This window comes from Eleutherodactylus coqui, chromosome 6 (genome assembly GCF_035609145.1).
Source record: "Eleutherodactylus coqui strain aEleCoq1 chromosome 6, aEleCoq1.hap1, whole genome shotgun sequence".
In the NCBI taxonomy this organism is placed as follows: Eukaryota; Metazoa; Chordata; class Amphibia; order Anura; family Eleutherodactylidae; genus Eleutherodactylus; species Eleutherodactylus coqui.
Genome location: NC_089842.1, coordinates 116,914,004 through 117,202,361, shown reverse-complemented (window position 1 = coordinate 117,202,361; position 288,358 = coordinate 116,914,004). Strand labels below are relative to the sequence as shown.

The 288,358-nt window shown below is 44.4% G+C and overlaps 5 protein-coding genes across 12 annotated transcripts; 3 read left to right on the top strand and 2 right to left on the bottom strand.

The window, feature by feature from the left end:
• Positions 1–48,255: 48,255 nt before the first annotated feature.
• UBIAD1 (UbiA prenyltransferase domain containing 1) lies at positions 48,256–56,649 on the bottom strand. Its single transcript, XM_066607446.1, has 3 exons — positions 56,520–56,649; positions 53,092–53,684; positions 48,256–51,107 (listed from the first exon to the last, which is right to left on the bottom strand). The coding sequence occupies exons 2-3, from the start codon at positions 53,642–53,644 to the stop codon at positions 50,620–50,622; spliced, it is 1,041 nt and encodes a 346-aa protein (XP_066463543.1). The 5' UTR covers positions 53,645–53,684; positions 56,520–56,649; the 3' UTR covers positions 48,256–50,619.
• A 3,028-nt stretch (positions 56,650–59,677) lies between these two features.
• On the top strand, positions 59,678–215,122 carry MTOR (mechanistic target of rapamycin kinase). Of its 7 annotated transcripts, none has more exons than XM_066607449.1 (61): positions 59,678–59,769; positions 63,148–63,329; positions 73,935–74,043; positions 74,270–74,502; positions 74,580–74,780; positions 76,698–76,832; positions 77,432–77,707; positions 78,236–78,344; positions 78,637–78,820; positions 81,590–81,718; positions 81,968–82,212; positions 83,005–83,217; positions 83,309–83,514; positions 83,802–83,924; positions 84,131–84,214; positions 86,704–86,796; positions 86,883–87,017; positions 87,117–87,246; positions 87,975–88,225; positions 91,297–91,317; positions 92,441–92,464; positions 100,692–100,778; positions 102,426–102,593; positions 104,139–104,251; positions 106,493–106,655; positions 106,757–106,849; positions 108,319–108,465; positions 108,556–108,698; positions 108,777–108,939; positions 113,432–113,577; positions 132,440–132,515; positions 135,089–135,228; positions 150,767–150,867; positions 151,898–152,013; positions 152,097–152,174; positions 153,002–153,109; positions 153,839–153,964; positions 155,706–155,837; positions 161,861–161,975; positions 162,980–163,106; positions 165,769–165,886; positions 165,977–166,171; positions 166,594–166,694; positions 168,978–169,074; positions 171,642–171,740; positions 185,170–185,292; positions 187,179–187,361; positions 187,533–187,667; positions 187,763–187,937; positions 192,039–192,174; positions 192,268–192,415; positions 192,500–192,622; positions 194,441–194,523; positions 194,613–194,685; positions 195,927–196,001; positions 196,121–196,256; positions 199,575–199,640; positions 208,591–208,671; positions 210,075–210,155; positions 211,366–211,471; positions 212,502–215,122. In XM_066607449.1, exons 2-61 carry the CDS (start codon positions 63,210–63,212, stop codon positions 212,515–212,517), a joined length of 7,713 nt encoding a protein of 2,570 aa, XP_066463546.1. In that variant the 5' UTR covers positions 59,678–59,769; positions 63,148–63,209; the 3' UTR covers positions 212,518–215,122. The 7 variants fall into 7 exon arrangements, 6 of the variants coding, with proteins under 6 accessions (XP_066463546.1, XP_066463544.1, XP_066463548.1 ...); XM_066607447.1 differs by having other exon boundaries at positions 78,634–78,820; XR_010793177.1 differs by lacking the exons at positions 59,678–59,769; positions 63,148–63,329 and having other exon boundaries at positions 78,634–78,820; positions 212,502–214,831; positions 214,867–215,122.
• On the bottom strand, positions 116,642–120,693 carry ANGPTL7 (angiopoietin like 7). Its single transcript, XM_066607445.1, has 5 exons — positions 120,215–120,693; positions 119,561–119,661; positions 119,287–119,481; positions 117,502–117,700; positions 116,642–117,416 (listed from the first exon to the last, which is right to left on the bottom strand). The coding sequence occupies exons 1-5, from the start codon at positions 120,588–120,590 to the stop codon at positions 117,247–117,249; spliced, it is 1,041 nt and encodes a 346-aa protein (XP_066463542.1). The 5' UTR covers positions 120,591–120,693; the 3' UTR covers positions 116,642–117,246.
• A 5,727-nt stretch (positions 215,123–220,849) lies between the features above and the next one.
• On the top strand, positions 220,850–242,179 carry EXOSC10 (exosome component 10). Of its 2 annotated transcripts, none has more exons than XM_066607444.1 (25): positions 220,850–220,987; positions 224,223–224,359; positions 225,475–225,598; positions 225,702–225,806; positions 226,300–226,465; positions 227,125–227,233; positions 227,376–227,451; positions 229,779–229,889; positions 229,967–230,110; positions 231,579–231,769; positions 231,849–232,005; positions 232,140–232,288; positions 232,377–232,427; positions 232,554–232,665; positions 233,730–233,777; positions 233,857–233,932; positions 234,501–234,607; positions 236,159–236,254; positions 237,403–237,477; positions 237,557–237,650; positions 237,733–237,806; positions 239,077–239,242; positions 239,452–239,513; positions 241,229–241,302; positions 242,060–242,179. In XM_066607444.1, the coding sequence occupies exons 1-25, from the start codon at positions 220,868–220,870 to the stop codon at positions 242,088–242,090; spliced, it is 2,655 nt and encodes an 884-aa protein (XP_066463541.1). In that variant the 5' UTR covers positions 220,850–220,867; the 3' UTR covers positions 242,091–242,179. The 2 variants fall into 2 exon arrangements, with proteins under 2 accessions (XP_066463541.1, XP_066463539.1); XM_066607442.1 differs by having other exon boundaries at positions 241,226–241,302.
• A 17,698-nt stretch (positions 242,180–259,877) lies between these two features.
• SRM (spermidine synthase) lies at positions 259,878–270,946 on the top strand. Its single transcript, XM_066607441.1, has 8 exons — positions 259,878–260,066; positions 261,339–261,459; positions 263,648–263,740; positions 264,005–264,158; positions 266,003–266,086; positions 267,070–267,215; positions 267,451–267,573; positions 270,185–270,946. The coding sequence occupies exons 1-8, from the start codon at positions 259,933–259,935 to the stop codon at positions 270,200–270,202; spliced, it is 873 nt and encodes a 290-aa protein (XP_066463538.1). The 5' UTR covers positions 259,878–259,932; the 3' UTR covers positions 270,203–270,946.
• Positions 270,947–288,358: the final 17,412 nt, after the last annotated feature.

The following is a 288,358-nucleotide window of genomic DNA, read 5'->3' as shown; positions in this document are numbered from 1 at the left end:
AATTCCTGTCTATTTCCAGAGAATCATTCAGGTAACTCAAGTTTAGGCTCCTTACCTGGAGCCACCAAAGTCGTATGCCGCTATTTAACCTCAGTGTGACTTCACTTGCCAACACCCTTAGCTGGTTTGACAAAACCTCAAAAGGATCCATACCAGATATAAGCAAAGATATCCCACTGAGTAAAGCCTCATGCCCACGGCCGAGTAGGATCCGGCCAGAGGAATAGCGCAGCGAGATCTGACACGGCGCCCCCCAGAAAACTATACTTACCTCTCCAGATCCGCCGTGGAAGTCCCGCCCGGTGAGCGGATGCACATGCGCAGTAAAGCGCATGATGCGCCGGCGCTGGACAGTAACGTGTAATCCCGCGATATTTCCGCTGTGCTCGCAGCGGAAGTATCATGAGACGGACGGCTTTTATTGAGTGCAATGGAAGCTGGCCGCGTGTATTTCCACGGCAAATAGGACATGCCGCAATTTGTTTCACGCTGCGGAATTCCGTGGTGGAATTCCTCAGCGTGAGCATTGTACGGCAGAAAAGACATTAGGTTCAATAGAACCTAATAGCTGCAGAATAATGCCGCAGATTTCTGTCACGGGAGACGCGGCAAAAATCCATCCATGGGCATTAACCCTTAGTGTATGCTGTCTAATATGTCATGTCCAATCAGGGCACACTGGATCCAAAAACATGAAAGACTCACGGGCTGTGAATAAACAGATCGCAATAGCACACAAAACAGTGGTAAAAATAAACAAGTAGTTAGGTTTTGACTTTCTGTATAACATGTAAGTGGTGTGTCGAACTCCATTACTAATTGTTAGAGATGAGCGAATATACTCGTTTTGAGTAATTACTCGATCGAGCATCACGATTTTCGAGTACTTCCGTACTCGGGTGAAAAGATTCGGGGGGCGCCGGGGGGCAGGGGGAGGCGTGGCGGAGCGGGGGGTAGCAGCGGGGAACAGGGGGGAGCCCTCTCTCTCTCCCTCTCCCCCCCACTCCCCGCTGCAACCCCCCACTCACCCACGGCGCCCCCCGAATCTTTTCACCCGAGTACGGAAGTACTCGAAAATCGCGGCACTCGGGCGAAACAGGGGCGTGGCCGAGTAGGTTCGCTCATCTCTACTAATTGTCTTTCACGTTTCCAATGAGACCTTTTTTGTATGTTGGTGCCAACACCAGATACATATGGGAGAGACTTTATGTCCTCATTACCTTTAGGATCTGGCATTCGGCCTGCCTTAGCGTTGACTCGGAGGTCACTCTGCAACAGCTCTTGGTGAGTCTACAACGAGGTGTGGTATGAATGGGTAGGTCTGTGTGCAGAGGTCAGTTACTCCCCCTGGGAGAGCTCCTCTATAGCTGTTCTATTGTATTAGGGATTTCTTTTAGGGGTGCGGTGGGGGGAGTGGGGGGTTCTAAAACAAATATTCATCAGAGTATATCTAGTTTAGCATTCAGGTTTGAATATTTTAACATTGGCTGATGTGACTAAGAATTTTTTAAGCAAGTGTTAAAAGGGTATAACAATTCAGTGAGAGTTCCAGATGGAAGACAACCAGTTTTGTTTGCCTTGCTGGGGCAGTTGGTTGGTTGGATCAACATTTAAGGATAATAGGCTGAACTGGATGAGCATGTGTCTTTTTTAGTCTTACACACTATGTTAGTCTGATTGCCAGAGTAATGCTGGGACGCTATGAGAATGATTTCTTTAGGCCCGCATTTGTTTTAGCCTTCTTTGAGGCCTTTAGAATTGCGGAGTTCGGGGCATAAACAGGATAATTTGCCGTTGGGGGACGTTGAATGTTTGTCAGATAGAGTGTTGTGTTGTATTTGAAGGTCAAAAAACGATCAAGCTGAAAGGGGGGTCGCAGATAGTGTGGCACGGTGTGCATGGGTAATACTTCTGTCCGGTATGGAGTATATATGACTTTCTTAAGAGTAGTGAAGCGGTGGCTGTCCCTTTCCCTTGTTAGCCCATACAAATGGTAAATTTCTTTCATGGTAACAGTTTTTGGCTTTCTTTGAAAAGATGTTACAAGTGTTGAGACTACCTTTGCAGGACTATAAATCCCATTCCTTTAGGATAGGGGAAGCAATGGAGACTGCCAACTGGGGGTTGCCTGAAAGAGTCATGGTGAGAATTTTGAGATAGGAATCTATGCAGTATCACTCGTTGTGAAGCCTCATGTGTTGGGAGGGCAATGTGATTGGGAATGCACCCCATCCTACTTAATTTGTTATGCGCTGTTTGACATTTTTTTCCTTAGAAGTCAAGACATGTAACATAGGAATTATGGAAATTAATTTGTCTATTTGGGTGCCCTGAGAGCAGAAGTCATGCCAGACGGAAGACAGCTGGGTTTTCCTAGGCAGGTTTTCTTGCCAGAGCTGCACTTTTATTCCTGGTGGACCAGTTGTCAGACATACTGGTGATTCATGTAAGGGGCAATTACCTTGGTGTTCGGTTGTCTAGGGAGTTGGATTGTGACATTTTTTGTATGATGTCCTGCACCTTTAGTCATTGTTACCTGCCATTGTCATTGTGTGGTCAGAAATCATTGCCTGACTTTCAAGGGACTAGTCCTTCCCAGCATAAATATGCCCACACCATAACAGAATCTCCTCCAAACTTCACTGTTGGGACAATGCAGTAGCATAAAGACCACTGTGAAAGTAATCCAGAATAATGTTGTATTACATCATTCCTTCTCATCACAGTTCACATAGCAACATGTCAACACCTTATAATGAACTGTTCCTAGTTTATGTACTAGATGTACCCTTTCAAGGCTTCATCTTGTCATTTTCACAGCTGTGGCAGAGGATCATGATGTTCTCCCATTGCTTTCAATGGGACCAGCATTTCTGGAGTCCCATTGAAAGCAATGGGCTGCTGGCAAGCCCTGCAGAGATTTTCGGGAAAGGACTTTAAATATATATTGACGGAAAAATAAAAGTTATTGCGTGCACAAGATGACGGCAGAAAATAATTGAAAAAAATTAAATGTCTTTGAAAAAAAAAAGAGTAGTATAGTAAAAAAAAAACTATACAAGTTTGGTATCGTAGTAATAATACTGACCCGAAGAATAAAGTTATCATGTTGTTTTTGTTGAAGTTTGTGCGCCGTAGAAACAAGACGCACTGAAAGATGGCGGAACGTTGTTTTTTTTTTCATTTTACTTCACTTACAATTTTTTAAAAGTTTTTCAGTACACAAAAATGGCACCATTGAAAAATACAACTCGTCCCACAAAAAATAAGCCCTCATACAGCGACGTTCATGGATAAATAAAGGAGTTATGATTTTTTTAATGGTGGGAGGAAAAAACGAAAATGGAAAAAACAAAAAAAGGGCCGCGTCATGAAAGGGGTTAAAATTATCCTAATGAGTGAAGCAAGGTGCCCACCAAATGTATGCTTACCTGTTTTTGTAAGGTGCAACCAGTCTCTACCAAGCAGTCCATCATACCTGATTGATAAGGCTACAATACCTATTGAATATCACCTAAATTAAGTGATTACTCCAACACCACTCTCCAGGAAACCGCCACACCCAAGTGCAGCCATCTGATCAGATGATGGTGTACTGTAAAGAAAATGCTCAAAAAGCAGCAGCTAGAGAAAAGTAAAGCTTGATAAAGACCCTTAGACGGGTCGAAACGTTGCTGTTTTTTTATGAAGGAATAAAAGTACGCAAATCTTATTTCATCTGATGCTGCCTCGATTCACTATTTTCTATCAGGCGATGGTGTACTGTGATTCAGCTGTCTGCAATACTTGCTTCCACTCATTTATAGTCCAAGAATGACGCTCCAAGCACCATTGCAGATGCCTCTGTGCATTCACTGCTGTGATTTTGGGCTTATGTGCAGTTGCACGTCCATGGTAACCACTCGCATGCAGTTTCCTATGGATGGTTTTGGTTCTAATGGATGTTCCAATGGGCTGTGAGAGCAGTTGATTGAGTTTTTCAGCAGACAATGTGTGTGATGCCTTCACAAGTCGTTCAAGTCTTCGTTATCCACGTTCTGCCAGTTTACGAGGTCTCTCTGAACGTGGCTGCACTACACACACACCAGATGTTTTCCATTTCTGAATAAGATTTCCAACAGTGGACATTGGAAGGTGTAAAAGCGCTGCAATGTTCCGTACTAATTGGTTGCTTAGCTGACATCCCACTGCCATATTCCATGGGTGCACAATTTATTTAGACCAGCGTATGAACTACCCATCTAAGTATATATGCTCTGGCATGGCCAGCGCAGGGTGGGATATGACAAAGCTTATGAGAGCTCCTGCTGTATCTACCAGTTTAGGATCCTGTGGCACAGGCAAAAGCCACTAAACGAAACCTCAATAGACACGATGGAGCACAGAAAGGAAGGCAAGCCTTACATGTCGGCAGATGGAGCGCTACCTCAGCACCCCGTGCTCAGCGGCAAGAGGATCCAAGATGGCACCAGATCTCGCAGGACCACATGTATTGGAGGTACATGCTGACAGGCCAACAGCGAAGAAACCTTCAGCAGTGGCAGCAGGCATGGAGCAGGTGAGGAGCTCTCTCACATAGGGATCTGCAAGGCCCAGCAGCTCCAGGGACTCTGAGGACACTCAGCACGAGGTGACAGTGAGTAATGCTGGCAGGAGCATTCACCCCTCCCTCCCCATGATATGCAATACCAGACCCCTGAGTGGCATAGTATTCCTCCTTGGGTCATGGCACAATCACCTCCTACTGGCTCATTAGCATATAATTCAGTGAGAGGAAAAGAAGAAATGGCCTCAGTGATAAGAGGGAAGAAGCGTGGAAGGCACGCACTATGGCAAGGATGAGCTGAGCGCCCTGTTATGAAATTTGAGATTTCTAACAAACAGGCCCTTGACCTGTTCCACACTGAAGTCTCATAAGCAGGCCATACAGATGCAGGCTGAGTAGGTTGCGGGCCGCACCATGCACCTGGATAATTTAGAGAATAGACATAGAAGAAATAATTTGCGCATCAGAGGCCCACAGAGGAAATAGAGGGGAACCAGTTAGAACCCTGGGCACAAGCCCTCTTTCTGCACATGCTGGGCAGTTCACCTGACCATCCCATTGAGATTGATAGGATCCACAGGGTGTTGGTTCCTAAAACATCTGACACCGACCGTCCCAGAGACATAATATGCATAATACACAAAGACGCCATACTTCGCAAAGATAGAGATTCGCCAGAGTTTCTTACTAATGAAGGCAGATCAATCATCATCCTACAGGACTTCGCTCGTCATTTCAATTTCTAATTATGGAAAGCTCTGAGGTCTCTCCTGACGGCACTTAAGGAACAGGGGATACAGTACCAAAGGGGCTTCCCATTCTCCATGTAGGCTAAAGAAGACGGCAGATCAGCCAGCTTCTGCACATCTCCCCAAATTCCTGAGGGTGTATGAGTTAGTTTGATCGCGCTCCCTGAGTTGCTCACGTCTCTGACTTTACGTATGCATGCCTCTCACAATCCATAGAGTTAATGTGTTACGCTTTGTTCTATTGGACCTTTTTCTTAAATTATTTTTAGGTCTATTGCTTAGTTTCATTATAAGCTACATGAGCTGCCGGTGCCTGGAGGTCTTTACACAGAACCTCATGGAGCTCGTAACATCTTTATGTATGCTATAGGGTGGGAGATAGCGGGGACTGCACTGATTCTTGCGGTGCGCTCTCACTCTCCCTGAAGGGTGATTTGTCACACAAATGATTGTGACCTCTGGTGAGTCGCTAGTGTCTTGGGCTCACCATTAGAGCAACAGTGGCTGCTATATGCCTCGAATACTCTTTTTCCTAGTCTTTCCTTCTGCTTTTTCTGTCTCTCTATTCCGCTTTACTTGGTCCCCAATTGTCCGGCCACTGATGGGCTTTCTACTGCAATTACATGATGGCTAATTTTTCTTTTGGCACCTTTAATATGAGGGACTTAAATAAACCAGCTAAGAGAGGGCAGATAGTAGACCATCTACATAAAAATAAATTCATGATAGCACTTCTTCAGGAAACGCACTTCCAGGTGGGACACATCTCCAAATGCACATACCGCCACTTGACACCATAGTCCTCACCCTCTAAAAAAAATGGGAGGGACCTCCATAGCCATTCATAAGCAGCTCCCACATAAATTTATCGCCTCAGAAGTAGACTCGGAAGGGCGATATTTTATTCCTTTATTATGGAGAAACTGTGTGCTAAAGATCATCTAAGATACACTAAATTCTACTCAATGTGGGCTGTTTTGATCCAGTTCTGTTCCTCACCAGGACTAAATACGTGGCTTACTAATGGTGCTATTACGCCTTAACTTAGCCCAATTCGTCATCTATATGTGGATTCATCTATAGCAAAGGAATGTCATGCTCATAGCAGATCGCTGATCTAGCCGGACAAGTTATTCCTGTGTCTTTGTTCCCTTTTCCCCTTCTATGTCTTCTTTCCCCCATCTCCTCTTCTCCTTTTTTTGGTTGGAGGTGCTCTCCCCACTCCTATTTCTATACTCTCCAGTCCAAGGGATCTCCTTGGAGACTTATACAAGAGAGTCTGTTAAAAAAACACTGCATAAATTGATGAGTTTCACTAAGAATTAGACAGATTTGTTGTAAGGCTACCTTTTTATTGCAATTTTACTGTCACTCTGTAAACACTATCATAATGCAATTTGAATAAAATACTTTTGACCCATACGTAAATATGCCCCACTGTGCTTTATCAAGAATTGCTTTTGCCAAACCTTTGTTTGCATGCAATTAAAAGCGCTTTCAATGGCCCAAACGTCCAGCAGGAACTTTAATTTGCCCTATTATTGGGACGCATGAAGCTGCATCTGATCAGCCAATCAACAAGCAAGGGCTTCTTCATCAGCTGATGCCATCTTTTGTGCAGCCAAACAAATTATCGATGTCGGCAGCATATCTCCCCGTGTGAATGGAGGTTGTGCTGCAAACACTGATAAAACTGTATGGGGCATGAACAATCCCATATATTATCATCCGTCCGCCATACATTCTTGTGTGAAGGCCAGGTAAACAAGTGCCAATCGCGTTGCTAGGTGCTCGTTACACAGCTCAAATCAAGTCATGAAAAGGGCTCTTGAGGCATAAAAGAAAGTCCTCTGTGCTTCTTAATGAATAGATTTAATAAACTTAATAACATTTTCTCTAGTAGTCAGCATTGGCCGCAGCCAAGATGTGTGCTACAAACAAATATAATCTGCGTTTATTTAGCTGCTTATAGCTGCCAGCTTCTTGTTGGCACAATTCACTGCATCCTGTGGTGATATTATCCTACATTATTCAGCCTATTCTATGCGGGGCACGCATGTACCCAAGTCCATCTATGGGGCACATATGCTTGTGTATTAGGGAATTACTTGTACAGCAAATACCTAATATACTTCCATTATTCTAATTGCTCCAGACAATCAGCTAAGGTGGATTTTCCCATTTTGGTGCATTTTCTGCTTTGGTTTTCAGGCATGCACTGACTATTAGCGGCACAGATTTGACATGCATTTTTAATTGAAATCAATGAGGAAAACTGTGGCATTAAAAAACATGCAAGAACAAGCAGATTGCCATTTTTACAAGTGGTCCTGAAATACCGTTATCTACAGCAGCAGCTCTAGGTACAATTACTTTGTGCGTTATTACTGATGATGTCACCACTTTTTTCCCCCTCCAGTTGGCACAGTAAGCAGCATTAAAAACACTGTAAATGCTGTTAAACTGCGTTTTACAGAATTTTTACGCATCCCATTCATTTCAATGGGCGATGTAGGGCATCAACAACTACCTGCAACACTGCAAAATAGAGCATACAACGTTCGATTTAGCACATGCTAAAAATGCTGCGCTAAAACATCGTTTTGAGAGGCCCTATTGAAATGAATGGAGACTTAGTGCAGCATTTTTAGTATCTTAGCATTGAAGACGGCCGCAAAATGCTGTAAAAAACGCCTGTGTGAAAGAGGCCTTATAGATGTAAAAATGTTAATCTGTACATTTTAGTGTTGTATCTGTTCATCATTTTACTTCTTTGTTTCGTGGTTTTATTCTTACATGCAAAAAAAACCAAACAAACAGAAAGAACCTGTTTTTTCACTTAGCAATAATCCATAACGGCTTATTCACATGAGCTTATCGGACACTGTTTTCACGGCCGGCCGATATACGCTACCATCAGAGTTGTCTTCCCCCATCCCTTCCCCTCACCAGCTCTCTGCCTTTCTCCTCCCCTCTGGCTGCTTAGCTCCACCACTGTCCCGCCCCTCCCATTCCAAACAGTCAGAGGGGAGGAGAGAGGCAGAGAGCCAGTAAGGGAGAGGGAAGGGTGAAGACAGCTCAGATGAATCCTAGTGAATCCTGCACTGAGTAGAGGGTTGGACCCGATGACTCTGGAGGTCCCTTCCAAGTCTACCAGTTTATGAGTCTATGAGATGGTAGCGTATAACAGCCGGCCTATTGCGGTTGCGTATTGCGGACAGCTGATGTGCATAGCTGAGTAAACAGACATGTCCCTTATATCCATGTTCTGGTTAACTTGGAAAACCCCTTTAAGTAATATGTATATAAATTTGGTTAACTCGGAAAACCCCTTTAGGTAACATATATATTAATAGGCTTTTTTTAGCATATTCCCCTCTCCGTTGTGTCAGTTTGCAATATTTCCTTTGATGAAAAAAAAATGTATAGAAGAACATATCTCCTGATCTAGATGTGCACCTGGCTTTAGCTAAGTCAATCTCAGTGAACATTGAGGACATTTTATCAAGGCTGTGCATCAAGAGTTGCAAATTTTGTGCAAGTAAGGTTTTGCTAAAAATGTTTCAACTTAGGGCTCATGTCCACCACCATGTTTTCACCACATACAACTTTTACACCAACAAACAGGGAATCCCATCCAGAATTTCATGCATCAACCAAAAGCAGAACATGCATAACACTAAGCCCCAGGGTTCCGAAAGGAAATGAGGATATTGATAAATGGCGACCTTTTAGTAGGAAGGGCTGGTATTTATATGCAACAGACCGGTGGTGATTGGCTGGCTGGAGAACTCCACACCTAGCCAGCTCAATCATCCCAGACCTGTGGCAGTGTGCTCCCATAGAACAACATGTCCCAGGAGCACAACATGACACTGCAGATGTGAAAGCAGCCTTACTGGTGTTGTATGCTTCTCACTCCATTTTTCTAAAGTTCCTGGAAAAGGGGCATTTTTAGAAAGATTAAAGAATGTGACTTTTTAAAAAGTCAGAAAATGTGTTGCAATCTCATTTAAATAGTTGAATGGCATAAAAAATGACTCCACATCTTTAGACATATGGGGACATTAATAAGTTCCAGAAACTGCGTAAATTATAGCAGAAACATACCCCAATTCGGACCGGGGATACATTTCTGTGGAGGCTCACGGAGATGCCGAGATGTGCCTAATATATAAAGAGGCGTGCATGTACTAGACGCCTTATATTCCAAGAAAAAGTATGATTTAAAATGCCAGCCTTATAAAATTGTCCCAATATGTAACCCCTTTCCACCATAGGACGTAAGTTTACAGTCTGGCTTGGAAGGGGTTCCCACAAATGGATATAACCTTACGTCCTATGGATGGCACAGGCTCAGAAGCTGAGAACCCCAATCTCCACTGTTACTCCTTACATCAACATTGATTGCAGCATGTAAAAGGGTTCACAGAGGGATGGCGCTCCCTCTGGGATGTCATCGGTCCGCAGTGATGTAATTGGCAGAGAGCTGATAAGTTGCCATGGTAACCAGATGCCAGACAATGGCCTCCAGGTCTGGCATAGCTGATGATCGCTATTATTAGCAATTATACATTGCAAAGTACATTGTAATATATTATTGCTAAGCCTTTCATCGGTTTTTCCATCGACCTGACCATATGAGGGCTTGTTTTTGGGCAGCGAACTGTAGTTTTTATCAGTACATACACTCTTTGTCAAAGAAATCGAGCCCCTAGAAGATGTTGTTTTGCTGCAGAACTCGGAACGCAATTACATCTCATGCAGGTATGTAAATTATTAGAGTTGTGACATGATTAGATGAAGAATCTTGCCATCTGAAGGCCTAAAAGTGGTTCCATCCTTATCCTATAAAAATGCTCTCAGAGGTTTCCTGTGTGTAGTGACCTCTTCTTTCATTTGTAAGAGTGGTTGTCATAGTAATATTTCGCGAAGCATGGGCAGTGCATATCCTGTCTTGTATAACCCATCTTTGTAATATCTGAAGCCATCTAAAAAAAATGTAAAACTACATTAGCAATGAAATTCTCTTTGACCGTTGTTAATTTTCTGCTTTCATGAATTAAGGGCAGTTGTGGTCTTTACCATCTTTCTGCTTACTTTCATCTTCCCTTCCCCTTTTGGACCCATATAGGTGGGTTCAACAACACCAAACATCTCTTATTGGTGAGATTAGATGGGGTTAGGAGAGCACCCTTGTATTTAGTGAACCTGGCAGCAGTAAGGTACTTAGTTTGTATCTCATGAAGAATTTTCTGAACTCATTAAGGACCAGTAGAATTAAATCATGTTCCAGGATTATGTCTGTGACTTCATCTGTCAGAGATGCACTGCAGCTATGGCACTAATACAAAAAAGGAGCCAGCACCTAAATGTACAGCAATAAACCACCTATTTATGGCTTGGAACATTTCACCTTCAAAATAAACAAATATATCATAGTTAGAACATATTACGTTGGCAGTTGATTGTAAACATCATACTTTGAAAAGATGACATAGGACCTTATTTTTGGTAAGACATTCAATCCAAGCAAGCAGTGTTAGTTACTTACACCTAATGTGATGTGCAGTACATATAAAATAACTTTATTGATGTGCATCCAATATAAACTTCTTAAACACTCATGTTAGTTACACAAATTGAAAATGTAATACACTTTAAGTAAACCCTTGTTATTAATTTGATTTTGTTTGCAATGTACTTATCAGGCTTGTCAAGTACACAATTGTCTCAGTACTGCTTTAGCATCATAATTCAATACTATTCAAAAAAATAATTAAGCCAGTAGAAGTTGTTGTCGTTTTGCTGCAAAACTTGGCATGCAGTTACATCTCAGGCAGATATACAATGATTAGAGTTGTGGTGTGATTAGATGAATGGTCTTGTCACCTAAGGCCCTAAAAGTGGTTCCACCCTTGGTCTACAAAAAGGCTCTCAGAGGCTCCTTGTGTAAAGTGGATCTCTTTTTCCTCTTGTGTGGAGCTTGTTGACCACTAGATGCCTCTACGACACAAATAAGAGCTTTCACCCAGTTACCAGAATTTCACAGGGGGCGTACTGGAATGTGAGAAGCGGAATAGTTGCATCAATAAATTGCCCACCACCTGGACCATTCTGACCGGACTTTTTGGAGGTGTGTTAAGGCCAGTGGATGTGTGAGGGCACACAAGGCGACTGGTCTCAAGATACCCTCGAAATACCACCAATAGAGACAATCGTCTGATTGTACGAGAAGCACAAGCAGCTCCAACTGTTTCATTGTCCACCATCCAGAGCCAGGTGGGACCATTATTACAGGATCCTGTGTCTGTCTGAACCATTTCCAGGTGCTTGGCTGAAGTACATTTGATCTCATGGCGCCCATTACCTGTACTACCTTTTTACACTCACTCACTCTCACCTTTGTTTGCGGTGGTGTTGTGGATGACAAAACTGGACTACTACAGAGTGGAACAGAGTGGTCTTCAGCGATAAATCCAGGTTTTGTTTGGGCACGGACGACAGCCGTGTTCGTGTCTGGAGACCCGGGAGTGAGTGCTTCAATCCTGCCCTTGTTGTGGGGCGGCACACTGCCCCCACTGCTGGTGTAATGGTCTGGAAAGCCATCGCATATGGATGATCTAGAAGCTCAGTTACAGCAAATGTGGACAACACACATGCCACAGGATACCATACAGAACCTGTATGCCTCTATGCCTGCCTGTATCACATCTTGCATCCAAGCTAGAGGTGGTACAACAGGGAATTAGAGCCTACATGCCTGCCCATATCACATCTTGTATCCAAGATAGAGGTGGTACACCAGGGTACTAGAGCCTCCCTTCAAGTTTTCCGTTTTCCTTATATTAACCAAGCCCCACTCCTTGTGGTCTGGCTAACTGTCTCTCCCAGTCTATGCCCAGTTGTCCAGTGCTACACATAATTCATATAATTTATAAAGACAAACAAATATGGCCCCTTCCCACATGTGATTTTATTGCACAAGAGAGAATAGATTTTTTGTCAAATCTGATCTTGATATTTGATCATTAATAATATGGATTTGTTATTTTTAGGATTTTTTTGCATGTATGTGAGAAAGAGAGTGTAGTGGCCTATCATGGTGGACCACCTTTCTAGACTTAACAAATCATGGCAACATTTAATGAATAATTATGTGACTTATTGGCCACACCATCCTAGTAAAGGAACATGGACACAATGACCAAACATGATTTCGGGGAGAATGTCCAAATTCCACACTACCTTGAGGGGTCTGTGTTGCTTTAAAAGGTGTATTAATCCATGAATAACAAGTGTAACAAATCACCTCAATACTTTCACATGAAGATACCAAATTTATATAGTTTTGCTGTACTACTCTTAAAAACTAAAATACCTATGGGGAAAAAAAATTATTTCCTGTTACATCTTCTGAAAGCTCAAACTTTTAAAATTTTCTGGCAATATAGTTATGTGAGTGCACATTTTTGTGGGATTTTCTGTAGTTTTTATTGGTTCTTGAGACTTTTTGATCACCTTTTATTACATTTATTACTATAGACAGCATGACAAAAGATGCACAATTCTGGCATTGTTTTTTTTCTTTCGACAAAAATTCACTGTGCGGGATATAAAATCTGTTACTCTGATAGATCAGACTTTTATGGATGCAGCAATACCAAATATGCTTTTATTATTAAAGGGGTTGTCTCGTGAAATCAAGTGGGGTTCAGCACTTCTGTATGGCCATATTAATGCACTTTGTAATATACATCGTGCATTAAATATGAGCCATACAGAAGTTATTCACTTACCTGCTCCGTTGCTAGCGTCCCCGTCACCATGGATCCGTCTTAATTCGCTGTCTTCTGGCGTTTTTAGACGCGCTTGCGCAGTCCGGTCTTCTCCCTGGTGAATGGGGCCGCTCGTGCCGGAGAGCTGGTCCTCGTAGCTCCGCCCCGTCACGTGTGCCGATTCCAGCCAATCAGGAGGCTGGAATCGGCAATGGACTGCACAGAGCCCACGGTGCACCATGGGAGAAGACCCGCGGTGCATCGTGGGTGAAGATCCCGGCGGCCATCTTGGTAAAGGAAGAAAGAAGTCGCCACAGCGCGGGGATTCGGGTAAGTAATAAACTTTTTTTTTTTTAACCCATCCCTTGGGTTTGTATCGCGCCGTACGGGGGGCCTATTGAATAAAAAAAAAAATGTTTCGGCGTGAGACAACCCCTTTAATATGGGAAAAGGTGTGTTTGTTTTTTTACTTTTACTTTTTCAAATAATTAAAAAAACTTTTTTTTACAATTTTTAGGGACTTGAACATGCTATCATTTGATCTTTCATACAGTATAATTTAATGCTACAGCATTACATTATACTACATTTTGACATGCGGTTTATGTAGGCATGCCATAGGCACGTCATAGTAGGCATTTATTCATGGCAGTCCTGGGGGCTTTCAGAAGGCCCCCAGCTGCCATTGCCACCAAATGGCACCCCGTGATCAGGGCATTTAGAAGGTTAACAGCCACAACCAGCTTAAACGTTGATTGTGAACTGTTGCAGATGGGTGTCAGCTATCACAAACAGACGGCACTCACCTTGTATAGAGCCGATCCCACTCCATGTCTACCACGCACACTTAGGATGTAAATGTACACCCTGTGGTGTTAAAGGATTAATACAACGGCATATGTGCTGCTGTCAAATAGAACTGTTGCAAAAATTAACTAACTATCCTTTTACCTGACCCATTTTCTTTCATTTTCACCAGTTAAACCAGTGTTTCCTAATCTTTTTGAACTCACAGTACACCTCGTCAAGAAAATTATTTTCTTGCAGCACACCTATAAAATAAATATATATCCACAAGGCTGGACTGGGATTAAAAAGCAGTCCTGGCACATAAACCTCACCAGCTCACCTACAATATCGTCTCCTCCTTCCCTAATATTGCAGAAAAATAGTGGTGCTCAATGCATGCTGCGATGAATTTTGCCTTACAGAACTGAGCTTGGTGCATAAATACATCACTAGACCCCAGTTCAGAACATAAATGCCCAGCTCAGAACATAAATATGGAACTAAAACCAAGCTTCTGTGATCCTTAGACTGCATTGCTATTCTTATGATGTTTTTGATGTGAATGTCAATTCAGTGTCATTAATGTCAACTGGGCAGTCCAACCAGAGGGAGAAGACCAAGGCATTAAAATGCACTAATGACCAACCATTTTTTTTCCTCTGAAGAGGAAGATGAGGGTGGATCAGTGGGTGCTGTCAGCCCTCCACAGGCAGTATGTACTCAGGAGGATGTGGAGACAAAGGTGCCAGCTCCCGGTGCTCACTATGACATAGGTCCACTCAGGAGGAGAAGGACAATGAAGAGAAAGAGGAGGTGGAAGAGGATGAAGTACTTGATCTAACATGGAGAGACAGCGAGAGCATCATAGCAGCTTGCAGGAGAAAGAAGAGGCAGACATTGCGGGGCAGCACCCTACAAAGACAGTGAGTAGGGTGTTGCAGAAAAACAAAAGGGGAGTGTACCATTCTCATGTACTTCTAGTCACAGCAGCAACAACAGGCCCACAGCAGGACTTCTGCAGCCTGGGCATTCTTGAAAGCGCAGGTGATGACAGAAGAGTTATCATCTGTAAGAGCTGCAGTAAGCGTTGGAAAAGCAGTAAAAACGTGAACAACCTCAACACAACATGTATGAACAGTCACATGAACTCTCACCACCCCCTTCCTTGGAGAACCCACCTGGGCCAGAGGGCAAAGAGTCAGCCTAAGGGCTCAGTCACATGGGCGTTTTGAACGGGCGTTTTTCCGCACGTCAAAAAAGTCGCACTAGATAGAACCAATGCTTTTCAATAGCAACAGTCACGTGCAAATTTTACATGTGGGAAAACCGCCTGCGACGAAAACTATAGGACACCGGTTTGCAGAACGCATGTAACTGCGTTCTGCAGCAAACCAGTGTTCTGTGTATGTGAAACCCCTGGAAGCGTTCTGTGTATGTGAAACACCTTGCACTCAATGGGGCCAGTAGCAGCAGCACCAACCCCATTGAGAACATATAGTGATGATCGCGATCCTCTACCACAGCTGTCACAACGGTGGCAGAGGAGAGCGATGTTCTCCCTTTGAATTCAATGGAGCCGGTAATACAGCCGGCTCCATTCAAATCAATGGGCTGCCAGCAAGCGCTGCAGTGATTTTCGGGGCAGGACTTCATAAAAAAAAATCTATACTCACCTCTCTGCAGCTGCCGAGGCTCAGCCGCATCCAGCCAGCTCTTCTCCTGCACTGCTCTGAGTAGTATTCAGCAGGCGGGGATTTAAAATCCCCTCCTGCTGAATGGGCTGCCTCTGATTGGCTGAGCACTTTAACCAATCAGAGGTAGCTCTCAGCTATTGAATGACAGCTGAGAGCTGCCTCTGATTGGTCCCTATGCTCAGCCAATCAGAGGCAGCACTTACCCATTCATGAATTCATGAATACAATACATAGGCACGAGACAAATGCCTACACATATTATGGTGGGGCCCAGTTAACTCCGGGCCCTACATCCTCCTGCAGTAATAAATAACTATAAAGTCCCCTTTAAGGAATATACATAATGCTCCCCGTAGGTATATATAGTCATAATGTCCTCTTGTATGAATATATAGCCACAATGCTCCCCGTAGGAATATATAACCATTCTGTCCCTGTGGTAATAAATAGCCATAATGTCCCCCTGTAGGTATATATAGACATAATGGCCCCTGTAGGAATAAACAGCCATACTGCCCCCTTATAGGAATATATTACAGTACTGTCCACCAGCAGTAATAAATAACCATAATGTCCCCCTGTAGGAATAAATAGCCATATTGCCCTCTTGTGGCCATAATGTCCACCATATTAAATTAATAAACGTATTCACCTACCCCACAGTGCTTTTCATCCACCGCCTGTCCTCTTCCAGCCGACCTCCTACGGCACGACACAGTCAACGCAACTATACCATCACATCACCTGCGTCACTTAGAAGGTGTATGGTGGCGGAGTCAGGAGTCCAGCATAGCTTCTAGTACTGGTGCTGTGCGCCCACAGCACCCAGTGTGATGAAAGGATCATGTTGGGCAAAGGAAGATGTCAGAGTGGCAGGAGCCAGCAGGAGACCGCCTAGGACAGCGCCAGATCCGGGACAGTTGGGAGGTTTGGAGAGGTGATAACTTAAAATTCTGGTACAATCTCTTTAAGATGCGCCTATGGCAACTCTTAATAGACTGCCTGCAGAAATACAATATACTGGAATACACATACTTCTACCTATGTGTGCCAGTCATTTGTATTTATCTAATTAAAGTTAAAAGGGAACAAATAGGGAGCCAGGAAAAGTGGAGTATCTGCTGATTGTTATTTTACAGCCCGTGTGACTCATTAAAAATCACTTTATAAAGGGTTCTCTTAAAACGTATTAAGCACATGGGTTTTGCGTACATTATACTCGGTAACAGACTTGATATTACTTTCATAGTTGCAAAGAAAAGAATGCGGCAAGCACTTGCATTTTGGTACATATTATGTGCGCATACATGCCCAGACAGTGTATGTCGGCACACCGCAGTATCCAATATATTGCATACTGCTGTGTGCTCTCCGTGCTGAAAATACACACGTGGTAAGCTCTCATAAAGCTCGTGTGAGAGAACCTGTAGTGGCCCAGAAGGTCCTCCAGAATAGCCACATATTCATAGTCATGTCATACTTTGCTATGTGTTTCCAGGAGACATAGAAAGTGCTGTACGTCGGAGAAACCTTGTTTCCCCCTTCTTCCTAAGCTTATAAGCTTAGCAACAGCTGGCTGCTTATTGGCTGTATGTCATGCCGTCACTGATTGGTCAAGCTCAGAGCGGGAAACTATATAATGAGCCAGTATGCTGAGGGGGAGGAGGGAAAGAAAGTGTGGGAACAAGACAGGAAGTGAAGGAGGAGTTAGAGGATAGTCTGCTTGGAGAGTCGTCGTCGGAGGACATGTAGGAGAAGGTTAGCAGAGCGAGCAGCTACAACATGTAATTTCCAGCAGGGAAGCTAGGATTCCTAAGCTCCCTAACCTGCCAGCAGTGAAGAGGAGTGAAGCTGGAACCTATTCCACTAAACACAGTAAGTTACACAACACCCAGTGAAATCAAAGCCAGGGATAGTCAAGAGGTCCATCTAAATCTCTAATCAAACAACTGCTTTACCAACTTCCAGTAAGCGCATCAGATAACTAGGCCTGTAGGAACTTCTACTGTGTCACCTCTCGAGATGGAGAGAGAGCATTAAAGAGAAAACTGTGTTCATTCAGATTCAACTGTATTGCAATGTGTTGTTTTGCTGCATGATCTATTGCCCTGCTAAACTTCTGCAAGACTGCCATTGTTGTCCTTTTTTTACCAATATAAAAACTTTAGTAAACCGTGCACTTCCTGTTTACTATTCAAAAGCTACCAGAACTTAAGTTATTTCCCGCCATTGACTCTTACAGTCCCGGATGAAGTGCTGACGTCACGTGACAAACCACCATTCATTATAAGCAGAATATCTATCATTTGTGCCACTGTGCTGTAACCGAGTGGGACAACTTTTCTGCCATTGTTGGGAGAGATTGCAGAGCCACCCGTGACATCCATTTTGCAATCCCCATGGTCTCCCCCACTTTGGTGCATCTCGCTCAGGCGCTGCAAACCCTAACTCAGACAACCCCTTAAATTGGGCAGCACTGCCATAAAAACACGATAGGTACAACAATATACATGGTTAATGTGTAACCTAAGGCAACTTGACAGACCACATTACCAACCAGTAATGTGCAACCAATGGACATGTACAGCTACAGTGCTCAAAATTGGGGCAACAGGACTTGCCTTCTTTTACCATGAGTGGAAGTCCCTGCTTCTGTGCACCCATTAATTTGAACATGAATGATTAAAGTCATGACATATATGTAGAGATTACCACCATGAACCAGGAGGCTCAGGAAGAGCAAAACTAACTAAACTTAAAGTTTTCTGCAATGTTAATAAATCAGAACGAACATAGCTCTTTAAGAATATTCCTTTTTTGCTGTTTGGTATATTTAAAATGCACAGCCTACAGTGTTGGAGGGGTGAATATTACATGTTGGTGCCCACTCTCTGGAGAAGGCAGCCTCATTGGTTATGCTCTGTGAACCCTTGCAGGGTATTACTGTTATTCAGGAAAGGTCACAGGAAGTCGATCCATCTGTCAATCACAGAGCACAAAGCCCCGAAGACTTCTCCATCAGCGCCTCGTATTCTCAGCTATCAAGCTGTTCAGTAACGTAACCTCAATTCCCCTACAGAAATATGAACAAGCATCACTGATTACACACGAGAACCGAGAGACACGGCAATGCTGAGGAAAACAGCAACATCTTATATCACCGGCTCCATGATGTCTAAAGTCATTCATCGTCCATACAGCAATCATAGTGGAAAGGATTTATAAACTTGCAGAGCATCTTAAGGCCCCCCTCACACAGGCGCTGTTTACCTTGATTAGCGTAGCGCTTTCAGCATCGCGCTGATCGCGGTACAACACTTCCATTTCTTTGCAATGGGACCGCTCACACAGGTGCAGACATCCGCTCGATCGTGGTGCTTTTCATTTTTGACCGGTGCATGTTCTATTTTTGGGCATTTTTAAACACTGTGTGTGGCCCATTGAAATGAATGGGCAGAGTTTTCAGCGCTGCTGAAAATGCAGCACAACTTGGTACCGCGTTTTTGAAAGCACTAAACGTCCTAGCTACACTACGTGAAAAAAAAGCAAACAGAGCATCTCTTGCTGGTAACAAGGACGGAAGACCCCGCCTCCAGCAAGAGATTGCTCTGATTGGGTCTCATGCGCTGGCTCAGCCAATCAAAGCAAACGCTTGATGAACCAATCACAGCCATTCAATGAGATGGCAGCTCATGAATATACAGCTCAATGAATGGCTGGAAGAGTCACTCTTTAGGAGCTGTAATGGCAGTCATATTGTTAACTTTCCCCCAATCAGATACATCTAGCTCCCTGATATGAATGCATAACTATACTGATATTCCATTCAGGAGCCTCGGGAAAGCTGGATTAACCTCTATGGGAACTATAATGGCTGGAAGCTCTTTGATTCATTTGAAATTTTTGGAATATGTATGGAAGTTGTTAACATTTGTCACCAGAAACAAAATGTTAAAATTACCAGACATCACCTTCCTTAAAGAGACTCTGCCACCATCTTTTTGCACCTCTCTGATGTAATAACAGTCACACTGATTACAGTGATATGTCTGTTGTGTGGCTCTGTGCAGTAGTTTTGGAGAAACTTGCATTTTATCAGTAGTAGCACAAGCATAGAGGACTACTTAAAGTACTCCTGGATATTCATGAGCTTGCAGGCTAGTTTTGCCCTCCAGCTTTTGATTGATAGCTGTCTGCCTATTACTATGCACAGAGAGCTGTCAATCATTGGCTGTAGGGCAGGGTGGGTGTGGCTAGCTGCAGCTCAAGAATATGCAGAACTAGTTCTGTGTCTGGGTGCTGCTAATAAAAATGACAGTTTCTCTAAAACTACTGCACATATGCATACAGCAGACATATCACTGTAATCAGTGTGAAGGCCATTGCATTATGCTGCTCTCAATGCAGGCTGCAAAAACATAGGTTCAGATTCCATTTAAAGGCTATGGACAAATTTGTGGATCAGTTTTTTTACTTAAATGCATGTATTTTGGCAATCATTTTTGCAACAGGGTGTGATTTAAAATAGTGCATTGTTGGTCTTCTGCAGCTTTCACATATTACTCTATATAGACACTGCAATCTAAGTCTTAATAGGCGATCCATCAGTGTGCTAGACTGATGGCTGAGTTATCAGCCTTCATCTCTCCTCCCCTGCACTTTTTATCAGCTAAGATAAACTTTTGTTGTCCAAAATTTACTGATAGGAAGGTACAGGAGAGGAGAGAACAGAGGGAAACTAAGCCGTCAGTCCAGCCTCACTGACGGATCTCCTACTGAAACTTAGACTGCAGTGTCCATATAGAGTGATATATAGAAGCTGCAGAAGACAAACAGTACAAAATATTTAATCAAACCCTATTGTAAAAATGATTGTCAGCCCCAAATACATGCATTTAAGTGAAAAAAAATTCTCCCAAAGGTGTCCGTAGCCTTAAAAGTGCATCGAGGCTGAGCTGCCATCAATAAACAGAATTAGATGTTGCTAGCCTGACAGCAGGAGTTGGATGGATGCTCTGGCTGCTGTGTGAATGGAATGGTGAGAGTGGCACCAGGCGAACAACACATAAAGCACCCTTCTATTACTGCGCTGCCTGGAGGTGGACGCCGTCATTTTCCTCATCTAGTCCCTTCAGTCTGATTTATGCTGGTTGTAATGAACTCACAGGTCCAATGGACTCTACGCCAGGACATCTTTCATCGGCATCCAAGCTCTCAGCATCAGTTAATGTCACGCAGGCCATAACAACGGGTCCTTAGCGGGGCTGTTACACTGTCACGCCAAATGAACTGACTCTCAGCAACCCATCAATCTTTATTTCAAGCAATAACATTCAAAGTTGCACTTAGAGCCATCCGAGATTGCAGGGATAAAAACCCACCTTTCAACTCTGTGCTTTCTAATTGGCTAAGTAAGCCAGGGATGAGAGTGGCTTCAGGGATTTGAATGCAGAGCCTGCGGCGGTGTCTTCCCTTGGTTTCTTTTCTTGACCTCTTTGAGTGGAGTGAGTTCAGGGAAAGTTCTAAGACCGGCACTCCAGAGTGAATTCAATAGAGGCGCATGGCATTAGAGCATCGTATTGTGTATCACAAAGTAGAATTTACAATTTTATCATTATTTTACATTATTTATCCTTCACTGCTCTTAAGTTGTAGCTGGAGTTTATACAGTGTGAATTTGTATGCTGTATACATACTATTTCTATGAGAATGGTACTTTTATATTATCCGATCCTCCATTTGATCTCACCTATCTAATGGATTTGTCTTAAAAGATTAAATATCCTTTTTTATTTATACTTCATAGTATGAATAGTTTTGTCAGTACATGGGTTTGTGAAGTATTATTTAATGGACTACTTATTTATCAAAAAAACATTGATTTACTCTGTCTCATCTGAAGGCCATTTCAAAGTGGTGTTTTCACGGACAAGAGTCTTGGAGTCAGGTAGGAGCTTTCAAACGTTGATCCAGGGATTATTCTGACTGCCATTATGGAGTCAGGAAGGAATTTTTCCTCCAAATGGGGTAAATTGCCTTCTGTCTCATTGTATTTTTTTGCCTTCTTCTGGATCAACAAGGGGAAGTGGAAACAGACTGAACTAGGTGGACATTGTCTTCTTTCAGCCTAACATACTATGTTACGTATGTAACTTTGGCTGTTATACCAACTTGATGATGTCTTTCCCCATATGGGCATTTGTGCTTTTCCTTATTGTCTCATGTATATATGAACCAGAGGGCCACATGGTGGTATTTGCTGGGAGCCCCTCCATCAGGGAGGGTATAGGCCGTTGGCTCAGAATGAACAGGCACCATGATGGGGTTTGTAAAGTCTGTCTGTGTGAGAGCCTCTACCTTGGTGGGAGTCATGGTAGCTTTATAGACATATGTTGGGACCAGGATCATAAGGCTATCATGTTCAGTGCAGCTGATGATGTTCCATTTCGAATTTAATACTCTTTCACCCATTAGATGCTATGTGGTTACCTCTGGAATAAGGGATCTTGCTCAACTTTATAATGATGGAACAGTGCAACAAGAGGCCTTCACCAGGCCGCAAGGATGAGTGCAATTCAAACACACAATAGGGTGACCGTCCAGGCCTTACTTGGGCTGCAGGGAAACTTCAAAGTCCAACAGTCTCTATAACACCAGCTTAATGCTGGTTAGTCAGTATCCACTCAGGAAGCCTTAGCTAAAGTCACGCATATCAAGTCCCTTTGAATATTTATCTCCGCGTACACTAGGTTTACTCACACAGACCGTTCTCAGTCCAGTATCTGCCATCAGTGGAGACACAGTTGCAGGGTGGTGGAAGCCAACTCTCAGTGGCAGTGTAAGACAGAGATCCCCTGCTGCTTCACTTAGCCTGTCAGTAAGGCTTCCTGTTGGTGGTCATGCAAGGTCTGCTTGCGCACACTACAGCTCTGTCTGCTGCGCCACTCTCTTCCGATACACTGTGCTATAGCCGCCCACCAAGCAGAAGGTACCGTCCCTCTGTCCTCCACCACCACCTTCAAGAGACAGCTCCCTACAATACTCCGCATAATAAGTGAGGTGACCACCCATCCCGATTTAAGCATTACAAAAACATGAGTTTTAAATTCAAAATAATTTCTAGACAACATGTATGACATCGGTGTTAAATATCTCATTGTAAATAGGAAGGACCAATATACTTAGCAACAAGAGTGTGACCTCAGTATGACATTATTGGGTGATACAATAGCAGCACCATTTTGAGGTTCTAAAATCACTGTTCCACGTCATTTGAAGTGTCATTTTGATTTGTCTCAGAAAAATTAATATTGCGACATATGACTATTTAATGGTTTCAAAATGATCAAACATGCATTTGAGAGGATACAGCGGCTCATAAGAATTACAAAAAGTCTAAAATCAGTAACGCTGAACGTCAAAAGGCTTATTAGGAGCATCTCATAGTTTAGGCGACGGAGCGTCACGTTTCCATCTCTGATTTGGAAATGCTGCTGTTTGGGAATGATGGCTTACTCAGAAACTACAAAGATCAGTGAAAACATAATAGTCGATACACAAGTGCCCATCATACTAGTTGGAGATTTAAGTAATGATGCAAAACTGAATTTACACACTTTAATAGAGATGAGCGAGCATACTCGCTAAGGACAATTACTCGATCGAGCATTGTCCTTAGCGAGTATCTCCCCACTCGGAAAAAAAGGTTCGGCTGCCGGCACAGTTGAGAGGTGAGTTGCGGCGGGGAGCGGGGGGAAGAGAGGGAGAGAGAGATCACCCCTCTGTTCCTCCCCGCTCTCCCCCGCAGCTCCCCGCCCGCCGCCGGCAGCCGAATCTTTTCTTCCGAGCGGGCAGGTACTCGCTAAGGGCAATGCTCGATCGAGTAATTGCCCTTAGCGAGTATGCTCGCTCATCTCTACACTTTAAACTTCATGAAAATTCATTTTAATCTAGATTTCTGCCCATCGAATCTCCCACGACTCTGGGTGGTACAAGTATAGATTTAACTTTCACCTGTAATATTGACGTCGATCTCTTACCATATGTATATACTAATCATATCGCAGACCTGCTGTACACCCACTTTGGAATATGGTTACATTTGTTTCAAATTAAGAAATGGTATTTCAAAAATAAAAGTTCAATTCTCTACCTACTAGATATTTTATTTCGACAATACCTATCACACGGTTTGTATTCTATGCCCCTAACGAGTTGCAGTTGTGACCCCAACAGAGATTGGTTAAAAAATTTTGGGGGATGAAAAAAATTGTATCACCATAATTGTGCTGATCCACAGAATCCAGGTAACATTTTGTTCATGCCACACAGTGAAACTGGTAAAGGTGTTTTGTTCCATCTCCCATAATTAATAAAAATTAGTCAATTGATTATATGTAACCCCAAATAATGCTATTAAAAATACAAGTCATAGAGCCCCATATGGTGCAGAGTGCTAAGGCAGCAGAAATGCAGTTCTAAGCTCTTGCTCACAGCCTGAAGGTTGCGAGTTCAATCCCCACATGGTCAGGTAGTCTGCTCAGGGTGACTCATCCTTCTGATATCAGTAAAATGAGTACTCAGCTTGTTGGGGGGTAATAAGCACTGCAGAATAAATTGGCACTATACAAATAACAAGAGTTTATTTTTTAACCCCTTCGGGACCAGGCTGTTTTGTACCTTAACCTGTTTGGACCTGTTTAGGACCAGGCACTGTAAATTTATGGCTCCTGGTCCTGGGTTTAAAGCTTAGCCATAAGTAAAATTACGGAGGCGCTTTAAGCCTCCTGTCTCTGCAATCAATCAGAGGCAGGAACAGGTTATCAGCTGTTAGTGACAGCTGATAACCTGGAGGAGAAGGCAGGAGGGGTATTTAACCCTTTCTGCCTTTCTGCCTTCTGCACTGTGTACTAGAAAGTGAAAGTAAAGTGTAACTTTCACATCCGGGAGTCAGCCGGTCACATGACCGCCGGAGTTCCCTGCTACAGCATAGCTGGATGGTCATATTAGACCCTGGCCAGCTCTGCCAGTGACTATTGTCACTACAGGGGATGTTTTCCTCTGTAACTGGGGCTCCTATGGATGCCCCAGCTACAGTGGGAAAGTGTCAAATAAAAAAATTAAAAAACATGTGAATGTCCCCCAGAGGTCTTACATGACATCATGGGGGACATAGATAGTAAAAAACATAATTACATACATAAGTAAAACAAAATTCCAGAATAAAACAACAATATATACATACGAAAGAAAATAACCCAACACCGACGCCAACCTAAACCATCGCCATAAGTGCCCTGTAAACCAAAACCATACATATTATATATTAAAACATCCGAAACAAATAGAGGAACCCGTTCCCATACTTTATTTAAGTGTTAATATGCTAATTTAAAAAAATAACCAGGAATGTTAAAAAAATCATTTTTTTAGCTTTTTACCCCCAATAAAACTAAAACACAGAAACAAAAGTCAGTGAAAAAGGTATTTAAAAATTCGCCCTATATGTCACGGGAAAAAAACACAGAAAAAATAATTTTGATAGCTAAAGGAAAAAAAAATAGGGCAGTAAAACCACCACATGGGTAAAATCCCTAAAAAGTGTCTGGTCTTTGGGGTACAAAACAACCTGGTCCTTAAGGGGTTAAGGACCAGATACTTTTAGGGATTTTACCCATGTGGTGGTTTTACTGCCCTCTTTTTTTCCTTCAGCTACCAAAATTATTTTTGGTGCTTTTTTTTCCGTGGCATAAAGGGCTATTTTTTAACATCTTTTTCACTGACTTTTTTGTCAGTTTTTTAGTTTTATGGGGGTAAAAAGCTAAAAAATGATGGTTTTGGTTGGCGTCGGCTTTGGGTTATTTTCTTTCTTATGTATATATTTTTATTTTATTCTGTAGTTTTGTTTTACTTGCTTGTGTAATTATTTTTTTTTACCTTCTATGTCCTCCATGATGTCATGTAAGACCTCTGGAGGACATTCACATGGTCTTTTTTTTAAATTTGATACATTCCCACTGTAGCTGGGGCATCCATAGGAACCCCAGTAACAGGGAAAAACATTCCCTGTAGTGACATTAGTCACTGGCAGAGCTGATCAGGGTCTCCTGGGACCCTGTAGTTCTGCTGTGCCAGAGGTCACCCAGCGGTCATGTGATGGCCAGCTCGCGTAGTGAAAGTTTAGTGTCCCAGAAAAACATCCTGCTCCCCTCCATAATTGTCTGGTCCCTCCTGTTGCAGGATTTGGCATCCCATGAACAGGATCTGACCTGATATGCCTAACTAAATTAATAGACTCCTATACAAGTTCCAGTGGGGCCACCCAAGATGGCACCCATTATATCTTAATGCTCTCCTCTACGACTCACTCCCGCCAAGTAATTCCTGCCAAAGTTGCTTGGCACCAAACTGACAACGCCCTGGCTTGGCGCAAAGTAGGGGGAGGGACTACACTTGCTTCATGGACTTGCTGGTGCCCTAAGTGGGATATGCTAACTGCGGCTGCAGACTCCTGGGCAAAAAGCACGATTAGCCAGAGAGCAAGAGACATGTCTTCTACTACAAATGCAAGCAGCCATGTGATCCGAGGGGTGCTGGTGGGTTACCCACCACCTTAACTCCGCTACTATTGGAGCGATGATCCGGACCTCTTGGAACTTATGAAAGACGTCACACCGGGACTGCCACCTAATAGGAGATTCATTCCTCCAGGAGCTCTACAGCCATGTAGACCGCGGAGGAGGCCATATTGTTGCCGGCTATCCCACTACAGGATCTGCAGCGACCTAGTCAGGTATCGCACCTGTGGCCATAGAGGAGGAAGCTGAGGCCTCCACGCACCAACCCTCTGGTGATCCAAGAGTTCCGCCGACCACCTACGCCATCCAAGAAGGCACAGAAATGGCACCATTACCCGGACAGTCCGTCCTCTGTAGCCTCGATAGACATAAGTTCTTGGCAGAGCATGCTGTCACTGACCAGATGGTCCACAGGCTCGGACTATGAAGAGATTCCAGTGTCATCGTTGGTGAAGAGAGGAAAAACACAGTTGCTCTTTTGTGTTTAGAACTCTTTATGTAAGAGGCACTGATTCATTTTCATTCCTTTTGTTTTTCATGTTATTGCAAAAGACTCTAACATACCAGAGACTGCAAAGTTTGCTTCACTCTAAAAGAGATTTTTCTTCATGATGAAAAGTTTTATAAGGTTATATAACGTTTAATAATGTTTAAGTATATGTGCTGGAGGAGTAAAGTAAAGGAGTATACAGTTTGAAAGAGTCTATGTGCTTATGCTCTCTCTCTAACAGTCATTTTTCTTACTTAAAGTCATTTTACCTGCTTAAAGTCATAGCATATTCATGCTTAATTAATGATTAGTATGATATAGTCAATTTAATGCAAATTTTATGCAAATCCAAGTACAGTCACTGTGTGTAAGACTGCGTGTATGTAGTGATAGTTCAATGTGTATGACTAGAGGTTTCTCATGTACCCCTTAGTCCAGTCTTTTGTGTTTGCAGCCTGTCATCAGGCTGTCTCAGGGGGCGGGGCCTTCCTACCACTTTTTCAGTCACAGACAGCAGTATAGACTGACGCTACTGACTGTTCTTGAGGAAGGTCTATTGAGACCGAAACGTTGCTAAATTTTGTAATGGGGAAATAAATTTTGTATCTTTCTGCATTGCTGATTGCTGCCAGTTACTACCTTCTTTACCTGGACTGCATCTCTGGAGCCCTCCTGGTTTGGGCTTCCTTACTGGCGTTTGCATACCGTGTTGCCTGACTCTGTATGAGGATATTTGCAGTGCCGCTGGGAACCTTCCTTTCTGCTTATTGCTACTGACTGTTCTGATGATTTTTTTTCTCTTTTTTCAAGGTACTGCCTGTGTTCTTTGTCTGCCAGTCACCTCTTCTAATTTTTGCTGTAGGTAACACTGTGTGTTTCATTCTCTTAAAGAGACACTGATGTTCATTCCACTGTTCTCTTTTTTCACTATTCTTTGGAGCAAAGAGTTATGTATGACGCTCCATAGTAATACCTGTGGTTTTGGATTCTGTCCACCCTGGTAGCTAGTTTTTCACAAGTACTTGCAAGTCCCTTTCTTACACACTGTCATAAACCCAAAGTCTTACACGAAAATGACACTTCCTTTTGTCACTAGTACACTGGGGGTGGGTTAAGCCTTATACGTAGGTAACCAGAGGGTGGAATTCTGTTTACAGGTTTTGCCTTGCACACTCCATGACTGCGCAGAACCTTTTCCAGTGATAAGAGGTAATACACTTACAATGGTACATCCCCGGATTTGTACACTCTGGAGGTGTGGAGAGATGCCGGAGTCAGCTTATTTTTAAGTAGGGGGGAACTGTAGTGTCCCAGAACAACTTCCTGGTCCCCTCCCTAATTGTCATACATGTATTGTCTTATGTGGATGCACTGTGCAAGGCTGTCATGTTAATTTTCTGTATGTGTGTTGCGCTACAGCGTCTGAAGGGTTACCTCCCCTAAAATCATTGCCTGTCAGCTCTGCTGCTGAATGTATCTATTCTACTGTATCATGTGGTACAAGTGAGGTTATAAAAGTGAGTGTCTGAGAGCGAGAATGGGTATGTAATTCTGTCTTCTTCAATCTGTGTTAGAGTAGGGTTCCATCTTACCTGCTACTGAGGGCTAACACAGAGCCACATGGAAGCACCTGTAGCTTCCATGTTGGTGAAGATGGAGGAATAGGAACGACTACCTGTAGCGTCTGGAGAATAGATGTAATAGAAGTGAGTTCCTTCCAGAAAAAGAGAGCGCACAACCACCAACTTCCTAGAAAACAGGTACCAGTTCACACTACAGGCATCATTTTCCTGTGTGGCAAACCACCATGAGGATCACCACACAGAGGTACGTAATTGTGACACCCACGCGGATGTTGTGTAGGGTGCATATAGGCTAAGCCTTTCTTTAATAATTGTCTGCCAGAGTGTATGTGGAATGACCCCTATCTTTTACCTCCTCCGGAGTATACTCAATTTCCAGGGCCGGTGACATATAGATAACGTGGACTATAGGGACTGTGCTTCCTCCCAACCTCTGAGCTTCTGCCTGTAACTTTATGCAAGAGAATGATACCTGTAATTGCCTGTTATTTCAAGTTTATTCAAGTAAAGTTTTACTGGGCTTCAAGCATTCCTGAGGACCCGAGGTACGATACACAAGTCTCTGTGTTTATTACTCCGCCGTATAAAATAACAGTCTGTGGGAATGGTGGCGTCACGATGTGATACAGGATCTATACATTTCCCCGATTTTATTATTTTATTACCCATATTTCATATCACCTTGCACCCAGACGAGACAGCCCAATATACTCTTCCTGTTTCCCCCTCTCCCTGCCGTTGCAGAAGAAACACTTCCACTTTCACTCTTTAGTACATAGCGCTCATTGAGTGCTGTGTACTTGGGAAAGGAAGAGGCAGAAGGAGTTAAAAACCACTTCTCCTGGGTTGTCAGCTGTGACCTGATTCTGATCGATTGCAGCAGCAGAGACTTTAATCTGTATTTTTACTATCATCTGGTATTAATGTCCAGGACCAAGTGCCATAATTTACTATGAATGGTCCATAATGGGTTAAGTCATGCCGCAGAAAACAGGCCCTCATAAGACTATGTTGCCTAGAAATTAAAACATTTGTGTTTTTAGAATGTGAGAAGGAAAAACACTTTTTGTGACCGTAATGTATTAAAGAAGTTTTCCTTCCATGCTTCACACTGCAGCTCTGCTTACTCAGCTTGCCTGCTGTGTATAATCACAAGCTCAGCAGGAAGTCAATACATGAAGACCTGGCGTCTAATACAGCGGGGGCATTATGATTATAATTGACAAGCAACTAAATCAACAGTAAGAAAAAAAATGCCCCCCCAAAAATTAATCTTTTTTAAGTTGGAACCTGAATTTTATAAATGCCCTCAATCCATGGTCTTGACATTTATGAGCCGTGATGTGGTTATAATTTACAATTTTGGGAGTATCAGATCAGATGTTCTGTTGACACACAGATACAGCAGAAGACAAAGAAATGTATTTCTGGGTTTTCCATGCGGAGATCTTCTAAGCAATCTGCTGCATCAAACAGGGGAAAAACAATGACAGCTCCTGCCAGTGAATGCACAGTCTATTCATTGTGATGTGCTGTGCGTCCACACATGAGCAAGCAGGGGCGCGACGGTTTGCACATTCTCAGGTCACCAGGTGCCTCCGCTGACAGAGGGCCAGCACAACCAAGAAGCTCCAGGCATGCGGTTATGTCTGGAACGTGACCGACAGGCACAAGGAGAATTTAGCAAACTCCTGGCCTACCCCTTCACTATAAGATCAGCAGTCGTCTACCTGTGACTCTTCAGTTGCAACAACTAAAGAGACAAAAATTGTAAACCGCTGCTTCAATCCGAATGAGCACCTCTGAGACCCCATCCTCTCCTTTCCTGCAAACCTGCTGACAGTCTCCAACTCTATTTGTCTGCACTTTCCTTCTTTCTCCATTCCTATCGTTAACCTGTAGCTCGCTCATTTTGAGATCTCTGATTAGGTGTTAGTGTGTTCTTCTCAACCCTCCACTTTACCGGATTGATATGATGCTAATTGGTTGTCTTCCCAGAGTCATGAAACATGTTAGTCGTGAGCACTGGCCTTGGCCTTGGATTATGTTTTCATTCTCTACATCTTCCAATCTGTCAGAGAGTGAGAAATTTTAATCTTTTTTAGCACAGTTTTGAAGCAGAAAGCAAGGTCGGAGGAGGAAACATCCCAGGTGCTGACAAGACCGACTCATGACCATCCTTCTGTGTGAATATATGTACGCTGTTCAAAGAGGAGTCATCCCAAAAAGTAAAAGGAATAGCTAATTACTTGAGTCGTTCAATTAAATCAGTGGGGATCATTCAAGCAGCATACTTGGCTATAATTGGCTAAAGCCCCCATTCCTAAATAGTCACCTGGACGGGCCACAAAGGGCAATCTAAAAGTTTGACAAGAACATTTCACTGTATTCTTAGTTCCAGGACTTGGACAGATTGCTCAACTATACTGATGCTTTTCTTGACAATAGGCTAAAATAAACTCAAGAACTTGATGGATCATTTTGCGGTATATTATGTGACAGTTATATAGAAGTATTATGTGGGCTCTAGTAGTGAGTATTATCTAGATATGGCATATAATTTGGGCATTATATGGGCTAGTTATGGAAGTATTTTTATGGCGCTTTAATGGGATCCAAAGACACCAAACAGTTCTCTCAAGAAGTATAGAAATTTATTTGCACCTTTGCCGACTCAGAGGAGTAGTCTCTCAAATTTTGAGTCCCGAACACAGGGGGCATACACTTTTAAATACAACTTACACAATAAAGATTACTTTCTTATCTATATATATGCTGATTGGTCACATTTTGCCACATTGCTAGCAGGCACAGTAAACTTTTGTCCATACAAACTGCCGTCTCATTCCCTTACCTTATGGCATCCACCATTTCACTTACATTAACACTTTTTTGTCCAGATCCCAGCTACCACAGCGCCATATGGTTGTATTATGTGGCTTGTATATGCAGTATTGTGTGGGCTCTTATATCGAATATTATTTGCATGCTAACTATTGTTTGAGTATTATATGGAAGTTTTATTCGGGCTATATATACAGAATTAGGGCTTATTCTGACGTGCGTATATCGGCCGGGTATTCTGCAGGGGAAGGAGGCGGGCCAGGCCAGGAGCAGCGCACTGAGCTCCTGCCCCCTCTCCACCCCTCGCCACTATTTGCAATGGGAGGAGGTGGAACGTAGCTCCGCCCTCGGTCAGCCCCTCCCATTGCAAACAGTGGAGAAGGCAGAGAGGGGGCGGGAGCTCAGTGTACTACTCCCGGCCCGCCTCTTCCCCCTGCAAAGAGGGACAGCGTATATCGGCCGGGCGTGAAAACCTAGCCAATATACACACGTCGGAATAAGCCCTTTTGTGAACACCAATTTAAAAGGATTGAAAAAAAGACTTTGGCAGCATCCAGGGTGCTGCCAAAGTCTTTTTTTCATTGCTGCATGTGATTTGGTGAAAAGGATCCATTCACCTGTTTCTTTGGCTACTGCATGATCTATGCCCAGCCCTTGGAGGGATATACAATTTGTGCTGCTGGCGACCTGCTTTCTCTGGAATTTAAAAGGATTGTATTTAAGGGACCATGGAAAAAACCGGCATCGTGTTCATATGCTTATACAGTCTGTACATTGGGAGAGATATTTTGCAGAGTATGTATTTCTATTGCAGTCACAGTATATAGCAAACTACACCTTGGCGTGGGGAATATTGCCATTCTCTGTTTATGGCCTCAGACATTGTTCAAAGTCGTGAGTTTGGCCAATAAAAATTATTTGCAGGTCTAAGGCAGCTAGCAGTGGGGTAAGGAGAATTAAATAAGAAAAACAGGGATAATTCACAAAGATACAAGCTACACTTTGTGGCCTTCTGTTCCCATATATTGTGCCACCCGGGATTGTGGCCCAATTAGGCGTCGGTGGTATTTCGTGTATATAAACCAAAAAGAATATGAAACAGGGAAACTGGAAATACACACAGTGTGTGCCAGTGGCCTCAGGTGTTATTTAAAGTCACAACTCTTAACAATTTTGAATTATTGGCAGGCCTTAAGCAGCTATCTGTGTTTTTTTGCAAAAACAAAGTTAGCTGAAAAGTTACATAAAACCACACTAAAAAGTAAGCAAAAAAAACCTAAATGTAGGTTTTGGCAAAACATAGCGAGGTTGGATGTTTTTCTTGGTAAAGGCCATCCTACCCCACAACCCAGACATATGAAGAATACAGGAAATAGTTGTCACATGCACTACACAAGCAGTACTTGCCAGGAACACCTGCAGCTCCTTTAATGTTGCTGTCGACCTCTTCGCAACCTCCCAGATCAATTTTCTTCTGGTCTTTTCATCAATGTTTGAATGACGTCCAGTTCTTAGTAATGTCACTGTTGTACCAAATTTAATCCACTTCTTGATGGCCATCTTCACTGTATTCCATGATATATGTAATGTCTTGGACATGGTTTGGTCCTCTTATCCTGACTGATACCTTCCAACAATGATGTGTTGTAATCTCTTTACAGACCAACTAAGAAATAACAGCAAAATCCTCCTAGAAGAGCTGCACTTTATATGGGGTAAATTAGAATCCCTGTAAATAATGGCAACGGAGTACTGACTACTATTTATCATGAGTATAAATGTGATTGCCCAATCCTGAACACAACCACATCCCCAGATATAAGAGGGTGTTCACACTTATACAACCGCATTATTTTAGTTTTGTTATTTTTATTTTTCTACCCCAAAAGATTTCAGTTTGTTCTTCATTGGAATTGTACAGATAACGGGTCGCACTGAGGGTGGGAATACATCTGAAATCATTCATCTTTGTCAGGTTTTTTTAACATGACAAAAACCTGGCATTTTAACAGGGGTGTGTAGACTTTTTATATCCACTGTATGTGAGCCTTCTTTTATATTCAGTGACACCCCTGTGCTAAGAGTAACCTCCACACAACTATACACTATTTTACCAATTAAAAAAAAAGTCTTGTTATTTGTATAGCGCCAACTTATTTCGCAGTGCTTTCAGGTAATTTATTTACTGGGTACTCATTTTACTGACCTCAGAGTGATGATAGGCTGAGTCAACCTTGAAATGGCTACCTGGACCCCACTGGGATTGAACTCACAACCTTCAGGTCATGAGGGTACCTTCTGGAGTGCAATTTAGTGAACTCAATTATTACTCCTATTGACTTTATTGGGTGTCCCGATTGGTTAAATTGGCTTCATCCCAATATGAACCAATTATTCCACTCATCACTATGCCAAAGCACTGGTCCAACCCCTTCTAGCCTTAAATATCCTAGGACTGTAGTAAACCTGTAAGGTGTGAGGAAGTTTACCCCACATGTGTATTAATGTCCCAGTAGTCAATCATTTATTATATGTTTATGCATTACCACCTGTTACCAGTAGCCAGGGCAATTACTTAGATAATGTTCATCTTAGAGTAGTGACTCATGGCACCCCAAGAAATGTTTTTTTCTGTTTGGCTCCATGCCTTCTGTTGTCCAGGCCTCCACCGTACTTCTGGAATATCCCAAAAGAACTTGTGGCCTCCGGTCTGTGTAGGTTCCATGCTGACCTGCTTGGACCCCTGGCAATTGATACACCAGTGGAATTGACTGGTGGCTTATGCCTTGTCATGTCTGGTTTTATCATCTTATGCCATGTTTTCAAGTGATCATTTTGAAGATACTGCTCCTTTAACCATTTGGCGACATGTAATGTACATGTACATCATGTGTGCAGGAGCAGTATGGCGCAAGCTTGGGGCTGAGCTTGCTGCATACTCAGTGAGTATGATCGCCCACCTACAACAGCCAGGATCGGAGTTAGCTCCATAATTACCGCAATACTTTATGTTGCACCTTATTATTGGCCAGATGGTGACTCTCCTTTTACTGAAGTTGCCTTCAACTCTGTGTAGTAACATGATTGGCGGGCGCCATGTTTCTGGAGAAAGAAGTCCTCTTCGTAAAGAAGCATTACGTGTGGAGCAGATGGTGTACTGAGCGCATCTCTTGTTAGGACACTCGAGTATGGAGTTATCTTTTATACTACAAGGAATAAAGTCCTATTAATTAAAGAGGAGTCTTGTAGACTGTGCGAATTTCCATTCTGTCTGTTTTTATAAAACATATATGTGACCTCGAAGCAGTCGGGTTACGGCAAGCGATGAAGCACGTTTTTGATGTAGCGTTCCCATGAGGCGACTTCATAGAGCTGGCGGAGATCCTCTCTGTCTTTATTTGTCACGCTAGTAATGGATTGCTCTGGGATTCCAGAGAAGTATCGCATGACTAAACAGCGGCTTAAAGTGCATCCGTCAATGGGGGAAAAGAACTTTTTCTTTATGGGATTCAATTGTAATGAGTGAACTAAAGTAACAACAAAGCTGACTGATACATCCCGAAAAGCTTAAACAGATAAGCAGAAGCGCTGAGGAAAGAAGGTTAATGAAGACGTTGGAGGATTATAGGCGAACATCAGGCAGGCGTACAGATCTAAAGGTGAACGCAGCGTCCTGACAAGCCGGAGAGGCGCTTTATACATTAATCCCAGAATCTAGTGCTATAATTACAGGAGCAGACCCACATTCCTGTAGAAAAGGAAAATAAAATTGAAATAGTTTGACAAGGCCAAGAGGAGGATTGTTTGAAATGCAAAGCTGAGGATGAGCGCACTGCTCCATCATCTCCAAGCTGCGTCTGTAGGATTATACCGCCGTACAGCTCCCACCCTGCGCTCCCGCTGATGAGAGGCCGGCGAATATTTATACAGCAATAACATACTCTCCTGGTTTGCAATAAGCAGCTGATAGGTTCAAATTATACATATTGCAGCGCCGCTTGTGAACATCATTTGGCAGATTAAATCTACATATAATACATACAATATGAAGAAATGTCAATGATACATCCTGAAGATACAGCCAAAGCTGCATGCAGAATTCTGCTGGTTTTTAGCTTTCAGTCTGCAGTACTTTGCATCTCAGTGGAGCCCCCTGCTGGTTCTTTGGGGTATATAGAGTGTGTGCAGTTCACAAACCCATATAGACACACACAAAACCAATAAACTGAGGTCTGCATTCAAAATCCTCTTGATTTCCAGCTTTAGGGCTCGTTCACACGAGCGTGCTTTTCATGCTCTAATAGCATCACAAAAAAATTGCATAATGCTCGGGAGAAAATCGTGTGAACTGGCGATATCCGGCTATTAAGTGTCGAGTTTAAATAGCATTGAAATTGCCCGTTTACACGATCGGAGCTGCGTGGTGCATGTTATCCAGCTCCCATAGGAGTCTATGGAGACTTCTGCGCAGCACGCACCAGAGATAGGTCAGGTCCTATCTTTTCTTACGGCACAGACCTTAGATGTGAGCTTTGCAGTCGCATGTTCTATCTTTGTTAGGTGCAAGCTTTTTGCACATCGAAAAATTCCTTAGTGTGAACGTTTCCATAGTAAACCATAGGTTTTATTAAATGCAATCATTGCATGCGCCTATACTGCGGTAAAACCACACTTGTGTGAACGAGCCCTTAAAGCTACAGGACCTGAAATCTCACTGCTGCCCCCCGTACCAGATTAGGGTTATGCATTCAAATTCGTTGCCTCCGGCTAGTTGTGTATGGCTGAGTTCCAACTTTCAGGGCGGTAACAGATAAGTGTATGAACTAGGTTGGGAGATGGCAAGAAACTAGCTGATACGCACTGCCAGCATATAGTATTGTAAATTTTTTTTACACCATTCCCACGGAATAGAATGGCAATTAAAAGCCAAATAAGGGCAAGCTGTCTTTTTTTCCCCAGCGTTTCACACAAAGTAACTTCCTTCCCCTCCCATTTTTAAGCTGCCATAGACTTCTATGGCAGCTTTCTGCATAACACAGACAAAGATAGGGCAAATCCTATCTTTACTCGTACCCTGATTTTGCATGCCAGAAACACGCTCATCTGAACAAATCCATTCAAATAAATAGCTTTGTCTTTTCTTGCGTTATACGGGCAAGAGTGACATATTTTTTTTCTTAATTTCCCACTCTGTCTCTTAGTGGCATTGCATATAAATGCCACACATATGCAATGTAATTGCATTTGTACAGCATTTATTAAGGCCCATTTACATTAGCCGATGATCGCGCATCTAAACGCGCCCATCGTGCGCTTTTCGAGCACTGCTAGCTGATCGTTAAATTCAGTTCAACCTAAAAATCATTGTTCACTCTTATCAGAAGTTCTCCATGGGGAGTGCTAGTAGCATTGTTTCCCCGTGGAGAACAAAGGATCTGAGCCCTCAGGCTATTAACTGCGTTCAGCTAAGACTTCATTTGCACACTTAATTGCTCTTAAGTAGCTGAGAAGCTACCTTACTCAATAGTTTATGCAAAATGATCGCTTAAAGCTGTCACTCAAACTGTCGTTTGAGCGATCTTTGAGCGATCATCTGCTGGTGTAAATGGGCCTTTACACATCCATAGTGAACAATAAGGCTCTATTATGCACGGTAAATTAGAACATTCTGCATTCTTTTTTACGTATGTATTATATGCAAAAGGAACATGCTAGCGTAAGTGAGTAAATGAAAATCAACGTACTTTCCTTGACACCATTCACTGCGTATTACGTGCGCATGAGCCTGCCCTAAGGCGGGCTGTACACGAGCGTGACGGGCTCCGCCGCGGAATATTCCGCGGCGAAGCCCGTCACGGCGCCCCCCAGAGACCCCATACTTACCAGCGGATCTGCCGTTCTGGGTCCCGCATGACGTTTCCCCGCCCACCGCCGCCGCGTCACATAACACGCCCACCGCGTCACGTGACGCAGCGGTGGTAGGCGGGAAAGCGTTTTCACGCTATCTTCCGCTGTGTTACAGCGGGAGATAGCGTGAACGGACGGCTTCCATTGACTGCAATGGAAGCCGTCAGCGCGTACACCCGCGGCAAATAGAGCATGCCGCGGGTGAGGACGGGAGATTTCACGGTGCGGAATTCCGTGGTGGAATTCCGCACCGTGAGCACTGAGCTATTAGGTTCAATAGAACCTAATAGCTGCGGGCAACGCAGCGGATTTTCGCCGTGAATTACGCGGCGGAAATCCGTTCGTGGGAAGGAGGCCTAAGACTTCTAGGCTTTAGAGGTTGTGAGAGTCAGTACAGTGTGGGTGGTAGCAGCAAGTAGAATTGTGAATGTAGCTCTGGATGTGATTGAAGCACAACGCATGGTGAGCCCTGATTGACTGTAGCGGAATTGTCATGGCTTTACACAGCTGATGCCCATGGATCTATGTGGGTTCACAGACTGTGCGCAGCAGCTGCCACCAACACTCAATAACAGAACACTTAGACGTTTTCAGCTTGCAGAAATTGAGTCAGAGACAGAAATAGGACAAGGCTTTACCTTGGCTTGGAGGCTGAGAGGGTCATAATTACCAGGCTGTCAGCGGAGACAGAGAGGTGGCTTGTCTGCTTCATTGTACAGCGGAGCCATAACACTTGCCACTGTCCCATTACAAAGCAAAAAAAGCCACTAAATCTCTCTCGCACCGACCAGATCTGTAGCTAGAGGACATCATTCACTGACAACTTATTTCTAAGAGTTCCAGAGTGACAGTGAGAAGAAAATTTGTGGAGACATACAGAGCAAGACGAAGAAAGGAGCAGAGAGATGAGAGGAGAGACGGAGGGAAAAGAGAAGACGGAAAGCAACTGACATAGTGAGAGAGGAGTAGAGAGAACGAGGTGGAGAACTGGAGGCAGAGAGAGAAGAGTAGTGAGAGGTAGGGAGAGGAAGGGAAGACAAAGAGAGACAGACAGAGAGAGCATTGAGTTTGTATATTCTACCTGAGTTTGTGTGGGTTCATTCCTCATAATAAGAATAACCTTTATTTATAGAATGCATACATTTATTGAGAAGGAGAACTAAGAAGCAGAAGCAGGGTGGCTCAGTGGTTAAAACTGTTGATTTGCAAAACTGGAGTTCTAGGTTCAAATCTGACCAAGGAAAACATTTGCATGGAGTTTGTATGTTCTCCAAAAACATAGTAATAGGTAAATATAGATTGTGAGCTCCAAGGCAGATAGAAAATATCAACTGATATATAGTGCTGCAACCTATGTATTGGCTTTATAAATTAAGGTGAATATTATAAAACACAGGCAGAACATACAAACTCAAGGCAGATGTTGTTCTTGGTAAGATTTGAACCTCGGCAAGGCAACAGTGCTAACTGCTGAGCCACACCAGTTGGGGTTTGGTTAGAACGAACTGAGCTTTTAGCAAAGTTGAAGCAAAATAAGGTCCGAATGGTTCGGTTCACTGAATCACTAATAAAGACAACATAAGGGCTCTTTCCCACGAGCGCATATCGTCCAACCATTTTTACGGCTGGCCGATATGCACTGTGATCTGATGCATTGGATTCCAATGCAGATTATATGGGCGTATTTCTGAGACGTAAAAACGCCAGGCAAAGCCAATATAGCACCAGGCGTTTTTATGTCGGGCCCAAAAGATAGTCCTGGAACTATCTTTTGGGCCAGAATATGTCGGTCGCTGCATGGGCTCCTTGGGAGTTCTCCTCCCCCACCGTGCAGGCTCACCTCTCGTTCCTCCCAGCTCGTTCTGTGCAATGGAAGGAACAGGATGTGGGCAGAGCTAAGAGCCCGCCCTCTCCCGCCCCCTGTCCATAACCATTAATGGGAGAAGGTGGGGTGGATCTGCGCTTAGCTCCGCCCATGTTCCGTCCCTCCCATTACACAGAACAAGCAGGGAGGAACGAGAGGTGAGTCTGCGATGGGGAGGGAGGTGAAATGGGCGATGGCCGGGCTCACCAGGCATCTAAACGGGTGCACAAACATTTAATTTGTACGTCTGCTCACCAAATTTTTCCCTCCCGACATAGCATATATCAGCCGGCTGTGAAAACGACGGCCAATATGTTCTTGTGGGAATAAAGCCTAAAAGAGTGACAGAGGAAGAAAGAGGTTCGAGTGGAGCCACAAATAGGAGAGAAAGGAGAAGAGAGTGAGCAGAGACAAAGAGATAAATGGAGATGAATAGACAGAACAAGAGAGAGGGGGATGGTGCAAAAGAAGAAGACATAAGAGAGAAGTAAACAGTCAATGCTAAAGATAACCAAAAGATAGATCAGACAGTTATAGAATAAAAAGTGAGGGAGACAAAGAGAAGAGACAGAGAGGGAGGAAAACAGTAGAGTAATGGTCGTTTGAATTGGCTCGTTTATGCAAGCATAAAAATGGTTGCTTCTTGGCTACACATCTTCACAGGTAAACGGAGTGATATGCAGCCGATCAACGACAGCTGCATGGGGATGAATGATTGAGTTAACGATCAGTTGTCCCCATAGAGCAGATAATCTGCCCTTGTACACAGAGGTAACGAGTGCTTACCAACATGCTCATTGTCAGTCAGTGATCGTTAGCACGGGCAGATTATCTGCCGATGTAAAAGGACCATAAAGTAAGGGGATGGCAAGATGAAAAAGAGAGCATAAAAGAGACAGAGAGAAAAGAAGACAGAGACAAAGCGTGAAATGGCAGAAGAGGGTGAGAGAGAAGAAACTTCAAGGACAAACCAGAGGCTGAGGAAAAAAGGAAAAGAGAGAGGGGCAGAGAAAAGGATGGAAGGAAAAGAGAGGGATACAGAAAGAAAGAGATGGAAAAGAGAGAGGGGCAGAGAAAAGGATGGAAGGAAAAGAGGGGGATACAGAAAGAAAGAGATGGAAAGAAGATGCAGGACAAAGGAAGTAGAAACCCATGATTACTTTGTGGTAGTATAATAATGTCACAAACACCACCAACATTCCCCAAATGCCAACGATTCCTGGCATAGAGTCTTGTTCAATCCTCTGGGAGCAGAAGGATTCATTATAGTCCAGGGAAATATGGAGCCTTTAGGTGAAACACGAGACTATGACATGTCCTCCGATGTTGTTATACCACTTTTCTGTCTTTATAAGGCATCATGCTAGTGGGGTTGCTTACTGCAGATGCCAGTGTATATACCCTTGAGGCAGCCTATTTGGCTGCTATGGTGTCCATTGAGACAGGTGGCCCATTCCTGGTTGGTTTTATATGGTGTTAAAATGTAAAACAGAAAGGGTATCAGGACCTCCTATTGTATTGGATTGTGCTGGTGTTGGACAGCTCCTCAGAAGTGTCCTTATTTTTATCATTGCTCTGCTTAAAGTCGCAGCTAATTGGGCCCGATCATCCTTGAAGAATCGTGCCTCCTCCTACCTGAACCCTCCCGCCGTTGTCCCAGGATTAGCCCCCACAACTCACGTTCCATTAATCAAAAGCAAACAGATTGTAAATGATGCTGTCAGCAAAGTCTGACGATTACCATAAAAACATCTTTTTCCTTATTTCATTCCGACATGCCCAACACAATGCACATATATCACAGACTACAGTTGCTGATGCGAGTGTACAGAATTTATAGTCCTGCCCGCCATTATTGCAATAATCTTCAGAAACAATATTTCCCGACAGCTCATTATCATCCACTCTCCAGTCCTTCTAAATGACTCGAAGTTTTCCCTCTTCTCCCGCTGCTGCTTTCTTCTTCTTCCCCCCAAAATGAGACTCTATAATAAATAAGAGCAATAATCTTATACTGCAGATTCATTTCACAATAAATTACCGCTGAATGCCTTACGGCAGGCGAAAAATTAGCATTCTGACGCAAACCTCCTGGTGGGAAATTTTTTATTTTTTTTGCTTTTTCTAAAAACTGTTGCCATGTTTCATCTGTAGAGAATACAGGAAAATGTAATTAGTAGGTTTCAGGCATAAACGGCTGTCAAAAAATTATTAATGAGCTGCTTGCGTGCTTACCGCACTCCTGAACTGGCAAGTTGTACATAAATTAGCATCGCAGTAAATAGTCAAAATGCAGGCACCTCCACTCATTCATGGCGTTATGTCACCCCTGGGAGAGCCTAGAAACAGGGGATAGATTTCAGATGTCAGCAACACACTGAACGGAGAAAGGCGTAACTGGGTCTACAGTCTGTGCCAAAGGCTCTATAGGCCAGTTTAGGGATTCACATGATTTCAATGGAGCTCTGTCATGAAGCTTGTGCCAGCAGTGAAAGTTTCTGAAATCAGGGGCTCAGAGAGAACTTTGTGGTTTACTGCTCTGTGTAATCTTCTTGAAAGGCTTCTTCTTGCAGCTGAGAGTCATTACTGTCGCATCCAGTGTAGACAATGTTTTGAGACCTTTAAAACCTGCATTCTTTCCAGACTGGCACACTTTAAATGCACTGATACATTGTAGCAAACTGAAAGATTCGTACTGATAATGGCCTTGAGGTGACACCAATGCGCAAATCTGAGGTGTTATAATAATAAATGGATCCCCCATCGGCTGCTTTGTTGACACATTACAGGTTCCGCTAGCGACCAGATATCTCTCCAATAGTCATGGTCTGTCCATGGCAGGTGGGATCATCTGTTTACCAGACGACATTCTTTCAATAGGGCTGTAGTAAAATAACAATCTAATCTGTACTTGCCCCTCTGCCATTGGCATCCAGTACTGCAGCCCGCTGCGATCCCGGTGTTTGTTGTCACTGCTGACATCATCAGACGTAAGGTGACGCTGCGGCCAGTGATTCTATTGGCATGATGCGAGGAGTTTAGGAGTGCAGCGGTCATCTGACTTTCACTGACATCAGCTGTCACAATAAACGCCGGGGCCACAGTGGGGCTCCAGCGCTGGATCCCAGCGGCAGGTTAAGTACTGCTCAGTTTGTTATATTACTATAGGCAGCCCTATCGAAGGGGGTTTGTCCAGTAACCAGACAACCCCTTTAAGAGGAGCCAGAAATGTCCTATTGGTAATGTTTGACTACTAGGATCCCTGCAGAACCTGAAATGTGGGTGCCTTATCCATATTCCAAAACCAAGCATGTATAAATTTACTAGGCCACCGTCGCAAGTGGCGTAATCACTACGTACATTCTGCAACGGAAAATCCGCAGCCAGTATGCTGGAAAGCGGCAGTGAGCCAATTAACTCCTGGATGGTGTAGATTTCCGCGAAATTCCATAGCGTTAACAGCCCATGTGATGACGGCCCTAAGGTTAGTCTCTATTCACTAAGGATCGCTGCAGTACCCACAGGTTGGACCCCTGCCAATCATATCTAATTGTGGGAAGACCACCTTAGTTTCTGAGTACATTGAAGAGCTGATATGCTTTCTACAAATAAAAGTTAATAATTGCGTATTGAAATGCTTGACAGTTTTCCAATGTGCCTTCCGTATCAGTTCCTCTCAGATGTCAAGATCTGTGCTTGAAATAGGGCTCTTCATTGATTACTTGGACTAGATTCGAATCTTCCTTGGTCATGTTATGGACATACAGAGCTCTGTAAGGTGTGCTGTACATGTGCCCATCACAAGATAGATAACTATCCACTTCAAAACACTGCTTCCTGTCTCATGCAGCTCTGTTTTCATAGAGATCAGTATTATAGCAGTTGTATTCTTGTACATAGGGGGCAGTACTATAGTCGTTATATTCTTGTACATAGGGGGCAGTATTAGAGTAGTTATATTCTTGTACATAGGGGCAGTATTATAGTAGTTATATTCTTGTATATAGGGGACAGTATTATAGGAGTTATATTCTTGTACATAGGAGCAGTATTATAGTAGTTATATTCTTGTATATAGGGGACAGTATTATAGTAGTTATATTCTTATACATAGGAGGCAGTATTATAGTAGTTATATTCTTATACATAGGAGGCAGTATTATAGTAGTTATATTCTTGTACATAGGAGGCAGTATTACAGTAGTTATATTCTTGTACATAGAGGGCAGTATTAGAGTAGTTATATTCTTGTACATAGGGGACAGTATTATAGTAGTTATATTCTTATACATAGGAGGCAGTATTATAGTAGATATGTTCTTGTACATAGGGAGCAGTATTATAGTAGTTATATTCTTATACATAGGAGGCAGTATTACAGTAGTTATATTCTTGTACATAGAGGGCAGTATTAGAGTAGTTATATTCTTGTACATAGGGGACAGTATTATAGTAGTTATATTCTTGTACATAGGAGCAGTATTATAGTAGTTATATTCTTGTACATAGGAGCAGTATTATAGTAGTTATATTCTTGTACATAGGAGCAGTATTATAGTAGTTATATTCTTGTACATAGGGAGCAGTATTATAGTAGTTATATTCTTGTACATAGGAGCAGTATTATAGTAGTTATATTCTTGTACATGGGGGGCAGTGTTATAGTAGTTATATTCTTGTACATGGGGGGCAGTGTTATAGTAGTTATATTCTTGTACATGGGGGGCAGTGTTATAGTAGTTATATTCTTGTACATAGGTGGCAGTATTATAGTAGTTATATTCTTGTACATAGGTGGCAGTATTATAGTAGTTATATTCTTGTACATAGGAGCAGTATTATAGTAGTTATATTCTTGTACATGGGGGGCAGTGTTATAGTAGTTATATTCTTGTACATGGGGGGCAGTGTTATAGTAGTTTTATTCTTGTACATAGGTGGCAGTATTACAGTATATTCTAGAAGTTAGAGGCAGTATTATAGTAGTTATATTCTTGTACATAGGGGCAGTATTATAGTAGTTATATATTTGTACATAGGGGCAGTATTATAGTAGTTATATTATTGTACATAGGTAGCAGTATTATATTCTTGTACATTGGGGCAGTATTATAGTAGTTACATTCTTGTATATAGGGGGCAGTATTATAGTAGTTACATTCTTGTATATAGGGGTCAGTATTATAGTAGTTACATTCTTGTATATAGAGGGCAGTACTATAGGTTTACTCATCAGGGGTAACAATTATTCCCATCTTTTGCAGTGACATTGGAATTTTTCCTTTCACTAGCTTCTACTCATTTAGTGTTTGTGGGGTTAAGTTGTGGCCTAGTGTTTACTGTAGAAAATTTCTGCCCTATGCATAAAAATAAAACTTCTACAGAGAAAATGTGTACAGCAGATTTTCATGAGCAGAGAATGGTGGTATTGATCCGCACCCTTTTGTAATTATTTACCCTGTTTACAATACTTCACGGCTGTACAGAGCTGCAGAAAACATTGTAATTTAATGATAACAGCAAGTATTAACTAGGTTACAGCACTTGAAATGTTTTGTAAGGTTTCTGGATGGCAACACTGCCACCTACTGGTAAATAGGGCATATTTTTATTTTGAAAATGGTACATTATAACTGCTACATTTTCTGATGATACTTATGAATTACTGATATGTCATAGAACCACACAGAATACTGGCATATAGACACTTGTGTGTGTAAATATATATATTTCCTATCCCCAATCATTGTTCTAAAGACCTGTATAAAGGGTCTGACATTGATATGAAGGAATGCTGCCAACCAACAGGTCGCGGTGCAGAGGTAGTAATTCAATCTTCCTAATTTGCATAAATTACCCAGAGGAGCTGGCCTGGCCTTAGCTCTTTTGGGTGCTCTTCTTGCAGAGAGACTATGTAATCCCCCTACCCACTTACCCTTAGATGTCACACACTTTTTGGGTGCTCTCCTTAAGGAGATACGATTTCCCCCCCCCCCCCCCCCCCCCAATATAAACTAGCTAATAGACCCAGCTTCGCACAGCTTTATTTGATACAGGTGTTTATGCGTTGTTCGCACGGAAAATGTTATAAAGTCATGGTTACTTTAGGGGGAACTGAGGAATAAGAAATTTATACACAGAGGAGCATTAGATTCTCTTCAGAATGCATGTACTGATGTCCCTCCTCTCCCATTCTCCTCATTTAGGACCAAATTTCAGTTGTACGACATCGGTAAGATACATTACATAGAGATGCACTTTTGCAATTAGCATTGAATAGTAGAGTTGTGACCCCTTTACCTTTCCCATTTAGGACCTAAAGAATGGTCGTGCTAAATTTCATGTTTGTACGACAACGGTAAGTTACATTACATAGGGGTGCCAATACTTTTGCACTTAGCATTGAATAATCGAGTTGTGACGACAGTACTTTTCCTATTTAGGACCTAAAGAATGTTCGTTGCAGATTTCATGTTTGTACAACACTGGGTAGTTAGAGAACGAGTGGTGAGTCAGTGAGTGAGGGCTTTTCCCTTATTAATTATCTATCTATCTCTCTGGAGGTGATCATAGGGGCCAATAATGTTTGCGCTTTGTGTCAGTCACACTATTGAAGAACTCTACAGTCATAGCCTGATAAGACTAATAACAGGGAGCAATGGATATTGAAATAATTTAGCAGAAGTGGGGACCCATGCTAATCCCAATCCTCAATGGGAAGAATAGCTGAGCCGGTACAGACTCCTTTTCAGGATTGTTGGGGGTTTCAACTGATGTTTATCGCAAGTTCTATAAATGTATTTTGTGTGAGCCGTCGCTAATACCCGCATAGCAGACATCACATCATACACAATGTGCAGAATATACAAACAGTTTATTATGATAATCAGATTTAAACCGCTGAAAGCGACATATTGACTCATAGCAAACACTTGTGATTACCAAATGTTCCGGAAAAAATGCTAATTAAATGGGGTGTCACATGGTGTTCCCTGTACTTCCTTTAAAAGTGAGAATATTAAAGTGTATGAATATTGTGCCTTCACCCACTATAAGATAGATATGAGTGCAGGGTATCTATAGACCCCACTATAATCAGGTGATGGCATGGAACTATACATTGTGCAACTAGTTTGTAGCTTTAAATAACCCGTTGGTCATTATAGCATTCTTGCCACCTATAGAGGCTACTGCAAATGAAGATCTTCAAAATCGACATTTACATTGTAGAATTCTGTGCTTATGGTACTGATGAGATTAAGTCTAATTCACTAGTCACATCCCAAGCTGCATTTTCTACTGGGGTCCTGGTTGCAGGAAATCACATCTCACCGCCCCTGCTGCAGTGCATTTTGTGAGGTAGAGTTTATAATGAACCATGTATATAAGGGTGCATGCACTGGATTCCCTGTGGCAACCAACTCTCTGAATGGCTTTCAGTTGTGTACAAAGCATCATGTTACTGTGTGCAATGGAATGGCAATAATGTAATGTCAGCACAAGTAGAGCAAAGTAACTCCGCTTTGTACGGATACTGCAACTTGGGGGGGGTTCACACAGGGCGGCTTTGCCACGGCAAATCCGCCCGTGGCTGCTAATCTCGGGATTAGCCAGCCATGTGGACGAGATTTCTCAGAAACCTCGTCCACACGGGACGGCCAATCCGCTGCGGTAAGTCCAGCTGAAACCGCGGCTGCGGTTTCAGAATATGCAGCATGTCTATTTACCTTTCTTTTTTTGTTTATTTTCATAGCGGCCATGCTCTCCTCTATGGGAGAGCCGGCCGCAACGGAAAAGCGAGCGGCCGGGCCGCTTCAAAGCCACTGCGGCTTAAACCGCGGCGGTTCTCCCGGCGGAAATCTCGGTTTTTGCTGCGGACAAACCGCGAGATTTCTGACGGGAATCCGACCTGTGTGAACCCAGCCTAAATACAAACCAAGGGACTGCAGATGGAAAACTTTGAAAGTACCAAAAAGGGATATTAACCCTCTATAGAGCCCTCGGATTCTGGAAATCAGGGGTCTGAAATCAAAAAGTGATCTTCTCACATGTATTTATGTGAAATTCTATAGATAATAGTATTTGTTGTATAACTTAGCAGGAGAATATTCTGTGAATTTACCAGAAGTTGAACAGGTCTGTTATCTTGACAGACTGAAGGGCTCGTTGCCCCAGTGTACAGGGTCTATGAAGATGCTTTGCTGACCCTGCACAGACCCCCGAAACAAAAGCCTGCTGTGCACCTGCATACAACCCTATTGGTGCTGCGGAATGTAGCCTGCCCTGGCATGATTTCCCATTTCTGTACAGTTTAGAGTCAATCTAAATTAAAAAAAATAAGTCTAGTTGCTTTATATATGCACCACTTATCCTGTATTATACTCCAGAGCTGTATTCACTATTCTGTCAGTGTACAAACATTACTTATCTTCTACCAACCCTGCGTTACATCCTGTGTAAGGCCTCACGGCCATGGGAAAGATGGATTTCAACAGAAATCTGTGCAGGTCTCACACATGTGCGATCCGTACCCATAAGGAATCATTGGGTACCTGCATGTAAGTAAATAGATTGCACGCAGCACAATCCATTTTCTGTGTTTTTCCCACGCGCACACGCACACACGCAAAATGTAATTTTTGGCCTCAGGGCTGCATCCACAGCTAGAAACCGCTGCAGGATTCTTCCCCTGGAATACATGAGTGCCCATGGACATGAGGCTTTATACTTCAGTGCTGCACTCATTCTGCTGGAGTCACTATACATAACCTATCCTGCATTGACCGAGTTACAGCTTTTATTGTACTCCAGAGCTGCACTCACTATTCTGCTGGTGGAATCAGTGTGTACCTATATTCCTTATCCTGTATGGATCCTGAGTTGGTGTGCATTAAACTCCAGGAGCTGCACTCACCATTCTGTAGACTTTAGTTGAACGTTTCAGGCACCTTCTGCTTCTTCAGTGTACACAGTTCTTGCACTGCTGATTTGCACTCTGGGAAGTCACCACCAGGCACTGTGAAAACCCAAGTTCTTTCTTAGGCCAAGTGTCCATGGGCAATTTGTCAGAGTGATCCACGATGATATATCGCACACATGACACACTTTCCATAGTATAACTATGAAAAGCACAGCCCAATGCACATGAACGGAAAACTGCTCACGTCTAAAAATCGCAGCATGCCACGATTCTCCACAATGAGCCCATCATTAGATAGTTCAAAATGGAAAGTGACATTAGTGCTCCCCCCAGCGGTATATCACAACGGCCATGGAAAGGCAGCCTTACAAGGATGAGCAGAGTAGTGAATGCAGATCACTACAAGACAATGTCATGTGTAAGGAAAGTAACATTTGATACAGAATATATCTACAAGTAAAGGCTAAAATGTCCATTTAAACTCCCGCCAAGTGCAGAAAGGACCACCAAGACCTTGGATATGTGTGCAGACTTTATTGTTAAAAAATTGTTCACACCCATGAAAAAGACAACCTGGTACACATACAAAAGTTTTGAAAAGTGGGCTTACAAGCCCCTTACAATGTGCATCGTATGCCAAGGACCTGAAGCCCACAGAAGTTAGGCTTCTTATACACAGATTAATCGCTCACATGAGCAAACAATGGAGTGCGGCCCGTTTATACAGGCAGATAGTGTGTTCACAATTACTGCAGCTTCCGACCTGCGAAACTCCGCTAATTAGGCTGCAGTCAAACAAGCGTATTGTGATGAATGCCCTGGCCCGAACTTACAGCATTACAGACATCTAGGACACTGTAAGTTCACTCATCCATCACATGGGAACAATACACTTGTTTGAATGCAGCCTTATTGCCAAGTCACTTGCCTTTAGCCAAAAGCTGCTCTGTATATAGGGCTTATACTGCATACATCACACCAGGAATTACATTTTTTTTTAATGAGATTTTCATGTGCCTAAATTTTTATTTATTTAATAGAACCTATATCCATACCCAACTGATAGACCCTCTCTAAAAAGCTTGACCTACATAGCCTGGAGGAAGGAAGGGAGATCTGATCACTTTTATGAGATTTAGCCAAGAAGCTAAGCACTAAAGCACAGGGGTGCAGTCTAAGGTTAGTTGGGGGAATGTCAGAAGCGATGTCAGAAAAATATTGTTTTACTGAAAAAGAGTAGAAGATGCTTGCAACAAATTTCCAACAGAAGTGGGTAAATCCACCAGTAAGTGGATTTAAAGAAGTTTTCCCATAAACACTTAATCACCCATCGCAGGGAATGTGGCAAATGTATGACTGCTGAGGGTCCATGTGTGAACACTCCATTCACTTCTACATGTACAGCCATCTCCTTCAGTCCCATAGAAGTGAACGGAGCAGTGGTCACACATTAGTACCGCTCCATTCACAAAGTGAACTCGGGTCTGTCACTCTTGGGATCCATGGTAGCCCTAGCAGTGATGCTCTAGGAAAACCCCTTTATAGGGCCACTTCAGTGATTTTTCTTGTTCATTCATTCATTCTGTACCCATCGCCTTTTTTAGTCTTCTATTTGTATAAGGAACAGTCATAGTGCAAACAAATACAAATAGTGACATCCCTAAGCGATCAATGGAGACACGGGGTTGACACAAAACAATTAAATGCAAGAGACAAAAAAAGTCACTTAAAGTACCCTGCTTTCCTAGAGAACTTTATGGGAATTCACCCATCTGTGTAGCAGAAGACCAGAACGCATCGCTGTAGAACTTTGTACATACATTTATCCTGAGTTACATTCTGTATTATGCTCCGGAGCTGTACTCACTATTCAGCAGGCCTCAGTGCTGAACTCTCCCAACTCTCTTTTTTGACTTAGTGCATAGAAGATACTGCGGTTATTTGTTTAGACCAGGCACTGTAGTCATATGATCTAGGAAACAACTAACTGCCCCACCGCATTATAAGATCTCAGCTACAGCTCTGACAACTAGCTAATTTAGGAATGCAGCTCTGGAGTATAATACAGGATAGTGTATTATACACAGCGAGCACAGCCCTGGAGTAGAATACAGGATGTAACTCAGTATAATGCATCATACACAGCGAATACAGCTCTGGGGTGTAATACAGGATCATGATAGGATAAGTAATGTTCTGTATAAAGTGACTGCACCAGCAGAATAGCGAGTGCAGCTCTGGAATATAACAGGACGTAAGGGTCCTTTTAGAGGAGCAAATTCTTGTTTGAATGAGCGAGTGACATCGAGGCTGACTCATTCACAATCTTGCAGACTGTTTAGACAGACAACTGCAACATAGTTTCATTCAAACAAGAATTGTTCATTCCCTGTATAAGCTAACAGACTGAATGATTGCCATTTAAACCGAATGAGCCAACAATGATTTTTATGCCTGCATAAAATGAACAAACGAACAATGCTCCTCATTCGTTGTTGGCTTGCGTTTAGACCGAATAATTATCATTCACTTTTGCTTGTTTGAACAATAATCGTTCTGTAAAAAAAGCACCTAAATTCAGGATCAGTAGAAGATAAAGGGTTTACAAACTGTGAAGTTAAGTGCCATGTAGACGTCATAACATACGGGGACATAGAAATCACATGTGGATTACCAAAATGCAGCAGCTTTAACATGAGCCAGAATCAGGGTCACGGTGATGTCACTCATACAACCCCATGTGGTCCAAGGTATCCCCGAGGTCCCTGCTCCTCAGATAAGAAATGTATTGGTTTCCCACTGACGGGCACAGACAGTTCAGCATTATGCTTTGACTTTCTGCTTTAGTTTGAGTCAGTTCACACATGTTGGCTCTGTGTTAGAGTCTAGGGAGAGCGCCCTGGGGAGCTAGGACGATGCCAAATATATAGAAGAGTCCAAGAAATAGATTGAGTTTGGCCGTTCTTTGTGGGAGCCTCGTAAAGTTCTGGCTTCTGATTTGTCGTTCCAGAGAAAACGCGAAGGGCATGGTAAGGAGCGGCAAAGCCATGCTGATCGTGTACCGCGTGGCCAGACTGGTGAAGATGAAGTACGGAAGGAAGACGAGCAGGTTGTAGAGCATGTAGGACATCACAGGACCAATGAGAATTGCCAAGGTCACGATGCCAGCCTGGCGGTCCGAGTCCATGTCCCGGGTGTTGTTACTGTGTAGGATAGCTTCCGTGCTCAGAGCCAGCGGCACCGCGTACAGCAAGGGAGTCAAAGACAGGTAACCAACCTGTACTGCATGAGCAAACATGACTGCCAGGGGCCCAAAAGTGATGAGGATCACCAAGTCTCCCAGAGCCACATACTTAAATCCAATTCCTGCAAGCAACATAGGAGACGTCAGTAACATCAGACTTGGGATATCACAATACTCACTACAGGGGCATGAAGGAGAGTCACTCAACAGTTGGGTCTAAATGATATCTACATGGAGTTTGTATGCATTTCCTAATATACTAATTGGCTCCAGTAGGTTCAGAGAAATTAGATTGTGAGCCCCATTGTGGACTGGTAAGAGGGACTGAAGCCCCATTTACACTGGACATGGGTCAGGCAAGCGATGCCAGACACTCGACCCCGCATATACTCACTCCCAAGCTGTTGCACAGGAGCTAGAGTCGCTGGCTCACTCAGAGCGTCCAGCAGGAACTGGGATGACTGGAGGAGATGCCTCTCCTCGCTCTCCCCCTCTATTGACTAAACATAGTGACCGTTCAGTACTGAATGGCTGCTTTATACTGTAAAGGCCTATTAAGACAATGATAATCGCTGAAAGGTGTCGCTCAAGTAACTTTTGAGCGATCGGTGTCATTTACAGTGCAAGATGATCGATCACATTGCGCTGCCAGCCGAGGACGCAGAAGACAAGCTGTGTGTCCCCGCTTGTCTTCTGAACCCAGCTGTTTTCTGCATGGAGCGCCCAGCTGTTATACAGCTGAGCACTCCGTGCCAGGTATGGAGAACAGGGCTGGACCGCTCTGTTCTTCATACTCAGCCCGTTATCACAGAGCGGGATACAGCTGAAACAATAGTATAAGCTGTGTCCCGCTGTGAATCCCTCATAAGGCTCATGGTCCTCTTTCAGGGCACGGTGTGAAATCTCCTCCAGCCACCCCGGCCCCCGCTGAGCGAGCCAGCAATATTCACTCCTGTGTGACAGCACGGGAGCAAACACACACACAGGGAAAAGTGTCGGGCATCGTTTGTCCAACATTCATCCAGTGTGAATTGGCCTTGAGACTCTGGAGCAACAGGTCGGTGGGTAACAACTGAGGGAGTAGAGATAATGGAATAAACATCTCCAAAATGGGGCTTTATTTTCAATAAGCATAAAAACCACCACTAGGCAGAGCTAGGCTAAAATGGATTTATTATGGATTTTAACTTCTTAGGTCCAAAATAGGTTAAGGATAGGATTTTTTGGGTAGAATTTTAATTCCACTTTTCAAAAGCCATAACTTAAATTTTTCCTTCGACCCGGCCATCTGAGTAAAATGGCGAGCTGTAGTTTTTATTTTGGGTACATATAAAGGTATAGTATAACTTCAAGTTTACTTTATGGAGGGCAGGGTGAAAAAAGAAAAAAAAAAGGCTGCAGTTTTTTCACGACATTTCTTACGCAGTATAAATGGCAACTTTTTTTGTGTGTCAATACGATAACAAAACCAATTTTGTACATTTTTAGATTTTTTTTAGAATATACACATTTTTTGAATCTTTGCATTCAAAGACACATAACTTTAATTTTTCCATCACAGCTCTGTAAAAGCTTGTTTTTTGCATAAAAAGCTATAGTTTTTATTGGTACTATTTTGGGGTACATATGGCTTTTTGATCACTGTTAGTGTATTTTGGGAGGCAAGAGGAATGACCAAGTACTTTTTTTTTCTTTGTTATTGCTCTTGTCATATGTAATAAGGGATAAAAAGCAAAATGAATTTATTATACGTGTCAGTGTGGATGCAACCATACCAAAAGTAGCATTCTAAATTTGGGGAACAAGTTCAAAAAGGTTTCTTTTTATGCCCCTGTAGGGAATTTGAACCGGTGATGTCAAGATGGCTCAGATAATATTTCTGCCTATGGCAAACCATGGCATATCCAGAATGTACATATACACCCCGGGGCAGGAAAGTGTTAACGAAGGCTGTAAAAACAACTGTCTAAGGTAATTCCCCTAGGGGTGGCTACAAGCAAGTACAGCTTTATCACGTAACTATGGCTGGGTAATGTAATGGTTTGTGTGCTCTTCATATTACATATGGACCAACAACATAGAAGGGGCTCTATATACAGAACCTACCTCCAGTATAGAGGAATGAACTGGACAACCCTCCAAAATATATGAGAGCCAGGTGCTCCAGCCTGAGCTTAGACAGGAAGTACAAGCAGAAGGCACATACACATCCCAGAGTGTAAAGGAGAGCCCCAAACCAGACCACATCCTCCGGCTCCAAGATCCGGTCCACCAGAGTCCTATCGTCACTTTTCTTGTGGTCGATACCTTTAGAGAAGTCATAGTAGGTGTTGACTAGGTTTCCAGCCCCGTGGACAGCCAGGACCGCCACTGCACACAGCAGGAACACAACGAGGTCCAGACTGCCGTGTGAACGGTAGGCGAGGGCACTGCCCAACGCCACGGGAGTGAAAGAAGCGCTGAAGCTCCAGGGACGCAGGGCCAGGACGTAGCTGGCACATTTCCGCTTCCAGCTAACAGCTTTTGGCACAGCTTGGTCAGTCTGCAGCTGGCTGGGGCCTGTCAAAGAAGAAGGAACCTCTTGTGGATTACTGAAGCCGCCGTCATTGAAGACCTCAGTGCTGCCGTTATCGTTGTCGGCTCCATCGTCAGACTTCATGGCTCCAGTGAAGTTAGGTGACAAAGTACCAAACTACAGGCTGCAAACAAAAAAATAAAATCACTTTTGCATCACTTTCAAGATCTGTGCTTGCGTGTTCATGAAGAAGCTTCTAGCTTTGTCACTGTATGATAAACCATTCTGAGACCTTCTAGTACACTCTGGGCTGGATTTAGTCTTTACATGCCACAATTATCGCTCATGTAATGCAGGCGGTCGGTCACCATTCGTTCAATTGTTGTTTAGCGTGGGTTTTCAGCCGGCATAAAAATCGTTGTCAGGCAGGTCAAAGTTTGTTCCATTTGAATGGAAGTCAAGTGACTTGATGGAAGTAAACAATGTAGTCATTGTACAAAGAGACTAAAGGTCAGCACTAACCAATGGAAGTGTATAGGTGCACGTTAAACCATGGCTGCAACATACAGCAGAAGCCAAAAAATGGCAACAGCACGCAAAGTAAGTTTATCAGAGGTATACATATCAATAATCAACACTAACGACATTTCTATTGGGATATCTTTCCATTGGGTAGCGCCGACCTTCATTCTTTTTCCTACAAATATTGTGAAGTTTTGGCTGCCTTCACTTGGTCGTGCTCGCCTGCCGCCCATTTACCTTCTATCCCTCCTACTAAGATTTACCACCTGGTATTAGCGTTAGGACCCATCTGAGCTTGGTCACCTGGACGTTGGTAGATGGGCCAGTGTAATTCGATTGAATTATATACCAAGAACCTTGCATTATTTTATGTGGTTAGATTATAGGTATGTATACCTCTGATAGTAAATTTATTTTGCGTGCTGTTGCCATTTTTGGTTTCTTCTTCCAATGTAGTCATTGTGTTTGCCTTGTATACACAATGAGTACAATGTTTAGTCTGCCCAGGAGAAGACAATGGAATCTTGCCTGCCAGATAATCCCTCACATAAACACCCATCCTGAGCAAACAACTAATTCTACTTCTACTAAATACATGGCAGGCAGGCAATTATTTATATGTTTAAGTTTATGCAAAAATGTTGTGAATGCGTTCAGCTGTTTAAGTGATCATCTTTGCGTGTAAATGGCCCTTTAGGGTCCTGATATACGGAGCCATAGATTGAAAGCAAACGACTCATTCTACCAAACAGCCTACGCTTACACGCACAGATAATAGCTTAGATTTTTTGGTTATATCGTTCAGTCCACCATTGCTGGGGAATAGTTTGTGAACAATCGCCTTTTTCACAAAACTAACAGCAAATAGATTTTATGCCGGCATAAATGACCGCTGGGCGTGGTCAGAGACGGATTCCACTGCAGGCTCTCGCATGCGGCCGACCCGTCCGTGTGCGACCGGCCTTAGACTGAGCAAGCTTACATCTGTCTTCCATGCCACGATTATAGTACAGGTAGTCAGATCCAGCGGTTTGCTCACTAATTAGGTGTAAATGTGCGCCACAAGCGATCGCTGATAAATCGTTAGATTAGCGCTGATCTTTCACGCAGACCTAATAGTCATTGTTCGCTGCAGATCGTCTCATGTAAACGGGCGCTGGAACCATTTGTTGAAGATAAAGCAGCGGCCGCTCTCACGGATGCGTTCAGAGAACGACGCTCAAAATCACATCGTTTTTACCATGATTTGGAGTGGCATTTTTGAAACATGTCACAGCGTTTGACAGCGCTTTTTAATGCGCCTCATCACGGTAATGGGGTGTGTTAAAAAGCACTAAAATGCACAAAAAACAGACTGCTACATTGGAGTGCATGTCTGCGAGACCGCATTGAAATCAACAGCGGCATTGTACCGCACTCTGCGGCCAGTGTGGAAGCGGCCTTAATAGAGAGCAGCCTATGATTCAAGGGATGATCAATAGTATCCAGTTATCTTTTAGCGTATCTACGATGGCTGCCCGCTCCGTCCAGCTCACCTTGCCGTGTAAAAGAACACTTAATACAGCAGGGGTATCACACAGGGGCAACTGCGATAGCAGGCTGTGGAACTTGGTCCAATATGGCGCTTGCCAACATGTGATGCCCCGCCAGTGCGAGGAGTTTGTGTTAAAACCACCTTGCTTTACTTCAGGGTAGTCGCGATGCTCCGGCCCGGCTTCTTGCTGCTGCAGAGGATTTCCCATTGCTCCAAGCCAGTAAACCTCGGATCACGCGCCGCACGGAGCTGCGTCAATCCCGTTGAAGACAATGGGTGAGGCCTTTTGAGGGAACGCCCAGCGATAGAACGATAGAACATTCCATAACATGAGAACTCCCTCGAGGGAGGGGGGTGTTCATATTTGTGTGAGATTTGCGCACCTCAAAACACAAATCTCGTGCGATTGTCTTGGCTGCGTGAAAACTTCCTGACTGGTTCTCTTTAGACAGTCTAGTCTGACTTTAGATCACCCATTAGCTTAAACTAAAAACTGCACCAAGCTATCGGCAGTTTCTGCCACGCCTTTTATCTATGAAGCCGCACAACTTGTCAGGAGAGTCGTAAAAAAAAAAAAAAAAAAAAATTTTTGAAAGTTTCTAAAAATACATTTGTTATGTGCTGAAAACCCTGAAATCCACACATAACTGATGAGAAGCCAATGACCGCTGCCGGGAACTACAAGTCACAGCATGCTCTGAACACACATTGCTGATCACTAGTACAGGGGGACTACATGTCACAGCATGCTGTCAGCCAGAGGGGACCTAAACACACTGGACTCCCTGGCTCTAGATGGTGGGCAGAAGACTCCCAGACAAGAAACAGCCAGGACTTACCGGGACTTTTAGTCCTACGACAGCTGTCCTCTGCATGGGACATAAGTCCCTGTAAGCCGGCTGAGACTTGTAGTGCGTACCGTGACAGACCCTCCAAAACCAACATACAGCTAGTAGACAATACCTCAGAAGTGAAGCATGCCAACTCCACTGCTCCGTCTACAGCGCGTCCCTCCAAGTTGGAAACCTCGGACAAGCACGAATGCACGCTGCCATCTTGATGTGTAACACTTAAATAAGCCCGTGCAGCTGCACCACCACAGGTGGTATCCTTCCGCGGCGAGCAGGGCGTCTACTGCGTTATACCCGCGCGGAGGTGCACACTGCTCACTATGTCCAGCAGTCAGATTTGTAGGTTAGGACTCCGACTGTGTGGTAAACTACAGCTCGCCGTGTCGCATGGCATGCTGGGAGTTGTAGTTCCACAAATGCTGGGGAGCTGCAGCTTAGTTATCACGGATTCCTTTGTCTTCTCACCCAGCTTTATTGGTCCAGTGCGCTTATTTTCATGGCAGTATTTCTATTAGCCTAAAAACTGTGAGAAAATGTTCACTAATCTTACGTTTTTCAAATAAAGTAGACTGTGGCAGATATTTTATGACTATTTACTGACGAGGGTGTGTGTGAGCCCTGCTGGAGTGCGGAGGCACCTGTAAACATCTCGTCATCATGTCAGCAAACAACTATGTGCAGAAAGTCCGCAGCGTATGGCCGGGCTCACGCGAACATACCTTTACCGTGTATTGCGCACCGTATATGCATGTGTGATACGCAGTATCTGTGGCCAATCAAATACACTGACTTACGGTGTCTCACATTGCGTAATATATGAGCGCAAAAAAGAACGCAACATGTTCTATTTTGCCGTGTATTACGTGTGAGAGAGCCCATGGCTGACTTCTTGGGTGACATCACATCGTGACATTTTCTTCGCAGACTGTTTTTGCGGGGTGGTCTGCCATTGCCATTCCCAGTCATCTTTACCCCCCAGGATACTCATTTTACCGACCTCAGAAGGATGGAAGGTTGAGTCATTGAGTTGGGGATTGAACCCGCAACCTTCAGGTCGTGAGCCCCACCAATCGGCAAACTCTCCTCTGCCCTGTTGATAGGGGGTGACCTATAATCTTGATACAACCCATATAACAGAACTGATCCACTCGCTGAGGAACAAATCTGTGCAGATTCCGTAGTATCAATCAATAAAGAGGATTTTCACGGTGACTTTCGCCCCTTTCAATGAGAAGTGTGAAATCGGCGGTTAAAACAATGCAAAATCCACGGTACGTCTTTGCGCAAAATGCATGTGGATTTGCTGCAGATTCTGCTGCACAATTGCGGTAAAATCCTATGGCCATACTGCTTGCGGAGGTCACACATTGTGGGTTTTGGCGCAGAATTCACATCTATGAATGGTAACATGACTGCGCCAAAGGGGAGGGGATGAATACAGATTTGTACTTGCAGAAGAATAAATGAATCCTTCGGCTAACGTCACACGGGCGAGCGTCATATGGGGCCATGATTCCTGCCCCCATATCACGCTCTCCACCATGTCAAATCCCCGGGATGCGAGGAGATATCATATCAAAACAGCCGCACATCCCATCATGGAAGAAGCGATCCTCCGCCATGGCTGTCAGCTGCAGCGGAGGAACGCAGGGTTTCTCCCAGTGTTTTTCAGTGGGAGACCTCGCATTGCATTGGGCAGACCAATAACGTCAGCGAGATCTACAATGCTAGATAGAACATGCTGCCATTTGTTTCCCTCATCGCGGTGCCATGCAGGTAAGCACCGCTCATGTGTATGACTCCATTTATATTTGTGCGTCTCGCAACGCACGAATCTCCCACAATTGCGTAGGCAGACGGAAGGTCAATTTCACACAATTTTGGTTATTTTTTTGCCTCAGTATTTGTACGCCGAAAACAGAAGTGAAAAATAGAGAAAAACTACAAAGGAAAGATTTGTACCTCCTCCATGTTCTGGGCTGCGCCTGGTTGTGGCTTACAAATTCTGGTGCCAAGCACTGATCAAAGCTGGCCTGAGGACCACCCTGGTTCTCTAATGACCACCCTGGTTCTCTAAGGACCACATTAGTTCTCTATGGACCACCTTGGTTCTTTAAGGGCCACCCTGGTTCTCTAAGGGCCGCCCTGGTTCTCGAAGGGCCGCCCTGGTTCTCGAAGGGCCGCACTGGTTCTCTAAGGGCCGCACTGGTTCTCTAAGGGCCACCCTGGTTCTCTAAGGGCCGCCCTGGTTCTCTAAGGGCCGCCCTGGTTCTCTAAGGGCCGCCCTGGTTCTCTAAGGGCCGCACTGGTTCTCTAAGGACCACCTTGGTTCTCTAAGGTCCACCTTGGTTCTCTAAGGGCCACCCTGGTTCTTTAAGGACCACCTCGGTGCTCTAAGGGCCCCCCTGGTTCTCTAAGGGTGCGTACGAAAACGCTGTAATTGTGTATGTGCTGCATTTTTACGCAATGCTGCTAAGAGATGATAGAAGCCATTGCATGCCAGCGTGAGATACGCCATTATGCACAGGCATACACGATCAGAAACGGGGTGATACGCAGCTCCACATGCCAGTAAAACGCTGTCATTTTCACACAGCGCTTCACTATATGGTTGTGTGAGCTCAGGCCACACCCAACATGAGGATCGCAGTGTTGCATTCTCTGGCTTGTCAATGTCACCGCAGCGATTGTTGCCAAGTCTGGATTTTGTTTGGAGGTCACATGTGCGCTTGCCACCGTAGGCTCCTTCACACGAACACATTGTTACAGCGTATTACACGCATAATACACTGCACTACTCCGCCATAGGCTCACGCATATCACATGCAATAAAGATCGTAGCAGATTCTATTTTGGTGCGTACTATGTGCGCATACACGCCAATATAGTGCATGACGATCGGCGGCACGCAAGTACGTAATGTCATTGCGTACTTGCCGAGTGCCGCACAACTGTTTGATGGTGGCGGAACGCAGCCAATTTCGCTCATGTGAAGCTGCCCATGGGCTCAAAGTCTCATGCAAACCTAAAGTAGTCCAGCGACCGCAGGTCACTAACGAATGTCACCATTTTTTTGTCACACAACCAAAGTTGTCTTGTAGCCCTAGTCTTAGAACCCTTCAGTCTCCATCTACCCTCTGCACTGCTTGTAGCCATGAAGGCATTAGCCAACGGATCAAATAACACACGGAACCCTAGGAACTAATATTTCCCGGAACGTTTCTTCTACTGTGAAAGTTCCTGGTCGGGTTATTATCCGTGACCGGAAGGACGCGCCAGAGGGTGACAGGCGGAGCTGTGGCCTGCAGCACGACGGGATGGCTGTTAGGTGACGGGAGGACCCGGCGGGTGCAGTAGTCGCGGTAGGTTGGGATTTGTGCCCTCGGTATTCGGCGCCACGTCTTTTATATTTCCTCTCAGCTTCCGGCTGGTCAGTCAGCTCTGTAATGGCGGCCGCGGGGGATGGGGGAGGAGGTTCTTCACGGACCCCTTGTGTATACACTGTCCCTGTGCTATATGCTGGCCCGTGTAATGATATGCTGGCCATATACTGCCCCCTGTGATAGTATAGCCCCATATATACAAGTCTGCCTGCGCCAGGTGTCACATTAGGGGTAACAACACTAGAGCAGCTTTATTGTGCGTCCCACCGTACACGGACAGCGAGGCGACGTGTCAGCCAGAATCCCGCCTCGTTCACCCTCGGGCAGGAATATGATGCCCGCCGTGGGTGTTCTGTGGCATAAGGCCGGACTTGTATTGCGGATTCTGCGATCGGTGCCCGCGCCAACTTAACGCTGCATAATGCAGACATTAAAAGAAATGTACTTGGGATTTTCCCTTCACGCTCACGGATATAAACGGCGTATTCCGCAAGCGGAAGATAAATCGCAGCATGCTTTATTTTGCCGTGGACAGCCTCCATTGGAGACGTCCGACCGGCAGCCCATACTCAGTAGACATTGCCTATGGGCTGCAGGCTCCCATGGCATCGCTAAGCAACGGCACGGGAAATACGAGCAAACCCCAAACTGTACTGTGCATGACCGCCTGCGAGCCTCTGTGGTCATCCGCAGTACAGGGTAGTGCAGTACGCAGAGTCGCTGCTGGCCTCTCGCTTGCAGAATCCGACCGGCTCGTGTGAGTCCAGCCGAAGGGAACTTACCCTAACCGTGGCCGGCGACCCTGCGTACCTGTCGGGCTTCTTATTTTTCTGTATTGTGGATGGTCCATTGACTTCAATGGAAGTTGTCCGCGCGGACACCGTACGAAAATGGAGCAGGCTGCGATTTTATTTTTTTTCTTTTCTCTGTGAGCGGAAATCAGAGTTGGTTTCCTCTGGCGTGCAGAAGAATCCCTTTTCCGTGGCATGCTATGGGCGGTATTTGCTGCAGAACCCGGCGGTGAATGGTGGCTTCAGATTCCACAGCGCAAATCCGCCTGTTTACAAATCAGCTTTAGGACGCCTGCAATGGTGTTTCTCGTATGGCGTCTGCTGCACGGCTGTGTTCGGGTTCTTGGTTGGATCACGGAGCCATGGAGTGGGCTTATGTACGGCTAGTTACACTGACGGTGGGGGGTCTTTTCTGCTGGTCACACTAGGGTATAAGCATCTGTCAACAGCATACGTTTATAGACAGTAAAAAGGTCTAAAGCGTCGCGCTTCATGTAACGCGGACTAGTAGGTTATAAATGCAGACTCTTCACTACGTCTGAACTCCCAGATGTTTGGTGTTTTGTGTTTTTTTGTATGATGGAAAATGTAGCCTACTACACTTTTCTGTCCCACAAAAAGAAAGTATGGAAATGTATACTTTAACATTATGGTCAATGGAAATGTGTGTCTGCACGTTTTAACATGTTTTTTTTTCCTATCAAATGTCTTAATGGGAAAAAGTGTTCAACTACAACTTTATTAGTTAAAAAAAAAAAAAGTTTGCTGTGAAAAACGTATTTTTTTTAAAATGTAAAAACGAACTCCCGTATAGGAATGTACGGCTCTCTGTTTGAAGGGTTTGTACACAGATTACAAGTTATTCCCTATCCACAGAATAACTAGCTGAGACCCTCGCAGATCTCAAGAACAGAAGTGTCCTACTCTGCCAGTCACTGGGGGGGCTGAGCATGTACAGTCGAGATCGCATTCATTTTAGTGACACTGATGGAAATACCCAAACGCTTGCTGCTTAGATACAGGATCTCCTCCTATTGAAAGCGAATGGACTGCACTGTGCTTGCACCATCAGCTCTCTATTTAAGGCAGCGATTATCGCTCACAATTTGTCTAAACGGCCGAAAATGAGCGTTAATCGTTCCATAAAACGAGGGCATCGTGCAGTTTACGTTTGAGCAATGGATTCTAGCCCAGCATAAAACCCATGGTTCAGCCGCTGAAAGACTGAGCCAATATATTCCATTTGAATGTATTTCGCTCATCTTTCAGAAGACTGCAGGATGTTCCCCCCCCTCCCCCCCGGCATGTTTACACTAGCCGCCAGGAGAACAATGGAATGTATTAGCAGCAGTTTGCACAGGTGTGTGTGTGTGTTTAAATACACACTAGGCTCTGCAAACAACACCTGCAGTTCCTTTTACATGCAAATGAAGATGATAAAACGTTAATGGCCATTAACTCTTTATGCAACTGCATCGCTAAATCTTTCAGTCATTTGAAAGATTATTTTTGCATGTAAAAGGGCCTTTAGTCTCCTCCTCACTGCAGGGTGATCAGTAACCACGCAGTGAGAAGGACATGGGACACGTGACCCCCCCATTTTTGAGATCGGCGTAGGTCTCAATGGTGAAACCCCCACTGATCAGCAAGTTATCCCCTATACTGTGGATAGGGGATAACTTATAATATTGGTACAACCCCTTTAATGCATACATTTTAAAAACATACAGGTATGCTTAACCCCTTAAGGACTAATTTGGCCATAAGGGAACAACAATTTTGGGGGAATTTTAATCTCCATGCTTCAAAAGCCATGACCCTTTTATTTTCACTTTGGCATAGCCTTCCATATGAGGGCTTGTTTTTTGCTTGGTAAACTATAGCTTTTATTTGTACTCTTTTTTTTTTTTTTTGGGGGGGGGGGGGGGGGGTTGTGCAATTCTGCCATTGTTTGTGTTCGCAGCATGCTGATGGACAGCTCTCTCCTGGCCCGCAGCATGCTGATGGACAGCTCTCTCCTGGCCCGCAGCATGCTGATGGACAGCTCTCTCCTGGCCCGCAGCATGCTGATGGACAGCTCTCTCCTGGCCCGCAGCATGCTGATGGACAGCTCTCTCCTGGCCCGCAGCATGCTGATGGACAGCTCTCTCTCTATAGACAGAGCTGTTCATCAGCATGCTGCTGTAGGGAGAGCCCGGCACGGCCCGCCTCTTTGACTTGGATCTCCATTCTGAGTCAAACTTCAAAGTGTATTCAGTTTGAAATGCTTCAGCGTTTCAGAATAGAACAAATACGGGGCACTGGGCTTACGGTTCCGGGTTACTGCTGCCTGTAAAGAAATCATTTTACATTCTTGGTGCCTGTTTCCACTTCTAGAATTTCCTCTGCTAGTACTGGTCATGTGGGGCTCTCCCTTTCCATATGTTTGTAATTCAGAAGCTCGAACAGTTGCCAAATGCTGCCTAATGTGTATATAGGTCTGGGAGACTGCAGGGTGTGTAGTCGCCGTCTCTGATTAGTTACTGCTTACCCCATACTGATATACATACATGTTTTTCACCTACAGATACCCATGTGGTTGCTTCTGGAAACTGCCGCCGGTCCTTTTAACCCATGGTCATATAGGCTATGTCCGGCATAATGACTATGCTACAGCAATTTGCCAATGGCCTGAGGAGCAGAAATGAAGACACTCGCACAAAGGCTGCCAAGGATCTGCAGCATTATGTCACCACAGAACTACGAGAAGTGAGTGATTGGAGGGGGCGTTATGCCCTAGGGCGCATCTGGTTTGGAAATCACACAAATATAGTACAGTAATGAGGAAAACATCCTGAGCCAACACCCCCTCATCCCATCTCACTATATTCAGTAGATGAAGCCAGGGTGCAAATATTGAATACTAGGACAGTCATTTCACTCTACAGACTAAAAACTTCCAAAAGTTCTGCTCGCCCAAGATGAATCTTAAAGAGACACTGTCACCTACTTTTAGCCCTTTAAGTTAAGCTTATGGGCTAAAAGTAGGTGACCCGCTGAGTGCTGCGATGTAAGTGTTATAGTTACCTCCCTGTTGTTCCTCCAGTGTCGGCGCCAGAAGCTGCAATGCTAATATCATACCCATTATAAAGTTAGAAGGATGGGTTACTTAGCAGGACCGCTCAATGCACTTAGCTTGTGGAGTTAAAAGTAGGTGACAGAGGCCCTTTAATGTAACAGTATAATTCCCTAAAGGCAATGCTTGGGCTCATATATTGTATCTTATACCAGTCTAAACAAAGGAGCTACGTGCAGTGATTTGTGCCCAATTTATTAACAGGACCATGCTTTTTCAGGGTTGCAATGCAGTCAACAGTTCACAAATCCCAACAAGACTTTTTAATCTTGCCACAATTTGTAATTAGCTCTGTCGCTGTGCTGTCACTTTAAGAAAAAAAGTGTCTCCTTGTATCCATCCATGCACACTAGGCATGTTTGCTAGAAGTCCCGTCCTTTGACCTGCACGGCCCGCCAGAGCAGAGCTGAGGAGAAATAAGTGGGAACAGAAGATGCCGGACTAGATTACTCCGGTCACATGGACATCTGTGTCGGAGGCTCCTTTTAGAGCCTCTGAAATACATCTGGCTTAAAATGCCAGACGAAATAGCACAGCAATCTGTGCTACTGCATCCAAGAATATACTTGTTGTTATATAGCCCTTGTTATGTAGTCAGTCGGAGCCATTCAACACTGTTTGATATGGTCATAGGTCCGTTCAGGCAGAGATGCCATTTTTCTGCTCTCATAACCAAGCAGGAGAACAGAATCCTCAATGGAAACTCATATGACCCTCTTACACGAGCCGATTCTCGTTTGAGCAAGTGACGTCACCGCTAGAGATGAGTGAGCATACTCGTTAAGGACAAATACTCGAGCGAGTATTGTCCTTTTCGAGTACCTGCCCGCTCGTAAGAAAAGATTCGGGTGCCGGCGGGGGTGAGCGCTGTGGAGGGAGTGGGGGAGAGAGAGAGATTCTCCCCCGCCGGCACCTGAATCTTTTTTCACGAGCGGGCAGGTACTCGAAAAGGACTATACTCAGTCGAGTATTTAACCTTAACGAGTATGCTCGCTCATCTCTAGTCACCGCTAATTAGTTGACGCTCGTGCAGAATGTTTAGCCAGCCAGATCGCTGAGAATTGTTCAATGCGCCCCATTCCTATATATAACTCTGAGCGCGGAGTGTTTAAATGTAACGAGAAATGAGTAAGCCAACGATGGTTTTATGCTGGTTGAAACTGAGCGACAAACAAAAAGCGAATGAAAAGTGCATTATGGCTCGCGTTTAGACTTAACGATAATTGCACACTTTGTTTTGAGTGCATTTTGAGCTGCAATCATTACATGTAAATGGACCTTTGAACAAATGTAAAAGTGGCCTCTGACTGCTGCTCTGTGGGGTGAACATTTGTATATACATACTATTCAGTCCTGACTAGATAACAGGCAGCTGCTGAAATTAACATGTAAATGCTGGCCAGTAAGATGGGGGTGGGGGTTTCTCCGTGCAAATCTGCTTAGTATTCAGTGCTGTTACAAAAGCTTGGCAGTCTATACACTGTGATGACAAAAGTATTGATACACATAGAATGTGATAAACTTTGATTTTATTCACATTTTTCAATACAGTGTTGGACCACCTTTTGGCGTCGATGATGCAGTAACCTTCCTAGGCATGCTTTATATGAAAGTCCGATAGATGTGTGGAGGGATTTGCCTCTATTCTTAGAGGAGAGCTGGGGGATGATGGGCATGCATGATGTTCTAGTTCGTCCCAAAGATGCTTAATTGGATTGAGATTCGGATTTTGGGTTGGCCAATAAAGTTTGCAGACGTTCTGCTCCTTAAACCAACACTTCAACACTGCTTTCTGTATGATATGATACTCAGTCATGTTTTTGTACAGACACAGAGCTGTACCAAAGTATTACAACAGGATAGATAATGCCGAATTGTCCAGAATGTCTTTATACACATTGGTGTTGAGGGTGGACTTCACTATAACCAATGGCCCTAGTCCTCCCAAAAACAGCACCTCCTCCAAACTTAACTGTTGGGATGATGCAGGCGCGTAGAAAACACATTCCAGGCAGCTGCAACACCTACGTGCAGCCTACCGATCAGAAAATAGTGTGGAATCATAAGAGTTGGAAGGGACTTCCAGGGTCATCTTGTCCAACATCCCCTCACCGCTCAATGCAGGATTCACTAAATCATCCAAGACAGATGTCTATCCAGCCTCTGTTTGAAGACTTCCATTGAAGGAGAACTCACCGCTTCCCGTGGCAAACTGTTTCACTCATTGATCACCCTCACTGTCAGAAAGTTTGTTGTTTTTTTTTTAAATATCTCGTCTGCGTCTCCTCCCTTTCAGTTTCATCCCATTGCTTCTAATCTTTCCTTGTACAAATGATAATACAGCTGATTCCTCTGCACTGTGACAGCCCTTCAGATATTTGTAACATAGTATGTAAGGCTGAAAGAAGACCATGTCCATCTAGTTCAGCCTGTTTCAATCCCTCTTGTTGATGCAGAGGAAGGCAAAAAACACCCAAAGAGGCAGAAGCAATTTTAGTGGAAAGAAAATTCCTCCTCTACTCCATAATGGCAGTCAGAATAATCCCTGGATCAATGTTAGGAGACTTAATAGCCGTCTACAATCAGCCTTCTTTTTTACATGCTAAACATTCCCAGATCCTTTAACCGTTCCTCATAGGACATGATCTGCAGACTGCACACAATCCTGATAACTCTTTTCTGAACTTTCTCCAGTTTATCGATTTGTCTTTTTAAAATTGGAACGCCCCTAACTGGACACAGTAGCTAGATGAGGTCTGACCGCGTGATCTAGACTCTATGCTTCTCTTAATACATCCCAGAATTGAGTTTGCCTTTTTTTGCTGCTGTATCACACTGTTGACTCATGTTCAGTTTGTGATCTATTAGTATGTCCAAGTCTTTTTCACATGTGCTGCTGCTTGGCTCAATTCCTCCCATTCTGTATGTGCTTTTTTTCATTTTTCTTGCCTAGATGTAGTAGTTTGCATTTCTCTTTGTTAAATACCATTCTGTTAGTTGCCGCCCACTGTTCAAACTTGTCAACATCTTTTTGAATCATCTCTCTCTTATCCAGTGTTAGCTGTCCCTCTTAGCTTATTTGATCAGTTTCTCCTCATTTTCCTCCTTTAGATCATTTATAGAAATGTTAAACAACACTGGGCCCAGGACCGAGCCTTGTGGTACCCCACTTGACACATTTTTCCAATTGGATGTGCAGCCACTTATGACCACTTTGAGTACGATCACTCAGCCAGTTTGAATCCACCTAACAGTTGCCTTGTCGACCCCGTAGTTCATCATTTTTTCAATAAGGATGGTATGAGACATTTTGTCAACTGCTTTGCTAAAAACAAGATATACTATATCTACTGAGTTTCCCTGTCAGTGATTCTGTGATAGAAGGAAATTATATTAGTCTGGCAAGACCTGTGTGCGTGACATGATGGCTCGGGTTAAGTATTCCGTTCTCATCCCAGTACTTGCATACATGCTGTTGAATAATTTGTTCAAAGATCTTTTCCGGTATAGAAGTCAGGCTCACAGGTCTGTAGTTTCCTGTGTCCACTTTCTTCCTTTTTTTTGAATTTTCTGGGACTTCTGTTCTCCAGGAATTTTAATAGATTACAGCGAGTGGTTCAGCAGTTATCTCTACTACTTCCTTTAGTATCCTAGGATGTAATTGATATGAACCTGGAGACCTGAATTCACTTGTTAGCTAAAGGTTCATTTACACGTAAAGACAATTTTTCAAGTGATTGAAAGATTCACAGTTTTTAGCGATCATTTTGCATAAAGTACTAATGGGCACTAATACTCATTAGCAGTTTATCAGCTTTATTTGCGTGCAAAATATAAATCATCACTGGACCGTGGGCTTCTCGCTGAGAATGTGAGGCACTGAGCCAGAAGCCCGCGATCCAGCGGTGATCTCTGCTTGTAAACGCTCTGCATGAACACTAGAAACCTTAGCGGTGGCATCAGCACTCATGCAGTCGTTTAGATAACTGTCGTCCTGTCTAAGTTGGACATAAGAATTAGGTCCAAGATAGCAGATCCTCTTGTTTGCTATTCTACCTTTTGGAAGATAAAGTTGTCAGCAAGAGTGCGTAAGAATTTGATGAATCCATTACTTTTGCCTGAGAGATTCCCAACAAATGTCTGGATAGTTTTCACCTCCCATAATCACTATGTCGTACTTTTTTGAGAAAAAGCCCTACCTGAATTACTGATATAAAAATAGTACTAATGAACCTGCAAAACTATGGAGTGGAAATGGCACCCTTAATGTAATAGCAAATAGAGCAAATGTCAACTCTGATGGCAGAATGACAAGAGAGGTGGAAAAATAACAAATGGTCTCGCTGTCAGCCCTGATGGTGGACTGAGCGAGTGACTGTAGCATCTATTTTTATATCAGTAATTCAGGTAGGGCATTTTGGTCCTTTGTAGCCCTATAACTCCATCGTACTAGGGCGCTTACTCTCATTTACAGCTACGATTGTTAGTCAGTTTAGCTATTGATCTGCTTTATACATTTTTGTACAGGCTGTGGCTTTCTACTATAGTGGTTATCGATTTGAATTGGATGATTTCCCTCTGTTTCTATTGGGTTCCTGATGACTCGGGGTCCTCCCGATGAAACGCGTTGAATCGAACCTTGAACCTGTCTTTTTTTTTTTTTTCTTTTTTCCGCATTTACTTTTCAAGCTCTGATTTTTATTTTTTTTTCTGTCAAGATTTGAACCAAATCAAATTGAGCCTAATCTATCTAATCATATTTATTAAATTCCGAATTTTCAGTCAATCTTTGTACCCAACATGAAGTTTTCATTAATAATCGTACTTCTGATTGAGCTCTAAATCCACAACTGAGCTCTATATCTATAAACCTACTTTTCCCTATGAATAGTGAGTTCTAGACATCTGACTCTGCACACTTCTTAGTGAGCTCACTGGACCTTCCTGTCCCTTTTTTCTTGTGCACCCAGTAATCATGGAGATGCGCACCCTTAATGTTGGGTTCCTATAGGATGCTTTCTCAGCGGAAATCTTGCGGTTTTGCCACAGCAAAAAAACGCAAGTTTTCCGCGGGATAAGTGCAGCTTCAAAACTCGCGGGTTTTGGAGTGGCTTTGTCGCATGCTTTTCCATTGCGGCTGGCTCTCCCATAGAGAGGAGTGCGGCCACAACGGGGGGGAAAAAAAAATATCATGCTGTGTCCTGGGAATCCGTGCTGCAGCACCGGCTAATGCGCCTTTGCCACGACAGATTGTGCACCCTGTGTGGATGAAATTTTTGACAAATCCCGGGATTAGTGGCCGCAGAGAAATTCCGCCCTGTGTGAAACCAGCCATAGGCGATATCGGTTTCCTGGGCGTGAATGCTGTTTTTTGGATCCACTGCGCTCCTCTAGACGTCACTCTAAGGCCTCCTTCCCACGAACTGATTTCCGCCGCGTTGCCCGCAGCTATTAGGTTCTATTGAACCTAATAGCTCCATGCTCACGGTGCGGGATTCCACCGCGGAATTCCGCACCGTGAATTCACCCGTCCTCACCCGCGGCATGCTCTATTTGCCGCGGGTGTACGCGCGGACGGCTTCCATTGCAGTGAATGGAAGCCGTCTGTTCACGCTGTCTTCCGCTGTAGCACAGTGGAAGATAGCGTGAAATTGCCTACCGCCGCCGCGTCATATGACACAGCCGGCCGCGTCATGCAGTACGGATCCGCAGGTAAGTAGGGGGTCTCTAGGGGGCGCCGTGACGGGCTCCTTTGCGATATTTTGTGGCGGAGCCCGTCACGGCCGTGTGCAGCCGGCCTAAGGCCTCATGTCCACTCAAAAAATACAATCCGCGCAGAATCTGCCGCGGATTTCCGTGGCGAATTCCGCGCGGATTTGCATTAAATGGCATTTTTTTTGCATGCAGATATCCGCACACATTGCTATCAATGTGATAGCAATGTTGCTGATCCGCACGTATTCCGCGGCAAATGGAGCATGCCGCGTTTTGTCTCCCGCGCATGAAAAACACAGTTCTTTTAAAATGCAATCCACGGGTGCAAAAATCAATTTGATGGACCCGCGGATGGCAATGATTCACTATGGGCAGAATCCGCAATTCCATTTACCCAGTGGACATGAGGCCTTAGTGTGTATGCCCTGGAAGGCTGGCTGATCTGACCTCACATCCCGTCCTGTATATCTGTATTTGGGTTGCTCCTCTAACATCCTGGTTCTGCCTGTTGCTGCTTTGGCCCTATCAGTGTTAAAGGGGTTGTCCCGCGAAAGCAAGTGGTGTTAAGCACTTCTGTATGGCCATATAAATGCACTTTGTAATATACATCGTGCATTAAATATTGGCCATACAGAAGTTATATACTTACCCCCTCCGGTGTTGGCGTCCCCCGTCTCCATGGCGCCGACCGAAGCCTTGTTCTGCCTGGATTAGATGCGCTTGCGCAGTCTGCTTCTTCTGTCCCGCTGAAGGGGCCGCTCTGCGAGCACGCCGGAGCGGGACAGAAGAGGGCAGACTGCGCAAGCGCGTCTAATCCAGGCAGAGAAAGGCTTCGGTCGGCGCCATGGAGACGGGGGACGCCAACACCGGAGGGGGTAAGTATATAACTTCTGTATGGCCAATATTTAATGCACGATGTATATTACAAAGTGCATTAATATGGCCATACAGAAGTGTATACCCCCACTTGCTTTCGCGGGACAACCCCTTTAAGATAGTCCAGGATGTGCAGCAAGTACAATCTGCTCCTCTGATGAGTAATAACTGTAATTAGCCCCTCTGCTGGTAAAGTATTTGCCCTGTCTTGAGCGAACCCTGTAGCCGGACATTGATGCTGTCTTCTACCAGTTATTGGATATTGCAGGTTGCACCCTTGTATGTTTGTGTTGTCAGTTTTGTAGCCCAAACTTTTATTTCTATATCAATACAAATAGTTTTTAGAAGTCTTACTTTCTATGAAGGGCTTCTTTCACTTTTAATAGCAGAGTTCTCAATGTATTAATTAGCTGTATATTTTTGCCTGGTCTTTTACTTCCCTTCCCATTGTGTTCTAGTTTAAAGCTCTCCTTTGTAGCAAGGCGACTGACAAATATATGCTTTCCTGTCTTTGTAAGGTGCAACTCGTGTCTAGCAAGGAGTTCATCATAAAGGTCTAGAAATCCAAATCCTTGCTGACGTCACCATCTGCTTAGCCAGCTGTTCACCTCTAGACCCCTATTCCATTTCCTTATTCCATGACCATCCACCGGGAGAATGGATGGTACTGTGATTCAGCTGCCTACACTTTTTTTTCCACTGTTACCCAAAGGAGCATGGATGGCCTTGTAAGTCTTCTTACTCACCTTCTGGGTGCTCTACCTAAGGAGAGATGTTACCCCTCCCAACCCACGTCACAGGCCAAGCCCGGGTCCTCCTGCACACTGATGAGCAGCAAAACCCCCTAAACAACTGTCTGTGTATGGGTTCTGGCTTAGTTTTCAATTCCCAATCATTCCTCTACAGAGCTGTGTTAACGGTCCAATCATTGATTTCCTGGATGCTGCCATCCAATAGGTGGCGCTGCAGAGGTATTGTTCCATCTTCCTTATTTACATAGTCCAAAAGTGACGCTCCAAGCGCCAAGGCGCCTCTGTGTATTCACTGCCATGATGTTGGGCTTGTGTACAGCTGCTCGTCCATGGTAACAGTTTGTATGCAGTTCCCTACGGATAGTTCTGGTAATAATGGATGTCCCAATGGCCTCTGAGATGTCCTGAACAAGTGTTTCGGCAGACGATATGCGTGATGCCTTCATAGCTTGTACAAGGCTTAATTGTCCATGTTTTGTCAGTTTTTACAAGGTCTCCCTGAATGTGGCTGCACTGCACACACACCGGATGTCTTCCATTTCCAAATAACACTGCTAACAGTGGACTGTGGAAGGTCCATAGTATACCCAATACCCGCCAGCAAACACTGCCGTTATGTCGTGTCTTGGGAAGGCTCTGTACTCTGTATGTGTGTGTGTATGTTACAACCGCAGCCAGACAGCTTCAAACCGGCAATCTGGAACCACTGCTATATAATCAATCACCGATCACATGACCTAAACATAGGACTTCCACATGATATATCCAATGGATAGCGCCGATTGCATGAAAGTTAAAAAAAAAAGTGAAAAAAAGATAAGTTTCAGCTCCCCTCATGGATTGCTGAAACTACTTGCCTCCTTCCGCAATGTCCCTTGACGATCTGGTCCGCAAAGGACCCTCAGCCCTCTTCTGCACATGCGCGCCAAAGGAAAGATGGCGACGCATGCGCGGAAGACCGGATCGTTGTGGGACATTTGAAAACTCCTACCTTTAGTAGCCGGGAGGCTGGCGGTGGGCCTGGGATTGGCACTATCCAATGGATACTGGTGATCATGGAAAAGTTCAAAAAAGTAAAATAAAGTTAGTTTCACCTCTCCTCATGTATTGGATGTCCCGCGGCGCTATGGTCCTTCCAGGACCTTACGTACTCTTCTCTGCATGCGCGCCCGACAAAAACATTGGACGCGTGCGCAGAAGGGCTCGTGCCTGGGAGATTTAAAATCCCTCTGCTCCTGGTAAGCATGTGTAGCCGGAAGCAGAGAGCTATCACCGGGAGCCGCTGTATGCGGTACCCGGTCACATGATCGCTGTTATCTAATGGATAACAGTGTTTATGTAAAGTAAAAAAAAAGTTAAAAAGGGAGGATGAAATTACGTACTTAAGGCACCTAGATTTATCTGCGGACCTTACCCTGGCTTCTGCGCATGCACCCATCGCCAAAGTGGCTGATGTATACGCAAAAGCTACGGATTGCCTGAGTAATTTTAAATCTCCCTGCTCCTAGTTACCAAACTTAGCCGAGAGCCTGGAGAGTTCACGGGGGCCCGCGGTACAAGGTACCTGGTCACATGGTCACCGCTATCCAATGGATAACGGCGATCACATAAAAGTTAAAATTCCACCTCCCATCATGGATCTGAATCATGAGGAGAGGTGAAATTACTTACCTAAGGCCTTCGGGGATGTCCCCAAGGGGATCCTTATCCGCTGACATTTACTCAACTTTGGCGCATGCGTCTATTGGCAACATGGCGGATGCAAGCGCAGAAGATGGGGTGGGCCCGGGAAATTAATCGCTGCTGTCTAATAGATAATGGCGATCACGTAAAAGTTAAAAACAATGGAAATTCAGTGCTCCTATCGGTTTGGGCTCTGTTGTGCATGCGGACATAATATTAGGGCCACAATGGCTAAGTTTCTGAACACAGGAAAAACGTGTATCTGTTTGGGAGGGGGGGGGAGGTCATCCCCATTTTCATGTGCACTATAAAAAAAATGTCTTTCAAAATGACATATTTGCAAAAATATGAAATTTTATTTTTTCTGCTGTAAGTTGCATTAACTTTTGGGAAAAAAAATTGTGGGGTCAAAATACTCATGCCACCCCTCAGTGAATACATTAAGGGGTGTAGTTTTTAAACTGGGGTCATTTGTGGTGGTATCTATCATTCTGACAGCTATGAGCCTTTGCAATCTTGGCTTGCTGTAAGAAAGCAGTGTTCCTCAAAATGTTAAAAGGAATGTTAAATTTGTACGTCTCCTAAATAGTTTAAAAAAAAAACTTGTAGTGTTTTGTTTTTTTTGTCTGCCCAGAATAAAATAAATAGATGGAAATTTAAATCCTAGCAAAAATGTGTACAGTATATTTGCACATATTTGAGATATTACAGTTGAAAATGTGAAAAGTAACATTTTTTTCCAAAATGTCCCCAGTTTTGGCACTTTCAATAAATATACACAGGTTCTATCAGTCTTTTTTTACCACCTAAATAAAGTACAATATGTGGCAAAAAAAACAATGTCAGAATCACTTGGATATGCAAAACCTTTCCGGAGTTATTCTATGTTATAGACACATGTCAGATTTCCAAAATTTGGCTCCGTCACTAAGGGTCAAACAGGCTTCGTCACTAAGGGGTTAAGATTTAGACAATCATAAAGAACATTCACTGTATATTAAAAATCAGTGAGAAACATTAAGTAACAGGATTCATACAACAGTATTAATGTCTATCCATGCGTATCTCCCACAGATGTACTCCAAGGCAATATAATCTACCTGGGATAGACCCAGTAACATCATGGGGGTGACACTCTGGATGTAATTTATAGTATAGTACAGCGAGTCTTGCTCCGTGTTCTTCATGAATTATTTTCCTATAATCTTCTAGGTGAGCCAGGAAGAGGCAACACAGTTCTACGATGAGTTGAATCATTTCATCTTTGAGTTTGTTTCCAGCTCGGATGCGAGTGAACGGAAAGGAGGAATTCTAGCTATAGGTATGGAATACGGCTACTTTTAGGATTCCTGCCCTCCTCTTCTGTTTCTCTCTATGCCCTCCTTACTAGAACAGGATAAAATGAAGTATTTCTGTAGCAGCCAGTAATCTGGCTAATTTTATTTTGTACTAGAAAATGATAACTTTAGTTGAATCTGCATTATTTTTCCATAACGCCAATGTGGTTATTCAGTGATTTGATTAGGATGTCTTCCTGTTCCTTACAGTGAGCCTGATAGGAGTAGAAGGCGGAAATGCCACCCGAATCAGCAGATTTGCCAATTACCTGCGTAACTTGCTGCCCTCCAGCGACCCTGCAGTCATGGAGATGGCTTCCAAAGCAATGGGTCGCCTTGCTATGGCGGGCGACACCTTCACTGCTGAGTATGTGGAGTTTGAGGTGAAACGTGCCTTGGAGTGGCTGGGTGCTGACCGCAATGAAGGTCGTAGGCATGCGGGGGTAAGTTCATTTTTAATTACTGGAGTCTGCTGCTTTGTTTAACCTAACGTACTGACCTCTTTTGTTACTCTGTGCAGGTTCTGGTGCTGCGGGAGCTGGCTGTCAGTGCCCCTACCTTCTTCTTTCAGCAGGTTCAGCCTTTCTTTGACAACATCTTCTATGGTGTGTGGGACCCAAAACAAGCCATCAGGGAAGGGGCTGTTGCAGCTCTGAGAGCCTGCCTGATTCTGACCACACAGCGGGAACCCAAGGAGCTACAGAAACCTCAGTGGTACAGGGTATGGATCGGAACTCTTCTATTTCCACGTTGTCCAGTTATCACAGCATATATGGAACAGAAAGTGAAAGATAAATTGGGGAGGTGGTCCTTTTTCAAAAGTAGGAAAAGGGTAGGAACTTCCTTCTCAATCCTAAACTAGAATCCAGACAATGACTCGGGACCAGTGGGGGGGTAGACCTGTTCGCTACAAAACTAAACACCAGGTGCCGGAAATTCTTTTCCCTGAATCTAAAGGATCATCCGTTAGGTCTGGATGTGCCCCCAAGAATGGAACATGGACCTGGCATATGCCTTACCCCCGCTCCCCCTCATTCCCCAGGTACTGCAGAAAATACAATAAAGCAGAACCAAGCTAATGCTGATTGCTCCTTTCTGAGCAAAAAGACCATGGTTCCCATTACTAAGGTCGCTTTCCCAAGCGGGACTTTCTAGTCAAGGGCCCAGTCCAGCACCAGGGACCAGAAAGGTTAAAGCTGATTAGCCTGGGTATTGAAAAGCAAAGGCTTTTAAATCAGGGTCTCTCTGACAAGATAATAAACACTTTTTTAAGTCGTAAAAGAGTCACTTTCTCAATATATTCTAGAGTGTGGAGAAAGTTCTGTATTTGGTGTAGCATAGATCAACCTGACCTGTATGGACTTAATACAACTACAATTTTAGACTTTCTGCAAACAGGGTTGGATGGGGGTCCAAGTCCTAGAACCGTTAACTTGCAGGTATCTGCCTATAGTGTTGTCTTTAATATCTGTGCGGCAAGACATAGATGGATTTGAAGATTTATCAAAGGAGCGAATAGGCTCCGTCCATTCATTAGAAAATGTACTAGTAATAAGTATTATTTATAGTAGCAGTGTTTCTGGTGGTGCAATGCACCACTTGTAATATAGTGAATACCAGAATCCTTCATTTTTATCCCTTTTGCTGCACTATTAGGATGCAGGAACTGTACATTTCCTATGAACTGTTGTAATAGTATGGCACTGTGGTGATGCGCGGGCACAGGAGCTGTGCCTGTACCTTGACCCGCGAATGCCGGCTGTATCGTACAGTCGACAACTGCTCCAATGGCCAGGATCAGACAAAAAAATCGACCTCGTGTTAAACACCTAAAATGTGGCAGTCAGTAGAGGCCACAGCATCTTAATGGCTAGATGTAGAGAGGGGTCTTACTCTGTCACCCATTAGTGCACCCATGGTGTGATCATAGTGTGTAGATGGGTTGCTATGGCAACCGGGTGCCTAAAAAATGTTAGCATATCTGCCATGTATGGATGCCCATTAGGTCCTTGCAGACCTGATGGCTGCAAGTCAATTTTATGCTTGACTGACAGTATTCACTGTAATACAGACTTAATGCAGTGTATTATGTAAGCAATCAAACATCACATGGTTAAGCCCCATGGTAGTTTAAGAAAAAAAATCCCAAAAGATTTTTAAAACATTAACGTTTATTTAAACTAAACGAAATAATGCTTTTTCTTTATGAAGTCCTGTGTTGTAGCTAAAAATAAAATACTATGCAAAATTGGTATCACAGCATCTGTAATGATTTGTACAATAAATTAAACGTGTAATTCATGCAACTTGATGAACGCCATAAAAAAAGTCTCTTAAATTATGATGGAATTGCTGCTGTTTATTAATCCCTTCTCCCCAAAAAAAGGATGTCGTCAAAAAGTCATATGTATCTCAAAAGAATTATGGCTTTCAAAATGCAAGAATTAAAAAAAACAAACAAAACAAAAACCACTAATAAAAAAAAAAAGTAATTGAAAAAATGTAACGACAATAAAAAGTAACACTTTAATTACTATATGTCATAAGTACATTTTGAATCCTTAAAGACGTCTTATTCAGGATAGGGTATTCTTGAAATATTGCGTTTAATTACATTTACTTTTCCTATTTTGTCCAGCAAACATATGAGGAAGCCGAGAGAGGATTTGATGAAACCTTATCCAAGGAGAAAGGCATGAACCGAGATGATCGACTCCATGGGGCTCTCTTGATTATTAATGAGTTAGTGAGAATCAGCAGCATGGAAGGAGAGGTAACGTGCAAAGCTAAGGCTCACTAGATAACTCCTTTTAAGGGCAATGTGCGCCATGTAATATTAATTGGTGGCTGTATGCAACTCTCCATGGTAATGACAGCTGATTACCTAGCCTGAGAAGCCAAACACTCAATGATCAGCTGATCATGGATATGTATAGTTTCAAAGAAACATGTGATATGTTTTAGTAGTGACATGTCAGAAGTATTGGTCAGTGAGAGCCGAGACTCCTACCAGCTCCTGAAATAAAGGAAAAGAAGCACTCGGCTAACCTCTGTACCCCTTGGGCTGTGTTTGACTTTGCTCCAGTCTCATCGGAGGTGTGAGCAGAGTGGTCTACGAACTTACAATACATACTTTCTATGAGTACACACACCATTGACCCCCTGTCCCACATAAGGAGAATTGAGCAAAGCAAAAACAGCAAAGGGGAACAGCAATCAACTGAACACTTCTGTATCTTCCTTTCAGCAGTTGTTGGTGTTGGGGGGTCCTAGCACTTTGCCCCACCAATAAAAATGTCTAATATGTCACTATGACGCAAAAAAGTTTTCTAAAAGACAAGTTTTCAGTATATATTTTCATTTCACTTGCAGCGGCTAAGAGAGGAGATGGAGGAGATTACACAGCAACAACTTGTCCACGACAAACACTGCAAGGACCTTATGACCTATGGCTTGAAGCCTCGCCATATCACCCAATTTGCCAGTTTCCAGTCAGTGCAACCCCAGCCTACAAATGCTTTGCTGAGCCTCTTAGGCTACACAGGGCAGCAAGGGATTTTAGGATACGGTGCTGCTCCAACACCAGAGAAATCTACCTTGGTTGAAAGTCCTGCATGTCGGGAACTAATAGAAGAAAAGTTTGACCAGGTAAAAGGGTCTTTAATTCTCTTCCCCTCCACATTTTCACATTAATGTAGTATGATGGTTATTCTGTATATTATATACTGGGTAATAATCCCATGCGTTGTACGGCGATTTTATGAATAGCAGTCCTGGAATATACAAAGCGGGCCACAAAAATGAGCCCCACACGCTCATGAAAGCTGTCCAAAAGAAAATCTGTGTTGCCCATAGTAACCAAACCACAGCTTTCATTGTAAATCAGCTATGTAAGAAATGAAAGCTGAGCTCTAGCAACCAATTGCAGTGCAGCTTTCATTTTAGTTCCACAGTATGAGAAATGAAAGCTGAGCTGTGATTGGTTGCTATTGGCAGCAAAAATTACAGAAGTCTGAGTTTTTTTTAAATTTTTATTCCGCCAGTATTCGTCGCCTGGGGCTGAAGAACGCTCATGCAAAATTTCACTCAAATTAGACCGGAACTGTGGATTTGTATACGACACGAGCAAACAGAATTTTTGCGTTTTATATATGACTATGCATTTTTTTCTCTTAGATTTGTCGTTGGGTCCTAAAGTGCAGAAGTAGCAAAAATCCCTTGATCCAGATGACCATTTTAAATGTTCTCCCACGTTTAGCAGCTTTCAGACCCTCCGCATTCACAGGTAATGCTTGCTTTTACAAAGGGGACTTTTAGTAGCTAATGATGGTGAATTGCTCAGATATGCCATAACTTACTGATCGGTTGGACACAACCTGCCTGGATGCCAACCAATCCTTTAAATGAAGGGACTTCAGCGTTGAGCCAGAGAGATGAAGATGCCCTCTGGTATGCAATTTCTCCGTAGAAGTGAGCTAGACTCTCGGAAACAGACGAATATGGACAATTGCCAGATTGTTTTATTTATACAACTTTCCATATAATATCAACAATATTTGTGTTACTTTTCATAGCAGATCAATACCTCACAGAAACCATGAGCCACTTACTGAGCTGTGTGCGCAAAGAGAAGGAGCGTACCGTGGCCTTCCAAGCTCTTGGACTCATCTCAGTAGCTGTAGGGTCAGATATACGTTCTTACCTGCCGAAAATCCTGGAACATGTCAAGGCTGCTCTGCCTCCTAAGGATTTTGCTCACAAGTGAGTTTATTAATCTGTACAACCAGAAATTTTGTGTCTAACCTGAATATTTAGGTCTTTTGTAATTACTTTTTCTTGCATGCTTTCAGAGAGCAAGCTCTCTCTGGTGTGATGTGTGGCCTGACATTGGCGTTCTTTCCTGTTCTGCTCCATTCTAACAGCATGCAGCGTCACAGAGAAGCTACATCCCCCTCCTCCTTATCTATGCATTACTTCATTAGGTGTCACGCGGATGAGCTGGTGATCTCACCAGCTCGTGCAGCCTATTAAAATTGCAGGATTCTTGTTGAGAATTGTGCAGTTGTTGTGCAATGTTCATTCAGTGTTTCACATTCCTACGTGAAACGCTGAACAATCAGTGTTTAAACTGCACGGGAAGTGCCTGAACCGGTTTAAAACTGATTTTTATGCCGGCTAAAACTGAATGACGAGCGAGAACCTCACGATTCTCCCACTTGTCATGCAGTCGTTTTCCCACGTTTAGACGGAATGATTATCGTTCCGTTTTGCTCGTTTGAACAATTTAAATTTTTTTCTCATTAAAAATTTTAAAAAAATTGTTGCATCAATACAGATAAGGCTGCCTGTCTATGGGCAGTTCTGCATTGCGTTACTCGCGGCGATAATCCGTCCGCGGGTAACGCAGTGCACGCTTTCCATTGAAAGCGCAGCCTCCTATCCATGAGCGGAGAATCATAGCGATTTTCTGCTCGCGGGACTCAAATCGATCTGTCAAATATGTTCACCGCATAGAACTGTCAGTTCCGCCTCGCCCGTGGACAGGGGGCCTTAAGAAAGTTTCTGTACAAACCTATTGCTATGAAATCTACCTCGATGCAGCACATTAAATTAGTATGTTGCAGATTAGGATATCCTTTAAAGCAGTGGTCCCCAACCTTTTTGGCACCAGGGACCGGCTTTAAGCAAGACCATTTTTACAAGGCCCCGCAGGGTTGGGCGGGACATGGGCGGGGCTTTGGTTATAGGGGGCGGGTTATGAAGGGGGCTGGAGTTTAGTGCATTCTTATTTAGTTATGACATTAGAATGTCCTGGCAGTACACACATAGGGCAGTGTATAATCTCCCCCCCCCCCCCCCCCTCAGCACACACATAGGGCAGCATATAATTTATCTCCCTCCCCAGTAATAGACAGCCCCCATCCCTCAGTAATAGACAGCCCCCACCTCTCAGTAGTTAGCAGCCCCTCCCCCAGTAATAAGCAGGTCCCCCCCCCCTCCCCCAGTAATAAGCAGGTCCCCCCCCCTCCCCCAGTAATAAGCAGGTCCCCCCCAGTAATAAGCAGGTCCCCCCCCCCCCCCAGTAATAGGCAGCGCCCCCCCTCCCCAGTAATAGGCAGCGCCCCCCTCCCCAGTAATAGGCGGCAGCCCCCCCCCCCCAGTAATAGGCAGCCTCCCCAGTAATAGGCAGCCCCTTCCCCTGTAATAAGTAGCTCCCACCCCCCCCCAGTAATAAGCAGCCCCCCCCCCAGTTAGCAATCCCCCCCAGTAATAAGCAGGTCCCCCCCCCCCAGTAATAACCAGGTCCCCCCCCAGTAATAACCAGCCCCCCCAGTAATAAGCAGCCCCTTCCCCTGTAATAAGTACCCCCCCCCCCCAGTAATAAGCAGCCCCCCAGTAAGCAACACCCCCAGTAATAAGCAGGTCCCCCCCAGTAATAAGCAGGTCCCCCCAGCCAGTAATAGGCAGCCCCCCCCCCCAGTAATAGGCAGCCCCTTCCCCTGTAATAAGTAGCCCCCCCCCCCAGTAATAAGCAACCCCTCCAGTAATAAGCAGGTCCCCCCCCCCCAGTAATAGGCAGCCCCCCGTAATAGGCAGCCCCTTCCCCTGTAATAAGTAGCCCCCCCAGTAATAAGCACCCCCCCCCAGTAAGCAACCCCCCAGTAATAAGCAGGTCCCTCAGTAGTAAGTAGCCCCCCCAGTAATAGGCAGCCCCTTCCCCTGTAATAAGTAGCCCCCACCCCCCCAGTAATAACCAGCCCCCCCAGTAATAAGCAGCCCCTTCCCCTGTAATAAGTAGCCCTCCCCCCCAGTAATATGCAGGTCCCTCAGTAGTAAGTAGCCCCCCCCAGTAATAGGCAGCTCCTTCCCCTGTAATAAGTAGCCCCCCCCCCCCGTAATAGGCAGCCCCCCAACCTATATACTTACCTCCTCCCTGCTGTCGCTCTCTCTCTGCTTGCCCTGACGTCAGCCCGGAACGCTTCCTCCCCGAGTCCTCTCCTGCGGAACTAATGAGCAGGGGACTCGGGGAAGAGTATCCTGGCTGCACAGACGTCAGTGTGCGCCGGCATCAGCGCGATTACCAGCGGGGAGCTGCGGCGCCCCCGCTGGTAATCGCTTCAGTGGTGAGCGGCGTCGGCACACCGCGGGCCACATAGCACAAGGCAGCAGGCCGGATTTGGCCTGCGGGCCTTGTGTTTAGAGCAAAAGTTCCCGGCGGTGCCGCGGACCGGCGCTAACCACCCAACGGCCCGGTCCGCGGCCCGGCGGTTGGGGACCCCTGCTTTAAAGCATGTACATTGAGAAAAATAACATGAACAGAACAATGAAAATAAAATGAAAGGGAAAGCAGAGTTTGAGTGCTATTGTATTATTCAGATGGAGAAGAAAAGAATCATGTGTAGCTTCATGGCATAGTCGATAATTATTCTGTCTACATGGGGCATAACTTTAGATGTGTTTTGAGTGACTGGGTGATTTGTAAATTGTAGTGCCACATGTCCAATACTTTTATATTTTTTTGGCACTTAGGAGGCAGAAAACTATGCAGGTGGATGCCACAGTGTTTACTTGTATAAGTATGCTGGCTCGAGCTCTGGGTCCCTGCATCCAGCAGGAGATAAAAGAGCTGCTGGAACCAATGCTGTCTGTTGGGCTGAGGTAAGATTTAATATATACATTCTATACATAATTATTGAATATAATACTATGTACAGAATATAGAATAGTCTACATATCCAACATGGTGAAATAATAGCAGCATTTTGGTACTAGCAAGTAGGCTGACACTTGTTAAATCTTGAATCAAAATCACATACAGCCTGGAAACAAAAAAAACTATGCAGAAATTCACAAAATAGTGAGATGTAATGCTTCATTTTTTATCTCTCTCTTTATTTTTGTTTCTAGCCCTGCCTTAACAGCCGTGCTTTATGACCTGAGTAGGCACATCCCGCAACTGAAGAAAGATATTCAGGATGGGCTCTTGAAAATGCTATCACTGGTTCTTATGCACAAGCCTCTCCGGCACCCAGGGATGCCCAAAGGCCTTGCACAACAGCTATCCTCACCTAGCCTCACAAATATCCCTGAAGCCAGTGATGTTGGCAGCATTACTTTGGCACTCCGCACTTTAGGCACCTTTGAATTTGAAGGTAATGGTTTGTTTTAGTGAGTTTCTTAAAATCTAATTAATATGTAATGTTTCTCTTATTAAACCTATGCAGATTGTAATTACATTTTTTTTACTACATAAAACCTGTCAGCAGAAAGTGAGTGTGCAGAAATAATCAACTTAGAGAGGTTATCTGATCAGGAAAACCCCTTCAGGGTATGTTTACACAGGGTGGAAATGCTGCGGAACAACCCTAGCGGATAATTTCATGGCAACTTACACAGAATTTCTGCATCTGAAATGGAGTCAAAATCTGCGGATGTTGACTTGAAATTAGCTGTGTGTAATCAGCAGATACAGCGGTCCCCTCGCCTCGCAATGCTTGCGCTTTCTGCCCGCCCCGCACTCGGTGGCCTCTAGTTAGCAATGAGCCACTGGTCAAGTGATGCGGAAATGGCAGTACCTTATCAGAGACTCTGCGCTTGCTGACAGCACACGCATTGCAAGGTGAGGGAAGTGCTGTATCTACTGAAATTGGCTGTGGACACGCAGCTGATTTTGAGCCCACCTCCGAATCAGTGGTATGGATTTTGACTGTTTTGGATGTGGACATTCTGTGGAATTTTCCACTGTGGAAATTCCGCAGCATTTCTACCCTTTGCGAACATACTCTTGCTGGAGGTACTGGGCTGTAATGTTGATCTTAGATCTTTCCAGTGACTTTGTGTGAAAGTGTTGTAAATTTACACACAGAATGCATGTCTTGATCCACACATATAATTCAGGTCCTTTTCTTATTTTTGTCTTACTGTGATTATATCCTATTATACAGGTCATTCATTGACCCAGTTTGTGCGACACTGTGCTGACCATTTTCTGAATAGTGAACATAAGGAAATTCGGATGGAGGCTGCACGCACCTGCTCCCGTCTTCTCACACCCTCAATCCAGCTTCTGAGTGGACATGGCCACGTGAGTCAGACTGCAGTCCAGGTGGTGGCTGATGTTCTGAGCAAGCTGTTAGTGGTTGGAATTACAGACCCAGGTATCAGTGAATGGATTTTATTTTTTTACTTTTGCAGCAGAATACTGTTAATTAGAACAAGAATAGTTTACTTTCCTGCTTTGTTGTTCAGATCCTGATATCCGCTACTGTGTCCTGGCATCCTTGGATGAACGCTTTGATACTCATTTGGCTCAGGCAGAGAATCTTCAGGCTCTTTTTGTGGCTTTAAATGATGAGGTTTTTGAGATTCGAGAACTGGCAATCTGCACTATCGGCCGTCTCAGCAGTATGAATCCTGCCTTTGTCATGCCTTTTCTTCGTAAGATGCTTATACAGGTAAGTGATATTGTCAATCTACAGTATAGATGCTGAAAAAGGATAACTCAGACAAGGTTTATTGTCTCAATATCTTGGCCTGATCCTTTCAGAGTGCTAGATCAGCCTATCTGTGCCCCAGTGCCCAGCCTAAGGGCTTGTTTTGTTTCCACAAGGAAGTTGCCCTAGTTGCCGATGCAGAAGGTTATGATCAGGGTTACATTTTGCACAAGAGCCTATTGGGTTTTATGTATAATAATATAACTTATGGACTACGTTGGTACTAGTGTTTTTGCCCTCACTTTCAGATTTTGACGGAGTTAGAGCACAGCGGTGTTGGAAGGAACAAGGAACAGAGTGCTCGGATGTTAGGACACCTTGTATCCAATGCTCCACGCCTGATTCGACCGTACATGGAGCCCATTCTTAAGGTAGGATTTTCTTGGAGATTAGTGAAACTCTCTACAATTAACTTGGTATGGATATTAAATGTATTTAATTTAATATAATTGCCAGTTATGAAAGAAAGGGAAACCTGCTATCCTTCATTGAATCTAGCCCTGCCATAATGTAGATTTCTTTCCCATTAAGTTAAATTGCTGAAAGTTCTCTTTTTTTTTATTTTTTTTATTTTTAGGCTTTGATCTTAAAGTTACGAGATCCAGATCCCAATCCAGGAGTTGTGACGAATGTCCTGGCAACCATTGGTGAGCTTGCCCAGGTAAGAATAAATATAAACTAAACTAAAGATTACCAACTTACAAATAATTGGTTGACTTCCCAAAGACCTAAATAACGCTATCTCACATTTATCAATATCTCAGTAAGAGTTGGGTTACATTATGGACATGTGTTATGACAAATTTTTGATCACATGGTCTATTTGATAAATTTGTCACACCATACATCGCTGCCTTTAACTTGCACATTGGCAAAAATGATGAAACTTTTTATGTGCCACGGTTTTTGTGAAGTAGAGGTGCATCCTTTCTTTACCATTTGAGACTTAAAATAAATAAATGTATCTAAATCCTGGCCGAGCAGTAAAGCATGTCCACTTTCCACTCCTCTTTTATAAACTGACGTGCATTGTGCACAAGGCATTAAATTCTGATGCAAATGGTTAATACGCTCCAGTGACCAAAAGAAAAAAATGCACCAAGAAAGTTGTTGGAATAGAATTAAAGTTTGTATGTCAAGTGTAATTATGATATATGTAAGTGATACCAATATTAGAGTGAAAGGATACTTTTATTGGGGAAAACTGTCCAATTGAAAGGAGGTTGTACTATCCTGTTGGATATATGATGACATAAGGTCAGGCATGGCGGTATAAAGGCTCTGTATGTTATCCTGTGGCATATTTGCCCGTAAATGTTGCAACTGAGACTCTGGGTACTGCGCACGCTCGTCGGCTGCTGAAGCTGGTATCCTAGCTGGTCCCATAAGTGCTTGATCAGCAATAAATCTGACGGCCAGGCAGACCAAGGAAGAAACCCTGCATTGCTGGGAAACTCTTGTGTGTGCGGCCGAGTATTATCCTACTGAAAAATACCTGTTGGAAGCCGCCATGAGAGGAACACATGTGGCTGCAGGGGGGGGCATATAGAGCTGAGCTGTTAGTGTCCCTCGTACCACTACTTGGGGTGACCGACTGTTGTATGTGATGCCCCCCCCCCCCCCCCCCCCTTAGACCATCACACCAGCAGGGGACAGTGTGCCACTCAACAGCAAACGCAGTTTTGAAATTGCTCACCAGAGATCTCCATACTGTCTTTGGCCCCTGAATAGAACCTGGAATAACCTTTAAAAACGATATGCTTCCAGTCCATAGCAGTCCAGGATTCTTGTTCACAGCAATACTGCAATTGTAGGCAACAGTGTTGGGGTGTTAATGGCAGTACACTTAAAGGGGTTGTCCTGCGCCGAAACGGCTTTTTTTTTTTTTTTTTCAATAGGCCTCCCGTTCGGCTTGAGACAAACACAAGGGATGGGTTAAAAAAAAAAAAAGTTTAGTACTTACCCGAATCCCCGCTCTGCGGCGACTTCTTACTTACCTTACCAAGATGGCCGCTGGGATCTTCACCCACGATGCACTATGGGTCTTCTCCCATGGTGCACCGTGGGCTCTGTGCGGTCCATTGCCGATTCCAGCCTCCTGATTGGCTGGAATCGGCACACGTGACGGGGCGGAGCTACGCGATGACGCGTAGAACGCCGCTCGTGCCGAGACCCAAGAGAAGGGAGAAGACCCTTCTGCGCAAGCGCGTCTAATCGGGAGATTAGAAGCTGAAATTTGACGGCACCATGGAGACGGGGACGCCAGCAACGGAGCAGGTAAGTGAATAACTTCTGTATGGCTCATATTTAATGCACGATGTATATTGCAAAGTGCATTAATATGGCCATACAGAAGTGCTTACCCCCACTTGCTTTCTCTGGACAACCCCTTTAATGTAAAACCCTGACGCCAAATTTCTTTCTGTTAAGCGCATGGAAATTGTAGGGACAGAAACGGGCTTCTGTAATGAAGGTACCACTTGTGTCTGAATGGTGGACAGCGAAACTGCTGGATCTGCTTGTTGTCAAACGATTCTTTCTACTGGTGCTCTCTCTGAGCCGTCTGGAGCCTATTCACCGTGTATATATACCCTCAAGTAACCACTGCTCCCAAAACTTCTAATTGCTCAGTCAGATCGACCTGGAGGCCAGGCAATTCGTCCAAGCACCCATCCTGCTTCTCTCATTCCAATGATGCACCCACTCCAAAGTCTGTTAACTGGGCTAAATGCCTCTGAATGCATCATAGAGGCATGTTTTGCAGTCAACGAGCTCTTAACGCGTAGTACACTACACTACACAAAGGTCGCCTCTAAGATCCGTTGTATAGGGAAATGGGCGAAGCACTTTTAGACACTCTGGTGGCAAGACCCAGTGTCTAATCACACCACAAATCATTTCTATACCTGCTCGTGGCATCACTGCGTACCGAATTTTGCAGCAAGCTGACAGTTCTATCTGGATGCATCCTCTTTTTGTCAATGAGTGTGACAGAGCAGGTTAGATACTTTTCTGAACTAAAATGCACCCAAAACGGCTACAAATACATTGACAAATATGGGCCTATTTTTTTTAAACCTCTACAGTACATGCTAGACATCGGTAACTGGATGTGTTCATGTGTGATAACTTTGTATTTCCTATAACTAGGTCAGTGGATTAGAAATGAGGAAGTGGATGGATGAACTCTTCCCTATCATTATGGACATGTTACAGGACTCCTCCTTGCCGGCTAAGAGACAAGTATATGATGCTTTATTAGTGATGACCTTGAAGTAATTAAATTGTCTTGGCCTGTAGTCTGACTTCTCCTTACCCTTCTACCAAAGGTTGCCTTATGGACGCTGGGACAGTTGGTGGCTAGTACAGGATATGTGGTGGAGCCATACAGAAAGTATCCCTCTCTACTAGAAGTGCTGCTTAATTTTCTGAAAACTGAGCAAAATCAAGGAATCCGCCGAGAGGTGAGTTTTACCACATTGTCAATCTAACTTGTAACTGTGTTAAAGGCAAAGCATTCCTGTTCACCTGGGAGCTTATTTGTCGTGGACTCTGTGTTCTAGGCAATCCGTGTGCTGGGTCTGCTGGGGGCTTTGGACCCTTACAAACACAAAGTTAATATTGGAATGATTGACCAGTCCAGAGATGCTTCAGCACTGAGCTTATCCGAATCTAAGGCCAATCAGGACTCTGGTAATTGCCATATAACTCTATTAATTACATAGATGAAATAAATAAGGTAATCTATTAAAATACCTTGTGGTCTAAAGGTGGGTTTTAACAACTGATAATTCAGAATCTTAAGAACCAGAACCAACTCAGTTGAGTTTACCAGTTAGATGGCGGTAGTATCTGCTTTACTAAGGCCGGTCTCGCATGGCCAGATTTCAATTGCAGAATCGAGATCATCACCCATGCGGGTGATCAGCGGAAGTTGTCTGCGGATAGACCGCGGGTATCCGCGTCTTTGCCTGGCAACGACGTGGGAAATGCAAATTTAAAAAAATAAATAAATAAAATATATATATATAAAAACTTTTTATTGGTTTGTTTTACTTCTACTGTGCATAACTAACGGTGAGCATCTGCGGTCATCCGCAGTAAAGAAATGACAGCTGTGCGGGGTCGCCAGCCACGGTCCGAGCCGGATTGCACGGCAGAATCCGCATCACCTGTGTGAGACCTAAGTAGTTTTGGATTGCCCACCAGTTTCCATTAGGCTTTGATGTCTTTCTGCAGATTCCTTTTACTTATTTGCTTCTTTCTTTAGGATAATTCACTATTTTATTAGAAGCCCTTGTCTTTTTTTTTTTTTGTCAATTTGGAATTTCTCACAATGCATTTGTCTTATGATCATCCACGTTTGTAAAGTTTTCCATGGGTTTTTATTCATGCTTGTTTCTATTCCTGCTTCTATTCAGCTGACTATAGCACCAGTGAAATGCTGGTTAACATGGGAAACCTGCCTTTGGACGAGTTCTATCCAGCAGTGTCGGTAGTCACTCTGATGCGCATCTTGAGAGACCAGTCTCTGTCTAACCATCATACTATGGTAGTACAAGCAATCACCTTCATCTTCAAGTCACTAGGACTTAAGTGCGTGCAGTTCTTGCCTCAGGTGATGCCGACTTTTCTGAGTGTTATCCGCTTGTGTGACTCCAACGTGAGAGAGGTATGGGTTCATTCTACTTCCACATGTTAAATTAATGGAATGTACAGTTGCCCCCTTGTGGTAATTACTTGCTACGGCTGCAGTAGTTCTGGTGCGAGTTTGAAGTTTGTCTTCCGACTATAGATTTATGGCCGCTGATTGATCGGATAGAATCCTATATTACATCTGGGAAAAGATATTTGGAATGTTTTCATGTAACCCCTTAATGGCCAGACAGTTTTGGGCCTTGAGGGTGAGCATTTCTTTTTCATTGATGCGTTTCAAGGGCTATAACTTATAATTTTTTTTAAATCCACCAAGCTATATGAATTCTTGCTTGTTTGTGAGGACTTAGTTTTTATTGGCTCCATTTTGGGAGTGCGTGTAATTTTATTGATTAACTTTTGTTAATGTTTTGGGGAAAGAAAATGCAGTTTAGCCATTGTCTTGCATTTTTTTAATGCTAAGAACTATGTGGTATAAATAAAGTTGACTTTATTATGTGTGTTGGTCCAATTACGGTGATATCACGTTTTCTAGCTTTGTATGTTTCTACATTTGCTGAAGAAAAAAGTGTTTATGCAAAAAACAACATTTTTTCAATCTTTAAATCCTAAAACCCATGGTTTTTCTTCTATTGTTTAGTTGACATAATCCTATAGGGCTTGATGTTTTTTTCGGGAACGGCTGTGTTTATATGCATTTTTTTTTCACCATCTTAGGTTACATGTAATGTGTTTGCATTTTATTTGTCATATTTATGGGGTAATGGGGAAAACCAGCAATCCTGCCATTGTTTTTTGCATTTTTTTCATGCTGTACATTATGCTGTCTAAATTATTTTTTTTCCTACAGTTTGCTACTGTTGCGGCGATACCATATACATTTTCTTTTTCAATATTTCTTAATGGATGGGGGAGGGGGGGGAGGTAGCTTACCAAAAGGGTTGTCTCATCAAAAACATTTTTTAGAGTCCAGCCTATAATTTTAAACTTTCTGTTGTGTTTACACTTAAAAAATGTTTCTATCCCTAGTTCAGGAATAATGTTAGAATAGTGCCACCTGCTCATTCTATTCTGTGTCCACCTCAGTAATTGTTTCAAGCTGATTAGATATGCTCAGTCTGGCTCTTCTCTCAGCCCCTTTGGATATGTGGAGGGATCCTCGGTGTGGTGAGTTGCTGCTTCTGAAGCATCATCTTTGCTTGTCAGAAGAGATGCTGAGCTATTGTAATTGCAGTAACGCTGTCTCCCTCTTTTCTTACTTGCTCAGTATCTCTTCTAACATTAGAAAAAAGCAGTGTGGCTTCAAAATAAGTGTAAATGCCAAAAATGTTTAGAATTAATGGCTGGATTTAAGCATAAAGAATCTTTTTTTTGCAGGATAACCCCCATAAAATGTATTAATCTCAAATTTAAAAAACTACCGTATATACCGGCGTATAAGGCGACGGGGCGTATAAGACGACCCCCCAACTGTCACCTTATACGCCGGTATTCAGTGGAGAAAAAAAAAAAATTTTATTACTCACCTCCCCCGGCGTCCTGTCGCGCTCCGGCAGGATGTCGCTCGCTCCGGCAGGCTGTCGTCGCTCCTCGTCCCCGCCGCAGCATAGCTTTCTGAATGTGGGGCTTGAAATCCCCGCTTCCAGAAAGCTAATACACACGCAGGCAGCCATGACATCATTGAATGGCTGTGATTGGCTAAAGCACACGTGGCTTCAGCCAATCACACTATTCAATGACATCATTGAATGGGTGTGATTGCTAACACGTGCGCCTTCAGCCAATCACAGCCATTCAATGATGTCATTGAATAGTGTGATTGGCTGAAGCCACGTGTGCTTTAGCCAATCACAGCCATTCAATGCTGTCATGGCTGCCGGCGTGTGTATTAGCTTTCTGGAAGCGGGGATTTCAAGCCCCACATTCAGAAAGCTATGCTGCGGCGGGGACGAGGAGCGACGACAGCCTGCCGGAGCGAGCGACATCCTGCCGGAGCGCGACAGGACGCCGTGGGAGGTGAGTAATAAAATTTTTTTTTTTTACACTTTTTTTTTTTTGTATTACCGGCGCATAAGACGACCCCCGACTGCAGAGCAGATTTTTCGGGGTTCAAAAGTCGTCTTATACGCCGGTATATACGGTAACTACGCTTTTAAGAAACTTTTGACATGTCAGACCGACGTGTCAAAATTTTGAATCTGGGGGGGTCTGAGACACCCACCTGATTGATGAAATGACGGGGCACCTTGTCAGACTTTCTTGCCAACTGAAGAATGACGCATACAAGTCTATAGACGTCTATGCGTCTATTTCAACAAGAAACCATCATGGCCAGGAGGGCACAGCACTCAGGTGAGTGCTTCTGCCCCTTCATCTCAGTGTATAGTGAAGGAGTAAGCACCCGAACCCCTACCAATCAAAACTTGCTATATTGCTCTATGTTTTAAATGTTTCTTAAAATTGCAGTTACTCTTTAATCTATGTCCCAATTAGAGGACTAGAAGCGGCGTTCTTGATTGCTTGCAGTAGTGCTTTGTAATCTGTAGTACTTCATTGCCTTATTGCCTGTCAGTATATAACAACTTGCCTATTAGGATTAGCCTCTGTCAGGTCTGCTCCCAGCTGCTGTTGGCACCCCACAATTGTATTGTGGGATGCTTTTAACTAACGGAGAGAGCCCGACTCTGTCGAATGTCTTAGATGCTGCCATCGCCAGTGACTGTGGCATCAAATGGATTAAAATGACTGTAATTGGTTACTCTATTTCCAGCTATATCAGCACGATGTTAGCTATATATTAGCATCCACTAGACATAGTAAGTCCATTTTCAGTAAAAACACTGCAATTTGGATGTGATGGTACGTCCATCAGTAGGAAGTGGCTAAATTAGGACTTTGCGCCGAGGTTAGTGGACATTTGTCTTTGAGTTGAGCAATGATTTGGTGCTAGCTTGTTGTGCTTCATTATGTCTTTTGTAATGTTGTAACAGTGCAGTTTCTTGTTAAAATAAGGCTACAACTAGGTGAGCATTATCTAAAATAGTTTTGTTTTTGTTCTTTTTTATTTTTTTGTTCTTCCTTTTACAGTCTCACCAACCTTCTCCTCAAGTAAGTTATGAAGAAACTTCAGTGTTCCACAGAACAAAATACATATGCAGCTTATAAGCACTGAGGGAGGAGGGTGGACAAAAAGGGATCTGGGTAGGAAAGGAGCGGTATATAAGGTTGTATGTGGAAGATCTTGCCGGATGAGAAAATCATTAGATGAGGACAACTCTTTTCTTTTATAACTTGTCAGCCAGACTGGTTATCAAAAAGGATAGGAGGGGGGAGTCCGTCCTCCAGCATCCCCTCCGTTTCTGAGAATGAAGGGCCTCAAATCAGCTCACTTAGGCCCAATGTCCACGAATGGGTTTGATTTGCGGATTCCGCAAATCAAGCCGCCCATAAGGAAGCATGTGCATCCGCAAATTAATTGAAGCATGTGGATTTGTTTTGCAGACCTTTTGGTCCAGAAAACAGATTGCAGCATGCTCCGTTTTTGTGTGGATTTAGCACTGACTGCTTCCATTCAAGTCAATGGAAGCCGTCTGATCTGTGGCACACCCGTAGATGACACGGCATACGCGCCGCGGTTCCTCTGGGAAAGCAGGGGATTTAAAAAACAAAAACTGTACTGCGCATGTCTCATGGCGAGCGTAAGGACCATACACAGTACAGTGAACCTGGAAGTGGAGAGGTCCGCCCGGACACCACTGCCGGGAAAATACAGGTAAGCGGGGCTCACCGGCCGCGGGCAGGGCTGGATTCCTGCACGGAATCCGACCCGCCCATGGACATGAGGCCTTAGCTGTTTCTTATGCGCCCATCCACAGAAAGGGACAATGTGCTTATCTCGCTCTCTGGTTAAGAAAGAGGATTTGGGGCCACTTGTTTGACAATGCTTGAGGTCCCACGGGATCAACTCCATCATAAGTTTTTTATAATATTTTTTTTGTGGTGTAATCTCTTTAAATATATCCACCATCAAAGCTCATCTGACCTTACAGACCCAAAAATTCATTTTATTTTTTTATGATTGATCAATATGTCCAATTTAAAGATCAGGCAAAATTTTCATTAGAAAATGTCCATACAGCATATGTCCTCATAGGAAATGTTCACTTACCTCAGTCTAATGAGATTTCCTTTCCTCTTTTCCTTGCTTTATCATTGGATTTTGGCCTAAAAGAGGACAGGACTAATGTCGCCTCAGGTAAGTCGCACTGCTGATCTTCCTTGAAGGGAGAAGATGGCACTTATGTCCATTCCTGAACACCACTTTGTTTTTGTAATCTAAATGGGTTTAAAATTGTAATTCTGCTAGGGCTTATTTTTAGGAAACCGGTATATCTTCATTATGGTTAGAGCTTAGTTTCTGATACACAACTCGAAATCCTCTGCGTAGTCATATTGCATGTTTGCAGCCACCACCAGAGGTGGCTTAGACGCTTACTGTACAGTAACATAGTATATTAGGCTGAAAAAAGACACTTTGATCTTGTTCAGCCTATTACCCCCCAAGTGCCGTCTCCCCCCCCCCCCCCCCCAAAAAAAAATGTTGATCCAGAGGAAGGCAAAAAACTCCAATGAGGTGGAATGCTGTACTGACATTATGCAGACCTGAAAGTGTTAAAAGGTGATACAGAATTCCAAATCAGCTACATACTGCGAGCGAAGTTATAGGGAACCTGATATCTCGGAACAGAATCATAAACTAAGTTACGGTGCTGTTCGCAGAGTTGACGGGGAGCTAGAGGCTCCATCGTTTCCGTGCTGTCGGTGAAGACTGCACACAACCTGAAAATCTGACTTTTCAGACAGCACATGGCAGACAGGGTGGGAATGGAGGTGGTGGGGGGATAAAAAATACATCCTTCGGCTACCTGTCACCTCCCCGAACAGCACCATAACTTAGTTTATGGTGCTGTTCCAAGGGGATGGTTTCCCTTTAACCAATTAAGGACCAGGGTGTTTCGGTCCTAAAGGACCAGACCCTTTTTTGGGATTTTACCCGTGTGGTGATTTACTGCCCTTTTTTCCCCGTGACATATGGGGCTATTTTTTATATCTTTTTTTTTTTTTTCCCACCGACTTTTTCCATTTTTCACTTTTTATTTGGAGTAAAAAGCGAAGTAAGTTGTCTGTTTATTTTTTTTGTTTTGTTTGCTTGTTTTTTTAAATTTTATAGCTTTATTTTTAAAATTATATTTATGCTAAAATAAAGTATGGGAATGGGCTCCTCATTTTGTTTCAGATGTTTTGATATATAATTTGTATAGTTTTGGATTACGGGGTGCATATGGCGATGGTTTTGGTGTCGGCGGTGTATCATTTTCTGTTTTATGTATATATTTATATTTTAATGTGTAATTTTTTTTTTTACTTTTGTAACCATTTTTTTTTTTTTTACCATCTATGTTTCCCCATGATGTCATATAACACCCCTGGGGGGTCATTCACGACGTCTTTTTTTTTTTTTTTTTTTTTTTTTTTTTTTTTTGTAATTTCATACTTTTCTATTGTAGCTGGAGCATCCATAGGAGCCCCAGTTACAGGGTAAAACATCCCCTGTAGTATCATCCGACACTAACAGCTGATCAGGGTCACATAGTGGAAGTAATACTTCCCCTTTCACTGTAGTACATAACGCTCATTGAGTGCCATGTAGCCTGAGAATGAGAAGGCAGAAGTGGTTAAAAATGCTTCTACCTTCTCCTCCGGGTCCTCGGATGTGTCTGTAAGCAGGAGCAGAGGGTTTGACTTACTATTTTTGCAATTTGCTGGGAATAAATCCTAGGACCAAGCGTTGTATATTTTGTTACATTTATACTAATCTGGCTGCACTCAGACACCACTAGAAAGAACAGTGGGGTACACAGCACTATGGGTATAAGCGTAAATCTGCCACTAGGAGATTAGCAGTAGGTATTAAAAAATGGATTTGTCTCTACCTATGCTGGCCATGTCCTTCTCACAGATACTAGGCTGGCCTACTGTGCATAGGAGGCAGATGCAACTTGCTTAGCAGGTCTGCTGCTTTTTTTAAATTTTTCGTTTTCTTTCTATTTCTTCCTATCTCACAGGCGGTGATGGAGTCTCCTCTCCTCACCTTTATTTCCTGGCTTTTTTTCTTCTGACTGGGAGCCCCTTGCTGCGCTGTACTTTCTGCTTCCCTCTCCTCTCTTTAACATAATGTGGGCCTTTTTCCCCTCTTCTATTAGGCCTTAGACCTTGGATGTACTTTGGGGCTCCCTAGAGCACCTCTTTCCCTGCACATTCCTTTCCCCTTGCAGCACATTACCATGATTGAGACTGCTGCTTGGTGGCTGGGTCTTGCCTACTTGGCAGCCTTGACTGTAACTTTACACAATAGAAACAGCAAGTGGCGCTACTGTAACATTATTCCGGAAATATCTGGGGATAGAACTATTTTATTATAAGTGTAAAAGCAAAAGGTGTTTATAACTATTGATTGGATTCGTGTATAAATAATATTTTTCATGGGACAACTTGCTTTAAGTAGTTTCTCTAAGAATATCTGTGTTCTGATAGCAGATGCAGCGCCTTAGTACCGTATATACTGGCGTATAAGACAACTTTTGAACCCCGAAAAATCTGCTCTGAAGTCGGGGGTCGTCTTATACGCCGGTAATACAAAAAAAAGAAAGTGTCGAAAAAAAAAAAATCATTACTCACCTCCCCTGGCGTTCTGCCGCGCTGCTGCAGGCTGTCGCTCCCTCCTGGTCCCCGGCAGAGCATTGCTTTCTGGACACAGGGCTTGAAATCCCCGCCTCCAGAAAGCTAATACTGTGATTAGCTAACACACGCCGTCAGCCAATCACAGCCATTCAATGACATCATTGAATGGCTGTGATTGGCTGAAGGCACGTGTTTTCTCTGGAGGCGGGGATTTCAAGCCCTGCGTCCAGAAAGCAATGCTCTGCCGGGGACCTGGAGGGAGCGACATCCTGCAGCAGCGCCGCAGAACGCCGGGGGAGGTGAGTAATGATTTTTTTTTTTTTTTTTTGCTCCGCTGTATTCCCGGCGTATAAGGTGACAGTTGGGGGGTCGTCTTATACGCCCCGTCGCCTTATACGCCGGTATATACGGTAAGTCTTTTTCATAAAAAATTGGATTGACATCTCAAGTCAGCAGGTTCTACATTCGGCATGGCCTTTCCTGCTTCTTGGATTGCACTATCTGGGCCAGCGAGCTGCAGCAGGGCACCACAGGAAGACTTAGGGCTCATCTCCACGGGGAAAATATGATTTAGGATCCGCAGCGGATTACCTGCACGCGGATCCGCACCCCATAGGGATGCATTGACCACCCGCGGGTACATAAATACCCGCGGATCGTCAATAAAAGGGATTTAAAAAAAAAATGGAGCATGAAAAAATCTGGACCATGCTCCATTTTCGTGCGGGTCTCCCGCGGGGACGGCTCCCGCGGGCTTCTATTGAAGCCTATGGAAGCCGTCCGGATCCGCGGGAGACCTAAAATAGGAATTAAAAGCATTTACTCACCCGCAGCGGGCCGGGAAGCTCTTCTCTTCCTCACGGCCGCATCTCCCTTGCTTCGGCTCGGCGGATGTGCCCGGCGCATGCGCGCGGCACGTCGATGACGTGCCGGCGACGTGCCGCCGGCGTCAGGAATTCATCCGCCGGCCGAAAAAGAAGATCCGGCCGTGAGGAAGAGCAGAGCTTCGCCGCCTGCTACGGATAGGTAAATTCTTATTTATTCATATTTTCAGCGCTCATGTCCGCGGGGCAGGAGGGACCCGCTGCAGATTCTACATGTAGAATCTGCAGCGGATCTGATTTTCCCCGTGGACATGAGGCCTTACAGGAGCTGAAAAGTTAGATTTATCATACTTCCAAATTCTTATGCAAGCATTTAGATGAATTAATTTCTGAAGCCACTGGTGGTAAAAGTTACCTCCTTCCTCAGGACAGCTCTAGATGTTGGCAATCGAGATTAGCGAGCGTACTCGCTAAGGCAAACTGCTCGAGCGAGTAGTGCCTTATGCGAGTACCTGCCCGCTCGTCTCAAAAGATTCGGGTGCTGGCAGGGGAGAGCGGTGAGTTGCGTGAGTGAGCGGGGGGAAATCTTAAATTTGTACTGCGGATGGTCCGCACGGCTCACCGTCGGACATGCGCAGTATAGATCTTTTTTCTTTTAAACTCCTGCTTATCCTGCGGAATCCGCAGCCCGTCCACAGTGGCAGTTGCGGACGGGCCGCAGATTCAACAGCTTCCATTGACTTCAAAATAAGCTGTCCATGCAGGAACTATGGGTGGTTATTGCTGCGGAACCTGGAGGCGGACGCCCCGCTCGGAATTCCACAGCTAAAACTCACCGTATGCATGAGGCCTAAATCCCCATCTTGCATGTTCACTCTTTTTCTCCAAGTTATGAAAACTCCACTCTTGTAAGTGGTCTTCTTACCCGGTTCCACATTTGGAATATTTTCAGCGGTTCTATTGTAAACTATTCAGTTTTGAACAAGAACAGTTTAGTCACATTCTGGACCTAAAAAAGTCAGACGTTCATAAGCACTCACAGATTCTGGATGGAATTTCTGTCTTTGGTTGTCACATTGCTGGAACAGGACAAGTTCCTTGTCCTTTATCTACATATGTGACACATTACCATCACTGACTCCTATCAGTTCTTCCTTCAGTTCTCTGTAAGTACCAATTTGTCGCGCTTCCTTTTGGGCTCACCAATGCCCCCAGGGTCTTCACCAGCATCATGATCACACTCGATACCTTATAGAGATTAGGTTGGATTGTCAACGTGGTCAAATTATCCCTCTCCTCGTGTCAGCAGTTCCTGGGGATGATTTTGAATAGCTTTCTCAGCAGTCCATGTGCTGGGAGTGGATAATTAGGATACAGGAAAAACTAGACATGGGAAAGTGGTTGCTTCTTCCAAATCTGTCAGAGATTTAGCACTCCAGACATGGATCTCTTTGTGCCTCTTCTAAATCACAAGGCTCCAATTTGTGGCCAGATCTGAAGACCAATTTGTGCTCCTAGTACGAGTGTATATCAGCCGGTGTTTTCAGAGCCGGCCGCTATACGCTTCCATCTGAGCACGCTGTAGCGTATTACGATTGACTGATGCAGTGGCTGCTGTGATGCATACTGGAAAATCATACATGGTGGGATCATATGGGTGGGTTGGTAGATTCTACCTTCAGCTCTCCCAGAGAAAAAAATCACAAGGCAGAAGGTCTGGGGAGCATAGAGGCCAAGGAAGAAGTTGAACCATCCTCATGACCTGCACCACCAATCCATCTGCTTGGTAGTCGCCTATTGAGCTTACTTCTGATTTCAATGTGAAAATGGGGGGGGGGAGGGGGGATTCCCTGTCCTGTTGGAAGATAAAATGTGGGATTTCCTGTTCCAGCAGCGGTCATATCTGTAGCGTCAAGGGGTGAAATTCCTGTGATTGTTTCCTCATGGAAAAAGATGGGGCCATACACTTGCCTACCGGTTATAGCGCACAATATATCCGCATTGCGGGAGTCAAGCACGTGGTCCATGTACACATTTGGTTTTCCTTGCCCCGAGTCTGACATTATATTTATTAAAATGACTCTCCGGCCCTGGAAAAGCAAAGGTGGCTGAACCACTTCTCTGCCTACCTAATGCACGCGGTGCATAGCATGCATAAGTAGTCTAAGGCACTGCATGCTGTTCTGACTGGTCAGTACTGCTCATGTGCCCAGCACTGGTTAATCAAAGAAGGTGTGGTGTCTTATACTAATGATGTTAATTAGGCAGTCAGAGAAGCTGGTGCAGCCATCTTTGTTTCTCCAGGCCCAGAGGGTTGCTTTAACTGTGCCAGAAAGCTGGAAGGCGGCTTCATCACGGCACACTGCAGATTCCATGAAGCCATCGGTTTCTATTGGACTTTGCATACTGTCGCAGAAAGAACGTCGCCTCGCTTTGTTGCCTGGTTTCAGGGTCTGTAACAATTCTGCAGATGGCAGGGATAACATAGCAAACGTTTGCGCAGAATCTGAGCCGCGGCTCGGCCAATTCATAAATCCTGCTCGGTAAATCAGTGGAGCGCTTGATGAACCAATGCAATAGTCGTGATTAGTTCTTCGAGCGCTGCACTTATTGGCTGAGCAGCATTCAAAAAATCAATTGCAGCCATTGCCTCATGTAGCCGTGATTTAAGAATAACCGGGAAGGAATCTTGTGTGGGCGGCCGAGTACTGCATTAACCGCGCCAGTGTATTGGAGAAAAGCGGAAGCGACCTGGACCGAGCCTGCTGGGTAATGTATTCCTTTCATTCATTTATTTATTTTTTTTAATGTAGTGTAGCTAGGGCTTATTTTCGGAGTAGGGCTTATATTCCAAGCCTCCACGAAAAATCAGGCTATGTCTTATTTTCACATGGATATATATTCATGCATTTTTTGGCTGCGGCCTGCATAGGCGGAGCCCACATTTTCTGCATACCTAGTGTCAGCCCCCTAGTGGTAGTGCCGATATGTACAATACCTATGCTGCTGTGTACTCTAATAAATCCAACTGGAAAAGGATTTCATGGTGAGCGGCAGTTATCACTGAGTTCAGCGTATAACAGTATGCAGTACTACTAAGCTACCTGTAGTGCTTGTAGCAGATAGCCGCAATGTTATCTACTAAGATCTATGTCTATGCAGGGGATTTGGAGCTACGTATCGGAACAAAGCTCCTATTGGGAAGATTTTCTAGTGGGTACCTCTAATGGAAGGCTCTCCCACTGACTGCAATTACTTGCTGTGCTTCCATATGCAATAGGAAAAAAACATATACAGATCCTATGGATGTGCTTAATATGTACAGCGGGAGCTTTTCCTGGTGTGTACGTCAATCATACAGCTCGGATGCAGTGTGCACAGAGCCTCACGCAGACCACTAAGCGCCGACAGAATCATAATGTAATGTAAAGACTGAATTTCAACATTAACCCTTCAGTGACCAAGCACTGTAAATATACGATGCTTGGCCTTGTTCCTAGGCTTTGAACGCACGCTATAGTAAATTTACCGTGCAAGTTTAAAGCTCCTGCAATCTAGCTGGAGCAGGTCAGGTGTTTGGCTTTCTAGCAACAGTTGGGCTTCCACTGTAACAGGCGGGAGTGAAGAAATCACCGTTCCCGGCTGTTTAACCCCTTCCATGCCACAATCAATAGCAATTGCTATAAGGAAGCTGGTGACAGGGAAAGGCAGCTCTCCTGTTGCCCATCGGCACTCTGCGATGCAATCACAAGCTGCTGACGGGTTATCATGGCGGCAGGAGGCTTTACAATGGCCTTTGTGGCTGACAGGGATCTCAGCCTCCTGCGGAGCCTGATAGACTGACGGCATATGCAATCAAACATTCATCTTTTCAAGTCCTATTGAGGAACTGAAAAATACTGCCATAAGAAAGTTCATAAGTTTTATTTAAAAAAAAAAACAAAGCAAAAAAACCCCACAAAAATTAAAAGAAAAAAATACCCACCATAACAAATTTTTAGATAAAAAATAATTTTATAAACATGTAATAGGTATTGCAGTCCTCAAAATGACCTGAATGATTAAAATCATTAGTTATCTATAACACACGGTGAACAACGAAAAAAGAATTTATAAAAATGCTAGAATTGCTATTTTTCATCTGTTCACCTTGCAAAAAAAAACAATTTTAAGAAGTCGCATATACCTCACGATGGTATCCATTGAAAGTAGAACTCTTCGGTCAAAAAACAAGATCTGACATGGCTCCCTATGTGGGAAAATAAAAAACAATGATGGCTCTTGGAAAGCGGCGAGGCAAATTCAGTGTTTATTTTAAAAAGTGCTTTAACTGTGTAAAAGTAGCAAATACAAAAAAAGCTCTATATATTTGGTATCGCTGTGATCGTATTGACCCGCAAAAATGAAAAAGGTCGTCATTTATGTTGGACAATGAGCGCTGTAAAAAATCTTCTAGAATTGCTGTTTTTTTTCCTACTGCTACCTCCCAAAATAGCTAAATAAAAAGTGAGCAAAACGTCATCTGTAGCCTGAAATGGTACCGATAAGAACTATAGGTTGTCCCGCAAAAATAATAAGTCTTTATACAGCTCTTTTGTGGAAAAAATAAAAATGTTTTTGGTCGTGCAATGCGTCAAAAGTGTTTTCAGTATGAAAGAGTACTATCGCATTAAAAAAAACTGAGTAAATTTGGTATTGTCATTACTGTGCTGATCCAGAAAATAATGTTATGTCTTGTGTGTTTTTTTTTTGTTACCGCACAGTGAACATCAGTAGAAAAAAAAACAAAAAACAATGGTGGAATTTCTTGGTTTTTTTTTACACCCCCCCCTCTAAGAAAACTAAGTAAATAGCTTGGTCATTAAGGTGCAAAATAGTCTGTCACGAAGGGGTTAATTTCACTTTTGTTCTCTGCAGTTCATGTTCCAGCAGTTGGGAATGTTGGTTTCCTTTGTGCGGAGCCACATCCGTCCCTACATGGATGAAATCTTTGCCTTGATAAGAGTAAGTATTCGCCTTCTTGGTTCTGCTGCACTGCGGTGATTACAGCAGAGCACAATTGTCTTCTGCTACGACTTGGATGAAGTTCTTTATTGAGGATACACACTGTATGGCACAAAGCTACCACTTGGTCCATGCGTATACCTTTAAATACATAGACTCCTTTTTTATGACCTTTTCCACGGTGTTAGCTGAAATTTTCCTAATAGAACTTGTTTGTTAGCTTGTAAGTCATTGGGGTTTAAATCCCAGCAAAGTGTTATAACCAACATGTAGGGACCTAGTGGATGGCAGGATTAGAGAAATCGCTTGTCTGGTTGGACGAGAAACAGCACTAATGGGCTGTGCATGATATTAGTTTAGACCTATTTAATTCCAATTCATAGGGAACATTTCAGATAACCGAAAGGCATATTCTCATGATGACATCGCTAGGACCTGCCATCACTTTATGGTTGTGGCAGTCTGACGTCTGGGTCCCCACTAATCCTGCAAATTGATGGGACCACCATACTGATTTATTGCTGTTTTGCCATCTGTTTTCCCTGCATGCTGACTCTCCTGGTCACCCAGCTGTATAGGGGACTTGTAATAAAATGTCATCACCTTATAAAATTGCAGTACCTCTTTAAAGTGAAGTTGTCACCAGCTCGGTGCTGATGAGACCCGTAGGGTACAATAAGTTGGGTAGTATGGCAATGGTTATTTTATTAAAGGCCATGATACCTTGAAAAATTGACTTTTAATCCTTTCCATATTCTAATGTAATTAATTCTGAACCGTCCAATAGGTAGGCCCAGACTGTGTCTGCTGCCCATAGCTCTGTCCAATCCCTGGTCATTCTCCCTGTGTTTGACGGGTGATGGGGGGGTTGTGACATCTACCCCTTCTACAGTCACGTCCAAATCTTGCATATGTGCTACAAAACCACATGCCTAAGCATATGCAGAACCAGGGTTATGGAGTCAGTACACCAAACCTCTTGACTCCTCAGTTTTCCCAGACATCAACTCCCTCATATATGACTCCATGTTTTTTAACTGGTACATTTTCTGCATTAAAATGGTATGGTTTGGCAATGATTTTTGATAAATAGGGGCTTAGATGAATAGAACATGTATTTATAGGACACCTCAAAATGTCCTAAATTCCTATGAAAGGAAATCTGCCAAAAACTTTGCATTGACTTAATTATACTATATTTAGTATATATATATTTTATAAACTGGAGTTGGTACCTTTCTACCAGCTCCACCAAAATGGAACTCTGACTCCGACTCCACAGCCCTGCACAAAACAAGTCAGTTGAGTTTGCCTGAAGAAGAGTTAAACGATCTGCATGTGTGCTGGTCTGTGCTTGCAGAAGTGTTGGACAGGTCTGTGGATGAGGTAATGGAACAGAAGAACTAAATTAAAACTGCAACTAGATTCTGTCAAAGCAACAGAATCCGGTGGCGCCTAACGGAACCCATTGACCACAGTGGGTTCCATCCAAGGGTTCTGTAAAGTTAACTGGAAGAAATAGCGCAACATGCTGAGCTGTTCTCTCTGACATTTATAACGGAACCCCTTGATGAAACGAACAGATGGAAGTTTTGTGTATGGCTGGGTAGCAGATAACGGTAGTATCTCTCATTTTGTTTCTTCCAGGATTACTGGACCATGAATAATCCCATTCAGAGCACCATTATTTTGCTCATCGAACAGATAGTGCTAGCACTAGGAGGGGAGTTCAAGCTCTATCTGCCTCAGCTCATCCCTCATATGCTGCGAGTTTTTATGCATGACAGCAGTGCTGGACGGTCTGTGACTATTAAGGTAAGGGATGTATTAATCGGTCCGTTCAAAGTAGAGGCTTTCCAGAGCAGTCAAAAGGACATGTAATAAAAACCTCTCTCAAGGACAGATTGGTTATGGTGCTAAGCATCTGGAGTAAAGAGGTTGCATGTTCTTTTCTGATGTCTCTCCATTAAAATTAATGGAAGCCACAAAAAAGTGGTTATCCAGGACTTCAGAATTGATGGCCTCTCCAATAGTACATGGATTGTGGTCAAACCCCTCCAATCGGCTGCTTTAGAGCCACGATGCTGTGGTGGTGGCTGTGCCTAGAATGGCAGCTCATACTCCTTCACTGGAGCGGGACAAGGCTGTAGTAAACTAGACACAGCCTTTAGATCTTTAGTGGGTAATGCGCTTGTTTTTTTTCCCCCTTAAGTGTATGCGTTTTGGCCTGGCAAATATTTTTATGTTTTTTTTTTCTTCTGCGACTTCTACATATCATTGTATATAGACACTGCAGTTTACGTCTCAGGCTGTATTCATACGGGCAAGTGCGATGTGCGTCAGTGGAAAACTAACTGTTTTTTATTAGATTTTCCTGCATGTGCAGTGGGTGTTTTTAAAAAAAAATTGCATTCTTCAGCAGTTTTACACGTGTGTGTAAAAAAAAACAAAAAAACCCGTTTGCGGTTTCAATAGTAAAATGCTTTAATAATCTTTATTCGTATAGCGCCAACTTATTCCACAGCGCTTTAAAATGTTTTAAAGACTGATTGCACTCGCATACAACTTGCATGACATGAGAGTGCAATGCAGTTTTTTCTCACACTCTCAAAGAAGATGAAGGGCAATGCTTGAAAAAAAAATTGCCCAAAGATAGGACATGCAGCGATTTTTCTAGCTCGGATTATCAATCTAACGCCTCATGTCCACTCGAAAAATGCAATCCGCGCAGAATCTGCCGTGGATTTCCGTGGCAGATTCCGCGCGGATTTGCTTTAAATGGTATTTTTTTTGCACGCAGATATCCGCACACATTGCTAGCAATGTGATAGCAATGTTGCCGATCTGCGCGGAATCCGTGGCAAAATGGAGCATGCTGTGTTTTTCTCCCACGCATGAAAAAACACAATTCTTTTAAAGTGCCATCCGCAGGTGCAAAAATCAATTTAATGGACTACGGTGGCCAGTGATTCACTATGGGCAAAATCCACAGCGGATTCCGCTTCGGAAATCCGCTGCTGAATCCGCAGTCCATTAAGCTAGTGGACATGAGGCCTAAGAGAAAAATTTGTCAATGTGAATTAACCCATTGGAATGAGTTCTTTTCTTGTGCAAGTCCATCTCAGAATTAGACAGAACCCACACAGGAAAATCCCCCCATGTGAATAAAGTCTCAATAGGAGAGCCATCAGTGACGCTAGACTGACAGCTTGGTGTCCAGCTTTTTTCTCTTCTGCACCTACTTATTGGCTAATTTATGACCACAATAAGGATAAACTTTTCCAAGCTGGACAGCACTCATGCTGTAAATGAAATTCACTTGGTATTTTTATTAATGATTGTTTCTTTACCTGTTTTCAGCTTCTGAACGCGATACAAATGTTTGGGGCTAATTTAGATGACTACCTTCATCTCCTTTTACCACCTATCGTAAAGCTGTTTGATGCCCCGGATTCTCCTTTGCCAGCCCGAAAGTAAGCATCCTGTTATACTTTCAGATACATTTTGATTCTTTCTTAGCTGAAAGATGGGTGTTAAATTAGTTATATAAATATTTAGATTTGTTGCTGTACTTTCTATGAGTGTAGTATGTATACAAGGGAGACAACACTGGTTATTTCAACCACTGCGGGCTACTTACACATAGAATTATGGTCCCTTAAACGGGTTGTGCCAAGAAGGCAACCCTTGCTCATATGCCCTATTATAGTATATGACCCTCATAGAATGGGGTCCCCTGCTCTGAACCCATCTCTGAGCCAGAATAGAGAGCCCAGACTGTACTGTCCTTCGACATTCAGATGATGGCCATCCTGTAATATATCTTGTATTGCTACAGTTTCATACAATTCTATAGCCCCTGCTAGAGGGAAAAATAATTGATCATTGATACTGTTTAAAGGGGTTGTCTCGCGGCAGCAAGTGGGTCTATACACTTCTGTATGGCCATATTAATGCACTTTGTAATGTACATCGTGCATTAAATATGAGCCATACAGAAGTTATTCACTTACCTGCTCCGTTGCTAGCGTCCCCGTTGCCATGGTTCCGTCTAACTTCGGTGTCTTCTTGCTTTTTTAGACGCGCTTGCGCAGATGCATCTTCTCCCTTCGGCTGGTCTTGGAATCACCGGCATTTTGGCTCCGCCCCCTTGTACGCGTCATCGCGTAGCTCCGCCCCCGTCACATGCCGATTCCAGCCAATCAGGAGGCTGGAACCGGCACACGTCATGGGCGGAGCTACGCGATGATGCGTACAAGGGGGCGGAGCCAAAACGCCGATGCTTCCAAGACCAGCCGAAGGGAGAAGATGCATCTGCGCAAGCGCGTCTAAAAAAGCAAGAAGACACCGAAGTTAGACGGAACCATGGCAACGGGGACGCTAGCAACGGAGCAGGTAAGTGAATAACTTCTGTATGGCTCATATTTAATGCACGATGTACATTACAAAGTGCATTAATATGGCCATACAGAAGTGTATAGACCCACTTGCTTTCGCGAGACAACCCCTTTAAGGAGGTAATCCACTGCCAAACAGCTCTGGCGTTGGCTTATCTTCCGGGGAACAAAAGGATCTGGTATAAGAATTCAACGTCCCTGACTTCCCCCCCACCCACCCAGACGTTATCTGTTCCGTGAGAAAAAGTGAGTGACCCCTATAAACATCAGCGAGTCGCCCAAACATGCCGTTATTGCGCCTTCAGTTGACAAGCCTTTAGCGTGGGCATAACCAGTGCAGTTCTCCTTTCCGACCCCCAGAGGGAGCCTTGCTCATATCGTAGACTTGAAGCTGTAACATAGAAGTTGGTAAAATGCACATCTGAAATCACCTACATCTATCTGCTTATAGCTTGATGTGAGGGAAGTATGCAATACATTATGAGAAGTAGCTCCAAACCAAAACCTCAGTTTACAAAGCAGCAAGTAGGAAAGAGAAGAGACTGACGTGCACTTGGTTCTGATCTTGCATTTGGGTAGATAAAGGTGGCCGGCAAAAAAAAGACATTATTTTGTCCTCCATCGGGTGAATGGGGGCCTGTGGATATATTTGACATATACGCCAGTGCATATACCAAAAGTACACTCCAGACACTATGCACCCTTACTGTGCCAGAAATCACATCACCGAGATTCAATTTGGGACCACGCAAGTGGAAGTTAACCAACAGACACAGCATCTGATTTACTGTTGCCCCCCTATAGAAGGATACATCAAGCCAGAAATTTGCTCTCTGCATGAAGAGGGCAGCTATGCAGAAGTAATACTTTCTATGTGTTCATATAGAATTCCTGCCGAGCTTCTTGTTTTTTGTTAGCCTATCTGGGTAGACATAGATGCTTTAGCTTTCAGTCAGGAAACATGTGTGAGATGCCTATTTCCACAGACACTAATATGTAATGGGTTAATCTTCACTATGATCATGGATTGTTGTACAAATGCTTTATAAACTTGGCCATGGGAGTGGTTGGAATACTGAAAGCCTATTGAATGCAGATCAATGGATACTGCTGTTCGTGCAGTTTGGGGATCGCGCACCATTCGGGCGCAGATGCTGTTGGCGTGGGTTGTAGGGTGGCATTTACCTTGCAGCAAGATGCAGTATCTACTTATTACTTCATACTTTGTAACCAGTGCATTAGCACCATCCTGCCATATTTAATTAGGATTTTATGCTGAGTCTACTGTATATAAAAGATTTATTTTTTTCCTTCCAGGGTAGCTTTAGAAACAGTGGATCGATTGACCGAATCACTGGATTTCACTGATTATGCCTCTCGCATCATCCACCCTATAGTTCGTACATTAGATGTTAGCCCTGATCTGAGACCGACTGCCATGGATACACTTTCCTCCTTAGTCTTTCAGCTGGGAAAGAAGGTACAGTGATCTCCTGCATATAGGCACTGAAGAAGTGTCTTGAGAGTCTTTGTTTGCTGGTTGTAAATGAAATAACCATATACTTGTGAATTTCCTCTCAGTACCAGATTTTTATACCCATGGTGAACAAGGTTCTGCTCAAGCACAGGATTTTACATCAGCGATATGAGGTCCTGACCTGCAGAATCTTAAAGGTAATAACATGAGAACAGTCAAATTATAGTTAGTCTGCTAATGTGTTATCTTCAAGCAAATGCTTAATTGCCTCATTTTCACTGTTCAGTATAGTGTGTTCCCCCCACAGGCAGTTTGACACTGTCTAGTCAGGGCTGATGGCAGACTATGCAGCTATTTGCTCCCTATTAGCAAGGGGGATGATTATGCCTAGTTGTCAACTTTTTCATGCATTTCCAGAAAGAATAATAGAGGAACTCCACAATGCAGAGCTCTAAAAAAAAAAAATCCTTTAGCATTTCCGTCCGTGGGCAGCATGATATAGAACAAGGGGATTCATGAGAAACTATTCAGTGTAACTTGCTGGTTTTTAATCTTTGCTCAGTCTGGTCCAGAGGGCTGACTCACCCAGTGATTGACAGCAGAGATTAAAGGGACCCTCCGGGCATGGACAAACAAAGATGGCCATACTACTTCTCTGACTGTTTGATGCACTCTGTGTATTGGGGCTCATTCACACAGGTCTATGAGGGTTTTGGTCACATAATACACAGCATATTTATGCGACCAGCACTACTGCGTGTTTTTATATGCGTAAGTATATGGCGTATTAATGCGCACAAAAAAAAACACACGCAAAAGGACCTATTGTTTAGATACGCGAATACATGGGTTGCCTGCATATTCATTACATATTTATGGAGGGCCATTAACTTCAGTGGCCTAGTGAGGTATATAATACAAACCAAAGTAAGACATGCTGCATATTTTTTCATGCGACCAAAAGTCGCTTGAAACATACATATGTGAATGCACCCATTGAAATCAATGAGTTGCATTCGCTGCATATTATGTGACAAAAAAACGCATGAAGACAGCCATGTGAATGAGCCTATTTGGTGTGCCTTGGTACCATGTTTCCCTGAAAATAAGACACTGTCTTATATTAATTTTGGCCCCAAGAGAGGCACAGTATCTTATTTTCGGGGGTGACCTATACTCACATGACCCGTGGCGCCTCGGTCCCTCTTGCTGGTCTCTGGCGCTGTGGTAGGCTGCAGTGCAATCCTCAGCGTTGACACAGCACTCTCTTTCTGGTGACGGGGCTTTGAATACCCCGCCTTCAACAAACGAGTGCTGTGATTGGCTGAGTAACGGCGCTCGTGATCTAATCAGAGCCATCTGCTTGAACTTTGGACCGCCCACTAATTCTGAGAAAGCGCTGTGTGCCCTTTACGGTTTCTCATAGCACAGTAGCCCCCAGGATGTTCAGGAAACTGTAGCATAACTCCATTCAAGTTCAAGAATGGGTCCGTCCGACTCAGCTCTGCAGCCCCCTAATTCTCATGATCGGACTCCCGCTAATCCTAAAGTAATGGCATATTCCAGCGATATGCCATCACCGTGTCATGAGAATACCCCTTTATTACAGGAAAGATTGTCTATCATTCTTTGCCCAGGATCTCCTAATTTTATTTTTAACCTCTAGGGCTATACCCTTGCGGATGAAGAGGAAGATCCACTGATTTATCAGCATCGGCAACTGAGAGGAAACTCGGGAGAAACCTTTGCCAGTGGCCCAATGGATACTGGGCCTATGAAGAAGCTGCATGTCAGCACCACCAATTTACAGAAGGTAATGTAGGAAACCATCTTGTCTGGAAAATTTAAATCCAGTTCTAGAAAAATATGTTCTTAAAGTCTATTGGTTTTCTCAACTTGCCAGGCCTGGGGAGCAGCTCGTAGAGTGTCCAAAGATGACTGGTTGGAGTGGCTGAGACGACTTAGTGTGGAGTTACTTAAAGATTCCTCTTCTCCAGCTCTTCGTTCATGTTGGTCTTTAGCACAAGCGTATAACCCTCTGGCCAGGTGAGACCTCTACTGCTTGATTCATTTAATAGAATTAAAGGTGGTTTGTGGCTGAATGTCTCTTCCCTTTCGATGCAGAGATCTCTTTAATGCTGCCTTCCTGTCCTGTTGGTCGGAGCTAAATGAAGATCAGCAGGATGAGCTGATCCGCAGTATTGAAATGGCCTTGACGTCGCAGGACATTGCTGAGGTTACACAGACCCTCCTGAATCTGGCAGAGTTTATGGAGCACAGTGATAAGGTATGCAATAACTGCAATGTGCCCCGTTGATGTCCGTATAGCAATCATGCCTTAAGTGCTTCATAATATCTTTAAAGAGAAATATACTTTTCTGTTGTAATTATTCATCAAGGAGTTATTAAACTTGGAAAGCTTGAGCATATTGCAAGGATATGCCATGACTTCATGAGCAATGTGGGTCGAAAAAACTGTGATGGGGACGAAGCACTGAATCATTGCTGCAGCTCCCCTAATTTCAGGGTCCTAGAATTCCGACCCATGCCAATCATAAAGTAATGATATATTCATGCTATGCCATGACTTTACAAGATGCTAATAACGCTTTAACATAACTTTGCAAGTGTTCTGTTTGCTATGCAGAACCCGGATGAGATCACCAATAACCTGGTGCCGCAGTTAGAGAGCAACATAGCAGAATCACCCACTTCTATGGAGTTTTGAATGTTATTCAATATAAAGCAGGAGGACTAGGACTAGATATATGTGACTATATACACATATATCTGTACACTCCTTCAGAAGTTTAGAGGGGAACGTGGCTGCTACTCATTATTGGTAATGCAGGTCTCAAATATTGAGAACCATTACTACATTTATGTCCTGCTTTGCACCTTCTTCCTTCTATGGACCTACTAAGTAGGTTGCACACCCAGAGGTTGGTAGACACTAGTTTATCATTCACTTCTTATTGTTACCATTCTTCTGACTCCTGGGCTTGTTACTTAATGGAAAAAACACTACAGGACATATATATGGTAGGTGTCTGGAGAGGGGCAGAACATTGATATAATTGATATAATACTGCTTTGACATATACGAAGCATGACATAATGGAAGCATGCATTTCTTGTTTGGTGCATTGGGGACACAACTGAAGACCGTGAGGTGTAGTTACTGCCACTAGGAGATGGACACTAAGCAAAAAAAAAAGTGTTAGTTCTTCCTACCACTTATACCCTTCCTGCAGGCACCAAGTAAATCAGTTTTAGTATAGTGTGCATAGGTAGGCCTTTTCAATCAACCGGTCTTCAGCTGTTAGCCTTCCGAATCTGGGAATATAGGGCTGGCACTAGAGTCTTCCTGTTACCCCCACCAACGAGGCCAAACAGATTATAGTTAACCAGTCTGTTGCCAGCCCGACCATCAGCAGGCAAGGAAGCATGGTCAACATCATTTTGACCCTGACCTGCCAGCTATTACTGGTCCTCTTAAAGGTAGACGAGCACTGGGGCACATACTGCTGGAGTCTCGGAGCCCCACTATCTGCGGCGGATAGGTGAGTATTCTCTTCACCAGTATAAGTATCTTTTCTTCTTATTCCCACTGCCACAAACACCACCGGCATTACAACTCCCTTCCTCCACCCCACACCCAGCACCTTTCTGCCTGACCCAATCGCCTTGGTGGGGTTTCCTCGGTGCGATACCTCTAGGTGGCAGGGGGCCTTCCCTTTGGGCGACAGTCCCATTTTCAACTCCCTGCAGGCCTCCTTGCACCTCGGAGGGCCGCTGTGGTGTTTCCTCTTTGTGGGTGGCGGTGTCTCATGTGGCTCCAGCCCTTGGGGCTGCTGGGGGTCTCCTCCTCGATCCTCTACCCAAGTGGCCTCATCGCACCATTAGCAGCACTACTGACTAGGGATGGAGGTTTCGGCTAGGTGGGATCTGTATCCACCCAGCATCTCGGGGCCGCGTACCTGATGTGGGGCTTGCGGCACCTGCAAGAGGCTGTGCACAACTTCACTGCAACGAATCACCCACAGCTTTCCCAGCCTTCTACACTAATTCAGACCCTAGCTTTGGCCTAATTGTTGTACCTTAGGTGGCGCGGACCGCGCTGCTGCTGGTCCAATCACAGCCTGCATTTGGAGGCCCTTCTGCCTTTTCTTTTATCTTCAGCACACCCAGTATTGGCGTTTCTATTGGCCCCTGCCTCTTCTCCTTACACAGCCCACCTTTTCCTGACCTTCCTTCTTCCTGTACTGGTTCTCACATCCCTCTGCAGCCTGCTGTGGGTCCAGTGGTGCTTCTGAGGTGCTCACATACAACAGTTTTTAGGAGCAGCTCTGGACTGGGTAAGCTTTGCCTGGCGGCCAGCTCCCCTTCTACTGCTCTTTCTGCAGTGCCCCTAGCTGTAGGCCGTATACAAGCAGCTCTGACAACTATCCGCAGGCCCTCTGCATCATGTCTGACTCCAGAGCTAAAGGCTCCAGACAAGGCCCAGTCAGAGCTACATATTATGCATCCTCTTGCTGTAGTACCAAATTCCCATGTGGGCAGTCTGAGCCTTTGTGCCACAACTGTCTTGGCAAGACAGGTTGCTGACGAACTGCACCTGCCCAGCTCCCTTCGACTGCCGAACCAGAATGGGTGTGTTCCCTCTCTTGGACAGTAGCGGACCTTATTAAGCATCCACCGCCATCATAGACCACCTGGCCCGCTTTGCCACGCATGACCTGTCTTCGTGGTAAACCCCAGAAAGGGGCTAGAATCCCTCGCTCGAGACGATTTTCTAGCTCTCGGGCATTTGCATCTTCCCCAGTTCCTGCAGCAGTGTGCTCAGAGCATTACTCCAGAGACATAAGTCACTCTGAAGGCAGACTTTCAGAATCTCTCTCAAGATTCTGACCTGAATGAGGAACCAGCATCTAAGCTGTCTTCTCTGGTTGATAGCCTGATAGTGATTGTACGAAAGGGGAATCTTTTTCACCGAGTTTGAGGATTTGTTAGCGAATGAAAGGAACCTTCCTGATAAACGCTTGGCCAAACTAAAGCATTTGAAGAGGTTGTTTTTACCAGTAATGGACCTCCCCCCCAGGGTCCTGTTTATCTATAAACACCACTCTATCTGTGGCGGACGCCTCGTCTTCTTGGGGCTAACATGACAAAAAAGTGCTGCGGAAAAAGTTGGCACTATACAAATAAAGATTATTATTAGAATCCCTATCAAAAACTTCCTTTGAGGCAGTGGGTTCGGCACTTTGCCCCATTTTTGCTTCGACTTGGGCAGTAGGGCCACTACTAAATGAGCTAAGCAACTATGTCGCGGCATTCCTTCTTGCTCTTGGAGTAGCAGGCATTGCGCCGCAGATGGGCCAAGTGAGAAAATTGCTCTGTGAAGTCTCCCTAGATATAACCAGACTATTGGCTTACGCATTGGCCACTTTGCTTCACAGAGTCCGTGAGAGGAGACCAAATTCTGGGCTGCAGATGCCGCCTCTAAGCGGTCTTTAACAGGTCTTCCTTTTGTTAGCTCACGCCTTCAGTGCCAGACTAGATGCGATTATTTCAGAGGCCACTGAGGGTAAGAGTTCTCATCTACAATAAAACAAGGGCAGCCATGGAGATCTGCACAGAAGAGGAGGCCTCCGTTTTGTCCCTTTATCCGCTTCAGCCCCCGAACCTCAGATAACAAAATATCATCGCAGGATCAAAACAGAAAACCCTCCTACAAACTGCGTCCATCCTAGAATCCTTGATTACAGCCCTCCTCCAAGTCTGCCTCTACTAAATCCTCTGCATGAAGAGCGGCCCTCACCCAAACCATTTAGGGGTGGAGGAGGCTACGTTCCCTATTCAGGGAGGCCTGGCTCACTTATGTCTCAGATGCCTTGGTTTGGGAGATTTTCTCCTCAGGCTACACCATAGAGTTTTCGCCTGCCCCTGGATCACTTCTTCAGTTCCAGAATTCTGGCGTCTCCTTCAAAGCTCAATACTTTTTGCTCATGCGATACTATCTTTTCTCTCAGGATGTACTTGTTTGTTCCCAACTTAGAACAGTCCAAGGGCTGCTATTCCATTCTCTTTGTTGTGCCCAAGAAGGATGGCACAGTTCAACTCATTTTGGATCTGAATAGGGTAAATCAATCAATGATTCCACCTCCTTGCGATCCGGTCACAGCATTGCCAAGGTTCTTCTATTTAGGTTAGCAACTCTTCCCCACTTCCTGAGCCTTCAAAAAATTCTGGCATCAGTGATGGTTGTTCTACACTCCAATGCGAGTCCCCTATCTCAATGGCATTTTGGTGAAGGCTCCAACTCGGTCGGGTAACCTGAAGAGTCACCACATGACACTAGACACCCTATTTGCATTTGTGTGGATCATCAACCACCCCAAGTCTTCCCTCTCACCATTACAAGCATCTGGACTTTCTGGGTCTCTCTCTCGACACGGCATGTCCCTGTGTCCCACTCCTAACACTTTTCTAGCTTAGCATCCACCTTCTAATAGCAGTAGTTATACCCCACGGTCTTCAACTGTGTCCCCCAATGAATGCGAGAAACAAATTTTACGGTAAGTACAAAAATCTTGTTTTCTTCTACAGAAGCTTTCATAGAGAGGATGTTTTATAATGTCCAATTATGCCATAGCTGCACTTCGCATCACCTGATTTTCCTACAGTAATGATTTCTACTTTTATTGCAGCCGGTTTGATTTAGGCCTGTATTACATATTATATAATTAATGGAACCTGTTCCTGTCATGTTTCGCTAGGGCCCCTTGCCGTTGCGAGACGACAATGGAGTCGTCCTTCTCGGAGAAAGGGCATCCAAATGCCGAGCTTATGCCAAAGCTCTGCATTACAAAGAGCTGGAATTACAAAAAGGACCAACTCCAGCAATACTGGAATCTCTCATCAGGTAGGGAAAGCCATAAGGACGTATAGCTCCATGCGTGTGGTCTTCTCTTTGATACTTGACCTCTTAGCGTTGTCACATATATTTTTCTGCAGCATAATAACGTCTTCCCAAATTCCACATTTTGTTACAACCAGATGACATCTGTCACATTCTGCAGTCTACCAGAATTATTTGTGCTTACAGCGATGTGTGTCACACTTGTGGTTTGATGCAGAAAAACTTAAAGGAGTATTCCAGGACCTCAGTATTGATGGCCTGTTCCTGGATAGGCCAGCAATATCAGATTGGTAGAGATTTGACCACCATTGATCATCCGATTGAAGGGGCTTTAACACTGTTGTGAGTTCTGTTGACTCTTGTTTGTTTATCAGGCTATATGTTTTGTTGCATCTGGTTCTGCACCTCTCTGTAACTCATTCCCATTCAAGTGAATGAGACTGAGCTGCAGTGTGCGGCACAGCCACTGCCAAATGTGCACAACTGTGCCTGGTAAACAATGTGGAGGCCACAGGGCTTAGTGGAGCTGGCAGAAGTTGGACCCCCAGTGATCTGATACTGATTGCCTGTCCTTAGGATAGACTATAAACCGTTAACACTCGAAAAACCCTGTTAAGCATGATTTATTGTCCGTTTCCAGATATATTTTACAATACATATCACATGTATATTATATATTGCAAATATTGGTTAAAATATAGCAGCCTGGATGCATTTACAATTTACTCTGGGATCCCTATCTGATCTAATAATTTTGTCACCTTTTTTATTTAAGAATGGTTAGCGCAATTGTGCTTTTCGATATACTTTGTCTGTCTGATTAGGTGTGGTTGGTACAAGCTTGGAGAAAATACTCTACAGAGCACAATGGGATGTGTTACCAAAAGATTCTCTGATTTATTGTATAGTCACACAGCTTTTTATAGACCAAATAGGTAGGTCTCAAGTAGAAACAGAAAGGGGTGATACAAAGCCAAACACAAGGAATTTACTCTGCAGAACATTCTGCTTGCAGACATAGACGAAATTAGACTGAAATACAAAACTAAATCATACAAGATATCATTTCCCTCACAGAACTGACTTGGTTACTGTTCAAGCACATAGACTCTCACCTCAGTGCTTTAAGACCCTTTTTGCATGATTCTAAAAATTCTAAAAATTGCTCAAAGAGCGATAGTGAACAGTAGTCATTCAGTCTAAGCGCACACTAACAACTAACTTATTTTTTGCGTGACAAGCTGTAGTTTTTATTGGTATCATTTTGGGGAACCCATGGCTTTTTTGATTACTTTTATTGCGTTTTTTGGGAAGCAAAATGAACAAAATAAGCATTTTGGCTCCATTTTTCTTTATACAGCTTTTGCCATCTAGGATAAATAGTGTGTTCAATTTGTTATACAGGTCGTTAAGGATGCGTTTTTTGTGGTTTTTTTGAAGGGGGGAAAGTAGGCACTTTTTTATGTGGCTTAAACCCATGTGTCTAGCAATCATATGCCATGGCAGACCCGGACACTAGGCAATGGCATCCAGTTGCTATGGTAACCCATCGACCCTTCGCGATGACATCAGGGCAGACTGATGACATCACAGAGGGAGCGTTCGCTCCCTGCGAACCTTTTATATGCCGCAATCAACATTGATTGTAGCATGTAAGGGGTTAACAGGAATCGGTGTACTCCCCAATCTCCGTTCTTGTAGCAGGTGGTCGTCTGTCACTCATAGCCAATTCCTGTTGCAAATGGTACGGGCTCATTTCTTGAGCCCTTAGCAGCCACCCAAGACCTAAACGTTTATCATATAGCATTAACAGGTTAAAATATCCCCATGTATGCATTCTTAAAATCGGAGGGTAATGGGCCAGACTGCTCTTGTCCGTGACTCTGGACATTTAACTATACGTCTGTCTTTGCATAGACACGTTTTTAGCGGTCTCCATTATGGATATGATGCTATTGCAAGTGATCTTCATTGCCTCTTTTTGCACATTGGAGTATTATTGCAGCAATACATTTATTTATACTGCATTCCCATACATTGTGGGTGAATGTGGGTCTATTGTGCATTGCTGGGGCAAGTTCAGTTGATTGGTTATAGAGCTATGTGGTATCAACCAGTCCAGTCTATTGCACCTAATTATGTGGTTGTCTTCTTGTTTTGGATCATATACACTACGTTTCTATGCGTATATGGTATAAGTAGATATGCATACTTATTATATTAGACATAATATGAATTTCCCTTCATTCTATGACTGGAGTGTAGCGGGGGTGACCATAGGAAGTTCCTCATAAGGGCGGATATCCCAAATTGGTAGGCAAGGTCTGATAACAGTCTGACCACTAATTTTGGGAAATACATACATGGGAATATTTCATTATAACAAATAAAGGTTAGGTTTTAATGTTAGTCCTAAATCACTGTTTTTTGACTTTGATGAAACGTCTGGTCCCTCTGATTTATATGATGGAAAGATGTGAGGTCACACAGGACATGGCGGCTCGCTGGGTACGGTGATATGTAGCTGCAGATGCCCACTGCAGAAAATGTTTTGATGAAAATGGCAAAGTTCAAGGTGATGACTTGGCCTCCACATTCCCCTGATGGTAAACTAATGAAGCATTTGAGGGACGTGCTGCTCCATGGAAGCACCGTTTGCAACGTACAGGACTTCAAGGATGTGCTTGACAGGTCAGACTTATTTTAGAGGCATCAGGGGGGGTCTACACAATATTAGGTAGTATGAATGTTATGGCTGGTAGGTGTATGTCGCCTTTGTCTTTGCTGTGAGCGTCAGCTTCTTCTCAGCTCTAGCCAGGACAGCTGCAGTGCTTTGGACAAGAGCTTTACCCCTTTATGGGGATTTCATGTAATCTGCAGGCGTCATCGAGTCGGCTATTTTCAATGAATCAATCGCACTAAATGTGTTTTATTATTTATTGTGCAATTATTTCCTATTATCCCAAATATGTTTTGCATTACTGTTTTTTTTTTTTTATATACAAACGTTCATCTCTCATCCACTATAATCCACACAGTGCATAATGACAGACCAGAGACAGCAAAGTGTTTTTTGTTTTTTTTTACTTTTTTACAAAAAAAGTCTTTATTTTTGGCTTTACAGCCAATAGTATAATTATTATAATTATTTTTCCAGTTTTATGTAGCAAATAAAAATAGACATTACAGTAATTTAAAACAATCACATCATGGGGAATGAGCTATGTACAAGCCGTTTTCATGATTTGATTTGTATGGTCTGTGGTTCTGGGGATTGAGTTGTCTTGCCCCCTAGTGGTTGTTCTGCAGTTTGATTCCATATATAAATACATCTCTAAGCTGTATACTTGGGTCTTTCTGCAATTCGCCTCTCATGTCATGGTGTCACGGGATGGTCATCGATGCACCACCCCAGGGACCCTGCTTCTGAGTGTGGTAGTAATACATTATTATCATTTACATTATCAGGTTAGTGAGCCGCCAGTTGTAGGCTCCCTGGCTGCTGCTCCCATTATTCAGCATGTCACTGCCTCCTCATAAGGAACTAGTTGCTTTTATACACAGAGCAGACGGACTCTACAAGAAAAGGTATGAAGTAATTGCGCCAGATCAGGGCGCCACCTGTGGCGTTGTCTAAGGTTGCTCAGCAAGTTGTGTTGCCCCACCCCCCTTTCATGGCTGGAAGTCCTGAGCACGTATCTTCATTTCCACCCGCTTGAGGGAGTAGGTGGACCCATGCCAGCCGTACCAGCTGATGCCATCTGAGTGCTTGTTGTGGTCACCATTGCGGTAGAAATTCCCGTTGAGATTTGAGTCTGTGCAGCAGTTGTACCAGTAGCCACCTGTACGACACATAGCACAATGTTATATGTTGTATATGGTAACATGGTCCCTAACATAAAAACGTGTTATGAGGTTCACATTTACCTTTACGCAGCCCGGCGCAGTCGTCGAGGCACTTATCGTTATCCTTGTCCTTGGTGCTGAAGGCTGTGTTGTTGTGGTAGCGCAGAGAGTCTCTGCCGGAGCTTCCGCTGTAGTTGCCCAGGAAGAGGCGGTAACTGTTCTGCTCATTATCAATGGAGAACTGGGCGTACTCTGCGTATCGGACTTGTCCCTCCCAATCCTGAAGTTAATGATAGAGAGTGTTAGAACAAGAAGAGTTACTGGAGGGAAGTAATGAAACCGATCACAGATGTACTAATGTCACACAATACAACATATTCTCATCCAGGACTTGAGCAAGGGTTGGGACCTTTAAACATTTGTCCATCTGTGAACACCATTTTGATGTATTAATAGTCTACATAAAAAGAGGAGTAACTTTGTAATATCATTACATTACTTATTTTGATTTTGAGTTGCATCCTGTGTTATACTCGAGAGCTGCACTCGCCATCTGCTGGTGGAGTTGCTGTGTGCCTACATTACTATCCTGAGTTACGTCATATACCATACTTCAGAGCTGCACTCACAAGTATGCTGGAAATGGATGACAGGTAGCCAAGAAACTTATTGACACACTGCCTAAATAGATTAGCTGAGGGTTTTCCTACTTTAGATTACTGATATGCTGGGGATTGCATACATAGTAATTACCTTATATACTAGTGTATAGAATTGCACTTGAGTGTTCTGATAATGGACTCTCAGAGAACCTAAATTGGGTAATGTCAGAATAGAGCGTATTAGAGGAAATGTACTAAGCCCAGCATTTCTAACTCTGGTCTTAGTCTAATTTCCCCCAGCGCACAATGCACCGAGTACATGAGGATACGTGGGCCTCTTCATGTATTAGGTGTATCTTGGCACGTACATGCGCCTACACTGGAAATGTACATTTCTGGCATAAATTACACATAAATCTGTCTAAAGTGGCCACACCCCAACAAGCCACACCCACTTTTAAAACAAATTGGCAAGGCTGGCGCAAAAAGCTGAAATGTCACAAATCTTTGCACAAATCCCCACTTGTGTAAAAAACTGCTACTTTTTCTTTTACACCAGATAATGCTATCTGTGGCTTTATAAATGACCCCCATAATCTTTTTTGGTCTGGTCTTAAAACCATTATGGACCTATTCCTTCTCACAACTGAGACTTTGCTACAATTGTGTCCAGTTGTAAACAATTCTTTGTGAGCCGAACATATCAGCTGTTCAAATTGATTTCCTGGTAGTTTGCTGCAATGTATCACACAGGTGCTGCGTCCGGGTTCGAGCACAAGTTGCCTCGGACACAGATATACGGACGGTCAGGACATCCTATGCATTTGCATGTTTTAATTCTCAGCCATGATCCGAATCCCAATAGGACATGCAATGAGCTATTTCACGCAGTCCGTGTCTGCGTACAAAAGCTCTGTAGTGTGTGCCACCCCATTGTGATCTGCATGCTATCCGTATGTCAGATGGTTTATCACGTCCAACACACAAATAATACAACGCTGTGCTGGAGGCCAAGTAAATTGTATCGGCCTGTAGTCCATACTTTTCACCTCGCAGAAGATTGTCCAGAGTGGATACAATTGTAACAAACCCTCTGCAGTGAAAAGTGTTTGATCTGTACAGACAAGGGATGTAAACCCTGAATATTTCTATACATTTACAAGAATCAGAGATTTAGCAAATTAGAGGAATCGAAGTACAAAATATATTAAAAAGTTGCAGAAGTTTTATTTCAGTCTTAATATGTTTAGACGAGAACCCTCACCTCCAGCTCCACTCTGAGGACGGTTGGTCTGCGAGTTAGTCGGTAGATATTCTCATTTCCTAACCAGAAGTCTCCCCGAATTTTACCAAAACCTTCCCGATACTGCTTCCAGTCTCTGTTAAATGAGGTCAGACCCACTTTACGTCTCTGGATCAGCGTCCACCCTCCTCCGTGGGTCTCCATATCGCAGTACACCTAACGGAAAAACAATCAGCATCAGTAAAGAAGGCTTGTACATAACTGGTCAGGGCAAGAATAGTAGGATATTTCTTACTTCCATCTCCGGACTTCCCAAGAAACTATTGGCAGGCATCTTGTAGACCCCCGATATCTTGTAGTTCTTCTCGTAAAGAGTAGAGCAGTCATAAATGGCATCTGTGAAATGGGAAACACACAGAAGTCTTGATTTGTAAGAAGTTTAACATTTTTTGTTGTACCCCTTTCCCTTTCCAGAATATAGTGTTGTAAATCTCCCCTCTTCCCAGGGACTTTCTTAGAAGACCTGTGTGTGGGGACCGCCTGTAGCCCACCTCCAACTATCCAGTCTATCCATACACATTCCTGTGAAATTTCTCATTCTAAATGTAGTTGTCAGCCACCTCCTCCTCGGGCTTCTACAGAAATTGAGCATTCAATCCCACCCATCACTCTGCAACTGTCAATTGTCATTGAATAGAAATCAAAGCTGCTTTGACTCCCCCCCCCCCCCCCCCCCCCAAAGAGGATGAGTCTGAGGTTTATTTAGGATTTCTGACACTAATCTGAGCTCTGATTGTGGGTGGAGGGTTCTTCGGCTCTTTTGGCCATGCAGTGTAACTGACAAGACCTGAGAAGAGTCTTAAAGCAAGTCTTTGCTTGTGTTTTGTGTGCTAAGCAGCAGTCTGTAAGGGCGCATTAGATGTAAGCGTGAATACCTGGCACCTCTTACCTGCTGTGGTCTGGGTCTGCGTTTGGGCCGCCTGCTCTCGAGATTGCAGGACGTCTACCCGGTTGTTCATCTCCGAGTACTTCTCTTCGGCATCGGTAATACGGTTTTCCACCTGCTTGTGGTTGCTCTCCAGCTTCATCACCTGCATGACCACATTCACCCAGTCCGTCTCCTGCTTTTTGGTCAGCTCTTCCAGCAAGCTGCTCAGGTTGGCGATTTGGACCTTTAAGTCTTTTACCTCTTCACAGCAGCCTGGCACCTTCAGGAGCCCATTAGCACCAGGGGGCTTTTTCTTGGGTGCTTTCTGAGACAGGGAAGGAAAGACTGCTAGAGAAAGCATAAAGAAGCCGATATAGGCAAAGTATGGGATGTTCATGATGAGAGGTGAGCGCAGGTATCAGTGCAGAATCAAGACGTCGTCTCTCTAGAGGGACTTCTGAGCTTGAGTCTTGTAGAAGGGGACTTCTTTGCTTTCTCCCTTTCACTCATCTGCTGAAGGGACCTTTTGCAGCGTCTTAAATAATCCTATGTTATTGAGCCTTCCCTACTTGCCCTCCCACCCCAGCTCATCTCCTCCTCCGCACCAGGTGCCAGTCTGAATACTCCATTCCTGCAGTCTTCCCAAAAAGTTATAGGGAGGTGCTTGGCTGAGCCATGTGTCTATTTTCCCAGCAATGTAATTTCCCCCCAGAAATAGTCAACTTTTAACCCATTGTGCGCAGAGAGACAAAAAAAGAAAAAAGTATCAGCCCATAATTTCATGTGCCTCCCTGTCCCCATGGCTTGCAATCTTAAGTTCTTTGCATCACATCGATGTTGAAGCTTTTAATGTTTGCGTTTGAACAGACCTTGGAGTCTCCCTAAAATCTGTTTTCTTTAGTACCGCAGTGTAAATATTTCTACCATTCCAGGGCACGTGCCTAGCTAGCGTTCCTCAGCACTTCCCTACATCCGCAGCATACCAGTTTTACATAACAAAGGCTTTACACAATGACATTTCTATGGAAGATGATGACTATAAATTTCATACCATGTGGCGGCATCCTTCCCTCCATCGCAAGTAGAAGTGAACACCCCGCCCAGCAGAACACAAGTCCCCAGGGCACACTGCCTCTCAATGCCAACTGAGCAACAGTCCCCTTATCTCCTAAGAATGCAAGCATGTGGAGGTGCATGGAGACAGGGAGCAAAAAGGAATACATTGAAGTCCTGGTCAGTGGCCCTGGAAGTCGGGGTGGCAGACTCTTCCCTTTGTCCACCAAATGCTAATATAGGGGCAGTAGTGACACATGTCCTGAGAGAGCGTGAGTATTAGGGGCTGCATTTCCAAATAAATTATTGAATAGTAAAACATTTTCCAACATACATTGGGCTTCAATGCTCACCATATTCAAGATTTCTGCTTGCTGTCAGTGAATGGGAACACTGTGGTTTACATCCCGTACTGAGTTAGGCTGGGTTTGCACCATCTCCCATGAACTACAATGAAAAAAAAGGATTATTTTTTGTTTTCTTCTTTTGGTCTGGAAACAAAAGTGCGAACTTTTTGTTCCTGTGTAAAAAACAAAAATCAAAACACTGAATGAAGACGGAAAATTGAGAAACTGATTGGAAGTGAAGGTCTTCAGTTTCAATGCATTTCTATTGGCAAGAAACCCTAAAATGTTTTCTTTTCGCTTTGCTTCCCATCTAGCTGTCTGAACAGCTAGAGGGGAAGCAAAAAGGCAAGTGTGAAATGGCCATTAATGGCTTCTCACCATTGTATCCAGGCTAGACAATACTCTGTCAGTTAAACACCTCAAGCACAAATATTTCTGCTGTCTTGTTTTGCTACAGTGTAGCAGTATGTATAAAATGTATCATTCTGAGGATTAAAGTATGTAAAAGGATTTTATGTAAATTAAACAATTACTGTATAAATAAGAGGTTATTCAGCATTCTAAGTACACAGTGGTTACACAACATACAATATTTGGTTCTGGAAGACCCCTGTATGCTGAAACTACTGGAACTTGAAACCACAACTCTATGGAAAACTACCAATTGGATAACTTTTTGGGGGCTTCGGAAGCAAAGGTAATACTAGATATAATCAAGCTGATAACTAATATAGGTAAAGCAGGTCTGTACACCGGTATTAGTGTATCTTGATGCCATCAGGAATTCCTGGTGGCGTCAAGATTGACAGGGGGGTGACGCCCCCTGATGCTGATTGGCAAGGGAGCTATGTTGGCTGCAGGTCCTGCTACCCCACAAAAGTAATGTGGTGGCAGCAATCCAGGGCAGGCTGCAGCACAGTTGCTTCGCGGTCCCCGCTGCAGATAAAGCCCCTTCGCCGACCCTGAACGCGCCACCCCGCTCTGTGTAGAAGCGCAGAGCGGGGTGGCCATGAGGGAGCGCACAGTCCTGTTACGCGGCTTTGCCGCTGGCCCCATCCAGCAGCTGTGTATGACATAGCGGTCGGCTGCAGGGAGGGCAGAGCAACGGTGTTCAGTGGGAGACAGCGACGGCGGCACAACAGCGGCGCGCTTGATGTTCCGACTTCGTTCCCCAGCGCACAGCGTAAGAACCACTGACAGAGGCAGGGTCCGCACACAGCAGAATGATGGCGATAGCTGGGAGACCGGGGGAGAGCCGGTGATCTGCGGTAAGAGCGCTGCAGTACAGCGGCATGGCGGGAGTATGACAGATCTACACACCAGCCCCACACACCAGAAGGAGGAGGACAGCTGGGAGGGCGGCAGACAGGCGCTGAGCTGCAGTAACAGCGGGGGAGCGGAGCGAATAACCTAGACGGAAGCCTGCTCTGTTAATACGTACTACGCCGCTTGCTCCTTCCAGGACCTTTTTTTGCCTTGACCCTATTGGGAGCTGGGGGTGTGACAGGGGCATTCCTCCTGTCAAACCCCTAGCTTCCGGTGGCGTCAAGATACACGAATACCCTGTACACCTACAGGTCAAAGCTGCTGGAAGCTGTCAATCCCTTTCTGTGTAAAGGGACAAGAGCCTCTTCAGGGTCTGTACAGAAAACCCTGCACCCACACAACAACATGGAGCCGCCCTCGCCTGGCACATGTAGATACAGCGGTACCGCAGTGTATGCTCTTCAGTAATACAGGGGTTTTGCCAATGAAATGGATTTTTCAGCAAAGTGTATGTGCTGCTGTTCCGGGCTGCCTAACACATATGTTGTATCTGATTTCTAGTAATGCTTGCCCTGTAAAGGCCATTGTATGTTGAAAATATTGTATCCTAAGAGATAACCGTATTTTGTTTCAACGTCTCCCCCCTCATATTCTGCTTGCTGTCAGTCAATGGGAACACTTGTTTGCCATCAGAGCAAACTCAGAGCAGGACTGGCTATGTAGAAGTGGCTGCAAGTGTATCCAGTCTAGCTCTGTGGGCTAATACTTTTTATCTGCACTGCTACATTGTAACAAACTATCACACAGCAGAGAGGGGTTTTGTTTTTTTTTGCTGCTGATGCATTTATGTCATCCAGAACTGTCTAGACTGGATCCAATTGTAACAAATCCCCAGCTGAAAGCAGGGCTGACTGTAGAGATTTGCTGCCTTTAAGTATGTGTTTTCATTCACTGATGACAAACTAATATGTAGAAAATAGTAAGAGATAAAGTATAATAGAATGTTAATGGAATTCTCATTTCTACAGCGATTAAGCTAAACTTATGCAAAACTGAAATCTTCTTTCATTCACAGAGGATTGTCCAGAATTCAATTGTAGCAAAATCTCAGCTGTGAAAAGTATAACCTTTGTACAGGTTTTGCTTGACAGCAACCAGAGGTCTTGAAAATAATGACTAAAGTAAGACTATTGAAAACTTGTTGAAGGTTTCGTGTTGCGTTCGTTAAGCCTTGGGGAACCTTGTTTAGTGTCATGAGTCACCATGTCAATTAAAAAAATGACTGGCCTTCTGTATTAAAGAAAAAGTCAGTTCTGGAAATTAGAGGGGAAGTAATTAGGAGTAAATGCTTCCATTATACAACTACCTGCGATTGGGGACAGCGTCTGGAGCGCTCTGAATATTTCTTCCACATTAACCTTTTACAGACCAAATTTGTCTTACAAAAGTGGTAAAATTTAGGCCACTAAAAAAAGGTGAAAAGTAAGGATCCCATTTGGGAACCTCCGCATGGAAAAGGGTTTTAATGGCTGGTCTGGGCAGCAGCATTTGCTTTCTACCTTTTCTTTACCTCCGCAGCCAGTGTAGTAGCAGCCAGATTCCGTTAATCACGCACGTCTAAAGGTAATGTTTTTATTATTATTAAAGGGGTTGTCCCGCGCCGAAACGGGTTTTATTTTTTTTTTTCAAACCCCCCCCCCCCCCCCCCGTTCGGCGCGAGACAACCCCGATGCAGGGGTTAAAAAAGAACACTGGACAGCGCTTACCTGAATCCCCGCGCTCCGGTGACTTCTTACTTACCGGCTGAAGATGGCCGCCGGCATCTTCTCCCTCGGTGGACCGCAGGGCTTCTGTGCGGTCCATTGCCGATTCCAGCCTCCTGATTGGCTGGAATCGGCACGTGACGGGGCGGAGCTACACGGAGCCCCATTGAGAAAAGCAGAAGACCCGGACTGCGCAAGCGCGTCTAATTTGGCCATTAGACGGCGAAAATTAGACGCCAACCATGGAGACGAGGACGCTAGCAACGGAACAGGTAAGTGAAAAGCGAGCGAGTATTGCCTTTTGCGAGTACCTGCCCACTCATCTCAAAAGATTCGTGTGTCGGCGGGGGTGAGCGGTGAATTGCGGGAGTGAGCAGGGGGGAGAGAGAGAGATATCTCCCCCCCCCCCCCCCTCTCCCGCCTCTCCCCGCCCTCCGCCGGCACCCGAATCTTTTGAGACGAGCGGCCAGGTACTCGCAAAAGGCAATACTCGCTCGAGTATTTGCCCTTAGCGAGTACGCTTGCTCATCTCTAGTAGGTACCCATCTTTCCCAGGTTGGGATTATACCACCTGGTATTAGCGTTAGGACCCATCTGTAAGCTTGGTCACCTGAACGCTTGTAGATGGGCCAACATGATTTGATCATATGATATACCAAGAACCTTGCCTTATTTAATATGGTTAGTGTATTATAGGGATGCATATTCCTGATAGCAAATGTATTTTGAGTGCTGTTGCCACTTTTTAGTTTCTGATGCACTGTTTATGTCGCTGCACATAAGCCATCCATCACGAAGCACAATGTATCAGCCCATCTATAGTGGTACAAGGAGTGACGCCATTGGACGGCTGAGCAATGGAAGAAAATTCTATGCATTGACGATTTGCGTTACTTTATCCTCAAATCAGATGGCCTTCCTAGGTGTGGAGGAGCCTGGGGGGGGGACGCATTCTGCCTGAGTGTGTTGCGGCAACAGTTAAGTACAGCGGAGATACCATTATGGTCTGGGGATGTTTTATGTGACGTGGTCTGGTCCGTTGGTTGTAGTGGCAAGATCCACGATCACGGAGGTATACTCTGACATTCCAGACAAGAATGTGCTGCCGACAATGTGTGGCCAGCAATACTTCCAACAAGACGATGCGCCGTATCCCAAATCCAACGCTCATTTGAGACATGAATGTTCCACGATAGGACTGCTTGCATAGAGTCCCAACCGGAACACTACTGAACATCTTTGGGTTATTTAACCAGTTCACCACTGCCCATAGACTATAAATGTCCAAGTAGTCAATTTCTGGTAATGAAGGGAGGTCAGGAAGTGGTTAAACACCTCCCTCTTATCCTCTGAAGGCAGCTCCTTACCGGAAGGTTGTAGTAACTGTTCTTATTGCTCCATACTGATTCATAAAAGTGAGCCGGATGTTTCTACATCTTCGCTGGAGTATTATTTGTACTGCTCCGTTTTATGGCTCAGATTTTGGACTTTGGGATTTAGTGTCTTGGGATTTCCAGCCCTGCGCCCCTCCTGCTGCCATTTCCGAATGAGAAGGGATCATTACTTTATAAAATGCAGCAACAAAGGCTTGAAATGCTTCGTTGTTTTGGAAGAGGTAGAAATTCTTGGCGTTTTGCTTTCAGGCTTTGGAATCTTCTGGTTTATAAATAGGCAGCGGAAGCTCAAAAACGAAGGAAAATAATTAGCCGCTCTGATAAACTGAGCCTGTTTGGGAGCACAAGGACTCCCTGTGGTTCCATATTATGGTGGCAGAGGTACTCCATGTGCCACGTATGGCTCTTCAGTGAGGCATCAGCTTCCACCTGGGAAGCATTGTTACTAGAGGATTAACCCCTTAGTGACAAAGCCTGTTTGCGCCTTAGTGACGGAGCCAAATTTTGGAAATATGACATGTGTCACTTAACATATCATAACTCCGTGAAGGCTTTACATATCCAAGTGATTCTGACATTGTTTTTTTGCCACATGTTGTACTTCATTTAGGTGGTAAAAATAGACCCATAGAATTTGTGTATATTTATTAAAAACCCCAAAAATGGGAAAATTTTGAAAAAATTGTCATTTTTTCACGTATTCAACTGTAATATCTCAAATATGTGCAAACATACTGTACAAATTTTTGCTCAGATATATATTTCCATCTGTTCACTTTATTCTAAATGCACGTTTGAAAAACTTTCGCTTTTTTTTAACCATTTAGGAGACGTACAAATTTAACATTACTTATCAACATTTTGAGGAACGCTTTATTTTCCGGCACCAAGCCAAGATTGTAAAGGCTCATAGGTGTCGGAATTATAGATAACCCCACAAATGACCCCATTTTAAAAACTACACCCCTTAGTGTATTCACTGAGGGGGGTCAGGAGTATTTTGACCCCACAGTTTCTTTTCAGGAATTAATGCAATTTAGAGTAAAAAAAATAAAATTTCATATTTTTGCAAATGTGTAATTTTTAACACAGAATTTTTTTCTATAGTGCACATGAAAACGAGGATTTACACCTCAAAATGCATACCCCCGTTTGTCCCGTGTTCTGAAACATACCCATTGTGGCCCTAATCTTCTGTCCGTATGTACAACGGGGCCAAAACCGAAAGGAGCAGCCAGTGGCTTTCAGATCAGACATTTTGCTTGAAGGCGTTTTAGGCCCCATTGCTCACTTGTAGAGCCCTCGAGCGGCCAAAACGATAGAGAACCCCCACAAATGACCTCATTTTGGAAACTAGACCTCTTAGCGCATTAACCTAGGGGTGTACTGCATATTTTGACCCAACAGTTTTTGAATGAAGCAAAGCAAAGCAGAAGGAAAAAAAATTACGATTTTAGGGTTTTTTTTATCAATTATGTGATTTTTAAAAACATTTTTTTTTGGACAGCAGACATATAAATGGAGGCTTTCACCCAAAAATGGATACCCCCGTTTGTCCCGTGTTCAGAAACATACCCTTTGTGGCCCTAATCTTCTGTCCGTATGCACAACGGGGCCAAAACTGGAAGGAGCAGCGGGTGGTTTTCAGAACAGACATTGTGGTTGAAGGTGTTTCAGGCCCCATTGCCCACTTATAGAACCCGTGAGCGACCAAAACGACAGAGGACCCCTACAAATGACCCCATTTTAAAAACTAGACCCCTTAACTCATTCATCTAGCGGTGTACTGCGTATTTTGACCCCACAGTTTTTAAATGAATCGAAGCAAAGCAGAAGGAAAAAATTAAGATTTTTGTTTTTTTGGCAATTATGTAATTTTAAATAGTTTTTTTTTGTACAGCATACATAGGAATGAAGACGTTCACCTCAAAATGTATACCCCCATTTGTCCCGTGTTCAGAAACATATGCATTGTTGCCCTAATCTTCTGTCTGGATGCACAACGGGGCCCAAAGTGAACGGAGCGTCAAACTTTAACTGTCTTTTGACTTTTACGTGACCGCCATTATCCATTGGATAATGGCGATCACATGACCGAAGACCGCTCACCGCGGCCCACCGTGACATCTCTAAGCTCTTGGCTACCTTTAGTAGCCAGGAGCAAGGAGATTTTAAATTTTCTCTTGCCCTCCCCAGCTTCTGCGCTTGCGTCCGCCATTTTGGCGACGGGCGCATGCGCCAAAACTGGGGGAAGGTCCGCGGATAAGGATCCCGTCAGGGAACCTCGCTGGTGGCCTTATTTAAGTAATTTCACCTCCCCTCACGGATCCGATCCGTGATGGGAGGTGAAAATTGAGCTTTTTTTTACTTTTACGTGATCGCCGTTATCCATTGGATAACGGTGATCACTTGACTGGGAAACGCGTACCGTGGCCGCCCATTGAATCTCCAGGCTCTTGGCTACATTTAGTAGCCAGGTGCGGGGAGATTTTAAATTACCGTGCCAATCTGCGGCTTTTGCGCCTGCGTCCGCCATTTTGGCGACGAACGCGTGCGCAAAAGCCGGGAAACGCCCGCGGATAAATCTGGGGGCTTAAGGTACCTAATTTCATCTCCCCTCATGGATATGATCCATGAGGGGAGATGAAACAAACTTTTTATCTTTTTTTTTTACACTTTTTAAACTTTTTTTTTTACTTTTACATGATCGCTGCTATCCATTGGATAGCAGCGATCATGTGACCGGGAACCGCATAGAGCGGCTCCCGGTGACAGCTTCCTGCTCTCGGCTACTCATTCTAGCCGGGAGCAGGGAGTTTTTAAATTTCCCGGGCCTCCCGGCTCTCTGCGCATGCGCGTGACGTAACTCGTCTGGCGCGCATGCGCAGACGCCGGCGGCAGTGTCGGGGAGAAGACAGAAGGATCCGGATGCTGCGGAGGACCGGGAGTGAGTACTCACAGCTCCCCTTACGGATCCGATCCGTAAGGGGAGCTGAAACTTTAATTGTTTTTAACTCTGCATTGACTTTAACGCGATCGCGTTACCGGGGGTGGGGTCCCGCAGCCCGGGATGACAGCTCCATGCTGTCGGCTACCTCCATGTCCTGAGCCTGCAGGGCTGTCATTCCTAGAGGATGCATAAAACTACGTCCTCTAGGAATAAAGCCCAGCCGGCCAGGACGTAGAATCCCGATGGGGCCGTCGTTAAGGGGTTAATCCTATCGCCTTCTGATAATCTGGACTTTATCAAGTTCCATTGAGAATGCTGTGATACAAAAATTTTTTTTTTTTTTTCTGGACACAAGTTTGCATACTCTTACAGAGTTTTGGGTGCCGATTCCAAATTTCTGCTCAGATTTTGACTGTCAGGAACAGATTTACAGACAGTAAAGTAGAATAAAGAAGTTAGATTTAATTGCATTGAAATATGTTTTATAAATGTATTTAAAACCGTAAACCCTGAATAAGGTAACACACAATTCTAAGGAGTTCACCAGGTGGCAGATGTCCAATAACAAAGAACTTCCATAAGTGGCATGGAAATATGGCAAGTTAGATGCCATGTTGGCATAAGTCAAGCCGGTTTCACATCTGCGACGGAGCCTCCATCCGTAGTTTCCATTGCAGATCCGGCTGAAAATTCTGGAAGAAAAAGCGTTGCATGCAGTGATTCTTCCGTCCAGAATCCAGGCAGTTTGGCAGAAAGCGGGCGAACCCCATTATATTAAATGGAGTCCGTCCAACACTGGTTACATCCAGAGATGGAGCTATTCAGCCATGGTGATTCCCCTTTCATGCTCCCTGAATGGAGCAAGTTAAGGGGCTTCCCCAACACAGATGTGGAACTACCCTCACTTATTTTTTTTGTGTCCGCCAGAAAATATACCCTTGTAACACATTTATCTATGATTAAATTGCACCTCCAGTTTCAGAAAACTGTTGAAATGTCATAAGTTTTGATCAGTAGGTACGGCTACTTAGACAACCCCCCGATCGCTGAAACAATGGGCCAGAAGCAGCCAGATGAAGGTTTTTCCCCATCTGAGAAGCTTTCCTCTCCTGGGACACAATTGTGTGGGATTTTTCATTGCAGCATATTTACTTTCTGAGCCATGAAAAACCATGTTAAAAACCACAATGTGTGAACAGAGCCGGAACCCCCGGTACAGCTCAGGGATATTATTGTATCTTGACGCCACCGGAAGCTAGGGGCTGAGCTTGGTTTGCAGGAGTTAATGCCGCCAGACAAGCCCCTAGCTTCAGATTGGCAGTGAATTGCAAGCTGCGGAGACTCTAACATTGTGGGGTCCCTGCTGCTGTGTGTGCTCTGCCTTCTGCACTTTCATCCTCAGCCCCAAAGTCTGTGTCTCCCGGCATTGACTAGTGCTGCCATGGTATGTGAGCTACCGCGGAGAAAACAGTCACAGTGGCGGCCGGCTTTTGCAGCAAAGCTGGCCTGATGAATGACAGCGTTGGCTGAGTGCCGCAGCGCCAGCGGCCACAGTCAGATGAGCGGAGCAGCACCAGCGGCCACAGGATGAACGCAGCAGCGGTAGCGGTCAAAGTCCGACGAGAAGAGCAGCAGCGGTGAACAGAATGCCATGAGCAGAGCAGTGGCGGGAGCCAGAGTCGCTTCAGCGGAGGGACTCACTAAATCGCGGCCCACAGTCTTTGCAGCGGCGGCGGGCAGAGGTTCAGCGCTGCAGCTGCCGCCGTCACAGTCCGATGAGTGGAGCAGCCAGGCGGGACAGGGCCGGTGGCCAGAGTAGCACAAGCAGAGTACCGGCGGCAGCCGGAGTTGCTTCAGTGGAGGGACACACGACACCGCGGCCCGCAGTATTTACAGCTGCGACAGGGAGGTGAGTAAGACAGCTTAGGGGGACGGGACTGCACACTGACAACGAGCCATTCTGGAGCTAGGGGTGTGACAAGGCCATCCCTCTATCTAAGCCCTGTCACACCCCTAGCTTTTGGTGGCCTCAAGATACAATAATACTCAGCTCAGGTCCTTGTGGACATTTCCACACACAGCCTTTCTGCGCTGTATAAATCCCCTCTCTATTCTGCTCAGCCCACCATGATCGCAGCTTGCTGTCCAGTTCTCACAGGCAGGCATTGAAGTAAAACTTATAAAACTGTCATAGACGCTTGCTGGGCCCCTTAGTTAACGGTTCCATCAGGACCAGATCAATAGATGCCGCCACTGCTCGCTTCCTTACTTTCATGTTGCGGTCTTGGCTCACTTACTCTTAAGCCCACAGCTGTTATCACACAAGACTCCTATTGTAGTCCCAGAATATGGCAGCGCTGCCCACCGCACACCACGCAGGGCACATGTCTGGCTGGCAGATGTGAGACAAGCTGTCAGGACGTCTCTCCGCTTACACTCTAAATAAATGGAACTCCAGACTCCACTCAGTAATAAGAGCTGGAGATCCAGTAGGAGCCCTTACAGATCGTTGTGGGCTGAGTGTCATGTGGACGGAGGTGCTTTCCAGGAGTGTTTCCTCCAAATGTTAGCAGAAATTTTTTTTACCACTAAGTTGTATTCAAGCTATTTAAAAATCCTGTTGGTCTTCACAAATCTAGCTGACATTACAGCCTTCACTTGTGTTGTCACCCAGCACCTCTGTCTAGGTATGCGAGTATGAGAAAAGAACATGGCTGTGGTGGGTTTTCAGCCTCTTGATGTAAGTTTTTTATATTCAATGAGGGGAGACGGAGAACTTAAAAAATGTGCATTAATACACACAGTCCTTTTTAGATCTTGTTATGCCATCTGTTCAGGATCTGGGGGTCCTACCGCTCAGAAGCCCCCTCAGAATGAAAGAGCAGCCACACTAGTTAAAAGGGTTCTCTGCTTTGAATAGTCCATACTTGTTAGAAGGGACAACAAAGAAGATCACAAAATGTTCCTCTTCTGTGACCCCCAGCAATCTGCAGGGTAACCTGGCTGTTCACTTTTGCTGCAGCGCCACCACAGGACAACCCCTTTAAGAGCTGTAGCTCCTCCACAGTTTTTTTCGTTGCAGTTTGCATAGGGGGTGGGTGCGGGTTGGACGTTCTCCTGATTGGTGGGGGTCCCAGACAGTGACACTAGCAATTTCTTTTTAAATGGGATATTACAATACTTAAGCAGCAACGTACATAACCAATATTTGCAATTACCAACCAATTTTTGTTTTGTTGCCACTTGAACAGACGACTTTGAGGCACTTTTTCTCTCCCTAACTCCTGTTTTTGTGCCTTCATGAAATAATAATCTGTGACATTGTTGGGATTGTTCTCCGTTATTACTGATTACATAACGGCCTGGCCGTCTTCCACATCATGTACCACAGGGCAATGTGTCCCCGATACTGTATTATGTTGTCTGCTGCATCCAGGTCAGGATCTCATATTCTGCTTCTCTGTCTCCCTCAGCATTAACAATAAGCTCCAGCAGCCGGAGGCAGCATCTGGGGTCTTGGAGTTTGCCATGAAGCATTATGGGGAATTGGTAAGTGCATCCTGAGTTCAAGCTAGTTGTATAATTGGACGTGAATAACATCAATCCAACGTGTGAGGGTCCTTTTTGTAAAGAGCTAGTCCACAAGGGCCTGTGCAGATTCATCAGCACTATTTAAAGCTACAGTTTTCTATAGTCAGAGGCTGCTACACAGAAATACATTTCTCTTTTGAGTGCAATGTCTGAGTTTCCAGATTCCTGAGTTCAATACCCGCACTACCATGGAGGTTAGTACCTATTTTGGCAGAAGAGTAAGAGAAGAGGAAACGGGTAAAAGTGCAAATAAGGAAGATGGAACTAGACCTCTGCAGCGCCAACTATTGGATGGCAGCATTCCTTCAAATCAATGCTTGACCTTTTATACAGGTCTGTAGAAGAATGATTGAGAATTGAAAACCAAGCCAGAATCCATACACAGACAGCTGTTTCGGGGTGTTTGCCCCTCATCTGTCTGCAGTAGGATCCTGGCTTGGCTAGTGAGAGGCCTGTCACGTGGGTCGGGCACTGCGATTGCTTCTTACAATGGTTGTTGCCATATGTCAGTTCCACTCACAATTCCAGGCACTAAAGCACTCCATGGGGCTTTTAGTCTTTGTTTATAAACAAAATACTAGAATTACCATCAAGACTGAAACAAATGTAAACTCTGCTTAGCACTGCAGGTTTATGTGCCAATTATGGCTAGTCACCTTATTCTGGTTTCTCTCACCTTTCTATGCGCTTGATCACTCCCCTGTCTACAGTTTTGTCCAACCAGAGCCTCCTGGTTCATGATTGATAGGAATGCTAGTGAAGACTGGCACACAGAAGATTTGGGGAGAACATAACTCTGCAGAACAATCTGTGCAGCTATATTGTATGAATTCCCCTATGGGAGCATTACTAGCCTCCATTAGTATTTGGCATCTTTCTAAATGCAGCATGTTAGACCAGAAGGAAGTGAACAGAATATTGCCAGATGAAGGGACCCTATATATGCTCTCTATGGTGTTGTGTTTGTGTGGTCAGCACATTTCCCAGCTATACCAGTTTTATAAGAGATGTGACTATTCTGGAGCCCTGTCTATGGCCCCTACACAAAGGCCGACTGTTCTGCGAGTAGCAGTAATGACTTCCTTTGGTTACTGTGAGTTAGATCGCTCCCGATTACATCACTCTCTCGAGGAGAATAACGTCATTGTGTGGGGCACCTTGTGCAGCGCTGCCCTGCATCCCACAAATCACTCTCAAAGCCAGAATTTAAGGAACGTCTGGCTTTCTCTGTTGATCCCTGGAGGTGCAATTTCATTCTTCCATATGCTGGGTTAGGCAGCAAAGTACTGAAAGAAAAGGATCAGATGAAAGCCGCAGTGGCACACCTTGTGGTCTAACCACAGCTTTCTAGGAAGGCCCTGAAGTCGAGCCCTAAACCACAAGGAGTGAGAAATGTTAGTTTTTATTGCAGACCTCTTCCCTACATGGTCAGTTCCATGTTTTCCGGTGTCTATGGAATGTGCAATGAGTCTTTGTTACACTGATTAGTCCTGCGGTGATTTACCTCGTTGTAACTATCGGAAAATGCCCCTCCTCCTTTACGCTATAGGAATATTAGGCGTTCTGCGCCCAGTATACCTCCAAACTGCTGCAGAGCCTCTTTAATATATGCATAGTGTGTTACGGCCCTTTTACATGAGGTGATGATTGGGCACAAATGTTCACCAAATCATTAGCTTGTCTTAATATCCCGGCAATCAGCTGGTGAATGGGCAAAAGCTTGTTTGTCAGCTGATTGAATGTTTCATCCCGGCATAAAATGCTCGCTGGTCAGCAGCACATCTCATACCCTCCCCGAAGAACAATCATATTACTGATTGATGGTCTTTATAGCCGCTATCCTCTGCTGGTGTGAACAGCAGTGCCGAGCAGCATGCTATTTGTCTATCAGCACTCTTTATAACTGAACGCTTCTTAGCATATATAAAAGGACCTTTAGGCCTCATTCACACACAGAATTTTTCAGAGTTTTTGAACACTTTTAAAAAAACAAACGCAACGAGTTTCAACAGTTTCTGACAAGTGTTTTTGGAGTTGTCTTTTTTTTTTTTTTTTCTTCCTGTATTGTAACTTTTGTCTCATACACCTTTTACTTCACGTTTTGTCCCATTGAAAGGCCATACCCCCACTTTTTTATTATATAATATACACACACCCACACATTCCCATACATAAAGAAAGAACATAAAAATACACGCAAATATAAAAACATTAGATCTAAAAAAAAATCCCCACATGATGATATGAGTCCCCTGAGATAAATCAGAATAGATATGTCACTAGTTATGTCCAGGGCAATGGCCATCAGTGCATCTCTAGTATAACCCCCATCCAGGAGGAAAAGGCAAAGTGCATGTTACAAATAGTGCAGAGTGTTTTAAATACCTAGTATAAGGCTCCCCAGGGTTCCACCATAGTGTGGGGACTAGACCCCTGACCTCTGAAGAAGGTTGCCGGCAACCGTGTGTCATGTGTCTAGACTTGTCGCACAAGCATTTGCTACGTCTGCTCTTCCATCTTGTCCAATGTAGGAGATTCAGGCTACCTGGTACGAGAAGCTACATGAATGGGAGGATGCCCTGGCTGCCTATGAGAAAAAGATTGAGGTTAACAAGGACGATCCGGAGCTGCTTTTGGGGCGCATGCGATGTCTAGAAGCTCTTGGAGAATGGTAAGTTGATACGCCTGTTGCGTCAAATTCTTTTGTTTATATTTTCAACTGCAGTAAGTCTATATACGCTTTACTGTTGGGGTTTAACCACTGTTTGACCACTAGGTGGCACCTGGAAGCATTCTTGGTAAGCAAGGTGAATACCACAGGGCTTGTATTGTATCTTATGTAGCGGGTATGCAATGTATATGCTCTGATCTGTTATGTTACTGACGGGACTGTGAAACAAAAAGAACAAATTGCCGCATAACACCTTTGTAAGGGGCAATATATTCAACGTATTTAAGATCTAGAATATATAGTGACTGCGTGCGCCTTCTGAAATCATCTGGGATTCAATTAAATTGAATAAAATTAAGAGTCAAGACTAGAGATGAGCGAACGTGCTCGGCCCCGCCCCTTTTTCGCCCGAATACCGTGATTTTCGAGTACTTCCGTACTCGGGCGAAAAAATTCGGGGGGCGCCGTGGCGGCGCGGGGGGTTGCAGCGGGGAGTGGGGGGGAGAGGGAGGGGGAGAGAGAGGGCTCCCCCCTGTTCCCCGCTGCTACCCCCCGCACCGCCGCGCCTCTCCCCGCCCCCAGCGCCCCCCGAATCTTTACGCACGAGTACTGAAGTACTCGAAAATGGCGGTACTCGGGTGCGTAAGTACTCATTACGAGTACGTTCGCTCATCTCTAGTCAAGACCAAACTACGCTGTTATATCATATATAGAATTCAAACAATCAAGGAGCTTATGTATACCGTTCAAGATGGGGACTGCAAAGACATCCTGTATAGCACGCTGATACTTGGGGTCCCTGAAGCAAGGGCCGCTTATACCTGTTTACCGTCAGGAAGGGCCTATTGACACTTGGAAACCCTGAAGAAGGGTTAGTTGATACTTAAGGATCCTGAGGATATCCTGCTAATACTTGGGGACAACTGTTAATGTCCAAATTAAATCCACCACGACAGAACAATAGACAAGGGGGTGTAAATACTTTTTATCTGCCTACTTCAAGGCTCACTATGTGCAGAATATATCTAGATGGAAACTATAACATAATTGTTGCTCCTTGCATTACTGCCTATCTGTTCCTATGAAAGACAGTGTGACCAGTAGCAGGAATCGTGGTCCAGCCTCCGTTATTAAGTTGAAATGAAGTTCCTTTTTAGGGTCTGACAGCAGTGTGAATATGAGTGTGATTTAGGTAAGACAGGTGCGGTGTCAGTGGCCTCATAAACACTGTAAACATATGAGACGGTCTCCATTCTCTCGCCTCCTGTAGAATTCGTCTATTCCCAGAGGTCCTTATGTGACCGTAATAATATGAACACAAAGAGCAAACCTCTTGCTAACCGATCACTGAGCCCATTCTGCTGGGTTATCGGTCAGCCCCTTTATAAGCCGCATACAGCATCTCCATCCTGGCTCATTGCTCTCACCTCCGCCGATGGCTTGTAACAAAATTTGCAGCAGTTGTAGCATTTCCATGCGAGCAGAAATGTTTCCATTCTCTAACAACAAGCAAGGATCTTGAAAATAGTGGGGGAAAAAATTAAACAAAATAGCAAATGTTTATGTTTATGCAATGATTCTACTTTGAATTTTGTTTCACAAGCTTTTTCCAGTGCTTTTCTTTCTTGTAGAGAACTTTGTTGAAAAATCTTGCTAAACCTAGACTATTGCGTTTGAATGGACCCAACAAATCCACCAAAATTGAGGAAATTTGCCACATTACTCTCTTTAACCCACAGCCAACATGGGGTCGCAGTTGGTTTTGCTGAAAAACAGACTGCTAAAAACGCCAGGAAAAAAAGTGAAAATATAATGTCTTCTATGACTTGTAGTTCTCAATGGTGTCATTTTGACTCCTCCCCCCCCCCCCCCCCCTCCTTTGCACTGACCACCATGCGGGCTAATGTGTTTTGCTGTATTTTATTGTGCTAGTCAACTTGGAGACCGCGATGCCAAATAGATTTTTTTTCTTTTCTATCTTTTTAATACAAAAAAGGACTGTGAGCAAAGATATATATGAAGTGTATTCTCTCTTGTTCATGCCTTCGACTGCTGTGGCACAATTAGTGTGGTAACCATTTAGATGCCGTAGTCAACACTGACCATGCCATCTGAGAGATTTACTCCTGAGCCTGCGCCATCATTGCGCTGTAATACTACGCTAACTCGTGATAAGTATACGTGAGCTGCAAATTACTACTACTACTACACAGGGAGGAAAAGGGTTAAAGGCGGGTCACCTTATTTATTTAAGGAAAAACAATTAGGGTGAAAGCTGGATTGTATAAACTTTGCAAGAACCACAAAAAGTACATAAATAGCCGCTTTAGTTGTGTGATTCCCTGGTGGTCGTATTACCTGAGTGTTTTATTGCAAATGTGAATGAAGCCTGACTATTTCTCCGAGTTTGTGGACGAGTCTTAAATTTTACTGTTTAAGTAAGAATATAATCGGTTACTTTCCTGGAATCTGTTTTGATGGTCAGTACCGCCTTGGCAGAGTTAGAGAAGAGTGTGTTTCCTGTGTGCCAGGACTCTTGTGTTGGACTGCCAACTGGTGGGCCCAAGAGAAGCGTCCAAGCCTGGACTGGAAGAGTGTAGAGCCAAGGCTGTGAAGTAGGAAAATCTCACCAATATATTTGTGGAATTTTCAAATATGCCTACAATAAAACGAAGGAGCTGCCTGCTCTGCGGTGTATTTGGGAAGTGTATTTTTAGCAGGTCCGTCGCGCCTTTTTCGAGACTCTGCCACGCTTTTGCGTCCGCTAGAATTTATGCAGCCGGCGTTATGGGTTCTTTATGTTTAAAAAGATTAAAAAAGTAGACTGGTGAGAACATTATACATGTAATTTTCACCTCACCAGACCCCATGATTGATGGGTTAGGTATGGCGTAGACTTTTCAGATTTCAGAATGGTTCTGTATTCTGAATTTGACTGTACAAACTGTAGCTGGCACCAATGTCAATTCCAAGTTAGTATAACCAGGGTGCTTAAAAGTTACTCTCACTGACATGACTAAATAAAGACTTCAAAATCAAATGTGTGAGAAAACACACAGCACCCCTCAATGAGGTATCAAAAATTTCAAAACGTTTATTATAACATGTTCGAAAGACAAACAATGGGAATATCTATAGCGTGGTAATATATATGATAAGCTGGAGATCCTCTATTGAGTGATCACCTTGTGCTCCGAGCGGAGGATGCAGAAGACAAGCGGGGCCGCTTGTCTTCTGCATCCAGCTGTTCCCAGCACGGAGCACCTGGCTGTTATACGGCCGAGCGCTCCGAGCAGAGGCTGCAGAAGACAAGCGGGGTGTCCCTGCTTGTCTTCTGCATCCAGCTGTCCTCTGCTCGGAGAGCCCCGCTGTTATACAGCTGGAGCGCTGTGTTCTTCATACCTCACCTGTGTTCAGGGAGCGGGATACAGCTGAAACAATAGTATCAGCTGTATCCTGCTGTGAATTCCTGATCGCTGATCTTTCAGCATGCTGAAAAACAAAGATGAACAACGGGTTAACGAAAACTGCACGATGTCAGTACAGTTTGACACAACGATTATCGCTCAAAAGACGGCTTTTGAGCGAATCGTTGTGTTTTAAATGGGCTTTAAGGGTTACCGTATATACCGGCGTATAAGACGACTTTTGAACCCCGAAAAATCTGCTCTGAAGTCGGGGGACGTCTTATGCGCCGGTAATACAAAAAAAAAAGTGTAAAAAAAAAAAATCATTACTCACCTCCCCCGGCGTTCTGTCGCGCTCCAGCAGGATGTCGCTCGCTCCTCGTCCCCGGCGCAGCATTGCTTTCTGAATGCGGGGCTTGAAATCCCCCCCTTCCAGAAAGCTAATACACACGCCGTCAGCCAGTTACATCCATTCAATGACAGCATTGAATGGCTGTGATTGGCTGAAGCCACGTGTGTTTTAGCCAATCACAGCCATTCAATGATGTCATTGAATGGATGTAACTGGCTGACGGCGTGTGTATTAGCTTTCTGGAGGCGGGGATTTCAAGCCCCGCATTCAGAGAGCAATGCTGCGCCGGGGACGAGGAGCGAGCGACATCCTGCCGGAGCGCGACAGAACACCGGGGGAGGTGAGTACTGATTTTTTTTTCTCCACTGTAATACCGGCGTATAAGGTGAAAGTTGGGGGGTCGTCTTATACGCCCCGTCGCCTTATACGCCGGTATATACGGTATATCTTATCCCATTGTTTTGGACTTTCAAATGTCTTAAGTACATGTTAGAATAAACTTTTTGAAATTTTTGATACACCTTGTATTCTGGATTTGGTGACAACCAATATGGTCACTAATACAGCTTCCATTGGGCATGTAACCCAGTTTTCTTACACTATTTGATGACATGACTGCGTAGACAAATAAAATCAAAAACGCTCTTGCCCTAAGCATTAGGCCTAATTCCCCCGGCCGGATTTCCGCCGCGTATCACACAGCGGAAATCTGCGGCGTTGCCCCGCAGCTATTAGATTGAACCTAATAGCGCAATGCTCACGATGCGGAATTCCACCGTGCAATTTCGCCCAGTGAAAGCACCCGTAATCACCCGGGGCATGTTCTATTTGCCGCGGGCGTACGCGCGGACGGCTTCCATTGCAGTGAATGGAAGGCATCCGTCGCGCTATCTTCCACTGTAGCACAGTGGAAAATAGTGTGAAAACGCTTCACCGCCGGCCGCGTCGGGTGCAATGCCTGCAATGCCCCCAGCGCGAAGACTGACAGCAGACTGGAGCACAACTTCAAGTGGCTGCCCCGCCGGCCTTCCTGCAATGCCCCGCAGCAGGGAGACTGACAGCGGGTGCGGCAGCCGAGAGCAAAGAGCGCCGGAGGACAGTGAAGGAGCATCGGCCCCGTGGAGAGGAGAGTGACAGCGGCTGGTGAGGACACTGGAAGCACAGAGGGGAGAACAGCGCCGGGGTGAGAGTAACTGCGTGCGTGCGTGCGTGCGTGCGTGCGTGTGTGTGTGTGTGTGTGTGTGTGTGTGTGTGTGTGTGTGTGTGTGTGTGTACTACAGTGACAGCCGCGCCAGGAGCAGAGGATAGGGGGCGTCGCGGATGAGCAGTCACACTCACAGCGGCCCAGGGTCCACAGGCAGCTGCCTTTCGCTATGGAAGCCTGCAACTCCACCCATTCTTCCGGTGGAGACAAGATACAACGGTACCGGGGGGTCCTAGGTTCCAATCTGATCAGGAGCAACATCTGCAGACCTCCAGAACATACTGATAAATTAGCCTGCTTGGGAATTTACATTCACAGGAACTATTGTAAATGGTGACAATTGCTGCATAATATGTTGGCACTATATCAGCTCAGGACAAAAATGTATCATCCAGTGGGTCCAGGATCTGATGCCGTAATGGCCCCCAAAGGTCTGGCAGAAGATTATTGTTTGGATGAGTCTTTGTTTCTTATAGTATAATTCACAAATAACCTTTTAGACTTTTTTGATGATACGTCCTGTGTAGATAGTGATGGATCGCCAGAGTAGTCTCCCCTTGTGGGACCCAGTCCATCTCTGCTTACAGATAAGAGATAGATAGAAAAGCTGGGTGAAAACATGGGAACTCTTAAGAACTTGACAAAAATACAATGTCCTTATAATTTATATTTACCTGGGAATTTTTGAAGATTCAAAAAGTTGAATTTCTGTGAGATCATTACTTCCAGTCTTCTTGTCCCAGCCTAATACTGAGCAGGAAATGTTTACCATATGTTCGGCACAAAGTCATCTGAGGACCACAGGAGAGGCGAGAGACAAGTGCATAATTACTGCAACGTGGAGCATAAAGTTGAGACGGTTTACATAACTCCGGCTGTCGTCTTCTATAAGCTCCTCTATCCGAGTCCCAGACACTGGCGCCCTGTGAATTCTCTGATCAGGAAACCACTCGTGTATAAATATGAAACTCGGATGACAATTTTTTTTGTCCTGTATTTCCCATCAATGTCAGGCTGCCTCCCTATCCCCTCGCTGGAGTCCACGTTCTCTGCATTGAAAATTTCCACAAATAAGCAGCATATGAAACACTAGTGTAACGCTCCATCCCAAATAGTGTTTGCAAAGAAGAGCAGCCACTTCGGGTGAAGTTTGTGAGCTTTTGCAGACTGAAGCCCTTCTGAGGATTGTAAAAGTGGAGAATAAGGGGAACCTGACACCACAGTGTACTCCCTTTAAATTGGAACCATCTTTACAGTGTTCTGTATAAGCTAAACTGGGGGCACTATAGAGTTTACTAAATGGCCTTTCAAAGCGGCCAGAAAGAATGACACCTGAACCATGGGGTTTTTAGAATCGGAGATTCCACTGAAGCATCATATGACCCTCTTCTAGGTTTGCTGAAAGGCTCAGTGTCTGTATTATGGCTGCAAATCTCAATCTGACAGCGAGTCATAAATCTCTGATGCTGTAAAGTCGGCTCAATGTATTCGTGGTCAGACTACTATTTGGAGCCTTGAAATGGACCCTAAAATGCGACCATGTTACAGCCACTTGAAAGATGCCTAAGGCCGCTCTCACACCGTCTGTAAAGCGCTGCATTTCAAACACTGCTTCGAATGCACACTGCAACGTTCAACAGCGTTTTTTTCATTGTGATGAGGTGCGTTAAAAAGCACTAAAACGCACAAAAATAGAAACTAATAGACTAACATTGCCTAGATAAAGCCCACACAGTAGCAGAATTTAAAAACAAGATCTAGCGGTTACTGCCCTGAGAAAGGGGGGTATATATGAAGCGTAACACGGAGCACCAATACGCCAAGAGCTGGATGAAGTGGATGCTAACGTTTGAACTGACACCTCTGAACCAATGTCTGTTATGAAAACAATGTAGACATGCAGACTTAAGAGAAAACAGAGTAGATACAGAGAAGGACATACCTTGTTACAGAAGCTGATAGTTTGCACTAATGACAGTAGTGGACACAGCTGAGTTGAGGATGATTATATTCTTGGTTATTATATAAGATATTTGGCAACTTTCTTACATATCAAGAGTGTAACAATCAAAGGGGAGTACTGTGCAAGGGAGGAAGAGAAGCAACGTACTCACTATCAGGAAAGGACATGTAATGGATCTTCGTGGATAGCTGCCCACAATCTCTGCACTTACTAGCAATCGATACATCATATACATTGTGGTGGGACATCCTGAGAGGTGAAAAAAGGGAAGTTAGAGGGTCGGCAGGAGGGGTGGGGGATAGAGTTGGTCAAGTAAAAAAAAAAAAAAAAATGTTAATAAAGAGCATTTAACCCCTTAGTGACGAAGCTTTTTTCCATTTTCGTTTTTTCCTCCTCCCTTTTAAAAAAAAAATTGTAGCTCCTTTATTTATCCATCGACATCGCTGTATGAGAGCTTGTTTTTTTTGGGACGAGTTGTATTTTTCAATGGTTCTATTTATTGTACCATATAATGTACTGAAAAATTTTTTAAAAATTCTAAGTGGAGAGAAATTGAACAAAAAAAAACAGCATTCCGCCATCTTTCAGGGTTTCCTGTTTCTACGGCGCACAAACAGCAACAAAAATGACCCGATAACTTTATTCTATGGGTCAGTACGATTACTACAATACCAAACCTATAAAGTTTTTTTTTGGTTTTTGTTTTGCGGTACTACTTGTATTTTTTTTTAAAGATATTTAATTTTTAAAAATTCTGTGTCCATTTTCTGTGCACAATAACTTTTTTTTTATTTTTCTGTCGACATAGTTATGTGAGGGCTCATTTTGTGCGGTACATCCTGTCATTTCTGTTGGTACCATATTCGTATACAATTGACTTTTTGATCGCTTTTTATGTTATTTTTTCTTGGAGATAGGGTGACCAAAAAAGTGCATTTCAGGCGTTCTTTATTTTTATTTTTTCGGACCACGTTCACCGTGCAGGGTAAATAATACATTACTTTGATAGAAAGGACTTTTACGGACGCATCGATACTAAACATGTATTTTTGGTTTATTATTTTGATTTTTTTTTCATTGCACATATGGCAAAAGGGGGATTTTTTGAACTTTTATAACTTTTTTTTAATAATAATTACTGAAACTTTATTGATCTTATTTTTACAGTTTTTTTAGTCCTCCTAGAGGACTACAACCAGCGATGCTTTGATCGCTCCTGCAGTATGACGTAATGCTATAGCATTATGTCATACTGTTATTTGACAGGCAGTCTATCAAGCCACCCCACAGGGATGGCTTAATAGGCAGTCTCTCAAGGCAGCCCTGGGGCCTTTCAGAAGGCCTCTGGCTGCCATGACACCTGCACGGCTCCCCAATCTTATCGTGGGATTTAAATGCCCCACTGTCAGAATTGACAGTGGTATTTAAAGGGTTAATAGCCGCAATCGGCCGAACGTCCGATTGCGGCTATTGCCCGCGGGTGTCAGCTGTAATAAACAACTGACGCTCGCGCTGTATGGAGGGAGATGGCGGTGCTATCTACCTTCATACATGTCCTGCCGCAGCAGGACGTAAAAACACTATAGGGCCATCACTAAGGGGTTAATTTAAAAAAAAAAAAAACACACCAAAATAGAGCAGACAGTTCTTGAAATTCGTAGCTTTTGAAGCCCTTCATTCAAATGCTTGTGTGCGAAGCGCTATTGAAATCAATGGGAGCGCTTTACGGCATTTAGAGCCGGCGTTTGAAATGCTGCGCCGAACGCTGTAAAAAGCAGTGAGTGTGAGAGTGGCCTTATGGCTGCTAGCTTATTTTCCAAGGCTTTCACCGTTACAATAGTTAAGTTTATGCACAGACTTGATGATGAGCATGGAGAAGGGTGACACAGATTAGAGTATATCTCATAATCATAGTTGTGCTGATGGAGCAGCCATGACAATGGGGCACGTACTATTAAGGCAACTGTTGTTTGCCTAAATAAGGCCATCAGCACATTACCATATCATGCTATGCTTCTACAAATTAGTGGGAAGAAATCCCTCTTAAACACCGGCGTTTGTATGTGAAATTGGAGACACACAGATTTCTATAGGTGATCTATTAAGCATCAATAACATGTCCCGGGACATAAAACCGGTACGTTGGTTGGGTACAAGAGTTAGTGACTCTGGGATTCCTGCTCTGTTGTGTAGAAAGACCCTGGTTACATGTCGGGGTTCTATCGCTGCTTTTTCTACAGTTATGCATCCCATCCGCAATTTGTGAGCATCTAAAATGTTGTGTCCTCTACTAATTGGTCAAAGGGAATCATCCTATTCATTCACAAAGGACAATTCGAGGACTATCTTCAATTTATATTTCTTTGTTAATTCTAGGGAAAATGTTTCAATTTTTGTGACAACATTTAAAGGAATTTCTTTAAAGGGCCACTCTGGTGATTTTATTTATTTTTTATTTATTCACTCATTATGTATCTATCCCCTTGTATATATAAGTAAGCTAGTGTTACCTTGGTTAGTTAGTCCGTTCTGTCTGAAGCCTCCAGCCTCTTTTTCCTCAGATAGTCATGTGATCTCCGTTCTGACCAGCTCAGATCTGCTTGACTGTTATGGATTCATTTTCTAGCCTTATTCACAGTTTGTTGATCCGGTTACATAGATCTCCCCCAAAAAATGTTTAGAGCTATCCCATAACTCCTTCCACACAGTTATAATAGAGGAGATCACAGCTCATCCTCCTGCCTGTGTAGTTGTGGGCTGTAGGTTATTTAGATGAATATTAAAAGCTAAGGATAATGAAAGTGTTCCTCTCAGCAGGCATAATGGTATAGCCTCAGCTAATGCAGTGCTAATGCATCACCATTAAAGTATCACCATTAAAACGGTGGCTGATAAGCATCAGACAAGGGGGCACACTGCAGGGAAGTGACTGAAATACACATAGGAGACCTTCAGAGTTTGGCCGGGCCCACACGGCCATAAGCATAAAACGCTGTGGGGGTCCCACAGCGTTTTACAGCTGTAGAGCCGTTTGTAACCCTGCTTACTGCCGCATATGGTGATGACACTCGCTGTCATGCGCAATATAACTGTGTATGACACCTGTTATTGCGTGTGGGCACACATATATCCGCACCCATGGATAACAATGGGCTCTATATAGTGTATACACACGTCAAAATAGAACATGCTGTGTTGGTTTTTGCGCTCGTGTATTACGCAGTTTCAGCACGCTAATGTATTCGGAACTGCGTAAGGCAATGTAATTGGTTTACCTGCTTGTTACGGCATATCAGAGCCCACGTAATACACGGTAAACATGCGGTCGTGTGAGCCCGGCCTATGACTGACAATCAAGTGAGGGGGGCAGAGTTGAAAAAATGTGTTTCTGCTGAAGTAGCTGCTTAAATGACTATAAGCAGAATGTGGCTTGTATAGAGCTCCCTCCTGCCATAGAAGTAATCTTATATAATGTTGGTATAGCAGGATCCAGCCTGCCTCCATAGAGACGGAGCACTTTACATCTCCTCTAGCCTAAACAAGTGCGCGGCATTCTCACCGTAAGGAGATGACGAGAGGAGGAAATGTAAGTATGATGGGCTATAGGAAAATATTTGTCAGATAGAGTCCGCTGGAATGTTGACACAGGTTTTAACACAAATTCATTGTTAATATGATTGCTATGGCGACGCAGAGGGTAGTCAATTAAACAGGAGAGTACATCTAAGCACAGCCAAGAAAAACATCACAGCCCGGGGGGAATGAAGAATGCTTGGAGAGACGCTTTCTACATTTATTTCTTTATTCCTCTTGCTGGATCTGGAGGATTAATACTGCAGCTCTTATGTATAAAGGACCATTTGACAGGAAAATTACTTTAGGAGCGCTGATGTTGTTCCTACCGTAAATCCCTGTGATGGGGCTCAGTAGGATGCCGGTGAAAATGCAATACTAAAGGATTGCAGTATATTGTATAAGCAATCAGAAGTTGAAGTCCCCTATGGAGAACTTGAACCAAAGGAATCGGTCCGATAAAAGATTTTTTAAAATTATTATTAAAATATTAAGTTTAAAAAAACTTTTTTGTTTTTTCACATAAAATCAGAACTACAAAAAATCATATTTGATATCGCCACAACCACAAAAGTCCCATCTATTAAAATGATTATTTATCCCACATAAGAAAAAAAACGCCAGAATTACGCTGCTTTGGTCACTACCTCTCCAAGGCATCTGTTTATTAAAAATCATCAAAAAGTCATATGTACCACAAAAGGGTACCACTAGAAACTACAGGTCATCCCTCCAAAAGCAAAGCCTTCGCAAAACCCGATCCATGGGAAAATAAAGTTATGGTGGTCAAAGGATGGCAAAGCTCTTATTTGTCTCTCGTGGAACACTCTTACTCATTACTCTGTATGCCTTTCTTATGTCCAACTTCAGTGTATGTATGTGAGGTCCATTACTGGCCTGCATTGTTTCCTTGCAACAGTCCCCACCCCCCCATTATCCTAACCATGGTTACTTGGTTCATTATTTTTGTACCCCGGTTTCACTTATCTGCAAACTTGTGAACTATTTCTACCAATGTTGTCGTCTAGTGCATTTCTCTATTAAACTTCGCTCTGGAATCTATAACTCTTTTTGCATCCCATGCTTCCTTCAATAAAAAGAATATTGGCAAAAAAATAGACGGTGGCTCTTGTAATTATGGCCACAGCTGGCTGAACTATTCCAACAGCACGGATCAGGTCTTTGGCAGACAATGACAGACTTGCCATCATCCATCACAAACAATCATTCGTGATGGTTGCCCGCAATGACCAAAATCTGCTATTCTGGGTGACTATAATGTCACGGCCACTTTTCCATGTGCCTAATTTGGTGATGAAGCACCAATAACTTTCATGATAATCTTAAATAGAAGTCCAGGTCTGCACTGCCTCAAGCATTTTATTCCTCAGCGGTCTTGAGTGAGGAGATCTGTCTTGATGAGCAGATGCATGTCCTCCTCTGTGCCAGCTCTGTATATGTAAGTGATAGATTTGAGCCTGGATCCCCGGATCTCTGTCTTTTCCAGTGGCTGTCTCAAGGTATATGCACATTATACATAGGTCTACATAAACTCTCTTGCCCCTAAGCCTATGCTGCTTGCAGTTTTTCTTACATTGAGTTGTACAATATGCTCTTGTGATGCAGTTGACTGCAAATTTGAAGAGGAGCTGATATTTTAGCATTTGCTTCTATCAAAGCGTGTTTCAAATGGAAGCAAAATGTACATAGGGCAAGGGTTCCATCATTTACTCAGGGCGTCCCTGAGATTGATGTTTTTGTGTAGCTGTGACCTAATTCTTTATTTAAAAAAAGATAACAAAAGAAAATTTTAAAATCTTCTTTAGCGAACATTTAATAATGTAAAAGTCTGTTTTTAATCTTTTGCACGTTTGGTATGTTTTGTACATCAGGTGTTACAGTTCAGGGTGGCGCTGAGTGTTAAGGCAGCTGTATATAGTCCTAAGATCTCACGACCTGAAGGTTGCAGGTTCAACCCCCGCATGCATATATCTATATTACTCCCCAATTCCACACCATTCGCAACCTGATTGGTTGTTTGGATTTACTCATTCACGGGGATTGGTTATTTGGGTTGGCTGCTTCATGGTGTAGAAGTGGGGAGTAAAAGGCTAATATGCTCCCCGCATGGTTAAGGTAGCCGGCTCAAGGTTGACTCAGCCTTCAATCCTTCTGAGGTCGGTAAAATGAGTATAATAAATTACCTGAAAGCGGAATAAGTTGGCGCTATACAAGTCCTCCCCCTCCCCTTTAGCAAGTAAAAGGCATATTCTCTGTAAGTAGAGTATAAATTCTCTATAATGAGAAATGGCAGCGGTCGAGCAGGGCTAGCCGATGTGGGGGAGAACACAAGATAATGTCCAAGATGGCAACAGAGTATCTGGCTCAGCCATGCACAATGGCGAAAAGGATTTACAGTCATTAATTACTAACCGCGTTTGTCACCTCTTCTCAGGAACTCCAAAGGGTTAATAGCAAAATAATTGACAGGATCCCAGGTAGCTTTGATTAGTAAACTGGAGGTACGCAGCTCACTCAGCTTTAGTAATAGTTCACAGTCTGACAGTAATGGCAGAAATATCACTTTGCATAACAAACATAACGTTACTCCACAGTTCAGTTTCAGTTGATTATTCACCACTCTCTCTCTCTTGCTATTTGTATTAAGAAGGTTATCTGTTGGGGCTAATCTCCGGAAGGGTTTTTTTTGTAGTAGAAGAAGCCAATTTCCAAAAATGGGCCCTGTCCACTTGTCCTGTCTATATTTCTAGCGGGGGTTGTGTAACTCCCTATTAAGTAGATGAGGCCCCAATTTATCTCCGGCGCACTGCTTGTGATCAGGAAGCTTGTAGATGCTTGCTTCCCGCAAAGAGCAACGTTAAATCCTGACCAGACTGCAGAGCGTCTCCTCACACCTCCGACTGCGACACGCCAGCAACTCCACTCCTAACCGTTTCCTCACACGCACTAACTCCTCCTACATCCTGTCTTGCTCTGCTTGCTTTTTCCCGCACTTGCCTCCCTTCTACCAATCAGGAATCTGAAGTGCCAACGACCAATCGGAACACAAACGTTGCTGGGCGGATTAGTCTGTCATCTGTGAGGAAAGGGGAAAGGCTTTTTTCTGATGTACACCACCACCTGTGTCTCCTAGGAGCACATAGCAAGGTGTTAGAATACAGATGAATGGGTGGCTACCCTGGAGGTCCTCTGGGCCACTACAAAAACTTGAAACATTACTAACTGGAAAACCTCACAGACCTGGCTTGTGTATTTGACCACCCCCACTTGTCTACTGATTATGACTTTACTTTTCCTGCTTCTACTCGTACTTTGACTATGATTTCTGCTTTTAGTATACTGTGCATTGGTGTCTTTTTGCCCATCCGCATGTCAGTCATTTCTAACAAAGACTACTCCAGGGGGTAGTGACCTTCTGATTCCCTGTGACAAATATACCCCTTTGCGGGGTTACAGGGATTGGCTTGGCAATAGAAGTTATTCGCTATCCACAGGATGGGGGATGACTAGCTGATTGGTGGGGGTCTGATTACTTGGTCCCCCACCGGTCAGAAGAAAGGGTTCAGTAGACGACATGATTTTTTCAGTATCTCTTAACCCTTTCCAATCCACTGTCTGACCTCTGAAGACATTATGATTTAAGGCTGTACAGCTTCGATGTTGGAAGACGTCCGTCGGGGTTCTCTTATTGTATATTGCCAGCCACTCTGCTGTCGGAGCCTATCCAACGTGTTACTTCGTGCAGTACTGGCTTTAGCCAACATATAGCGCCATTGTATAACAACAGAAAAAGAGTAAGCCCCCAAGGAAAACCAGGATACAAATTGGATTGGAAAGGGTTAAACTAGCTGAGCCTCAGGTTTTGGACCCATAAATTCAACTTATCATATATCAACATAGGAGTAGGATATTAAAGAATGGTTTTCACGTTTTTAATCTGCTTTAAATGGTGTCTTTAATTTTGACAGGTCTCCTTAAAAATTGTATATTTTTACTTTAAAACTTAAAGACACTGTCACCATTTTTTTGCAAGCTTCACTGAGCACCATAAGATAGTACCTGTCACATTGATTAAAGTAATATGTCTGCTGTGTGGATCTATGCAGGAGTTCTGGAGAAACCTGTATTTTATTACTAGCAGTCAGACACAGAACTAGTCCTGCACATTTATTAGCTGCTGGTAGCCACACCCACCCCACCCTCCAGCCAATGATTGGCTGATCTCTCTCACCTCCCTCTCTCTCTCTCCTCCCTCTCTCTCTCTCCTCCCTCTCTCTCTCGCCTCCCTCTCTCTCTCGCCTCCCTCTCTCTCTCGCCTCCCTCTCTCTCTCTCGCCTCCCTCTCTCTCTCTCTCCTCCCTCTCTCTCTCTCTCCTCCCTCTCTCTCTCTCTCCTCCCTCTCTCTCTCTCTCCTCCCTCTCTCTCCTCTCTCTCCTCCCTCTCTCTCCTCTCTCTCCTCCCTCTCTCTCCTCTCTCTCCTCCCTCTCTCTCCTCCCTCTCTCTCCTCCCTCTCCCTCTCTCTCCCCCTCTCCCACTCCACAGTAATAAGCAGACAGCAGTCAATCATTGACTGGAGGGCGGGGTGGGTGTAGCTTGCCTGCAGCTCATGAATATCCAGGACTACTTTTAAGTAGTCCTCTGTGCATGTACCATTACTGATAAAAGGTAAGTTTCTCCATAACTACTGCACAGATCCACACACAAGACCTATCACTGTAATCAGTGTGACCGGCACTACCTTGTGCTGCCCTCAGAGAGGTGTGCAAAGAGATCGCGACAGTCTCTTCAAGGTTTCTTCTGCTATTTTGAGCGATGGCTAGCGTTTTCCTACAATGGAAGTCATTGTTGGTGGTCATGGATCTGTCTCCACTAAACGTCACACAATTTACTAACCGTATTTTGGCATTGTTTGTTCATAATGAGTCACCCGCTGTGCAGAAATGATGCAACAGGCTTTGGTAACGTTTGATGCAAATAGACCCGTATTCTGCTTTTTCAACCCCGTTACTTTTTTCCCAGGGGACAACTTCATCAGCAGTGTTGTGACAACTGGGATATGGTTGAAGAGGAATCGCACACCAAGATTGCCAGAATGGCGGCAGCAGCAGCATGGGGATTAGGTAAGACGTCTGGTAAATCTAATGCAGTCATATCTGCGTTCATCACATGTGAAGAGCTGAGTTATAGATTCACCATCAAAAAATAGACATTTAAGCTCAGTGCAAGCATCAGCCGCTAACTTCCAAGCACCTCTTGGTCTCTACATCCGTGCCTATTACCTCCACTAAATATCTTGGTAACTTTATTAATTCTACATCCACAGGATCAAATGGCTTCCACTAAATACTGACTGGGGAATGTTACATTTATCACCGTATCTGCCCCTAATCCACCAATCATCTGTTGTACACCACACCCTTTCCAAACCTCATGTGCCATGTTCTTTGATTTGGTGACATTGTAATTATACGCCAAATTGGAAACAGATGGAAATGTTTATCGTTTCTAAAAAGACACATCAGTTAGGGAAGGGTTATAATGTTACACATAATGAGCTCAGAATTACTAAATGTTTCCTAAGTACCTTTATACTTCGGTCATTAGGCCCTTGGGGGATGTTGCAGGGATAAGATTTGCTCTCCTAAGGTAGAATCATAGAATGGTAGAGTTGGAAGGGACCTCCAGTGTCATCGGGTCCAACCCCCTGCTTAGTCCAGGATCATTAAATCATCCCAGACACCCCAGCTGCTGCAGATTAGTAGCATGAGAGATCTGTACACATAGTTCTGGTAATATACAGATTTGGCGTTGGTGAGATATACAGCTACGGCTGATACCTGGTTGCCAGATCCTGTACAAAGTTGTGACTCGTTTATCAAAGAGTAATGCCTATTTATAAGCACCCCGCTGATTTTAAGAATGGCTGTTCTAGTTCCTTGTAGGGGAAGTATATCACATACATTGTAATTGAGTGACCCATATATTGAGTACCACTTCTCCCTGGACCTGGCACCTTCATTCTTAGGACTAGTTTCAGTGGGAAAAAAAACACTTTAGAGTCTCTATTTCGTTGAGCTTGTGGATAATAGAAGATGGCTGCAGATGAGCTATAAAGGATGGAGTCATTTCACCTCTGTATTCTCCTTTCAGAGCAATGGGACAGTATGAAGTGGTATACCTTCCTAATCCCTGGAGATACCCATGATGGAGAATTTTATAGGGCCGTGCTGGCTCTCCACCAGGATCTCTTTTCTCTTGCCCAGCAGGTAGGGTTTCACATATCCATGGTGACCAACAATGATTTTGTGCTTTTCAGGAATATTATTGAGCATTTTTTTATATTTTACAGTGTATTGATAAAGCCAGAGACATGCTTGATGCAGAGCTAACTGCAATGGCTGGAGAAAGCTATAGCCGTGCTTATGGGGTATGTATGCTGTGTTTCCTTGACTTTTATGTCCTGTGAAAAGTTGCCATCAACTGTATATTTTGGCAGCTGCTATATTGTAGATGTATGGAATCATTCCTTTATTATTCAGCTCAATGTATTCTTATTCAATGTGGCTGCTCTTTCCATATGCTGAAAAGATGATGCAGTAATTTTCCTGATTTTGCAGTATAGCTATATACACCTTTGCAATCTTTTTTTTTTTTTCTAATTAATCAGTGTGTATGTTGGAGAACCTACAAACAAAGTATGAGGCTTTCTAAATGCACGAGAAGGAAAATGTAATGCAAAAAACACAGATAATGTGAATCATTATTTTTTCTCCAGGGACTAAGCAGGATGTGTGTATTGCTTTTTCATGCACAAAAGTTTTCATAGCCTTTGAATGGATTGTCTCATCTTGACAACAGTTTTTCTATCTAAGAATCCGCTGCTGGTTAGCTAACCGGGGATAGTCAAATACCTAAAATCCCTAGCAATCTGCTGTCACCATTGGGTTGTGGCTTCACGTTTTTTCCTGCATCAACTTCTGATGAAGAAATGTGGTATTACATTCAAATAAATGAGCCACCATCTGATACAGGGTCACCCGGAGTCCTCCAAAGCAAGTACCACAGTTTGCCCCAGATTAATAGAGCTGGGGTCCATATAAACTATTGGGACATATAGATAGGGTTTGTCCTCATGGATCAATGCCTTTTAACTCCTATGTTCAATTTTGCCTTCTCCTCTCTACAACTATTAGACAGTAGATGACTTTTTTGAGTTGTAACTTTTGCTTGAGTGGCATCATTTGCTCCTTGCAGGCCATGGTCACCTGTCAGATGCTGTCTGAGCTGGAAGAGGTCATCCAATATAAACTGGTACCTGAGCGGCGGGAGATTATTCGTCAGACTTGGTGGGATCGATTGCAGGTGAGTCTTCAGGGTCACGGTGGCGAGACTGCAGTTATTATTTAAGACAATTCTTTTTCCCCTTTGCTTTTTGTACTTCACACTTGAAGGTACAGGGTGTGAAAAGGAAAAGAGACTTCTATTAATACTTCTGTTTACAAGCCGTTCACCCTCAAGAACATTCTTGGGACATTCTTCCCATTCACATTTCTAATATACCCCGTAGTGTCGGGACAGAGCTTTATTAGGTGTGGAGGGGGGAGCAGGTATTTCTCACCTTCTGCAGCCAGATAGAGGCACACACTGGCACGCAGTCACACCCATGATACATGCAGACATACTTGGTGTACAGACGACTTGTGCTGGGGGCGGGGATCCCAGGCCAAAGACTATGTCCCTAGCCAAGTGTCCTGCAAATGTTGACATCTGGTAAATGCAGAGCAGTGTACAGCCAGAGAAATAACCTTTGCCAACAAGTCCAGGCTTCTGGAAGGTGCATTATTCCAGTAATCAATTGCAAATAACCTGGCAGGCTTGTCCTCTGAGTTGTACAGTACTAACGTCATTCCCACCTTTATATAATAGGATATTGTCATTTATTCTGACTTGGCTGCACACCTTGGGGACGCAACAGAGTCTCCGTTACATTGTATGACTGTATTATGTCACATTGATTATAAAGTATGTGAAGTGTCAGCGACGTCACCGCCAGCCTGATCATGTGACGGTAATGTATGACTTCTCTCACAGGGCTGTCAGCGCATCATTGAGGACTGGCAGAAGATTTTGATGGTTCAGTCCCTTGTGGTCAGTCCTCATGAAGACATGAGAACTTGGCTGAAATATGCAAGTCTCTGCAGCAAGAGTGGCCGTATGGTGAGAGCATGTCCCCGGGCCATTGCCTTCTGTTTGTCTGTTTTACATCTGTCATTCAGCGCAGCAAGGAACCGTGTCCACGTGACATTAGTAGTCTGCAAAATAATCACGCGTCATTCTCGCGGTTCCCTTAAGAGCATCAGACTGAACTTGTGTCCTGTCATGTCAGCAGCTACTGAGAAATAACATACAGAGTTATTAGACACTCTCAAAATTCAAATTTCTTGTAGTTTCCTGGATATTATTTTCACGTTTGTATGTTTTACTAATTCAGTCCCATTAGTTTCAATGGGAAACCATTTTGTCCCTGTCCTCCAAAATACTGCACAGAAGCATCAGTAAGCGGTTTCCATTAATGATGACCAAGATATTATGCCTGATGGAGAAGCTTTTATGCATAGTTTCACAGTTCCCAATAGTTTCAATGCAGTACTGAAAGGAATGATCTGGGACCATTAATAAGGATAACATTGTGTTATCCCTTTGTTATTCCTTCGGGAAGCATTGACACCTGGCTGATGCTACTGTTCTTGCCACTAGGGTGTGCCCCTACCTACCCTGGAACTGCCCAGTCTGTGCTCACATTGGCAGACTGTCTGGAGATGCATCACAACAATGGGAATAGTTCTCAACATATTCATAGATTTCCTGGAGGAATTACAGAGGAATGGCACAATGCAGAGTTCTAAGTAGTGATGCTCCAGAATCGATATTACATGGGGAATACAAGAATTTGCTAAATCAGATATTTCAGGAGGAGTCAAGTTTTTGTTAAAGGGGTTGTCCAAGTTGTTTTTTGTTGTTTTTTTTTTAAATTAATGCTCCCTGCACTCAATCATAATAATGATTTTAAAAATATATATATATCGTATACTCGCCTCTTCAGAGTCTGTAATTTCCAGCACAGTACCTCCATACTCTGCACCAAAATGGTTTACAGGCTGCAGAGGCAATCTGAGAATCAGACGTCGCAGACTTCTGCAGCCATTCACAGGTCTCGGCATTCAAGCACTGGGGTCTTGGATTGGCTGCAGCAGCCTGTGACATCCCATTGGCTGCAGCATCCAAGGGGAGACCGAAGCTGCAGCTGCGTGGGAACCAGGAGAAGCCAGTATAGGATCTCTTTATTATGCTTGGGCATGGGGACAACCTTTCTAAAGGTAACCAGTCACATCAGACCACTTAAAATAAAGTAATGAGTGAATGCAGTAAAGGACAAGGTTTAAATCCATACTTTCGCATCCATTTCCCTGCTGTGCACCTACAAGCTGGCCGATCGCTGCATAGACAGGACGTGCATGTAATGCAAAGAGCTAGTCTTGTGCTTCATTATGCAGCGAACAACCAATTTGCAGGGGCACAGCGGGGTGATGGGAGTGTTTATAAGGATACCAATTTCAGATTTCAATGGTGTCCTTTCCACTATTCACTCATTACTTTAGTTTATGGTGATGTCCAAGGTGATGGTGATGAATTCTCTTTCTTAAAAGTATGAATGAATCCTAATCTATCTACATGTGAACTGAAGTTGAATCGAAGCATCATATCAGAATATAAAGGTAGTTTTATCCTTAGAAGGGTGGTCTACTTCAGGTAAAAGGTGGGGGTCTCTGGTTGAGGACCTGCCACCTACTGTTAATCCTAGGTAGCCCGTGCCTTATGGGGTGATAAAAGCAAACTGTTTCAGCCATTCAGTCACAAGGGCACAGTCTATAACAGCATCCTGTCTTTTATTCTGCAGGCTCTCTCTCACAAGACGTTAGTGATGTTACTTGGAGCAGACCCAGCATTGGATCAAGAACAGCCCTTACCTACAGCTCACCCACAAGTCACCTACGCTTACATGAAGTACATGTGGAAGAGTACGCGAAAGGTACTGACCGTGCATCCATGTTTTGTAATGTGGTGCAGCGCTCAGATCACACAGGCTGAAAGTGACTCAAGAGTTCCCGAAAAAAAGACTGTTTTCTTTAGCTGTCTGGGAGCCATGCCATCATGCAGCCGGGACATTGCGTGCAATGAGAAAAGCAGATAGGGGGTAGATGGAAGCAGAGAGATATCTGCGCCTTCTGTGCACATCCAAGTTTTTTATAGATGTGATGAGGTCTTTTATGGTGTAAAGTCTAGGAGTCTTGCAAATGGACTTTGTGAGGTCCTGACTTAGTGAATCAAGACGTGGGTATGCGACATCAACATTTCTTCAGATTCAGCTCTTGGGTCCCCAATTTCCTATCTGTAGCCCAAACATTATGTGCAGTTTGATATATTGCTTCCTTTGTTTGGACTCCTTCAGGCACCAGGGCCTGGGAGTGACGGTAACCTCTGCATACAGTACTTTATTGGTGGTCTTCCTAAGTGTATTTCTCTGGATGTATCATATCTGCTCTCAGTATATCCCTCTATGTTGTCCCTAACTGTCCTCACCCTCTATAACCAGCTTCCAAACCCCGTTATCTAATTAACTCATTAATCCTGGGCAGTGAGGCAAAATGTCTCCTTCCTCAGTTGTACACTCCCCAGCTTAAACCTTTCGTGACCAGCCTATTTTGTGCCTTAAGGACCAAGCAATTTTCATCGGCACATTGCAAGACCCATAACTTTTTGACATAGCCGTATAAGTGCTTTGGTTTTTTGGACCAGTTGTATATTTTTATGGCACCACACTTGGGTACACATATAATGCATTACATAACGTTTATTACATTTTGGGGGGAGCAGATGAGAAAAACATCCAGAAATTCTGCCATTTTGGGGGGATTTTGTTTTTACAGTGCTCACATTTGGTAAAGACAACATGATCATTTTTCAATCTGGATTAGCACGATTACTGCGATACCAAGTTTTTATATAGATTTTTTTTTTTAATACTGATTTTGCACAATAAAAATGCGTTTAAAAAAATAAATAAATTTGCCTTGCCGCATTCCCAGACCCATAATATTTTTGATTTTCTGGCAACCGAGCTTATGTGAGGTCTTGTTTTTTGTTGAAAGAGTTGTATTTTTATTGGTACTATTTTGAAGTACATGTGAGTTTTGCTTTGCTTTTTATTACATTTTTTGGGAGCCAAACAGAAGAAAAATGGCAATTCTGGTATTACTTTTTAAAAATTATTTTTACGGTATTCACCATGTGTGCAAAATATCAAAATTCTTTCAGTGTCTGGGTCAATACGAATGCAGTAAAGCCTATTATGTATTGCTTTAACATTTTTTTTTTATTATTTTGTCCATTTAAAAAGGGTTTTTGTGGGGAAAAGGCATAGGTTTTTCTTGTGCGTATCAGTGGGAGACACAGCTGCAGACTGTAGGTATAGCTACTGTCACTAGGAAAAATGGAAGCCAAGAGCTTGGTTGTAAGGATAGGATAAAAAAGATTTTTAGCTCTCATGAATTAGACACCTTTAACATCCATGGAAGTATCTATCTTCAATGCCCAAAACGTTTTTTATAGAGTTCGTGGACCAGAGACGCACGTCTGCAATTTGGCCTCTTTTCACTTTCACCTGAGTCAGTAGTTGGTAGGGCCACGACTGAATGGGCTAAGCAATTACGCTGATGAGCTCTTCCTATTTCTTCTCTGGAGGAATTAACAGACATTGCGCAAGACCCTTGGCTTGCTCCTCGGCAACTTCAGTAGACACACACACTGAACTCTGGCTCAAATCCTGGGCTGCAGATGCTGCATCTATGAGGTCATTACGGTAATAGATCATCCATTTGTAGGATTGCGCCTCTTCAGCGCCAAACTGAAAGAGATGATCTCTGAAGCTATTGATTGTAAAACCTCTCATCTACCACAGAATACATTCAGCTGTGTGAGACCTACAAAAGACTAAAGTTTTTTTCTGTTTTTTTTTAACTTTCATCGCTTCAGCCCCTAACACAAAAACTGAGGCCTTTAATTAAACCACTTTCCTACTGTTGTCCCTGGCCACAGCGCTTGAAGTCCTACTCATGAAAGGCCCCCGCTCAAACCATCCAGGCTAGGGGTGGACGATCTTCCCAATTCTGGTAGACCTGGCTATCTCACGTTTCTAACATCTGAGTTCAGGAGGCCTTTTCCTTGGACTACGCTAGAGCATTCTCATCACTCCCTTCAGATTGTTTCTTCAGCTCCAGAATTTCAGGGGCTCCTTTAAAAGCCAACACTTAAGCTCAGTCGATACACATCCTATCCACTCACAGGGTAATCATTTCCGTCTTTCTCCTCAGAACACTTTATAGGATCCTCTTCCAATCTCTTTGTGGTCCCCAGAAAGAATGGCATTATCAGACCTGTTCTGGATTTGAAAACATTATTCTAATAGATCAAGATTTGACATTTCTACATGGAATTGCAAAAATCTGTTATTGCGTACATTGATCTGGGGAACTTTTTTTCATCACAATCTCTTGGGCCTATCATTATTTTTGTCTGCTTCACCGTCAGGTTGTCACACTGCCAGTCCCCACAGCCTTTCCTTTCAGGTTGGCCACGGCCTCACCCGAGTATTCGCAAAGATTCTGGTATCAGTGATGGCTCTTCCCAACTCCAAAAGGATAGTACCATCCCCTATCTGAACGATGTCTTGGTGAAGGCTCCGACCAGGTCAGACACTCGTAAGAAGTCTCCACAATACGCTGCCTAGGTTCAGGTGGATCTTTAATCTCCCCAAGTTACAAGTCTTGAATTTTTTCTGGGCCTCTCCTTCCACACGACACTGGCCCGTGTACTTCTTCCCTTGCAGAAACTGCATTCTCTCACAAGTGCAGCACCCTTTGGCCATTCAGCACTACATGCGAAGACTGGGGCTGATGGTCTCCTCCTTCAAGGCAATTTTATTCTGACATTTTTATGTTGGGCCTCTCCTACGGGCCATTCTGTCTCTCTGGCACAAATCCTTGCACTCTCTCCACCAAAAAATTTGCGCCTCATGGCAGCTTCAACGTGCCCTTCTCTAGTGGATGGACTCTCCTCGGATCCATCTGCGACGCTTTTTTCTTACTTTACACTGGCAAGTAGTCTCCAGTGTACCACCACCCCCCTAGGCTCTCGGGGGGTGGTGGTACACTGCAGGGCACTTACACTTTAAGGGAGTCTGCCCTTCCAATAAATATGTTGGAACTTCGGGCCATTCTCGCATTGCTAAAACACTTCGCATCCCAGCTAAGGGGCTTTCCAATTTCCAGTTCAGACGCATAACGTGAAGGCCACCCATAGCACAGCAGTCATGGTAGAAGCAGTGAACATCTTCATAGGGCCAAATATAACCTTCTAGCTATCTAGGTGGTCTACATACCGGGGATCGACAACTAGATAGCCAACTTTCCCAGCAAGAATGTTGACCCCGGAACAACAATTCCGATTACTTTGAAGCTCTTTGTCTGTCTAAGATGGAGTTATCTGGATGTCGATCTGATGTCATCCAAAATCAACCGCAAGCTTCCAATTTTTGTGTCCAGCTTTCAGGACCCCCTGGCTAGAACAGTGAGTATCCTCATGTAACCGTACACCTCCCCTCTTTTCCCACTCATCCTGCGAAGTTCTCAATGGAAGGCCCTTCTGGTAATACTCATTGCTCCAAAAGTGGTACACGGATCTCATCGATCTGCTTGTTGACACTCCGTAGCACCGCCTTTTTCAGGAAGATCTGCTCTTTCATGGACCCCTTTTCCACCTGAGTTGTCCACGCTTCGCTTAACTGCATGGCATTTGAAGCCGTGGTCCTGAGAATCTGTGGATTTGCAGATCTTGTCATTAAAACCATGATGAAGGCTAACAAACTCTCTTCCTCTTGGATCTAGCATCGTGTCTGGAAAGCCTTTTTCCTCTAGGGTTAACATCACAGCTTTATTCCTATGTGTTGTTTGCTATTCTGACTCCTGTCCTTTTTCCAGAAGGGTATGGATATGGGTTTGACCCTCAGTTCCCTCAAGAGTCAGATGTCGGCATTGTCTATACTTTTCCAATGCCACCTGACTTCCAAGTCTACCATCTGTACCTTTCTGCAGGGGGTCGCTACCCCCCCTCCACTCCCCTTACCATTCTCCTATCGCTGTTTTAGGAAATTGATCTGGTACTGGATGCACTTAAATTTCACCCTTTCGAGCCGGCCCTTGTACGACATCCCAGCTCGTCTTCTGTCCTGAAAGGGGCCTTTGTAGTGGCGATCACCTCCATCCATCGTCGTCTTCTGAACCAATGGGCTTGTCGGCCAAACGTTCGTTCAATGTTTTCCAGCAGGACAAGATTGTTTTGCGTCTTGTGTCCTCCTTCCTGCTTAAGGTGATGTAGGTCTTCCATATTGAAGACATAATCTTCTTTCCTTTTCTTCCTTTGCTTCGCATCTCTGCATAAGTTGCATCTTGTTCAAGCGCTAAGGACCTATCTCTCTGATGGCTGCTTTCAGATGCTCTGAATCTCTTTTTGTGATCTTAGATGCACTGCAACGTGGCCTAGTGATTTCCAAGGCTGTCAGATCGTGGTGCATCAGGTCAGTGGTGGCGGAGACTTACTATGCCAAGGACAGGGACCCTCTACTGTGCATTCTACTTGGGCAACGGGTACCTCTTAGCAATATGCAACAGTGCTTCTACTCTTTAAATGTATAAGGCCGCCAAGTGGGGCTTCTTGCACACCTTTTCGATGATCTACCGGGTGTACACGTTTGAGTCTCTCGGTCGAAGAGTTCTTGGCCGGGCACTGCTCTGGAACATCTCATGGTGGCCCCCAATCATACGGACAAGAAAAAAAGATTTTTATACTTACTGTAAAATTTCTTTCTCGTCTCGTTCATTGGGGTACAGCACCAATCCAATTTGATTCTAAGGCCTTTACGGTATTCTTTCCTTGCTGGCGCTTTCACTCCTCATTTGATGTGGCTTTCCATTCACTGAGCTTTTGACGGTTTTACATCTTTTTATGTTTTTTAGTTTGCTGGGTTTTTTTTTGTTTTTTTTCTCTGACCTACTTCGTTGCTCATACTGCTTGCATAGAAATGGATTAGCTTGGTGCCTGCAGGGGGTATAGCTGGTAGGAGGAGCTAACACTTTATTGCTTAGTGTCTGCCTCTGAGTGGCAGTAGCTATTCCCATGGTCTTCAACTGTGTTCCCCAATGAACAACATGAGAAAAAGCTTTTATGGTGAGTAGAAAAATCTTAAGTTGATTTTTTTTTTTCTTTCAATCAAACTTTATTGAACTTTTACACAGTTTTTAAGTCTCTGAAGGGGACTGGAAGATGCATAATTCAATTGCTTGAATCTTACACTACATTACTTTTGTAGTACGTTCTACTTAGCCTATTACATTCACATATTAGACTCAGTGGTTGGCTGGCTTAGGCTGAGTTACATGACAAACATGGAGATCTTTGTCGGGCTTCTAACTACCATGGGAACCAATTGGTACTTTACAATCACACTGTGCGGTGCTGAGGGTGATATAAAGTCCTTCTCTTGTCATTTTCATACATACTGTAGTTGCTATTGATTGTGGAATGCAAGAGGTTAAACTGACAGGATCTGAGGTTTCTCAGATTCTGGTGGTTAGAGCAGGAGCCTGGCTGTCGGTAGTCAGTCTAACCACCCTCTTAAAAAGATGAACTTTTAGGTTTAAATCCATTATTGAGGTCAGTAAAAAAGCAAATTGCAGTCACAAAGGGGTTAAAGAGATTTTATGTAAGTACAGCCTATATTCGTGGTGGCGAACCTATGGCACGTGTGCCGGAAAGAGTGTGTAGAGACTCTGTTGGCACGCGTGCTGAAGGCTGCTCAGCACGATAGTGATTACCAGTCGGGGTGCCGCAGCTTCCTGGCCGGTAATTACTCAGCAGCGTTGCTATTGGTGCACATACAGTCAGCAGTGTGTGGACCCGGGATCTTCCTTCCCTGACCTATGCTCTTTGGTTCTGCAGGAGGAGAGGAAAAGGGAGGAGGAGTCTGGGCGTGCACACTTTCCTCCGCAGCAGCAGCGCCAAGAAGAGAAGCAGCAGCAGCAGCAACAGCAGGGCTCCGACTACAAGGAGAAGGTAAGTGCATGTGTTTCAGGGGGACACTATTACTGCTGGGGCTACTGTGAAGAGGAAGGGGGGGGCTATTACTACTGGGGCTACTGTGGAGGGGAGACACTGCTGGGGCTACTGTGGAGGAGAGGGTATCACTATTACTACTGGGGCCACTGTGGGGGTCAATATTAGTATTGGGGCCTCTGTGGGTGGGGTCACTATTACTACTGGGGTCTCTGTGGGGTCGGGTCACTATTACTACTGGGACCTCTGTGGGGTGGGGACACTATTATTACTACTGAGGCCACTCTGCATGTGGCAGCATAACTCAAGCTGACTTAGGATATGTTTACACGTAGCGGAAAAACTCAAAAAAACTCAAAAACCATACTATTGATGTGGATTTTGACTCAAAATCAGCTGCATATCTGCAGCTAATTTCATACTATGTGGCGCTCCCCTTCACGCCCTCCGAAGGCTTACCACTGTCAGCTCTTCCTAACTTCTGGTTTCCAGTGGCCTGGTCAGGTGAGGCCACTACAAGCCACTGGGAACCAGAAGCTGGGAGCTCTGACAGTGGGAAGCCTACAGAGGAGGAGGTGGTGGTAGTGGTGGTGGGGGTGCCGCATAGTATGACTTCAGCTTCAGATATGCGGCTGATTTCTAATCAAAATCCGCACCAGTGATACTCCAGTGCTCCGGCTATGAAAAAAAACAGGGCCTTCCTTCCTTTCAACTTTAAAACTGCCCTGTCCTTTTTATGATGATGGAGGTAAAACTCATACATCGCGATAAGCCCCGAGCCCTAACATGTTGGCCCTTTGCAATAAAAAAGTAGGCTTTAGGTTGCAGTTTGAGCACTCGTTCCCTAAAACGTTCGCCATCACTGGCCTATATACTGAAGGATTCCTGTGCTAATACAGTTCCAACTGAGTTCCATACTTTTCCATTCTTTGGGGTTTTTTTTCTCTCTGCTCTTTACTTCTTCGTCCATTTGAATTTCTCTTCCTCTTTTTTTCTGCCAATATGCCCCTCGTGCAAAGCAAATTGAGGCTCTACACCATATGCAGAACTTTGTAGCAAATGTGCAAATCCAGGCCCAGCACGTTGCAGATGATCCACAGCAGAAGCAGGAACTGCAAAAGCTTATGGCCAGGTGAGCTCCATAAAGCCCCTTGATTTTCTGCTGCTTTGTAGGTGTCTAGTGATTAATTGATATATGTTAGGCTGTATCCGCACGGGCGACTTTGTAGTGCGATTTTGTAGCGATGCGACAAAGCTACAAATCGCATGTATATAGAGCCCATGCTTTCCTATGGCTTCATCCACATGAGCGATGTTTTGAAAGCTGCTATATTGTGAGACTTCAAAATTGCGGCATGCTCTAAACAGCTGTGATTTGCAGTGTTTTGTAGCCCATGTTTCCCTTTGGAGCCTCTTGTTTATCGCATAGCATGAACCCAATCAGAGTACGAGCCATTTATTACCACCCTCTGCTTTCTATCTCTGGGCCAGTTCTTTGCCCAGATACACACGTTTTCGCCCAGACCGAGCTGCCTCATTTTATATATCAGCCTATTATGCGGCACGGTGTCAAATGCTTTAGAGAAATCCAGATATACAAGATCAATAGACTCTCCCAGGTCCAGCCTAGAACTTCATCGTAGAAACTGATTAAATTGGTCTGAAATGATCGCCCCCTTATGAACCCATGCTGGTGAGGAGTTATTCCATTGTTCTCCTTGAGGCATTCTAGGATGGTATCTTTCAGAAACCCTAAGGCCTCATGTCCACGGGGAAAATCAGGCCCGCTCCGGATTCTCCATGCAGAATCCCGCAGCGGGTCCCTCCTTTCGAGCGGACATGTGGCCTAAAAAGAAGCATTACTCACCTGTCCGGGCGCTGCGGATCTGCCCTCCATCACGGACGGATCTTCTTTCTTCGGCCCGGCGGATGTGCTCGGCACGCCGGTAGCCTGCCATGCGCATGCGCCATGCGCTCTATTTTTTTTAACTCCTGCTTTCCTGCGCCGGAGAGCAGAAATTAAGCTGCGGGTGTACCGTGGATCTGGACAGCTTCCATAGGCTTCAGTAGAAGCCTGCGGGAGCCATCCCCGTGGGAGACCCGCACTAAAATGGAGCATGCTGCTGGTGTTTTCCCGCACACGCAATCCACGCCTCAGGGGAAAATGACATCTGCAGGTATTTAACTACCTGCGGGTGTCCAATGCATCCATATGGGGAGCGGATCACACGTGCGTGAGACACGCTGCGGATTTTAAATATTATTTTGCCGTGGACATGAGGCCTAAGTGAACGACTGCCTGTTTACACTGAACAATGCAGAAAACAAACGACAAAAGAAAAATGAACGATTATTCTTCAGATTCTCGCTGGTTCACGGGTTTCCGAACGATAATTGTTTTGTGTAAAAGCACCTTAAGAGAATTTAGTGATATGCTTTATGGCAGCCTCATAGACTATTCACAGAATGGACAGGAGGGGACCCATTGAATTGTGTGGGAGTCTGGTCTAGACATGCTCTGTGACCTGTGTAAGGGTCATTTTACAGGGAGGTAGAGCAGATAGTCAGATCTTATACTTCTTGTGAATGGTGGATCCTGTGTTATCTACATGTAGATGTTTATTGTTCAGTGTTAAGGCACATTTAGACAACGATTATCGCTCAAAATGAGCGGCCTTTGTGCACTGTTTGTTCATCGCTCGTTTCTAGCCAGCTAGAATTTCAGTGGGTGGTGCTGATGGCATTCTTTCAGCTGGTATCCCGCTGGCAGTTCTCAGTGCGTCACCAGCTGAAAGCACCGAGAACAATGCAGCTGTTTGCAAATTCAAAACAGCTGCATTGTTCTCCGAGCTATCGCGGCGGTATCCCACTCCGCCTGCATAACTCTTAAGGCCCATTTACACCAGCCGATGATCGCTGTATCCCGCTTCCTGATAACAGGCTGTCCAGCTTTGTTCTCCATACCTGGGACGGAGCGCTTGGCTGTATAACAGCTGGGCTCTCCGTGCAGTAAACATCTGGATACAGAAGACAACACCCCGCTTGTCTTCTGCATCCTCCGCTCCGAGCGTCCGGCTGTATAACAGCCAGGCGCTAGAGCAGGAAAACAGCTGTATGCAGAAGACAAGCGGGGACACCCCACTTGTCTTCTGCATCCTCCGCTCCCAGCGCTCTGCTGTATAACAGCTGGGCGCTGGAGCGGGGGGGTGGGGGGGGGGCAGCTGGATGCAGAAGACAAGAGGGGACACCCCGCTTGTCTTCTGCATCCTCCGCTGACAGTACAAGGTGATCGCTCATCTTGCGCTGTAAATGACACAACGATTATCGCTCAATACTCGCTTGAGCGACATCTTTTGAGCGTTTATTGTTGTCTAAAAGGGCCTTAAGTGAGATGACTGCTGCAAAGCTTTCTTTACAGATCAGGAAGTGACAGACTAGTATTAGGCTCTGTGTGAAAAATGCAGGATTTTAGGATTTTAAATAAATATATACGGATTGTAACTAAAGGCTAAAAAGAAAATGACTAAAAATATAAATCACATTTTTGTGTTTAACATATATTTTTAGTAGGTCTTTTTCTGATGACACATTCACTTTAAAATCTGCACTGCAGGTAAATTTCTGCTCCAGAACTTCTTCGCAGTGTCTCCTGAAATCTTATCCACACTGCTGCTACTGTAAGAGTTTTTGGCAGTCAGTTCCGCTGTGTAAACTCTGCAGTATTTCCGCCTTGTGTGAATATACTCTTAGACTCTCCAAAGCTGAGCATTTTCTTACTTTCCACAATTTTGCAGGTGTTTTCTGAAGCTTGGGGAATGGCAGCTGAGTTTGCAGGGCATTAATGAAAACACAATTGTCACGGTCCTTGAGTATTACAGTGCCGCCACCGAGCATGACCACAACTGGTACAAGGTGAGAGGGTCGCATTTTGCAGGTGAATGTTATAACACCAGTAATAGTGATACATACAGAAATACGTTAATGCTGGTGTTTTTTTCACAGGCCTGGCATGCCTGGGCTGTAATGAATTTTGAGGCTGTTCTACATTTCAAGCACAAAAATACACCAAAGGAGGAAAAAAAGGTCCGTCACCCGAGCAATGCCAGTGCCAACATGGAGGCCAGTGGAAGTGACAGTGCAGGGAGTGGTGAGAGCAGCCCTGTGCCCTCTCCTGTGCAAAAGAAGCCACCGCCAGAGGTATTAGATGCATTATGTATATATAGTGACAGTTGTGTGCAACCAAGAGGGGGGGGGGGCATTTGTTTAACATTGCTACTTGCTGAAAATAAAATTGCAGTCCTGGAGTTCAGGGTGCAACAAGCTGCACTATGTATGTTGCGGTCCCTCCTCACCACTTAATTTACTTGGAGTGCTTGCTTGGTTGCCCCTATGAACGGGAGGTCTAGATGTAAACTACAGAAATCTATTAGTAAGTTACAATATAATTTTGTATATAAATGTACTGTATATACCTGATAAGGGAGGCAGTTTAGTGTGTTGAGAGCCTAAGATGCTCTGAACTTAAGTGGTATCCCCCTTTAACTATATAACATTGTCTTAGAGTAACCCGGGGGTGATTTATTGTTTGGTGTACTATGATTTCTTTCTTCTGCACGCAGGACATCTCTCACATCCTACTACAGTACACTGTGCCGGCCGTCCAGGGATTTTTCCGCTCCATATCTCTGTCTCGTGGAAACAACTTGCAGGACACCTTGAGGTAAGACTCAGCAGCTTTACCAGTTAAGCTTTGGCTCCAGTCTTGTCTTCTTTCCCTGCACAATTTCCTCTTGCTTTCCCTGTGAGATCAGAGAGTGAATGATAAGGACACAAGTATTTCCTGGATTAAACATAGGATATGAGAGACACTCGAGGCCAACTGAACAATTCTATTGTATAGAAGCTGGTGCCTTGGCCAAAATTCAGATACTGTGCGGGAGAAGTTAATAAAATCTGACTTGTGCAATGTTTTCAAAGAATTGAGGAATCAAAAAACATGTTTATATATCTCATCTCAAACATCTAAGGCCCCCTGTCCACGGCCGAGGCAGAATATCAGTAGCGATATTCCGCCAGGGGGGAGACCTGTCAGTTCTCTGCGGCGAGCCTATCTGACAGATAGGCTCACCGTGGAGAATCGCGGCATGCGACTTGAATCCCGCGAGCAGAGAAGCGCTATGATTCTCCACTTGTGGACAGGGGGCTGCGCTTTCCATAGCAATGCTATGGAAAGCTCTCACTGCATTACCTGCGGCCAGATTATTGCCATGGATAACACCGTGAACAATCGCCATGGACAGGCAGCGTAAGGCCTCCTGTATATGGGCAGAAATGCCTCTGGACTCCGCAGCAAATAACGCTTCATAGCATGCTATGGCAAATCGCAATTTCATCTCCATGAGAAGAAATCGATTGTGATTTTCCACTTGCGGAGAAGAAATTGCAGCATGCTGCGATTCTGTGCCAGCTGCGCACAGACTGCTTCCATTGAAGTCAGTGGAAGCTATCCGTCCCGCGGCACTTCTGCAGTGAGCACTGTAGAAGTTTCGCGGGATCCGTGTCATCGCCGAGCGCCGGCGCCTACTGCGCTTGCGTGACAGAGTGCCAGCTGGCACATCCGCAGCTACGAAAGTAGACACCAATCGGGTACGCAGGGGTCACCAGCCAGGCATCGGGTCTAACTCCGCTGCGGGAATCCCGCATGCGGGGGCTGACCCACATGTGTACAGGAGGCATATTTGGGATTTCAGCCGCACTTAAGCAGCGCTGCTGATTAGAGCCACCTGATTGGCTCTTTGGCACCACGTGACTACACTGCGTGCACGCGGATTGCCTTAAGCAGCCGTGCACTACACACTACAGTTAAGCAACCGTGCACTACACACTACACTTAAGCAGCTGTGCACAGACCCCCCCCCCCCCCCCCCTTTAGGGTTAGTGCTAACCCTTACCCTAACCCTAAAGGGAGTCTGTGCACAGCTGCTTAAGTGTAGTGTGTAGTGCACGGCTGCTGAAGGCAAGGCGCGTGCACGCTGTGTAGTCACGTGGTGCCGAAGAGCCAATCCGGTGGCTCTAATCAGCAGCGCTGCTTAAGTGCGGCTGAAATCCCAAATATGCGTGCAGGAGGCCTAAAAATTCAAGCTACTTGTTTATGTTAGTTTAGAAAGTATTAAAAGACCGCTGTGGAAAGACTTAACCTACACAATAGTACCCAATGGGCACTAATGCCAGTGCTATGGATAAAGAACTGATTGACTACAATGCTATGGTTCCTGATTCTGAGGAGCTGGAAAAGGTTTATGGGCAAATATGTCCCAACTCCAGATATTTTCTATTCAAACTGGTATGCATACAGATGTGTTCGAACAGATCAGCATCACTATAATAGTGCTAGTAGCCGTCTTGCTGTGGTACAAGTCATATCAGTGTCCTTATAGTAGTATCGGTCTTGGTACCCATGCACACCATCCACAGCATTTTTTAACAGTACTATTCATACCATTATTGATGAAGTTGAGCTGGAGTCTATAAGTCCTCCTGATTGCAGCAAATGTCAGCATGGAATATCTCTCTTCTTTGGGCAAATCTACCAGTAATGTGGATGATCCCACTGCTGTACACCTTTAAATCAATGAATTGGCCATCATTTTATGATTGGTAGGGGTCTGGCCTTAGGGACGTGAGAAAGAGGGGGCAACGACACTGGCGTAACACCCCTTCTAAATTTTCCTGGAACTGTGACACCCTGAATACCTGGTGGTGCATGGAACTGCAATCTTCTCCAGTCAGCAGACGGCAGGTCTGCTGCAGTCTTGTGCATACTGCGTAACAGGTGGCCAGAAGCAGCACTGTGCTAGCCCTACACTAGTGTTGGGGCCCCTTCTTTCTGCAGATCGGCAGGGGTTATGGAAGCCAGACAATCCCTCCTCCCAGACGGCATATCCTAGCAATACACCATCACTTTATAAAATGAAGCTAACTAATAATTGTGTTTAACCTGCAGGGTCCTCACTCTCTGGTTTGATTATGGTCACTGGCCTGATGTGAACGAAGCTCTCGTCGAGGGTATAAAAACCATTCAGATAGACACATGGCTGCAGGTAAGAACAGGGACTGACTGTAAATAGCGGTGATTGCCCTTAAAGGTCAGCACTGATGTTCTGTGCCAATCATTGTTCCAGCTAAAGTGTTTTTCCCTTAAAGCAGTTGTACAAGATTTCAAGTTATCCCCTATCCACAGAGACCCCAAGTGATCTGTAGAACGGGACTCCCATGTCCCCTTCTGCCTGTCGCTGCAGGGGTCACTTCTTCCCACACAGTGACGTCCACATGAAGGGGGTGCTGGCCGAGCGCACACAGTCAGCGCTCCATATCAATGGGGCTGACACAAGTGCCCGCGCAGGTGACGCTCTGGTATCTCCACAGCTCCTTTGAAAGTGAATGGAGCAATAGTGTGCTTGCACAACCAGCACTCCATTCAGTCTCCCCCTCACTGCGGGGTGTGCAGTAACCAGACAATGAAATAGACGGGTGACAGGACCCTCGTTCTTGAGTCGTGAGACCCACACTGATCAGCATGTTATCTCCTATGCATAAGGGATAACTTGCAATCTTGGTACAGCCCCTTTAAGAAGCTCAGCCGCGGGAGCCGCCGCCCAGGAGCCGGCAGACTGTTTTCCGCAGGTCAGCCTGTCTGACAGGCTGACTGCGGAGAATCAGGGTAATTCGCAGCATGCTGCAAATTGCAGGCTGCGTGCAGAGAATCGCAATGATTCTCCGCTCGTGGACACGGGGCCGGCGCTTTCCATAGCAACGCTATGGAAAGCTTCAGCCGGCGTGATTTGCTGGCGGTTTACCACTGACGAAATCACTGCCGTGGACGGGGCTTTACTTGCCTTCATTTGCTTCTTGTTTCTTAGTGTTTCTGCCTTCAGTTTTTATCATCATGAAGTGAAAGGCTCAAGCAGATTGAGGTCGGGTAAATAACTTGATCATTTGAAGAATATTGTATTTCTGTTAACTAGAGAAACCCTTTGGTTTCCAGGCAAGCTTCTGATTCAGGCCCTGTTTTTAGCAATCCCAGATGCCCGCAGCAATTTTTTAACTACTTAATGCAAACTGCACTGATTGGCCAGTGTTGATAACTTGACCTGCTGTAGCCAATCTGAGAGCAGTTATAGTGGGGATTACGTAGTCTGTGTCGGCCATCCTTGACATTTAAAAATGGGACCTGGAACCTGCAGATGAGAGGGGTGGCAGAGAAGAGCAACTGCAGGTAATATATTCCCCTCCCCCTCTGATCCTGTATAGAAACTGGAGGAACACTTTAAGAAGCTCTTGTGCTATATTTTGGGTAATTATTCATCTAAGCTGTGAAGCCCCATCCTGTCACTTGTGCGGCATGTGAGTGAACATGAGTAGAAAGTCTTGTTCTGTACATTTCGGAATTCATCCTGTTAAATCTATCCACAATTACCTCATCCATAAACATCAGTCACCCAGTTACATGGCCATGCTATCATGTGTGACATGGTGTGGTATGCTTCGGATCAACAGCTCTTCCTTTCCTTCTTTACTGTTTTCTTCCCATCACTCTGTTACATGTTGATCTTAGTCTCATCTGTTCAAATAATCTTGTTCAAGAACTGGGCAGTTTTTAGATGTTTTCCAGCATTGTTTTATCTGATCCTTTTTGTTCTGGAGTGTCACCAGTGATTTCCATCTTGAGATAAACTTTCTGTATTCACATTCATGAAGGGTCTCTTGAGTGTAGACTGATGGCAACCTCCTTGAGAGTTCTTCTCAGTGCTTACCTCCATTTTAAGAATGGACCAGATTGTAGGTTGGACCACCCACCCATATTAGTTCCTGCTCTCTGATAGAGTTGCTATTTTCAGCCTCCATCATTTGCATTGACACCTCTTTGGATCACATATTGAGAGTTCCCATGAGCTGCTACCTAATGCAAATTCATCACTTAGGGAGGATTAACTAAGTCCTGCACTTGCAACGCTGGGCCTAGCAAGATTTTCCCCAATGCACGGATAACTCTGCATAGATACAGCAGCACTCACTCATCAGGCTCCCGTTAGAACACGGATACAGGCCAAGGTGGTGACGCCTCCACGCAGGTTGGATCCAGACCCGCTCCAAAGTCCACAGAGAGGCAGCATCCACGGCATTCCATAATTAAAACGAACTTTATTCCATTCAGGTTCCACGTACAGCAATAAACAGATGCAGTAATGCAAGCGACGTTTCCATCCTAATGGATCTTTGTCAAGTCTGGTGCACCCCAATGCACAGTGCACTGAATACATGAAGAGACGCGCAATTCTTCATGTATTCAGTGCATCCCTGGCAGCTCCATGCACGTTCTTAGAAATGTAGTTTGGGGGGGGGGGGATGGATGAAACAGTCTAAAGGAAAAACTGGTTTTGCTGCCCAAAGCAACTAATCATGGCACAACTTTAATTTTACCTCTGCTGAATACAGAATGTAAGCTGCACTGTGATTGGCAGCTAGGGGCAACTAAGACCGGACCCGACTCCTCTGCTTCCACCAATGTCACCCATAGACCGTAACAAAGCTGACTGCAACTACAGCCAATATTCACTATATGTAAATATGAGTACTCCTAAGTACTTGTTCTGTTTGTTGCTCGCAGGTTATTCCACAGCTCATTGCCAGAATAGATACCCCGAGACCTCTGGTAGGACGGCTCATTCACCAGCTGCTCACCGATATTGGACGCTATCATCCACAGGTAATCAGATCTCCTCAATAAGATTAATTAGTGAATGCAGTTGCTGAAGATACAGACTTTTCTGCTTTTATGTAAATAAAGACTAGTGATATCCGTTGTTTATCATTTCCTGATGGTTTTCAGGATCTCTGCTTGTTGTAGGTTCTGCTTATATAGCTGCACAAAGATGATGTTTCCTCACACACTGCTGTGGCGATCGGTCACCTGCTAACTGTGCTAACTTACCTTTCATTGGCCACTATGAGGCTAGCGACTAGGGCCGCTGTGGCTCATTGAGAGATGTCCTGGACAAGGATCGCTCCTATAGGACATCTATATGCTCAAGGATGGTGCATGGGCAGAGGTTGTCTTAATGGGACTACCTCCTTAAGTGTAGCAGAACTAGATTAAGGTTAGGCGTTCATTGTCTCTATTCATTGCTACCAAGCAAAGATGCTGAAAATGGTGAAGAATTCCTAAAGTAGCTCAGCTATGAACAGAGCCTTAAAGCTGTACATTCCCATTAATGGAGGATGTTTTCTGCATGTGACTGACTATACTCCAGGGTGACCTGGCAGATTAATGCATTTTACCAGACAGCAGATTACTTTGCCCGGGACGGATGACAACAAATCAGTCTTGGAATACACAATGAAATAAGATATTTTTCCCCCAGCAGCAGCACGCTGCTCTGGAATGAAATGTTTGTAGTTATAACAATCGTCATAACACTCAGGAACAATGAGAAAGATGGGGAACTGCTGTGTTATTTCATGAAGCTTCTCTGGAATTCGTATCACTGCCTCTCATTACTGAGATGAAAAACAATGAACAATGGAGCTGTGATTTCCCTGGAAGCCTCTCGAGATTGTGGCTGATAAAATGGACAAAGAGTCCATCTGAGGATTTCATCATTTAGTAATATTCGCATATTATGGAGGGTTTTATAATATTTCTGGCCATGTGAATGCTAATCTGGACAAGTTACCAGGACCGGTGCTGTAGACCTTATCAGGCATGACGAAGCTCTAGAATAAGACTATTGTATCGAACATTTTGCTGCATTTTGTATTTAGAAGCCTTCATAATTTCTGTGTACGTACATACATTACATTACTTATCATGTACTGATCCTGAGTTACATCCTGTATTATATACTCCAGAGCTGTACTCTTGATATATAAAAATAGGATACCGCGCTCCTAGGGATATACACACCCCAAACAGCTGTATATTTACTTCACCTTGTTTATTAATCCGTACTACGCGTTTCGTCCTATGGACTTCCTCAGGTACATAATCTAACATGTAAAAAACACTCCTATATATACACATGTAATGGTTATTACCTTAGTTGATCAGCTGGGCTCGGGAGTCCCGTTCCTCTCCGGCGTCCGGCGGCGTCCCGCCCTGCATCCTGCATCACTGGTGACGCAGGCACACATGACCTAGACGTCGCTCCTTGGGCGCCGCCCCTAATGCGGGGAGGAGTAAGCTCGGGCCGTGCCACAGCTTCTGTGAATGAACATTGCTATGGTTACCATTGTACACAGTTCAGATCGTGCCGCAGCCTCTGTAGATAAGCATGGCCATGGTTGCTATTTGTGTACTATGTACCACCGTGTCTCTAGCCTACACGGTGTGCTTTATATTGTATTATTCATATATCTACCATAAAAACCCATACATCCTACTCTTTAAATTCTACACATATATATGCGAAACATCCTTATAAAATTTGCTCATATAAAATTATGTTCATATGCAATATAAAATATATAAAATAAAAATATTTTTAAAATTCTTATATACCAAAAAATAAAATATATATATATATACACACTTATATACAGTCAAGCACATATATTTCCCCAAATATGCATATAAATTATAGACCATAACGTATGGATGGATTTTAACTTTGTAATCCACACCAACCTCTGTATGTGTATATATTCCTCTACATATATTTTTATCTTATATTTTTCCAGGATTTTTAATATTTCCTCTACCTTTTTCTCTAAGTTTTTTTATTTGTTTTTTTATATATGTTTTTTCATTATTTTTTTATATTATTGTTATTTTGTTATAATTTTTCTAAAATCTCATTGAGTCCTTTGGGGACCAATGTCCCTATCCTGTATATCCAGAACATCTCTTTCTCTCTAAGTTTGTGAGTAGAGATGTTCTGGATAGACTCAATGGGTGTAACTCGCAATCCTGTTGAGTCTTTAGCATGAATTATGGAGAAATGTCTGGAAATACTATGTTTTGTGTAACCCTTGTGAATATTACTGCGATGTTGGTTCAAACGCTCTCTCAGTGTATTAATTGTTCTACCAACATATCTAAGCTTACACGGACATTCTAGCATATAAACGACTCCCTTAACGTTGCATGACATTCTTTGTTTTATCCTAATCTTTTCGCCATTCGTCAATTCAATGACTTTAGCCCCATGATTTATATTAAGGCAACACTTGCATCGTTTTTCCCTACATTTATATATCCCTCCTTTCTCACCTTGATCTCTAATAGAATCAATTGTTTTGTATATTTTATTTTCCTTTTTTGGGCACGATGGTGCTATGAGATTTTTTAGAGTTTTATTTCGCCTGAATATACAAGGAGGTCTATCAGGAAGGTTACTCTCCAAGAAAGGGTCTTCTTTCAAGATAGCCCAATTTCTCTTAAGGATATTACTGATTCTACTCGCCTGTGTACTATACTTAGTCACAAAAGATGTGCGAAATTTATCCATTTTTATCTTCACCTCAATTTCTTTTTCCTTTTCTTGACTCATATTAGATCGACTTATATTGGACGTCTTTTTTTGACTCAAAGCTTGTTCATAGGCTGCCTCTATTAACTTCTTGGGATAACCCTTTTCTAGAAACCGTTTTTTAAGGATTTTCGACTGTGTTTTATAATCAATAATTCTCGTGCAGTTCCTTTTTACTCTCTGATATTGACCAAATGGTATATTATTTTTCCAATTTTTTTGATGGCAACTAAAGTAGTTTAAGTAACTGTTAGAATCTACTGTTTTAAAGTGTGTCTTTGATATAATTTTATTGATGTTACTATCGCCCTCCAGTTCGAGATCTAAATAGATAGCCTTTTTTGCATCAATATTATATGTAAATTTAAAGTGGAATTCATTCGGGGTGAGGTCTTCGATATAATTTCTCAGATCCTCTTCCTTACCGTTCCATATGATGATCAAATCATCAATAAATCGTTTGTACATAACCACTCTATCATCTTTGAATCTCTCCTTTTCGAATATCCCCATGACTAAATTGGCGAAACTTGGCGCACACTTAGTTCCCATCGCCGTACCGATCTTTTGGCGATAAAAATCGCCATTGTACGAAAAAATGTTCTTTTGTAGTATGAACATCAAACTCTCTTGTAGGAAACCTCTTTGATGGGCAGGCATCAATGGGTCCTCACTCAATGTTAATCCCACTGCTTCAACACCCTTTACATGGTCAATATTCGAGTAAAGAGCTTCGATGTCTATTGTGCACCAAATGTAGGATGATTCCCATTTTATATTTTCAATCAATTCTAATAGGTGTCCCGAATCTCGTAGGTATGAAGGTAAACTGACCACATATTTCTGGAACTGATGATCAATCAGTTCAGACAGCCTATGTGTGATAGCCTGCATGCCTGCTATTATAGGTCTCCCTGGGGGATTGAACAGGCTCTTGTGTACCTTAGGCACATGGTAGAAGTATGGGACACCAATCGGTGTTTCTAGACAAAGCATTGATAGACAAAGCATATGAAAAGAATAGTATGGGAAAAATGGAGTATAAATATCTAAAAGAAACACCGATTGGTGTCCCATACTTCTACCATGTGCCTAAGGTACACAAGAGCCTGTTCAATCCCCCAGGGAGACCTATAATAGCAGGCATGCAGGCTATCACACATAGGCTGTCTGAACTGATTGATCATCAGTTCCAGAAATATGTGGTCAGTTTACCTTCATACCTACGAGATTCGGGACACCTATTAGAATTGATTGAAAATATAAAATGGGAATCATCCTACATTTGGTGCACAATAGACATCGAAGCTCTTTACTCGAATATTGACCATGTAAAGGGTGTTGAAGCAGTGGGATTAACATTGAGTGAGGACCCATTGATGCCTGCCCATCAAAGAGGTTTCCTACAAGAGAGTTTGATGTTCATACTACAAAAGAACATTTTTTCGTACAATGGCGATTTTTATCGCCAAAAGATCGGTACGGCGATGGGAACTAAGTGTGCGCCAAGTTTCGCCAATTTAGTCATGGGGATATTCGAAAAGGAGAGATTCAAAGATGATAGAGTGGTTATGTACAAACGATTTATTGATGATTTGATCATCATATGGAACGGTAAGGAAGAGGATCTGAGAAATTATATCGAAGACCTCACCCCGAATGAATTCCACTTTAAATTTACATATAATATTGATGCAAAAAAGGCTATCTATTTAGATCTCGAACTGGAGGGCGATAGTAACATCAATAAAATTATATCAAAGACACACTTTAAAACAGTAGATTCTAACAGTTACTTAAACTACTTTAGTTGCCATCAAAAAAATTGGAAAAATAATATACCATTTGGTCAATATCAGAGAGTAAAAAGGAACTGCACGAGAATTATTGATTATAAAACACAGTCGAAAATCCTTAAAAAACGGTTTCTAGAAAAGGGTTATCCCAAGAAGTTAATAGAGGCAGCCTATGAACAAGCTTTGAGTCAAAAAAAGACGTCCAATATAAGTCGATCTAATATGAGTCAAGAAAAGGAAAAAGAAATTGAGGTGAAGATAAAAATGGATAAATTTCGCACATCTTTTGTGACTAAGTATAGTACACAGGCGAGTAGAATCAGTAATATCCTTAAGAGAAATTGGGCTATCTTGAAAGAAGACCCTTTCTTGGAGAGTAACCTTCCTGATAGACCTCCTTGTATATTCAGGCGAAATAAAACTCTAAAAAATCTCATAGCACCATCGTGCCCAAAAAAGGAAAATAAAATATACAAAACAATTGATTCTATTAGAGATCAAGGTGAGAAAGGAGGGATATATAAATGTAGGGAAAAACGATGCAAGTGTTGCCTTAATATAAATCATGGGGCTAAAGTCATTGAATTGACGAATGGCGAAAAGATTAGGATAAAACAAAGAATGTCATGCAACGTTAAGGGAGTCGTTTATATGCTAGAATGTCCGTGTAAGCTTAGATATGTTGGTAGAACAATTAATACACTGAGAGAGCGTTTGAACCAACATCGCAGTAATATTCACAAGGGTTACACAAAACATAGTATTTCCAGACATTTCTCCATAATTCATGCTAAAGACTCAACAGGATTGCGAGTTACACCCATTGAGTCTATCCAGAACATCTCTACTCACAAACTTAGAGAGAAAGAGATGTTCTGGATATACAGGATAGGGACATTGGTCCCCAAAGGACTCAATGAGATTTTAGAAAAATTATAACAAAATAACAATAATATAAAAAAATAATGAAAAAACATATATAAAAAAACAAATAAAAAAACTTAGAGAAAAAGGTAGAGGAAATATTAAAAATCCTGGAAAAATATAAGATAAAAATATATGTAGAGGAATATATACACATACAGAGGTTGGTGTGGATTACAAAGTTAAAATCCATCCATACGTTATGGTCTATAATTTATATGCATATTTGGGGAAATATATGTGCTTGACTGTATATAAGTGTGTATATATATATATATTTTATTTTTTGGTATATAAGAATTTTAAAAATATTTTTATTTTATATATTTTATATTGCATATGAACATAATTTTATATGAGCAAATTTTATAAGGATGTTTCGCATATATATGTGTAGAATTTAAAGAGTAGGATGTATGGGTTTTTATGGTAGATATATGAATAATACAATATAAAGCACACCGTGTAGGCTAGAGACACGGTGGTACATAGTACACAAATAGCAACCATGGCCATGCTTATCTACAGAGGCTGCGGCACGATCTGAACTGTGTACAATGGTAACCATAGCAATGTTCATTCACAGAAGCTGTGGCACGGCCCGAGCTTACTCCTCCCCGCATTAGGGGCGGCGCCCAAGGAGCGACGTCTAGGTCATGTGTGCCTGCGTCACCAGTGATGCAGGATGCAGGGCGGGACGCCGCCGGACGCCGGAGAGGAACGGGACTCCCGAGCCCAGCTGATCAACTAAGGTAATAACCATTACATGTGTATATATAGGAGTGTTTTTTACATGTTAGATTATGTACCTGAGGAAGTCCATAGGACGAAACGCGTAGTACGGATTAATAAACAAGGTGAAGTAAATATACAGCTGTTTGGGGTGTGTATATCCCTAGGAGCGCGGTATCCTATTTTTATATATCAAGATTACACTTTAGCGGCTCCCTGGCCAGGGAGACGGAGGATCCGCAGAAGCTCTCCTGCAGTCTAGCCCTGAGGGATTTTGAGGGATTCACCAGCAGCAACCATTTACAGGCTTTCCTGGATATTGGGTGGTGGCAGAGATCCGTGGATAGGTCTCTGCCATACACCGGGTAAGTGTGTTTTTCACTTTTAACACACGGAAATACTAGCACCAGTGGTGTTTATCGTTCAGGAGCGCTAACCTATTTGTACCAGAGCTGTACTCACTATTCTGCTGGTGGAGTCACTGTGTACATACATTACATTACTTATCCTGTACTCATCCTGCGTTAGATCCTGTATTATACTGCAGAGCTGCACTCACTATTCTTCTGGTGGAGTCACTGTGTATATACATTACATTACTTATCTCGTACTGATCCTGAGTTACATCCTGTATTACACTTCAGAGCTGTACTCACTATTCTGCTGGTGGAGTCACTGTGTATATACATTACATTACTTATCATGTACTGATCCTGAGTTACATCCTGTATTATACTCCAGAGCTGTACTCACTATTCTGCTGGTGGAGTCACTGTGTACATACATTACATTACTTATCCTGTACTGAGACTAAGTTACATCCTGTATTACACCCCAGAGCTGTACTCACTATTCTGGTGGTGTAATCCCTGTGTACACACATTACATTACTTATTCTGTACTGATCCTGAGTTATATCCTGTATTATACTCCAGAGCTGTGCTCCCTATTCTGCTGGTGGAGTCACTGTGTACATACATTACATTACTTATCCTGATCTGATCCTGAGTTACATCCTGTTTTATATTGCAGAGCTGCACTCACTATTCTGCTGGGGGAGTCACTGTGTGCATACATTACATTACTTATCTTTTACTGAGACTAAGTTACATCCTGTATTACACTCCAGAGCTGTACTCATTATTCTGCTGGTGGACTCACTGTACATACATTACATTACTTATTTTGTACAGAGACTAAATTACATCCTGTCACTATTCTGCTGGTCGAGTCACTGTATATATACATTACATTACTTATCCTGTACTGATCCTGAGTTACATCCTGTATTATACTCCAGAGCTGCACTCACTATTCTGCTGGTGTAATCCCTGTGTACATACATTACATTACATATCCCGTAGTGATCCTGAGTTACATTCTGTATTATACTCCAGAGCTGTGCTCCCTATTCTGCTGGTGGAGTCACTGTGTACATACATTACATTACTTATCCTGATCTGATCCTGAGTTACATCCTGTTTTATATTGCAGAGCTGCACTCACTATTCTGCTGGGGGAGTCACTGTGTGCATACATTACATTACTTATCTTTTACTGAGACTAAGTTACATCCTGTATTACACTCCAGAGCTGTACTCATTATTCTGCTGGTGGACTCACTGTACATACATTACATTACTTATTTTGTACAGAGACTAAATTACATCCTGTCACTATTCTGCTGGTCGAGTCACTGTATATATACATTACATTACTTATCCTGTACTGATCCTGAGTTACATCCTGTATTATACTCCAGAGCTGCACTCACTATTCTGCTGGTGTAATCCCTGTGTACATACATTACATTACATATCCCGTAGTGATCCTGAGTTACATTCTGTATTATACTCCAGAGCTGCACTCACTATTCTGCTGGTGGAGTCACTGTGTACATACACTACATTACTTATCCTGTACTGATCCCGAGTTACATCCTGTATTATACTCCAGAGCTGCACTCACTATTCTGCTGGTGGAGTCACTGTGTATATACATTACATTACTAAATCTGTACTGATCTTGAGATAGGGCCCTTTTACATGGGACGACTGTTGGGCGCAGGAGCGATCATTGCTTAGTGAATGAAGGCGAGTGCACTTGGGATCGTTCCGTCCCGTGCGCCTCCATTCGTAGTAAACAGGTAGACCTTCGTAGATGCGTGACTGTCTCTTTATACGGGCCAATTATTGAATTCTCATTCATGTTTCAGTCGTTGCATGCACTCAATGATGATCATTCAGATTCCTGCAATCCAGCGTGGATCTGAATGGTTGTCATTCCCGTGTAAAAGGGCCAGTTCACTACAGGATATATAATGTACATATACACTGACTTGACTTATGAAGAGTTGGAAATCCTCTGGGACTAATTTCTGTACTAAAATAGCTAGAGAGAAAAGAGCTGTAGGGAACCGCTTTAATGTTTGATCTTTATGAGATAGGCAGTACATGGATGCCTAATGAGTGCAGAACAGTTCAAGTAGAGCTAGCACAGCACTACTCATCCATATACACTCAGTGTAAAAGAAGAAAAAAGTCCATTCCCTAGGAGAAGTTGTCGGAATCAAAAACTCTCTGTGCAACTGTAACGTTGCTATAAGTAAGTGACTGCAATATCAGAGCAAAAGGATAATTTATTGTGGATAGCTGAACACTTGAAGGGAGGCTCTAGTATCCTGTTGGACATTCCTGTGACCCCCTGTGTGTGCGGCCGAGCATTATCCTGATGGATGCCTCTTGGAAGCCGCCATGAGAGGAACACATGTGGCTGCAGGATGTCCTGAACATATCGCTGAGCTGTCATTGTCCCTCGTACCACTACTAGGGGTGACCGACTGTCGTATGCGATGACCCCCAGACCATCATACCAGCATTTACCAGCAAGATAGTGCTTGGCTGCACACACAAGGCTGTCACAGGAATACCTCCACAACATTCACACTTCTGTGGCTGCCCGGTTGCCAGATTTATCACCAATAAACATGTACGGGATCATCTGGGAAGCCAACTTTGATAGCTTACAAGTTTCCACGATCTAGAGGTTCAGTTACAGAAAATGTGGACAGATATGTTGTAGGATACCATACAGAAGCTGTATGCCTCCATGCCCGCCTGTATCACATCTTGTATCAAAGCTAGAGGCGGTACAACAGGGTACTAGAGCCTCCAAGCCCCCCGTATCACATCTTGTATCCAAGCTAGAGGCGATACAACAGGGTACTAGAGCCTCCATATCCCCTGTATCACATCTTGAATCCAAGCTAGAGGCGGTTCAACAGTGTACTAGAGCCTCCATGCTCACCCATATCACAGCTTGTATCCAAGCTAGAGGCGGTACAACAGGGTACTGGAGCCTCCATGTCCTCCCATATCACATCTTACATCCAAGCTAGAGGTGGCCCAACAGGGTACTAGAGCCTCCATGTCCTCCCATATCACATCTTGTATGCAAGCTAGAGGTGGCCCAACAGGGTACTAGAGCCTCCATGTCCTCCCATATCACATCTTGTATGCAAGCTAGAGGCGGTACAACAGGGTACTAGAGCCTCCATGTCCTCCCATATCACATCTTACATCCAAGCTAGAGGTGGCCCAACAGGGTACTAGAGCCTCCATGTCCTCCCATATCACATCTTGTATGCAAGCTAGAGGCGGTACAACAGGGTACTAGAGCCTCCATGTCCTCCCATATCACATCTTGTATGCAAGCTAGAGGTGGTACAACAGGGTACTAGAGCCTCCATGTCTGCCCATATCACATCTTGTATCCAAGCTAGAGGTGGTACAACAGGGTACTAGAGCCTCCATGTCCTCCCATATCACATCTTGTATGCAAGCTAGAGGTGGTACAACAGGGTACTAGAGCCTCCATGTCTGCCCATATCACATCTTGTATCCAAGCTAAAGGTGGTACAACAGGGTACTAGAGCCTCCATGCCCGTCCACATCACATCTTGTATCCAAGCTAAAGGTGGTACAACAGGGTACTAGAGCCTCCATACCTGCCCGTATCACATCTTGTATCCAAGCTAGAGGCGGTACAACAGGGTACTAGAGCCTCTATTCAAGGGGGTCAGTTTTCTGCAATAAATGATTCTTTTGCTCTGATATTGTTTTCACTTCGGATGTTTTTAGATGGAATGAACATTTAAAAAAACGTGAGCCGATGATAAACAATAGCTATCGTTTGTCCATTTTATGCAGGCGTAAAAATCATTGTTGGCTCATTCGCTTATCCTTCAGTTTAAACGGCGCTCGTTCAGCCCATCTCATTCACATAAACAAATGAACAATTTCTCGTTTGAAGCAGACAATGAAGTATCTGCCTGTGTAAACAGGCTGCATGAACAAACGAGCTAACTCTGAGGTCAGTCGGCTTGTCTAAAAGGGCCCTTACTTATATCAATGTTACAATTACACACACACAGTTTCATTCAATTCCAACAGCGTCTTATTAGTGGGCTGCATTTTGGGTATGCTTACCCTTTGTCAGGCAAGGGAAGAAAAATATGCATAAAGACAGTACACAAGTTTCACAAGAAAAAGGAACATGGGGGGCACACAAATTGCCAATTACATGCTATGTTAAAGAAATTGTAGCACCATTTCAAGTTATACTTGTTGATATCGAGAACAGTAATCCTGTGTCCACCTCCTACTGTTACTGCCCATTGAAAGTGAATGGAGCGTTAGTGCACTTGCATGACCAGCGGTCCATTAAGTCTACTCCTCACTGCGAGGGGTGCAGTAACCCCATAGTGAGGATGACGGGCGCATAGGATCCCTGTTCTTGAGATCAACAGGGGTGTCAGCAGTGAGACCTCCACATGTTGACAAGTTATTTCCTGTGGATATGGGATAGGAGCTACTGGCAATTGTGGTACAACCTCTTTAAGGCCTCATGTCCACGGATTGGCTTCTATTGACTTCAATGCAAGCCGTCCTTGTGGGTTCCTCAGTGAAATGAAGCCTGCTACGATTTTGTTTTCTGGACCAAAAAGTCTGCAAATTAAATCTGCATGCTTTACCCCTTTCCAATCCACTTTCTGACGTCTGAAGACATTATGATTGTACAGCTCTGAAGTTGGAAGACGTCCGTCGGGGTTCTCTTACCGTATATTGCTAGACGCTCTGCTGTTGGAGCCTTTCCAACGTGTCACCTCATGCAGTACTGACTTTAGCCAGCATATAGTGCCATTGTATAACGGCAGAAAAAGAGTAAGCCCCCTAGGAAAACCAAGATACAAATTGGATTGGAAAGGGTTAATGCATTTGTATCCCTATGGGCGGCTTGATTTGCAGATCTTCCACACGGGGGATCCGCCCGTGGACATGAGGCCTAAAGGGAGTCTGTCACCAGGTTCATGCTGCCCAAGCCACAAGCGGCATGAATGTGGGACACATATGCTCATCACCCTGTGTGTGGTTTATTCTCAGACACTGCGGACGTTTGACTGGGAGGTGAGCTCTGAGTCACGGAGTCGGGTTTCACTGACTCGCTGTGTAGCTTGACAAAGGGTAACCGTACCCGAAACATTGCCGGCTAATAAGGATTTGTACACCAGCGGTACTCATTTAGTTAAATATTCAATTACAATATTCAAGCCATTTCATTTTGCTCTGCTGTTCCACCTATCTGCTTGGTTTCTACTGATACATGTCCATCCACCTAGCTTCAGTATTTATACTATTTCACTAAAGATGGATCTTTTTATTACAGTGAAGGGGGAGAGGACCCTGCATTAGTTGGCATACGCTAACATGCAGCATCGTGTTACATGATGGAAGGTCCAGTACAGTGCCGTAAGCACCCTGTTACACAGGCAGAGGATTGGGTAAATGAACTTTCATATGAATGTCCATTCCCGATCATCGGCCTGTGTAAACGTGTCCCTGATCAGCTGATTGCATCATTTATGGGGATGAGAAAATATTCGCCTGTTGACAGCACACCTTCCAATGTAAACAGGGATGTAATACTGACAAATGCACACTATGTGGGGATGAACAATCACATCAATAATCATTCCTTCCCATACTAGTAGTAATCTGCCACAGCCATAATTGTCGATCAGCAGGAAATCGGCCTGTGTTAAGGCTCTAGTACGCTGCTGCTAGCACCCACAATTTACCTGGAATTGCTGGGCTGCACTTGCAAGTCCAGGTGCAACTCCACAATTGGGGCTAAATCGCAAGCGTTAGCAGAGCTTGTCGAATAGTGCCTTTAGTGTCCTACTAGTGCTGGATTTACAAACCGTTATTCACAGAAAAAGCCAAAAATACAATACCTGAAGGTCTGCAAAGCAGACACGGTCGCCATAAACACGATCGCCATAAGGCAGGCACAATCGCCGTAGGGCAGGTGCAATGGCCGTAAGCCCTGGAGATATGCAGTCAGCCAGACAATAAAGTGGAGGAGCAGCTTGTTCTTGGCAGGCTAATATGCAGTCACCCACTCAACCCAGCCCAGATTGGGGAGGAGTGACTGCATATACTAATAGCCTGCACATGTGAACGATACCAAAGATGCCAGCCATAGATGGGTGGTGACCCACCATACAGGATATCAACCCTGGCTGATATGACAACAGGTTGCCCTGTATCTCCTGGTGGGCCACACTGGCTGACATCTTGGGCTCCCCCACCAACTAGCAAACTACATACAAAAGTACTAATGCATACTAATAAAATGCGGGTGTTGGTACTGCATTTTGGCCAAAACGCATAGGGTGACAGGCTGCGCCGAGGCCACACCACTTCCGTCAGCACCTACGCTAACTCACTATAAATTACATAAAATCACAGAGGTGAGGGGGGAAAAAAAAGGTATTCTATTTTTGGCTTTTTCTGTGAATAATGTCTTTGTTTTTTCCCTCACCTCTGTGATTTTATGGATTTACAAACCGGTGCTAATTACATCCATGCATATTGCTCTTCACCAAGTCCCCATCATTACTTCTCATTACATGTGCCGTAGTGAAGCACTGTTGGTGTCCCCTCATTTGTACTGGCTGACAGTGATTGTCTTTATGATTGTACTTCTTAGAAGATGTCTTTGACTCCTTCCTGTGCCGCTGTACAGTTGCTCTCCCTGATGCTCATTAGAAGAGCAGAGTCATTGCTTCCTATGACTACTTTAATACTAGTACTGCATGTGAGAGTAGCTTGGTTTTGTTCTTGTGTCCTTACTGCTACTTCTTCATCCCCCACAGGCTCTCATTTACCCACTGACCGTCGCTTCAAAATCTACAACCACAGCACGTCACAATGCCGCCAACAAGATCCTGAAGAACATGTGTGAACATAGCAACACCCTAGTACAGCAAGCCATGATGGTATGTAATATCCTCCCCTTGAAGTGACTATTCTACAGAGGTGGTAAAAGGGGGAATATTTAAAGAGAAACTGTCCCTGAATGGATCTAGTATCATACCATAAAGAAACTTGCACAGTACATTTTTAAAAATCCAGTGTCCAATATTAACCTAAACCCCAAGGTTTTACTGAGTTAATGTACACCATTCAACGCATAGTACACGCACTTGTAACATGTTTTGGACTGCACAGAAAAATGATGACATTCTGTAGTGTCAAAGATGTCACAACCCTTAGGCATCTAAACACTGTATCATATGTTGATCTTAGAATGGTAGAATTGGAAGGGACCTCCAGGGTCATCGGGTCCAACCCCTTGCTCAGTGCAGGATTTACTAAATCATCCCAGACAGATGTCTGTCCAGCCTCTGTTTGAACACTTCCATTGAAGGAGAACTTGCCACCTCCCATGGCAACCTGTTCCACTCATTGATCACCCTCACTGTCAAATACACCCCATCGATCAGCTGTATCCAGAAGCTGCTGTGCACTGGAAATAGAGCATCTCCATACAATGTGGACTGGCCATGAACAGTGCTGCAAGCTCAGTGCTATTCCCTTGAGCTGTGCTATTTCCTGTGCACAACAGCCCCAGCAAACAGTTGATTCGCGAGGGAGCCACATGTCAGACCCCACCCATTCAGCATTCATGACCTATCCTCAGGATATGTGGCCAATTTACAAAAAAAAAAAAAGTCCTGCAATACCCTTTTAAACAAGTATTTCCCTCCATTATGTATATACAGCTCTTACGCAGGCCTATACAACTCCATGGTTATGGACTGCGAACAAAAATCATGTGCAGTCTGATAGCGGTTTACATCACTCCCTTGCTCTTCTAACTAATCTTCAAACTGTATCAGATAAAAGACAGTAAAACACAGGAGATCGACTACACGAGTGTTTTCTTTTTTGCCATCGGTTACTTCAGAAGCACACTGGTCTGCATACACAAAACAGTAGATTTGGTATTTAGACCATTTGCAAAGTTGCTTTGTTTTCCATTTAAAATCGTTATCCCATAAAGAGCATATATTACATATCCACAGGCTCTCAAGTCCCATTACAGACAAGTTTGAATAACGCAGTAGTTGCACGCGTTACCGTTGTATTATATCTATGGGACCAATGGAGATAAATGACTTCAGCGCTTGGCTACCTCCATCAGTCCTATAGATATTGAATAGAGTGGCAGTATGCATGCACGGCCACCGCTCAATTCAAACTGGAACAGGGGCATAGGACCTTGGTCTTAACCCTTTTACGATGCAGGGCGTACATTTATGTGTTGCAGCGTTTGGGTATGTATGAAGGGAGATCACACGGTGATCTCCCATCATACACTGCGGACGCCGGCTGTTTCTTACAGTGACACCTGGCAGCAACAGCAGCTCCGATTAGCTGCTGAGTGGAACTGTTAAACCTTTAAATGCCACTGTCAATTCTGACAGCGGCATTTAAATCCCCCAGACGATTTTCAGAGGTCCCGTACGGCCCCCTGCTTTAAGATTATAGGGAGCCGTGCAGGTGTCTTCTAAACAGGCCCCAGGTCTGTCCTGTGCGGATGTAATGCTATGGCATTACATCATACTGCAGGAGTGATCAAACTATCGCAAGTTGTTGTCCCCTCTGGGGACTACAAAAAAAGAGTAAAAATTAAATTAAGGGGGGGGAAGAAAAACCAAAAATGGGGGAAAAAAAGGGGCCATGTCCTTGAGGGGTTAATAATCAGTGGAGGCCTCAGTGGTATGATCCCCATTGATCATACCCATTTGTTTAATGCTTTTCGTGGGATACCTCATTTATGCTGCTAAAATGTTACTCTCTGGTTTGTTTCTGGCACCAGGTTAGTGAGGAGCTGATTAGAGTTGCTATTCTCTGGCATGAGATGTGGCACGAGGGGCTCGAGGAGGCATCACGGCTGTACTTTGGAGAGAGGAATGTGAAAGGCATGTTTGCTGTGTTGGATCCTCTACATGCCATGATGGAGAGGGGACCACAGACACTGAAGGAGACCTCTTTTAATCAGGTGTGTTCCTCCTTGTTGTCCTCATTACACTGGCACATTAAACGCCCCACCTCAAATTAATGTTGTGGTGGAAGACTGATAATAAGTGGAAAATCTTTCAGATGAATTGTGCCCTAATGTGTCTAATATCTTGTTTTATTTTTTTTCTGTTTGTTACTTTCTGTGCTGAAGGCTTATGGTAGAGATCTGATGGAGGCCCAGGACTGGTGTAGAAAGTACATGAAATCTGGAAACGTGAAGGATCTGACGCAGGCGTGGGACCTGTACTACCATGTCTTCAGACGCATTTCTAAGCAGCTGCCACAGGTAAATAGATGGAGAACTGCGCTTTTCTTCTCTTTACTAGTCACTTACTGTTGGAAGTGTTTGGTGTTCTATCGTCTTCTGGCCTTGTATTTCAGCTCACCTCCCTGGAGCTTCAGTATGTGTCTCCTAAACTTCTGATGTGCCGAGACTTGGAACTTGCTGTGCCAGGAACATACGATCCCAATCAGCCAATAATACGCATCCAGTCCATTGCACCATCTCTTCAAGTCATCACTTCCAAGCAGAGGCCTCGAAAGCTAACACTAATGGGTGCGTCATATATGCTTGTCTGGCTTTAACATGTAACTCCTGTTTATGAATGAAGTCTTAGTGATTTCGACCAATTTTCAAATCCTTAAAGGGGTTGTCTCGCGAAATCAAGTGGGGTTATACACTTCTGTATGGCCATATTAATGCACTTTGTAATGTACATCGTGCATTAAATATGAGCCATACAGAAGTTATACACTTACCTGCTCCGTTGCTAGCGTCCTCGTCTGCATGGTTCCGTCTAAATTCGCTGGCGGCTTGCTTTTTTAGACGCGCTTGCACAGTCCGGTCTTCTGCTCTGAGCACGAGCCGCTTCAGTGTGCTCGCCGCTACAGCTCTTCTGCGCATGCGCAGACGAGCTGTATCTTCTCGGGAGCGTGCTGGAGCGGCCATTCTGCTACCATCCTCTCTTAGAGGAAGGTGCAGAGCCGCCCAGCAGAGCCGCCCAGCCCAGCCGCCCAGGTAAGTGATGGGTGACGGACTGACGGGGGTGACGCGTGACGGACTGCCGCTGTGGCCCCGGAGCCTGCCGCTGTGGCCCCGGAGCCTGCCGCTGTGGCCCCGGGGCCTGCCGCTGTGGCCCCGGGGCCTGCCGCTGTGGCCCCGGGGCCTGCCGCTGTGGCCCCGGGGCCTGCCGCTGTGGCCCCGGGGCCTGCCGCTGGGGCGCCGGGGCGTAGCGCGGGGGAGCCGGGGCCTAGCGCCGGTTACCTGCTGCCTGGCGGTGGGTGACTGGTCGGCCGCGTTCAATCCCGGGGTCCGGTCGGCGGCTGCGGGGCGTCTGGTTGTCAGGGAGACACAGCTGGTAGCGTCTCGGGAGCGCGCACGTCGGGCTACAGCAAGCGACGGGTAAAGAGCCGGCGGCCATCTTGGGGAAACTTTTTATGAGTTGCTGGAACTGTAAGTAGAAACCAGCTAGAAAAGTCATTTACAGGGGGGCTTAGTAATGTATGCTTAATAAGGGGGACTGGGCAAAAAAAAAATTTCACTGCTTCCTCGAGACAACCCCTTTAATGGATTTATCCTTATCCCTGTCTCTGCCATAAGCACACGCATCAGCTCAGGTGACCAAGCATATAGTTTCTATTGAAGGCTGTCTGACAACTCTGGAGCCTCTTATTTTGCGGTAACAATATTATTGAACTTTGTAAGATCCAATTTCTCTTTACCTCCAATGGCAGATGTCCAGGGGACAATCTGACAGTCACTGACTAGATGAGATCACCAGAATCCAAGGACAAAAAACTGATGTACATGGCTAGTGCCTCCTCTAGGACGTCACATTTTCCTACTGCCCACCTCTGGTTATTGTCTGTACAAGTGCATGTTTTCCTGTGGTGGATTTCAAAAGAGACTGCATATGCAAAAATAAAGTCGCATTGCAACATCGCAGGCAATGATCGTGGTTATGTTACAGCTCGCAACTTGATGCGATTGTGACACGACCGTTGCAAATAATCCAAGGCTACTAGATTTTTTTACATTCTAAATGACACTTCCAACATGGATATAAATGTAGGGTGTGTGTGTGGGGGGGGGGGGGGAGCTTGAAATATAAGCCCTACATTGAAAACAAGCCCTAGCTAAACTACATGGCAAAAAAAAAAACAATACTTACATAGCACCCGCTGTCTGGATCTATCCCACTGGCCTTCGCAGTCTGGGCAGGCTTCTATGCAGTTCTCAGTGCAGACTGAACATCACTTGCTTGTAACGGGGCTTGTAAACCCCGCTTCCAGCAAGTAATTGCTCTGATTGGGTGAGCCACGGCGCTCGGTAACCAATCATAGCTGTGATTAGTTCATCGAGCTCCAGGTTTGATTGGCTGAGCCGCAGCTAAACCAATCACAGCCATTCAAGTAATGGCTGTGATTGGCTTATCAAGCGCCGGCTCTGATTGGGTGATCCTGCTCGGTAAGTATGACATTTTCCCAAAATAAGACCCTGTCTCTCTTTTGGGGCAGAAATTAATATAAGATAGGGTATTCTTTTTGGGGAAATACGGTATGTATTCTTGGACGAGAAATGGCGTACAAGTCATAATTTAAATTAAGAATATTATAAAGTTTGTTGATCTGAAGGGTATTTCGCATTCTAGTCCTTTATGACTTGTTGATATGAAACATGGTGGGGTTCCTGCCGCTGGGGCCATCAGTGATCCTGAAAACAGAACTGTCTTGGTCCCAGCCGCCATTAGAGAGCAGGCTCATGCATGGATGATTACAGACAGTAATGAATGCCATACTCTTGGCGACATGTCAGAAAACACTATAGAGCAAGTTTAAACCGTGAAATACTCTCTGATCTAGAACTTGGCTTTAACTCCTTAATGCCACATGACGTAAGGTTACATCATGACAGAGTGGTACTTAATGCAACATGACGTAATCGTACGTCTTGTGGATGCAGCGAGATCAGAAGAAATCCCGTGGCATCCGGAAGCGAGAGCCGGCTGTCACAGATAGCCGGCCTCCGCCTGCAACAACGGTAGTGCATCGGGTCAACAACCCCCGCTGTTAACCCCTTACACGCCATGTTCTATGTAGATCGCGGCATGTAAAAGGTTCACAGAGGAAGGGCGCTCCCTCTGCAACGTCATCGAACCTCGCAATGTAATCGCGGATTGACAACGGGTTGCCATGGCAACAGGACGCCAGATACGGTCTTCCTATTTTGCTATTGCCTATGATCGCTATAACAAGCGATAAGGTATTGCAAGACAGAAATCCTGCAATGCTTGGTCATGGTGATCATAGCTGTTATGCATCAAGTCCCCTATTGGGACGTAAGTGTGAAAAAATAAATAAGAATATAAAAAGTTAAAAAAACTTTTTCTTGTGCGTTTTTTACCCTATTTGTATAAAAAAAATTTAAATCCCACATATTTGGTATTTGTTGTATCTGTAACGACTCGTACAACAAGTTGAACACACTTTTTATCCTGCACGGCAAAAACATATTAAAAAAAACCCTTAAAAAAACTGAGGCAAAATGCAATAAAAGGGATCTAAAAAGCTATATGTACCCCAAAATGGTACCCATTAAAACTACAGATCATCACACAAAAAAACAAACCCTAGGAGAGCTCCGTCCATGGAAGAATAAAAAAAGTTATCGGACTTTGAATGCTGAGATGTAGAAAAAAAAATAATTTAAAAAAAAAAAGGTGTTTTATTATGGAAAAGTAGAAAAACCTATTTAAGAAAAATAACAATTTTGGTATCGTTGCAATCGTATCGACCAGCAGAAAAAAATTATTGTGTCATTTATGCTGCATGAGTAACGCTGTTAAAAAAAAAAAAAAAAAAGACAGATTTCATATGTTTTCCCATCTCTATCATAAAAAAAGTAATAAAAGTTTTACAATATACTCTATGTACCAAAATAAAACCTACAGTTCGCCGTGCAAAAAAAAAAAGCCCTTATACGGCCGCGTTGATGGAAAAATAAAAAAGTTATGTCTCCTAAAAAATGGGGATGGAAATTCCACAAAAATTGTTGCGCCCTCCGCGCCAAAATAGGCCATTTCCTTAAGGGGTTAAATTTGTCCAATGGGGAAAAAAATTCTGAAAATCATGAACTACATTGAAATAACAAATAATAACAAACAATAGTAAAGTCCGGGTTGCTCCATTCCCCTTTGGTCTCCATCTGCATCCAGGCAGCTGATCACATTACGTCAAAGCACACAACCTCTGTGGACTATCACTGGCCTCAGCCATGGTGCTCAGATGGCACGTGATAAACTGTCTGGATGATGACCGGGACTAGAACACAAGAGGAAAACAATTGGGTGAGTATAAGTTAACTTGTTATTTTAATGCAGCTCCACACTTTCAGAATGCTTTTTCCTACTGGACAACTTCTTTAACTTCCCATTAAACTCCTTCAGACTAATTGGTGCAATCACAGAGTTTGCTAGATGGCATTTGAATGAGTCTGACTCTCATTCAAATGCCTCTCTCCATCTCTCTTCAAATGAGTCTCTCCTCAGTAGAAGTGACCACGCTGGATCTCTGTGCCACTATCTGAGACTGGCATGGTCACTTACCACGGTGCAGAAATGACAGTGGTTTGGATTGAAATATGCATTTTCCTTGATAGGGAGCAATGGGCACGAGTTCATGTTCCTGCTGAAAGGACATGAGGATCTACGGCAGGATGAGAGGGTGATGCAGCTCTTTGGACTGGTCAACACACTTCTAGCCAACGACCCAGCATCTCTACGGAAAAACCTCAGGTATAGACTGTCACATCATCGTGTGTGTCTGTGTGTGTCTGTGTGTGTAAGAAGAAAGGGTAGTCACTATTCTTTTGTTTCCTGCATTGGCAGTATCCAGAGATATGCAGTTATCCCTCTGTCCACTAACTCGGGGCTGATTGGCTGGGTCCCTCACTGTGACACCCTACATGCCCTAATACGAGACTATCGTGAGAAGAAGAAGATCCTCCTGAACATCGAGCATCGCATCATGCTGAGGGTAACCAGGACAAAAGTTTACTAAGAATCCTAAAAGTTTTGTACGAACTGCAGAGCCTTTAACCCCATTCCTTGCTGTTTGTAGATGGCTCCAGATTACGATCATCTCACCCTCATGCAGAAAGTAGAGGTGTTTGAACATGCTGTAAATAACACTGCTGGAGATGACCTGGCCAAGCTACTTTGGCTGAAAAGTCCAAGCTCTGAGGTAGGAGATCCTCAATTGCACACCATCTTTGTGAGAGAAATACGTTTCCCTTTCCCCCATGAACGGGGTTGTCCTACCAAAGAATAAATATATAGATTTGTAATGCATATGAATAGAAAATCTTGCTAATCTTACATGATTTGTACATATATGTATATACACGGATCATGAAAGATTAGTAATAGTTTCCATTCACGTGCATTATAAATCTAAAAATGTCTAGTGAAGAGTTACGATACTTAGGATTGAGCCAGCTGGTATATAAAGTGTATAGCAATGTGCACGTCTATCCAGTAAGCTGATTGCTGGTGGACACACATGCTCAGTCACTCTCCCCACTGCCAGATCATCATTCCTGTTCTCGGTCTACTGATTCTCTGTTCATTGAACAGTAGCCTATACAAATTGCTTATCAGGGAAAGACGAGACCCGCGCAGTAGCATCGTAATAGAAAAGCTCAGAAGATTGACTTGTGAGCAAGTACTATTTCTTCTTACTGCCCCAAACTCCATTATCAGAGATCTGCAGAACATAAGGGCCATTCAGACGTAATTATTATCCTGCAAGTTTAGTTCAAACGAACAAAAAATGCGCGATAATCGTTATGTCTAAATGCAAAAACATTGTTTACTATTCGTTTACTTATCATTATCGCTCACATTCAAGTAGCAAAGAAATCATCACTGGATCGCTGAAGTGTAAACGCTCCCCAGTCAGCGGTGATCTAACTGTTTAAATGCTCTGCACAAGCGCGAACAACATTAGCGCTGATGTCAGCAGTCGTTAAGCTGACAGCTGTCCTGTGTAAATCCAGCATTACCGGGGACTATATTTATGGCTACCAGAGGACGAGGCTGACTGGGGACTGTATGTATGGCTTTCAGAGGGGTAAGGAGACTGGGGCATTTACTGGGCACTATATTTACAGCTGTGAGGAGGGGATTGACTTGGGACTTATTGGGAACTACGGGGGCAAAAAAATTAGAGCAAAAGTAAAGCTGATTTATTCATGCGTGAATTGACATAACAACCACCACGATGATGTGAAAAGATAGAACTCTTCAAGTTTTTAATGCATCTTACTGATGTTCTATGTGGGCGCTGTTGGTGACACTTAACGACCTGAAACAATGTACCTCCGCTGCAGTGGAATCGATAACAGCATATGTCAGGACACTTCTGGACAGAACTGGACTTGACATCTGCCATGATAACGACGATGCATTAAAATCCTGAGCAGTTCTTCTATCTCTTCATGTCATTCTGGCTGATATTTGTCAGTTCATATTTCAGGAATTCAACTTTTCTTTTGCACAATTCTTTTTGAGTCACCCTGTGTAGATATAAGGCTGTCACAGGGGGGAGGTGGTGGTTCTGGGGATTTTACTGGGGAATGTATTTACAGCTGCTAGAGGGGTAAGGAGACTGGCTAAAGAACCAACTGCCAGAGGTGAAAGGAGACTGATGATCAGAGAGAACCAAATCAGAAAATACTTATAATAAAAGAAAATATATTATGGAAGCGCACTTTGCAGTAATGCATTAAGCACTTCCGAGACGAGTGGCCAATATATGGAACCTTTTTATGTGCTATGCACGAATGATGGCTTTTGTCTAAAGATAACCATATGCTGTATTTGCCACTTAGCATAAATACTGTTGTGCACAACCACAGTGGCTAATATGATAGTACCTTTACAATGGGTTAAGATAAGAAGATTCTCCAGACATTGGCCTCTGTTCTTAGCTTGAGCTGCCTCCAAATGTACTCGATTCAGATGGCTTTTGACGGTTATGATGTATCATTTTCTTTTTCAGGTCTGGTTCGACAGAAGAACCAATTACACTCGTTCTCTGGCCGTGATGTCCATGGTTGGGTATATTCTTGGTCTGGGTGACAGGTATGTGTTGTGTGTATAGACGTTGGTTAATAGTCATAGTATAAACTAGGTGAGGAAGAAAGTTCTTGATGCCTGTGATTTTCATGCAGACATCCCTCTAACTTGATGCTGGATCGACTAAGTGGGAAAATCCTTCATATTGACTTCGGAGACTGTTTCGAGGTAATTATTTGTATTGTCATTTATTTTATTTTCATGGTTAATGACAATCACGTTCTATTAGAACATATGTGGAGCCCGGCACAGCCATATATTATAATGGCACCCACTGACCTTGGTGGTCGCAGAGTAACACTTAAAGGGGTTGAGTCACCACGGCAATTCATACTTGAAATAAAGCCCAGTTGAATATTGAAACCCTGGTGGATCAGCTTTTATCACCAAGGAAAGTTGTAGCAGTCATGTATTTCCTCTGCTAAGTAGAGCCTTGCCTCTGATACTTAGCAGCCCTCTGCTCTGGCTCGTAGAGGGGAGGCACTGTGACAACCCCTTCAGTTTCTTGTACAACATCACCGCTGGGAAACGTCTGTCTGCAGTCTGTTTCTTTGATGATAGGTGGACATTAGAGGTACTAATAGCAGAATCCCCATGGTTGGCTCATCAGGAGAAACGGTCTAAAGTAGATATGTTCTGACTGTTCCTGATGCAAAAACATTCCCCCAAATCCCTTATGGTAATGTGACAGGATTGCTAAAAGTTGTGCATACACCCAGAAGTGGGAATATTGATTGTGTGCCTTTAGCTAAACTCAGGTCTAAATCTGATTAGTACTTTAAACGCCAGATGATATTAAATGGACAAGTAAGGGCCCTTTTACACGGGCCGACCTGTCAGGCACAATTGCCCAACAGGCCGTCCCAGCGATAATCGTTCCAGTGCTTTACACAGGAACGAACATCGCTCAGTGAATGGAAGCGGAGTGGGTCAGGGATTGTTTCGGCACTCCATTCCTAGTAAACAGGCAGTCATTCATAAGAACGATCACCTGTTTACATGGGCCTATCCGTCGTTCAGTTTTCTGCATGCACAAACGGAACTTGATGCGAACAAATTCTTGCTTGTATGTTAAGATCGGGGCATGCATTTACACTGAATGATAAGTCTTCAGATTCACGCTAGAATTTGTATGATCTATCAGCCCGGGTAACAGGGCCCTCGGGAAACAGGAAATCTAATGTGAAGCAGATGCTGGAAGAGATCAGGGTGTATAAACCTCATTGCAGAATGTTAGTTGGCTATGAAGCCACTGCAGATACAAGCAATGCAGTTCAGATCCTGCTAGAATCACATCGGATGATCTGCTGTATTACCAGTTGCTCTCATCTGCAGATATTAAAATGAAAAGGTATATACACATGTGCAGTCAACTTACTGTGTTTTATTTATTTATTTATTTTTTTAAGGTGGCCATGACCAGAGAAAAGTTTCCAGAGAAGATCCCGTTCCGGTTAACAAGAATGTTGACCAATGCTATGGAGGTTAGTATAGATAAACAGAGGATTATCTGTCCGTCCAGTCTATCTCTTATCTGTATGTTTCATACTTGTCTGTTAATAATACTGGGCGCTGTTTTTACATCCCTGTGTTTTGCCCACAGGTAACCGGCCTTGATGGGAACTACCGCATAACGTGCCACACAGTAATGGAAGTGTTACGGGAACACAAGGACAGCGTCATGGCTGTGCTGGAAGCTTTTGTATATGACCCTCTTCTCAATTGGAGGCTTATGGACAGTAAGTAGCACATGGGTTGTCATCTGACTATCTCTATACACATCCTGTGGTCTCTTTTAACCCCTGGAAACTATTTTCCAGGGTCACACATTTCTCCAAGGTGTGCTAGTGTAGTTAATATGATTAGAAAAATCCCATTCACACTATCTATGTTGCTGGGATTTTGAGTGATAACCTGGCCGTTGCCTTCTGCTGCCGCCGTAGGAGTGTTTACAGTATAGGAAGAGCATGAAGCACAACTTCTGTACCTCCCTAGTTAGTTCATGTACACAGATCTGCCTGAGGTTATCGCCTGCTGTAGCGGAGTCCATGTACATCTATAAACAGCGTGTCTGTTGGTTATATTCAAGAGTGGGCTTTGGGGTAACGGCATAATATTAGGCTTAAATGCATCCTATTTATAACACTAGTAACCTGGGTATTTGAGTAAAAACTGTTGTTCGCTGCGGTTACAGATTCTCACTAATAACCTATTTATGCCACTAAGTTTCTGAGTAATTGCAGTCGTCTGGTTATTGCATCTTATGGAGGATGACAGAATTCGTTTTTTATTTTATGATCATATGTTGAGCTCAGTCTCCTGGGCTTCCATATATATTACACGGTTTACAACCGGAGGGATACAGAAGAAGCCCACCGTTCTGTCCCATTGCCCAATGAATTGTTTACGGGTTGTAGATATGGTAGAATGAGCTGGCCATGGTCCATGCTGCAGTATGTAGAAAGCAAAGCAACGGGTACTCCAGTACCAGATAATGCTATTCGGTATATGAAGAAAAGTGGTTTGAAGTCATCCCACAGGGATCTTCATTGTTTACTTTCAGCGGATAAAACTTGTTCTGATCATGTTGTGGACATGTAATGATCCGTACATCTGTGTGTCTGTCTGTCCATCTCATATCTGTTTAAAATGAGTTTCATTGGCAGGACCAATATCCACTTGCTTTGGCAATTCTAATGTGAAAAGTGGGAATGAAGGATAGAGACAAATCCAAAGTAGTGGCTACAAAGCTAGTGAGCCTCATCCACCGGGTCCATCTACTGTTACTGCTAGCACAGTCTGCTCTCCCTGGGCCGGCATGATTTGCTGCCCTGAATGCATGGCCAGGCAGTGGCCACTCAGTTTGTAGACTCTGGTATATTGTTATGGTGCCCATCTACTTTCACTAGCTGTAGGCTGAATGTTCCGCTGGCCCCCATTTCTTCCATCTCCCCCATACACAAACACTCGGTTCGAACAAGCATTCGTTTGTTGTCATTGGGAACAGTGGAGGAAGCGTCCAGACTGCTCTAATGGCGGCTTATTTCCAGATCGGATCCTCCTTTTCCCCCAACATCATGTGTTGCTAGAAAATCAGGAGGCCCCATACACAGACGAGAGTTTGTTTCTGTTACATTCTTTTGTCATTCCTCTTGTCACTGATCTATTCCTCTTGGCCCTTGTTCACGGTCTTCTTGATTTCATCTTTTGTGGGCCCGTGCTGGCTGATGATTATGCTGGGTTTGGATGAGTTACTCTAGGGTGCCTGGTTTGCCTGGGACACCTTTGTGGAAGAAGCCTTTATAATAATAGGATGTTCTAATTGCACTGGCATGCAGGCGGATTGACACAATGATAAAGTCTAAGATTTTAATCTAGACCATCACTGGTGTTTTGGGCTGATACGTCTGATAGCATGTAAGGTTTTACATGCCTTGTCTTTTAGGATCTCTCTGATTGATGAATTTCTAGGCCCAGTTAGAAATAGGGTAGTTGATTAGCACAAAGGATGGATGCCTGTCTGATTTTTAGATTTCTCCCTTTGAAGACCATGATGTTGGATTGATGGGTAGTACCACGTGGTTCTACACTTCTCCATAATTAGCAGGCTGTCTTGAAGTACCTGTATACGGGACACCTGTCGGGGCGCATAAGCTGCTCAGTAGTGGTTTTGTTTCAGTCAGCTGAAACTGAGCGGCTAGCGAGTATTGAGCAACTTCTGGCTTAGTGCCCTGTCAGGGTCATGAGTACACGGGTGACAGTCACCTATAATAGCTCATTTGAGCTATTTATTCTGGCAACTATTGGCCCATGTAAAGGTAACTTTGGAGGCCTTTTTTGGGCGGTGATACTAGCAAGAGGTCTTCTGCATACAACAGAGATGGTGTGATGAAGGGTGAGACCTGGTGCCGAGGAAGACTCCGAGGCTGTGGCCACCTCATTGATGATGATGCTAAAGGCTGCAGCCCTGTCTAAAGAATGTCTAAAGGCCCATTTACGCAGAGCGATGAACGCGCTCAAAGATCGCTAAAAAGCGATCGTTTGAGCGATAATCTTTGCGTCTAAACGCACTGCCATTCTGCACTGCTAGCTGATTGTTAAATTCAGTCCAGCCTAAAAATTGTTGTGCGGTGTTATCAGGGGTTCTCCGCGGATAATGCTGATAGCATTGTTTCCCGTCAGAGAACAAAGGAGCTGAATGAAGATAAGAGCCCTCGGGCCATTAACCGCATTCAGCTAAGGCTTCATTTGCACGCTAATAAGCTACTAAGTAGCTGAGTAGATACTTAATAGTTTATGCAAAATGATCGCTCAAAACTGTCACTCAAACTCATCGCTCCGTGTAAATCGGCCTTTTGTGATCGTCTCTCCTAGAAATAAGCTCTTCTCCTCCCATTTACCCTTACAGTGCAGAAGCATTGGACAATGTCATACATTTTCCCTCCTTTCTGCTCCCCAGCAGTTTCAGGAGTAGGCTTTGGTGCCAGGTCGAAGGTCCACAAAGCGGGCATATATATATATTTCCTTGCTTTGTATTGTGGCCCTGGCTCCTTATGAGGCTGTGCAAGGTGTACATATAATAAATGTTGCTGTGGTTTGGCATGACCCCTTGGTCTGTGTCTGTCTGTCTCTCATATCTGTCTGGGGTCTAATATATATATATGTATCATATCTATATCACTGTAAATAATATATAATAACCTGGACAAATTTTTGTACACTGAAAGAAAACAATGACAATTCCTGTTCAATGACAGCAAGCAGAGGTCTGGTAATTGATGTGAGGAATTGATAGAGAAATGCAATTGTCTCAACATGGAAACCCTCCGCAGATCATCATGGTTGTTGCTTCTGAAAATCTTGACTTCATACAGCCCCACTTTTCCTCTGCTTTGAGTCCATCACATTTGGCCAATAATCCCTGCAGACCGCCCCACCCTTGGAGTCTAAATAATTACTCTTCTCGATGAGTTTCTTTAGATGTATCCATTGCATGATAATCGGAGTCAAATTATCACCCAGCCTCTCATCATGTTTATATAATGATCTTTTCACAGCCAATATAAAAGGCACCAAACGCTCTCGTACACGGACAGACTCGTACTCGGCCGGACAGTCTGTGGGTGAGTTTAAGCTGAAACCGTCCAACAGTGTGCTTGGAGCCTCCTGACTCAAGACCAACAATGAACGCGCACCTTACATTTTTTCATAAATCAGTAGTCCATGTGAATCCAGTAGACTCTGCAGTATATAGTATTGGGTGTAAGTGACATCTTCCTCACCTTCCAGCCGCCTGTAGTCTTCAGACTCTCTGCAAGTTTTCTGAAAAAAGAAATCGGTGTAGCGTAATGTAGTAAATATCAAGGAGCTGCAGTGTAATTGTGTGTGAGACTGCATGCTGGGAGGGGGAAGCACAGAACATACAGCGCAGCTTCTAGATCACAACTAATTCACAGACACCCATTTTATGGTTATTGCAATAATTATCATAATGCAATTATAAAGAAGTGCGCGACAATCGGTATTCACAAGCATGGAGAAAATGTTGTGCCAATGACCTGGGTAATTAAAGCAAGATTCAGACTGAGGACTTGAGAGATCTCTATTGTCCTTAAAGGTGTTCTCTGCCTTGTATAGTTCCCATTTCTTATGCTGCATTTTGACGTAACGATTAGCATTCAAAAAATTGTTCAAACGAGCGAAAGTGATTGATGATACTTTGGTTTACACGCAAGCCAACGACTGAGAATCATCCACTTTTTGTTCGTTCAGTTTCAGCAGGACTAAAAATCATTGTAGGCTCATGCACTTGTTTAAACGCTCCCCGCTCAGTGTGGTACATAGAAATATGAGCATTGAATGAGAAGTGCCTGGCTAAAGAGGCTGCATGAGTGCTAACGAGTTAAGGCCCATTTAGACGCAACGATTATCGCTCAAAAGATGTCTTTTGAGCGATAATCGTTGTGTCATTTACAGCGCAAGATGATCGCTCAAATGTTGAGCGATCACCTTGCGCTGCGAGCGGGGGGATGCAAAACACAAGTGGAGTGTCCCCGCTTGTCTTCTGCATCCAGCTGTTCCCCCGCTCCGAGCGCCTGGGTGTTATACAGCCGAGCGCTCTGAGCGGAGGATGCAGAAGACAAGCGGGGTGTCCCCGCTTGTCTTTTGCATCAAGCTGTTCTCTGCTCGGTGCGCCCGGCTGTTATACAGCTGAGCACTCCGAGCGGGGTGTGGAGAACAGAGCTTGGACAGCTCTGTTCTTCATACCAAGCCTGTGGTCAGGGAGCGGGATACAGCTAAAACAATACTATGAGCTGTATCCCGCTGTGAATCCCTGATAAGGCTCATCGTTGGCTTTCAGCACGCTGAAAGACAATGATGAGCGACGGCTTAACGAAAACTGCAGCTTTTAAGCGATAATCGTTGTGTCTAAATGGGCCTTTAGCGGTGACGTCACTCACTCGTTCAAATAAGAATCAGTTCGTCTAAAAGCGGCATTAGAAATGTCCCTTTACAATATACTGATTACAGAGTGTCTTCCAGCAATAAGCTGTAATCTGTGGGGAAACCTGGCAGTAATTGTTCAGTTTCACTGCAGCGCCACCACTGGGAAAATTAAAGGGGTTTTCCAGTGAAATATTATTGGTGACCTATCCTCAGGATAGGTCATCAATACTTGATTGGTCATGGTCCGTCGCACAGGACCCCGACCGATCAGCTGAGCGGGTGCATGCTGTCAGCAGCGCAAATACACAGAGGTCGCAGTGGAAGCCTCTGCGCCAACCTCTGTGTATTGCCCGGCGCTTGCAACTGCAGGCACGGCTCTCATTGAAATCAATGAGAGCCGTGCCTGCAGTTACAAGCACCAGCCACTATACAAAGGTCGGTGCGAAGGCTTCCACTCCAACCTTTGTGTATTTGGAGCAGAAGTCTCCGCGCCGACCTACCATGTAGTGGCCGGCACTTGTAACTGCAGGCACGGCTCTCATTGAAATCAATGAGAGCCATGCCTGCAGGTACAATCACCAGCCTCTACACAGGGGTCGGCGCAGAGGCCTCTGCTCCAACCTCTGTGGTGTTGTGGCCCTGACAACATGCGCCTGCTCAGCTACAGACCCTAACCGAACAACTATCGATGACCAATCCTGATGATAGGTTATCAATAGTATTTCACTGAAAACCCCCTTTAAGCATTACACAGTGTCCATTCAGTGTCTATGTAGTACAGGACAGGTCAGGTCCTCCAGAGCAATAGACTTAGAACTGCTTTCCATTGCGGTCAACAGATGAGGTTTGTGAACTGAGAACCCCTCTGAGAGAGTGTACCACAATTACAAGTTATCTCCTATCCACAGGATAAGGGATAACTTGCTGATTGACAGGGATCTCACCACTGAGACTCCTGACGTTTTCTAGAATGGGACTCCCATGTCCCGCTCTGTCCCGTCGCAGTGGGGGTCACTTCTTCCCGCGCAGTGACATCACTGAAAATGGAGTGCCGGCCTAGCATGTGCGGTCGGCACTCCATTCATGTTGATGGGGCTGACAGAAGCAGCTGAGCTGGTGCTGCTCGGCTATCTCAAAAGTGCAACTGAATGGCGCGCTAGTGCGTCTGTGTGTCAAGTGCTCCATTGAGTCTCCTCAGTAACCCTACAGTAAGGAGGATGGGTGCCATGAGACATCTGTTCTCTAGATCGCCAGGGGTCTCAACAGTGAGAACCCCACCGATACGCAAGTTATCCCTTATCATGTCGATGGGGTATGGCTTGTAATTGTGGTACAAACCCTTTAACTGAAAATTCCCTGATGGCGTATATGAAATGGATTCTCCAAACTAGATTGTGTCTTCTAACATCTCATGTGCTCGTAAAAGAAGTCCGGGTTAATACTGTGTCCTCGCATCCCGGGTTCATTCTAGATGATGTAATGGTGTTTGACAGCTTTGTCCACTATCCTCATGGGAAATCACAGCTAAATTACAATGTTCTGTGTTACAGCCCCAGAGTTTTCCTACAACGACCCTTTGGGCGCAGCACAGTGTGGGCTCATAGGTCATAGCTGTTCGCAATCAAGCAAGCATAAACACCTCGGTGCTGATGGCAGCATTTGTACCGTAAAGTGTATATCCTTGCGAAACAATAAGCTTCATCCCATGCCAACACTTCAGAATGCCATCTCTTAAACTTTACAGGGCATGGAACAAAGCATAGTGTTGATCCAGCAACCTATTAACCCCTTAATGACATGGCCTATTTTGGCGTTGAGGACCAAGCGATTTTTGGTATTTTTCCATCTCCATTTTTCAAAAGCCATAACTTTTTTTTATTTTTCCGTCGACGCGTCCGTATAAGGGCTTGTTTTTTGCGTGGCGAGCTGTAGTTTTTATTGGTGCCACTTTTGGGTACATAGACAATATTGTAAAACTTATTATTTTTTTAAGATAACAGGGAGAGAAAACGCATCAATTCTGACATAGATTTTTTATTTTATTTCATTTTTTTACAGCGTTAATCATGCAGCATAAATGACACACTAAATTTTTTCTGCGGGTCGGTACGGTTACAACGATACCAAAATTGTTATATTTTTTTTTAGGTTTTTACACTTTTTTGCAATAAAAAGCCTTTTTTTTTGGAAATCTTTTTTTTTTTCCTCTATAGCTGCATTCAAAGTCCTGTAACTTTTTTATTTTTCTATGTACGGAGCTCTATAAGAGCTTATTTTTTGTGAGACGAGCTGTAGTTTTTATTGGTACCATTTTGGGGAATGTACGGCTTTTTTGATCACTTTTACTGCATTTTTTGTGAGGCAAAATGCTAAAAACTAGCATTTTGCCTCTGTTTTTTAGCTTTTTTTTTTTTTACGCTTTTTGTTGTACAAAATAAAAAGTGTGTTCAACTTTTTGTACACGTCGTCACGGACGCGTCAATACCCAATATGTGGGGTTTTAATTTTTTTTTACCTTTTTTTATGCTAATATTAGAAAAAGCATAAAAAAAGGGGTTTTTTTACATTTTTTCTTTACATTTTTCTTTTCTTTTTTTTTTCACTATTTGAGTCCCTCTGAGGGACTTTAACCACTGCCCTGATGATCGCTGTGATAAGGCATGGCAGAGCTACTGCTCTGCCATGCCTTATCGCTTATACAGTGAGCATAGGCATAGGCAATACAGGACGCCTGTGTCTGGCGTCCTGTTGCCATGGTGACAGGCCAGGCTCTCGCGATGACATCGTGAGAGCCGGCCGGAGACATAGGGGGAGCGCGATCCCTCTGTGAACTCTTTCCCTGCCATGATCTACTTAGTTCGCGGCAGGGAAGGGGTTAACAGCGGGGGGCGCATCTCCGATGCCCCCCCGCTGTTGCAGCGGGACGCCGGCTGTGACTGACAGCCAGCTCCCGCTGCGGGATAGCGTGAGGTCAGTCATGACCGGTACGTCATTTTGCGCGAAGTACCAGGCTCCCATGACGTACCGGTACGTCATGGAGCGGGAAGGGGTTAAAAAAAAAAGTTTACAAACTTAGAGTACATTCATAGAGGGCAGAAACACTGCGGCAAATTCCTCAGCATTTACGCATAAAAACCTGAACCACAGGTGTGAATTTTGACCAGGAATCTGCTGCATGTCTGCAGCTGATAGTAGCTACATTGCTGCCCCTCAGCTCGGAATACATGGCACTGTCAACACCCTGGCACAGGTCCTCCAGCAGCCTCTAGTGACTCCCGAGCCGCTGGTCAGGTGATTGCACTTCCACATCAGCTGAAGAGCGGCTCGGCGCTCATCAGAAGCTGCTGGGGAGGGGAGCCTGTGCCAGGATGCACTGACCATGTATTCCGAAGGGAGAGATGCAGCTACTAAAATTCTGTGAAAATTGTGTGACATCCATGCCGATTCCAGGTCAGGTCCCAGTACCATCTAATTCAATGGGGATCCATGCCGTAATCTACACTGCATAGATTTATTTCCATACGTAGATTTCAAATATGTATGTGGCAACAAAAAAGAGTGACGCGTCACTTCTTGATGCCGATTCTGCAATGTATCCGTGTCAGGAATTCCACATGGGAATTTCCCGATGGAATAGGCTACATCCATGTGTGGATGCACATCCATATATTTGCATGTTTTTTTGGTGGAATCCAAATGGAAAAATATATTTTACTGTATGAATATACCTTAAAGCTAAGATGAGCTCCATAAATGCCACCCATCAAAATATCTGTGTATTAATGTAGAATCTAATTTTCAGGAGCCGGTGTTAATCTTACCATAAAAGGCTTTTCACATGTTTTTAACGTTGGGCCTCTGTCGGGCTCAGAGCGCTCGACAGTCACCCCAGCGATAATTATAATCCTTGCTTTTACACATCGATCATTGCTCAGTGGATGGAGGCGGAGCGGGCCGGGAACGCCGAGGATCATTCTGGCACACCCGCCTCCATTCACAGTAAGCAGGCAGTAGTACATAGATGAATGAACTACTGCATGCATAAACTGAACAGTGAATGCTAAGTGAAGGAATTAATGTTCGTTGTTCAGTCTTGCAAGCATTTACACTGAACGATAAACATTCAGATTCTCGCTGGATCGTGAGAATCTGAATTGTTATCGGCCCATGTAAAAGGGCCCTTAACAACACTAGAATAAACAAATCAACGGTTCCTGGTGGCATTCACCTCCTAAATTTTGCAGGAATTAATTACCATAATAGACAGGTGCTTATTCCTAATATTTAAAGAGGTTCTCTGAGACTTTTACTACTGATGACCTATCCTAAGGGTAGATCAGCAATAGTTGATCTGTGGGGTTCTATTGCTCAGGACCCACACTTATCAGCTCTTCCCCAGACTTGCTCTCAGTACGGACAACACTGGAAGCAGATAGCACTGTCAACATTGCAGTGGTTCAGTTTGGTACTGCAGCACAGCTCCCAGTGAAGTCCAAAACTGGCTTAGTGATGGTATATCTTCAACTTGGGTCACAGTTGCCACTGGGATACCATGGGAGTCAACATCGGGCCACTTCTTTTTAATAAGTTTATTAAATTACTTTGTAGATGATTTACATAGTAGAATTTCAGTCTTTGCAGATGATACTAATCTCAGTAAGAGTACCTTTATACGGGACGTTTGGCAGGTACATAAGCGCCCGCCAGCTGTACCACGGGCTACCTCCAGACTATTCCTCCTGTGCTTTACACAGGACCAGTTGTCATTCAAGTGACTGGAGGCTGAGCAGGCCAGAATTGTTCCAGCCACCCGCCTCTATTCACAGTAAAAGGAGTCGCTCAAACATTAAGCAGCTCCTATTTACATGGCCTGACAAACGCTTGGTTTCTGGTTAAGAACCATGAATTCCAAGAGGCGAGCGTTTTTTCTGTCCTCAGCTGTATGTACCCAGGACAAATATCACCTGAATTGGCTGTTTTCAGCGAAAAGTGGAGCGATAATCGCTCCAGTTAAAGGTTTAGCAACCAGTGCCAGGCAGCTGCTGCCTAGGCAAATAAAATCAGGGGATGCATCAAAAGAGGCTTAGATGCTCGTGACCAGAACATAGTTTTGCCTCTATACAAATCACTGTTCATACAACTTTGGGAGGATTGTGTAAAATTCTATAAAAAGGACATAACTGAACTAGAACGGGCACCAAGGTAATGTAAGAAATGGATGTATTGCAGTGTTAAGAGTTTGTACTCAGTGTACTCAGTTTGGAAAAGACAGCTTTAGTTAGGCTATGTTCACATCTGCATTTGGAACCCCGTTCAGAGGTTCCATCGCAGATCCGGCACATAATGCCAGAAGAGAGAGTCCTTCATGAACATTTCGTCCAGTAAAATGCCAGACAGTTGAGCGAGCACTAAACGGATACCATTAAAGTTAATGGGGTTTGTTTTGCAGCCTTCGGTTCTGTCATAAGACGGATCCTTTCGGCCAGGGGATTCCCCTTTCTTGCTCTCATAATGCAGCAGGAAAACTGAACAGCGAACGCTGATATGAACATGGCTTTAGGGGTGTTGTAATTACATGGTACAAATATATGAACGGGCAGTATGGAGACCTTTTTAATGATCTCTTTACACCTAGGCCTGTAAATAATAAGGGCCATCCTCTTCATTAAGGTTTCCCAAACTCCAGTCCTCGCGACCCTCCAACAACTCAAGTTTCCAGGATTTCCTCAGTATTGCACAGGTGATGTAATTATTGTCAGTAACTCAGACATTGCCACAGGTGTTCTTACTATAGGTTATCCTCAAATCATGACCTGTTTGGGGGAAGAGGGGGTCTGATGTTTGGGAAATGCTGCTCTAAATCTCTGGGAAGGAAGGGTTCACCATCATCATAGTCATAAATAGGAATCCTGTACTGGTAAGAGGCGTGAGACTGTGGAACTCTCTGCCACAGGATGTTGTGATGGTGGATTTATTGTATAAGTTTAAGTGGACCCTGGATGCCTCTCTTGAAAAACATAATAATAGAAGTTATGGACACTAGATTTCTATATATTTCTAGATTTATCACCCTTATCAACTCTGTTCATCTTCACAACCAATTTTTTAAAATGTCTTTTCAATGCATCGAAAAAGAAAATACAGCAACTCTTCAAATAGTTTTTATTAAACAATCTCCTTCTGTTTTAGATCTACAGCTTCTATGCAGACCTTTATGTCAGCATGGTAACAAAGTCTGTGTGATGTGACCCTGCTGTCGTCTTGCCATCCCAAGTTGTTCCCTACTTTTAAGGCTATCTTCCCACCTGCATATTATTAGTGGAATCCGTTTTGCTGCTACTTTATGGCGGCATAAAAGGGGAATCCCCTGAACGAACTGATCCGTCTTATGATGCAACTGAATAGCGCTTAATGGACCCTGTTGACTATAATGGCATCTGTTCGATTTCTGTCCAGCCATCTGGCATTTTACCGGACAAAAAAAGTACTCCGTACTCGGGCGAAAAGATTCGGGGGGCTCCGTGGGTGAGTGGGGGGTTGCAGCGGGGAGTGGAGGGGAGAGGGAGAGAGAGGGGCCCCCCCCCCCCTGTTCCCCGCTGCTACCCCCCGCTCCGCCACGCCTCCCCCGGCGCCCCCCGAATCTTTTCACCCGAATACGGAAGTACTCGAAAATCGCGGTGCTCGATCGAGTAATTACTCAAAACGAGTAGGTTCGCTCATCTCTAGTCCTGGCATTTCATGCTGGATCTGTGACTGTCCTCTGAATGCAGATGGTGAACACAGCCTAGCTAGCAGACATTTGACCGCAGCCTCAGACTGGTAATGGGCTACAAACAAACCCTGTGCACTTAGGACCGCAAAGGACCTGTAGACACACAACAGATTTTTAATTAGGACTATTTGCAAAGTTGCTTTATTTTTTTACTTTCAATGCATTCGTTGCAATGGGCGTTGTATCTGACCTGCTGCTCTGGAACAAGGATTGTGGGATGGCGAAGGACTAGCTGCCAGTCCTCATCCCATTTTGTTTATAGTGGTGGTCACACGTGTAGTCGCTCTTCATTCATGTCAGTGGGAATTTTGCATGTGTGCTCGTTCACCTGTCTGCTCCAAGCAAGGGAGCCCCTTCATTCTCAGGGATGTGGATATGGTAGTTGGACACCTGCATACAAACTGACTTGCCTCAGTGGAAAATAACTCTCAGTAACATAAGAACAAATATTCCAGTAAAGGGGTTGACCTATCAGCAAGGTTCCTGTCTGTATTGCCTATTCTTGCCCTGGAAGACTACCACCATGTATTACATCTATACCCATTCATTTTCGTGGGCATTGTGTAATCATGCAGTTTTTCCTGCAGCATGTGCAACCATCTGTAGCTTCTCCTGGCAATAGCCAATCACCAAGTGGGTTCAGTGTTGATCCCCTGTACCTGCCCAATCGTCCAAACCCTCAGTCTGTCTTGCTGGATACACTCTAATGACAAAATTGAGAAAGTTAATTATTTTTCTTTATGTTGCTGAACCTTTCCACTCCGTCACATACAGTAATGATACCTCAGCTCTGCTATGCATGTCACGGAAAGGAAGGCTTTCCTTTAATGTTCTAGTCTTTGTGTTTTCCTCAGAAATGCTGGAGACTGTGGAGCTCGGGGAGACTGCTTATAAGAAGCCTGGAAGTACTGTGCCGGAGTCCATACACACATACAGTAGGTTCAGGGCTACTACCTCTTATCTGAACTGGGGTGGGTCAAAAATATGGAAATTTATCTCATACAAAACAATCGGTTTTCAATCAAGACTTTTTGCTAAGTTGCTTCATCTTTTATTTTGAATGAACTGAAACCATAAAAAAGGCTTACAAAAGTCTACACACCCATTATAAGACTACTCATAGTTTGACCTGTTTAACAATGCCATGCATGTACAGTGGTTCTGATGTATGGAGAGGTCTTCTATCTCTCTGTTCTATAATCAACTTGGAACAGGTTGGGCGGGTGCTTTTTTTCCCCTCTCACCGACTCCGTTGGACCTGGCAATCACCCCACTGCCGGATGTCCCCCACATGGCAGGGCTGCTGGGTCTTAGCAGATCCAGTTTGCTCTGCCAGTGACTAATGGTACAACAGAGATGGTTTTCCCTGTAAATTCCTCAGTGACAGTAGAAAACTGCAAAGTAAAGGAAATTTATAGAGTGAATGATCTCCTTAGGTCTTTTAAGTCCTCATGGAATACATATTATGCTAAAATATATATGAACACAAGTAGCTATACGTCTGTCTGTCATGGAGAAACTTTTGCACTTACTACCCTTAATAAAGTTTGAAAAGGAAAACAAAGCATTTCTTTAGCATTTCTTTAAAAAGGGGTTTTAAAAACTTAGCCCTAGTTGTAATGAACAAAATGGAAAAATTGTTTTAGTAGCTTAACAAAAGAAAAGTTAGGCTCTGTTCACATTTTCGTTCGAGGCTTCTGTCTAATGTTTGTTTAAAATGCTGGGAAAAAATGGAGCAGCATGCTGCGATATTAATTTTCCTGGTAAAAGTGACATACTGGTTCTGTCAGGCACCATTGGTGGTTGTCATTTTACTGACACCGCACCCCATTATTTTCTGTGTTCTATGATGGAACAGAAATAGTAAAGAGAAATCTGAACAAAGCTGTTCGACCACCGAATCACTGTCTGATTATTTGTGACTGAATCATTTTGGTCACTAAAGGCCCTTTTACATGCAACGATTATCGCTCAAAATGTGTCCAAACGGACGAAAATAAGCAATAATCTTTACATGTAAACGAGGGCATCATGCACTTTTCGTTTGAAAGATGGATTTTAGGCTGGAAGAGCTCAGTGCACTGCTCCCGTCTCTTCCAGCCTCCTCCCACTGCAGAGAGGGACGCCATATATCGGCCGGCGTGAATACGTGGCCGATATACGGTCGTCTGCATAAGCCCTTAAAGCCTTTAACGCTTTATGCAAATACATTGCTCAATCTTTCGGCACTTTTAAAGATTATCTTTGCATGTAAAAGGACATTAAGGGATAAAATACATTAAAAAATATGTAATTTTATTTTGTTGCTGCAATTAATGCTGTTCTCATTTCCATGCAGTTGGAGATGGCTTGGTGCAGCCTGAAGCACTGAATAAGAAAGCCATTCAGATTATTAACAGGGTTCGAGATAAGCTTACAGGTAACTTCAGGCTATTCCATTGGGGAAAAAACAGAGAGTATTATATTGTCAGAAATACCTAATGTAGTGACAGACAAACTGATCATAGCAATGTTTTACTTGTTTTGTAGTAGTTTTCATAAAATTCCCTTGCCCTCCTGCTGCTGATTGTCCGCTGCCTTCCTATAGTGATGGGGAGCCAGTAGTTTATAACTATCAAGGACTTCAGACTGACTCCAGCAGTCGTCTCGTGCTGCATCTGATGAACAGGGATTTTATTAGAATAGGTGCCACAACGCTATAATCACAGTGAATATTACTACACTATGCCGCCCTCAGACAGGACAGCATAATCCTAGTTACAGATTCCTTTTAGGCTGGGTTTCCATTGGACAAATCTTGCAGAATGTCTGCAGCAGGACCGCACGTAAATTCCGCGAGATTTCCGCAGTGGAAGGCTGCTTCCAAACCTGCACCATTTGGTGCTGAATTTGAAGCGTCTTTATTCCGGTGCAGAAATATCTCCCCATAAAGAGAAGTGAGTCCACAGTGGAAACGGAGATACAATTGACATGCCGCGGATTTGAATTTCGCGCCACATGTAAGTTTCCGCGTGGCTTGTCCGCAGTGTGTGGACGAGATTTTTGCAAATCTCGTCCACTTTGCTGCTTAGTCTCAGGCTTAAGATGCATGTGAAATTTCGCCCCCATGAACCCAGTCTAAAGGTGCCTATATAGATAAGAGCAAAGCCAGTCAAACCTTCCAATTTCAGCAGGACCAGCCGAACAACCTATGTGTATGGAGCCTCCCCTCCCTCAGATGTGCCCCCACAGGTGATGTTAGAGAAAAGATGCATTGGGAATGTAGAATTTTAGCATGCCTGATCATTGCTTCTCATAGGAGATAAGTCACTGCCAGAAATGTGTGTGACTGGGTCGAAAGGAATATGGCGGGGTCTGTATAGGAAGCATCAATCGTGCCATGTTGGGCCTACAATCATATACTGGAACCGTAGGCTTCTGTAGATTGTTACTATATTCACCATTGGGGGGAAAAACACATACATGGTTCAACCTCCACCCAAATGATTGCAAAGATTAGGGTTTGACAATGGGCTGCTGATCATTTAAGTGCAGACGACCTACTATGACAGAGCCTGTTACTTCTAATATAAGTATGAATGAGGGAGTGGATCTATAATCCACATTACTAATATGCTCTCATTTCTCAGGTCGAGACTTTTCTCATGATGAAACTCTGGATGTGGCTACACAGGTAGAACTACTAATTAAGCAAGCGACTTCTCATGAGAACCTTTGTCAGTGTTATATTGGATGGTAAGTAACATAGTATGCTAGGCTGAAAGACCACCGTGTCCGTCTAGTTCAGCCTGTCCCCCCCTCCTTGTTGATTCAGAGGAAGGCAAAAAAATGACAGTTGTTTGTGTATATATGTCTATATATCAGATAGTCGTTAAACATTTTAAGTGTAATTCTAGCTTTGAACATAATTTAGTTTCTATTCCCACATTCTGTGCCAATTAGTTTCATAATTATCTTTATAGGAGTTGGAGCTACATATTTCTGATATCAAGCTGCATACTCCTTTCACTCAGCCATAAAGTTACAGATAAAGAGGGGAATTTACAATGACTGGTAATTCTTATGTCAATTTTAATTATATTGGTATAAAATTTTCCAAGTTTGAGACGCACACCTCAATTAATTTGGCACCTCAGATTTAAATCTATACCTACTATGAAGTGATTTTTTTTTTGTCTAAATTGTAGTAAATTTGACGGTACATGGGGGGCCCCACCCTTCCCACAAAGTATCTCCCACTTTTCTAAAGTGGTGAGAAAGCGTGAAACTTATTTTTGCACAAATGTAGCATGCACCAAAATTCGTAACTTATACACCAGAAAACAAGTATAAATGGTTTAGTCCATTCCTACCTTATTCTGTCTGACTGTAGCCACCACTAGGAGGAGCTTACTATTTTCAGTAAGAGCTGTATGTAATGAGCTCCCCCTAGTGGTAGATGCAGGCAGCCAGAATTGAATTGTTGAACTCTGTCAGAATTTATGATAGACACTTTTTAGTGTATGTTAAAAATCAAAAAACAGGCCCAAACCCAGAGGTACTATAAAAGTCTGATGATTTCATTAATATCATGCCTCCTGATGCATTTTGTCCAGTATAGTGGGCATTGTACATTAAAATAATCAAATGTAACATTAACGCCTTTCAGATTAACCCACTCTTGCCAATTGTGCAGCGAAGATTTTAAGAACTCGAGAACCCAAAGAATTTTATAATATTGATAGTGTGTTTGAGTTTTTATTACCACTGGCCCTTCTCTTTGCAGGTGTCCATTCTGGTAGGAAATGTTGTGATCTTCTCCTTAACAGCCCTGGACCAGCCAAGCCAGCAGAGGTCATGGTCACTGATCACCAGTGTCTCTCACCTTAGTGGACAGCCTGGTAATAAACTATGGGCAATGTGATTTAAAGCTCCTCCCAGCCTCACGGAATTAATTCAGGTTGGGATGGATTTGTGTATATAGGGATCGCTCTGTGCCGCGCCAATCATGCTTAGCGCCTATCAACTGACCTGGAAGAACAACAGCCTGTTACCCAGTTTTAAATCAAGAATGCACCAAGCAATTTATTACAGATCTGGGTAGTTGGATGTGATGTAGCTGTGAAGAATTATGATTGTTGATAAAGAGATATGAAATGTATATGTGACGCCAAGTGCTCTAGTGCCGCTTTGTTTATACATTATGTTGGAATTTTTATACATATATTTTTTGAGTACTGCATGAGATTTCCATGTTTCCCAGTGCAAGGATCCATGAGAAGAAGATGAGGACATTACACGGATTTACCCTTAAAATGAGGTGAACATCATATAAATGGATGGAAAGCAGAGCAGATACTCAGCCCAGCCTATTAGAGATCAGAGCTGTGGTGTTCCCTATATGAATATGTATTTTCTGTGAGCATTAGGCTTTTGATTAACTCCTCTTATTTCTTGACATATGATTTATACTAGTAATAATATAGTTTACACTTTCCATCTTAAAGTGAATATCCAGCCTTGAATGTCATTTTGGATCTTTTTTTTATTCTAAATAAGCTTAAAATTCTGTGCGGATTAGTTTCTTAATATATCTTTAGAGCAGTCAAAGTTACATTTTTCCGATACAGAATGCTAAATTCCCTGCAGAAACAGTTAAATAGTATAATTTTAGCAGTTTGCAGCGATCACTAGGCGGAATTTAGCAGCTTCTAGTTTAGGATAGCACAGTATGCAATGAGCTCCCTCTAGTGGAGGCTGCTGGAAGATAGAATTGTATCCTTAACCTCTATGTTTGGATCTCTGAATTGGAAAAGAACGGTTCAGACTACTAGAAAGACATATTATGAAATCAACCAGTACAGAAAACTACACGATAAAAAGGTGGACTTTTACTTTAAAATTAAAAAGCATAAACTCCTAGGTTAAATATACATTTTTTTTCACCATCCTCTGTCAAAAATATAAGCAGTCTGTCCTAGTCAAATCTATTTTTGCAAAAGATGGCCGACTAAAAAATGGCTGGCCTGACAACACACAGCAGAGTGGTCACCCAGCTTTCCTAGGAGTGCTGAATGGTAAATGTGCCACGTTAGGCAAAGATATTCGTTGCGAAGGAGGCCGTTCACATTAGGATTTTAGCATCTGTCAAGCAGAAGGAATAAGTATGTTGCTTGACGCACCCATTGACTATGATTAGTGAAACCTAGTTCAAAAATGCGTACGTTTGATTATGTCTCACCTCGCTTACATTTGTGCACGTTCTTGGGTGGAATAGAAAAGTGAAGCATACCACGCTTTTCTGTCCCACAAAAAAAAAAGTGTATAGGAGCATTTACTTTTTTTCTACATTCGTCAATGGAAAAATGTGTAGAGATGCACGGCGGCAGGTTTACATGCGTTTCATGTATACATTATTTTATTAAATTCTATAAAGGAAAAAAAATGTTCCAATACAGAACTATTAAGAAATGCGTTTACAGTGAAAAGCATATATGTTTTTAATGTAAAAACGGACACGTACGTATGGAAACGTAGGGCTATTTAATTTTTTACGTTTTAAACACAGGTATGCTTAAAATGGGATATGTTTGTATGCATTTCTTCATGTAAGTTTTAATGTATACATTAAACAGACATAGAAATTGTAATGTGAACAGCCCCTTATTTTACGAGGCAGATGTGCTGTTCAGGACCCAAGGAAAGCTGGATGAACCCGCCTGTGGGATATTTGTGGTTACCTGGCTTTCCTAATGACAGAAAACAGGTCCAGGATATATGAGGGGTGTTTTAAGGGCAAATGCTCTGACAGTGATGTACATCATGTGGCTACCCAACTGTTCTGTAACTAGAAGTCCCAGCATGGCATGAAAGCTGCAGACTGTTATATGATGTGACTCCTAGTTTAACAACTCTGGAGCCATGGTGTCTAAACACTCCTCTCTGACGGTAACCTGCACCTTCTTAAAGTGGACCACCACATTTAACTGAAGCACTGCCGTCATCCCCTCCTGTCACAATGTCCGGTATGAAGAATGCAATTGCCTTCCATCCCATGACGTGTTCAGTACAATACATAGAAGAGTAAGGCCACCGAATTCATGAAATACCAATCCTGTAATATCCCAATGACTCCAGTTCCTCGCAGGAAGGGTCCGGACATGCAGGGCTGAGTAGGACATTCTAGAAATGGATCCTGTCTGCACGCTGGAGGTGGCCATAAACTACCTGTACCACTTCATATAATAGGACAATGCTATGCAAGCCATTGTCGCATCTGTTTTGCATTCGGTATATCGGCACTGCATTTGACATTTCTACGATTGCATTACACTGACATTATAAAATCATAAGACTATGTGATTCTGTATATTTTTTCTTTATAAATTAAACTTACCATTAAATATTGATCGACTTCTGTTCTTATTTCCACTCGCTAAGACTACTCCACCCATCATCAGCTCTCTTTTCAATTGTGCAAGAAAGTTGGACAGCTGTACAAGTCAGCCCGATCAATGCTTGTCTACCGGAGGAAGTTGCTCAGCATATAAGGACCCTAACAGTCTGTGGCTGGCTATAGGAGCTTTATAACCACCCTGATCACTCCTCAGCCTGTCTCACAGGCATTCACTGTCTCTTATAGACTAAGCTACCGGAAGAGACAGGATCATCTAATATGAGACATTCTTAAAGTGTTCTCTACCATTCCTTATCAGAAGACCTCTGTATGGAGCGTTTATGTCCCAGTCCTGCAATAAGCATTCAGAAAGGTATTGCTACTAGTATAATAGAATTTCCTTTCATCCAGAACACAATAGTCTGGAACTGCTTATATAAAGATGGCCATACAATTAGATGAGATGTATGCTGAATCTGCACATTTGGCAGGAGCTGACCATCTAATGTGTGTGTGGCTGTCCCGACTCCCGTGATGGTAGATGTCCGGGGAGAGAAGGATTGAGCAGTTGGATTTCAATATGCCAATTTTTTGCTTTGTTTTCATGAGAGATAAGCTGCGCTCAAATAAGAGTCCAGCCAACAACTAAATAAAGGCGTATGGCCATCTTTACTGTGAAACTGAGGGCAACCCATTTCCATATGGCCTTGTTCTATTCTACTGATCTCCGATCAACAAGAGTGGTGAGCTGACTCTGGCCAAGGTTTTGCGTCTGTCATACGGACGGGTGTTACAGCCTGACTGAGAATCTCCTGACCTGAACTCGAATGATCCGGCCAGGACACGCTCATCTGTCAACAACTTAGGGCTCTTTTCACATGATATTACCCGATCCAGCGCTAGTTCTGTCCCAGCTAAGCACCTTCAATGCAGAAAACTGCATAAGGATGGAGAGCAGGTCATGGAACCACAGGGTTCCTTATGTGACATGAAGACCTCTTTTGGTCTCAGTTTCACATAGTTTCCATCGGTTTTAGTTTTTTGAAACTTTTTAAACTTTTAAATTTAAAAGACTGTCAGGGACAGAGACTGTAAGAGACCAAAGAGGTCTCCATGTCACTTTGAATCCTATGGTCCCACCCCACTTCTGTCCTGCATTCAGTCCTTATGCAGTTTTCAGCATAGAATACAGAATTCCAGGACACGAGCCTGTGTTGGATACAGGGGTGCAGTGGGCAGAGGCCCCAGGGCTGTATTCACATTCTGGAGTGCAGTTTTGACGAGTATGCTGGAAATATAACAATGTATACAACTGTATGCCACAAAGTCCCATTGTTTAAAAAAAATGAACTATACTGACCTGTAAACTATTTTGTGGAATTCCCAGTCTCAGGAGTGGCGGAGATTGTGGAGATCATCACAGTGTCTACAGATCTGTCAGCCTGCAGCCTGAGTGTATGGGAACGCCCCTAGGAAGATAGCTCCTCCCCTCCATTAAGAAAATGTTCCTGTGTCCTTACTACTGAGGCTCTGTACCTTAAGTACAGAAAGTGGGTTGCAGGGGGCCTGGAAGGGAGACCGCTAATAGCAGCCACTTCAAACGTGATTCGCAGTGGTAAGGCCACAAATTTATTAAGTACGGTATATTACAGAAATGATGAGATTAACACAAGCTTAGTAGATGAACATAAATTGTCCGAAAAGTGCCCCCTTTAAAAAATAAAAAAAAAAAACTGTCATATATTATAAATCGGACTGAAAGGAAAACCTGATTAGTTAAATAGAGTATCTCTCAAAACTAATCGGCCGCTTTCTTAACCCCTTTAAGAATCGGGGTGTTTCGGTTCAAACACTTTTTAGGAATTGTAACCATTTGGTGGTTTTATGCCCCTATTTTTTTTCTTTCCTCAGCTACCAAAATTATTATTGCTGCAATTTTCTTTTATAATATCTTTTTTTTCACTTTTTTTTAGTTTTATTGGGGATAAAAAGCTAAGTTTTTTTCTTAATTTATAGTTTTCAAAATGTATTATACTGTATTTACTCTAAAAGCACAGGAATGGGTTCCTTTAGGGCTCCTGTCCACGGGTGATTGTGCATTGCGTTACCCGCGGCAATAATCCGGCCGTGGGTAACTAAGTGCACACTTTCCATAGCGTTGCTGTGGAAAGTGCAGCCTCCTGTCCAGGCACGGAGAATCGGAGCGATTTTACGCTCATGGGACTCAAGTTGCGGCATGCCGCGATTCTCCGTGGTGAGCCTATCTGTCAAGTAGGCTCACCGCAGAGAAATGACAGTTCTCTCCCCTGCTCCCGGGCGGCGGAAGGTCGCTAGCGATATTCCGCCCCGCCTGTGAACAGGGGGGTGATGTTTCAGATGTTTTGATATATAATTTGTATAGTCTTGGATTACAGGGAGCATATGGCAACTGCTTAGGTTTGCATTTGCATTGGCGCTGTTTATTTTAGTCAGTCTTTTTTCTAATTTTTGTAACTTTTTTTAATATTTATGTCCCCAATGACATCATACCTCTTGGTCATTCACATAGTCTTTTTCTGTTTGTTTGTAATTTCACACTTTTCCTTCCATAGGACCCCCATTTACAGGGAAAAACCTCGCTCTGTAGTGACATCAGTCCCTGGCTGAACTGGTCTAGATCTGCTTAGACCTTGATAATCTACCATGGCAGGGACCACCTGGTATTGAGTGCTCTGTAGCCTGTGAGAGAGAAGGCAGAAGTTGTTAAAAACTGCTCCTGCCTTTTTCTACAGGTCCTCAGCTGTCTGTGACAGCCGAGGACCTGACCTGACCTGCTACATTGCATGAGCTTTAACCCTGTGCTGCAGTTTTATGATTTGTTGAGATTCAATCCCAGGAGCAAGTGCTGTAAATTTACAGAGCTTGGTCCTTGTCATTGCCAGTGCCCTAATTCCCCTTTTATTTCAGCTTCCCTCCTGTGTAGCAGCTCACCCCCCCCCCCCCCTTTTCTCCCTCACTCCCCCCCCCCCTCTTTTTTTTCCATTTACCCTGTTCTCTTACACCTTTCTCTTTACCCATTTCTTGTGGTTACAGTTCCTCTGTTATATGGGTGACTCCTCATGCCCTGTGGTGCTAACCGCTGGCTCTCTAGGCTCCCCACCTGTGGATCCCTGCTTGCACACTGGCCCTTAGGCCAGACTCTCACAACCGTGTGGTAATACGCTGCATGAAAATCGCACTGCTTTACTTGCGTATGGAACTGCGTATTGTCAGGTTTTTACTCACATAGGCGCAGCGTATTTTACGTACGGCTGTCCTTTACTGGTTTACTCTTTTTAATTTCTTTTTCATGTCTCCTAACAACATGCATAAAAACCGCTGCACCCACAAGGTCCTTACATATGCACTACGCTTCGAACTCACCCATACAGAACAATAGGATCTTATTGGCGTAAGGCGCGGTAAAATAGAATGGGCTGCGTTCTTGTTTTTTACACGTGTAACATAAATATACATAAGTGTGAATGGAACAATGACAATCCAGGTACTTGCATTGCCGCCATTTCCCATGTACTACAGATAATAGCCCCCAGCACGTTGGGGGACTGCTGCTGGTCTATCCTGCTGCGTGCAGTGCTTCCGCCTCTGTAATAAGGAGCTCCGCATTGTATTTTGTATCTATTGGAAAGCAACACAACCTTTGCACTAGAAACAATAGTCACAGTTTACTAATCTGGGCCTGTAATGCCCGCGTGCAGCCTGACTCGATGGGCCTCGCTCAGCAGTAATGCCGCGTGCGGCCTGACATGATGGGCCTCGTTCAGCAGTAATGCCGCGTGCGGCCTGAGCCGATTGGCCTCGTTCAGCAGTATTGCCAGCATGTGTCCTGACACCATGGCTCTCGTTCAGCAGTAATGCCCGCATGCGGCCTGTCACGATGGGCCTCGTTCAGCAGTAATGCCCGCGTGCGGCCTGACCCGATTGGCCTCGTTCAGCAGTAATGCCCACATGTGTCCTCACACCATGGCCCTCGTTCAGCAGTAATGCCCGCGTGCGGCCTGACACGATGGGCCTCGTTCAACAGGAATGCCGCGTGCGGCCTGAGCCGATTGGCCTCGTTCAGCAGTAATGCCAGCATGTGTCCTGACACCATGGCTCTCGTTCAGCAGTAATGCCCGCGTGCGGCCTGTCACGATGGGCCTCGTTCAGCAGTAATGCCCGCGTGCGGCCTGACCCGATTGGCCTCGTTCAGCAGTAATGCCCACATGCGTCCTCACACCATGGCCCTCGTTCAGCAGTAATGCCCGCGTGCGGCCTGACACGATGGGCCTCGTTCAGCAGTAATGCCCGCGTGCGGCCTGACCCGATTGGCCTCGTTCAGCAGTAATGCCCACATGCGTCCTCACACCATGGCCCTCGTTCAGCAGTAATGCCCGCGTGCGGCCTGACACGATGGGCCTCGTTCAGCAGTAATGCCGCGTGCGGCCTGAGCCGATTGGCCTCGTTCAGCAGTAATGCCAGCATGTGTCCTGACACCATGGCTCTCGTTCAGCAGTAATGCCCGCGTGCGGCCTGTCACGATGGGCCTCGTTCAGCAGTAATGCCCGCGTGCGGCCTGACCCGATTGGCCTCGTTCAGCAGTAATGCCCACATGTGTCCTCACACCATGGCCCTCGTTCAGCAGTAATGCCCGCGTGCGGCCTGACACCATGGGCCTCCTTCAGCAGTAATGCCCGCGTGCGGCCTGACACCATGGGCCTCCTTCAGCAGTAATGCCCGCGTGCGGCCTGACACCATGGGCCTCCTTCAGCAGTAATGCCCGCGTGCGGCCTGACACCATGGGCCTCCTTCAGCAGTAATGCCCGCGTGCGGCCTGACACCATGGGCCTCCTTCAGCAGTAATGCCCGCGTGCGGCCTGACACCATGGGCCTCCTTCAGCAGTAATGCCCGCGTGCGGCCTGACACCATGGGCCTCCTTCAGCAGTAATGCCCGCGTGCGGCCTGACACCATGGGCCTCCTTCAGCAGTAATGCCCGCGTGCGGCCTGACACCATGGGCCTCCTTCAGCAGTAATGCCCGCGTGCGGCCTGACACCATGGGCCTCCTTCAGCAGTAATGCCCGCGTGCGGCCTGACACCATGGGCCTCCTTCAGCAGTAATGCCCGCGTGCGGCCTGACACCATGGGCCTCCTTCAGCAGTAATGCCCGCGTGCGGCCTGACACCATGGGCCTCCTTCAGCAGTAATGCCCGCGTGCGGCCTGACACCATGGGCCTCCTTCAGCAGTAATGCCCGCGTGCGGCCTGACACCATGGGCCTCCTTCAGCAGTAATGCCCGCGTGCGGCCTGACACCATGGGCCGCCTCCAGCAGTAATGCCCGCGTGCGGCCTGACACCATGGGCCGCCTCCAGCAGTAATGCCCACGTGTGGCCTGACACCATGGGCCTCCTTCAGCACACATGCCCTTGTTGCCCATAACAACCACAGCAGGTTCAGAAATGAGAGCTATGCTGTGATTGGGTGCCATGTATAACAAAGACGCTTTCTCCTTTACACAGTCTTGATAAATGAGGTTAAGTCCAGCATATGTAGTTCCCCCGTAAAACTCTTTTTCCAAACTGACTCTCCCCCTCCCCCCTCATAAAAAAAAATACATTACACGCCTATGTAGCAAACGCCTTACGTGCCCCTACCAACATGGCTGCCGCATTCTACCCCCACGTTTCACGTCGTATCCCAGAGTTCCTCGCAGCTCCTCTGAAGTCTCGGTGGCAAGATGGCTGCGCCCGCTGCAGGCGTGATGGACGACATGGAGAAATCGGGAGCCAGCAAGGGAACCGAAGAGCAGTCGCTGGAGCCCATCCCCGGCTTCCCCGACACCGAGGCGTTTGTCAAGGTGATGTATTAGGAGGAGTCTGTGCCGTGAAGGGCCCAGGCGCTGTGCATTATGGGCAACACAGTTTTGATCTGATTATATAGATGTGTCTGTCCGCATTAACCGCTCCAGAGCACAACTCCATCTACTAATAATCCACAGTTATATGGGCTGGTTACGGTCACGTGACTCTGGGAGCTTCCCTGCTGCGTCCGTTGATTTCTATGGTAGCCACAGTTGTCTCCCCTCAGCAGACTCCGTTAGCGCTCCGCGTCTTATGTGTGCACTGCACGGGCGTGTGATACAGTGAATGGAGCCAATGCAAGTCAATGGGCTTACATAGCTCCATGCACAGCGGCGTGCGGACACTGCGTGTTGATAAACCGCGGCGCGCTCTATTTCTCTGCGTATGATACGCTGTCCGTACGTAATGAACCGCAAAGTGAATCCCCGCTTTAATCCAGCTGTGTGTGATGCCGGCCGCCGCATGTCTGTCTAATCCCACAATTTTCCAAGGACTTGCTATTGCCTCCAGGCCCGTCCATTAAATAGGTTGTACCACAACTGTGGGTTGTCCCCTCTTACCGCCGAGACCCCCATGCCCCACTCTGTGGGCGAGGATGTGCGGTCACCACTCCATTCATTCCACCTAGTCCTCGGGTGTCTCTGCAGTCCCTTGTGACCAGCGCCCCATCTGGTCTCCTCCCCGCAGTGAGAAGACCTCCATTCTCGGGATCTACGGACGGGTCACCAAGTTTTCCCCTGCTCTGTGACTAGCAGGTCACTGTGGTACAACTATTTCGTGCCCCAGGATGTACGTTTACGTCCTGGACGTGTGACGGTTTTGTGGAGCAGGACGCTCTCTATACGGGGCGGGCGCCGATTGTCTGACCGCTGACAAATGCCTGCAGCAGCTGTGATCAGTGTGAACATTGGTCCTGGCCGTTAACCCTGTAAATGCCTCCATTGGTATTGTAGGGTCCCAAAACCCCCGATAACATCGCAAGGGGCTGTTTGGTTGCCATGGCAGCCTGGGGTCTTCTGAAGGTCCTCAGGACTGCCATGGCTAATTGCCTATAAGGCCATGCCAGTAGTGTGGATTTTTACAGTCTGTAAGAACGCAATGTAATGCAGTACTATGGTATTACATTATACTGTATGAGTGACCAATGGGGACTTTATAAAAAGAAAAGTGTAGAAATGAGTTAAAAAAGAAACATTTTGTCAAATATTAGAAAAAATAAAATGTTGGAAAAGTTATTTTCTAATACTTGTAAGTAAAAAACAAAACATGAACCTATCTGGTATCGTTACGTCCGTAGAAGTAACACGTTATTTATCCCGCATGGTAAACGTCATCGGAAAGAAAAATGCAGAAGGCCAGCAGTGTGTATTCTAGGCCAGAGCTGCATTCACCACTCTTAAAGGGTTGTTCCATCTCAGCCTATTATGGCCGCAGTTGGAATATTCCTGTGTAAGGGGCAGCTATGGTAGTCAGGGTTTACGGAAAAACATGCCACAGCAAGCTACGCTGTGTCCGTAACTCCAGCCAACCCAGGCCAATGCCTACAACCAGAAGTAGAGCGCTAGGACCCCTTCAGTCAGCGAATTGAAGCAGAAGTCGGACCCTAACCAAGCTAACTTCAGAGAAAGCCAGCATTATCAAAGTCCCAGAAAACCCCTCTATGGCTTCAGAGCTGAAATCTCTTTTTAAGGTCAAGTTTAGCTGGCCGTAATTCACGGCATGCCGCCCACAAGAGGCACGGCACGCAGCAAGCACATGGCGTACTTGCTGTGCGCTGCCCATTGCTATGTGCTCTCTTGGTGTGTACGGGCACATAACACGAGCCAAAATAGAACCTGCTGCGATTTTAAATTTGTGTGAGCAACAACATGGCCGCCTTTGGGAGATTGGTATAGCATATTCTGCACGGAATATGGTATACCAACGCAGTCATGTGAGCCCAGCCTTAGTTTGTAGTTACATGGGCGATGCGAGTTTCACCTCAGTTTCTCGTACGCACCTCGCACTGCACAGCACACGGACGCACCATCTGCGTACTCTGCGAGGTGCGGGACTCCACATGTTGTATGTCCTCTTACTGTGCAAGACTAGATCAGTCCAAGTGAAAAAAATGGCTTATGTCCGTGTACCGTTCAATGACGGTTCTTTACTCGGGAGTTCTGTCTAAATCACGTTGACCGGAACTTGCACAAATTTCTCGGTCGTGTAAATACCGCCTCAGTTGAAGTTCGAAAATGGCGAGGAATTGAAGCACCAAGTACAATGAAATGTTGCAGAACTTTTCGTAATGCAAGGGGTATACACTGATCAGGTCTAATATTACATAGGTCCCCCTTGTAATATTACATAGGTCCCCCTTGTAATATTACATAGGTCTCCCACATTCTTGCAGTGTGCAGCTGCATTATCCGTGCCATGAGACATGTACTTGGTTTATACACAGCTTAAGTAGGTGGTATATATCTAAGTAACATCCACATGAATGCCATCAGCCAAGACCTCCCAGCACTGGCAGTGTTGCACTGGCTGTTCTTCTTGCCATAGTGCATCCTGGTGCCATCACTTGCCCAGGTAAGTGACAGACGCATCTAGCCGTCCACATCATGTAAGACAGAAAACCTGATTCATCAACCCAAGCCACCTTCTGGTGCTTACAAGCCCTTTGTAGGTACTTTCAGTGGTGGACAGGGGGCAGCATAGAGACTCTGATCAGTCTGTAGCTATGCAGCTCCAAGGCCAGCATCACACGGGTGTACATGGGTGCGCAATAGGCAGGGAATTAACTTCAATGGATTCTCTCACATTTCTGAATTCTGTGTGTGCATTTTAGTTAAACGAAAAAAAAAATTAGAACATGTTCTATTTTTCTGCTGAGCTTCCATGACCCTGTCATTGGTCCACTAGTAGTCCTTCCTTGGACCACTCTTGGTGATACTGTCCACCCCGCAGGACCTCCTGTGACCCAGTCATCTAGCCATCACAATTTGGTTCTTGTCAAAATCTGCTGTACATCTTAATAGCTCTTACAAGTAATAAAAGGAACCCAGCCCACACTATTAGATTATATGTGGCATAGAGAGCGGCACATGCCACCGGTGTTCAGAGATTAGTAGAGGCTCCTGGTGCCAGGCTCACCCTTCAGTCCCTGTGCTGGCATCATATAGTTACTTCTAGCATTGGACGCTTGTTCCTGTAAGTGAAGTCTCACGCCTCGTTGTCCTCCTGTTGCAGTACGCTCTTGGAACAGTCGTCGGAGCCACAAAAGCCTCCACCGGACTCCCGCAGTGTGGGGATGAGTACGACTTCTACCGCAGCTTTCCGGGTTTCCGGGCCTTTTGTGACGCACAGGACAATCATCTGCTACACTGGTAAGACAGCGGGTGACTAACCTGAGTAGCGCCATATAAAGTGATACCGCTAGGAATTGTTCCAAGCAGTGCATGCAGATTATAAGTTACACTATGCAACTTTCCTTGTCTTTCAGTTCTTACCATTTAAGATCTCTGCTTGCTGTCAGAGAATGAGAACGTTTTGTGTTTGCATTCAGAGGATGAAATCCTATGCTGACCCAATACTTCTCTGCTGTGGGTTTGCTACAGTTCAGCTAATCCTCTATGGAGTTATCTGCCTGCTGCATTTTTTCGTGGCGGTATCCCGATTTTGTGGCACTACGGGATTTTCAGGGGGGAGGAGAAGGCTTGAACTATAAGCCAGTCAATGTGATGTCTGTGATTGGTTCATCGAGTGCTGCAGTGATTGGCTGAGCCGCTGCGCTTGAGAGCCAATCGGAACCAGCGCTTCTTGGAGGCAGGATTTTTGAACCCCCCCCCCCCCCCCTCCTCGGCCAGGAAGCACTGGCTGAAGACTACAGACAAGTGCCACGGAACTGCCAGAGGAGAAGTGCAGCGGAGCGGACAGCGCCTGTTAAGTAATGTATTGTTTTTTGGTCTTTTCTATGCAGCCAGGGCTTATTTTAGGGACAAACAGTAGGACTTCCTACTGTAAAAGTTGCACCGCATGAAAACCGCAATTTCGTGCGATGCAACACAAAGGAAGGCTCCATAGGGAAACGGGCTACAAAATATTCAGAATGCCACAATTTTTTTTCTCTCGTAATTTAGCAGCCTACAAAACATTGCTAAAGTGAAGGAACCCATAGGAAAGCATGGGCTTTACATGCGTGCAATTTGTAACACTGTCGCATTGCCAGAAAATCACCCATGTGAAAGCGGCCTCAGACTGATACTTTGTTGTGAATTATCAGGGTTTGGGATACATTTCTCTTATTGATGTTCTGAGTTTACAGAATTTTGTTTGGACTGTAAACAATTTATAGAAAAGCTTTCAACTCTGAGAAGAATTGGGTCAGGATGAGTTTTCAGCCTCAGAATGTAAACAATTATTCTTTCAGTAAGCAGAGGTCTTGAAAATGGTGGGGAATAGCTAAAATGTATAAGTTACAACTTTTATGTTCTCTCCGTAGTATGAGCCGGATTATGCAGTATCATGGCTGCCGCAGTCATCTTAAAGATCGCAGCAAAGTCACCGCGCTGGAGGATAAATTTGATTTGCTGGTGGATGCCAATGACGCTGTGCTGGAAAGAGTGGTAAGTTCTGCTGTCCTCGAGGTCCGGATTATTGATGAAGTCTAGAGAAGAAGAATCACTGTTGCTATAAAGTTACTAGAATTAAAGGAGCCTTTCATTACAGGGCATTTTACTTGATGAGGCATCAGGCGTCCACCGGAATCAGGAGCCCATTCTCCCTGCCGGACTGCAGGCTCCGAAGACTATCATCTCCAGCTGGAATCGGAAGGTGGGAAATTGATGAGGCTTGAAGTCTCCTCCACCTTATTACAGCTTCTCCTGAGTCCTGTTCTTCTTCTCACCTTTAGTTTAATGACTTGTGGTTTATAATTGTTCTTCTTGCAGTAAAGAGAATCGGCTCTTAGCATAGTGACTTTTTCTGAACTAGCAAACCTGCAATGAAAAGTAGTTGCTTGTCTTAGCCGCATTCTGCATTAGTCTGGAACAAATCTAGAGCTATTGATCATAGCTGTGCTGTAATTGAACAGTGCTGCTGTGTAAAGCATGGTTAAAAGACAAAGCAGCAGCCTGAGCCTCTGATGAGATTGTAAGCGGATTTTAGATTACATCCAGCTCCAATAGACGGTGCAGTTAAGCTGGAGTCACTGATCCGTAGCTGTGCTAAGACTGAAGAATAAGTAGCTGGTCATTTGATAAGTCTGAGTCGCTGTTTGAATTTTGCACTTCACATTTTAACAATTCTACTTGTTCTGTATTTATAGGGCAGCGACTTATCTAAGAAAGGCAAAGCGGAGACGTTCCGACTGCTGCATGCCAAGAACATCCCCAGGCCACAGCTCCGATTCAGACAGAAGATTGATAATTCCAACACCCCATTCGTCCCAAAAATCTTTGTAAAACCCAATGCTCAGAAGCCATTGCCAGAAGGTGAATTTAAAGGGCACTTCCTAAGGCCACATGCACACGGGCGGGTCTGATTCCACATGCGGAATATGGCCCTGGTAGCAGCGGTTTCCGCATGTACCTGCTTTCTTTTTCTTCTATCTGTACTGCAGATGGTCCACACGACTCGCAATTTGTCATGTGCAGTACAGATTTTTTTTAAACTCTTGCTTTCCCCGTGGAATCCGTGGCCCATCTGTAATGTCAATTGTGGACGGGCTGCAAGTCAGGCGGCTTTCATTGACTTCCATGGAATTCATCTGTGCGGACACTGCAGGAAAATGGAGCATGCTGCGATTTTTCATCCACGAGCGGAAACTGCAATTGGATTCCACTCATGTGCATGAAGAATCACTTTTACATAGCATGCTACTGGCGGTATTTGCTGCAAAATCCAGAGGCGGACGCCCACTGCGGATTCCACAATGCAAATCCGCCTTTGTGCATTCATTCTAAAAGTGTCAGGAACTAGTGTAAAATGCTGTTTGTAGGATAGCAAGAAAGTGGGGCCAATGGAAGGTAGTTTACACGTGACTGCACAGGGTTTGCTTGTAGAATGTAATCCTAGAGACAGTTCTGCATAATAGCTGTAGGAACAAAATAGGATATTGTTAATCTCAATTTCCTTCTCATCATGGTCCTAGTGCTTCAGAACAGGCGGGACAAGCAACAGCGTCCTGAAGACTTGGACGTCCCTCCTGCTCTTGCAGACTTCATCCATCAGCAGAGAATGAAGCAAAATGAGGAAGACATGTAAGTTATAAGACTCTTGAGCTGAGTGGTCTCTTATATCACCGACATCTGTAGCTGGTTTTTACGCATTACAGCATTTACCATCACTTCTGCTCTGTGGTTGGTACATTGCCTTCTTATTTCTCTTGTGTATTTGTATTAGGTTCTTGCATCCTTATCAGTATGAGCTGGATCACTTTGTTTGTCTCGAGTCATCTCTAGAAATGCCAGAAATCAAGGTGAGTGCAGTGTGGTCTGGGAGATCTGTAGTACGGCTAGGCATATGCGATATGATAGTCTTGCTACCAAAGACGAGATAGGCCGCCTGCAGACGGCCGGGTTGGATCCGGCTGCGAGAATTCTCGCAGCGGGACCCGACCTGAGCCTCTGCAGAGAGCAGTGTGGCACTTACCCGCTCCCGCATCTCTGGCTCTTTTTTTTTTTTTTTTTATTCTTTATTTATCACCATTTTCAACTTAGTTAATCATACATTTGTAAATTATCTTCTGAGTAAACTGTTTACACGATAATGGGTATAACAACATAACATTAAGGTAATTTCCTTATTTTCCTGTCGTAACTTTGTCTATTAACGTTTAAATGAGCATTCAACTTTCTAGTCTAATTACGGACATGGGGGGGGGGGGGGACACTAATGCCCTCCTTTAGTCCGTGATGGGCCTATTGTCCTAACTAAAATCAACATATTCTTCTTACTTACTGACGAGACACATTAGGGAAGCGTACATCCGTTTGGTCTGCCTGTGGAGTATGATGGAGGTGGGGAGAGAGAGAGAGAAACAGAGAGAGAAAAGCAGAGGAGAGAGAAACAGGGGGAAGAAAGAACGAGAAGAGAGGGGGAAAAAAAAAAGAAAAAAAAAACCACACGGGGGGGGTGTAGGGTAGGGCAATGAGATTCCTCGGGCCTTATGGATTAATCAGGGATTTGAATTCACCTGAGTCACGGAACTGTATCCAGTGGTACCATGTTTTCCGGAACCTTTCTTGTGTACCTTTTAGCGAGGCTGTAAGGTCCTCCATCTCCATAATCTGGTCAATTGTGTTGAACCACATTGTTATCGTGGGTGAGGACGTTTGTCTCCAGAGCCTCGGGATGCACGATCTCGCTGCGCCCACCATGAAGCATACCATAGATTTTTTGTATGTGGTCAGGGGAATATCGCAGTGATGCAGGAGGAAGAAAGCTGGTGTTTTTGGCAGCGGGTAGTGTGTAAACTTGGAGGTGATCCGCCACACCTCTGACCAAAAGTTGGTAAGCTCCGCACACTCCCAGAAAATATGCAGCAAGGTCCCTTGTTCTGTTCCGCATCTCCAACACAGGGGGGAGACCGCAGGGAATATCTTGTGTAGTTTGGAGGGCACCCTGTACCATCTAGAGAGGACCTTGTAACCAGACTCCTGTACTTTACTTGATATGGAGGAGTGATGTGTAATAGTGAATATTTTTTCTTTTTCCTCCTGTGTCAGTGTCATCTTGAGATCTTCTTCCCATCTTTTTATGTATCCTAGCGGCTGGTTTTCATTTTGTGAATTAAGTATGTTATAAACCCTGGACAAGGTATGTCTGGTTGGGCCCTCTCCGCTACACATTATTTCAAATTGTGTTTTTGGTCTTGCGAATGTGTTGGGTCTAGGGAGTGATAGAAGAAAATGCCTTAGTTGGATTGTTTGCCACAGTGATATTGAGTTTGGTTCTGTTATTCCTCTCAGCGTGTTTACTGATAGCCATTGGCCCTCTTGTAGGAAGTGTTCCGCTCGGGATCTACCTCCTGCTATCCAGTTTCGGAAGGCTTTGTTCTCGTTCCCTGGCGGAAACGCTGTGTTGCCTAGGATTGGGTACATGGGGGATGGTTTAGGGGAGATGTCTGCGTTGGTGCTTATTTTGTTTATTATGCTCATTGTCGGGCCAATTGTAGGGTGTTTCGTGTAGTCCATTGATGCTTGTCCCTGTGTCCACGTGAGGGCTGTCAGTGGCATTTGTACAAATGATTGTTCGATTTCCACCCATAGCTTAAGGTCAGAGTGTCTGTGCCAATCTACTGTTCGTACCAAATGTGCCGCTTGGTAGTATTTCAGGAAGTTTGGTAGTCCCATACCTCCTTCTTTTTTGGGCTTGGACAGGGTGCTCCTCGCTATGCGAGCGGGCTTGCCTGCCAATATAAAATCTCTGGCTCTTTCATGTGCCGGCGCATGCGCAGAGCAGACCCGGCGGCCCAGGTGTGATGTTTCTGTGCAGGTCTCAGATTTTTTTTTTTTGTTGTTGTTTAATCATTGAATACAATTCACCTTTCTAATGTAAACCTTATTTCTGTTTGTAGATCTTCAGTTTTAGAAGTGCAGCCAGCAGTGTAAAGTATAGCACTTTCATTTTGGTTGCCAGGGCTTTGTCAAGGGTTGTGTATTAATCTTTCGTCTGACCCTTGATCCTGTAATATTGCGTAGTTTAGAAAGTGTGTAAATGCAACCAGAATCAAAACCACCCTACTTTACACTGCTGGTTACAGTTTGTGCATAATTCTAATCCCTACATGCTGTCTGCCTCCAGCCCTTCCTTCCCCTGAACGATGTCCCCTGTCACTTCATCACCACGCTAGATGATCTGGTGCAACTGAATGAGAAGTTGCTGCAGTGCTCGGAGTTTGCTGTAGATCTGGAGGTGAGGGGAGCCTGTGGGTTTTGTTTTAAGGCTTCACTGAATATTCGGAGGGTCATTCCATATTCTTCTTTCCACAGCATCACTCGTACAGAAGTTTCCTGGGTCTCACCTGCCTCATGCAGATCTCCACCCACACTGACGACTACATCATTGACGTTCTGGAGCTCCGCAGTGACCTGTTTATACTGAACGAGAGCTTCACACACCCAGCTATCGTCAAGGTCAGACAGCTACCTCTAAAAGCTCTTTTACATAGCCCAATTATTGGGAACAGAGACTTTCTTTCAAACCTTCACTTGCCGAACAAACATGCGTTATGAAAGAACCGACAATCTCTAGCAAACGAGCGATAGATTGTTCGCCAGCTGATCGTTGATTTTCAGCAATCTCAACACTTTCATGATCAAGGGTGATTGATGCTCCTGTGTCCAGCTCACATTCTGCACTTCCAGTATTCCCACTTCCAAAAAATGATAACTCTTATTTTCCGAGTGAGATAGCAACATGAGGGCTTGTTTTTGGCAGAACGAGTTCTGTTTCTCAGTGGCATCCTTGTAATGTATTTCTAAGTGCAGTGAAGCTGGAATGAAAACCACAATTGCACTATATTTTTATTGCATTCATGGTGCCGTAAAAATGACACACTGTCTTTATTCTGTGGGTTAGTACCAGTACAGCGATGCCATATTAATATAGTTAATTTTTTAAAAATAAAATTTACTTTAACTTTTCTTATTCCCCACAGGGGAATTGAACTTGTGATGGTTTGATCGCTTATAGATTATAATGCAATGCTATGGTATTGCATTATACAGTCTTTTTAAAAGGCTGCCTATTAAAGACATGCAACAGGCAAATGACCATGGTGGCCCTGGGGGGTTCAGGAGTCCCCAGGCTGTTGTAATATCCATATTGCAACTTTGTTAACTTATCGTGGGAGAGACGTGCGGGACATTTACATGGCGATCGGCAGATGTAATTGCCACTGTCAGAGCTTACAGCGGCATTTAAAGGGTTAACGGACATTATCGGAGTTCTCTCTGATTGCAGTTGTTGCGGGCTGTTGTCAGCTGTCAGACAGCCGATGCCCGTCTTGTGTTGCGTGGGTTCGGTTCCCGAGCAAGCTGTAAACACAGCATTTAGGACGGAAATATCTGTATGTGTGCCACAAGAGGGTTAAAATGCTTGTTGATCAGCTGTATATCTTCCCATGTGATCATCAAGATGTACCGCTGGGCAATTGGGACTAGTGATCTTACTAATGATTGGTCAGTCCCATGGCGGTGCTTCTCGGCCTGTGTAAACCAAAAGGAAACAAGCGCCAATCAACGTGCTTATGAATTGGCACTCGTTTACATCAAGCCGAGAGTCGGCTCATGTAAAAGGCCCAGAAGTTCCATATCCTATTGTTGTAAGAAAAATTAAGTTGTTAGAGGTGCACTTGGTAATAAGCTTTCTGTTTCCACTGACAACCAGCAGAATAGTGAGTGCAGCTCTGGAGTATAATACAGGCCATAACTCAAGATCACTACAGGATAAGTAAAGTATGTACACATTGACTTCACTAGCAGAATTGTGAGTGTAGCTCTGGAGTATATTACAGAATGTAACTCAGGATGATTATAAGTTAATTTAAGTTAAATGTTGAAAGTTTATTTATTTTTTTTCCTTAATTCTATAAATCTCTAGGTTTTCCATGGTGCAGATTCAGACATTGAGTGGCTCCAGAAGGACTTTGGCGTGTACGTTGTCAACATGTTTGATACCCATCAAGCATCTCGTCTGCTCAACTTGGGGAGGAACTCTCTGGACCACCTTCTCCGACTCTACTGCAATGTGGAGTCTGATAAGAAGTACCAGCTCGCCGACTGGAGGATCCGGTAAGTAAGAGCCTTGTGTGCCCCCTGCCTAATCTGTGAAGAGGCCATGTGATCATAATGAGCTGTATGTGATTAACAGACCGCTACCAGAGGAAATGCTCCAGTACGCCAGAGCCGATACCCACTACCTGCTGTATATCTATGCCAAGATGAGGGCTGAGCTGCTGAATCTTGCCAATGGTCAGCAGAACCTTCTTCACTCAGTCTGGCAGAGGAGCAAAGAGATCTGTCTGAAGGTGAGTAAATGTTATCTGATGATGTAGAGCGTTACATCTATGTAGTGGTGGTACTACAGGATGACTGTTCATGAGGGGCTGTATAATAGTGGTTCTTGTTCTGTATGAAGTTTCTTTCTGTTCTCATTCCACAGAGATTTATGAAGCCGATCTTTACAGAGGAGTCCTACCTTGAGCTGTACCAAAAGTTAAAGAAACATCTTAACACACAGCAGTTGGCTGCCTTCCGCCTTCTCTTTGCCTGGAGAGACAAGATGGCGCGACAGGAGGATGAAAGCACGGGGTAAGAATGCCAATATGATCATAGGACCTTGTCCTATTGTTTGACAAAGTTCTGCATTTAACCCTCACTGCTTCCTTTCACATTGCAGTTATGTCCTACCCAACCACATGTTAATGAAGATCTCCGAGGAACTTCCCAAGTAAGTGCCGACTATTGAAGTTGAGACCGTATCACACAGCTGAGTAGTTTACAGAACTGTGCTTTATATGTATGGTCTAAGGGGCCGGAATAACTCCATCACTGGAATTGCCTCTTTTTATTTTAGGGAACCCCAGGGGATAATTGCCTGTTGTAACCCGGTTCCTCCTCTTGTAAGACAACAGATTAACGAATTGTCTCTTCTCATCCAGAAAGCTCGGGAGAAGAAATTAATGAAGGTATAGTGGATAGAGATTTGCCCCAGGAATCTATGTAATTTTCGCTCAACTTATGTCTATGAAAGTTCTTAATGTTGGCTACTGAAGGCTGCGTAAGCAACTCTGATTACAAGACATCGTAAAGAATCTCTGAACGCTTTAGGAAAAGCTGTGATGTTTTTCTATGATGTATTTTCTGTGTTTACTGTTCCTTTAAGGTGTCTGGCATAGGAAATTTTGGGGGGTATTTTTGCAAAAATTGGGACTTTTTAAAGTGTGTTGTTTTTTTTTAATGTGGCTTCCATGGCGGCGCAAATTTACTATGATTTGTGCTTAACAGACGGAATTTGTAATATACATCGACACCAGCCTCTAGTTGACGTAGATTTCACTGACCATTCATGTGAAGGCGACCAGAAATGCGCATAACTTGTTAATTTATAAATTGGGGTAATTTCACCCCAGCGCAGACCATATCAAGACAAGTGTAGATAAATTTGCCCCATTATGTTCTGGCTGCCTGTAGCCACCATTAGAGGGTGCTCAAGAGCTTACAGTAGTATTGAATAATACGGTAAGCTACTCCTGTTGGTGGCATATCAGCATGGTAAATACTGGAGATAGATTTTAAATGGGTTGTCTGATTAGAGGGTTGCTGACCACTGAGACCCCCACTGATTGAAAGGGTTTCTGAGTGTACTTGAATGGAGTGGTGGTCACGTGTGTGCACATTACTGCTCAATGCATTCCAATGGGACCCCCTGAAATAGCTGAGTGCTTGTACTTTGCTATCTCCGGCAGACCCGTAAAGATTATTAGAGCAGTAGTGCACATGCATGACCATCAATCCACTTGTTAGCGGACACCTGGGAGCCCCACTCTTGTGATCATTGGGGGTCCCAGGGGTCAGACTTCTCCCGGCCTGTGGTGGACTCATGTAATCTGTGCACTTCATGGGCGCCTGTTTAATGCAGCAAATCTCCTGTAGATGAGTTCGTTAAGGGTGGACAATCTCATGTTGCTTAGATTTGGACTTGAATGTAGTCATTCTCTGATCTCTTCTCCCCTCTTCTTGTTCTGTATAGTCAGAAACAAACTCAGCCAAAAAGAAGGGCCCCATGCCAAACCCTCAGGTATGATGAATATTTGTGTTCGGTGATTGTCATCCACTAATGACCAGCAGTCAGTAACTACCTGTCTTTACTCTCACAGAAAATGGAGAATTACTTGTTTGGTCCTCATGATTTATCAAAAACTCCTATGGGTCAGCTTCTCCTGGCTGGAGCAGGTAAGGGACTTGTATTTTTTTGGGTTGTGCCGTGTTACCCATTGATGGCTTGGTTCAAATCACTCTTACCCGTATCTTGTCCCTTGGTCATATTATTCTACTAGAGGCCACCGTGCTGCTGCTATAGCTCTCATTATTGCTATAATTTCCTCTGTATGGATTAGCATGGTCCACCACACTATCCTACATAGCGAGAATGCAAAAGTATGCAGACACACAAAAGGCCTATGCCCGATGAATGAGATGTATTGGCCAAGAGCCCAATGCCCCTTGCCAGAACTGTAGACGTCCTCAGCAGCTCGTCCGCGCTCTGTTTACACTGCACAATTCTTGTTAAGAATCGTGCAGTTCTCTCTTTCACTAATTGGTTTCCTATGTAAAACACTGACCGAACGATAACCTCACGATTCTCATTCGTCGCCTATATTTAAACTGAATGATTATTGTTCAGTCTTGCTCTTTTGAACAATTTTCCGAACGCTAATCGTTCAGTGTAAATGCAGCTTTAGACCTAATATTGTTTGCATCAAAGTTTGTGAACCCTCTAACTTTATCTCCTTTGGTCCAGCTGTAGAGATTTCCACAGGCAGTCTGTTTAAAGATGAGGATCCTACACCTCCAACACCACACAGCCCTGTCGCCGTGCGTACCAAGGCCACGATCGCGGTCTTCAATGTAAGTGACACATACAATGCAGGAGTGAATACGATTTTTAGCAGCTTGAAAGAGGGACGTTTTGAGGTTTTGTGTTTTTTTTTTTTTCTGTTAAAAGGAACACTGAGCAGGCGTGGTGCTGGCTGGGACCCTTTCTCCCAAATGGACATATAATTACATCCTACCATTGCTTTTCAATTGCAGTGGTAATGCCACAATAGGACAACATCCTGCTACAGTGGTTGCAATTTGAATTGCCTCTGATCCAGGAAGTTTAACCCTTCATATAACACTTTCAATAACGACCACGGTATCTGAAGAGTTTGACAGAGGGAGGGGAACTTGTGATGGGTTGTCAAGGCCACCAGGTCTACTAGAGACATCGCGTAATAGTTTGTTAAGACAAAACTCCAGAGCATGAAGCCACGAACAAGTTGGATTCTGCGAGTGTATAGCCACAGCGAGAGACCTACATATGACCACCTAAGCAAATTGCGTATGGTCGAGTATGCGTACGATTTTCCGCACAGATGTACAGCGTATCGTCCGTGCAGAAGTACATCTGCAAGTGGGGAATGACATTGTAAAGTCGACCAACCCCCTGGAAGCACCCTTCTATCGCTCAGGCGACATTGTCTTGTGCTGTCGTGGTGAGATGTTCTGAGAGCCTACAGAACGGGATACTGCTCTGCTGGTTTATACTACTTTTTTTTAAAAGGGGTATAAACCACTTTCAGAAAACAAAGCACTTATTCTTGTGGAGGAAGAGTCCAGGAAGAACAAGCAGAGGTTGCAGTCAGCAATCTGGATGGTGTGTTGCTTCCCAGACTCCATCCTGCATTGTCTGCCCACAGATTCCTGCTTTCCTTATTTAATTTGTATCTAGTCTCCTAACAACGTCCGTACGAATCCGCATCCATACGCAATGTAATTGTATATGCATTGCATTTTGAACACATCCATAGAGATCAATGGAGCTCATACGCACGGAATCTATGGTAGAGCATTCTGCCATTTTTCTTCTGTTCGTGGAATCTGCAATTTCTACCTGCAAGTGTGAGCAAACCGGCGAAAGTCAATGCGTTTGAATGCCCACGTATTACCGATTATCATATGCGCGGATGGCGATCGCGGAATCTGCAATTCAAATCCATCCGTGCGAGACCAGCCTTATAAAAGCAATCAAATAATCTACAGCTGCTTCTCCTCTTGTGCCACCAAAAATAAGGTCAAATTATTTTAATAAAAGATAAGTGACCGATACAAAACATAACACCTTATTTAAACAAGTCACTCTTGTCATTGCCAAAAAACTAAAACCCTTCCCACATAATATAAGCAGTCTTACAACTTATTGACCGGAAAATACATTTATTTATTTTATTTTTAATCTTGCTTCAAGGAGAAAAATCAAAGAGAAATGTACCATCTTCTTACAGCCCACAGTAGATGTACTGCCGGCTGTGTCGTACAGTGCGCTGGATGTAGTTAATTGATTGGAATAAAACCTGGTGCATTTTGAGGAGCAGATTACTTCCCCTTTAAGTCCTAGGTGATTTGTTCTTCCCCTAGGACCCCGAAGAAGATGAGAATGAGAAGACGGGACTCTCTCAGTCCGAGCAGAAGGCTAGAAATATAATGGAGTCCTTTGACAACCCATTCCGCATGGTGAGATGTTTAAGCCTTTCGAGGGCTCCTCCTGATTGGCAATCGCTGCCTAATGAAAGGTTTTGCAGCTTTCTACTTTTGTATTTTTAGGTTCTCAGCATTTTCACTATCTTATTTGCCGTCACTGAATATTCACGTTTACATCTAGATGTTGAAAACCTCTGATGATCATGTCCAAGTGATGGAGGTCCATCAGTGTATCTGTTAGATCTTGATGATGAGGAATTGCACCATTGTTATACTGCAAAGCTGCAGAACCTCTCTATATAAAGCTTGTAGATGGAGTCTGAACAATAAGTAGTTTATTTGGGTTTATTGATGAAGCTTAAAGGGGTTGTCCCGCGCCGAAACGTTTTTTTTTTTTTTTTTCAATAGCCCCCCCCGTTCGGCGCGAGACAAACCCGATGCAGGGGTTAAAAAAGAAAACCGGATAGTGCTTACCTGAATCCCCGCGCTCCGGTGACTTCTTACTTACCTGGTGAAGATGGCCGCCGGGATCTTCACCCTCGGTGGACCGCAGGTCTTCTGTGCGGTCCATTGTCGATTCCAGCCTCCTGATTGGCTGGAATCGGCACGTGACGGGGCGGAGCTACGAGGAGCCGCTCTCCGGCACGAGCAGCCCCATTTAGAAAAGAAGACCGGACTGTGCAAGCGCGTCTAATCGGGCGATTAGCCGCTGAAGATTAGACGGCACCATGGAGACGAGGACGCTAGCAACGGAACAGGTAAGTGAATAACTTCTGTATGGCTCATAATTAATGCACAATGTATATTACAAAGTGCATTAATATGGCCATACAGAAGTGTATAACCCCACTTGCTGCCGCGGGACAACCCCTTTAATTATTTTTCCTTGTCAAAATTTCTGCTTGCCACCGGCGAATGAAGACTCTGGTTTACATCTCGCAGCTGAAATCCAGTCCAACTAACACAGATACGGGGTTTATAACAAGTCATGCGTCTCTATTAGTAGAGATGGATCTGTGCAGGTTTTTGGCCTCTGGTTTCCTCTATTCAATGATTGCAAACAAAATGGAAAAGTTTCAGAGTTTCATTACAGAATGATTGATTTGTATTGTATAAAATTGGAAGATCTGTCTCTCCTTGTTGAATGAATGTATATTAAGCGTTAACTCCTTCATCTCCAGTTCCTTCCAACTGACATCCGGGGAGCTCATGCCTCTCAAGCAGCAAAGGTGGACCCGAATACAAAGATGTTTGAGGTGAGCAATGTGGCAAGTCCCATGTAGAGTCTCCATCTGTGGGCCGCAGGACTGAACAACCTCATCCTCTTCCTTGTAGATCAGTAAACGCTGGACGTTGGTGAGCATCGCACAGCAGGAACGGGAGGCAAAGGCCAAGGAGGAGGCCAGGCAGAAGAGGCAGGCTGACAAAGGTGCTCCGTGCCTGCTTGTCTACAGGGGACATTAATCACAGCAGTCGCAGAGTTTCCTTCATCATCTCTTGTTTTCTTACAGCTGCTCGAGAAAAAGCCACGTTGGAATTTAAAAGAAACGCAGCAAATCTGAAGTCTGTGAAGGAACAAGCGATGGTGAGTGACTTCTGGGAATAGCGCACATACATATACATACACATATATAGGTACAACAGAATAGTAACCTAGAAAAGGTAAGTTTGAAGGGTCCTATTTGTATGTGGTGAGGAGTGTTTTGGTATACACTTAGGCTGCCTGTCGACGACCGAGGCGGAATATCGCTAGCAATATTCCACCGCAGGGGAGTACTGACAGATCTCCGCGATGAGTCTATCTAATAGGCTCACTATGGAAAATCACAGCATGCTGCGATTTCAATCCCGCGAGTTGAGAATCTCTAGGATTCTCCGCTCCTGGACATCCAGCTGCACTTTCCATAGTTGGCCTATGGAAAGCGTTCACTGCATAACCCATGTCCCGATTATTGCTGCAGTTAACGCAGTGACGTATTGCCCGTGGAGAGGCAGCCTTAGACCCTTCCTTACCAAACTATTATAGAATGCTATAAATAAATATATAATGACCAGTCAACTTGGAGAGTTTTCCAGGGCTATAATACTTATCACTATATCAGATTGGTGGGGGTGTGACACCAGACAGCCCCCACCCCCTCCACCTCTACCGATGAGCTCTTTGCAGGAACCACTGTGTACAGGAACTAGCAGAGCTTTGTAAACTATGTAGTATAATATAATGGTATTGCAGCTCTCTTCCATTCACTTAAATGAGACTGAGCTTGCAGCACCATTGCATGAGTATTATAATCTTGATAAACCACTTTCATCAGTTGAGTTGCTGGACTGATTTACAGCCTGTATTATACTCCGAAGCTGCATTTGTTTTCTGATGGTGGAGTTATTGGGCGTCTCTTATCAAAACCCTCTAATTGTAAGACTATTCTTATTGCCCATTGCAACCAATCAGAGCTCCGCTTTCAGTTCTGAAACTGCTGTGCTAGAATGAAAACTGAACTGTGATTGATTGCTGTGGGCAACAAGGACAGTCTTACTGTTAAACATTTTGGTAAATGAAGCCATTGTACATACTTTACACTAGTAGCGTGCCTATTGACAAGTTTGTTGACCATTTCCAATGATGACCACCAGCATTATGACTGTAGCTATGAAGCATAATGCATTCTGTAACTCGGTAGCTTGTGAGCCACAGGTTGGGGACTGCTGCCGTAGGTTATAAACTAGTGGGAGCTCCTCTACTGCGTTTTGTAACTTCCTGACCATCTATTTATTGCACTAGTTGTGTAGATGTGAATATGAATATGGTGCTAAGATTAGTAGTTTTCTTTTGACGTCTCTTTATTCTTCAACAGGAAGAAGCAAGCAAGAAGCGTGAACGTGTGTCTAGTGAATCGGGGGTTGAGACCCCCAAAGCAGAGAAGAAACGTGCCAAAAATTCAGAAGTAGCCACAGAGCCAACAGTTGAGGCTCCATTTATACCCTTTGACTACAGCAAATCGAACTTCAAAGTATTTGCAGGTATGTGCAGCAGCATGTGGTGTGAAGTCTGAGGATGAGACTGTTGTCCCTTGTGGACCTCACAATGACCACTAAGCTTCGTCACACTTTCCACCTGCATTCAGTAATTGATTTGATGCCATCTTATGCCCGCAGGGTCAGCTCTGACCTGCAGCACTATCGTACTATTTATTTACATCTTCACTGAATGTCTTAATCTCCTCCTACAGGCAGCAGCAATCTGAAGAGCGAGTCTGACTTCAACCCCAATAAGCAAACGCCGCAAGGGAAGGTAAGATCTGCTCTTCATTCCAGCAAAGGTTCTGTCATGTATTCAGTTTCTTCTGTCATTGGCCATAGACCTGGTGAGAAAACTGATATTGTAATATACCAAGTGCAAAGGTGCAGGACCATGAAGCACGGAATTATTTTCTTTGGATCTGTGCCCCCTCAGGCCCTGCATCCGTTTTCGCTTATGCTGAGAACATACAGAAACATTTACAATAAAGTCTATTAGTCCATCCTCTTAGGGTCTGCATGAATAGTATGGATGAGCAGGAGTTTACCACATATTTTGGCACTTAAGGACCAAGCACGGTAAGTATACGGAGCTTGGTCCTGGGCTTTAGGCCTCTTTCACACGGGCTACAAAATCATTGCTACAAAACGCATGTATATGAAGCTCATGGGTTCTTTCAGGCTACAAAACATCAGTCATCTGAAAGAACCCATTGGAAACCATGGGCTTCACATACATGCGTTTTGTAGCAATGATTTTATAGCCTGTGTGAAACAGGCCTTAATCCTGTCTGATGGCAAAAATACAGCACAGGATTAAAACCTCTGCTCCTGCAATCAAACAGAAGCAGGTCAGGTTGTCAGATGTTAGTCACAATTGAGAACCTGGAGTAAAAGGGAGATGCGGTTTTTAACCACTTCTCCTTTCCTGGGTACATAGCACTCAATGAGGAGAGATGCAGGGTCCTAGCAGAACCTGATCAGCTCTGTTAGTGACTATGGTCACTAAAAGGGGATGATTTTCCCTGTAATTGGAACTCCTATAAATGCTCCAGCTACAGTAGAAAAGTGTGAAATTAAATTAAAAAAAGACCATGTGAATGAACCCCAGAAATCGTACATGACATCATTGGTGTCATAGATGTTGAAAGCAAAAAAAAAAAGGTTATAAAAATAAGTTAAAAAAAAATTACAGAATAAAATAAAAATATTTTACATAAAAAAAGAAAATGACCCAAAGCCGAAGCCAATCAAAACCATTGCCATATACATTGTAATCCAAAACTGTATATCTTATATATCAAAACGTCCGAAACAACATTTTTACCTCTACCCTCCTAAAAACGGGGAAAAAGTCAATGAAAAATTACCTTAAAAAATACCCTTATCTCATGGAAAAAAATGCAGCAGAAAATAATTTTGGTAGCTGAAGGAAAAACAAATGGGGCAGTAAAAGCACCACATGAGTAAAATCCCTAAAAAGTGTCTGGTCCTTTTAGGACCGAAATACCCTGGTCCTTGGCAGGTTGTTTTTTTTTTGTTTGTTTTTTTTTTCCCTTGGCTACACAACGCTGGCAATAAAACACCAATGTGGGGAACAAACAAATGCAGTCAGATTGTGGAGCCCCAGCAGGTGAGAACTGCTGTAAACCTGCCAAGGAAGGAGGTACTAGTCCTCAGGATTATTGGGTGCACCTCGCTCGTACAGCAGCACCTATTGTAAGAACACAGTTTTGGCTTGAAAGGTACAACATTTTTTTCTTTTTTTCCTCCTTTTACATTTCAAAACCCACAACTTTATTTCACCATTGACAGCCACCTCAGGGTGGTGTTTTTTTTTAAATCCCCTTTTCTTTAAGTTTTTTTTTTTTTTTTTTTTATAGAAGTGAAGAGACCGAAATGCAAAGTTGGTTAGTCACCGGATTGTCCTCCTGTGTTTTGTCCAGCATGTCAGAACTGACATTTCTTCTATTTTTTTTTCTTAAGCAGAAACATCCCTCAAAGAAAGCTCACCAGGCGATGGGAGGCAAGGGCATGTCCTTCTTCGGGGGAAAATCAGACAGGTATGGAACATGATGTTAGAGGTCAGAATAAACCAGCAGGTGTCAAGCTCCTGCTAGAAACTAGATGGGAGGGGCATTATAAGAAAGTGTCATCTCTGGTAGTGTTCTCGGCACTATTGATTGGTACCTGATAGCGCTCTGCTCATGTGCTAGATGCCAGGCTCATTATTTAGCCACATCCACACCCAAACTCTGGGTCTGGGAGCCGTATACTGGAAGCTTAAATCCTTTATTGGCATTGTTGATTATTTCTTCCAGTATCTTATTTAAAGGGGTTTTCCAAGTTCTTTTTTTTTTTTTTTTTATATAGTTTTGGGGACCTGTGCCCAAAACTATATAAAGTGAATAAACTTGCTGTGGTGCTGGACCGCCGCTTTGACATCTAACAGGTGATCCCATCAGGCGAGAAGACCCATTAATGTCCCGTAGGCCTGTCATGTGGGTCTCTAATGTAGCAGCCCCAAGGCAGCTTTATAGGATGTGACTGATGACATCCCTGCCAGCATGCAATCGGCTACAGCGGTCACATGTGCAAACAACCCATGTGACCACTGCAGCCGTAAAAGCAAACGGAAGACCAGAACAGCAGAGGGAAACTGGGTACGTATGGGGTCTTTTTTTTTTCTTAATTTTGTTCTTTCTCCCACTGCCACCAGTTTTTAATTTGGAGAACCTCTTTAACAAATACATTTTTCATGTGGTATAGTTTATATCGAGATTCCCCTATATAACTTCTCATTTTATGTTTTTCATTTAGGGGCTTCAAACACAGTTGGCCCAAGAGATAACAAGATCCATGAAGAGGAAGTCATGTAGAAATATGCCCATCTTCACCATCTGTTGTCTTTTATTGTTATTAAATCTTTTAATTACTGAAGGAATCTTTGTTATTCGTTATTGCTTTTGCTTCTGTAGCAGGTGAAATACTATGCAATTATAAATGAGTGACATTCTAGGAATGGGATCTGCAATATACTTATGCCACCTATGAAGGACAGAAAAATCCTAGGAAACATTACACTATACCCTTGAAACAAATGTTGCTGCTACCTACTGTGGCTAGCTCCATGATCATTTGCCTTAATGGGCTAGATTAGTGGTCTCAAACTTTTTCGGCCCAGCACCCCATTTGCGGTATTGGGATGATGGCCAGTGCCCCCCCAAGTCTTACTAGTTTTAAAGCCAGTCAAAGTTTACCTTGTTTACAAAGTTAAAAATGCAAATTAACATACCGAATCCTTTTTTTTTTTTGCAAAGTTTGATAATGTTTAACAAATTAGCATTAATTGTGAAAACATGTCACTAAAAATTACCAAAGAAGTATTTAGGCAGCTAAAATGTAGGTGCGAAATATTTAAAAATGGGCTAGTTGTGGATACAATATATATATTTTTTTTAGGGGGGTGAGGGGGGGGGAAGAAGTAATTAAAGATTGTATTATTGCTTATCATTCGATAGAAATGATGACATTTAAAGAAAATGCAAGATGCACCTTAATCTTTAATGGTCAGAAGACTAATGAAGATGCAAGAACAATGAAATTTGACTATAATAACGTTTGCCACAATCAATCTGTGTCATTAGTGGCTGCCTTGGGCCTGATGAGTGGACGCCAATTTCACGATATCTGGTTCTACTTTCGTCAACCACAGTCTCAAATTGCCCCTTATACATATCTGAAGTTTTTTCGCTTTTGTCAGGAGCTGCTAAAGCCTCTCTCCACTAAGTACATAGATGGAAAAGCTAACACAAGCAACTTAACTTCCTGCCACAGGATAGGATAGAAATTCTTCACTTTCACCCAACACATTCATAGCCACATTGTTAGAAAAGTGCTTGGGCTTCGCTTTAATGTTTCAAGTTGATCAACTGCTCTTGTAATCTTGGGTGAAATTCTCCTGCATGTGCTAAAAATGGATTGAGTACCCACGTTGGTATTTCAAGGGTACATAGATCATGAAACCTAGTTTGCATGTCATCTTTGGCTTGTTTTGAGGTGTGAGCAAAAAATGCATCTTGGAGTTTGTCTCAGTCTTCGCGTGCAATTTCTTGAAGACTTTAAAACTGCCAGAGCTCACGTTAACTCAGGTTATTGGTGTGATGGTCCAGTTTGGCAATGAAGGAAGAGATTATACCTTTCGCCTTAATGAAATTCATTTTATCTCCTTGTAGCTTTGTGTTGACTTCTTTGAGTTTGTCAAATATGTCTGCGAGATGGGCAACGTCAAGACGTCATAGTCCGTTTGTATCGCAAAGGCTTGGATCAAGCGGCCCAATTAACTCAACTACTGTGTTAAAAAGTCCATAAAAGCATTGTAAGCACTTTCCTCTTGACAGCCACCTCACTTCGGTGTGTAGGAGAAGACATTCAAATTCTTCGTCATTGTCTTGACAGTGTTACGGACTGAGTGTGAACTCACTGTGCTAACCAACCAACATGGCTTTTGAACCAGCTGGCAGCTGACACCAGTGGGAAGGGCAATATCAGGGATCAGGAAGATGGGAAAGCCCCTGCCGGTAAGCAAGGCAATCATCCTCAGACGGCCTTAGGCTGGAACCTCGGGGCTGACTATCCCTGAGAGAAAACACGGAGGATGTACTGACCACAGGGCACACAGAATAGGACTGACTTACCACAGAGATGGGAGTTATGCACAGACCGGAGGGAAAAGGGGTGGATGCACACAGTCTAAAACACAAGTCCATGAACATACAGAATAAACAGATACAAAGGCAGGATAAGATGGACCAAACTAGTGACCTAGATGTGTAATTAAGAAATTTACAGTACCAGTGTTTCTGGTGGTGCAATGCGCCACACAGCTCTGGTACATGCACATCACACACAAGCAGCTCTGCTACATACATTCTTCATCCCATGCAACACAACCAGCAGCGTCCTGCCTGGCATATAGTCCTATTCCACACCACCTCTACTCGAGACAACCCAAATAACCAATCCCCGTGAATCAGCCAACCCAAACAACCAATCAAGTTGTGAATGGTGTGGAATTTAGTTATATGCACCCTGCACACACTGATCACCTCCTGGTCATGTGACCCCGGACTCCCATCCAGATGACTGATCACATAACACTGACATCACATTCCTTTTAAGCACATGGCTGCTATCCAGCTAGGTGGTCGTTAGTATTCCATAGCAACTCAGGCCCTGGGGGTTTGTAAGGGATGCAGTCCTCCTGTAATCTGCACAAGAATGAAGGGCCTGTGATGATGCCACCGTTGTGATCTAGATATGCTGGTGTCTGGGACAAACCCATCAATACTGAGGCCAAGATGGAGGATTCCCAGCTGAGCTAAATAGGTAGGTAACTGCCAATTAAGCTGCAGCTGGGCTGAGAGCGCTGAGCAGAGTTAACTAGTACAATGCTGGTGGAAAATAGAAGCAAAAAGTACATTCAAACACAAGAAGCAGAATGACACCCAAGTCCGTCCAGAACAGCAAGAGGGAAGATGAAATGGGTAGCAGACCTAACCGTACCTTCCCCCTGGACCCATGAGCTCTGGATTCATCTCTTGGGGCTATGGATTTACTAATTTCAACTGAAATTTTGTACTCTTAGTATGAAGTAAGATCTTGAAGAAGCTCAATGCTACTATTCCCTGCAGTGGGCCACTAGGTCCACAGTTTGTCGTTGGGGACTCGGGTAACTTGATTTGCAATGTCCACCTGTAAACAGAGAACCCCGTCTCGGACCAAGCCATCCACAACTCTGCTCTCAATGCCTGTTGGCCAGGGGAACAGGTGAAGTTATTCGGTTGCTTGGAAGGAGTGACCTTGTCAAGTTGTTGCTTCCTTTTGGGTAAGTGGCGAAGAGCCAAATCATTGTAGTGACTGACCGGGGATCTCTGGGTCACCTTTATAGGATACCGTAGAGAAGAAGAATTCTCTGGCAGACCCCTGAGTTTCTAAGACTGCAAGGGATGACAAACAGGTTGTATTGGAAGCAGTCACTTAGAATAGCAGGATGACACCCAATGTAACAACCTTCCAGAGCTCCAATCCAAGGTGGGATTATGCAGGCGAAGCCAGGGCAGACCTAGTAACGGTACTGGTGGATCTCGGAAGAACTAGCAAGAAAATTTTCTCTGAGTGGAGCGTGCCTACCTTCAGATCCAGCGTCTGTAACAAACTGGTTGGTCTTGGAAACGGTACCTTCACTCATAGTTGACCTGATGCATGAAATTCCCTGCTGAACCAGAATCCAAACAGGCTGATGCAGGGAACTGCGTACCAGAAACTGACAATGTCACAGGTAAAAAGAATCCTGCAGAGAACTGGTTTATACCTAGGGTAGCCACTCCTACTGAGCCTAGACGATTTACTAGGACACAATCTGATGACCCAGAGCTCCACAGTACACGGCTTTTTAGAGCGTCTGCACATGCACTCCTCAGTTTCTTTGAGCCGATTAACCTGCATGGGCTCAGGGGCACTAGACAAGATGGTATTAGGCAGGACAAAAAGTGGCCTCTGGTAGTTGGGTGCCAGGCTGATTGACCATTTCTCCTGGGTAGCCTCCTTGGTCCTCTCCTTGAACCGGAGATCAATTTTCATGGTCAGGGAGATCCTGCCGTCTAGAAAGCCAAAACCTCGCGACCTGCCAACTCGTCTTTGATGCCACCTGCCAAGCCTTCCCAGAATGCTGTTACCATGGCCTCCTTGTTCCAACCAAACTCTGAGACCATGGTTCTAAATAGAATGGTGTATTGCCCCACCGTGAGACTACCCTGATGTAGGCATAGCAGCGAGGAGAAAGACGAAATACTACAACCAGACTCCTCAAGCACCCTCCGAAACATCTCCACAAATATACTTAGGTCATTGACAATAGGAGCAGCTCTCTCACAGAAAGGGTTTACCCAGGCCAATACCTGTCCAGGAAGGTGTGACATCATAAAAGCCACTTTAGCGAGGTCAGTAGGGAACTGCTGAGACCACAGCTTGAAGTGTAATGAACACTGATTAATAAACCTACAGCATTGACCAAGATCTTTCTCGTAACATGGGGGGCAGATATTCAAGGTCTGGTTAAAGCCTCAGAAACAGACAGTGGGAATGGAGCCGGAGTTGCGTCTGCTACGAAAGACTGCGGTACCACAGAATCAGTAGATATGGAATTCAGGCGAGCGTTCAGATTGTCATAGAAGTATGACAAGATCTGTTCCTGGCGATCTTGCTACTGAACCAATTCTTGAAAGAAGTCTGATATTCCCCCGCGGAGGTCAGCGGAATCCATGACTTCAGTATACTGTTACAGACCGAGAGTGTGGATCCACTGTGCTAACCAACCAACCTGACTTTTGAACCAGACCTGGTGTGGCTGGCAACTGACCCTAGGGGTCAGAGGTACCGTTGCAGGGCAATAGCAGATGGGGATTCTAGCCCTTAGCTGATCAGGAAGATCGGAAGGCCCCTGCCAGTAAGCAGAGTGATCGTTTAACACTGGTTGCTTCTTTGGGGACTGTCTGTGTAACATCCCAAAGGTTGGCATACCAGTGTCTGTTCTATTGTCTTGGTATCCTCTCTTGGGAAAATTATCCTGATCCAATTAATCCGGTTGATTTATTGGGGATACCAATTATATGTGTGTGTCAGTCCTAGGCTCTTAGTTATAGTACATTTTCAATAAAAGTTAATTTTTAGGGTTGTCTAATCTGTGAGAGGCTTTTTGCAATTATACTAGACCCCTCTGCCTCAGTGAGTTGCAATCTGATTTGAGTTCAGAAATCCTCCACTTTCAGTTTGTATGCCTACCCTTCGGAATTTCCATTGCCCTTGAAGTATTTACCAAGGTAATAGGGAAAATGGTGGCCCATCTAAGAGAGATGGAAGTAAATATTATTCCTTATCACAATGACTTCCTAGTGGTGGCCATATTCACTGAAAATAAAGGTAGATAAAACCAAAACTTTATTGGAACCATTAAAAACTAAAGCACATATACAACATACAGCAATAAAAAAAACTTCCAACTTTATCACCCTAGTCGAAACTAGGAAAGAAAAGGGTACTGGTCAGTGTGTGTAAGACCTCCTCCTCCCACAAGATGGACCAGTGGTGGGTGTAAATACAAAAATAATAAAGACTCTTATAGATAAAACCAACACTTTAATACTCTATTGGGCTTCATCACGGGTGTCATATAAAGAGTTTCAAAGACTGGTAATACTACTACCCAGCAGTAGAAAATGAATAATTCTCAGAAAACTAATAATGGCATACACCAGTGGTAGACAGTCAATAATGCTCAAAAAATAAGAGGAGAACTTGGAGTAAAAACACTGTTTTAACCTGCCTAAGGGGTATTCTGTATGCTGGGTATGATATGTCTGAGACGGATAAAGATTGTGTATACAAGACCAAGAGATAAATTCTGTGAGGGTTAATGTGTCAGAAGGGCGGACTTGGCTGTTTAAGTCTGAGGGAACACGCCAGAGAGAGACACTTACTCCTAGGTAACTAGTGTGAGGTTAGGAAAATTTATGATACGCGTATGCACCTGTATGATTGAGTGTGTTATGTTCTCATATGTGGAAAGGTATATACGCGGGAATTATAGCCGTGGTGTGACGGCAGAAGTCTCCGGATATTGTTGAGGTCTTGGTCATTGAAAATAATCGTCAGTCTCTGTGTATAGCTAAATGTCCTGTCCAGATTGTGTGCAGGGAGTGCTGTTGGGGATTACTAGTAGAGGGTGGGTTGTTGCAAAGGTAGGTGAGATATATACCTTGAGCCGTTGTGGGTATTCCCCAGTAATCCTGTCTGTTCGGTATTATAGAATTAATGTGCAGTGTTTATTATTGGGGGAGGGTTACTGATAAGAGAGTGGACTGAAGTTAAGCCACTGAAAGCATTTCCCAATTAACCCTTCTGTTCCCTTTGTCTTGTGTTTTGTAGTGTTAATGTGCATTGTGATATACGAGGGATATAAGAGGTGGAATTTAGTAAAGGAGTTTTACTGTGTCTAGAAAGTTCAAATAGGATAGAATAAGCAGGCAGAATAGAATGAGGGATCAGTACAGGATGTTTTGGAATATGCAAAACATGTAGAAACGTTTCACAAAGAAAAGGATCAGGAAAAGTTGCAGAAATGAGTATGGTAAGATAGACTGTAGAAAGTTTTCAGAAGATGAGCAGGAAGCCCAGCAGAAAGAAAGGTGTTTTAGCTAGTTTTTGCTAGGAGGTAGTAATGTAGGAAAGAGATTCAAGAGGGGAAAGCGTGTAGTGGGGGATGTGTATTGCTTATAAACAATGTAATGCCTTTGTGTTGACTACAACCCCTCCCTGTAATGGCGGCCGCACTTGCAATGTTTAAAACCCCACATAGTGTGACTCTGCAGCAAATGTGGTGAGCCCTGCCCCCACCCTGAAGTTACTTCCCCCCATGTGCTCACTTTCAGGGTGTGTGATGTTACTTCCGGCCATTCCAATCTGGGATAGGACTAAGCCCCGCCCCTTCCTCCTCCAGCAGCCATCTTGCCTCACCTGGGAAACTTGTATCCCCGCCCCTTTCTGCTTCTGCCATTTTGCTGCACTTGGGAGGCCTACATTCCCTAATGCCACTGTATCCAGTGCTAACCTCATGATTGTCTGAAGTAAGGTTTTGTTTGACCGGACTTTGTTACACTCCAAGATGTGGCCACTTTGGATGTGTGATAAGTTCAGGGAAACAACCTTTGTGAAGATGCAGCTTGGGACATAGTAGATGACTAAGCTGGTTTATAGTGTATGGAAGATTGGAGTTGATGCATGGGGGACAAGGCCAGGGTTCCATGACAGGGGACGCCTTCTCATGGTGTGTTCCCAGGGGCTCTGTTTTCCACTGCCTGCTTCTTCAATGGATGTTCAGAGAGATGATGTTATGGAAGGCTCCTACAGATGGAATAATTTCCCTATAGTCACCCAGCAAAACTTTTTCACGCAATTTGATGAAGTAATTTTACTTTTTATGTGAGAAAGAGGCACTGAATTGCCCAGAGTAGGATGTTAATTCATCTGTATTCTTTAGTTTTCCTTAAGTCTTTTGTATATTCTAGTGTCAGCCTACACTGAAGCTATAATTATATTCCGACAGGAGAGTGAAAGTTAAACGCTGGACATTCCCTGAAATACTATTACACTGGGTGACGTAAAATTTTACTTGTGTTGCGCCCCCTTGTGTTAAAAAATGCTAACTGCGACCTGAAGAAAAAAATAAATCTAAAGGATATTTTCGCTCAGACTTCGCTGCATACAATGTCACCTTGACCTACAAAGTGCTTGTTTTCGTGCCTCTTGGTTTCCTTTTTCAACTTGTACTAGTTTGAACGCAATTACTCTTTTTTCCATTGAGTATTCTGGTTCAAAAGGGGGGAGGCATAGGTGATCTGGGTCATAGATGATCTAGGTGTTGTAGATCAGCTATTGGGTTTGAAAAAAATAAATAAATAAATGAAATAAGATAAAAAGGAAATAAATGATTTTGTGCTACAAGATTCCGAGCCATGTGAAATAGAACATCAGCACGATTATTTAGTACTAATACAGTAAGAAACTGCAGGTATGCAAACAGTTACCGGAACCTCTGTTGATAATGCATATGTTGAGCTTTTTGCAGATGGTACTAGGGTGAGGATTGATGACTCCACATCGGATATGCATTGGTCACACAACAAGATGTCCTAGAAGCAGAAGCTCTGCCTCCGCATGTCTCAGCACAAGAAGCGGAATTGAAGGCCCTCACTGAGGCGAGTAGAGTGGCGAGAGGTAAGACGGCAATCCTTTACACTGACTCCTGGTATGCATTTGGCATAGCTCATGATTACGGCCCAATATGGAAGGCCAGACAGTTTTTACCTTAGCAGGACAACCAATTGAGAATGGTGCAGCGGTGCAGAGTCTCATGGAGGCCCTACTTCTACCTGACAAAGCTGAGAGTTCGCACAGATTCCTACACTGGAGAAGCGAGAGACGACACCCTCACCGACAGCACAGCAAAGGCAGCGGCCCCCAAGCCGTGGAAGAAAGAAGAAAGGTACTGACAGCATGAGTCAGTGGTAAAAACTTTGGACATTGACAAAAACGTGGACTTTGATATGCTAAAGACTTTTACAGTTACAAGCCAGCAAGGAAGGAAAGAATAAATGGACTAATATGGGAGCAGCAGAAACAGGACCGTGTATGGTGAACAGTCAACAGCACTTGCCCACCACAGTTCCTGTATCCCATGATGGCCCAGCTGATGGACGGAAAGATCCACCTAGTAAAGCAGCAATGACGACGACGCTTGAAAGAGGATGGGCGACTTCTGGGTTCTCTGTAGCTGCTGCATCATTTGTCCAGTTTAGCATGATCTATGCCATAGGTGAGTCAGGGCAGAAGTAAATTTGCCACATCACATTTGCCGGGACCACTCTACCCATTTCAGGGATTGCAAATTGACTACGTTCAGCTCCCACTTGTTGGGAAGTATGAATATGTGCTTGTTGTTGTTGAAGTCTTTGCAGGTTGGAGGCCGACCCTGTTACCAAGGCAAACAAGTAGGTAACCGCAAAGAAGCTCATGAACGAGGTAAACTGTGAATATGGGGTACCAGAAGTGATTCCGAGTCAGACAGAGGTATAAACTTCGCAGGTGAATGTAACATGTCATGTCTGCTCTGGGTGTATCCCAGGCCTTTTACATACTCTACCATCTTTAGAGTAGTGGAAAGGTGGAGAGACTTAGTGGCACGCTAAAAAGTAAGATACTTAAAAATGACGCCACTTTGGAAAGACTGTCATCCAATAGCCCTATTCAGTGTTAGATATGAACCCAGGGGGGATCATACATTATCTCCCTACGAGATTGTTTGGGCTAGCCCCAAGGCTAGGTCGTTACTATCCTCAGTAGTTACAATTACAATCTGATGTGTTGACTAAGTATGTGATTTCCGTTGTTAAAGAACTAACCAAAGCCTATGCACAGGTGTTCTCTTCCAGACTCAGAGGCAGACACTGGGACACATATCTTGCAGCCTGGGGATTGGGTGTGCGTCAAGAAGTTCCTCAGGAAGCACCGTCTTGAGCCCCGATTTGATGGCCCCTACCAGGTGCTTCTGACTACTGCCACAGCTGTGAAACTAGCCGAAAGATTTACATGGATCCATGCTTCATACTGTAAGAAAGCTTCAGATCCGGGAGACCAGTCTTAGTTGTGCCAAGGACATTACTCTGGTTAGGGCTAGTGAGAGAGGAGGGTGGCAGCTGGAATCCTTAGTCGGAAGAATATGAGGGTATGGTTACCTTCTGGTATAACTCGTCCAATACTCAAGTAGCCGCATATCCCTTCGACTATGGTACTGTGGTCCCGTGTCTAGGCGCAAGATCCCACCGCAGGCCAGATTTAGCTCAGTCCAGCTGGTTATATGACTTATATACCCGGGGAATACAATATGTTTGCGCCACTGATAATGTCTGGGGAGAAGACTGCCGTTATTGGGGATTAGTGGGATGGAACGCAGGAACAGACTAGTCATATAAACTGCGAAGTGCCTTAAATAAGAAAGATAAGAGCGGGAAATCCCTAATTAGTCGTATAACCCTCCTTGAGAATAATGACAGCAGGTATTGGAAGGCTGAACTTAGTATGTTGCTTGGTTTTAATGCGTTTTTTACACTAACCATGGGAGATCCAAGCCCGGGGGACGGGGGGGGGGGGGGGGGGGGGACTTACAGTCTGGGGACATACTGATACGGGAGGACAGATCCCTTAGGGAAGTTTAAAACAAGGGATATGGTAGATGCACCCGAATGGAAGCGTTCACTTAGTCCCGTGCCCATAATTAACCCCCTCCGCCGTAAGATAAAGACCTTGACGAACATGATGATCATAGCCGACCCTACCTTTTGTGGACACCTTGACAGTAGCGACTGGCTACTCTGACCAGAATCTCTGGTTGGAGTTGATGAGGTATAATGCTAACAGGAGCAACAAGTCTAACTGTAGCGTGTGCGGTAGTGCCCGACTACACTCGGGGATGGTCCCCCTAAATCTCCCGGTAGATGCTGAAGAGTGGTTTATTAGTCTCTTCACGAACATTTCCGCTAATTACACTGTCCGTGAGAAGTGGAAGAAGGAATACTCTATAACTACTTAAGTGTTTTGCACCGGAGAGAGTATTACTGACTACCCTGGAAACTACACCTGCCAGGCAAATAGGCAGGGTGGAGGGAGATTCTTGGGGAACTCACTAACGGGTATTGCTCCTCCTACGGTACGATAGGAGGGGAATGGATGCAGAATCAGGTCCAGACCTTAGGAGACGGTTACTGGCTTTGTGGAGACATGAGGTAGAGGACCCGCCTGGAGGGTAATTGGACAGGGGAGTGTGCCTTAGTAAAGCCCTTATGCTCCTCCACATCCTGTCAGACAGCATTGAGGATAATGAGGTTACCCCCAATAGTTAATTTATCTCGATCCAACTCAGTCTGTGTTTGTGGTTATCCTGTCATGTTGGTCTATCCTTGTTTTCCGCATAGGTACGGAGGTTCCTTCCAGTCTCGTCACTAGGTAGTGTAGGGTCAGTGCAGGCGGCCTGGACGTGTCCACCATCTGGGCTATCTTCAGGAGGGACATTGGTGTTGGTGAAGATTAGGGAGTCCCAGGCCGTGCGTACCTGTGCACACTACTAGTATTGTAACATTATACTAGAGCGAGAAGAGAGACTCCTGGTGGTAGTTTTGATCTACACGTGTACATTGACGTCATAGGATAGCCAAGGGGGGTACCTGACGAGTTTTAAAAATTAGAGACCAAGTTAAAACTAGATTCGAGTCCATTTTCCTGATCATTATGGTAAATAAAACGTTGACTGGATTAATTATGTTTATTATAATTAGCAGCGGTTTATAAATTATACTAGAGATGCCTTATAGGGACTAGTCGACCAATAGGACCTACCTCAACTATGACTTTCCAAAATAGAATGGCCTTAGATATGATTTTGGCTAAAAAGGGGAGTGTCTGTAAGATGATAGGGGAGACTTGTTGTACCTACATCCCAGACGACACGTGACCCGCAGGTAAAGACGCAGTTGCCATTAAGAAGCTGACCGCACTAACTAAAAAGAGCTAACCTTTGGGACCAGCACTCGCCATGGATAAGCGGGTGGTAAAGGATCCTGGCACAGACGGGCGTCGCTGTTGTATGTGAACTGATGATTACCTTTTCTGTTCTAGTCTGCTGTGTTATCCCCTGTGTCAGAGAGACCTGTGAAACTGATGCTGGAAAAGCTACTCCCACAATGAGTTCGCTGGATGCATCCCCAGAAGGAGTGGACAAGTCCTACACCCCCTTGAACACTCTAAAACGAACCTTCAACGCGCTCCGATTATAGGCTCACACGCAGAGAACTGTAAAAATTTGACGGGAAGAGTTAGAGGATAGACATTTTAAGGGGGATTGTGATAGACATGATGATTAGTCAGTGTAAAATGTCTATTGATTTGTATAAACCAAATGTATTATGCTATTGTAATGACTTCAGCCTAATGTAGAACTCTGCTGCATAAGGAAAGAGTTAAATCACAGTGTTATATGTTATTGCTTGTGTTCATCTTGGATGTTTCCCCAGCCCTGCCCCCACACAGAAACTTCTTAAATAACACAGAGACCTCTCATACAATGACTTGTCACGAACACAGAAATTCCTTCAGCTAGGACAAAGTCCAAGCTACATTGGACTTGAGAGAGGTGTGGGGAGAGGGAGGCAGGGGTTCTATATGATCCGGCAAATGAGAATCTTATATGTTACTGATGTAATCTGTTGCACACCCATTAAAGGGCGGTTATCATGTGTTATAATAAAAGCCTGAGACTCTACACATTTAGGTAGAGACTCTCCCGGTTTAGACCAGCATTTGTGTCTGATCTGGTCGATGATGTGTGCACACTATACAATTTGGAAGCTACTGAAATACCCCGAAGCCTGCTGGAGAAAATATGATCTAGCACAAGCGAATTTTCTCCTGGGCAGAGATAACAGTAGTATCCGTCTCAGCTGTGCACTTGAAGGGTTCACAAAACGTCATAGCAGACTAGCTCAGTCAGAGAAAGCTAAACCTAGGAGAATGGTCATTGAACCCAAAGGTCTTCGTTTCTATCATAAATCAAGGACAACCCCAGGTAAACCTGTTCACCACAAGACTGAACACTTAGTACCGGAAATTCTTCTGCATAAATCCAAAGACTAATCCGTTAGGTCTGGACACGAAACCCCAAGAGTAGAACATGGATCTGGTATATGCTCTTCCCCCACTTTTTCTCATCTTCCATGTACTGTGGAAAATAGAGTAAGGCCGCCTGCAGACGGCCTGGTCGGATCCTCTGCAAGAAATCTCGCAGCGGGACCCGACCCGCGCCCCTGCAGGGACCAGTGCAGCTCTCACCTTCTGCCGTGGCTCTGGCTCTGTGATGTGCTGGCTGCAGGCCAGCAGGCGCATGCGCCGAGCAAAGCTGGGGAGCCGGGAGTGACATTTTTGCGCGGGCCTCTGCGAGACCCGCACAGAAATTGAGCATGCCGCGATTTGTTTTCCATCCATCTGCATAGGATTGCATTTTGCAATGCAATCCTATGCAGGCAGGCAGGAGCGGAAATTCTGCGAGAATTCCCGCCGCAGAATTTCCGCCCGTGTGTGGGGAGCCTAAAGCCGAGTCAAGATAATACTGATTTCTCCCTCCTGGACAAAGAGACCATAATTCCCGTTACTAAGGTCGCTTTCGATTCAGGATCCAATGCCTCTACCTCCCAGGTGGGACCTTCTTGTCCAGGGCCCAGTCTGGCACCAGGGACCAGAAAGGTTAAAGCTGATGGCCTGAATATTGAAAAGCAAAGGCTCTTAGATCAGGGTCTCTCCGACAAGGTAATAACCACCCTTTTTAAGCGTCGAAAAGCAGTCACCTCTTTTATATATACTAGAGTGTGAGAAAAGTTCTGTACTTGGTGTGGTCCAGATCAACATGACCTGTATGAAACTAGTTTAGCTAAGCAGGGTTGGATAGTGGACTATCTGCCCTTCGTGCCTTATTTAATGTCCATTTGGCAGAACATTGGTGGATTTGAAGACTCATTAAAAGGAGCAAAGAGGCTTTGTGCCTTCGTTAGGAAATCTATTCCCTCTTAGGACTTAAACATAGTACTAAATAGTTTCTGCAGTTCCCCTTTAGAGACCTTATTGGTTAAAATGCTCACCTCGAAAGTCATATTTCTGGTAGAAATGACATCAGCTAGAAGAGTTAGTGAGATCCAGGCTCTTTCTTGTAGGAGGACCTATCTATCAGTATTAGATGATAGGATAGTCCTTAAGTTAGACCCCTTCTTTCTTTCTAAAGTTGTTTCCACCTTTCTTAGGGAATACGATATAATTATCCTGTCCTTTTTGTCAAAGCCCTAGGAATAACAAAGAGAAAGATTTTCAGAAATTAAATGTAAGAGGGCTATCTACAGGCCTCGGAGCTTTTCAGAAGGGATAACTTGTTTATTCTATTCCAAATAAAGGGAAAGCGGCCTCAAACGACTTCATCACCCGATGGATTAACATGGCAATCCAGGAAGCAGGTCTTAGAGCTCATTCGACAAGGGCTCTTTCATGATCTTGGGCTGAACAAGCTGAAGCCTCTGCAGAACACAAATGCAGGGCAGTCACTTGGACTAGCCTCCACACCTGCACAAGACATTATGGTTTAGATTTGCATGCCAATAGAGAACTGGCTTTCGGATGGAAAATCCTCCAGGCTGTAGTCCCCTGTAGAGACTGTAATATGGTGCTGCTCCATGTGTGCTATCATGACTGGACATCATGGAATATCGGAATTATATCCTACCATCAATTAGGTTTTCATGAATCCATCACCCGTACTTACCCACACTTAAATTTGTTGTAATATAGTACACGACTTTACGTGGGCTCCCCAAAGTCCAAGTGGTTCTCCAGACCACTGATGACTCTTCTCTTTTGTCCCTCTGAACACACACACACACACACACACACACACACACACATATAGATATACATATAGGCAAGATAACTGCCATGAGAACAGCCCCCTATTCTTGGTCCCTGTCTTTTTCATTATATAGTCTATAGCTCCTGAAACTATTAGGAAGCTCTTTTGCCCTCCAATGATTCTGAGATTCAGAGCTATCTCATTCTGCTGTGATTGACAGTTTTCTCAATATGCAATGTAAGAGCAAGAAGACTGTGATTCAAGGCAGGTGCATGGTATTAGCGGCTCCTTAAGAGTAAGCCGGATATATCGCTCACTGGGTGCTGCGGGATGAACATGTAAGTTCTCAAACACTTGGCCCATAAGTGACAGACTACCTCTGTCAGTGTGTCTATCACTACTTTATGCTGTCCTCAGCGAAGGCAGCATAAACTACATGACACATTCTCATTAAAGGGGTTCGCACAGCAGAGTTTATGGTGCTTATCATATGGTCAGTGAAGGACAAGGGACTGCTGAGAATGGGCATGCCTGTCCCTAGCAGAGAAGTGAATTTGCATGCTTTGTCCATCTTCATGATAATGGAGAAAAAGAACAGCTAAGTATGTTTAGTGTACCTGTATCCTCCATTCACTCTTAGAGCGCCTTTACACTATATTCCTGCGTTTTTTTAACGCGAATGTCAATAGGACTTTCTAATGTTAAAAACGCATAGCACAAAAATCGCAACTTCCAAATGTGAATTGCAATATTGCAATTGCAAGTGTGAAGGCACCCTTAAGCCCCATTTACATCCAAAGATGATTGCTCAAAATTTGTTCAAAAGATAGGGAGAGAGACAGTTTGAGCGATCATTTTGCATATACTGCTAATGGGGACTAATGTCCATTAGCAGCTTATGAGCTTAATTTGCATGTAAATGAGGCTCCCTTTGCTGTATGCGGATAACAGCAGGTGGTTCGATATCTGCATACAGACCCTTTGTTCTGCCATGGGACTGCAACTGAATACAATGTTATTAGCGCTCCCATGGAGAATCAGAGCATGTGGTCCCTGCTATCAGCTCTCCATCCAAACAATGGATTTTAAACTCAACTAAAAATCATCGTTCGGATGAAAAGCAAACAATGGTAGCATTTACAGGCAAAGATTATCGCTTAAAAGACATCATTTGAACAAATTTTCAGTGATAATTGTTGTGTGTAAATGGGGCTTCAGAGTGGCTCCACACAGGCGACTGCGATTTTGCCGTGAGAAAATCGCGACAAAATCATATCTTTACCCATTGCTATTGCGATTGCAATTACCATTTTACAGCTAGCAGTAAAGCAGCACTCACATGGGCGGACCGAATTCTGTCCGTGAGCCCGGCCGACAACCCTGTGTATCTGGTGTTTCTGTATTCCATTTGACTGTGGCAACTTAGTCTCAGTCACGCGCAGTACAGGTTTTTGTTTTTTTTTTCATTTTATTTCCCGCGCCGTCACTTATGTGCTGCGGGTTGGACAACCTCCATAGACTTCAATAGAGGCCGTTCTCTCAGAATCCGTAGCAATTCTGATATTTTTTCTCCGCTCACGGAACATACAATTCGAATCTGCGAGTGTGAGCAAAAAAAAGTAAATTTACAGGCTTTTCAATGCCTGCATTTTGTCGCTAATCCTCTGTGCGGACCTGATCACAGATTCCGCAATTGCAATCCGCCTGTGTGAGCCCGGCCTAAGACTACGTGGCAACGTGGGCAGCACTAATAAAAATGGCAGTGTAGCCCCACACTCTCCTAATAGCATTGAAGTCAATGCGACATACGTTGCAACTCCTAAGTAGCTGCAAACCGCAGATCGCAAGAATTCCCGCCAAGTTTTTGCAATCTGCAGATCACAGCAATTTATGACTCACAACTCAATTACACGGACTTCGAGGAGATTAGAAGATTGCAGGACTACACTGTGATCCTTCGCCATGTGACTTAAGTCTCTGTGTTGTCCCAGCCTAAATGTTTGTAATGTGTCACGAGCAGTGTGTATCCTCCTGGATTGTCATCTCCTGCCTTCCACTCTGTTGGGAGAGTTACCATCCATTGGGTCAGCTGACCTTATTGCTTAGCCATCCTTATCTAGGGAGGAGCTCTCTGAGTGTCTCTGACTTCTGTAGTATGGTGGCGAGTGATACCAATAACTGTGTGTTTTTATTCAGGTATTACTTAAATTCTAGTCTAATATGCTGTCAGTTTAGTCATGGTTTCCAAGCTGCAGAATTTTTGTCTGCTCATTTCTTATCGGCATCCGCTTAGCCGTGGATCACCACTCGGCTTACTTCTTTGGTGTCTTGTCTGGATCCTCTTGTTCTCAGAAACACTGTTTAAATAGGACTTTTCAGTAGGGTTGACTGAGAGCTACTTAGGGACAGTGGTGTCTGGTGTTAGGGTAAGTGTCAGGGGAGATTAGGGAAAGATGTATGTAGAGCTTGTTAGGTTATTTTTGATTCACACCATGTGGTTCTGTCTTCACTGTCAGTTCCATCATCTTCATCGAGTTAACATCATCTTCAGCCCGCCATCTAAGGGCGAGTCCCTAGTTGTGAATTAGCGTTTTCTATTGTGTAGATATGTGCTGCTTCTTTATTTTGTGACGGTCTGGTTGTTACATGATTCGGCTATATTGCAAGTCCTGGAAGTGTCCAAATACTGGGAGACATAGTCAGTATGCATAAAGGGTGACGGTTAAAGGTGAAGTCACGTTCTGACATTTAGTGTAATTACATAATTGTTATATGGACTGTCCAGGAATACAGGGAGGGTGGGCAAACCTGGTCGTTCTAGCAGAGCCCTACTACCCATCAGACAGGTATGGCATATCAAACTGATGAGGTGCAAAACTGGCAGCTCCAATACTGGTAAGCACCTGGCATGTGGGTTCTCTGCTGGCACTCTGTGACAAGATCCCTTTAAGGGTGCTTTCAGATGGGTAGAATTATTATGCACCAATAGACGTTGGCTTTTTCTGCCACTGTGGAATTCTAATACAAAACCCGTAAGTCTACCTGCAAGTCTTTATGCGGAATTGACGTCAGAATTAAGCCATTTTTAATTGTGCACGGTCGCTGCAGAGTGTGGAATAATTCCACGCCCTCGGAAAGCAAATTTATAGATCAATGTCCCAACTTAGTGGTCTACTTTTTGCAATTGCAAGGATGGCACCACTGTGCTGGGTATTATGGAGGGGCTAGACTACAATAGGTGGGCACAGCTGATCTCACTGCTATGCACCGGTCCGCAGCTGTACACCGCCAGCCACAGTACTACCTAGTGAGCATGGTCAGATTTTAAGGGCGGGTTTATGCAGGAGAAATAACCCTTTGTGCCTCCATTCCTTGTATTTCTGGACACATCCAACACGTAAGAGGACACAAAGCTGCTAGTGCTGTAACAGCCGGATGGAGGTCAGCTCTCCTCGGTCCCTGTGCCCGTAGTAAACATGGCGCCAGCAATGTGGGAGTCCACCTCTCCGTGGTACCACGTGGCGAGTCACCCTAACACACTAGGCGCTTGGCCCCGCCTTTAGAGCGCTCCGATTGGAGGCTGTCAAGTACGCTGTGCGCAGCAGGTTAGTGTGCGGTGTGCACAGCTCGGGGGGTCGCCATGGAGTTGCCGGTCCGGGATGGCTGGTTCCGGGAGACGTGCAGCCTGTGGCCGGGGCAGGCTATGTCCTTGCAGGTGGAGAAGGTGCTGCACCACCAGAAGTCTGCTTTCCAGGAGATCTTGGTGTTCAGGAGGTGAGTGGGACACGCTGCACCTGTCACCCTGTGGACCCCCGGACCCGGGTCACGTGTCTTGTTGTTCTAGACTTACGATGTTCCAGAGTACAGGCTGGAGCTTTTAGAATGTTCTATAGAAACCACGTGCCACCTATGGCTCTCCAACTCCCAGCATGCCTCAGCAGCCAGTGGCTGTCAGGGCATGCTGGGAGTTGTAGTTTTAGAACGCCTATAGACTGTCCACTGCTGATCTGCCGGTGACACCCCTCCCTTATAGAATCTATAGGCGTAAAGGGGCTTACGTGGAAACGGCTTCTGTTTGGATGCTCAGAATTAAAGGGACTGACCCTTTTAGTAAAACTATGACCAGCTGCCATTCATTCAGCTACATTTACTGTCTGGCATGCTGGGAGTTGTAGTTTCACAGGTTGAAAACTTCTGTAACCTATATATATCCAAAGAGCTGCCTGTGCATTACAGATTGCAGTTCTGTCATCAGCCGGGGATTTCTAGAAGGTTCTATAATCTCCCCCATAGAACACTTCATAAGTGATCATCGGTCAGTAATAGTCTAGTTTGTCACATCCAGTAGCGCCTCCTCAGGTTCCCCTAGTGTGCACAGCAGAGCTGAATATGTCCCACTGTCACTACAGCATGTCCGAGCTGGAGGAGAGACATTCCCCGTTACAGCTCCCCTTCCCTTAAAGGGATTGAGTCACTTTGTTCATGACATTTGACTCAGAGCTTTGAGTCACACTGGTGGCCGTGCCGGTCGCTCCCCGCCCGCAGCATGCAGACTGACAGCTCTCTCCCCTGCATGCAAGAAGACAGCTGTCTTGCCGCTGTGACTCATCTGAGACTGGTATGTCCTCAGGATGTGCCATGAGATTCTGATAACTGTGGGCACCCTAGTGGCTGCCACTGCTCTCAACCCAGGTGAATGGCGCTTCTAGAAACAGCAGAGTGGATTTTGCTACGCTCTCTCTAACTTCATAGAAGTCCATGGGAACTAGATAAACAGCAAGCTGTAACTCCCACCGACTTCTAGAAGAGTTACAGGAAGCCCATCCAGCTGCTCTCATAAGTTCTGCCCCCACGGTCGCCCTCTTCCCATTCTGTTTCGAGTAAAGTTGGGCAATAGCAAATCTGGTCACCCACGGCCTCTACTACAGAAGTTGTCGCCCAACTTTCTTAGGATCACTTAACTGTAGCCTAGAAACTGTACTCCGAAATATGCCAGGTCTGCAGCTGAAGCTCATCGGTAATTTGTACAATGTGACTGTCTTGCAGTAAGGCTTATGGGAACGTGCTGGTGCTGGATGGGTTAATCCAGTGCACGGAGAGAGATGAGTTCTCCTACCAGGAAATGATCGCAAACCTCCCTTTGTGCAGTCACCCCAACCCAAAGAAGGTAAGTGCACCCCCTCCCTGAGAGAGTCAGCGGCCGCATCACATGTTTAGTATAGGAATACATAGAAGGGTATTTCCAGCAGGGTCCCCTGAGAGCTCATTTTGTGGTGACCAGGAATGGTGCTGACTGAGTGAGGGGCTGTTGATAGGCAGTGACTTGCACAGTGCTGGTTGATGTTTCCCCTCCATTATGGCCATTACAACTGACCCCAAATAAAAATCAGGAATAAAGGGGTTAAACTCACGTTTACTTGTCTAGAAAGCATAATCGTACAACATTCATAAAAGATGAAGGCACGTTTTCTTGATGAACAGCAAGTTACACAGGCTTTTATACTGGTGGTGGCTTTATGCCTCTTGAATCTGTCTTCGACCTCAATACTACCCTATGAGTTGTCCTCACGGCCCTTGAGTCTCCAGCTTCTTTTAGGGAACCTTGTTCACTCAAGATACTATTTCCTGAATCACTGTAATCGGTCTAACAGGCCGCAGTAGCTAGCTCACTCTGGGCTTTGTAGTCTTCTACTCAAAAGTAGGCCTCATTACTTGCCTTTCAGAAGAGCAGGAACTGTTTCTTACAATGAGACCCCTCAACTTCTAGACAGCTACGCTCTACATTTCAGTCTCTCCAAGCTAGGTGTGCCTGGTTTATGTACACTTAATGCCTCCAACTTAAAGAGCACTGATTGGCTGTGTGTATAGGGTTGATCTGATTAACTTTTACTATGCTATGTGAGTAAGAAGCATCCTCCACCATGTAAAATAATATACAAAGCATTATAGCATATTACACATAAAGGGGTTCTGTCATTAAAAAAATAAAAATTCTATACAGTGGTGCCTTGGGTTAAGAGTTTAATTCGTTCGGTGACAGAGCTCTTAACCCAAAACACTCGTAAGTCAAATCAATTTTGTCCATTGAAATGAATGGAAAAGCCATTAATCTGTTCTGGATCGTGAAGCTCTCTCACTAATTTCAATGGGGATGGCGTTGCCCCATTGAAAGCAATAGGACGCCGGCACCCCTGCAGTGATTTTCGGGGAAGGGCTTTAAATATAAGCCCTTCCCTGAACATCATCCCTAGCTGTAGTAAAAAAATATATATACTCGCCTGTCTGCTGCGGCTCGGGCACGTCTAGCCGCCGCTTGTTCTCCCTGCACTGCTCTAAAGCTTTTCAGCAGGCAGGGATTAAAAATGCAGGGAGAACAAGCGGGGGCTAGACACTCCTGACTCCGGCAGCGACGGACAGGTGAGTATATATTTTTTACTAGAGCTAGGGATGATTTTCAGTAAAGGACCTGTATTTAAAGCCCTTCCCTGAAAATCACTGCAGGGGTGGCCGGCAGGCCATTGCTTGCAATGGGGCCACCGGAAGCAGCGGCGGCCCCATTGAGATCAAGGCTCTTAACCCAAGTTTTTGTTCTTAAATCAGAGCAAAAATTTGGGAGAGAGCCTGCTCTTAAGTCAAAAAGCTTGTAAGCTGAGGCACTCAAAACCCTAAGGTATCGCTGTACTTTCCTATTTCTCCCCGGCGATCTTCCCTCCCTCTGTGAAAACCCTTTACACGCCGTGATCAACATAGTTCGCGGCATGTAAGCGGTTATCGGTGTCCTTATGATGCACCAAGCTCTTGGCAGCTCGGTTAAGCTGGTTACACCGCAGCCAGTCATGAGCTATGGGCATGACCCGGGCCTTACTTATAAGTTCAGCCTGTCCACGGCCACACTTCCAGTGTTGACATATTACACTAATACTGAGTCTGTCTGGAAAAGAATACGTGAGTATAGAATTTAAATTTTTTTTTTTTATGACAAAACGCCTTTAAAGGAAAAACATTTAATGATAACAAAGTCCCAAATATAACAATGCTGTGATGCAAAAATAAAATAGTTGGCAACCCTGGAGGGGTCCTCTCCAGTATTAGTTTGTGACCAGTAAGTTTAGAATAATGGTAGTAGGGTGTAGACCTCTTCTCGCCAAACTGTTCTGTTTACAGTGAGGACCAAGGAAAGACTAGAACCCACCTATTATACTGAGCCCAATCCCTTCTTCAGCCCAACATGAATGAATGGAGGGAGGTGAAGGAGCTTCTGTTACCAGACAGATCTCTACAAAGGCTCTTCAAACTGACAAGAAGTTTCTCTGCTTCCCACCTTGAGAATTGTTTTCTTCTTGGCATCTTCTCAGGTGCTCATCATTGGAGGTGGTGATGGTGGAGTTCTGCGAGAGGTGGTCAAGCATCCGTCCGTGGAGTCAGTGGTTCAGTGTGAGATTGATGAGGTGAGTGTAGGGGGCTCAGAGGAAGCATCTGGACTCTCCTTGTATTGTATTCCATCCTGTTACACCCTCATATTGTTGCCATTACAGCTTTCACATTTTTTTATCACCCAGCTTTTTTAGAGTTCTGCCTAGTTATGTAACAATAGCAGGGATGCATCACTCCATGGACAGTTTCAGCATTCAGGAGGCTGGAAATGCTGGGCAAGAACCCCGCTGATGACAGGTGACAAAGTGACAGATCAGGACATTTCTCTTCCCCTCCAGGAGGTCATCAATGTCTCCAAGCAGTATCTGCCTGGCATGGCTGTGGGTTACTCCAGTCCTAAACTCACTTTACACGTGGGCGATGGTTTCCAGTTCATGAAACAGAACCAAGATGCATTCGATGTCATCATAACGGACTCCTCTGACCCCGTCGGTAAGATTGTGCTGTGACTAGTGCATGGCTTCAGCATGGAAAATCAAACTGATATTGTTAATGCCAAGTGCTCGGCCTGAAAAGGTATCTTTGTACACCAGTGTTATCCCACGATGTTCCTTTAAGGTGGAACTATAAGGACTCTTGTGCTGATTAAGTTTATTACTATATCTTCAACTTGATCTCTGTTCTTCTCTTACAGAGTTCCAACTCCCTTGTATAGACCTAATTAAGGAGAATCTGTTAGCTTGAACACACTGCCCAAACTGCAGACATCATGTTATAGAGCAGGGGGAGCTGAGCAGATTAATATGTAGTTTTCTGGGAAAAGATTCAGTATAATTTGTGTTTTATTCATTTATATCCCTGCACATTCTGAGCTGAACAGTCCACTGGGCGGTCCTACCAGTGATTGGCAGCTATCTGTGCATGACTCCATATATAGAGAAAGCTGTCAATCACTGATAGAACCGCCCATTGGACTGTTCGGAATGAGCAGAGCTATAAATGAATATAATACAAGTTCTACTGAATTTTCCCCATAAATCTATATATCAAGCTGCTCAGCTCCTCCTGCTCCATAACATCATGCCTGCTGTTTGGATAGCTTATTCAAGCTTACAGACTCCCTTTAAATGATTGAATTCTAACTGCCTGCAAGCTTTACTGGGGGGAGCAGAGGAGCTTTGTATCTTACTATTGAGTTCGGTATATACACTATACAGCAATCAGTCATAACATTAAACCACCTGCCTATTCTTGTGTAGTTCCCTCTCGGACCACTTAAACGGCTCTGACCTGCCGAGACATAGACTGCACAAGACCTTGATGGTGTCCTGTGGTATGTGGCACTTTAAGACATTGGTAGCAAATGTTTAAGTCCTGTAAACTGTGAGTTAGGTCTCTATGGAACAGACTAGTCTTGCCAGCACATCACATAGACCAAATTAAGCTCTGAGGAACTTGAAGGCAATGTTCCTCAAACCATTCCTGAACTTTTTCGCAGTGTGGCAAGGTGCATTACCCTGCTAAAAGAGACCACTGTTACCATGAAGGGGTACTTGGTCTGTACAATGTTAAGGTAGGTGATAAGTGTCCATGTAACATTCACATGATGTCGGGATCCAAAGTTTCCCAACAGAACATAACTGAGAGCATCACACTGCTTCCTCTGGCTTGCCGTCTTCCAATAGTACATCAGATTAGGTCAGCTTCTTACATGGTCCAGTTCTGAAGCTCATGTGCCCATTATTATGGGTTCTTTTGGCACTGTGAGCAGTCTGCAGCTATGCTACAAGCTGTTACACACTGTGTGTTCTGATATATTTCTATCGTAGCCAGTAGTATCTTCAGCAATTTGTACTACAGTAGCTCTTCTATGAGATTGCACCAGGCAGGCTAGACTTTGCTCCCCACCGGCATAAATGCCTCTTGAACGCCCATGACCTTGTTGCCAGTTGTTCTTCGTTGGACCTCTTTTGGTAGGTACTAACCACTGTGTACTGGGAGCACCCACAAGACCTGCCAGTTTGGAGATGCTCAGATCCTTCCACTTACCCATTTTTCCTGCTGCCGTCATATCAACTTCAAGAGCTAACAATTCACTGACTGCTTAACATATACCACTCAATGGCAGGTGCCATTGTCACAAGATAATTGAAGGGGTTGTCTCATCTCAGCAAGCTATTATCTATCATTTCGTTAGGGGATAACTTATGGAGATGGGAATTACCCTTCAATGTTACTCCTTTCACCCGAGAGGGGTGTTAATGTTATGGCTGATCTGTGTATGCAGTAATTTTTGTTCTGTTCCATTATCATGATTGTATCTTGTCTGTCCCCAGGTCCTGCGGAGTCTCTTTTTAAAGAGTCTTATTACCAGTTGATGAAAACTGCACTCAGGGAGGGTGGGATTCTATGCTGTCAAGGTGAGAAGATCTTTCATGTGTGATCCTCCCATTAGAACTAATTCTTTAATTAATGTTACATGCACACAGGCGTTTCAAAAGTTGTGCCTGAGATACTTTGGCATAACTCGCATCGGACAGCACTCGAACATTCCATCCTAAGTGCTGAACACAGCCCATTGACATGTGGTATTCTCATCTGAAAATCGTGTGACAATAGAACATGTAATTTTTCTTTTTTTTTTCTTTTTTGATTGGACTATCGAGGCTCCTGCACACTGGCAAGAGTAATATCAGGCTGTGATTTACGTCCAGATATCTCCGTCACCATTCACGTGGAACCCCTCGATGCAAGGCGTTTTCATGTGAAAACAGCCTTGTATCACTGCAGGGAATGCCATCCCATTGGTTTTAATGAGGCAGCAGCAGCATCGGCCCCATTGAAATCAACCGGGGAACATAGCAAATTCCTATCTTGGCTGTGACAGCAGCGGGAGGGGATTCCTTCATCCCTGCAGGGAGCCCCCTCATTACTGAATACCCTGGTGCTGCTGTCCCAGTGTTCAGTGATGAGGGGAATCCCCTGCCACTGCTGTCACAGCAGCAGCAGAGAATCGCAATGTTCTGTCATTGCTTTCAATGCGGCTGGCGCTGCTGCTGCTGGCCCAATTGAAGACAATGGGCGATATTGCAGAAAGAAAGGAGATGCCGCAATTTTCTTTTTTTTTTCACGCAGCATCGCAGGCGTGAAAACGGTGCAAATGAGAATGAAACTATTGAAAATCATTGGTTTCATAACCGTGCATTTTTACTCCGTCTCGCAACGCAAGAAAATCGACCTCGTGTGAAGGAGCCCTCAGTCCAAGTAAAAAGGAAAAAATCCAGTGTGCATACAGCCATTCAAATGAGAGTGCTATTCTCGTCCAATTTTTCGATCCAAAAATCAGAAGGAAGAAAACACCCATGTGCATCTGCCCTTACTCATACTTTCTTGTCATGTACAGGGGAATGTCAGTGGCTGCACCTGGACCTTATTAAGGAGATGAACCAGTTTTGCAAGACTCTGTTCCCTGTGGTAGAATATGCCTACTGCACCATCCCCACGTACCCAAGCGGCCAGATTGGCTTCATGCTCTGCAGCAAAAACCCAGTGAGTCATTTTACCTTTGCCTCTTATTCTTAAAGAGAAGCATTTGATCTCTTCATCAGAATCACACTGGACAAGACGCGTCCTTGACTCACCCTCCAGTTACTGGGGGAGGGAGCTTGGGGAGTGACAACGTCTCTGAGCAGCATATTAGAATTTCCCCTTCCTTCATCCATAAATGTACTGCAGCAGAGATTAGTAATATGTTATCATTTACAAAGATATTTACATTTTGCAGAACACAAATTTCCGGGAGCCCATACAACCACTGACTCAGGAGCAGGTGGATGAAATGAACCTCAGATACTACAATTCCAACATTCATCGGGCTGCATTCATTCTCCCGGAGTTTACACGAAAGGTAGAGTGGCTTATTCTATATACTACTTGGGGTCATCTGTTGGAGATAGGTAAAGAGTATATGGACACCACTGCTTAGTCAATCTGCCTGTCAGAGGAAGAGGTAATCCAACATATGCCCATTTAGACACAACAATTGTCGCTCAAAAGCCGTCTTTTGAGCAATAATTGTTGTGTGTAACTGCAGTTTTCGTTATCTCGTCGCTTATCGTCGTCTTTCAGCATGCTGAAAGACGACCATGAGCCTTATCAGGGATTCACAGCGGGATACAGCTGATGCTATTGTTTCAGCTGTATCCTGCTCCCTGATAACAGAGAGACCAGAGCGGTCCAGCTGTGTTCTCCATAGACGGCACTGAGTGCTCGGCTGTATAACAGCTGGGCGCTCCGTGCAGAAGACAAGCATGGGCACCCCGCTTGTCTTCTGCATCTTCCGCTCCGAGCGCTCGGCTGTATAACAGCCAGGCGCTCGGAGGGGGGAACAGCTTGATGCAGAAGGCAAGCTCATTTTGAGCGATCATCTTGCGCTGTAAATGACACAACGATGATCGCTCAAAAGTCGCTTGAGCGACATATTTTGAGCGATTATCGTTGTGTCTAAATGGGCCTTAAGTGATGCAACTCTTGTCAGAACTTTCCTTTTTTGTAGACTTGTTTGTGATGCAAATGAGTCTGGAATTTCATGAGCCCCTTTCGCTGCTCGCTGGCCTCCATGTGACATGTTAGTTGCATATAGTGCTCCACGCTTCATTAATAGTGAAGGCCTAGTACTGTGCAAAGGTTATAGGCTGGTGTGGGACAAATGATGAAAGTAAGAATGCATTCAAAAATGGAAGTGTTAATAGCTTATTTTTGTCAGTGAACAAAATGCAAAGTGAAAGAACAAAAGAGGAATCTAAATCAAATCAGTATTTGGTGTGACCACCCTTTGCCTAAAAACCATATCAATTCTTGTAAGTACACTTGCATACAGTATTTGAAGGAACTCTGCAGGCAGGCTTTTCTAAACATTTGGCTTGCGCAAATCCTTCTCTCCATGTTATGGGAACCACATGGATTCTCTCTAACTTTACTGTACTTCTCCATGAGAAGTGTATGCATGCCAAGTAATTAGACTGACAAAATGTGTGTCAGCATCAGTACGCTGTTTCTGATTTATTAACATCACCACGGTACAAATATACTCCAAATGACGCAGCAATAGAAGTACATACCCCTGAAATCATAAAAACCCATGATTGGCTTAGTTTGTAATGACTGACCCATGTTAACGCCTTACGGTGTGTGCTACTACTAAACACGTGATTTCTTTTAAACGAAACTAGAATAGACTTATTAATATTAGTGCTTGGCCTAAGAAGGGCGAAAGTAGGAGGTATGAGCAGCCCCCCTTATGAGTGGTGGGCGCCCCAGGGCTTCTAGTGAGAGACCTGTAGGAGAGCAGTGTTAGGACTGAATACTGTGTGTGGGAGATATGCATAAGAGTCTAATACATACCAGTGTATGACATGAACAAGTTAACCACTTAGCTGCTAGCTATTTACTAAGGAAGAAGATATACCAATATCCTTACAAATGTGTTTGCCTAGGCTGATGTGAGAAACCTATGACAAGATGTAGTAATAATATATGTATTCTATTGTGTGTGTGTGTGTGTGTATGTGTGTGTGTATATATATGTGTATATATATATATATGTATGTGTATATATATATATATATATATATATATATATATATATATATATATATATATATATATATATATATATATATATATATATATAAACATAAACCGTGTAATCCCAGACAGGCTCGATGATTTGGAGATTAGTGTTCTGCGGAGACCATGTCATCACTTCCAGGACTCCTTGTTCTTCTTTATGCTGAAAGTACTTTTTTATGACATTAGCTGTATGTTTGGGGTGATTTGGCTCCAAATTTGTTCTGTAGCAGGACAATCAGACGCCCCCCTGATGGTATTACTACTACCTTGGCCATGTTGTATGACCAGTGACATGAAACGCTCTTCCATAACCTCACCTTTGTAGCAGAGTTTTCCTGTTCCTACCCCAGTGTTAAGCCTCCTATGCAGCTGTGTCTGTTTCAGTTAATGACTGTGTTTCAACCTACATATTAAAATGATGATCATTATCACTTGTCTGGTAAAATTGGTTAATCATATACCTGACTATAATCCTACAAAATCTCTGACTTTGTACAAGTATACCTATAGGAATTGGTGGTCACACCAAATATTGATTTTATATTTCTCTCTTTTTCATTCAATTTGCATTTTGCTAATTGACAAAAATAAACTATTAACACTTCTATTTTTGAATGGTTTCTTTTCAGTATTTTTCCACAGCTGCCAAAAACTTTTGCACAGTAGTGACACTTGTGATAATTATGTATTGGAAGTGATGGATACATGTTAATGACCCTACTTATTTGAGCCTGTGCGTCCAGCGGTATTACTCTTGCTATTTCTTTTTGTTAAGGTCTGTTGTTCATTCATTCTCAGATCTCGTGAGTGTAATTTGTATCTTAAAACCGAGACGTGTCCTCCAGATGGCAGAGTACCAACAAGTAACCGACCTTCTTTCTCATCAGGCACTCAGCGAGGTGTGAACAGTTGGCAGACGTGATGTCTAACTCTACAGAAGTCTCCGGCCTTTCAACCAGAGAACGCAAGCCGCCCTCCCATGTGAATGAATGGGATGCAGGACACGGCCATTCCTCCTGGCTCTCTTCCAGTGTCGGCAACTGTGATCTGTACACTTTTCTCTGCCCCTTTTAAGGCCCAGAATTCATTGGTACAACATTCTCAGCATGCATCTTCCTTCTCTGTCTTATCACTTCTGTTAACCCTTCCTGAAAGCAAGATGATGTGATCGAATTCACTTATCATATGGTCTCTACTGCAAGGGTTCGTTGGAAGTTGCCATACATTTATTGTTAACCCCCTTGTTGCCAGCATCGTCATATCATACATGTTACTTATACTTATTTAATACCTAGGCTCATCTGACCCACAAGCTGCTAGTCTTCACTTTTCCTGATATTATTGGGAAATAACAGTGGGTCATGGAATCTTCCCCCTTTCTCTTGATCAGCAATGGTCCATACCTGTCTGCTTGGCTAAATGAGGGTTGGTTGATTTATAGTACAAGAATATGGAGTTGGTGGGTGGGAGAGATTTGTCTTCAGGTGGAAAATAAAAACTGCAAATCACTGGATGTTACGTGTCAGTAAACCGATCCCAACACAAGGTATCACCCCCTTTTTATGTCACTGCGTCTGGGTGATTTGTAGCTCCTTGTACAGGTAGGAGTAATCAATAATAAATATTGGCTGCAGCTATTACATCCTTCATGTCTGTTCTATATTGTGCATTTTCTGCCATGTTGGAAAAAATGTAAGTGTAGTTAATACCGCCTGGTTTTAACAAGGTCCAACGATATGTAATGAGTAATACAGTAAGTAGGTAACTTTGCAAAAGGTTTTCCCAAAGGACTGTGCTCTGTTCGTTGCTATGTTCTGTTGTTCTTTTGAACAAAAATTATGCGGTGCAAACACGACCATATAAATATGCCCTGGTGAACTATTTTTAAAGGGTATGTGCACTTTCTTATGTTTTATTAGAGGACACAGGAAACTATGTGGATAGAGCCTGCTGCTATAAAGGAAAGAAAATAAGTTAGCTTCCCTTATGCAGTTTATACCCAGCCTACTGACTCAGAACTAATCTGTTTTAGCTTAACGTCGGTAAGAGGAAGGCACAGATCTGTTCTAGCCACAGGGCTTAGTTTTAATTACCGTATTTTATGAACTGCGAGGCGCACTTCTTAGCAAATAAAAAAAAAAATTCACTCCTAGGGTCACCCTCATTTATCCACTTACCACATATACTGGCCTATCCCTTGCTCTCTGTGCTGTCCTTACCTATCAGCCTTTGTGTCTTCCAAGACTAGCCCAGGCATCAAGAACTCCATCCACGCCCTCCTTTTTGTGCTGCCCAAGCTGCATTTTAATGCAGTCCCTAGGTTTGTGGCCTAGTCCATGACTCCATCTTGAATTCCAAGGAGGTGGCACCCATACTATTGGAGACCCCTGATTTTTGGCCTAGTCTGGAAGCCGTGATAGCTGAGCCCCTTCTTTCTATTAACTTCAGTATGGGCTTTTAGGCCCCTAAATTTTTTTTCTTGCCGCAGTAGTATGGCATTCTGATAAACTGGGCTTTTCTTCTGGGGAGCTGGCACTGTTTCCTTTCACAGCTATTGTTTCCCCTAAGTTTAAAAAAAAATGTATACCCCATTCTTTGGTCCGTGTGCTAATGCCCTCCTTTCAGCATGTCAGAGCCTAGCGTTGCAGTGCCGCTGATCGGAGGTTTCCTGCTCAGTTGCTTTTTTTGCCTCCACCCTTTGCAAGCTTAAACGAATTTCCCACTAGCCGAACAGAGTCTACTTGCTCCTCCTGCACCCTTCCTCACCTTTAGACTGTCCAGGAACCCCCTACCACTTGGGATATTAGTTCCCCTTCTCTGGATTTTGGAATTTATCAGGTTCATATACACACTCCTCTAAAATGGTGGACAGTCTAATCTTAGCTGTCTGTAAAAACAGACTAAAGCTGTTAAAACCTCCTTCTTTCCCAATAGGAAGTCTCCATTAGACTAAACCTTTCAGCAACATTTTGTAGTTGAAAGCACCCTGACAAACATCCATAAGTCTTTTGAATGGGGTCATACACATGAGCAATGTTTTCCTGAATGGCACCGTGTTGTGATGCAGGAATCAAATCGTGGCATGTTCTATCTCTGTGCATGCTCTCGCATTGCACTACCTGCTGTTTTCAATGGGGCCAGCGGCATCATCTCACTACGTGCTAGGTACATGCGATGCGAGGTCCAAAATTGAAAACAATGGGAGAAACTCTGCGATCCTCTGCCGTGGCAGAGCATCCCTACATCCCCGAAGTGATGTGATGTGAGGCGAGGCTGTTTCGGCATGAAAACTCCTCGTATTCATGGGGAATTCACATGGTGGGGCGTGCAATATGGGGGCGGGATTCACTGCCTCATTATTACGCTTGCTAGTGTGAAGTTAGCCTAAGTCCACTATGGTCAATGCAGCTTCTCTCAAAGATCTCCCTGACAGATGCATTGAGACTGTTGCCTCCCCAGCCTTTATTCTGTCTGCTTTTCAAAGGTTGCCTCTGCAAGGGTCAAGCAGCTTAAACATGGATTCAAGGTGGGGCTCTGATTCATTAACTGGGAGACTTTGCCAGCCAAATGAACCATGCTGGAAAATATTTGTTCAGCTCTGCAAGCCTCCAACGTCCTCATGACATTTCTAGTATTGAACACCCTTCAGTTTTCATTCTTGAAATTCAGGGTCTCCAGAAAAAAAAATCCATCTGTAGTGATACAACAGTCGACAAGGTGGGGATACAGCTGCAGCTTCTTTCTCTTTACAGGAGAGGCGGAGCCGAAGTGGCAAACACATCAGAAAGATCATGTCCACTGAGAAACCATGCAAGGAGAAATCAACCTGTACACTACTGGTCAAAAATTTTAGAACACCGGAATTTTTCCAGTTATTTTTAACAGCAACACAGTTCAAGTCCAGTAAACAACGTGGAATGGTTGAAAAGTTAAAAACATAAAAATAGTATAAAATTATAACCTGAAACACAACAATAGTCGTAATTTATGATTTTTACCAAAGGGCTTTTACCATAGCATCCATCCTGACAGCCCACATGGAGGTTCCTCCGCCTCTGCTCGTTAGGATGGAAAGAAGGAGAGTTCTTAAGGGCATCTCCCACCATCCATCTCCGGTGTTTCTTCCTGTCCCAATGGACACAGAGGGAGTTCTCCGTGCCGGAGGATGGACGCGGTGCAAATTACCAGGAGTCGTCCAGGATCTGGCCCATCCATGAGCAGCCAGGAAGCCGCAGCAGGTGCTTTTGCATCTTGTGCCTAGGTCAGCTCTCTAGGTCGGCGGACAGCTCTCTATGATGATGCAGCGCCACGGTGTGCCCGATGTCAGATGCACACACCAGCAGCGTCTCTCAGCTACAAATGGCGCCAAATTAAAACCCCTGTGAGCTTCCTTTTGGGATTCAAGCTCCACAGCACCTCCAGAATGCCATGGACAGGGTGGCTGGTGAGAAGGGGATTGTGCCAATTGTAAGTAGTCCACTTGGACAAAATCTAAGGTAGTGGCTTAAAGTATGTTGGTATAATAGATTCTCCTATTTGTAGGAGGAAGCATTAAAATCAAAAGGGGAAAAGAAAAGGATTAAAAGGTGGCCTTTATGTACAAAAAGGCTGGAAGATAGGCTTTTTTGCACTATTTGTTTTGAATGTACAGCAAAAATCGTCAAGGATAAGCAGCACAATTTATTACAAGGTATATGTGTCATGGTGCGTGAAGAAGTTCAGGCAATTCGCTCCTAACAGATTTCTGATTCTCAGCCAGGTCCCTCCAGGCAGACCAAAAGGGTTCGTATACGTGATTATGTAATCTCTTCACCTGAATTATTGGAGGTGGACTATTTGGATGAGGATTTATCAGAATATTCAGTGCCCGTCCTATCGGACAATAGCGAGCAAAAATACTGATTTTTTCCAACCAGGACTTGAATGAGTTAATCTCAGCAGTTCGTAGTACTATGGAGGTGATTGAAGTTCCTCAACTGATCCATACAGGATGAAATGTTTGGGGGTCTCGGATTCCAACGGAAAAAATACATCCTAGTAAACGAAAACCTAAAGAAGCTCATTATGGAGGAATGGCAGAGGACGAAAAGAGGCCTATCCATTCCTAAAGAGTTTAAGGAAAGACTCTTATTCGCACCGGAGGAGTCGGTGCTAAGGGACTCGATCACGAAAGTAGATGTACAGATAGCGAAACTTGTCAGAAAGACTTCCCTTCCATTTGAGGATGCATCTCAGCTTAACTACCCTATGGACAGGAGAATTGAAGGATTCCTTAAAAGACGATTTTCTGTTAATCACAAAAGATAGCACTTCCACGGAGCCCCAACCTTTTTTCTTATTTAGGTTGGATCATTAATTATGAATAGTCCAGTCTTAATCCTGATACCAGGAAAGTCTTCTTGGGAGTCCTAGGCTATTCTTTTCTTCCAGAACCTAAAGTGTCGGACATTATTTCTTCAGTAGACAGATTTAAAAGGAGAAATTATGTCTCGTTAAGAGAGGCAATGAGGGTCCTGGGGCAAATGATAGCATGTTTGCCTACGGTGCCATAAGCACAGTTTTATCGTAGGCCCCTACAACAAAAAATTTGGACCATCTGGGATAAGAGTCTGTCCGGCATAAGAAATTCAAATTATCAAGCGCTGTGAAAGGGTCCCTGAACTGGTGGTATCACCGTCAAGACTCAGGAAAAGAGTTTAGTGGTCTATTAATACAGATGCCAGTGAATGAGGCTGAGGGACCCAGCTAGAGGGTAGATCGTTGCAAGGCTCCTGGTCAGAATCCGTCAGTGCTCGATCTTCCAACTACTAAGAGCTCAGAGCAGTCTGGGAAACTTTAATCCTACTCGGGAAAGTACTACAAGGGAAGCATGTGAAGATTCTGTCCGATAACGTAACAATCGTATCTTTTATTTATCACCAGGGCGGCACACGGTATCCACACCTACAAAGAATGTCACGGAAAATACTATCCTGGGCAGAAAACAACGTAGCCTCATTGTGTGCAGTACACCTAAAAGGATTCTTAAACTACATGGTGGACTTTCTAAGCAGGGAAACGCTGTACCCCGGAGATTGGGCCCTCAACATGGAAGTGTTCCATCTCCTTACCGCGCAGTGGGGTCATCCGCAAATACACCCATTCGCAAAAAGGGAAAATACAAAGTGCCAAGAATTCTTCTCTCTGAGTTCTACAGCCCATCCAGTAGCTCTGGATGCATTGTCCCAGGAGTGGAGGGATATGACACTGGCATATGCGTTTCCCCCTCTACTGCTAATTTCCCATTCTCTTTAAAAAATTTGGAAAAGTCGGACCACAGTAATTTTTATCGCACCAGCCTGGCCTAGCCCCAATAACGCTGCCTCTCAGGGAGGACCTTCTGTCACAAGATCCGATCTACTACCAGAAAAACCAGTGGTTAAAATTAACAGTATGGGTACTGAGAGGCAAAGGCTAAAAGACTAGGAACTCACACAAGGTGATTAACACACTCTTAAAGAGTCGTAAAAGTATTACCTCGGGCATCTATTCCAGAATATGGGAAAAAAGTTGAGTTGGTATAAACCTGATTATCCAGACACAAGCAATACAGATCATTTTAAAATTCTAGATTGTCTCTAAGAGGGGTTAGATAAAAGCCTTAGCCATAGGACCTTGCGTGTGCAAGTAGTGGCCCTCAGCTCTCTTTTTGATGTCCGCCTCATAGAGCATAGATGGGTAAAGAGATTCCTACAGTGAGCTGATAGACTTAGACCTAAAGACACTAAAGCTAGGTGGATCAAGATGGCAGTACAAGAAGCCTACAAATCTAGGGGTTGATCGGGGATTAAAGTACATTCCACTAGAGATCTTGCGTCCTCATGGGCCGAACGCAGAGGCGCTTTGGCGGAACATATTTGTAGGGTGGTGACATGGTCTAGTGTTCATACCTTCTCAAAACACTATAGATTAGATCTTCAATCTAATAGGGAGTTAGCCTTCGGGCAGAAAGCCCTCCAGGCAATTGCTCCTCCCCACCCCCCAAAAAAATGTTTGGTGATTTGGTATTACCTTCATGTGTGCTGTCAAGATGGACGCTATGGTAAAACCGGGATTATTTTTACCATTATTTCCTTTTCCATGAGTCCATCATGACAGCACATACTTTTTCCCACCCTTATAAATAAATAGTATATTGTACATGTGAACATAGCATGTTATTGATATTTTTCAGCAACAATAAAAGATTGGGCCACTTATTCGTTGTGATGATTTGAAGTGCAAAATATTCCTATTGGTGTCTCAGCTTTTGCAGATTACTTTCAAACCCTCTGATTCTACATGACCAGTGTTGAAATAGACTGCATTGCATCCTCTAGGTCAGGATTTAGACAGTTTTGCTCTTCAGGATAGATCACATTGCTATCATAATGGCAAGTAAAAGGGCAATTAACCAAAGACAGACAATTATAACCCTTAGAAGTGTAGGTCTGTCCTACAGAGAAATTGCAAAGGTGGCAGTCAGTACAGTTTCCATTCTCATCAAAATCCAAATGGTACAAAAGTAGAAAGCGCCTCAGGGTCCTGCTGAAGTGGGTGCTCAACCGATGCTTCCTCCTGTAGTCTAAGGGCACCGTCCCACGTTGCCCGCAGCTATTAGGTTCTATTGAACCTAATAGCTCAATGCTCACGGTGCGGAATTCTGCACCGTGAAATCACCCGACCTCACCTGCGGCATGCTCTATTTGCCGCGGGTGTACGCGCGGATGGCTTCCATTGCAGTCAATGGAAGCCGTCCGTCACACTATCTTCCGCTGTAGCACAGCGGAAGATAGCGTGCAACCGCTTCCCCGCCCACCGCCAGCCGCGTCATATGACGCGGCCGGCGTGTCATGTGACGCTGTGGGCGTATTATATGACGCGGCCGGCGCGTCACGCGCTCTATTGCGCATGCGTGCCGAAGTGTCATGCGGGACGGAAGACTCCGGATCCGGATGTAAGTATTGGGGTCTGTGGGGGACGCCACGGCTGTGTGCAGCCGGCCTAATGCAGGGGTAACAGGGATGGCAGCAATTTCCTTAAGTGGTCATAAAACCAGCAAATTTCATCCTCTCATCCAAAGGGAGAGCTACAGACACACTTTCTAAAGAGTAAAACTCCCCAAGATAAAAAATTGACAAAAAAAACCCAAACAATTGATGAAAAAGTCCTGCGCTCTTGAGATGCTTGTTCGTTCTGCCAAGTACAATGTTGGAAAATAGGTGCAGAACAGCACTTACTTTGAAGGAGGGGGATTTGTGTAGCAGAAGCCCCCTCCTAGAAGTGTCAGCTCCAAAAGATATAGTACAGATCCAATCCTTACAGTCAGAAATTGGTGTAAAGTAATCCTTTATTAATGGCAATGGACAGCAATGACAAATAGCAACGCGTTTCGCTGCTCAGTGGTACCTTTCTAAAACCAGTACATAGAAAATTCTGTGTACTGGCTTGAGAAAGGTGCCACTGAGCAATGAAACGTGTTGCCATCTGTCATAGCTGTCCATTGCCATTGATAACGGATGACTTCACACCGATTCCTGACTGCAAGGATTGGATCTGTACATCTTTTGGAGCTGACACTTCTAGGAGGGGGCTTCTACTACGCATATCCCCCTCCTCCAGAACTACGTAAGAAGACAAGAAGAAACTGGTAGGCTTTAAAGAATAGAATAGCCTGCACAGTCTAGACTCAAACACAGTTGGGGTTGTTTGGGATGATCTGGATAGAAGGGTGAAAGCAAAGCAACTTACAAGTGCAGCACATTTATGGGAACTTCTGTAACAATGATGGGATGAAATTTCTGAAGAATATCTGAATGCAATTATAGAAAGAATGCCTCGATTGTATAAGGCTGTTATATCAGCTAGAGGTGGCTACATTGAAAAGTCAAAATCTAGATTTAATTTGGTGAAACAAAGTTATTCCATTATTTTTATTCATCTTGTTTATTTATTGTATTCTTTCATTTCAAAGTACATTTTAGATATTAAAGTGTGTAAATATCAAAACTGGAAAAATTTAGGTGTTCCAAAACTTTTGACCACCATTTATATTTTGAGTCTGACACGGTTACAGTTGTCCAAAGAGAGATTGTGAATATTTTTTTTTTTTAGCAATAGGTATAACTAGGGTCATTTAGAAGAAAGTAAAAACATGTTAATACCTGAACTTTTGGGCGAGAGGATGTTTTTTCATCCATACATATAAAATGAAATGTCTTGACTGACTGATTCATCAATGCAGAGCTGAAACTACTGAAATTAGAATTATGAAATTCGGACAGTAGCTTCTTTGTATAATGTAGAGATGCATTAACAAAGGAGTTTTTCAAATTCAACCCCTGAAGGGGTGAAAAGGGGGTTCAGAATTTGTATGGGAAAACAATACCTGATTCACATATGAACTTGAAACTTGGCAAAATGTGTGACTGATAATACAGAGTTGGCCATGGGAAAGTTGGCCGGCACCAAACTCTTATGAAAGGTGTCTAAAAGAAAATCTGTCTTTGTTGTCCATAGCAACCAATCACAGCGCAGTGTACATTATACCTCAGTAGTATAGCAACCAGTCACAGCGCAGCTTTCATTTCTTATACTACTGAGGAAAAATGAAGCCAGATTTCATATATTTTATCTACAATGGTTGTTGAAGTTTTAAACATAAATGGCACAATGGTGCCTCATCCTCTCATACCTATTATTGGTGATGGTGCTTGCCTGTTTAGAGCAATATCTTATACTTTTGTACGATACTCAGTCATGGCCAGAGAAGTGCGTGAGATATTGGAGGACGGGGTGATTCACTGAGATGGTTTCACCATTTTATCTCATGATAGTCTTGGGAATAATTATAACAGTTCTGCTGACTATTTTGCTGATATGTCGTGACCTCAGACTTAGGCCGCCTGCACACGGGCGGAAATCTCACGGCGGGATTTCCAGCGGGATTTCCGCCGCTCAAAGCCTGCATAGGAGTGCATTACAATACGCACTCCTATGCAGACAGCCGCGGCAAACAAACCGCGGCATGTCCTATTTTTGTGCGGGGCTCGCAGAGCCTCGCACAGAAACGTCACTCACCCGGCCGCCGGCTTCGGTCTGCGCATGTGCCGGCTGCCTGGCAGCCGGCACATGAAAGAGCCGGGGCCACCGGGCGCAGGTGAGTACGCGCTCGCCTCTGCAGGTGCTCGGGTTGGGTCTCGCGGCGAGAATTCTCGCCGCCGGATCCGACCCGCTCGTCTGCAGGCGGCCTTATGGTGGTTTGTGCAAATTAGTAGCAGCTGGGCAAACATCTAGGTCCGTGTTTGAAGCCTTATCACAATGGAGAGTTGTATGGAAAGTTCAGAATTGAAGAGAATACCGTAAATAGATTTAGTTTTACTTCTTCGCAAGATCTTTCTAACGGACATTTTCATGTTTACCTGCCTTTTGAAGATGTGTCAAACACGCTCCCCATTCCTCAGCTTAAACGTACTTCTAATTCTTTTTATTTAATTCTGGGAAAACCTGCCAGAAAATGCAGAGCTAGATTTACTGATGCGATCAGAAGAAGACAGCTCAACAAACTGCTACTAAGTACAGAAAAAGACATGCTGCAGTGGCAGCTTTCCAACAAACTAATCCACAGGTTCATAGAGCTGCAGCAGCTAAATAACAAGAAAATAAACCTGAGCTTCATAGAGTTATTACAGCTATATAGTAAGAAAATAAACCTGAGGTCTATAGAACATCAGCTGAATAACCCTGAAATTCACAGAGCAGCTGTTAACAGATATGACAGAAATAATCCAAGAGGATGATCCAAGGTAGCTTCCATGGAAGGTTAAAGTTTTATCTGGAAAGTTGTACAATTTTGACATGGATTATGAATCTGATAAAAATGTTGCTCTGGGAACTATGACTCATAAATGTGTATTATATATATAATATATATATGTGGAAAGAAAAGGCTCCTGGTATGTGTAGCAGCGGTGGTAAGTTGCAAATTCTGACTACTGAGCCTTTGCCTGAGTTGCTCTATAGCTTAATCATGGGTCTCCATCTGGAGCACATACATTTTATGGACTGTATTAGAAAGTACAATAGTTGCTTTCAAATGACGTCCTTTGGAGCCAAGCCAATTGTAGAAAATGGTTTTATTCCCACTTTCAAAGTGCAAGGACAGAAGTGCCACTTAGTTGGTAGTCTGCTGCCTTTGCCCCAACAATAACCTTAATTTCTACATATTTATTTTATTGTGAAGATGAATGAAAAGCAAGCTTGAGATGCAGCAATTTGCCTGTCGTGAAACACAATTTGGCTAAACAGTTGCAAGTGATGCTACACAATAAGGTCCCATAGATAAAGGACTTGAATACTATAGAGAAAATACGAGTAATACCTCAAAATTGTAAAAGGTTGAAGTTGTTATCCATGCCGATAGAAAACCTACCAATGCTCATTATACATGGCACTTTAATGCACTTGCAGCAAGCCAAGTGGCTCTGGTCATAGTTGGTCAGCAGTTCGAACAAAATATTGTGTTGCAAAGCCATGATAACAGGTTCCAACATATCAGTGAGTTGCATCATTCATCCGATACTTTACAGTACCCACTGCTTTTCTGTTATGGTGAGGATGGTTATTCTATTGATATTCCCCAGTATTACTCTAAAACAAAGTTGCTCCTTAAAAAAAAGTATCTGCATTAAATTTTTATTCCTACCGCATCATGACCAGAGAAACTGATACTAACTAGAGATGAACGAGCACCAAAATGCTCGGGTGCTCGTTACTCGAGTCGAACTTTCCGCGATGCTCGAGGGTTCGTTTCGAGTAACGAACCCCATTGAAGTCAATGGGCGACTCGAGCATTTTTGTATATCGCCGATGCTCGCTAAGGTTTTCATTTGTGAAAATCTAGGAAATTCAAGAAAGTGATAGGAACGACACAGAAACGGATAGGGCAGGCGAGGGGCTACATGTTGGGCTGCATCTCAAGTTCCCAGGTCCCACTATTAAGCCACAATAGTGGCAAGAGTGGGCCCTCCCCCCCCCCAACAATTTTTACTTCTGATAAACCCTCATTAGCAAGACACACCTTAGCTAAGCACCACACTACCTCCAACAAAGCACAATCACTGCCTGCATGACACTCCGCTGCCACTTCTCCTGGGTTACATGCTGCCCAACCCCCCCGCAAGACCTAGTGTCCACAGCGCACACCAAAGTGTCCCTGCGCAGCCTTCAGCTGCCCTCATGCCACACGCTGGCCTCATAGCCACACCACCCTCATGTCTATTTATAAGTGCGTCTGCCATGAGGAGGAACCGCAGGCACACACTGCAGAGGGTTGGCAGGGCCAGGCAGCGACCCTCTTTCAAAGGGGCGGGGCGATAGCCCACAATGCTGTACAGAAGCAATGAGAACTCCAATCCTGTGCCACCTCCATCAGGAGCTGCAAACGTGGGCATAGCAATGGGGAATCCATGTGCCACACAGTATTCATTCTGTCAAGGTGTCGTATAGCTCAATCCACACTGCAAGGGGAAAGCCGTCAGCGCTCTGCCCCCTACCCAAGGCAGTCAGTGCCTTTGTGCCAGACAGGTCAAACACCGCAATGGGAACTAAGTTTGCACCAACAGCATAGGTGGGTCCTAGGAAACCCAAGACATGAACAAAAAATTGATCTGAGCGGCCAAACATGGCAGACTTGCACCGTGCCCACGGCATAGGCCTCAGCCCACAGATTCAGCAATCCAAGGCTGGAAGCGGACTTTCACTGCACCCAGGACATAGGCCTCTGCACAAACCCTCAGCAATCGCGTGCCTACAGCGGACTCCAATGCTAGCGTAGCTGTGCACGTCTCATTAGCGCTGTATTGCTCCTGTAGTTTGTCCCAATGCAGTGCCCCAGATAGTAGAGCTAAATACAGGTGGGCTTCGGCCCACACTGCATGCCCCAGTCAGACTGGGGTTCTTTATAAGTAGACACAGGCAGGTACAACTCTGTGTGGACCGACAGCATGGGTGGGTCCCAGGAAGCCACCGGCGTTACATAAATAAATCCCATTGCATTGCCCAGCACGGCTGAGGTAACGTCAGATTAAACGCAGGTGGGCTTCGGCCCACACTGCATGCCCCAGTCTGACCGGGGTTTTTAATACATAGACACTGGCAGGTACAAATCCGTAATGTGAAGTCCCTGTGGACCCACAGCATGGGTGGCTCCCTGGAACCCATTGGCGGTACATAAATGTATCCCATTGCAGTGCCCTGCTCAGCAGAGCTAACGTCAGATACAATACAGGTGGGCTTCGGCCCACAGTGCATGCCCCAGTCAGACTGGTAATATGTACCTTAACAGTAACCGTGTTGGTGGGAATTTGGTCGCGACTGCGGACCTAGTAGCGCGGTTTTATTTAGTTGGTTTTCGGAATGTGGCCATGATTAAGTGGGTTGTGGCGGGGGGATGATGGGGGGGCTCTCTTGTTGTGTCGTTAAAGGTGAAATTCTTGGACTGCCACCAGACAGACCAATGCAAAGGTATTTGCCAAGAATGTTTTCATTGTTGGAGGAGGAGGGGGATGTTTTTGAGGCACTACGTGTCCTCTCCACGTGTCCGTGGTTATATGCACCTTAACAGTAACCGCGTTGGTGGGAAATGGCCTCGCCGCCATCATGTCTTTGGGAAGCCTCCGTTTCCACACCCCAGTGACATAGCATTAGCAGCGGTATAGGCAGAGCCCAGAATTAGTAACATTGCAGCGGTAGCATTAGGGACAGGCCCCAGTAACATATCACTAGCAGCAGTATAGGGGGAGCACAGTATTAGTTCCATTTCAGTAGTAGTAGCAGTCAAGACAGGCCCCAGTAACAATTCCGAAGCGGCAGTCTGGGGGGAGCACAGTATTAGTTCCATTTCAGTAGTAGTAGCAGTCAAGACAGGCCACAGTAACATTCCCGTTGCAGCAGTTTAGGGAGATAACAGTCTCTTTCACATTTCAGTAGTTGCAGTATAGACAAGGCCCCAGTTACATTTAGGCCAACCCCACACACCTTTCTGTACCATGAGTGCAGGCGAAGCCCATAAAAATTACTAGGATTACACTGTAGGCGAGGGACCAAAAAAATTGGTGTACCAACAGTACTAATGTACCTCAGAAAAATTGCCCATGCCCAACCAAGAGGGCAGGTGAAACCCATTAATCGCTTTGGTTACTGTGGCTTAATTTGTAACTAGGCCTGGAGGCAGCCCAGTTAAAATAAAAATTGGTTCAGGTGCAAGTTTCAATGCTTAAATGAGAATTGAAACGTAAAAACATTGTTTACAAAAGTAATATGACTGAGCCTTGTGGGCCTAAGAAAAATTGACCGTTCGGCGTGATTACGTGAGGTTTCAGGAGGAGGAGCAGGAGGAGGAGGATGAATATAATACACAGATTGATGAAGCCAAAAGGTCCCCGTTTTTTATGGTGATACAGAACGATGCTTCCATCCGCGGGTGCAGCCTACGTGTTGTTTAGGTACCGCTGCTGTCCGCTGGTGGAGAAGAGAAGTCTGGGGAAATCCAGGCTTTGTTCATCTTTATGAGTGTAAGCCTGTCGGCACTGTCAGTTGACAGGCGGGTACGCTTATCCGTGAGGATTCCCCCAGCCGCACTAAACACCCTCTCTGACAAGACGCTAGCCGCAGGGCAAGAAAGCACCTCCAGGGCATACAGCGCGAGTTCAGGCCACGTGTCCAGCTTCGACACCCAGTAGTTGTTGGGAGCAGAGGCGTCACGGAGGACGGTCGTGCGATCGGCTACGTACTCCCTCACCATCCTTTTACAGTGCTCCCGCCGACTCAGCCTTGACTGGGGAGCAGTGACACAGTCTTGCTGGGGAGCCATAAAGCTGGCAAAGGCCTTGGAGAGTGTTCCCCTGCCTGCGCTGTACATGCTGCCTTATCTCCGCGCCTCCCCTGCTACCTGGCCCTCAGAACTGCGCCTTCTGCCACTAGCGCTGTCGGATGGGAAATTTACCATCAGTTTGTCCACCAGGGTCCTGTGGTATAGCATCACTCTCGAACCCCTTTCCTCTTTGGGTATGAGAGTGGAAAGGTTCTCCTTATACCGTGGGTCGAGCAGTGTGTACACCCAGTAATCCATAGTGGCCAGAATGCATGTAATGCGAAGGTCACGAGAAAGGCATCCTAACATGAAGTCCGCCATGTGTGCCAGGGTACCTGTACGCAACACATGGCTGTCCTCACTAGGAAGATCACTTTCAGGATCCTCCTCCTCCTCCTCAGGCCATACACGCTGAAAGGATGACAGGCAAGCAGCATGGGTACCCTCAGCAGTGGGCCAAGCTGTCTCTTCTCCCTCCTCCTCATGCTCCTCCCCCTCCTCCTCCTCCAAAATGCGCTGAGATATAGACATGAGGGTGCTCTGACTATCCAGCGGCATACTGTCTTCCCCCGCCTCCATTTCCGAGCGCAAAGCGTCTGCCTTTATGCTTTGCAGGGAACTTCTCAAGAGGCATAGCAGAGGAATGGTGACGCTAATGATTGCAGCATCGCTGCTCACCATCTGGGTAGACTCCTCAAAGTTTCCAAGGACCTGGCAGATGTCTGCCAACCAGGCCCACTCTTCTGTAAAGAATTAAGGAGGCTGACTCCCACTACGCCGCCCATGTTGGAGTTGGTATTCCACTCTAGCTCTACGCTGCTCATAGAGCCTGGCCAACATGTGGAGCGTAGAGTTCCACCATGTGGGCACGTCGCATAGCAGTCGGTGCACTGGCAGATTAAACCGATGTTGCAGGGTCCGCAGGGTGGCAGCGTCCGTGGTGGACTTGTGGAAATGTGCGCTGAGCCGGCGCACCTTGCCGAGCAGGTCTGACAAGCGTGGGTAGCTTTTCAGAAAGTGCTGAACCACCAAATTAAAGACGTGGGCCAGGCATGGCACGTGCGTGAGGCTGCCGAGCTGCAGAGCCGCCACCAGGTTACGGCCGTTGTCACACACGACCATGCCCGGTTGGAGGCTCAGCGGCGCAAGCCAGCGGTCGGTCTGCTCTGTCAGACCCTGCAGCAGTTCGTGGGCCGTGTGCCTCTTCTCTCCTAAGCTGAGTAGTTTCAGCACGGCCTGCAGACACTTGCCCACCGCTGTGCTGCCACGCTGCGCGGCACCGACTGCTGGCGACGTGCTGCTGCTGACACATCTTGATTGCGAGACAGAGGTTGCGTAGGAGGAGGAGGGTGGTTTAGTGGAGGAAGCATACACCGCCGCAGATACCACCACCGACCTGGGGCCCGCAATTCTGGGGGTGGGTAGGACGTGAGCGGTCCCAGGCTCTGACTCGGTCCCAGCCTCCACTAAATTCACCCAATGTGCCGTCAGGGAGATATAGTGGCCCTGCCCGCCTGTGCTTGTCCACGTGTCCGTTGTTATGTGGACCTTGGCAGTAACCGCGTTGGTGAGGGCGCGTACAATGTTGCGGGAGACGTGGTCGTGCAGGGCTGGGACGGCACATCGGGAAAAGTAGTGGCGACTGGGAACTGAGTAGCGCGGGGTTGCCGCTGCCATCGTGTTTTTGAAAGCCTCCGTTTCCACAAGCCTATACGGCAGCATCTCTAGGCTGATCAATTTGGCTATGTGCACGTTTAACACTTGAGCGTGCGGGTGCGTGGCGGCATACTTGCGATTGCGCTCAAACAGTTGGACGCTGCACTGAGAGACATTGCTGGATGGGGCCGAGGACAGCGGAAGTGAGCGTGTGGGTGCCGGCCGGGAGACGGTCGTGCCTGTGTCCTGAGAGGGGGGTTGGATCTCAGTGGCAGGTTGGGGTACAGGGGAAGAGGCAGTGGTGCAAACCGGAGGCGGTGAACGGCCTTCGTCCCACCTTGTGCGGTGCTTGGCCATCATATGCCTGCGCATGCTGGTGGTGAGGCTGGTGGTGGTGGCTCCCTCGGCTGATCTTGGCGCGACAAACCTTGCACACCACAGTTCGTCGGTCATCTGCACTCTCAGTGAAAAACTGCCACACCTTTGAGCACCTCGGCCTCTGCAGGGTGGCTTGGCGCGAAGGGGCGCTTTGGGAAACAGTTGGTGGATTATTCGGTCTGGCCCTGCCTCTACCCCTGGCCACCGCACTGCCTCTTCCAACCTGCCCTGCTGCTGCACTTGCCTCCCCCTCTGAAGACCTGTCCTCAGTAGGCTTAGCAAACCAGGTGGGGTCAGTCACCTCATCGTCCAGCTGCTCTTCCTCCGAATCCACTGTGCGCTCCTCCCTCGGACTTACTGCCCTTACGACTACCTCACTGATAGACAACTGTGTCTCATCGTAATCGTCCTCCTCACCCACTGAAAGCTCTTGAGACAGTTGCCGGAAGTCCCCAGCCTCATCACCCGGACCCCGGGAACTTTCCAATGGTTGGGCATCGGTCACGACAAACTCCTCCGGTGGGAGAGGAACCATTGCTGCCCAATCTCGGCAGGGGCCCGAGAACAGTTCCTGGGAGTCTGCCTGCTCCTCAAAATGTGTTATTTTCATGGAGTGAGGAGGCTGGGAGGAAGGAGGAGCAGCAGCCAGAGGATTCAAAGTTGTAGCTGTGGATGGCGTAGAAGACTGGGTGGTCGATAGATTGCTGGATGCACTTTCTGCCATCCACGACAGGACCTGCTCACACTGCTCAGTTTCTAATAAAGGTCTACCGCGTGGACCCATTAATTGTGAGATGAATCTGGGGCCCCCAGAAACTTGCCTCTCTCCTAATCCCACAGCAGTCGGCTGCGATACACCTGGACCAGGAGCTCGGCCTGTGCCCACACCCTGACTTGGGACTCCGTGTCCTCGCCCCCCATCCACGTCCTCTAGGCCTACCCCTACCCCTCAGCATGGTGTATTACGAGTAGAGCAGAAACAGAGCGCTGTAATTAAATGTGCCGCTTATTGGCCTGTGGTTGGAGGCTGACTTTGCTTATGGAACGCACAGCAGAGCCAGGAAACAATTATGCGCAAGACTGGGTATTAATCAGCGACTACTACCCCCAACATACACGCCGTAAACTGAAGACGGTCACTGCCAGGCCAAATATAGTATTTTTTTCCACTTTTTGGGAAAAAGCCCACTGCCTCTGATATACGCTGTATTTGGATTTCCCTGCTGGAGGATGACTGTGGTTACTGAAAGGCCAGTACAGCCAGGAAACAATTATGCGCAAGGCTGGGTATTAATCAGCGACTACTCCCCCCAACACACATGCCGTAAACTGAAGACGGTCACTGCCAGGCCAATTATAGTATTTTTTTCCTCTTTTTGGGAAACAGCCCACTGCCTCTGATATACGCTGTATTTGGATTTCCCTGTGGGAGGATGACTGTGGTTACTGAAAGGCCAGTGCAGCCAGGAAACAATTATGCGCAAGGCTGGGTATTAATCAGCGACTAGTACCCCCAACACACACACCGTAAACTGAAGACGGTCACTGTCAGGCCAAATATAGTATTTTTTTCCACTTTTTGGGAAACAGCCCACTGCCTCTGATATACGCTGTATTTGGATTTCCCTGTGGGAGGATGACTGTGGTTACTGAAAGGCCAGTGCAGCCAGGAAACAATTATGCGCAAGGCTGGGTATTAATCAGCGACTACTACCCCCAACACACACACCGTAAACTGAAGACGGTCACTGTCAGGCCAAATATAGTATTTTTTTCCACTTTTTGGGGAAAAGCCCACTGCCTCTGATATACGCTGTATTTGGATTTCCCTGTTGGAGGATGACTGTGGTTACTGAAAGGCCAGTGCAGCCAGGAAACAATTATGCGCAGGGCTGGGTATTAATCAGCGACTACTACCCCCAACACACATGCCGTAAACTGAAGACGGTCACTGCCAGGCCAAATATAGTATTTGTTTCCACTTTTTGGGGAAAAGCCCACTGCCTCTGATATACGCTATATTTGGATTTCCCTGTTGGAGGATGACTGTGGTTACTGAAAGGCCAGTGCAGCCAGGAAACAATTATGCGCAAGGCTGGGTATTAATCAGCGACTACTACCCCCAACACACATGCCG

Bases quoted from the DNA above. Each gene is read 5' to 3' on its own strand.
- EXOSC10 (XM_066607442.1), top strand. From the start codon at position 220,868: ATGGCTGCGCCCGCTGCAGGCGTGATGGACGACATGGAGAAATCGGGA. The intron at 237,478-237,556 runs GTGAGCAATGTG...TCTTCCTTGTAG, and splicing joins CGAATACAAAGATGTTTGAG to ATCAGTAAACGCTGGACGTT. The intron at 239,243-239,451 runs GTATGTGCAGCA...CTCCTCCTACAG, and splicing joins GAACTTCAAAGTATTTGCAG to GCAGCAGCAATCTGAAGAGC.
- SRM (XM_066607441.1), top strand. From the start codon at position 259,933: ATGGAGTTGCCGGTCCGGGATGGCTGGTTCCGGGAGACGTGCAGCCTG. The intron at 263,741-264,004 runs GTGAGTGTAGGG...CTTCCCCTCCAG, and splicing joins TTCAGTGTGAGATTGATGAG to GAGGTCATCAATGTCTCCAA. The intron at 266,087-267,069 runs GTGAGAAGATCT...TGTCATGTACAG, and splicing joins TGGGATTCTATGCTGTCAAG to GGGAATGTCAGTGGCTGCAC.
- UBIAD1 (XM_066607446.1), bottom strand. From the start codon at position 53,644: ATGAAGTCTGACGATGGAGCCGACAACGATAACGGCAGCACTGAGGTC. The intron at 51,108-53,091 runs GTAGGTTCTGTA...TGTTGCTTGCAG, and splicing joins TTCATTCCTCTATACTGGAG to GAATTGGATTTAAGTATGTG.
- MTOR (XM_066607447.1), top strand. From the start codon at position 63,210: ATGTCCGGCATAATGACTATGCTACAGCAATTTGCCAATGGCCTGAGG. The intron at 74,044-74,269 runs GTATGGAATACG...TGTTCCTTACAG, and splicing joins AGGAGGAATTCTAGCTATAG to TGAGCCTGATAGGAGTAGAA. The intron at 106,656-106,756 runs GTACAGTGATCT...ATTTCCTCTCAG, and splicing joins TCTTTCAGCTGGGAAAGAAG to TACCAGATTTTTATACCCAT.
- ANGPTL7 (XM_066607445.1), bottom strand. From the start codon at position 120,590: ATGAACATCCCATACTTTGCCTATATCGGCTTCTTTATGCTTTCTCTA. The intron at 119,662-120,214 runs GTAAGAGGTGCC...CCCATTTCACAG, and splicing joins GCAGACCCAGACCACAGCAG to ATGCCATTTATGACTGCTCT. The intron at 119,482-119,560 runs GTAAGAAATATC...TTTTTCCGTTAG, and splicing joins TGGGAAGTCCGGAGATGGAA to GTGTACTGCGATATGGAGAC.